At 49.3% G+C, this 239,712-nt stretch overlaps 5 protein-coding genes across 7 annotated transcripts; 3 read left to right on the top strand and 2 right to left on the bottom strand.

Moving 5' to 3' along the window:
* Window positions 1–11,355: 11,355 nt before the first annotated feature.
* CEP76 (centrosomal protein 76) lies at window positions 11,356–33,506 on the bottom strand (the record flags this gene model as incomplete). Of its 3 annotated transcripts, none has more annotated exons than XM_080714833.1 (12): window positions 11,356–11,494; window positions 12,331–12,548; window positions 15,266–15,599; window positions 17,094–17,260; window positions 21,530–21,718; window positions 21,928–22,056; window positions 26,303–26,400; window positions 29,134–29,319; window positions 29,973–30,236; window positions 31,405–31,480; window positions 32,476–32,631; window positions 33,444–33,506. In XM_080714833.1, 12 exons carry the CDS (start codon window positions 33,504–33,506, stop codon window positions 11,356–11,358), a joined length of 2,019 nt encoding a protein of 672 aa, XP_080570959.1. The 3 variants fall into 3 exon arrangements, with proteins under 3 accessions (XP_080570959.1, XP_080570960.1, XP_080570961.1); XM_080714834.1 differs by having other exon boundaries at window positions 29,973–30,197; XM_080714835.1 differs by lacking the exon at window positions 29,973–30,236.
* A 4,217-nt stretch (window positions 33,507–37,723) lies between these two features.
* Window positions 37,724–48,101, top strand: PSMG2 (proteasome assembly chaperone 2; the record flags this gene model as incomplete). Its single annotated transcript, XM_080714813.1, has 6 exons — window positions 37,724–37,854; window positions 40,397–40,455; window positions 42,751–42,869; window positions 44,153–44,326; window positions 46,853–46,973; window positions 48,009–48,101. Exons 1-6 carry the CDS (start codon window positions 37,746–37,748, stop codon window positions 48,099–48,101), a joined length of 675 nt encoding a protein of 224 aa, XP_080570939.1. The 5' UTR covers window positions 37,724–37,745.
* A 3,115-nt stretch (window positions 48,102–51,216) lies between these two features.
* PTPN2 (protein tyrosine phosphatase non-receptor type 2) lies at window positions 51,217–110,310 on the bottom strand (the record flags this gene model as incomplete). The annotated part of the gene is made up of 10 exons (XM_080714585.1): window positions 51,217–51,238; window positions 55,515–55,616; window positions 59,708–59,871; window positions 65,394–65,546; window positions 67,160–67,369; window positions 72,474–72,608; window positions 73,959–74,057; window positions 79,339–79,439; window positions 94,587–94,677; window positions 110,242–110,310. 10 exons carry the CDS (start codon window positions 110,308–110,310, stop codon window positions 51,217–51,219), a joined length of 1,146 nt encoding a protein of 381 aa, XP_080570711.1.
* A 30,513-nt stretch (window positions 110,311–140,823) lies between these two features.
* Window positions 140,824–154,128, top strand: SEH1L (SEH1 like nucleoporin; the record flags this gene model as incomplete). The annotated part of the gene is made up of 8 exons (XM_080714391.1): window positions 140,824–140,934; window positions 143,544–143,594; window positions 144,442–144,588; window positions 147,048–147,259; window positions 147,768–147,866; window positions 149,680–149,820; window positions 151,724–151,881; window positions 153,832–154,128. The coding sequence occupies 8 exons, from the start codon at window positions 140,824–140,826 to the stop codon at window positions 153,981–153,983; spliced, it is 1,071 nt and encodes a 356-aa protein (XP_080570517.1). The 3' UTR covers window positions 153,984–154,128.
* Window positions 154,129–167,952: 13,824 nt separating this feature from the next.
* CEP192 (centrosomal protein 192) lies at window positions 167,953–238,180 on the top strand (the record flags this gene model as incomplete). The annotated part of the gene is made up of 45 exons (XM_080714741.1): window positions 167,953–168,116; window positions 169,594–169,719; window positions 176,485–176,600; window positions 178,397–178,428; window positions 179,865–179,985; window positions 181,875–182,006; window positions 186,103–186,387; window positions 187,003–187,146; window positions 189,771–189,835; window positions 191,775–191,984; window positions 192,479–192,602; window positions 194,430–194,572; window positions 195,358–195,372; window positions 195,465–196,032; window positions 196,120–196,224; window positions 196,300–196,426; window positions 197,542–197,704; window positions 201,426–202,281; window positions 202,777–202,974; window positions 203,380–203,528; window positions 204,607–204,837; window positions 206,312–206,437; window positions 206,604–206,747; window positions 206,875–206,938; window positions 207,294–207,433; window positions 207,526–207,618; window positions 208,164–208,282; window positions 209,221–209,394; window positions 213,822–213,912; window positions 214,164–214,340; window positions 217,431–217,691; window positions 218,590–218,705; window positions 220,659–220,768; window positions 222,362–222,509; window positions 225,400–225,578; window positions 225,993–226,116; window positions 227,586–227,691; window positions 228,531–228,738; window positions 230,510–230,589; window positions 231,214–231,309; window positions 233,958–234,077; window positions 234,606–234,724; window positions 235,446–235,572; window positions 235,874–235,932; window positions 238,042–238,180. 45 exons carry the CDS (start codon window positions 167,953–167,955, stop codon window positions 238,178–238,180), a joined length of 7,194 nt encoding a protein of 2,397 aa, XP_080570867.1.
* Window positions 238,181–239,712: the final 1,532 nt, after the last annotated feature.

The raw sequence follows: 239,712 nt of genomic DNA, 5'->3' as shown, positions 1-239,712 counted from the left end.
TCAGTGAGGACCAGGGTCTTGGGGCTTCCCGATTTCTCCCCAGAGCTGGGCAGGGCCTGGAAGGCCGTCTCTGCACGCCCTCCCCTTGCGCGGTCCTCTCAGAATCAGTGACTTTCTGCAGCCCCTCCTCCAGGTGCAACCCAGTAATGGCCTTCCCGGGCCCAGGCCACCCGTCCGCGCCGAGGAAGCGACTTCTGTGAACTGCTGGGACCTCGCGATCAGCGGGCAGCCCTGGAAAAGCCCGCGGGTGCACGGCTTTAACGGGCAGCATTCCACCCGGAGCCTCGTGTCGAGGAGCGCCGAGCTGAAAAATCCAACCGGGAGACTGATAGTGCCATTATGTGCGGTATAGAAATCACACGCCGGACAGTTACACCTTGCAGTAGAAGCCACAAGAATTTATTGTTAGCGCCTAAAGCCACAGCTTTAGGCGGGTGGGGAGAGAAAAGGTCAGAGGAGTGAGAAGCGGGCGGCTCCCTATCTAGACAGGAAAGCATCCTTTACGGCCAGGTTCGTAATCCCATTTGTGAAAAGCGGAGTATCTGCGTGTGCCAAACCCCTAAGAGACGAAGCGTTTCCTGACTCCTTATGTGTGAGCGTATGATTAAAGGCATGGACAACTATTCCAAAATTTTTCTATTTTAAAAGGTTAACTTCTAAACCGGGCGTGGTGGCGCACGCTTTTAATCCCAGCATTCTGGAGGCTGAGACGCAGTTCAAGGACGGCCTCAGCTATTCAGCGAGGCCCTTCACAGCTCAGTGAGACCCTGTCTCAAAAATAAAAAGACAGCCGGGCGCGGTGGCGATCCCGCACTTGGGAGGCAGAGACAGGAGGATCCCGCAGGTCGGAAGCCAGCCACGCTGGCCTAAGAGACCCTGTTTCCAAATATAAAAAAGTATAAAATTGGTCTGGGAGTGTAGCCTGGAGGTAGAAGGGCTTCCAGGAACCCCAGTACCACCAAAAAAATAAAAATAAAAAGACTAAGCCGGGCGTGGTGGTTAGTCTTTTGGGGAGGCTGAGACAGGAGGATGGTGGTTCGAGGACAGCCTCAGCAACTACTTAATGAGGCCCTTTGCAACTCAGTGAGACCCTGTTTTTAAATAAAAACTAAAATACAGGCCTGTAGGTGTAGCTGGGAGGTAGAATGCCCCTGGGTTCAATCTCCAGAATCACATACACACAAAACAAGGTTAACTTGTGTGTGGATTTTGAAAATATAAAGGGGCTTAAAATAATTCCAACCATGCAAAGTGGAAGGGCATACCTCTGCGGACACCACCACCTCCTGGCTCTACGGGTACTGCTGCCCCTTGCCCTGAGCTAGAGCCAAAGCCTTTTGTTTTTTTTCCCCAATAATAAGTTAACTAATCACCTAAAGAATCATGAGCAACTCACTCGTTACTCCTGGCACAGGTCAGTAAGTTAATATAAAAGCAAAGATAGCAACGCCTTGAGGGAGGAGCAGAAAGAGAGACCCAGACTTCTTCCAGGCCCTGCTCCTACTCCCCCCCGCCCCTCGCTTTAAGTTTTACTTTGAGATAGGGTCTTGCTAAGTTGACCAGGCATCTCCAACTTGCAATCTTCTCGCCAGAGCCTGAAGTCGGAGATTATAGGCATGTGCCATCCTGCTTGGCATTACACGTTGCATTTATTTATTATTTATGTATTATTTGTGTGCTACTGGGGATTGAAGTCAGGGGCATTCTTCCGGGATACACCCTGAGCCCTATTTTGTTTCTTTTTTATTTATATATTTTTTATTTTTGTAGTACTAGGGATGGAACCCAGGGGCATTCTATGTCTGAGCTACACCCCCAGCCCTGTTTTTATGCTTTATTTAGAAGCAAGGTCTCACTGAATTGCAAAGGGCCTAAGTAGTTGAGGCTGTCCTCAAAAGATGATCCTCCTATCTCAGCCTCCCAAATGCTGGGATTACAAGAGTGCACCACCACACCCGGCTCTTATTTTTATTTTAAAACAGAGTTCCACTACTTGCTGAGGCTGTCCTCAAAACTTAAACTTCGATCCTCCTATCTTAGCCTCCCAAGTACTGGGATTGCTAGCATGGCCCACCACACCCAGCTAGACATTACCTTTAAAAGATACTTTTTTTTTCTTTTTTTACAGTATTGGGGCTGGAACCCAGGGGCATTCTACCTACGAGCTGCACCCCCAGCCCTATTTTTTGGTCTTTTTATTTTTGAAATAGGGTCTCACAGAATTGCAAAGGGCCTCGCTAAGTAGCTGAGGCTGTCCATGGACCGAAATGCTCGTCTCCAGCTCCCAAATGCTGGGATTACAAATGTGAACCACCACGCTCGGCCAAGAAAAAATCGTCAAAGATCATATTTTCTTCTACCTCGGTAGACTATTTGGTACTTCCTGTACAAAGACAGTATGATACTTTTATGTGATTTTTAGTACCTTTTGACATTTTTATAAGCCACCTATCACAAGAGTCTTTGAAAGTGATTGCTAACCCCTTATAGGCTACCAGAGGTTGGATATGTTCTCAGTGGAGTCCAAGTAATCCTGTAACCATTGACACCTTCCTGCTTTCTGATTTTTAATTCAATTTCAAAACTTCAAGCCGGGCGTGGTGGCGTACACTTGTCATGCCAGTACTTGGGAGGCTGAGACAAGAGGATCTCGGTTCATGGACAGCCTCAGCTACTTTACTGAGGCCCTTTGCACCTCAGCGAGACCCTGTTTCAAAATGAAAAATAAAAAATAGCCAGGCGTGGTGGCGCACGCTTGTAATCCCAGCAAGCAGGAGGATTAGACAGGAGGGTTGCGGTTCGCGGACAGCCTCAGCTACTTAGTGAGGCCCTCTGCAACTCAGTGAGACCCGGTTTCAAAATAAAGAATAAAAAATAGGGCTGGAGGTAGAGCTTGGAGGTAGAATATACCTGGGTTCAATCCCCAGTACCACACACACACACACAAAAATAAAAAACTCAAATGCCTTTATGTTCAGAATATTTTGTTCTAGTTTCTGCCAGTGATGTGTAAATTTCACTTGCTGCAGTACGAGGACATCGTAGGCACCCAAGCCCTGGTTTTATTTTTACTCTATGACTCCATTTTTAAATGTCTAAACAACTCAAATTAGTATTTAAATGTCTTTTACAGTGAGAGATCTGTGAAAAATACGGTGTTATATTGAATATTTGAGATTTGATTCTGTTGTATTTATTGAAAAATTGAATCCTTGATTATTTTTTCTTACATTTACTTATCATTTTTGCAGAAAAAATGTAATTCATGCTTCACATTCTGGCCGAGCCGTGAGCTGCGAGTCCTCAGGGCGCACAGTCTGCCTGTGTAGCCCAAGCTTATCCCAGACACTCCCAGACAGCCGCTCCTAAGAGGCGCATTCACCTGGAGAAGCGCACCGGAAGGGGGAAGAGAGAGAAAAGCACGTTTTTCAGTGTTTTAGCCTAAGTTTTCACTGTCCACAATTATAATGCCTTATGAATGTCTAGTTTTTTTCATACTTTCAAAGTGCTTTCTTCAGCTCTTCAGCTTGGGGGCAGATGCCACTGTCCCTCTTAGAGAGGAGAAGCCGCAGGCGCGGGACCCCAGGCCCCCGCCCAGGGCCGGGGAGCAGGTGCTTCCGAGCCCGACCTGCCGATAGGGCGCTCACACTTCTGACCTTTGAGAACTCCAGCTGAAGCCCTGCCAGGACGCTAGCCTCCCCAGATGGTTTTGTGAATTCGCTGGCATTAAAGTGTCACCACGGCAGTCACCTTCCTACAGCGATTATCTTCAGAGACCTAGGTGATCTATTCCCATCCTCATCCCATCCAGACCTGTCAATTCTTTGGTACACGCCAAATGTCATTAACAATCCTAATGCAATTTGAAGCAGATCTCTTGTAATTCTGGCAGTCAGATGGATGTGTGTGGGGTACTGTGGATTGAATCCAGGGGCACCTTCCTTCTTTAGGCCTCAGCTCTATTTATTTTATTAAGTAATTAATTGATTTATCCATTTTAAATTTGAGTTGACCAGGCTGGCCTTGAACCTGTGATCCTCCTGACTCAGCCTGTCAAGTACTGGGATTGCAGGCGTGCGCCACTGCTGTGCTCAGACTGGAGACTAGTCAGTAATCGTAAAGAAAACTAGCATGTGACCTATACCCGAAATCTCCAAGTACAGAGACCAGACAAGATCACAGCAAAACTGGCTTCCTCTGCTCTGTAAACTTGTAAAGAATTAGCTTTTTCTTTATTTGTTTGGAAAATATTTGTTAAATATCCATTAATGTCTTTTCACTAAGTTCCATCCTAAACCAATGTTCTCTACAAGTCTTTATAATATCTAACATATTTATAAACTTACCCAGCCTATCTTTTTTTTTTTTTTTTTTTTTATTCTGTTTCTGCAGGTCTGGGGATGGAACCCAGGGGCATTCGACCTCCAAGCTACACTCCCAACCCTATTTTTATTCTTTATTTTGAAATGGGGTCTCACTGAGTTGCGAAGGGCCTCACTAAGTAGCTGAGGCTGTCCCCAAACCGCGATCCTCCCGTCTCAGCCTCCCGAATGCTGGGATGGCAGGTGCGCGCCACCACACCCGGCTCCTACCCTATCTTAATGGAATGGTTAAACACCAATTGATAAAAATTGAGGAGAGTAAAGGAATAAGGCCAAGTCTATAACAATGAGCATGTACTTGATTACTTCTGAGACCTCTGTGGAAAACACTCACCAAACCAGTCATGTCTCAACTCCCTGATGGGATTCTCCCTTGAACCAACTGTTTTGAAGTCAATGTGATATTCTGATACTGAATGTAAGTGGATTTACTAGCCTTAGTTGTTTAAGAAGGTTCCATTTAGTTGGCATGATGGCACATGCTTGTAATCCCAGCATTTGGGAGGCTGAAACAGGAGGATCGTGGTTCCCAGGCAGCCTCAGCACGCCCGACAGGATTTATATATATACATTTTTTTGGTGGTACTGGGAGTGGAACCCAGAGGCTTTCTACCTCCGGGCTATACTCCCAGACCTATTTTTATATTTTTATATTTTATTTAAAAAACAGGGTTTCACTAAGCTGCTGAAAGCCTCACTAAGTAGCTGAGGCTGGCTTCGAACCTGTGCCATCGTCCTGTTTCAGCCTCCCAACCGCGGAGATTACAAGTGTGCGCCACCACGCCTGGCTCCCCAGCCCTATTTTTATTCTTTATTTTGAAACAGGGTCTCACTAAGTTGTAGAGGGCCTCACGAAGTAGCTGAGGCTGGCCCTGAACCACGATCCTCCTGTCTCAGCCTCCCAAGTACTTGCTTGGATTACAGGCATGCCCCACCATGCCCCACTATTTTATCTCTTATTTTGAAACAGTCTCAGTAAGTTGCTGAGTAAGAGGCTACCTGTGAACCTGCAATCTTTCTGTCCCTGCTTCACGGGAACGGGATTACAGATGGGCACAGCCACGCCAAGGTGGAGGTTATATTATGACTTTCAATTTGATAATTCTTTTTTGTGTGTGTGGTGCTGGGGATGGAACCCAGGGCCTTCTACCTCCAAGCTACACCCCCAGCCCTATTTTTTATTCTTTATTTTCTTTGAAACAGGGTCTCACTGAGTTGCAGAGGGCCTCCTAAAGGCTGTCCTCGAACTGTGATCCTCCTGTCTCAGCCTCCCGAATGCTGGGTGTGTGCTACCAAGCCCGCCTAATAATTCTTTTATTGGCTTCATGATAATAGTATACTACTTTTTACTTAAGTAGGTAAATACGGGCATTAGATGATCTATTCTTAACATGAATTTAACCTTTGTACCAATAAAAGTAGCTTTACTTTCCAGCAGTTGGTATTCAAAAAATAATTTGAGATTAACCAAAAGGCTATATAAAATACTGAAATAGCCTAAAATAAAATAGAAGCCATCCTAATTTGAAGCGCTAAAACAAACTTTTAACATAACGCACTTAACGCACAAGTTCACTTATCATAAATATTTATGATATTTAAATATCATAAATATTTAAATACAAGTCTTAAATGTTTAATATTTTCTCTTGAGATTTAGTTGGCATTTTTGTGTGTTTACATTTAAGCTCTTGGTTTTTGGATTAACTAGACACGAGTCGGGATTTTAGTAGAAAGGAGAGTGCGCTAATTGAGGTGGAGTTCATATGTATTTCTATAAAAGAAAAGGTTTCTATCTCTGATTCTACTGAATCTAGATCTGTGCTAATACTCTTAAGACGTGTTTTCTAGTGTTTTTGAAAACAGCTAATTTTTGTTTTGCTTTTAGGAAGTTTCAATTGTTTTGCATTTGACCAAATCAAGAGTTTTAACTTCCTCTCTTTAATTTTCCTCTACCTTAACATGTGGTTCATGGACTTGAATTATGAATTTTGGACCTAAAAGGACTCTTAGGCCTTCCAGACTAAACTTTTAGATAAATGGAGATCCAGAGAGTTCTAGAATTCTCTTCTGACTCCACCTTCGCCTTTGCTGGACCTCCCTGCACACATGGCTGGTTCCGTCTGTGCAGATGGCCGTGGTGACCAGGTCGGCCCACAGCAGCTTAGGAGAGCGTCCACCACGGCACAGCTTCCCCACTCAAAAGGGCTGCTCACCTCCCGCCCTTGTTACCACTTTCTGCTTATCAATTTAGTGTTTCTACCCAAAGGTAGGAATTTGGAAGACATTTGTCTCTTGCGGCACCTCACATAATCTATCAAAATAATAAACTGGACCCGGGCGCGGTGGCGCACACTTGTAATCTCCGCACTGGGGTGGCTGAGACAGGAGGTCCACACAGGTTCGAAGCCAGCCCCAGCTACTGAGTGAGGCTCTCAGCAACTTAGATCGTTTCCAAATACGATAAAAAAAATAGGTCTGGGAGTATAGCCCGGAGGTAGAAAGCTTCTGGGTTCCACCCCTGGTACCACCAAATAATAATAATAATAATAATTATTATTATTATGAACTGGAAGCTGGGTGTGGTGGTGCACGCTTTTAATCCTGGCATTCGGGAGGCTGAAACTGGAGGATCATGTTTCACGGACACCCTTAGCTATTAGTGAGGACCTCCGCAACTTAGCGAGACCCTGTTTCAAAATAAAAAATAAAAACTAGAACAGTTGCAAAGGGCCTCACTAAGTAGCCGAGGCTGTCTGCGAATCGCGATCCTTTGGTCTCAGCCTCCTGAATGCTGGGATTACAAGCGTGCGCCACCACGCCCAGCTTGTAGCTCTTTTTCTACTTAGCAATACATGTAAACATTTCCTACTATAAAACAACCTTTGGGAGACTGAAACTGAAGGATTACATTTGCATTCAGCCTCAGTAACTTAGTGAGGCCCTCTGAAACTTAGTGAAACCTTGTGGTGGCGCACGCTTGTCATCCCCGCGCTTGGGAGGCTGAGACAGGAGGATCACGCAGGTTCGAAGCCAGTCGCGCTGGCTTAAGAGACCCTGTAAAAAAAAAAAAAGACAAAGAAAGAAAAGGGGAGGGGGAGGTCTGGGAGTGTAGCCCGGAGGTAGAAGGGCTTCCAGGAACCCCAGTACCACCAAAAAAAAAAAAAAAAAATAGGGCTGGGGTGTAGCTTGGAGGTAGAACGCCCCGGCGTTCCATCGCCAATCCCACACACACACAAATAGGGGCGGGGGGTGTAGCTCTGAGGTACAGTGCCCCTAGGTTCAATCCTCACCCTCTTCATACACAACTTTGGCTATTTTTTGCTTAAAAGGGCATAAACTCAGAAATATAAATATATTTAGGTTAAAAATTGATGGCTATCGTGATTATCAGACACCCGGTGCAAAGTGTCGGTTATGAGCAAAGGTTCTTCTCTCCTCGTGGCACCGGGACTTGAACCCGGGGCGTCCCACTACTGAGCTGTGTACCTCCAGCCCTATTTGACCTTTTCTTGTGGTGCTGGGGACTAAATTCAGGGACATCCTACCTCTGAGTTACACCTCCAGTCCAATTTCATATTTTGAAAGAGGGTCTCGCTGAGTTGAGGAGGGCCTCACTAAGTAGCTGAGGCTGGCCCGGAACTGCGACCCTCCTGTCTCGGCCTCCCGAGTGCTGGGATTATAAGCGTGCGCCACCACGCCTGACCTCTATTTTTTATTTTGAAAGAGGGTTTTACTAAGTTGCTGAGGGCCTTGCTAAGTTTCTGAAGCTGGTCTCAAACCTGAGATCCTCCAGTCTCAGCCTCCCAAGGACTGGAAAAGCATGTACAACCAAGCCCGGCTGACAGTGTTCTTTGCAAATATAACAAAGCCCATGTTTGGTTTGGCCCGACATTTGTCCTTGTGAAGCCGAAGAAGAATGGGTTTACGATGTAAACTTTCTAGTGCTTCTAGGGATGAAGACCTAAGGAACAGAAAGCCTTGTGAAGACACGTGGAGGGCTCAGTTAGCTGGACGGGATTTAGTTGTATTTTATTCAGAGGGTTCATGCTTAAGTAGCGAAAAATAAAGCCACTGGGTTTCCGATATTTTTCTATTAAATATATACATAAGTAAAAATATCTACTACACAAAAGTATGTCAATATTTATACGTTGTCAATAGTCAAAAAGAACGCATTAGACATTATACAAAACATTTTTACATTTTAATACAAAACTTCATGACCGCTAAATATGCAAAAGTAAGCATAATTCCTAATAAAAAATATTAGTAAGAATAGCAGAATTCCAGCAATAAATGTGCAGATGTAACTGTGAAAAAGACCATCTTTAGAGAAAAATATTAATGCCAGACTCTACTGAAGTGCATAAAAATCAAATTTATTTCAGAATTTATACCAGAAGCACGTTCAAAATACATGTTATTATTGTATAATAAGGCAGGAAGCCTAGCCTTGGTGCTAAGACGGCCTCAATCCTTTATACCTAATAGTTTAAGAGTTAAAAATTACAAGCAGTTTTGTCTGCTGATTGCTGTCTTAATTCTTATTTCAGGAAACATCCAATGACCTTTTCAATAAAAACCGATAGACAAGGGACGGTAGTATTTTCAGACTTTTAAAACAAGTTAAATCATAAATATTCATTATAAAGCCGGGCGTGGTGGGCACGCGTGTAATCCCAGCACTCGGGAGGCTGAGACAGGAGGATCACGGATCATGGACAGCCTCAGCTACTTAGACCCTCTACAACTTAGTGAGACTGTTTCAAAATAAAGAATAAAAAATAGGGCAAGGGGTGTAGCTCAGAGGTTAAATGCCCCTGGGTTCCATCCCCAGAACCTCAAAAGTAAAATTAAAAAAATATATAAAATAAATAAAATTCAATATATATAAAAATAAAACAAAAAGTAAATTCTAAGATACCTTTATATTTTAATTTTTTTTTTTTTTTTTTGGTGGTACTGAGGGTGGAACACAGAGGCCTTCTACCTCTGGGCTATACTCCCAGACCTATTTCATATTTTTATATGGACACTGGGTCTCACTAAGTTGCTGAGCGCCTCCTAAGTAACTGAGGCTGGCTTAGAACCCGTGCGATCCTGTCTCAGCCTCCCAAGTACTGGCATTACAAGCGTGCGCCACCACGCCTGGCTTATATTTTAAATTTTAAAAAATTACTGGCTGACTACGGCAGTGCACACTTGTTATCCAGTACTTGAGACACTGAGACAGGAGGATCGCAGGCTCAGGACAGTGCACGGCAATTCAGCGAGACCCTGTTACAAAATAAAAGTAAAATCGGGCTGGGGGTACAGTTCAGAGAAAAAGAATACAGTCTCCAGTACCACCAAAAATATTAACAATACTAATTTCTTTGCGGTAAGTAAATGATAAAAAGAATAACTGAGATAGCTAACTAGGAGCTGAGCGTGGTGGCGCACACTGTAATTCCAGTACCGGGGAGGCTGAGATGGGAGAATCGCGCAGGTGCGAAGCCTGACTCAGCTACTTAGTGAGAGCCAAATTAAAAAAAAAAAAATAGGTAAAAAGGTATAGTTCAGAGGTAGAAGGCCCCTGAGTTCCATCCTCATACCACAAAAAGTTAAAAATTAAAAGCAAATTAAAAAAAGAGGGCATCTAGACAGCTAACTGGCGTACATTTACTTTTAAGACCAGTGGATGAAGCGAATGAAGTGAAAACTACATCAGCGAGGAATGGCGGCTCCCGCCTGCGATCCCAGCACTTGGGAGGCTGAGACAGGAGGCTCACAGGTTCAAGGCCAGCCTTGGCAATGTGCAAGCCCTTGTTCAAAAGAAAAAAGAAAACGGCCTGGAGAGTCGGCTCAGTGGGGAAGCACTTGCACGGCTTCTGCAGGGCCTGGCTTCAAGCCCAAATCCAAACACTGAGATGCTGCGCGGACAGCGCGCCCGGCATGTGCGCCGCACTCAGTCACGGGAAGAGCGCGGCCACAGAGGGCCCGGACCGGCTGCGCGCAGAGTTTAGGAGCGGCTCCCACGAGCAACCTGGGTCTCGCAGCAACGTGCACCGCAATTTCTTTCCAAAATACTCATTTTTATAACAACAAATATTTATAAATTGCTCATGTATTTTTCTGTGAGCTTTGCTAATATTTATGCTTTTCTGGTATTTGTTCTTTCTACTCTTATTTCAAGATTTCCCACAAATTTCTGGAAAGTATGAAACAAAGTACTCAAGTAACCAAGCACTCAGATAGAACCAAGTACCACGAGTAAGCCATAAAAGGAATCAGTTAGCAAAGTATACTTTATCTATGTAATAAATAAATCTGTCGTGATAAGACTAACTTCTAATTTATGTAAAATAATCTCATTCATTTATGAAAAATAATGATCACTTTTATTTTACTATGGTCCAAACACTTAGACAAATACCTCTCTGATTATTAGTGTAAAGAAAACTGAGTAAATTTTATAGGCATACTTAAACTTCTGAGTAGCTGTCAACTATCATTTACTAAAATAGAATATATATATCTGTAAGCCGGGCCTGGTGGCGCACACCTGTAATCCCAGTACCTGGGAGGCTGAGACAGGAGGGCTGCAGGTTCGAGGACAGCCTCGGCAACTTGGTCAGACTCTCAGCAACCCAGAGACCCTGTTTCAAAATAGAAATAAAACAGGGCTGGGAGTGTAGCTCAGAGGTAGAACGTACCTGGGCTCAAACTACAGCACTATATGAAAAGGGAAAACTAAATATATATTTAATTTATACTGCTTCCAACTAAGATTTATACAAGTTTTTCATACTTAATTTTTAAATAAACATATCATGATTTAAAAAAATATTATCCATCATGTCTGCACAAGACTGAAATACAATATTCAAGCCAGACTGGTATTAAAAGCCTTCAAAGCCACCCCCAAACTGCTAGTAATATACAATGTGTGAAGTTCCAGCAAGCACGGCAGTTCTACGGCGCGCCCGCCCTACAACACTGAGCGGTACTTGCAGGCAAACATGATCCAGACCGCGCACGCCGACTCGGGGTAGGTGAAGACGCGCACGCGGACGGCCAGCCGCACCTGGTCTCCCCGGCAGCAGATGATCTCCTCGCAAAACGGGGACCTGGAGAAGAAAGAAAGCGCTCAGCTGACAAGAGACCACAGGCCTCGCTTCCCACCCAAATCGGTACTTAAACGCTGTCAAGCCAGACGTCGTGGCACACACCCGTAGTCCCAGTACCTGGGAGGCTGAGGCAGGAGGACTGCAGGTTTGAGGACAGCCCCGGGAACAGAGCGAGGCTCTCAGCAACCTAGGGCGACCCCGTTTCCAAAGAGAAACACAATACAGTACTGGCGAGGTAGCTCAGTTAGAATGCTCTTGGGTTCGACCCCAGCAATCCCCCCACAGAGAAGAGGTATTTAATATGTATTTTATTTATATATTTTGGTGCTGGGGGTTGAAGCCAGAGGCATCTATGTCCGAATTATATGCACAGCCCTATTTAATTTTCATTTTGAAACAAGATGTCACACTAAGTTGAAAAAAGGCTCACAAAGTCCCTGAGGCCGGACTTGGAAACCTGAGACCTCATGGTTATAAGTGCGAGCCGCCATGCCCAGTTAATAAGTATTTTAAATGTTGTCTCTGCTACCAAGGGCCTAGAAATTCTGGTTAAGCTGTTCAAACTATAGACTATTCCTTATAAGTCAGTAAATTTAAAGAATTATACTAGACAAGTCTAGAGACATTCAACTGAGATTTACCCAAAATTCCTGAGAAAATTATCCCAGACTATCTAGGGCTACACTTCAGACCCAACAAATCAAAAGCCGAACCAAGGATCCTCAGTGCGGTAAAAGTTCCCCAGCGACTCTGCTGTCACTCGCAGTAACTGCCAGACGCTCTGGTTTCTGATTCCTAAGCTAGACACGTTTATGAGCTCAGAAATGACTCCTCACCGAAGACAAGTGGCGAAGGCGCGCCTGGCATTCCTGTACACGAAGTGGATCGGGAACCCTTTAAAGGTGTGGCCGTCGGGCACGGCCCTCCGAATGGCGTCCTGAAACTCCTCATTGCCTGCAGAGATGCTTGTGGTACGCTCAAATTCATAAGATGCCAGCGCTGGAGATAAGAGGTAAGAAAGCTGGTCTTCCCAAACTGTCGTGAGGCCGAGATCCTACAGCAAGCAAAAAGCCAAAAAGTGATTTACATTCATATTTTTAAAATGAGAGCCGGGCATGGTAGTACACGCCTATAATCCCAGAGATAGAAGGACTTAGGTTCACAGCCAGCCTCTGCAAGTTTGTGAGGTCCTGTTTCAAATTACAAAAGAAGAAGCCGGGTGTGGTGGCGCACGCTTGTTATTCCAGCCTTCGGGAGGCTGAGACCTGAGGATTGCGGTTCGCAGCCAACCTCAGCTACTTAGTGAGGCCCTCTGCAACTCAGTGAGACCCGGTTTCAAAATAAAGAATAAAAAAATAGGGCAGGGGGGTGTAACTTGGAGGTCAAATGCCCCTGGGTTCCATCCCCAGACCTGCAAAAAAATAAATAAATTAAATAAAATAAGGCTGGGGTGTAGCTGAGAGACAGAACGCCCCTGGGTTCCATCCCTAGCACCACAACAAAACAAAAACAAGTAAAAGATGTTGAATATTTCAGTGGATGCCCCAAGAAAATTTTTTAAAGGTGTCATAAGTTTTTAGACTTCATATTAATTATTCTAGGGATACAAAGAAATAAAAAGAAACTATAGGTAATGGAGTTTTATTTCTTAGAAATAGCAAGGCTCAGGCTCTCCACTTTAGAACAGTCTACTGGAAAAGGCCACAGGGAATCATCCTTACGTGGAAGACACAGCGTCAAGAATTTGGGGACAGTATTTTACTTAACTTGAACGAGTACAGTACGACTGAATCTGCTAAGTCCTGCTGCTGCAGGGGAGAAGCAGGAAACCATCGGCATATAGTTCGAGGCAGCATTCGTGAGCATGTACTCTCTGAAAGGCGCCCATTTGACGACTGTAGACCCCCTGCCGCGGGCAGAGGAGGCTTAGCTCCTACAGATGCTAAAGGCGACCGTGGCCCACTTACAACACTGAAGGAGCGGGGTATCTAGACAGATGAACGGAAAGAACTAGACTTCTCAAAAGCTTTCTGCTGTCCTCCTAGCACTGGGAGGCTGTGACCGGAGGATGCAGGCTCGAGGCCAGACTCAGCAACTTAGTGAAACCGTTTCCAAATTAAAAAAAAAAAATAGGGCTTGAGCCGGGCTTGGGGGTGCACGTGTAACCCCAGCATTCGGGAGGCTGAGAACAGAGGAGGATCGCGGTTCGTGGCCAGCCTCAGCTACTTAGTGAGGCCCTCTGCAACTTAGTGAGACCGTTTCAAAATAGAGAATAAAAAATAAAAATTAGGGCAGATGGTGTAGCTCAGAGGGTGAATGCCCCTGGGTTCCATCCCCAGACCCACACACACAAAAAAAGGTTTGGGGTGCAGTCAGGGGTAGAATGCCCCTGGGCTCAATCCCCCGTACAACACACACACAGAGAAAGTTTTCTGAAATTCTGACTTTAGCTTTTTTGTTTTGTTTTGTTTTTGCCTTTAAAGAAAACGAAGGCTGCCATGGAGATGGCCAGGCTCCCTGGAAGGTGTCCTCTGCACTCTGCCCCAAGGCGCCCTTGAGATGGCCTCAATTCTTTCTTTCTTTCTTCCTTCCTTCCTTTCTCTCTCTCTCTCTCTCTCTCTCTCTCTCATTGTACAGATTGAATCCAGGACATTACACCTCTGAGCTACACTCCCATACCTTTTTATTTTTTTTTTTTTTTGGTGGTTCTGGGGTGGAACCCAGAGGCTTTCTACCTCCAGGCTATACTCCCTGACCTATTTTTTATATTTTATTCGGTCTCAAGGTCTCACTAGATTGCTGAGAGCCTCACTCAGTAGCTGAGGCTGGCTTTGAACCTGTGCGATCCTCCTGTCTCAGCCTCCCAAGTGGGGGATTAAAAGCGTGCCCACCACGCCCGGCCTTTGTCTTTTTATTTTTGAAACAGGGTCTCACTGAGTTGCAAAGGGTCTCACTAAGCAGCTGAGGCTGTCCGCGAACCATAATCCTCTGGTTTCAGCCTCCCAAATGCTGGGATTACAAGTGTGTGCCACCAGGCCCAACTTAAATTTAGTATTTTCAATGGAATAATTATATTTGAATAAATCTTTTCAGAAAAGGAGAAATCTATACAGTGTGCTATTTAGCCATCGTCTGACCCTAAGATATGAACAAGTCCATATTCTTTGTTTCTAGGAGAAATAGTTAATTCTACAAGTATTAGGGAATTAGGCTTTTTCCCCCCCTTTGGCAGTACTGGAGATTGAATTTTCCGAGACTTGAGTACTGAGCTGAATCCCCGCCCTTCTTATTTGTTTAATTTTGAGATAAGGCCTCACCAAGTTGCCCAGGCTGGCTTTAAACACAGTCCTCCGAGCAGCTGGGCGATGGCCTGGTGCCACTGCGTCCGGAGAATCTGGCAATGCTGGGGTTGTTTTGTGGTACTGAGGATACAATACAGGAGCATTCCGCCTCTGAGCTCCACCACCAGCCCCTATTCTCTATTTTGAAACAGGATCTCAGTAAGCTGCGGAGGCCTCCCTACGGAGCCGCGGCTGGCCTGAACCGCGATCCTCCGGCGTCAGCCTCCCAAGCGCTGGGATCACAAGCGTGCGCCACCACGCGGAGCTGAGTCTTGAGTTTTCGAACTTAACTCTCATGACAGTCAAAACTAGAAGCACCCGAAATCCAGGGACCCAATTTCCACATTCCCTTTGTTCAGGGGAACCGTGACTGGCCCCTCAGAGCGCCAGACCCCGAGCCCCCAGCCCCAGGCGCAGGTGCGCGTCCCACCTTCCTGTGCTCGGCCACCAGCAGCCGCAGCTGCATCTCGATCTCGTTGCTCGTCGCCGACGCGTCCAGGGTGGACGCGCACAGCGGCGGGAAGGGAGGCAAGGACGCCGTGGCCCCCGGCGCGCACACGGACTTGATGGCTTCCTCGCTCATGGGCTTCCATTTGGACTCGTCGTTCAAATCGAACACGCAGGTGTCCACCGCGTCGGAGGGCTGGCAGTTCCCCAGAAACATCTGGTGGTTGAACACGCAACCCACTGTTCGATACGGGTACAGCGGCCTGGGCTGCTCGGCCAGCGGGGGCTCGTCGGGGTTGGCGGGTTTGTGGAGGTACCTGAAAAATGAAACGGGCAATGAGCATGAGCGGAGGGCGTGCTCCCGGACGCACGGCCCCCAGGCCAGCTTCAGACTACGTCCACACTCCGTGACGCCCTGGTAACCGGGCGGTACATCTTCTGTAGAAACCAGCTTTATTCCTTTAATAAGATGTCCTGTGTGTCTTGTCAAGATCCAAAAAGTTTATCTCGGCCCGGAGGGGTGGCGCACGCTTGGAATGCCCGCATCCAGGAGGCTGAGAAAGGAGGACCGCGGTTCGCGGCCAGCCTCAGCTACTCAGTGAGACCCGTTTCAAAATAAAGAATAAAATATGGAGCTGGTGTAGCTCGGTGCCTCTGGGTTCTATCCCCAGCGCTGCAAAAAAAAAAAAAAAAAAAAAAAGCTTATCTCAGAAAATACAATTAGCCGGGCATGGTGGCACATGCTTGTAATCCCAGTGTTTGGGAGGCTGAGACCGGAGGATCGTGGTTTGTGGACAGCCTCAGCTACTACTTAGTGAGGCTCTTTACAACTCAGTGAGACCCTGTTTCAAAATTAAAAGAATAAAAAATAGGGGCAGGGGGTGTAGCTCGGAGGTCAAATCCCCTGAGTTCCATCTCCAGACCTGCAAAAAATAAAAAAAATAAAAAAAAGAAAGTAAATACAATTAAAGCCAGGCATGGTGGCGCATGCTTATAATCCCAGTACTTGGGAGGCTGAGACAGGAGAATCACAGGTTCAAGGCCAGCCTTGACAACTTAGTAAGGCCCTCTGCAACTTGGACCCTATTTCCAAATAAGAAATAAAATCAGGCTGGGGAATTAGCTTAGAGGTAAAATACCTCTGGGTTCAATCTCAGGTTCCATACACACAAAAATGAAAATACAATTAAAGTAATGTAGCTGTGTGAGTGGGCATGGCTAACCGGAATGCTCATAAACCACAGAGACAGAGGACCGGAACGGGGAGGCGGCCCGCAACCGCGTCTGTGCAAAACTCAGCAAGTGAGGAATTGAAGGGGAACTGAGAACAACCTTCAGAAAGAAGTCCCGAGCCGGGGTGCTGGCGCTCGCACAGAACCCCAGGATGCGGAGGCCGAGACAGGAGGAGCTCGGGGACGTAGCCAGCCTCAGCCACTCAGTGAGGCCCTCTGTAACTTAGCGACACCCTGTTTCAAATCAGAATAAAAACAGGGCCGGGAGCCAGGCGTGGCGGCGTGTGCCTGTAATCCCAGCATTAGGACCGCTGAGACAGGATCACAGTTCATGGACGGCCTCAGCTACTTAGGCCCTTTGCAATTTAGTGAGAGCCTGTTTTAAAGTAAAGAATAAAAAATAGGTCTGGGGGTGAGCGCGGAGGTAGAATGTCCGTCCCTGGGTTCCATCCCCAGTAATGCAAAAAAAAAAAAGAAAGAAAGAAAGAAAGAAAGAAAGAAAGAAAGAAAGAAAGAAAAGTAGAGTTAAATAATAAACATTTACTTCCATTTCAATACCCTAACACCCAGTTGCCTAACCTGTGTCCTGTTAAACTCTCCCAGAAGGTGACGGTCCCGTCGGTGCCGCAGGTCATGACCCAGGCGTGCGGGGCCCCCTTGGCCTTGGTGCCAACGCAGACAAAGGCTTCCAGCCCGTACCCGAGAAGCAGGCTGCAGAGGAGGTTGGCGTGGTCCTCGCAGTCGCCCTGGGGGGAGGCGCTCGTTAGCATCTTCATGGCTCCCGCCGACACTCAGACACTCAGTACAAGATGCGAGTGAGAACATTCATTTGCTTTTGTTTTTAACGGTAACAGGGGTGCAACCCAGGGGATCATACCTCTGAGCTCCACCCCAGCCCCATTTTTCATCTGTCTACCTACCTAGCTAGTTATCTGCAGTACTGGGGATAGAGCCCCAGCCCTACTTTTCACTCACTCACTCAATTTATTTATTTGCAGTACTGGGGATGGAACCCAGGGGGCATTCTGCCTCTGAGCTACACCCCAAGCCGTTTTGCTGGGGGCCTTGCTAAGTAGCTGAGGCTGGCCTTCAACCTGCAACCCTCTGTCTCAGCCTCCCAAGTACTGGGGTTACAGATGTGCACCACCCCACCTGGCTCAGGAAGCTTTTTTATTATTATTATCATTATTATTATTTTATTTTTTTGGTGGTACTGGGGTTCCTAGAAGCCCTTCTACCTCCGGGCTACACTCCCAGACCTATTTTTTTTATACATTTTTTATTTGGAAACAGGGTCTCTTAAGCCAGGGCAGCTGGCTTTGAACCTGTGCGATCCTCCTGTCTCCGCCTCCCAAGCACGGGGATTACAAGCGTGCACCACCACGCCCGGAGTCTTCTCAGGAAGCTTTTATTTTGTATTTTTTTGCAGGTCTGGGATGGAGCCCAGGGAGATTGGACCTCGGAGCTACATGCCCTGTCCTTTTTATCCTTTATTTTGAAATAGGGTCTCACTAAGTTGCAGAGGGCCTCACTAAGTAGCTGAGGCTGGCAGGGAAACACAATCCTCAAGTGTCAGCCTCCCGAATGCTGGGATTACAAACGTGCGCCACCACGCCTGGCTCAGGAAGCTTTTAATAGATGAAGAGTTAAAGGACATGAATAAGCAGGCTGAAAAATCATTGAAGTATTAAAGGAAAAACCAGTCAAATTAGACCAAGTTACTACTTGTAATCCCAGCACTCAGGAGGCTGAGACAGGAGGATAGCGGTTTGCGGACAGCCTCAGCTACTTAGTGAGGCCCTTTGCAACTCAGTGAGACCCTGTTTCAAAATAAAGAATAAAAAATAGGGCTGGGGGTATAGCTCGGTGGTAGAATGCCCCTGGGTTCCATCCCCAGTACTGCAAAAAACTAAACAAACAAAAAAATTAATCCAAGTTATAGCATCTACATATGATAATATCAAGGAAATACGTCCACGGGAAGTGACAGAACACCCTGGCGACACCAGGCTGGGTGAAGGCTGCTCCGCCTCACTTCCCCTCTGCCTTCCAGACTCTCTTTGCCATGGTTTTACTTTTACAATTAAAACTGTGAAGATGCACACAGAAAATATGATCGTACGTCCTGTGCAAAGACACTTTACCATATCAGGCAGCGTGGCTACAGTTACGTAAGGGCATGTGTTTACATACGGGACACTGTGGGCGCAGGCCAAGGGGAGGGCAGACTGCGCTGGGCAGAGACTGAACTGACGGACGCCGCAGCAGCGCCCCCGCGCGTGCGCCCCACGCCACTATACCCCACAGCCCTACACAGCCACACTGCACACCCTCAGCCCTACACAGACACACACTCCACACCCTCAGCCCTACACAGACACACACTCCACACCCTCAGCCCCACACAGACACACACTCCACACCCTCAGCCCTACAGACACACACTCCACACCCTCAGCCCTACACAGACACACACTCCACACCCTCAGCCCCACACAGACACACACTCCACACCCTCAGCCCTACACAGACACACACTCCACACCCTCAGCCCCACACAGACACACACTCCACACCCTCAGCCCCACACAGACACACGCCCGCACGTTTTCCAGCTGCTCAGTGCCAAATCCAGGGCTCCACCCCCTGGGCAAGTGATCTAACGCAGGGCGGCTCCCCAGTCCCACAACGACATTTGTTTTTAACTAACTGTAATAAGACAAAAAACATTTGATAATTACTAGCTTTAAAAATATTATAGACAACCTTTTAGACCTAGTACCTCTAACCTGAAGTTTTTATCACATAAACAAAATTCGTAACAAAAACAGACATTCAAGGCAAAAACTCATTCCTACTAATACATGAAACTGGAAGCACGTATACGCTCGTTAAAAGTTCCTAAGAGAGTAAACAGTCACGTAAACTCTACATACCGACTCAAGAATAATAACCACTAAGAGGTGGAAATCACAAAATGTGCCACCACGTGGAAGTGTCCAGAGCCTGATGTCATATTGTGAAGCCAGTGGGTGCAGTGGGAGGCTGGGGCAGGAGGACGGGGCTCCCAGCCCCCCAGACTTTATAAATGCAAAATAAAAGCCAGGTGTGTGGGCGCACGCTTGGAACCCCACGCTTGGGAGGCTAGGACAAGACGCGGGTTCCTGGTCCTCAGGTCCTCAGTGAGGCCTCTGCAACTCAGCGAGACCGTTTCAAAATAAGAGTAAAATAGGGCTGGGGGTGTAGCTCGGAGGCAGAGTGCCCCTGGGCCCCATCCCCAGCACCACACACACACACACACACACACACACACACACACACACACAAGTGGGCCCGGGGTGTAGCTCAGAGGTAGACTTTCCCCGGGTTCAATACAAAGTAGCCATAACAACAAGATTATCCAGCAAGACACAAAGTTTTCATAACCTACTTATAACTGTAGAAAGATGATCCATGTACTGAAAAAAGAGATGACAAATGGGCAACAGAATTGCGGGCAAAGTTCCCCTTTACTGCTGTAATGCTTCTGTTTGAGTAACAAAACTATTTTATTTTTATTTTTTCTGGGGGGGAGTGTTGGGGATGAAACCCAGGGGCATTTGACCTCTGAGCTACATCCCTGTCCTATTCTTTATTCTTTACTTTTGAAACAAGGTCTCAACTGAGTTGCAGAGGGCCTCACTAAGTAGCTGAGGCTGTCCAGGAACCGTGATCCTCCGGTCTCAGCCTCTCAGATGCTGGGATTACAAGCCTGCCCACCACGCCCAGCTAACAAAACTATTTTAAATAATTTTCAAGCATCTACTTTAGAATACGCTTTCCCTTTAAAACAAGCCAGACATGGCAAGTGCTCCCATAATCCTAGTGCTTCAGAAGCTGAGGGGAGGATCACAGAGTAGAAGCCGGTGGCAACAATTTAGCAGGATCCTGTTTCAAAATAAAAAATAAAAAGGAGGTGGGCGTGGTGGGCTCGCTTGTAATCCCAGTACTTGGGAGGCTAAGACAGGAGGACGGTAAGCCAGCCTCAGCTACTTAGCAAGGCTCTCTGCAACTCAGTGAGACCGTTTCAAAATAAAGGATAAAAAATAGAGCCAGGAATATAGCTCGGAGGTAGAGTGCCCCTGGGTTCCATCCCCAGACCTGCAAATAAATAAATAAATAAATAAAAATTCCTTTACTAAAATTGAACCATTAAAAAAAGCCTAGCAGCCAGCGTGGTGGTGCGCACTCGTGACCCAGCGCTCGGGGGCCGGGGCAGGCTCAGGGCTAGAAGCCAGCCCTGGCAACCAAGCCCAACGCCAGCAACAGACGTTCCCTTCAACTATGCAATTCGAGGCTGTTTTGCCGTCTCCATTCTGTACCGGCGTCTTCTCTTTCTGAGCAAATGTTAAGACGTGAATTGCTCCGTTGAGCTGGCTGCGGTCAAGGCGCTACCTCCAGGCCACGGTCTACCCTGGTTTCTGACAGTGCTTACCGGTCCTCGCCCGGCAGAGACCACAGTTATGTATGGAACAGAAAACGAAGGCGCCATGTTTTCTCCTTTAAGTTTAGAGATCTTGCAAGGTTTATGGAAAAAGGTGAAATCGAGACTTGAGTTCAAGTTGGCAGCATAACGCACTTTTCTTTTTTTGTGGTATTGGAAGTTGAACCCAGGTGAGTCTACGACCCCTAGCCCGACTTTTTTATTTTGAAAGGTCTTGCTAGATTAATGAGAGGCTCACTATTTGCTGAGGATGTCCTCAAACCTGTGATCTTCCTGTCTCAGCCTCCCAACTTCTGGGATTACGAATGTGCACCACCATGCCTGGCTCATTTTTGAAACAGGGTCTCCCTAAATTGCAAAGGGCCTCAGTAAGCTGCTGAGGCTAGCCTCAAACCTGCGATCCTCCTGTCTCACCCTCCAAGTACTAGATTACAAGCGTGAGCCGTGGCGATTTCTGTTAAGCCTTTTACAAGGCTCTGAGAGTTCAGAGCACCTGCCAGCTCGCTCTGCCTCCAGCCGGTGAGTGCGGTACCTTGTTCCGACAGAGAAAGGCCAGCAGGGTGCACCACTGCTCCTGTTTGCCACCGCCTCCGATGACAGGGGCGCGCTCGTACCCCAGGACGTTGACAAATCGTGCGGCTTGCCTCGGTGTATCCAGAAGCCGTCCGGCTCGCAGAGGCTTGACGTAGGAACAGACTGGTCTATTGATCCCGTTCTCATCCTGGAAGAGCATCTGGTTTCAGAATGGAATAGCGCGACACACGGGAAAAGACCGCGCTCTTCCATCCCCGTCAACTGGAGCTCACTACAGATCAGAATTCTACTGCACGAACGGACTTCCACTGGCCAGATACACTTTCCAATCACAAAGTCAACGCAACACGCGGACACCGGCTGTGAGCTCAGGGAGCTCTCCCGGAGCCTACGCACCTGCGCGAAGATCTTGACGAGCCGCGCGCTGTGCGAGGGCCGGATTTGCAGGTACTCCCTCCACCACTGCTTGGCGTACACCAGGAACAAGCGCTCCTTCTCCGCGGTCTTCTGCCGCTCCAGAGCAAGCTTGAAATGCAAGGGGCGCCTTCAGCTTCTCCCGGCCTCTTGCCAGGACGAAGGCACCAGCCGCCTCCGTGCAGGGGCCGTGCGCACTCAGCCGCACTCCACATCCAGGCAGTCAGAGCCATCTTCCCAAGACAGAAATTTTTAAAGAATTTCCTTGTTCAAAACCCTTGCATCAGCCGGGCGTGGTGGCGCACGCTTGTAATCCCCACACTGGGGAGGCTGAGACAGGAGGACCGCACAGGTTCGAAGCCAGCCTCAGCTACTGAGTGAGGCTCTCAGCAACTTAGTGAGACCCTGTTTCCTAATAAAATATAAAATAGGTCTGGGAGTGTAGCCTGGAGGTAGGAAGCCCCTGGGTTCCACCCTCAGTACAACCAAAAAAAAAAAAAAACACCCTCGCATCACTTTGCACGGCTCTGAACTGCCTGCCCGGGCTCATAACCGGCACCTTCCTCGTCCTTCTCTCGCCCCATCCTCACGGGAACTCGGTGGGGTACTTTGTTCTTCTTTTGTGTGTGGTATTGGGAACTGAATCCAGGGGCATTCTACCACTGAGCTACACTCCCAGCCCTATTTATTACGACTGTTCTTATTTTGAAACAGGGTCTCACGAAGTTGCCGAGGCTGGCCTTGAACCTGGGATCCTGCCTCGGCCTCCCGAGGACCGGGCTTACCAGCGTGCATGCCCACGCTGTGTGGGGCCGCGTGGGCACTGGCTCTGCGCTGGCCACGCTCCCAGCGCCCGGGAGGTCCAGGCCGTCCGTCCAGGACCGGCTGCTCGCCTTGCTTGGCAGACCTCCCCAGCCACCTGGCCCAAGCCGCCCCACAGCCCAGGCGCCCAGGCATTCCACATGCAACCCGCTGCTCGCCGGGGTCTCCTGAGCGCGCAGGCTGCAGGCTGCCTTGAGCACCGCCACACCCCAAGGCCCTCGGCGAAGGCTCGTGGCACTTCGGTGAGAGGGCTGCTGGGAACCGAATCCGGGGGCACTCTGCCTCTGAGCTACACCCTCAGCCCTTTGTATTTTGAAACAGGGCCTCACTAGGCTGCCGGGGCCGGCCTCAAACCTCTGATCCTCCTGTCTCAGCCTCCCAAGCTCTTTAAGATTAAGAAACACACACATATTTTGTGTGGTGCTGGGGAATGAACCAGGGGCATTCTCCCAAGCCCTACTTTGATTTTTAGTTTGAAACAGGGTCTACTAAGTTGCTGAGGCTGACACTGAGCCTGCAATTCACCTGTCTTTACTTAGAGTACTAGGATTCTAAGTGTGCACCACACCAGTCTTAATAATTTTTTTTTCTTTTCTTTATGGTACTAGGGAGTGTGCCCGGCGGCATCCTACCTGAGCTATACCCCTCTTTAAATTTTTGAAACAGGATCTCACTAAGTTGTGGAGGGTCAGTTGCAAGTCTGAGACCCTCCTGTCTCAGCCTCCCAAGCGCTGGGAGCAGAGGGATGCACCACTACTTACTTATTATTTATTTATTTATTTTTTCAGTGCCGGAGACAGAACCCAGGGCCCTTCAACCTCCAAGCTACACCCCCAACCCTATTTTTTTTTTTTTTTTTTTTGCAGGTCTGGGGGTAGAACCCAGGGCATACCACCTCCAAGCTCTACCCTCTGCCCTATTTTTATTCTTTATTTTGAAACCAGGTTTTGGGTTTCACTGAGTGGCAGAGGGCCTCACTAAGTAGCTGAGGTTGTCTACGAACCATGATCCTCCAGTCTCAGCCTCCCGTCCAACCCTATTTTTTATTCTTTATTTTGAAACAGAATCTCACTGAGTTGTGGAGGGCCTAAGTAGCTAAGGCTGTCTGCGAACCTCGAATCTCCTGTCTCAGCCTCCCAAATGCTAGTTTTACAAGCGTGTGCCACTATGCCCGGCTCAATAAATATTTATTTTTGTTATTTATTTACTTATTTGCAGAACTGGGCATGGAACCCAGCTACACCCCCAGCCCAATTTTTTATTCTTTATTTTGAAAAAGGGTCTAAGTTGCAAAGTATCTCATTAAGTAGTAGCTGAGGCTGTCCGCGAACCGCGATCCTCCTGTCTCAGCCTCCCGAATGCTGGGATTACAAGCATGCACCACCACGCCCGACACAATACTTTTTTTTTTGCGGTACTGGGGGTGGAACCCAGGGGCTGTTCTACCTCCGGGCTACACTCCCAGACCTATTTTCTTTTTTTCTTTCTTTTTTTTTTTTTTTTTGGCGGTACTGGGGGTGGAACCCAGGGGCTGTCCTACCTCCGGGCTATACCCCCAGACCTATTTTATACTTCATTTGGAAACAGGGTCGCACTAAGTTGCTGAGAGCCTAAGTACTGAAGCTGGCTTAAAATATTTATTGTGCCAGGCATAGTGGCCAGGCGTGGTGGCGCACGCTTATAATCCCAGTACTTGGGAGGCTGGGACAGAAGGACCACACAGGTTTGAAACCAGCCTCAGCTACTTAGTGAGGCTCTCAGCAACATAGTCAGATTCTGTTTCCAAATAAAGTATACAATAGGTCAGGGAGTGTAGCCCAGAGGTAGAGGCCCCTGGGTTCCATCCCCAGCACTCCCCCCAAAAAATTAGTGACTAAAATAAAGACAAAATCTGGGAAATATACCAAAAAAAAGAATGAACTCATGCTTCAGTTTTTTGGTTTTTTTGGTTTTTTTTTTGCAGTGCTACGGGTTGAACCCGGGCATTCTACCCCCAAACTATACCCCCTGCCCCATTTTTTATTTAGAAACAGAGTCTCACTGAGTTGTAGAGGACCTCACTAAATAGATGAGGCTGGCCCTGCGATCCTGTCTCTGCCACCCAAGGGCTGGGATTACAAGTGTGCTGTAACCACGCTTGGCTGCATGTTTCAGTTATTAAAAGTGATAAGTAAGCCGGGCTTGGTGGCACACGTTTGTAATCTCAGCATTCAGGAGGCTGAGACAGGAGGATTACAATTCGATGCCAGCCTCAGCTACTTAGGCCCTTTGCAATTCAGTGCGACTCTGTTTCAAAATAAAGAATAAAAAATAGGACTGGGGCCGGGTGTGGTGGTGCACACTTGTAATCCCTGTATTCAGGAGGCTGAGACTAGAGGATCACGGTGCACAAACAGCCTTATCTACTTAGTGAGGCCCTCTGGAACTTAGTGAGACCCTGTTTCAAAATAAAGAATACAAGCCGGGCGTGGTGGCACACACTTGTAATCCCAGCGCTTGAGAGGCTGAGACAGGAGGATCAATCGCACAGGTTCGAAGCCAGCCTCAGCTACTTAGTGAGGCTCTCATCAACTTAGTGAGACCCTGTTTCCAAATAAAAATATAAAATAGGTCTTGGAGTGAAGCCCGGAGGTATAAAGCCCCTGGGTTCCACCCCTAGTACCACCAAAAAAAAAAAAAAAAAAAAAAAAAAAGAATACAAGCCGGGCATGGGGATGCACACTGTAATCCCAGCATTCGGGAGGCTGAGACAGGAGGATCGCGGTTCCCAGACAGCCTCAGCTGCTTATAGTGAGGCCCTCTGCAACTCAGTGAGACCCTGTTTCAAAATAAAGAATAAAAAATAGGGCTGGGGGTGTCGCTCAGAGGTAGAATGCCCCTGGGCTCCATCCCCAGTACTGCAAAAAAAATAAAAAATAATAAACAAAAAAAGGACTGGGGTGTGTGGCTCAGAGGTAGAATGCCCGAGTCAATCCCAATGCCCCTAAAGGAGGACCCTCGGGCTTGGGGTGCAGCTCCAAGGTATTGCAGCGCAGAGGAGCTGGTGCCCAGGGCAAGTCCTGGCTCAGGAGGGAGAGAGGCGCCTGTAGATTTCTTAGTGTAATGAAAGTAACTACAGAGAACTCAAGTGTTTCCTCATGTACACGCCCTGGGAACTTACAGGTGAGTAGACTGGCACACACAGGTACTCACGCGTACGTACTCATCTGAGCACTCTCGGGCTGGCTCTGAGCTGCGGTTTCAGGTGGTACACTACCCAGTCCTCTCAGACACCAGGGAAAAGGGGAGAGGAGATTGCAGACCAGGAAGGAAGAGGTTGTTTCAGGAAAACACAGTAGGCGTTATTTGCCTGGCAGAGGGGCTCGCTACTTAAAACCAAGAAAGCCCTCGCCCTTTCCGGGCCAGGCCTCCTTCCTCGCCCCCAGCAGCCCGATCTCAAGCAGATGGCCACTCTAAGCAGGGCGCTTCCCGCTGGACAGGCGCCGTGCATTGGAAGCACACTCAGAGGGCGGAGGCTCAAACCATGACCACTCACCTGCATGTTCACCACCTCCTGCGACAGCGTCTGAGCGAGCGGTGGGTACATTTCAAGTTTTATATTTAAAATCCCCACAGACACTTTTGACTCTGTGCCTATAAATATAAATAAAGGTTCAATACTATGTATATTTAATTACTTATTTATTTTTTGCGGTACTGGGGATGGAACCCAAGGGCATTTAACCTCCAAACTACATCCCCTACCCTATTTTTAATTCTTTATTTGAAACAGGGTCACTGAGTTGCAGAGGGCCTAAGTAGCTGAGGCTGGCCGCAAACTGCGATCCTCCTGTCTCAGCCTCCCGAGTGCTGGGCTGACAAGCGCGCCACCGCGCCCGGCCGACAAAAACAACCTAAAGGCCTGGTGCTTTCTACTTAAATGAGGCAGGTAACGCTCAGCTTTACCCTTAATGATATTGGCCACATCGAGCTGGCTTTGTCTCACAAAGGTGTTCACATAACTATAAGACAACTCCTTTGTCTTCTAATTGCACTTTAAGAAACTGTTTTTTGGCACTGGGGATGGAATCCAGGGGCAGTCTACCTCCAAGCCACACCTCCAGCCCTAAAGTTTATTCTTTATTTTGAAACAGGGTCTCACTGAGAAGAAACTTTTCATCGGGTGTGGTGGGCACGCTTGTAATCCCAGCATTCAGGAGGCTGAGACCGGAGGATCGCAGCTCACAGACAGCCTCAGCTATTAGTGAGGCCCTCTGCAACTCAGTGAGACCCTATTTCAAAATAAAGAATAAAAATAGAGCGGGGGGTGTAGCTCGGAGGTCAAATACCCCGGGTTCCATCCCCAGACCTGCAAAAAAAAAAGGAAAAAGAAAGAAACTTTTCTGATCTAATGGAATAGGGATTCTTTAGTTTAACTGTCCTTAAATGGATAATATCTTGCTGGGCGTGGTGGCGCACGCGTGTAATCCCTACGCTTGGGAGGCAGAGACATGCAGCTTCAAAGCCAGTCGTGCTGGTTTGAGAGAACCTTTTTCCAAATAAAAAAAAGTATAAAAATAGAGAGTAGCCTGGAGGTAGAAGGGTTTTCAGGAACCCCAGAACCACTTTAAAAAAAAAAAAGGACACCACCAACCAGCCTTCCATGAGTACAAACCAGAGGGAATGCTGGATGTTGGTGTCTCATTCTGCCTCCAGGAAGGGCAAGGAGGGAAACACCCTACCCTTGGAGCTGCCGCCAGCTTCGCGCCCTCGCGGCGATGCCGACTGCCAGTGCACGCCGGCCCGGAAGAGCTCGGACACAAGTGCCTGGCGCGCCTGACTCGGCCGGCTTGGAGGATTACTGCTTGGGCTTGGGCCTTTCCTTTTGGAGCTGAACCTGGGCATTCTACCTCGGAGCTACCCCAGCCCTGGTGATTTTTTGTTTCGAAACAGGTGTCATTAGGCTGGGGGCCTTGCAGAGTCGCTGCCACCCTCATTTCAGCACCCAGGTACTGGGACTGCACGTGTGCACCGGTTTTAAAGACAAATAAGTAGGAATGTTTCTTGAAAATAAATAGCCTACATAAAACTTTTTTTCTCTACACATATCCGAGTCTGACTTAAAAGCCAAACCCAAGTCACTAAGGCTGCGCCGTCTGCTGGCCGGCCAACTGCACGGACGTCTCAACCTCAAAGGAGTTGCATCAGGTGCCATGCAGAAAGCCAGGAAACTCAGGCTCTGCTCTAGCATTTTATGAACCTATGTATTCCATATGTTCATATGTACACCTGTAACACATTGCATGTGCTACATATGTAACACATATGTATTACGGAGCAGGCAGGTGCAAGAGACCACGGACGCTGACCAGAGGACAGGCACTCAGACACTCAGACAGGCGGCCTGCTTCCCACGAGCCACCCTACGTGCCTCCTCCGAGGGGAGCCCGTGAGGTGAAGGGGCTCTGGACCCCAGGCGCACCAGAGAGGCAAGCACGGTTCAGACACGTATGTGTGCATATCAAAAATCCTCTTTTCATCAGAGCCTTGTAATTTTCAAGTAAATGAAATTAAAAACTTTCACAGCTAAGCTGGGTGGGGTGATGCACGCTTATAATGCCAGCACTTGGGAGCTGAAACGGGAGGATCATGGTTTGCAGAGAGCCTCAGCTACTTAGTGAGACCTTGTTTCAAATAAAAATTAGGACCGGGCGTGGTGGCGCACACTTGTAATCCTCGTGCTTGCGAGGTGGAGACAGGAGGATCACTCGGGTTCGAAGTCAGCTGCGCTGGCTTAAGAGACCCTTTTTCCAAATAAAAATATAAAATAGGTCTGGGAGTGTAGCCTGGAGGTAGAAGGGTTTCCAGGAGCCCCAGCACCACCAAAAAAAAAAAAAAGGACTAAAGGTCTATCTTGGAGGTAGAATGCCCCTTAGTACTGAAAAAAAAAAAAAAAAAAAAGAAAAAGAAAAAAGGCGTTCACAGCTGGACATGGTGGCACATGCCTGTAATCCCATTCCTTGGGAGGCTGAGACAGGAGAATCACAGGTTTGAAGCCAGCCTCAACAACTTAGTGAGACCCTGTTTCAAAATAAAAAATAAAATTGAGCTGGAGGTGTATCTTGAAAGGCAGCCTTTGAGCTCAACCTTCAGTGCCAAAAGCTTTCAGAATTCCTGTTTTCCAGAAAGAAAAGTTTCCTGAGGACAGGCTCGCCTGGTTGTCAAGAACTACTCTGGTGTGATTCTTCAAGATACTCCCAAGGACTATGATTGGAATTCTAACGAAATTCTACTTCCCTCCTGGCTTATAAAACTACTTTGGAGACATACAAATGTATTTAAAAAGTGAGCTTGTGAAATGGTCGACAGCAACACTAATCATCATACCTACACCCATAAGCTCCACAGTCAGACTGGTCGCTCCATTTTCTGAGCCCAAAACAGATCGCCATTCAAGGAAATAGGATGCCACTAAGGTGGTCTCCGCAAATATGTCAGTTTTGATTAGCACCATATGAACTGGGTCACTTATGGAGAGCATTGTTGTTGAGTCCGCCATTCTAGTTCCGTCGCCTGGCAAGATAAACCAAGAAGAAAATGCCACGTTAATATTCAGTTAGTCAGACACAGGACTCTTGCTGAAGAGTGTAATAAATAAAAAGCTCAGTAACTTTGTCTTTCAAGAGTTGACACGAAGCCGGCGTGGTGGCGCGCGTATCCCAGCGTTCGGGAGACGGAGGCAGGAGGATCGTGTTCGCGCACAGCCTCGGCTACTTAGTGAGGCTCTCAGCAACCCAAGTGAGACCCTGTTTCCAAATAAGAAATAAAATTGGGCTGGGGATTAGCGCGGTGGAATGCCTCTGGGTTCCATCCCCAGTGTCGCACGCACGCACACGCGTGTGCACACACAAGAGTTACGACAAGATCGTTTCTCATCCCCTCAGTCTCCAGCACCCGTCAACAGCACTGCATACATGGCAGACACTTTACTATTACCAGTAAGGAGCCAATATTTAACATGATCTAAAAATAATCCTCATGGAAAACTAACTGGAAAACAGGAGAAAGCAAACGAGGAGGAGGGCAGAGTTGTTTAAATCAAGAGCAGCGCTGGAGAGAGAGAACACTGAAGCAAGCCGGCCACTGCCCATCTCTCCCGACAGCAAGCTGCAGTCGGTCACAATAACCTACCAGATTCATTAGTTAAATACTTGACTGCTCCTTACCTAAACTTTCTCTGTGCACTTCAAGCAAAAAGCCATCATGAAAATCCGGTTCACAGGCACAGGGAACAGGCTTAGAGCGAAAACGCTGGTTTCGATAATGTAAACATAACGTGAAAGTTGAACAAACTTGTCCCGGTAAAGGCTCAGGTTCCTGAAGATGTTCCAAGAAAGCTTTTCCACCCAGAACCTGAAGGTAAAGATACCTCCGTGTTGGGTCAATATTAGCTGTAAAGTGCAGCAATATGTGAGGAGATGCCACAAAGCCTGGGACGCGACAGACATCAGGAAAACACTTGACTGAACTAGAACCCGAGACTGGGAGAGCACGCACTGCCGGGCCGGCCGCCGCGGGGCCGGGCAGGGGCCTCTCCTTAAAGCTGCTTATAAGACTCCCTCCCCGCCGCGAACCTCACACAGCTGTCAACTCGGCGAGCCTATGGTCAGATATTTATGCCACTAAAGAAGCAAAGCTGGGCCGCTGTGGCGGCAGACCCCTGGATTCCAACACTGGGAGGCTGGCACACGATGGGGCAGCTCCAAGGACAGCCTCGGGAGGAGACTCTCGGTAACCTAGCGCGTCTGACCCCGGGTCAGAACAAAACAAAACAAAAAGGACCGACGGCACAGCTTGGAGACGGAACGGCCTGCGTGCACCCCCGTGCCACCACGGCCCCAAAGAGCAAATACAGAAACTGTACAGTTTTAGGTAAAACGTAAACACCTAACATGCAACTTAGTGAGGCCCTGTTTCAAAATTTAAAAATAAGCCGAGTGTGGTGGGCACGCTTGCAATCCCAGCACTTGGGAGGCTGAGACAGGAGGATCCAGGTTCGCAGACAGCCTCAGCTCTTAGTGAGACCCTGTTTCAAAATAAAGAATAAAAAATAGGGCTGGGGGTGTTGTTCAGAGATAGAATGTCCTTGGGTTCCATCCCCAGACCCGCAAAAAAAAAAAAAAAAAAAGGAATAAAACAGGGCTAGAGGTATAGCTCAGAGGCATAATGCCCCTGTAAAAAACAAAAAGCAGTAAAAAAAAAAAAATCAATAAATAAAAAGTATTCCTGACTTTACATCCACTGTTCTACATGGGAAATCTTCTGATATATTTCAAGTAAAACAGAACAGAGGTTTTAGGCTAAGTAACCCCAACACTTTTAACTATTTCATTTTGGAAAATAAACATCGAGCTGGATGTAGTGGTGCATGCCTATAATCACAGCAGTTCAGAAGCCTGAGGCAGGAGGATGGGCAATCTGGATAAGACTGACACCCTGCCTTAAATAAGGCTGGGCATGTAGCTCAGCGGTACCGCTCCATGGGCTCAACCCTAAATACTGGGGGAGTCTGAAATGCCCTCTCAAATATCACACGCTAGGGCACACAGACATTCATTGCTAGCCATAACTAAATTAAGTTAAAAACCACATACATACTTTTTTTTAATGTTGATTGTTTATCAAAACCAACAGACTGTCTGGGAGAGGAAGGTATTTCTTGATCAACATTGTCCTAGAAAGGCAGGGAAAAAAATCACAACAAATTACAATTCCCAAGTGACTGTCAGAAAAGTGAACGGCACTCGGCGCCAGGCTCAGGCACTCAGCGGGCAGGCGCCTGGCGGCCCGCTCCGCGGTGGCCGCGAGCTGCGCCCGAGGGTCCCTCCTTCGGGCTCGCCGCCGCGCTCCCGTCACTCTCCTCCTCCATCCTTCCCTCCCCTTCCTTCCTCGTGGCACTGGGCTCTGAGGCCAGGGCACGCTTTTCCTGAGCTGTATCCCCAGCCCTTCCCATTTCTTGTTTTGAGACAGGGTCCGGCTAAATAGCCAAGGCCGGCCTTCGAGTTGAGAGGCTCAGGCCTCAGCCTCCCGGTCACCAGCATCCCAGGTGCACACGACGGCACTTGACACCGGTTAAACTTCCTCTACGCCTTCTCTGACACTGGCCTAAGAGCCCACCGTGAGCTGATTTTAAGGAAGTGACGTCCGCAGGGCGGAGGTGCTTGTTAGGTCAGTTTTTATAACAAACGCGCTCACAAAGCTCAAGGGCCCGGCACGCCGTGCACCTGCCTCCCGCCGCCCAGGACCCAGGTCACAGCCCCCATTGTTCCCTCACTCCAGACGGCCGCCCTGGCTGCTCACCGCCCCGGGAGACCGGCTCCTTCCTTAGAAACGGGTAAGCACGCTCGTTCTAAAATAACCTTACCAACGGGAAGGTAAAGAACATCTTTATCTCTGAAACAGAACCGTGTTCAATGGTGAACTAATCTGTGGGTATTTAAAATGACAGGCCCAGACATGTGTGCCTCCCCCACCTCCTACCCTTCAAGACGTATGGCCACAACGCACCAGTAACAGATTTTAAAACATAAAAATACGTATAGACCGAGGGAAAGCAAGGAAGGCGTGTCTTAACTCGGTGTTGACACAGACCGTCTGCCTTCAAGGCTGCAGTTACCCTGAACCTGAATGGAGCCTCCGGAGGCCCGCGCCCCGCCCAGGGCCACTCACGGTCACCAGGCTGAGCCCCTTCATCACGTCGTCCACGAGCCCCCGCTGCCTGAGCGCCTGGATCAGGTCCTCTGCGGACAAGTGCTGCTGGCCGGGGGCCAGTTCCTCCCGGATGGTCTCGGCGAGGATCTCCCTGATTCTGCCGTGCACGTCCATCTGTGTGGGAAACCCAAACCCGTCACCTCTGGCGCTAACAGAAAATGGAGCGGGCCGCCGCCGTTAGGCAGAGATAGGCGGCTGTCTGGTGTGCACGCCTGAGGACTGTACACCTGCAGGCCTTTTGACTTTTACATCTCCTTGGACATTTATTGTTTTTGTGACCCTGAAGGATGGAATCCCAGGGCCTTTTACCTCTGAGCTATACCCCTATTTATTCTTTATTTTGAAACGGTCGAAGTTGCTGGAGACCTCAATAAATTGCCGAGGATGGCCGCCTCAGACCTGGCTTATACTTTTGTCTTAGAGCACGGTCTTGCTGAGCTGAATGGCGGGGCGGGGTGGTCCTCCCCTGTTCCGGTTACTTGGGAGGCTGAGACAGGAGGATCGCCGTTTCTAGGCCAGTCTCAACCACGCAGGCCGTCTGCGGTTAGGGAGAACCCCAATAACAAGAGTAACAGGGAGCCGGGGGTGCAGGCCCGCCATCCCCGCCGGGCGCTGAGCTCGGGGTCGGGCCGGGCGCAGCCTCCGCAGCTGGCGTGGCAAGCAACCAGGTGAGCAGCTCGGAGGAGGCAGGAGCGTCCCGGGGCCCTGGGCTGCGCCTCCGCCGGCCTCCGCCTCCCCCGGCCTCCAACCCCGGCCTCCGCCTCCCCCGGCCTCCAACCCCGGCCTCCTCCCCGGCCTCCGCCCCGGCCTCCGCCCGCCCGGAACCCGGCCGAGATGGAACCCGGGCAGAGGTTCCAGAAGGCGCCGGCATCCCCGGGGCGCCGGCCGCGCCGCGCGAGCACTGTGCGGGGAGTCTGGCCGCTCACCCTGCCCAGCTGCCGCTGGATGAGCTCCTTCAGCTCCGCCGCCTTCTCGGGCGGCAGCGCCATGCCGCCGGCTCCTCCCGCGGGCGACTGCGCAGGCGCGGGCGGGCGGGCGGGCGGGGGCGACTGCGCAGGCGCGGGCGGGCGGGCGGGCGGGCGGGGGCGACTGCGCAGGCGCGGGCGGGCGGGCGGGCGGGGGCGACTGCGCAGGCGCGGGCGGGCGGGCGGGCGGGGGCGCGCGGGGGCCTCGGGGCGCGCGCGGGGCTGTCCACGGCGCGCCTGACCCGCCGGGCCGGGGGCCTCCGGGCCCCGCCTCCAGGCCTCGGGACCGCCGGCCTCCAGGTCCCCAGCCCCCGGCCTCCAGCCCCCGGCCTCCGGATCCCGGCCTCCAGGTCCCCGCCTCCAGGTCCCCAGCCCCCGGCCTCCAGCCCCCGGCCTCCAGCCCCGCCATGTTCGTGCCCTGCGGGGACGCGGCCCCCGGCCTGGCGGGCTTCACGCTGCTCATGGTGAGTGCTCCCGCCAGGCCCTCCCGGGGGCTGAGGCCGGGGTCGCGGGAGGGCGGCGGCGCAGGGCCCCCACGAGCGGGCGGGCTGTTGCAGACGCGCGGTAGAGACCCTCGGCACGCGCTAGAGGGGAGGCCGGGCGGAGCCTGCGGACTCGGCTGGCGAGTGGCCAGCGGGGCCAGGCCAACGCCAGGCCAGGGGTGGCCAACGTGAGCCGAGCGCAGCTTGCCCGCCACGGCCCTGGGGCGTCCGTGTGTCCCGACGGCCCTGGGGTGTCCGTGTGTCCCGTGATGGCCCTGGGGCGTCCGTGTGTCCCGACGGCCCTGGGGTGTCCGTGTGTCCCGTGATGGCCCTGGGGCGTCCGTGTGTCCCGACGGCCCTGGGGTGTCCGTGTGTCCCGTGATGGCCCTGGGGTGTCCGTGTGTCCCGACGGCCCTGGGGCGTCCGTGTGTCCCGCGACGGCCCTGGGGTGTCCGTGTGTCCCGTGATGGCCCTGGGGTGTCCGTGTGTCCCGACGGCCCTGGGGCGTCCGTGTGTCCCGTGATGGCCCTGGGGTGTCCGTGTGTCCCGCGACGGCCCTGGGGTGTCCGTGTGTCCCGTGATGGCCCTGGGGTGTCCGTGTGTCCCGACGGCCCTGGGGCGTCCGTGTGTCCCGACGGCCCTGGGGCGTCCGTGTGTCCCGTGATGGCCCTGGGGTGTCCGTGTGTCCCGCGACGGCCCTGGGGTGTCCGTGTGTCCCGTGATGGCCCTGGGGTGTCCGTGTGTCCCGCCACGGCCCTGGGGCGTCCGTGTGTCCCGTGATGGCCCTGGGGTGTCCGTGTGTCCCGACGGCCCTGGGGCGTCCGTGTGTCCCGACGGCCCTGGGGCGTCCGTGTGTCCCGTGATGGCCCTGGGGTGTCCGTGTGTCCCGCGACGGCCCTGGGGTGTCCGTGTGTCCCGTGATGGCCCTGGGGTGTCCGTGTGTCCCGCGACGGCCCTGGGGTGTCCGTGTGTCCCATGATGGCCCTGGGGTGTCCGTGTGTCCCGACGGCCCTGAGGTGTCCGTGTGTCCCGACGGCCCTGGGGTGTCCGTGTGTCCCGACGGCCCTGGGGTGTCCGTGTGTCCCGACGGCCCTGGGGTGTCCGTGTGTCCCATGATGGCCCTGGGGTGTCCGTGTGTCCTGACGGCCCTGGGGTGTCCGTGTGTCCCGACGGCCCTGGGGTGTCCGTGTGTCCCGACGGCCCTGGGGTGTCCGCGTGTCCCGACGGCCCTGGGGTGTCCGTGTGTCCTGACGGCCCTGGGGTGTCCGTGTGTCCCGACGGCCCTGGGGTGTCCGTGTGTCCCGACGGCCCTGGGGTGTCCATGTGTCCCAATGGCCCTGGGGTGTCCGCGTGTCCCGACGGCCCTGGGGTGTCCGTGTGTCCCATGATGGCCCTGGGGTGTCCGTGTGTCCCGACGGCCCTGGGGTGTCCGTGTGTCCCAATGGCCCTGGGGTGTCCGTGTGTCCCGACGGCCCTGGGGTGTCCGTGTGTCCCGACGGCCCTGGGGTGTCCGTGTGTCCCGACGGCCCTGGGGTGTCCATGTGTCCCAATGGCCCTGGGGTGTCCGCGTGTCCCGACGGCCCTGGGGTGTCCGTGTGTCCCATGATGGCCCTGGGGTGTCCGTGTGTCCTGACGGCCCTGGGGTGTCCGTGTGTCCCGACGGCCCTGGGGTGTCCGTGTGTCCCAATGGCCCTGGGGTGTCCGTGTGTCCCGTGATGGCCCTGGGGTGTCCATGTGTCCCATGATGGCCCTGGGGTGTCCGTGTGTCCCGACGGCCCTGGGGTGTCCGTGTGTCCCGTGATGGCCCTGGGGTGTCCGTGTGTCCCGTGATGGCCCTGGGGTGTCCGTGTGTCCCGTGATGGCCCTGGGGTGTCCGTGTGTCCCGTGATGGCCCTGGGGTGTCCGTGTGTCCCGACGGCCCTGGGGTGTCCGTGTGTCCCGTGATGGCCCTGGGGTGTCCGTGTGTCCCGTGATGGCCCTGGGGTGTCCGTGTGTCCCGTGATGGCCCTGGGGTGTCCGTGTGTCCCGACGGCCCTGGGGTGTCCGTGTGTCCCTGCGCAGCAGGTGCAGGTGTCCGTGCTGGGGTGTGGGCAGCGATGGAGCGAGGCCCGCGGTGTCTCCGGCCTGCGGGGCTCCCAGGCCCTGTCACTGTCGCCGAAGCCTTTAAGTAGGGCCACCCGGTGAAGTCTTCGAGCCAGGCCTGGGGCCAGTACTGGGGAGGCCGAGACAGGAGGCTGCGAGGTTCGAGGATAGCTCAGCCACCAGGGAGACTGAGCAAACCAGTGACACCCCCTTTTTTTAAAAATTTTCTAATTTTCGGTGGTACTGGGGATGGAACCTTCCACCTGTGGGCTACACTCCCAGACCTATTTTATATTTTTATTTGGAAACAGGGTCTCTTAAGTCAGCGCAGCTGGCTTGAACCTGTGCGACGCTCCTGTCTTCGCCTCCCCGGCTGGTGAGACCATCTTTTTTTTTGGGGGGGGAGGTACTGGGGGTGGAACCCAGAGGCTTTCTACCTCCGGGCTATGCTCCCAGACCTTTTTTATATTTTATTTGGAAACAGGGTCTCACTAAGTTGCTGAGAGCCTCACTAAGTAGCCGAGGCTGGCTTCGAACCTGCGCGATCCTCCTGTCTCAACCCCCAAGCGCTGGGATTACAAGCGTGCCCACCACGCCGGCTGCTATTTTTGTTTTTAAAGATGGTCTCACCAAGCCGGGTGTGGTGGCGCACGCTTGTAATCCCCGCGCTTGGGAGGCAGAGACAGGAGGATCGCGCAGGTTCAAAGCCAGCCTCAGCTACTTAGTGAGGCGCTCAGCAACTTAGTGAGACCCTGTTTCCAAATAAAATATAAAAAAGGTCTGGGAGCATAGCCTGGGGGTAGAAAAGCCCCTGGGTTCCACCCCCAGTACCACACACAAAAAAGCCAGGCATGGTGGCGCATAATTGTAATCCCACCATTAGGGAGGCTGAGACAGGAGGATTGCAGTTCAAGGACAGCCTCAGCTACTTGGGCCCTTTGCAACTCAGTGAGAACTTGTTTCAAAATAAAGAATTAAAAATAGGTCTGAGGGATGTCGCTCAGAGGTAGAATGCTCTTGGGTTCCAAATGGCGGTACCGCAGGTTCGAAGCCAGCCGCGCTGGCTTAGAGAGACCCTGTTTCCAAATAAAAAAGTATAAAAAGTAGGACTGGGAGTGTAGCCCGGAGGTAGAAGGGCTTCCAGGAACCCCAGTACCACCAAAAAATAAATAAAAACAAAAATAGGCCTGGTGTGATGGTGCACACCTGTAACCCCAGTACTTGGAAGGCCAAGACAGGAAGATCACAGGTTCGTGGCCAGCCTCAGCAACTTTGAGGCCCTCTGCAACTTAGCAAGACCCTGTTTCAAAATAAAAAATAACACAATAGGCTTGGGGATGTAGCTCAGAGGCAGAACGCTCCGGGGTTCAACCCTCAGTCTTACCAAACAGAATGAACAGAGGTGTAGCTGAGAGGCACGCAGCCCCCTCGCATGGCTTTCCGAGAGCCCTGCTGCGGTGCGTCTCGCCCCCTTTCTTTGTTACAGGGCGACGGTTCCCAGGCTACAATGGAAGCCCAGGAGGGCAGGGCCTGCGTGTAGCGAGCGCCTGCCCGGAGGCGGTCAGAACCCCGTCTACACTGGCGCGGGTGCTGCCCGTCCCGGGGCTCAGGCGCGTGCGGTCTCTTTCCGTTCCAGCCGGCAGTGTCTGTTGGGAATGTTGGCCAGCTGGCCATAGACCTGATTATTTCTACACTGAACATGTCCAAGATCGGGTACTTCTACACCGACTGCCTGGTGCCCATGGCTGGGAACAACCCGTATGCAACCACCGAAGACAATTCAGGAGAACTTAGCACCAACGCAGAAGGTACGTCTCAAGTGCGCCGTGCGTGCCGCGGGCAGTTCTTTACATCAGGACTAGATGGCACCGGGTGCGCGCATGCGACCCAGCCAGCGAGAGGCTGGCCAGGGAGGGTGCTCGGAGTGTGAGCCTGCCTGGGCAATATGGCAGACCCCGTCGTGGAGGGGAAAGAAGGAGGGGAACGAAAGGTCGTTGCTGGAGTAAAGCACAAGCGAGGAAGCTCTGCGGCTCTGGTCAGCGGTTATGCTTAGCTTGCCATCATGAAATGGGTGTGTGTGTGTGTGTGTGTGTGTGTGTGTGTGTGTGTGTGTGTGTTTGCGGGTCTGGGGATGGAACCCAGGGACATTAGACCTCCAAGCTACACCTGCTGCCCTATTTTTTTCTTTATTCTTTATTTTGAAACTGGGTCTCACTGAGTTGCAGAGGGCCTCACTAAGTAGCTGAGGCTGCCCATGAACCACGATCCTCCGGTCTCAGCCTCCCGAATGCTGGGATTACAAGCGTGCGCCACCACGCCTGGCTAAAATGCATTTTTTTGTATGTGTGTGCGGTACTAGGGGTGGAACCTAGAGGCATTCTACCCCCAAGCTACACCCCCAGCCCTATTTTATTTTTTATTTTGAAACAAGATCACATTAAGTTGTGGAGGATCTCACTAAGGAGCAGAGGCTGGCCTTGAACCTGTGATCCTCCAGCCTCAGCCTCCCAAGTACTGGGATTACAAGTGTGCACTACAATGCCCAGCTTTTTTTTTTTTATGTGGTACTGGGGATTGAACCCAGAGCATTCTACCTCTGAGCTTACACTCCCCAGCCCCAGTTTTTTTTTATTTTGAAACAGGGTCTCGCTAAGTTGCCGAGGCTGGCCGTTAACCTATGATCCTCCTGTCTGGGCTGTAGGCACGCGCCACCACACCTGGCATAACGTATAAAAACCTCCGGTACAAGCTGGCATGGTGGTGCACACCTGTAATCCCAGTACTTGAGGCTGAGACAGGAGGATCAGATTAGAGAGGCCCTCTGCAACTTAGAACCTGTTTCAAAATGAAATAATAACACTAGGCATGGTGGCTCACGCCTGTAATCCTAGTGCTTGAGAGGCTCAGACTGGAGGAGCTCAGGTTTGAGGTCAGCCTCAGCTTGTAGTAAGACTTACCAACTTAAAGAGACCCTTTAAAAATGAAATAGGGCCAGGAGTGGAGCTTAGAAGTAGAATGCCGTGGGCTGTGTCCACACACACGTACACACAGATGATACTGCTTCTGAAGTGTGTCACATCGGTAGAAGGAAGTCCTGGAAACCTGGACACTCACGGGCAGGAGCTGGGGTGTCTGCGCACGGGGCGCGGGCACGTGAGCGGTGGTTGGCTTGCCGCCCGGGAGGGCCCTCCACACCCAGTCTGCTGCGCAGGACGGCACACAGCTGCCGAGGGCCGTGTTTGCCCCTCCTCAACCCCGCAACGTCCGATGGGGCGCACGCCATCCCTGCTGAGTGTGGTCTAACCCCAGGCACACCAGCTCGTGCCAGCCCCAAGATGGCAATCCCAGGAAAGCTAACCCGGGGCGCTCTGAGCCGCCTAAAGGTTTGCCCAAGCTGGAGTCGTTGGTAATTTTTTTTGTATTGGAGATTGAGCCCAGGGTCGTTGTATCTCAGAGCTACACCCCTAGCTCTTGCTAGGAGTGCAAGTGTTCCGCACCTCTGGGCTTATAATCTGCTTCTAGACACCAAAAACGTGCCCCTCCGCACAGTGGCCTGCCCTGTCCCGGGACTCTCTTCTCCCTTGACCCACCAGCTTTCCGTTCCTAGAGGAAGGCGGGCCGGGAGCGTGTCGAGCCGGCGCCCGCGGGATGCAGTGAACCTGTGAATCCCCCGAGTGGATCCGTGACTCAGAAAACTGCGCTGGTTCGCATGTTTCAGAAGCTCCTGAGAAACGAGACCTGCCTGTGGGGTTATCACAGACCGGCGCCCTACCCTGCTGTCTGCCCTACTCCCCGGGCATGGTGCCATTCTTGGCGACAAGAGGGGAGAGCCGCGGGAGATGTAAGACTAGCTTTCTTGAGGACGATTTCGTTTGTTACAACGCGGGAAATTCCCAGGGGAGTGCTTTTTTTGTGCGTGGTAGTGGGGGTGGAACCCAAGGGCTTTCAACCTCTGGGCTACACTCCCACACCTACTTTATATTTTATTTGGAAAAAGTGTCTGAGTTACTGAGAGCCTCACTAAGTAGCTGAGGCTGGCTTCGAACCTGCGCCATCCTCCTGTCTCAGCCTCCCAAACGCGGGGATTACAGGCAAGCGTGCACCACCACACTGGCTCTTCCAGGGGAATATTCTGGTATTATGATTACAGTTAGAAGAAAAAATATATATATATATGTGTGTGTGTGTGTGTATTAAGAGCTATGAGCCAGGCGTGGTGGCGCGCCTGTGGTCCTAGTACTTGGGAGGCTGAGACAGGAGGACTGTAGGTGTGTGCCCAGGCTCTCGTCAGCGCTCGCACGCGCACACCTCCTCCCTCTCACCTGCCGTCCGCTTTGGTTCTTGTCGTAGTGTATTCATTGCCGTCAAAGAAGCTCGTGGCTCTTCAGCTAAGATCCGTTTTCATCAAGGTTAGTATGTTGCGTGTACCGTGTTGAGCTTCTTGAAGGAACGCAAATGGGAAGATGCCCACTCGGTGCCATCAGGACGTGAAGCAGAAGCCGGGTGTGGCGCAGGCTGTAACCCCGGCATGGGGAGACTGAGACGGCAGGGCCAGCCTTGGGCGACTTAGCGAGATCTCGCCGGGCGGCGCCCTGGCTGTGGCGTCAGACTGAGCTGAGAGTCACGGGGAGGAGAGGCGGCCGCGTGGAAGGAGGCCAGGGCACCGCGCCAGGGTGCCAGGCGCCGCCCGGCGGCCCTTGTGGCGGGCCCGGCGGCCACTGCGCGTTCTGTTTCACATTCTTCCTGCTGTGGAAGCAGGTCCTTGTTGTACCAGCCCTTCTCAGCCTTTGCTCTGGGGTGTGCTGCATCTTATCTTCCCAGTTTAAGGCTGTCATGCCTGGTTATTTTGTTTTTAAGAGGTGGAGACTGGGGATTGAGCCCGGGGGAATTCTACATCTAAGCTATGCCCTAGTCCTTTTTTTATTTTTAATTTTTTTTTTAAGCCTAAATTTGGAATTCTTCTGTCTCAGCCTCTCAGATACAAGGATTACCAGCTCCTGCCACCACACCCCACATATTTTTAATGCATATATTGGAGTCACTCCTTTCTTTAGTTAACAATTCCATACACCCAGTTTTACATTGAGAGTTGCTAACATTTTTTTATATTGTGCCCCACAGATTTCCAGTTCTCTACTAATCAGGGTCAGTTTTAAAATTAAGATAGGCAGTTCAGATACATCTATCTACATTACATTTTGGTAGATGGTCCGACGTGGTGGCACACGCCTGTAATCCCGGTACTTGGGAGACAGATGGGAGGATCACAGCTTTGAGGACGGCCTCAGCAACAGCAAAACTCAGAGCAACCTCTCATGTCAGCATCTGGCTGTTACTTTTTTTTTTCCTTTTTGGTACTGGAGATCAAACCCAGCAGCATTCTACTCCTGAGAGCTATACCCACAGCCTTTTTTTATTTTGAAATAGGTCTCCCTGAGTTGTTGAGGCTGGCCTCAAACCTCAGCCTCCCGAGTACTGAGATGACAAGCGTGTGCCGCCACGCCTGGCTATCTGGTACGTTTTTAGTTGGTATCCTCCAGTGGAGAAATGGCTGTCTTCTGTTCTTGTGTGTGTGGTTGTGGGGAGTGAATCCCTCTCTGTGCCCCAGGCCTTTTTAAAGTTCTTTCTTTCTTTCTTTCTTTCTTTCTTTTTTTTTTTTTTTTGGGTGGTACTGGGGGTAGAACCCAGAGGCTTTCTACCTCCGGGCTATACTCCCAGACCTTTTTTATATTTTATTTGGAAACAGGGTCTCACTAAGTTGCTGAGAGCCTCACTAAGTAGCTGGGGCTGGCTTCGAACCCGTGAGATCCTCCTGACTCAGCCTCCCTAACGCAGGGATTACAAGCCTGTGCCACCACACCCGGCAAGTTATTTCTTTTAAAGTGAGGTCTCTAGCCGGGCGTGGTGGTGCATGCTTGTAATCCCCACTCTTGGAAGGCGGAGACAGGAGGATGGCGCTGGTTTAGAGCCAGCCTTGCTGGCTTAAGAGACCCTGTTTCCAAATAAAAAATATAAAGAAAATAGGTCTGGGAGTGTAGCCCGGAAATAGAAGGGCTTCCGGGAACCCTAGTACCAAAAAAAAAAAAAAAAGTGAGGTCTCTAGGTGGCCGGGGCTCTGGCCGCACCCAGGCGGTTCCTCTTTCTGTTCTTCACAGCAGTGACTCCTGGGAGGGTAAAGAGCAGTTCTGCATCTGCAGCTGTGTAACTGCTTCTTCACGATCAGAATCCAGTCATATTTCTGACAAGAACACCTCATAGCTGCCTGTGGGGAGAGTATTAAATACTAGATGAGCTGGGCGTGGTGGCGCACGCTTGTAATCCCAGCATTTGGGAGGCTGAGACAGGAGTTATCCGGGTTTGCAGCCAGCCTCGGCTACTTAGTGAGGCGCTTTGCAACTCATTGAGACCCTGTTTCAAAATAAAGAATAAAAAATAGGGCAAGGGGGTGTGACTCGGAGGTTAAAGGCCCCTGGGTTCCATCCCCAGTCCCAGAAAGGAAGGAAGGAAGGAAGGAAGGGGAAAGGAAGGAAGGAACAAACGAACCGCAGGGCCCTGGGAGCCTCGCTGTTTCCTGCCTGAGGTGTACCTGGTGATTCTCTGCCCTGCCCCTGCCTGCAGTAAGGGAATCTGACCGGCTTGGCTGCCCATCCCCGCCCGAGCTGACAGCCCGCACCCCGCTCACCTCTGCCTCTTTCCTCACCAAGCGCAAGTCCCGGCCCTTCTGCGAGCAGCTGCTGGCCTGGGTGAGGAGCAGCGGCTGCGCCGGCGTCGTGGTCCTGGCGAGCAGCCATTCGCACCAGCGCAGCGACCCGCAGCTCCGCAGGTGCGTCCGGGGTGCCGTCCACTGGCAGGCCCGGGTCCAGGCGGGAGGTGCTGTGGGGCCGTGGGTGCCTGCCGCAGGCACACCAGCAGGACTCGGCCGTGTGTGCCCCGGAGCTGGGCCTGAGCCGGCGCAGGCAGGTGGGAAAGCCTGGGCCTCTGCGCTGCCTGGCCGGCGGAAGGACTCACCTGGTATTCCGTTTATGTCCGCATATGCAACCATAGCTCCTCAGCATAACACGAAGTACCTCAGAAACAAACATCAACTACTTTATCATTACCTCATAAAGTGGATAATGTATTATAATGTATTATATAGAATATTTTATTATATTCTAAGACCTGACTTTTGGTTCGTTTAAATCTTAACTTTTATTATTCGTACACATATAAAATGAGGGCAAAACCATCAGTAAGCTCACAGCTCCCTTTACTTACGTGCTCACTCAGGCACTGGGGATGGAGCGCAGGCGCCCCACCTCCGAGCTATGCCCCATCTCATATCCTTATTCTTTATTTGAAACAGGGCCTCACTGAGTAGCTGAGGTCGTCCTGCCTCAGCCCCCAAGTGCTGGGATTCCAAGCGGCACCAAGCCCGGCTCGCGGTTCCCTTTTTTTTTGTTGGTGGTGGTACTGGGGTTCCTGGAAGCCCTCTACCTCCGGACTACACTCCCAGACCTATTTTTACATTTTTATTGGGAAACAGGGTCTCCTAAGCCAGCGCGCAGCTGGCTTCGAACCTGCGTGATCTCCTGTCTCCGCCTCCCAAGCGCGGGGATGACAAGCGTGCCCACCACGCCCGGCTCACGGTTCCCTTTAAAGTGAGCTAATTTCTTGGTGACTCACAGCAGACATCATGAGCTTACGGCAGAAGGTGACTATAGGAAAGAGACTTCGCCATGGCACTGGCCTAAGTTTTTCTATCCTTTACGCTCACTCTCTCAAGTCCCTCTTCCACGCACGCTTGTCATCCCCGCGCTTGGGAGGCGGAGACAGGGGGATCCCACAGGTTCGAAGCCAGCCATGCTGGCTTAAGAGACCCTGTTTCCAAATTTAAAAAGTATAAGAATAGGTCTGGGAGTGTAGCCTGGAGGTAAAAGGGTTTCCAGGAACCCCAGTACGAAAGAAAGAGAGAGAGAGAGAGAGAGACCCTCTCCCATAGGCCACTGAAACTTTTGCCTTACTCTGCAGGATCTACGGAGCACAAGATACTGTGGGGGGGCTGGTATTTGTCTTGGTATTCCTATTTCTGTGGTCTTAAAAAGATAACTATATTATTCTTTCTAGTACTCCCTTCCGGTACCTACTTACACCTTCTATGCAAAAAAATGTCCAAAATAAAATAAAGAGCCTTAACTGGCAAGAAATGGAGAAAAGTCCATGCATGCCTGAGATGGACGATTCTGGCCTCTGTGTACGTATTCCAGGAGGAGGGATCACAAAAGCACTGTATGACGAAAGGTGAGTTACTGGGCTTGTGTATTTCTTGTCTTGAAGAAGCAGATGACATTGCCAGGTAGGGTGGCTTATGCCTGCAGTTCCCACACTCGGGGGCTGAGAGGAGGATCCTTGAGCCTGGGAGTTTGAGACCAGGCTGGACGACAGAGTGAACCCCCACCTCAAAACCCAAAAACCAGCCTAAACAGAAGAGTGTATTGGCAGCATTGGGGGGCTGAGACCGGAAGATCACAGTTCGTGGACAGCCTCAGCTGCTTAGGGAGGCCTCTGCAACTCAGTGAGACCCGGTTTCTAAGTAAAGAATAAAAAATAGGGCAGGGGGTGTAGCTCGGAGGGCGAATGCCCCTGGGTTCCATCCCCAGACCCTCAAAAAAAAAAGAGAGTGTATTGGGATAGTTATTGAAATTTTGAAAGTATATAGTGCTGTAATAGAATAGCGTAATATGAATGCTATGTTAGAGGTCTTGCATTCAGAGGAAAGATTAGATTTGGTCATTTAAGAATTGGTTTCCAAAAAGCCATATTTAATGTATTATTTGTAATAGGGATCCCGATAATTCTGTGCCTTCTCCCCAAGTAACTTTTTGTGTGTATGTTGTACTGGGAATTGAACCCAGGGCATTCTACCTCTGAGCTATACCCCAGCCTCTTTTATTTATTTTTGTTTTATTTTTAAATAGAGTCTCAATATGTTGCTGAAGCTGGTCATAAACCTGCAACTCTCCTGTCTCCTTGAGCCCCAGACCCAGCTTCCAAGTAACTTTTTAAAAACTAGTAAGAGCCGGGCGTGGCGGTGCCTGTCTGTGATCCTAGTGCTTGGGAGACTGAGACAGGAGGATGGCAGGTTCAAGACCACCCTCAGCAACTTAGTAAAACCTTGTTTCAAAATAAAAAATAAAACTGGGGTTGGTGGCACAGCCTTGTAATCCTAGTGCTTGAGAGGCTGAGGCAACTGGCAGCCAGCCTCAGCTACTTAGTGAGGCTGTCTGCAACTCAATGAGACTTGGCTGGAGGCGTAGCTCAGAGGTACCACAAATAATAATAACAGTATTAATAGTAGCATAAAGGGCTGGGGGTATAGCTCAGAGGTAGAATGGCCAGGACTCAAATCTCCAATACTAAAGGAAAAGAAAGAAAAGAGAGGGAGAGGTGGACGAGAGAACGAAAGAGCCCACCTACGTGTGAGGCCGACTGCCTGTCCTCACAGAGGGAGGACACTGGAGCCTAGTTTAGGAGCTTGTCCCACATTCCCAGTTAGTACAGGCCTCGAGTGGGAATCCTGGCTGGCTGTCCTCGTTCCTGTTATTTCTGAATTGATTCTTTTTTTGTGTGTGGTTCTGGGAATTGAACCCAGGGGCATTCTACCTTCCAGCTAAAACTTCAACCCTATTTTATTTATTTATTCATTGCGGTACTTGGGATGGAATCCAGGGGCATTGTACCTCCAAGCTACACCTCCAGCCCTATTTTTTAGTCTTTTTAGTTTTGATACAGGGTCTCACTGAGTTGCGGAGGGCCTGAGTAGCCGAGGCTGTCTGCGAACTGCGATCCTCCGGTCTCAGCCTCCTGAACGCGGGGATTACAAGCGTGCCTACCACGCCCGGCTCTTATTTTTATTTGAAACAGTCTCACTAAGTCAAGAGCCCCGCTCTGTTACCGAGGCTGGCCTCAGACCCGTGATCCTCCTGTCGTGGCCTCACAAGCACTGGGGTGACAGGCGTGCACCACACTGATTCTTCTGTAAAGTGGAGGTGATTATCGCTTCCTGAACGACTGTTACAGGGACTGAACTGTGCAATTTGCAGACAGTGCTTTGGATCTAGTGATCACTGGTTAGATGGTATCTGGGAGGCGATGTAGTAGTTTTCTTCCCTGTAACCAGCCCACTCTCTTCGTTTTCCTTCGCTCTTTTAAGTTCTGTTAACAAGTCTGTCTTCTCTGTGTCTTCTTTGCTGTGGGCTTCTGGAAGTCCTGTCGTACCGAGTAGGTCAGAACGTGTGTCCCACGGCGCCCTGGGCCAGGGAGGCTGTTTCTTGGTGGGGCTGCGGGGTGGGCGCAGCCTTGCACACTCGCTGGCTGGGTTTCCGTGGCTCCTGGAGGAGAACACATGTGGAGCAGGTGTGGGCGCACACCTGAAATCCTAGTCCTGGGAGGCTGAAGACCAGCCGCAGCCAGCTAGCACCCCTGTTTCAAGCAACGGGGCGGGGTGCAGCCTGGAGGCAGACTGGGTCCAGTCTGGGTCCAACTGAGCACCAGAAAGAAAGGCTGGAGGATGCAAGGTGCCAGGAAGACGGCCAAGCCGCAGACGCCCGCCTGCCACCTGCTCTGTGTCCGTCTTCGCCGTGGTCCTGGAGTTGAGTCCGGGGTACCCTCAGCAGGATTTTGCTTTGCTTCTGAAACAAGGTTTCTCTAAGTTGCAGAGGGGAGCTGCAGGGTCGTGTCTCGCTGCCGGGGACTGGAGTGCGCCACCCGGCCAGCATTCCATCCTGTCAGGGCAAAACAGCTCAGTGCTCTTTCTGTTTCTTGTAGCTGTGCCAAGGAAATCCCAATGGCGGTTCTGCTGAAGTTTGTTTCAGAAGGGGACAATATCCCGGACGCCGTCGGGCTTGTGGAGCATGTCAACGAGTGGCTTGAGATGATCGAGCCCCGCGTGAGTGTCTGGGTGGCCCTTGTATTTGTTAGCTGGCGTCCTGCGGACTGTGCAGGCACACCCTCAAGTGAGTTGACGTCAGCTGCAGACTGTCTTACATAAGGTTTAGTGTAAGCTGAACATTAAAGATGGGAAAAGACAGTTAACCAACTTAGTTGTTCCGCTACAGCTGATTTTTTCGTGTGTTTGCTATACTGGAGATGGTACCCAGGGGCATTCTACCTTTGAGCTACACCCCCCAGCCCTACTTTATTATGAAACAGGGTCTCACTGAGTTGTAAAGGGCGTAAGTAGCCGAGCACTAACCATGATCCTCCTGTCTCAGCCTCCCAAATGCTGGGATTACAAATGTGTACCACTACGCCTGGCTAATTTTTTTTTTAACAGGACCTTATTGAATTGAAGAGGCTGACTTCCATCTTGCAATCCTCCTGTGTCAGCTTCCAGAGTACTGGGATTAAAGACATGCCTAACATGCCCAGACATTACTGTCTTTTTTTTTTTTTTTTTTTTTTTTTTTTTTTTTTTTGCGGGTCTGGGGATGGAAACAAAGGGGCATTCGCCCTTCAAGCTACACCCCCTGCCCTATTTTTTGTTTGTTACTTTGAAACAGGGTCTAAGTTGTGGAGGGCCTCACTAAGTGGCTGAGGCTGGCTGCAAATCACAATCCTTTGGTCTCAGCCTCCCACATGCTGGGATCATAAGAGTGCACCACCACGCCCGGCTCATTACTGTCTTTTCAATTCATGCTTTTGTTGAGGAAAAATTGATGCAAATCACTGTGGTTTTTTTTTTTTTAACTCCTATTCTTTATGAATTTGATTTGACTTAATAGATTCCATCTCTAGCTTCTCTGGAATGTCTTTTATGATTTGGAACTTGAAGAAATTTATCTGTAACTGACCTAAAGGCCCAGGCACATGTTGCTTTATTTTTCCTAACATAAACCCTAGCCGACAGTGTCCGAATTACAGGACCCAGAGGGAGGCTTGGTGGTGACCTGGGAAGACTAAGAGGCCTGTTCTTCGGTTTCAGGGTGCGGACCCCACAGTGCCCACGTCGCCCTGGAGGGTCCCGAGCTCCTGGCGGCTGCTCTTCGGCAGTGGGCTTCCTCCTGCGCTGTTCTGACCTGTCTTCAGTTTCACCTTATTTTCCAACATATTTAGTACCAACACAACTGCTACACACTCTGTAAAAGCCTGGACTTTGCAGGCGCGTGTTAGAAAACAGATGCCTCTCACAAAGCAGAGGATGGCGTCTTTCTGCTGTGCTCTCCACCACGTACGGCGAATGCACACTGTACAATAAAATCTTCCTAAGAAATTCTGCGCAAACATGACCTTTTAATCCAGACTCTGTTTTAGCTTTAGGAAGTTATCTCACACTCAGTGGCATCACAGGACACACGGGGGGAACGGCAGGTGCTCCTGAGGAGGCCCTGGGCCCTCCCGTTTCCAGCCCGCTTGACCTCTCACTTCTAAGGACCTTTGTAACTATGTGGACCCACCCAGTGATCCAGAAGCTTCTGCATCTCAAAGAAACTTTACTGTAAAATATGACGTTTGCATTGCCTACTGTACCAGTCACTGCCTGTGCGGCACAGGCACTGTCTCCGTGCCTTGGCCTTCTCTGAGGCACGCCCTAGTCCACACAGGTGGCAAATGCCCTCTGTTTTCTTCCTGTGGTATGGATTAGACCCAGGGGTGCTCAGCCAGAGATACACCCCAGCCCTCTGTTATTTTGAGACGGTTTCTAGTTGCCTGGGCTGGCCTGGGACTTGCAGTCCAACTACTAGAATCTCGGGCCTGCCACCAGCTGGTACATGTTCCTTTGGTGTGGAAGTCGTCCTGTCGTCTACAGCCTGTTTCTGGTCCCTCTTGGTTAAAATACTGGGTGAGCACTGACATTGGCAGAAAGGCAAAATGGGAAGTCCTGCCCTCAATCCCCGAGATGCCTCTTGATGTACACACCAAAATACCAGAAGCCAGCAAGCCAAGGCCAGCCGCTCTGCAGGTGGTGGGAGTCCCTTCACCCCGCTGGCCTCTGCACTCCAAGACACAGGACAGCCGGCACGGGGAGCCGGCAGGGCGGGTGCAGCTTCTCAGGCTGGCCAAAGGGGTGTCTGTACGTGACGAGTCCCTGATGGGACCTCAGAAGTGGGCTGCCAGGGCCGCTGAGGTGCACAGGGCACACTGGGTCCTCAGGCTGCTGGAGGGAGCCCCCATAAGGAACCAGGCTCACTCAGATGCCTAGAGTTTCAGGACAAGGGCAGCTTGCTGCTGCTGCACCAGTGGGCCTGCAATGCCATAGGCAGGCACCAGAGGGAGCAAGAGACCAAGCCGAGAAGCCCACTCCAATGGGAAATGAGGATGTAGACTGGCACACGCTTGTAATCTTCACACTCAGGAGACAGGAGGACCCCAGGTCTGAGGACAGCCTCGGCAACTGTGAGGCTCTTGCTATCCTAGTGAAGCCCGCTTCCAAATAATAAGTAAAATTGGTCTGGGCTGTGCCTTGGAGGGTCATATGCCTCTGGGCTCAATTCCCCGTGGAGCACACAGGCACAAGCACCCTTAAGTCAGAAAGGTTGAATCCCACAAAAAAGAAAACTGTAAAATTAACCCACAACTCCTAGCCAGACTGGTAGGGAGAGCTCTCAGACAAAGCAGGATGTGAGAATTGAGAGGAGTCTGCCTTACCAAACAAAACTCCAACACAGCCAGGCAAACGAAGGAACACACGTGGCCAAAGGAATAACACCAGCGTCCAACTGCAAAAATGGGCATCTGTGGACGCCTGACCAAGAATTCAAAACAACTGGTGACAGCCAGAGAACACGGGGAAAGCTAAACAACGAGCCCCGCGTGGTGGCACGCGCTCTCATCACAGGAGGGCTGCAGGTTCAAGGCCAGGCTCAGCAACTCAGTGAGACCCTGTTTCAACAGCATGGTGGCACATGCTTGTAACCCCAGCATTTGGAAGGCAGAGACAGGAGGATCGCGGTCACAGACAGCCTCAGCTACTTCGCGAGGCCCTCTGCAACTCAGTGAGACCCTGTTTCAAAATTAAAGAATAAGCTGGGTGTGGTGGCGCACGCTTGCAATCCCCGCGCTTGGAAGGCGGAGACAGGACGCTTGCACAGGTTCGAAGTCAGCCGTGCTGGCTTAAGAGACCCTGTTTCCAAATAAAAAAGTATAAAAATAGGTCTGGGAGTGTAGCCCGGAAGTAGAAGGGTTTCCAGGAACCCCAGTACCACCAAAATTAAAGAATAAAAAACTAGGGCTGGGGATGTCACTCAGAGGTAGAATGTCCCTGGGTTCTATTCTGGTACTGAAAAAATAAAATAAATAAATAAAAAGTAAAAGAATTGGGGTATGGAAGAGAGGCACGACACCACTCCTGGGTTCAATCCCAGTCCACAAGAAGAAAATAATAAATTACATTGGATCACTGCATTATTTGAAATTAATTGCTACCATAAGTCAGTCCTATTATACATGTTAATATTTCCTCAAATAACTCCAGAAATACTGTAATTTTTCTATTGTTGCTTTAAGTAACACTATTGGGAGAGAAGACAGGGTCACTAAAAGAAGATTGAACCTAGAGGTATTCTACCTCTGAGCTACATCCTCAGCACTATTTTTTATTCTTTCTCTTGAAACAGGGAATCACTAAGCAGCCAGGGCTGGCGGCAAACCTGCTCCTGCCTCAGCCTCCCAAGTGCCGGGTTACAAGCGTGTGCCACCACGCCTGGCGAAAGAAATCCTAAGTGACCAGTGTTCTGAACCAACTACAACTGCGATGTCGACTACTAGCTGTAACAATTTAGGGAAAACCCATAAGAAAATATCCACGTTTGAAGCAGAGCAGGGCCGTCCTGAGACACTGCACACGAGGCAACATAGTCTATTTAATAGAAAGATTTAATGCTGCCGAAAAGTATAAAAATACAGTAGGAATGGCAGTACGGTACAAAGCGCCTCGCCCCACTCCTTCCCCTGGCGTCTTTCTGCATCTCACGCACGCAGGAGAAACCGGAGGCGAGGGGCGAGGCTCTGCGAGGCTTCCGCTGGTGGGTGCTCCTCATCCCTGCGTGGGGCGTTTACTTGGTAAACAGATGGCGTGAGGCCGTCTACGGGCTAGCGAGCCTCACACAGTTTCCGGAGTGGGCTTCGGGTCTTGCTTTGCACATCAATGGTTCAAAATTTATAGCTGCAGAATACGCTCAAGTCATGAATACTTAGGTGTCTGTCAATCTTGGCCTAAAACATAAAATAAGAAGTCATCTATTCAATTATCATTTACCAAACACACAGACGTACTCAACTGCACACAAACGCGAAAGGCCCGAGGTGAGCCACGAAGCGCCGGGCCTCCGGGGCGTCGGCGCCGCAGTGCCGAGGCCCGCTGCACGGGAGCACCCTCCAAGAATGCCTCACTCTTTTACTCATCCTGTTTCATTCAAGAAATGACCTCTGTGTAGGATACTGACAGACAAACTCGAGTTTTTATAAAAAGAAATGTACTCACAAAGACTTAGAAAGATGTCACGGTATACTAGAGTTACCAACACTCCAGAATTCAACTCTGAAGTCTAATCCACGTTGATCTACTTAAGAAAACTAAGAGACTTAAGTGTGGCTCTTTTTTACATTTCTTTTCATATTTATTCTTTTAAAAAACCCAGAATAGGTCAAAAGAGCGATTAAAGATGTAGGTGGCAGACACACAAGCCAGAAGGTAGCTAGAAAAGGATACCTTAAGAACATAAGAAACTTCGTCAACTACCTTATTTAAAAAGCTATACCGAACATAAATAGCTTAGTGTGTGTTTTCACTGACCTCTCTCCCTGACCCTCCTATTGAAAACATGGCCTATCTAGTTGGCTTGCCTCGTAAGGCCTCATCTGAAGTCATCTCATGTATACAGACATTCATTATAGCCAACTAGAAGGACCTTCATCCTCATATGGTCTTATCACAGGTCTTGGTGCACCTCATTGTGTGTGAAAGGATTTTACCCTTTGAAAATATTGTGACTTCAGCACAAACCAGTTTTTAAGTCTTTATAATGATCATCCTACTCCCGCCCCTTCCCATGCAGCTTAAGTGTGGCTTTTACCAGGTGAGAGTTGTTGACTCTTACTCCACCACATAAATATTTGCTTTATATATTTCAGACAGCGGTTGGTGGGTGCATGTTGGTGATCTGTTGTTCACACCACACCTTGCCTGCTGATTAACATGTCTTCTGACAGCCTCTTTTTCTGTTCATCCCTTGATAGAAATACTAAAGCATGGCCAGGTGTGGTGACATATACTTGTAATTCCGTACTTGGAAGGCAGAGACAGGAGGATCACAGGCTCACAGCCTCCGCTTAGTGAGGCCCTCTGCAACTTGGTGAGACCCTGTTTCCAAATAAAGAATTAAAATTGAGCTGGGGGTGTAGCACTGAGGTAGGACCCCCTGGGCTCAAACTTGACATGTAAAACCTCTGCTGGGTATCAGCAATGGCCTTTATACTGCTCTGAAGCTTCTGAGAATGCATATTATTTTCATTTTATATATGGGTATTATAGTTTTACATTATACATGTAAAATCATAGCTTAGACATTGGACAGGACATAACCAGCCGCACAGCACAGCCAGCGGCATGCCACTGACCCACAGCTGTGGGAGGAGATGAATTCAATACTTTTCTGAAATAATAAACTTTGTTTTTGGTACTAGGGATTGAACCCAAGGGCATTCTACTTCTGAGCTACATCCCCAGCCCTATTTTATTTTTAGTATTAAACAGGGTCTTACTAAGTTGCCAAGGCTGGCCTTGAACCTGTGGTCCTCTGGTCTCAACCTCCCAAGTACTGGGATTACGGGTGTGCATCCCCATGCCCAGCCATAATTTTCTGAGACGCCAACCCACAAAGGCTTCATCCTCTGGCTGTGTGTATGTTTGCCCTTCTGAAGCACAGCTCAGTTAGTACCGGGCCAGGATGGAGCCCACACACACTGTCCCCATGGGAGCTCAGCGTGCGCTGCAGTCCTGCATCAACGCCGGCATCAAGGACCTCCAAGGAGGAAAGGAGACCTTGAAGACGTCCACCAAGGGCCGCTCTATGGATGGTTTGAAAACCACCGCACCGCCCGGGGAGAGCGAGGTGCGGGGGCAAGGCGTGGCAGCGAGCGAGCACAGCCCCTCGGCCTGCCTTCCTGTGCAAGGCCAGGTTAATGAGGAGGTTCCTGTTCACATACAGAGTGGCAGGATGGATTTTAGCCACAGAGACCAATGCAAATTGGAAGCAAGAGTTTGGACCAGTAAGAACCTACAGCACTGCTATGGGTCTTGATGCCTGCGACAGTTTAATGCAGACAGATGTAAGGAGATGTCCCGCTCACCTCCTCTCCACTTCAGGCTCGAGACCCAGCAGTACTGGTCAGGGCGCAGGCGCACGCTACGTGAGTCATATTTAATATGCAGCATCACCTACATCCTCTGTCCATGCAGCAAAGTTAACACATTCAAGAAGAATGCTCAAGTAAGGTCAAAACACGGAGCACACCGATGGCTTCCAAACTGTTTCTGGATAATTAGCCTCATGCGAAGGCTCACGTGGTACATAAAGAGCAAAAGCAGGAACGCTGTGGCTCACAGGAGGGCCAGCAGCTTGGACTCTTCCTGCCACGTCCTGATGGCACAGAGAAGGAATGCCAACGTGCGGGGACTGTCACGCTTCCTAGGCCGTGCCAACGCCGCCGTTCAGGACGAGGCCAACGCTGGCGGGCGCCGGTTTCTGAACGGGGCGAGCATGCAGTCGGCAACATACTTCATTACCAAATTATGCTTTCAAATGCTCATTAAGACGCTAAAGGAGCAAAGTCCTGGGTGCGGTGGGCACGCTTGCAATCCCCGCGATCGGGAGGCGGAGACAGGACCGCGCTGGCTTAGGAGACCCAGTTTCCAAATAAAATATAAAATAGGTCTGGGAGTGTAGCCCGGAGGTAGAAGGGCTCCATCCCCCAGGAACACACACACACACACACACACTCTAAAGGAACAAGGTAAGGTCTGCACATCATGTACAATTTGCTGAAGTAGAAGGAATATGAAAAAAATTACCTCAAATTTTAGTCTAGTGAACTGAAATCACAGATCATAAAATGCTATTTCTTTTACTCCCTAAATCATAAGTTATCCCAATTATAAATTAGGGTAATTACATTGAAATTTCAATGAAAAATGAACTATATCAGTCATGGGCTTTACAGAAACCAATTTTTTTTGGGGGGTGGGGCGGGTCTAGGGATGGAACCCAGGGGCATTTGACCTCCGAGCCCTATTTTTTTATTCTTTATTTTGAAAAGGTCTCACTAAGTTGCAGAGGGCCTCACTAAGTAGCTGAGGCTGTCCGCAAACTGCAATCCTCTGGTCTCAGCCTCCCGAATGCTGGGATTACAAGCATGAGCCACTATGCACGGCTTCCAGAAACCAATTTCTTTACAATGTTTTTTTCATTTCTTTTTTTGGGGGGTACTGGGGATTAAACCCAGAGGCATTCTACCTTGAAGTACATCTCCAGCCTGATTTTATTTCGAAACGGTCTTGCTAGGTTGATGGGAGTCTCACTATTTGCTGAAGCTGTCCTCAAACCTGTGATGCTCCTGTCTCAGCCTCCCAAGTACTGGGATTACAGGTGTGCACCACCAGGCTGCTCTTTACAAGGTCTTGATCAACTGTTACCCAATTATCCCAGTAAGGAGAATTTCCCTTCAAAACAAATTTTAGGAAAAATTCATTTTTCTTTCTAAAATGGGAAATTATAAAACATGAAGAAATGCAAATATGTAGTAGAATCGCTTATTTGGAATTACAACTGCTCATATCAAACATCTCTTTAGGAAAAGGGAAAATGTATTCAGTACAACTGAGTCAACAACAATTTATTTTGTTTTATGGTAACAGATTTTCAAATTGAACTTTTAAAAAGTACATTTAACTACAAAAGTAAGATTAAATAGGTACTTATAAAATATATTTACCCTGAAGTAGTTAAGAATATAAAGTGTTGATGCCCATGTCAACGGTACATTACACATTACACACATTACTTAAAGGTCATTTTCTTTCCATTAATAACATAGATAAAACCACAATATTTATTGCTTATATCAAGTGCAGGTTAAAATCCAGATAGCCTTCCAAAACAAATCCTGTGATAAGGATCTCAGTGTTGGTGACGCTGGAGACGGTCGCAGCCAGCCGCTTAGTGTGGGTTCAGAGGAACCTGCAGTGGTGGGTCCTGAGACGCTGGCTGTGACTAGTCACCGCTCGGATGGCGCCTACGCCACCGCCCGCCATGAGCTCAGCACCTGCTGCCCCGACACGCCCGGCCACAAGCGCGGCCACGTGGGCGCTGCCGGCAAAGCTGCTCACTTATAGGACACTCTGCTGAAGAGCAGCGCCCAGCCAACCAGGGCGCCAACCAGAACGACCGACACAAACCCCATCCTAGTGAGAACAGGCTGCCAGCATAACCACCTTTTCCTTCTTCGTTCAGTCTCAGCTAGCCTCTGTCGCATCTGCTGCACCTTCTGCGCCGTGCTGGCTTTCCGGTCCTCTCGACTGCGCTTGCGCAGAGCACTGTGGACAGAGGGAAAGGAGGTGTGTGTGATGGCAGGGCTGGAGCCCAGCGCCCCCAGCCTTCCCACTGCTCGAGCTCCGGAGGGAAGGGGCCGGAGGCTGCTCTGCACCTCAGGGTTACGTTCCCAGCGCAGTCCTTTCACTCTGACTCGGGTCTGGGGCTTTTGCTTCTGCTCTGCCAAGGGGGCGCGGGGCGAACTCCGCGCCTGCCTCCCACTCACCCACGCAGAGGGCCTGTCTTGGCAGCCCCCGGCTTCCAGGACGCCGAGTGCGGGCGCTACGAAGCGGAGGCTGCGGGCAGGTGCCCACAGAACCCGAGCCTTCTTTTCCACAGCCTCCGAGTCATGGCGAGAGCCCAGCCAGGGCTCCTGTCTTCCCAGCAATTCCCTGAAGCTTGCCTCTGAGCATGAAGCTTGACTAAGAGTGACCTTCTCTTCAACATCTACATCTCATTGCTGGCCCAATTTAGAGGGACTGACTAAAATACCTCCTTTCTCATTTTCATTACAGTACAGAAGAACATTATAATATGTATCTAGTATTTTACAGGACCATCATTTGCCATATGAACCTAATAATGAGTTCATTAAGTGCTGTATGATTAAATACTATAAAGAATTTTTTTTTTTTTCGGGACTGGGGGTGGAACCCAGGGGCACTTGGCCTCCGAGCTACACTTCCTGCCCTATTTTTTATTCCCACTGAGTTGCAGAGGGCCTCACTAAGTAGCTAAGGCTGTCCGCGAACCGCGATCCTCTGGTCTCAGCCTCCCGAATGCTAGGATTACAAATGTGCGCCACCACGCCCGGCTTAAATACTATATAGAAGCTTAAAAGGGCATTATATTTGTGGAAAGTAGGTCTGGCCCTTAATTGGATTGGGAACATACAATTTTCTAATTTAAAGTAACGGAGCCGGCATACACCTGTAAGCTCGGTCCTAGGGAGCCTGAGACAGAAGCATGCAGGGCTCGAGGCCAGCCTTAGCACCCGAGCAAGAGCCTCACCAATTTAGGGAGGCCTTGTTTCCAAATAAAGAGCACAACAGGGCTGGGGGTGACTCAGAGGTAGAAGGCCCCTGGGTTCCATCCCCAGCACCAAAAAAACAGAATTAGTTAATTTTGTTAAGTGGCTGAACAGCTGGGTGCAGTGGTGCCTGTGATCCCTGAGACTCAGGAGACAGGCAGAAAGACAGCAAACGCAAGGCTGGCCTGGGCTGCTTGGTGTGGTCCTGTCTCAAAAATAAAAAACACAGAGGACTTGGGAACAGTTCAGTTGTATAGACTGCCAGGTTAAGCCCCAGTACCACAAAACAAAATCAAGAAAGGAAGAAGGTTCTTTCCAAAAATGCACCATACAATTCAGGGAACCCGTAGCACGCCGTCACGTGGCTCAAAGCACAATTCTACAGCATGAGAGACTACTCTCAACTCGTGATACGGTAACGTCTTCTGGGCCCGAGAAAACTGTGTCTGTGAACAGTCTGCCAAGTGCGAGCCGGACACTGACCACGAGCGCGGCCTGCTCAGAGGACACCTAGAACCCCACAGCCACACCTGAGGCCGCACCTGCGACACCACGAAAACACACAGGACAGGCTCCCAGCAACGGAGCTTGTCAGTATCTCAATGGCTCACTCTCCGCCAGCAGCCGTTAGGGCTTTATGGGCCAGAGCAGAGTTGAGAATGCTGGTTTTAAATTTAAGACAGGCAATACACAGTAAAAGTACCCCACAACATAGTAACCACACACACATTTACACGTCTACTATCGTGTAGAATCTGTATGTCAACATGTATGTTTATAAAAGTAGTAAAAGAGACTTAGAATACTTGGAAAATGTCTATTTTACTCTATTTTCTTCATTAACAAATTCTTTTTATAGCTGAGTGTGGTGGCATATGCTTATAATAATCCCGGTACTTGGGAGGCTGAGACAGGAGGATCACAGTTTCAAGGCCAGGCTCAGCAATTTAGGCCCTCTACAACTTAGTGAGTTCAGTTTGCAATACAAAAAAATTTAAAAAAAAAGAAAGCTTTTTATAAATTTATAAACTGACGCTGCACGTGGCGGCGCAGAGCATTCAGGAGGCTGAGAAGATCGCGGTTCATGGACAGCCTCAGCTACTTAGTGAGGTCCTCCGCAACTTAGACCGTTTAAAAATAAAGAATAGCCGGGTGTGGTGGCGCACGCTTGTCATCCCCACGCTTGGGAGGGAGATACAGGAGGATCGCGCAGGTTCGAAGCCAGCTGCGAGCGCTGGTTTAGGAGACCCTGTTTCCAAATAAAAATAGGTCTGGGAGTGTAGCCCGGAGGTAGAAGGGCTTCCAGGAACCCCAGTACCACCAAAAAAAAAAAAAAAAAAAAAGGACTGGGGGTATAGCTCAGAGGTAGAATGCCCCAGGGTTCTATCCCCAGTACCACAAAAAATAAAAAATAAAATATTATACTTAGCCAGTGGCACACTGCTTATAACCTCAACACTTGGGAGCTGAGACAGGAAGAGCTCAGGGTGAGTAAAGTCTCCACAGCTTAGAGAGACTCTTGGCAACCTAGCAAAGGGAGACGACCTTGGGATTCAATTCAGTACCAAAAAATAAAGTAAATCAGCCTTAGTATATAATCTCTACATTAGAAGGAAACAAAAGTGAAGCTCTATTTCACTTCTCTTTCATGGAATGCCCCAAGGGACTAATCTAGCAAACAGGAGTATAATGTTAAGTTTCCCGGTCAACTGTTTTTAACAGAAAAAAAAAAGTTCACTGGGCTCATGAGAGAGGAAGAGACAGAGCACCCTGACTCTGCTAAGTGGCTTACACTCTGGGACTCCAGCCTCAGATGTGTGAGATGTCCAGAACCTTGAAAACACGGCTTTCTTTTCTTTTTTCTTTTTGCAGAACTGGGGATGAAGCCCAGCGCAGTTTTCTTAAGTTAAAAATTCTGAATAGTTTATACATTCATGTTTTTTGTTTTTTGGGTTTTTTTTCCAGCACTGGGATAGAAGCCAGGGCATTCTACCTCTGAGCTATACCCCACCTCTATTTTTTTTATTATTCCTTATTTTGAAACAAAGTCTCACTGAGTTGCAAAGAGGCTAAGTAGCTGAGACTATTTGCAAACCATGATCCTCCTGTCTCAGCCTCCCAAATACTGGATTACAAATGTGCGCCACCATGTCCAGCTCTCATATGGATATGTATTTTTTATTTTTATCTTTATTTTCTTTTGTGGTACTGGGGATGGAACCCAGGGACCTTCTACCTCTGGGCTACACTCTCAGACCTATTTTTTATATCTCATTTGGAAACAGGATCTCACTAAGTTGCTGAGAGCCTCACTAAGTAACTGAGAGGCTGGCTTCCAACATGCGCGATCCTCTCGTTTCAACCTCTCAAGTACCAGATTGCAAGCGTGCATCAACCACGCCTGGCTCTCATACGGATTATTTATATACATTTATTTATTTATTTATTTATTTATTTATTTATTTATTTATTTATTTATTTTGGCGGTACTGGGGTTCCTGGAAACCCTTCTACCACTGGGCTACACTCCCAGACCTACTTTTATACTTTTTTATTTGGAAACGGTCTCTTAGCCAGCATGGCTGGCTTTGAACCTGTGAGATTCTCCTGTCTCCACCTCCCAAGCGCGGGGATTATAAGCGTGCGCCACCACACCCGGTTCATATGGATTTTTAAAAAAAACAGAAAGTATAAAAGCATACTTTATACAATTTTTCTTTGGGAGGAAGACTTTTTGTTATTCCTCTAAAGGAAATTATGTTTAAGTATTTTAAAATTTTATTAAAGGCATACTGTCAATTATACCATAGTGCAAATATGCAATAATTGTGCAAATAGCAATAGCAGGTTTTCAGGTCATTTATTTTCTGCACCATAATATTCACTTTAATTATAACTTCTGCTTTCAATTAGTATTATTCCTTCAAATGGCTTCTAAAAACTGGCTTTTTATGAAAGGACTGAAAGCTCTAATTATGCCAGCATCCGACCCTTAGAAGCCCCTGGGCAGTAGTAAGTGGCCATGTGCATCCCAAGCCCGCCGTTGGGGTGCTGCCGGGCGCTCACCTCTCGCTGCCCTCCGGGGCGGCCGGGCTCGCGCAGCGGTCCCCTATGGCTCTCTCTTCCTCTGGACCAATTCTGTTCCCGTTGTACTTCTCAGTCATGATTTTGTTTGGTGAGAGATCAAGAGCAGGAGATAAGTCTTCCTTAGAAAGTTCTTTCCACCGTTTCTAGGCAAAGGAAGAAACAAAAAACAAATGCAAACACTACGGCAGCCCTTTCCAGAAAGAAACAGGGTTCACAAATGGAAAAGAAAAAGGCTTTCTACCAAATAGTCTTTTTTTCTTTTCTTTTCTTTTTTTTGGTACTGGGGATAAAACCCACGGGCATTCTACCTCTAAGCTATGCCCCGAACCCTATTATATTTTTATTTTGAAACGGGTCTTGTTAGGTTAATGAGTCTCGCTACTTGCTGAAGCTGTCTTGAAACCCATGGTCTCCTGTCTCAGACTCCCAAGCACTGGGAATACAGGTGTGCACCACCACACCTGGCTAAACTACAGCTCTTTTAACTATGCTTATTTTAAGTTTGAAATTTAAGCTGGGTGTGGTGGCGCATGCTTCTAATCCCAGCATTTGGGAGGCTGAGATGGGAGGATCCAGGTTCACGGACAGCCTCAGCTACTTAGTGAGGCCCTTTGCAACTCTGTGAGACCTTGTTTCAAAAATATAGAATAAAGAGGGCTGGGATCCGGGCGTGGTGGTGCACGCTTGTAATCCCAGCATTTGGGAGGCTGAGACAGGAGGATCCGGGTTCGCAGATAGTCTCAGCTATTTAGTGAGACCCTGTTTCAAAACAAAGAATAAAAAAATAGGGCTGGGGGTGTAGCTTGGTGGTAGAATGCCCCTAGGTTCAATCCCCAGTAACGCCAAAAAAAAAAAAAAAAAAAAAAAACAACAACAAGGTTGGTGTGGCGGCACACATTTGTAATCCCAGTACTTGGGAAGCAGAGACAGGAAAATCACAGGTTCATGGCCAGTCTCAGCTACTTAGTGAGGCCCTCCTCAACATAGTAAGACCCTGTTTCAAAATAAGGAATAAAAAAATAGAGCCAGGCGTGGTGGTGCACACTTGTAATCCCAGCACTCGGGAAGCTGAGACTGGAGGATCACAGACAGCCTCAGCTACTTCATGAGGCTCTCTGCCATAACTTAGTGAGACCCTGTTCTGGGTTCCACCCCCAGGACCACCAAAAAAAAAAAAAAAAAAAGTGCCAGTCATAGTGGTGCATGCCTGTAATCCCAGTACTTGGTTGGGAGACTGAGACAGGAAGATCAGAGGTTTGCAGCCAGCCTCAACAATTCAGTGAGGCTCTCCACAACCTAGTGAAACCCTGTTTAAATTAAAACATAAGCCAGGCATGGTGGCAATCATTTGTAATCCCAGTGCTAAGGAGGCTGAGGTAAGAGAACTGGAGATTCACAGCCAGCCTCAGCAACTTAGTGAGGCCCTGTTTCAAAATACAAAACAAAATAGGGCTGGTGGTATAGTTCAGAGGTAGAATGTCCCTGGGTTTAATCCCCAATACCACAAAAAGAAAGAAAATAGGGCTGGGTATTCTAAGAATACCCCTGGGTTCCATCCCTAGTACCACAAAAAAAAAAAAAAAAAAAAAAGCATCAAGTACTTATTGATGTCTGAACACAGTACCCTTACTGCCACCCGGCGGGCTCTCCCGAGGGCCTCGCAGGCTGCTGGCTGCCGTGAGATTCAGCCAGAGCGAGGCCCCACCAGGCTCTCGGCGCTCCCCTCCCAGGGACGGCTGGTGTCTGGCCGCGACAGCCTCGAAGCACGCTGGTACCTCTTGCTCCTCGCCACTGCCCAGTGTAACTGGGATCAGGGCTGAGCTCTCTGGCAGGTCCCATGATGCCAAGGACCTGAATCTGGCTCTCCCGACCAGCTGCAACAGCTGGCCCCTGCCTGGACGGAGAGCAACCTGGACTTGAGAGGTACAGCCTAAGGCAGGGTTCAGATTCAGATGAAGAGGACTCAGTCTCCTCCTCCATGAGGACGCCAAGCCGGGGAGCGGGAGCGGCAGTTGCTGAGATGGTGCGTGAGGAGCCAAGCGTCCAGTCCGCCACATGTTAATTTTCCTGGGCCCCTCCTGCCACCACTGCTAGGGACAAGGCTGAAAGAAGTCATGCTGTACGTGGCCCCAGGGAAGAAGGCACAACAGCTGTGTGGGCCACAGAGGGGCAGGCTCAGGACCTCGTTGCTGGGAGCACAGCCACCGCCATCCTTACCCACAGCCAGAGGCAGAAGCCAGAGAGCTGAGGCCACGCCTCTCGCGACCACCGACCCTGATGTGGCCCGCAATGGCTTCCGTGCACGGGTGGCCCCCTCCGAGACCCTTTCATGGAAGCAAGGAGGCTTGGATTTAATTAAAAGGGATACTCTGTCTACTGCCGCACAGCCACAATGATTTTGAACAGACGTAACCTGCAACTTGGACTTCCTTGAACTTATGCACCCTCATTCTCTGGAGTGACGCTGGGGGATTTTAAAGCTTCCTGGAAAACCCATTCACACACACTGGACACGCGAGCTCTGGATGGGTCTCAGTATTAACACACAGCAGAGAGAAGGGGAAGAGCATCTACCACACCCACCTTTCCCAGAAATGGCTCTTTTAGTTGCTTAATGTGTGTCTTTTGTCTTATTATAGCTAATTTATGAAAGACTTGGAAAATGTGACATTTTATAATCTACTGTGTCGGGAAGACACAGAGGAGCACAGCTGGGTACAATCTGGCCAGACAATGGAGGACACGGAGGGAGCCCTAGAGACGAGAGGAGGCAGGGCACGAAGAAGCCTAAGGAGAGGAGCCAGACCTGCCCAGGAAGAACTGCGCCACAGCTGAAGACCACTAAACTGACACCTAAGACTAAGGCCTTTCGGTTTTGACAAACATATCACATGTATTTCTTCCCTTGTTTAAAAGGCTTGCCACTAGCCAGGAGTGGTGGCGCACGCTTGTAATCCCAGTGCTTGGGTGGCTGAGACAGGAGAAGCACACATTTGAAGCCAGCCTCAGCTACTTAACAAGGTCCTCTGCAATTTAGTGAGACCCTGTTTGCAAATAAAATAGGTCTGGAGGTATAGCCCAGAGGTATTAGGCCCCTGGGTTCCATCCCCAGTAGCACACACGCGCGCGCGCTCACACACACACACACACACACACAGATTTTGTCTTAAATCTATAGAACACTCAGTTATATTTAGCCATTATGACTGATGGTCTTGATTTATGAGGACTGTTTAGAATATTTCTGATTGGTTAGTAATCACAGAATTAAAGAGCTAGCAAGTACATTCACAATGAGGAACAGAGCAAGCGCGGTCCGCCTGCTTGCGCGTCCGCTGACTGCGGTAGAGACGACCACCTCTCATCTAGAACGAGTGGGACTGGGCCTCCGCTCTCAGAGTCTTTCCAGTTTGAAGTGTTCACGTAGGTTTTAGTGACTGACCATCACTACTGTGAAAATCTGAAATCTGAAAGGCTCCGAAGCCAAAGTCTTTTAAAGGCCCAAATGCTCGGTGTGTGACTCTGGGGCGCAGCCTGCATCTGTGGTGCCGTGCAGCGCCAGTTAGCAGGTCCGTGGAAGGGGCCCTCGCTGCTTGTTTCTAGTTTACATCTGCCTGAAACCAGTGGCAAAGGTCTCTCACGCTCAATCTTGGAGTAGAAATAAAAACAAAAGTATGTTCATGAGAAGAAAAGCACCAACCAGAGAAGTATAACGTTTACCAATACTTCATTATGTCTGCCTAAGTACTGACACTGTGCACTGTTATGAAGTAAAATATCTAAACTAAATATCCTAAGCTGGGCATGGTGGCACACACCTGTAACCTCAGTATCTGGGAATCTGAGATAGAATCACAACTTCGTGGCTATCCTCAGTAACTTAGCAAAAACTAAAAATAAGAAAATAAATATTCTACATTCCCTTATCAAATTTTTGTTGTGGGGCAGTAAGGACTGGAACTAGGGCATTCTACCTCTGACCTATACCCCAGCCCTTCTTATATTTTCTTCTGAAACAGGGTCGAGCCAGGTTGCTTGGGATCTTCCTGCATTGCTGAAGAAGTCTTCAAACCTGCAATTCTGCTATCTCAGCCCCCAGAACTGGGGTTACAGGCATTCACTACCACACCCGGCTTCCTAGTCGTGTGTGTGTGTGTGTGTGTGTGTGTATGCGCGCGCGCGCGTGTGTGTATTTTCATTGTAGTAGGCACTGAACTCAGGGGTATTCTGCCTCTGAACTATACTCCCAGCCCTACTTTATTTTTTATTTTGAAACAGAAACTCTAAAGTGGTGGAGGGCCTAAGTTGCTAAGGCTAGCTGTGAACCTGAGATCCTCCTGTCTCAGCCTCCCAAGTACTAGGATTATAAGCATGTGCCACCACGCCTGGCTCTCATCATTTGTGTGTGTGTGTCTGTGGTACTGGAGGTGGAACCTAGGAGCATTCTATCTCCGAGCTACACCCCCTGCCCTATTTTTTATTCTTTTTTGGAAACAGGGTCTCACTGAGTTGCAAAGGGCCTCTCTAAGTAGCTGAGGTTGTCCTCAAACCTCGATCCTCCTATCTCAGCCTTGCAAATACTGGGATTACAAATGTGTGCCACTACACCCAACTGCTCGTCAAATTTTTAATGGGACAAAAGTACTTAAGTCTTCTGGTTGATTTCAGTTATTACATGCTTAAATCCAGCCAGGTATAGCGGTGCACACCTGTAAGCCTAGTACTTGGGAAGCCGAGGCAGGATGACTGCAGGTTTGCAGCAGCCTCAGCTACTTAGTGAGGCCCTGACTCACAATAAAAAATAAAATAAGAGCCAGGCATGGTGGCCCATGCTTGCAATCCCAGCATTCGGGAAGCTAAGGCCGGAGGATCACAGTTCGGGGACAGTTTCAGCTACTTAGCAAGGCCCTTTGCAACAGTGAGACCCTGTTTCAAAATTAAAAAGAAAAAAAGCGGGGGGGGGGGAGCTGGGAGTGTAGCTCAAATGTACAATGCCCCTGGGTTTGAACCCCAGTAGCATAAAAATAAATAAATAATAAATAAAATAAGGCTAGGGGTATAGCGCAGAGGTAGAAAGAACACCCTCAGGGTTCAATCCCTATTTCCTCTCCCTAAAATATTTAAATGGCCCATACAAAAAAAATATTTAATTTCTTTTATGAAATCTTATTCCTACTAGAGTGTTTGTGGTGTGTGTGGTGGGAATATTGGGGATGGAACCCAGGGCCTTTGTACCTCCTGGCTACATTCCCAGACCTATTTTTTTATATTTTATTTGTAAACAGGGTCTCATTAAGTTACTGAGAGCCTCCCTAAGCTGTTGAGGCTGGCTTCAAACCTCCGTGATGCTCCTGTCTCAGACTCCCAAGTACTGGATTACAAGCACCCCCCCAAAAAAAAACTAAAAAAAAAAAAAAAACCCACAAAAAACAAGTAAGCGCCATCACACCCGGCTCCTACTAGGGGTTTTAAGAAATACATAGGACTTAACTTGAGGCTCAACATATGTGAGGAAGTAAACTTAAAATTTGTACTTTTAAAGGAGCCGGTTGGCTTTCCCCATGAACTCAAATACGCTTTCTAGAAGGGCAAGGCGAGGGTGGGTGGAAGAGCTATCAGAGCTAGTCGCATCTGAGGAGCGGGTGGCTCTCCCAGCAAAGTTTACCTGTATACTAGCATCTCCCTGCAGACACTTAGCTCCTTCTATCACGGCCATGTAGGAGAATCTGAGCTGGTCCGGCGTCTGAATGAGCCCCATCCGATACTTCCTCATGTTCAGTAACACTTGCTTGATGTTAATATCACCTCCTTTCTCCATCTGCAAGAAAGGTAAAACACGCCAGGCCTTTTATTAAGAGTCCAGGAAGCAGAAGCAACACGCGCGTGTCAGACTCCTGCTCTCAAGGGCACCAGGAGACCATCCCACTCACACCCCAGCGGTCCAAGTGCCAAATGGGCAAACTCACGATTCATTTCAAACCCAGCATAGTAGTCTCCTTCATTTTGGCCAGTAAGCTCTTGCTCCCCCGAGGGCAATCTCACTACTCCTACTGTTTATGGTCTTGGCAAGGGTCACCTTTGTGTCCCCGGCCCTCTGCTCTCTTCGCGTCTTGACTGCAGACGCGATGTCGGGATGCACAGTGGCCATCCCAAAGTGGTGAAACACAGTCAGAGGAAAACCACAGCCTGCGATCAACCCGGGGCTGCAGCTGAGCCTCCGCGCCAGCTCTCAACTATTAATTTGATTTTAGAAACCACTTCCCAAACAGAGAGGGAAGAGAAAGAAGGTGGCAGGGAATAGGCATGACCACGTAATCCAGCTCTAGTAGTCATCATTACCAAAACAGTAACCCGAGAGTTGAGACACGAAGTTCAGCTGGAGCAGTGGTGCGCACCTATCATCTCAGTACCGGGGGCCCGAGGCATGAGCATCAAAGGAAGCAATGGGCTTAGCACAGGCCTCCAACTCATGTTGTGTTAGCATGATGCATACACTCCAAATTCCCTTAAGAAAACTTTCCCTAATTTTTATACCTGATTATCAAAACCCAAACAGGAAACTCATGGTATAAGCAAATAGCTTTGCGCCACCAGCCTCTGCAATTTAATGAAGCCCTGTTTCAAAATAAAAACAGCCGGGTGTGGTGATGCATGCTTGTAATCCCAGCATTTGGGAGGCTGAGACCGGAGGATCACAGTTCACAGACAGCCTCAGCTACTGAGTGAGGCCCTCCGCAACTCAGTGAGACCCTGTTTCAAAATAAAGAATAAAAAATAGGGTAGAGGGTGTAGCTTGGAGGTCGAATGCCCCTGGGTTCCATCCCCAGACCCGCAAAAAACAAAAACAAAATCAAAACAAAAAAACACAGTAGGGCTGGGGATGTAGCTCAAGAGGTGGAATGCCCCTGGGTACATCCCCAGAACCAAAAAAAAAAAAAAAAAAAAAGGAAAGAAAAGAAAAACCCAGCATATGGGGGTCACACTCAGGAACTTGTGGGGCCAGCAGCACCAGCTCACCAACACTGAAGGGCATGAGGAAGGCCTCGCCACATAAAGTCCTGCAGAGACAGGAGGATCACAGGTTTACAGCCTGCCTCAGCAAGGCACACTACGTTACCCCTCGTGACTAAGTAAAGGAAGAGATGGCTTGTGTGAAGAGGGAGGTCGACATTATATAGAATTTAGACTTGGAAGAGGAGGTCTGTTACAAGGGAACCGCATCGCAGGCTCCCTAGAGTCTTCTGGACACACCGCCCACTGTGAACAGGAGCAGCTGGAAGAGCGGAGATGAGAGCTCTGGCTTTTGCCAAAAGCAGCAATTTAACCTGTATGTAAAACCTAGTTCTGGGCATGACACCAAAGTCTACTCCTCCAGGAGAAACAATTTAAAAAGGCAACCCAGCCTGAAAGGAGGTCACCGGAAGCACTCACGAGCACGAGGCAGGTGTCTACCAGGGAGAAGGTGCCCGAGCGGCCGATGCCTGCGCTGCAGTGGACCACCACGGGCCCGTGCTCGGGGCGCAGGGAGCCAGACTCTCTCACTTTGAACAAGAAGTTGAGAAACGAGGCTGGCGATTCCGGGACTCCAAAGTCTGGCCAGGTGGTGTAGTGAAAGTGGGATACCGTTCTGCTCTCCCCGCTCTGCAAGTGAAGTCAAGGGACAAAGTTAGTTCTGCTACCTCTCTCTAAAACACTACTTCAGAAAGATCACGTGTTTGATGGAATGATTTTTCTATGCGCTGTTTGCTTGTACCAGGAATTTTCCGTTGAGTTTTGTTATCCACGTACACAAATCAGGGAACATTTTCTTTAAGGGAATTTGGACTACATTCATCAAGCTAACACAACAAAACTTAGAGGTCTGTTCTAAACCCTCAAACTTAGTCACTAAATTCACACAACAATCCTATTAAATCCATATTCCAGGCCAGAAAATGCTGGCAAAAAGTCATCTGCCCAGCCAGGTGTGGTGGTACACACTATATTCCCACTATGTGGGAGGCTGAGACAGGAGGATCACAGGTTCGAGGACAGCTTCAACAAGTAGCGAGACTCTCATCAACCTAGCAAGACCCTGTTTCAAAACAAAAAATACAACTGGGCGGGTAGTGTAGCTCAGAGAAAGAACGTTCCTAGGTTCTATCCCAGTAGCACAAAAGAGAAAAGGTCACCTGCCAAAGTCACAAAGCTAGTGGCTGCAGACAGACTGTGAGAAGGCGGACAGCCTCAGCTACTGAGTGAGGCCCTCTGCAACTTAGTGAGACCCTGCTTCAAAATAAAAAATAAAAAATAGGGCAGAGGGTGTAGCTCGGAGGTTGAATGCCCGTGGATTCCATCCCCAGACCTACAAACAAACAAACAAAAAAAAACCAAAAAAACGAGGTATTAAAAATAAGGTGACTAAAAGTATGTAGCTAATTTTTTAAAAGTTTCTACACTAGGCAGGTATGGTGGCGTACTCTTGTAATCCCAGTGCTTGGGAGGCTGAGGCAGGAGGATCTCAGGTTTGCAGCCAGCCTTGCCAATGTCGTGAGGCCCTCTGCAACTTAGTGAGACTCTGTTTAAAAAAAAAAAAAAAAAGTAGGGCTGGGGTGCGGCTTGGAGGTAGAATGTCCTGAGTTCAGTTCCTAGTACCTCAAAAAGAGCCTCACTACGTTACCATGTCCTGGCTTAGAACCTGCAATCCCGCTGTCTCGGCCTCCCAAGTAGCCAGGGTGCAGCCAGGAGTCCTGGCTTATCCAGTAGCTGTTGCGGCAGCGAAGTCTGTGCGCTCGTCTGAACTGAAAGGTGGACTTGGTCAGCTAGCGCCGATGCTGGGGTCCGTGTGCTTCCGGGACTCCGTGTGCCGTGGGTTGACTGGATCCAGTCCTGTATCCCCAGCTGTGTCCTGGCTAGCTAGCTGTCTGTTGTTATTCTGCCTATCTACCTATCTTTTACCTATCATTGGTATTAGGGACTGAACCCGGGGACAATCTACCTCTGAGCTACACCCCCAGCCCTTTTTATTTTGAAACAGGTCTTGCTAAGTTGCTTAGGCTGCCCTTGAACCTGTGATTCCTGTCTCAACCTTTCAAGTACTGGGATTCCAGGCGTTCACCACTGCACTAGGCTTATTCTGTTTACAAATGTGGTCAGACATTTGAATGCACTGCCAAAGTACCACAACTATATGCCAAAAAGAGCTAATGCTGTGTGACAGAATAGTGAATATAAAAAGGAAATTCAGCCAGGCGTGGTGGCGCACGCTTGTAATCCCCGCACTTGAGGATCGCGCAGGTTCAAAGACAGCCTCACTGGTTTAAGAGACCCTGTTAAATAGGTCTGGGTGTGTAGTCCGGAGGTAGAAGGGTTCCATCCCCAGTACCACCAAAAAAATAAATAAAAATAAAAAAGAAATTCAAAACATTCTAAGTTAAGAAGGCTAAGCTGCACGTACTTTTACACAGCTGTCAGCAGCCAGTGAACACGTGACGCCCGCACTGGACAGGCCAGGAGGCCGCTCCTTGACTGGCCCAGGGATCCCATTAGCTTAGGCATGTTTTCCCGTAAAGAGGGGAGTGGGCGTTTTAAGCCCGTTCCTCACTGACGTCCTGCTACGGCCATCAGCCTCCCTGCAGGGTAGCCGTGCACAGCAGGGTTGGCCTCGTGCACACAGCCTAAGCCCAGGCCGGCGTGGGGTGCGCAGCTGGCCCCCAGGCTGCACGTAGCCCCAGCTCTGAATGTCTGGGCACCATGATGCTAAGCACCTGCTCACTGTCTGCTGCTTACAGAGCTGGGCTCAAGGCGGGATCGCTTGTCTTTGTTTTGCTTTTCAAATCCAGGTCATGCTGTCTGAGATATGAAGCCAGTTCCCAGAAATGCTCATGACTATTTCCATAATAAGGCTTCCCTGCTGATAGATTTTTGAAAATCAGTGCTTTTCATGCCTTGCAGAATCAGACAGAAGGACTCTCCTGAGGTTAGTTTTGGTTAATTTACCCTCACTAAAACAGGGTTCAAAATGATGTATTTCAGAGTTGCAAGGCCACATGAAGGATAAGACCCATATACTGACGACTGGCGAGAAACGGTCACTTCCAGGACCTTCTCTCTCTCTCTCTCCTGCTGGGGGAACAAGTGAGGGAACAATGACGGCTGCCAAAGAGCAGACAACTAACACTCAATCTAGCCTACACATTCAGTCTTCTCTCTCTTTTCTTTTTTTTTCCAGTACTGGGGGTGGAACCCAGGGGCATTCTACCTCCAAGCTATACCTGCAGCCATATTTTTTATTCTTTACTTTGAAACGGGGTCTCAGCCGGGCGTGGTGGCCCACATTTGTAATCCCAGCATTCAGGAGGCTGAGACCTGGAGGATCGCGGTTCACGGACAGCCTCAGCTACTTAGTGAGGCCCTCTGCAACTCAGTGAGACCCGGTTTCAAAATAAAGAATAAAGAATAGGGCAGGGGGTGTAGCTCGGAGGTCAAATGTCCTTGGGTTCCATCCCCAGACCCGCAAAAAAAAAAAAAAGAAAAGAAACAGGGTCTCACTGAGTTGCAAAGGGCCTCACTAGGTAGCTGAGCCTCCCAAATGCTGGGATTACAAGGGTGCGCCACCATGCCTGGCTTGAAGGAGATTTCTAGATGCAGACTCCGTGCGTATGGGAAGTTTGCGATACCTGGGAGCCGAGAAGCCGAGTGGGTAGGAGGCAACAGGGAGCTAGTGGGCCTACGGTAGTGCAAGTGGCGCCTGCCCAAAGCCACTCATACAACAGTTAGCACTCAGCACAGACACATGCAGTCACGAGCCTCCAGGAGCTAGGGCGACTCTGCACAGCTCTTGGCCCAGTCACCTTCATACTTTCAGTACACCCTGAAGGTGTAAGAGGAGTCTTAGGAGACTGTCGCTAAGCCCTCCTTTCTCTATAAATGGAGTCAGTGCTCTGACACTTCCCGGGCAGCGCTAAAACAAAACGAGGGGACAGTGTCTGGCGCACACGTGCCGGCACCCACTCACACACCGGCTATTTCTTTCTTTTTTTTTTTATTTTGTGGAGTGGGGATAAAACCCAGGGGCATTGTACCTCTGAGCTACACCCCCAGCCCTATTTGTTATTCTTTATTTTGAAACAAGGCTTCACTAAGTAGCTGAGGCTGTCCAGGAACCCAGATCCTCCTGTCTCAGCTTCCCAAATGCTGGGATTACAAGTGTGCTCACACATCTGGCTATTTCTAAAACAATGACGCTCATTAATTGCTATAGTCCCTCAAAAACTCCAATTTCCTACATTTTGGCCACTTCGCTGAATAGTTGTTCTACAAATAAAAGCGCAACAACGCTCACACCCGCCCTACCCAGGAGGCAAAGCTGCACCTCACTGGGCCCTGGGGCCAGCCCCACTGTGTGGGCCCTGGGGCCAGGCCCCCGTGTTCCCGCCAGCATCCTACATCATCAGTGATGACGCTTACCGGCCGTACTTCAGTTTGAAAGATGCCAGAACACAGGTGGGCATGGGCTTGCACTCCAGGCAAGGGGAAAGATAGTGAAGCAGGGAGATGATTTGAGGAACTGTGAGCAGCTCACTGAAACACACTGCTTCTGGGGATAAGGACGGTGTGCGTTACAGTCCAGTGTCAAAGAGTTATCTCGATGCAGTTTTTGATGGTTTAGTTGTATGTAATTGTGACTAAACAAAATAGCTCAAACAAATACAGTAATGACCGTTTATAAGTAAATCAGGCCTTGTAATTCTTGAGCCTTCTGAGGTGATCCAGATCACATCGGCTTATGCATGGATGTCACAAGACGATGGTCCAGGAGAGCCGGCGCCTGGCCTCAGGCACACAGCACTTGCCCAGGCGCCATGCACGCACACGTGTGCACACACACACACACACAATGCTTACCCGGACCTCTTCTGGCAAGGCGTTTAGCTCTTAGTGACCACATGTCAATCACTTAATGATAACTAACTAGCACAGCACTCACTTTGTACACCAGACACAAAGCCGTGTCAGTCAAGTGTGTGCCTATTTTCTAGTTAACTAGTTTCTAACAGCATCAGAATCACCGTCTCTTCACTACTGTCTATCTTATTCTAGTTATTGCAAATGAAGGCAAGGGAGGTACCAGAAAATGCTGCACAGCTCGCAGCCCACTGGGTGTGTCCCAAACAAGCACCAAGGAAGATTCCTATCTTTGGGGGAGAAAACCCAACTAAATACTCTTGAGGTCATGTGTCACATTTATGTCACTGTTTTCCAAGTACAGAAGGACACATTTCTGTGTGGTGAACCCTTCCTAACAGCAGGCCTGTGAGTCACTGGCGCCACTCCCCTCAACGGTAAGATGCAGCAGGAGCTCGGCTTCATCTTCACTGGACCCTCTCAAAGAGTTACAGTGCTTAGGAGCATGATCACACACAATGGCTATGATCAGACACCATTACAGGAATTACTTAAATGTATGCGGTATCTAGCTGGGCGTGGTGGCGCACACTTGTAATCCCCACGCGTGGGAGACAGACAGGAGGATCGCGCAGGTTCGAAGCCACCCTCGCTGGCTTAAGAGACCCTGTTTCCAAATAAAATTATAAAATAGGTCTGGGAGTGTAGCCCAGAGGTAGAGGGTTCCATCCCCAGTACCACCAAAAAAAAAAAAGAAAGAAAAAAAAGTATGTGGTATCTAGAACTCTAAACCTAGTAATAAAGAGCAAGTCTGAAATCATTATAAGAAAGCCCAAACTTCTGAGCAAGCAAGCCTTACGTTGATATTTTCTAACTGGAGCAGATGTACTGTATAGTATGACTTCACATCTTCTGACAAGAGCTTCACACTGAACCCTGTTTCTTTAAACAGCATCTCTCGGTCATCTGTTGGCCAGTACTGTGCACATTTAACCTGAATTAAAAAACATTAGTTTATAGACATTATGAACCATAAAAAGTTGAAAAAAGAAAACCTTACACATACATGTGATATATTTTCAAAAACTGAATCCTACAGTCACTACCACTATATTCAGTATTTAACGTATTTCAGTAAGATGGAAGTCTTACAAAGCAGCTTTAAAACCTGTTCTTATAACTTTAAAAAGGCCATAAGCAGACATCATGTTACATAAAAATGAAATGTCATTTCTAAAGCATGATAATCTAAGTTTTGACATCACACAGCATTCACTTTTTATTTCTAAAATTATCAACCTCCTGCAAAAATCTATTTCTAATCATACTGAGAAGTCTTCACATTTTACGAGTAGTTCACAACTACCTAAGAACTGGCGATGACACGCTAGGTATCTAGAAGTATTGCCTATGTACTCACTAACTTTAATGCCATACGGGTTAAGTATTCATGATGGTAAATGCTGGGATGAGGAGTGTTTCAGCGTGAAGCTCACAGCCAGAATGCAATGCCTTTGGGTTCAATCCCCAGTACCAAAAGAGAGAGAGAGAAAGGGAGAAGAGATTTAAAACGTTAAACTAGGCCACGCATGGTGGTGGATGCCTGTAATCCCAGCTACTTGAGAGGCGGATACAGGAGGATGGCTCGAGTCTGGGCCCGACCTGGGCAACTCGGCAAGATGCCATCTCAAGATAAATAAAAACGGGGAGCGTGTAACTCAGTAGTATAGCGCTTGCAGAGTATGTGGGAGGCCCTTGGTTTAATCCCCATGACTATGGGGGAAAAAGCAGGTAATGATTTTCAACAATTATCTTGGTGGGAAAGCTGGCGTCATTTTGGGGACTATGCTTTTTTTCTTTTTTTTGGTGGTACTAGGGATGGAACCCAGGAGCATTCTACCTGAGCTAATCCCCATCCCTTTTCTTTCTTTCTCCTCCCTCCCTCCCTCCCTCCTTCCTTCCTTCCCTCCCTCCCTCCCTCCCTCCCTCCTTCCTTCCTTCCTTCCTTCCTTCCTTCCTTCCTTCCTTCCTTCCGTGGTACTGGGGTTGAAACACAGTGGCTTTTCTACCTCCGGGCTATACTCCCAGACTTATTTTATTTGGAAACAGGGTCTCACTAAGTTGCTGAGAGCCTCACTCAGTAGCTGAGGGTGGCTTCGAACCCGTGCGATCCTCCTGTCTCAGCCTCCCAATGCAGGGATTACAAGTGTGCGCCACCACGCCCGGCTTGTATTCTTTATTTGGAAACAGGGTCTCACTGAGTTGTGGAGGGCCTCACTAAGTGGCTGAGACTGTTATAAGCTAACGATCAACCGTAGTACACTCAAACACAAAGATTACTCACCGATTCTTTCTCCACAATTCGATTTAGCATGACAACCGCTTTGGACTTTTGCTGCCAAACCATGAGCCAGAAATGACAACACGTATTAGGAAGTGGACCCTGCAAGGAGAGAGACACAGATCAGGAAGAAGGGCTGGGAGAAAGGAAGGCCTGAGGCAAAGCCTCCTCTGGATGCTGCTGGTACGTGAGTTCTGAAGCCAGTGGAGCCGGGCATGGCAGAGCACACCTGTAAGCCCTATACTGGGGAGGCTGAGACAGGTTCCAGGTTCCAGGCCAGCCTCAGCCTTAGCAAGACCTGAGCAATTTAGTGAGACCCCGTTTCAAAATAAAAGAGGTGGAATGCCCGTGCGTTCAATACCCAGTACCAAAAAAATTTCCCTACTAGTTAGGATTTTGGTCATAAATTATCCAAATCTTCTATTTGCTTAAGCAGGAAAGAATTTATTCAGGGTGTTAGGTGGCTTTCAGAGTTGATTGCTAGAGGAGAAGGCTTGGACAGCGAGATTCTGTCCCAAAGAAGCCAGCTGGGGACGCCACTCCTGACGCTCCTGCTGCTTCACCTGCCTCTGCTGGTGCTGCTTGCAGAAGGGGCCACGTGGCGTGTACATGCCCTATAAGTAAACCCGTGTCAAAATCCTACATGGGCCGCGTGTGTTGGCACATGCCTGCAATCCCAGCATTCAGGAGGCTGAGACAAGAGGATCGTGGTTTGTGGCCAGCCTCAGCTACTTAGTGAGGCCCTTCACAACTTAGTGAGACCCTGTTTCAAAATAAAGAATAAAAAACAGGGCTGGGGGTGTGGCTCAGAGGTGGGTTCCATCCCCAGTATCGGGGGGAAAAAAAGTCTCAGTGGAAGCACTGATGGATCAAGCTCTTGCTACAAAGGGTACAGGTAAAGGACAGCTTTGTCCTCTTCAGCCTCTGGAACAGGAAGAGGCCCTGCCTCTCGGGTCACAGAAGGCCCATGGAATGATGTGTGATACTGGCTGGCCAACCGGGCCAAATCAACTAGAAGATGATTTCTAAAAAGATAGAAATCATCAAGTACCTAGACCACTGAAGCTATCACAGGACTGTCAGAAGAGTCCTGGCACAGAGAGGGCCTGTGCACAGTGAAGGAGCACAAGGCCACCGAGGAAAGACCGGCAGGCGCTGGGGGGAGCGCAGGCACAGAAGGGCGGGACAGGAGGAATGCAAGAGCTCTGCAGAAGGCAGGGCGGCAGGTGGGAGAGGGCTCAGGATGACAGCTTCCAGCCAGGGAGCAGGGCGGGGCTTGCTTGGTTAAGCAAATAATTTGAGATCTAGGTAAACAGAACCAGAGCCTTTCCTAGGAACGACAGGAAGAAATTCAGGAAAAAGACAAAGCTAGAGGCCAGCTTCCAAGACCCACACATTGTTTTGGGACAAAAAAAAAGCAGCCCAACATGAAGACGTTTAAATGTTCACTAGGGCGTCACCCAGGCATTTTCTTTGTCATAAAGGACGGCAGGCATTTATGGAAAGTCACTAAAGCCAGTACACTACGGCTGATAAAAGCAACAACAAACCACGTAGCACCATGCCAGTCACTCGAGGAGCTGCTCCGACGCCTCTGCACAGACGACACGCAGACGGAGGAAGGAGGACTAGAGAGCCGGAAGGCTGGAGGAGCCACGTCTCCAGTCCAAAGCCACGCAGCAACCGGAAGGCAGCAGCAGGAGACGGCGCGTGGGGCCGGCTGCTCCCTCCTTGTTGAGTCTGACCACAGCTCAGGTCCCTGGGTCTCTAGATTCCCACCCCGACAGAGCACGGAGGGTGGCACTTCCAGGGTTGTCTCAAGGTTAACTTATACAAAGCATTCAAAACTGGGAAGTGTTACAAAATTATTTCAGGGGTTAGTGATTTGACTTTCCTAGAATCTGAAGTTCACACTGGCAGTTTCTTCTGGAATCTGATTTATTCACACAAAGCCTTGCACGCTGTAAGAGCAATACATCTGCTGGGCGGATGAACAGCCAATGAGGCGCTGGCGCTGGGATCGGAATGGACGCCGTGACAGCAGGGTAACCGCCTCCTTAGGTCACAGAGAAAAGCCCTGGGCCCAAGGACGTGCAGGACAGTTAACTTGGATCTTGAGAAAGACCTGGTCTAAAAGCTAACAAGGGAACGGGTGTGGTGGCACACTCCTGGAATCTGCAAACTTGGGAGGCTGAGACAAGAGGATCACAGGTTCAAGACTAGCATGTGGTAACCCTGTTTCAAAATAAGAAATAAGCAGGGTGTGGAGGCGCACCCCTGCAGCCCCAGTACTTGGGATTGCAGACTCATGGCCAATCTCAGGAACTTAGGCCCTCCACAACTTGGTGAGAACCTGTTTTAAAATAAAGAATAAAAGATAGGACTGAGGTGTAACTCAGAGGTAGAATGCCCTTGAGCTCAGTCCCCAGTAGGAAAAGAAAGGAAGAAAGAAAGGGAGGGAGAAAGGGAGAGAGGGAAGGAGGGAGGGAGGGAAGAGGGAAGAAAGGGGGGGCCTGAGGTGTAGCTCAGAGGTGGAATACCTCTGGCTTCAGTCCCCGGTATTAAAACAAACAGCCGGGCGTGGTGGCACACGCTTATAATCCCTGCGCTTGGGAGGCGGAGACAGGAGGATCGCGCAGGTTCGAAGCCAGCCGCGCTGGCTTAAGAGACCCTGTTTCCAAATAAAAAAGTGTAAAATAGGTCTGGGAGTGTAGCCCGGAGGTAAAAGGGCTTCCAGGAACCCCAGTACCACCAAAAAAAAAAAAAAAAAAAAAAAAAAACAAAACAAAACAAACAAACAAGGGAGCTGGGGTGGTGGCGCACGCTTATAACCCCAGCATTGGGAGGCTGAGACAGGAAGATCATAGTTCGAGGACCCTGTTTCAAAATATAAAATAAAAAATCAGGTCGGGGTGTAAGATCTTAGAGGTAGAATGCCCCTAAGTTCCATCACCAGGACTGAAAAACAACAACAACAAAGGAAAGAAGAACCAATAAACAGAACTTGGAAGAAAAGGCTGTGATATGGATGTCCAGAGTAACTCTTCTATTTTTTCCTGTTAAAGTTATCTCAAGTTATTTTTTTGGCTAAAATACTGGTTTATGTGAAAAGGCCAATGAGCTGGGTGTTTGGGTATGGTGGTGCATGCCTACCATCCCATTATTTGGAAGGCTGTGACAGGAGGATCAAAGACTGGAGGCCAGCCTCAGCAATTTAACAAGACAAATCCTGTTTCAAACTAAAAAACAAAATACGACTGACAGTCTAGCTCAGAGGTAGAATAATCACGAGTACCAATAAATAAGTAAAATGAAAAAAAAAAAAAAAATAAAGTCCATGAGTGCAATACCCCAAAATAACCATCACTAATGGTGGGTGTGTGATTAACTTGTTTAATGCATTTCAGTCATGTGCTATGAAAACAAGACTGCGATAAACATGTACATTATACGCAAACATGCGCCCGCACACAGACGTTTTGGGGAGGCAGTGTTGGGAGTGGGATCCCCATCAAGTCCTCTGACACTGAGTTGCACCCCAGGTCTCCTAAGTGGTCTGGGCTGGCCTTGAACTTGCAATCCTTCTGCCTCAGCCTCCCGAGCAGCTGCTTCCAGGTGTGTGCCACCACGCCTGGCCTTGCACACACACCTGTCTCTGGGTATTCTCAGCCAGGTCATATGATCAGAGTACTACAGGCTTTCAAAATGTCTGCTCTTCTGACAGGTGAAAAGTGGTACTGCACCCAGCCTGGGGGAATACACCTGCAATCTCAGTGTCCGGGAGGCTGAGACAGAGGATCTCAGCAACTTGGCGAGGCCCTCGGCAATACAGTGCAGATCCTGTTGCAAAATAAAAAGTAAAAAGTGCTGGGAGTCGGGTGTATTCATTCAATTCACCCCCTCCATGCCAGTCTGGTATGGAGTTGTATTTCTATTTTCTGTATTTCTATCTTTCTAATAAAGTTCTTTAAATCTTCAAAAAAAAAAAAAAGTGCTGGGAGTCTAACTCAGAGGTAGAATTCCCTTGAGTTCAATCTCTAGTAGCAACAATGAAAAGAAAGTGGCAGTTGACTACTGGTTGAGATTTCCACTCCCCAATCACCTGATAAAATGAAGCATCTTTTTATATTTATACTGCCTACTTTATTTTGTTCTCTGACCTGTGAATTTATGTCATTTGCCAGTTTTTCCCTGCAGCAAATGATATTTCTCTCTCTCTTACACAAATGTTTTAACTGAAGTAAAATAATTAATTTTAGTTTCCTGTGAATTAGAGATTGTGTAGCGGGCATGGTGGTGCACGCCTGTAGTCCCAGTACTTGGGAGGCTGAGACAGGATCCAGGTTTGTAGCTAGCGTCAGCTACTTAGTGAGGAACTTCACAACTTAGTGAGACCCTGTTTCAAAATAAAAAATAGGGCTGGGAGTGGAGCTTGGAGGTAGAATGCTCCTGGGTTCAGTCCTCAGTACCGCAAACAAACAAACAAACAAACAAACAAAACAGAAATGTGTATTAGCTCATAGTTACTTTTATTTATGTATTTATGTATTTATTTATTGGAGGTACTGGGGATTGAACCCAGGGGCATTCTACCTCTGAGCTATACCTCCAGCCCAATTTCATTTCTGATTTTTTTTTTTTTTTGTGGGTGGTACTGGGGTTCCTGGAAACCCTTCTACCTCCGGGATACACTCCCACAACTATTTTATACTTTTTATTTGGAAACAGGGTCTCTTAAGCCAGCGAGGCTGGCTCCGAACCTGCACGATCCTCCTGTCTCCGCCTCCCAAGTGCGGGGATGACAAGCGTGTGCCACCACGCCTGGCATTTTCATTTCTGATTTTGAAACAGGGTCTAAGTTGCTGAGGCTGGCCTCAAACCTGCAACCCTCCTGTCTCAGCCTCCCAAGTACTGGAATTACAGGTGTGCATCACCCAGCTGACGGTGCTCTTAATTAAGTCTCCATTATTTGACGAATTAAAAAGCAGCTAAGATGGATAAACACCCCTCCTATCAAGTCGGAAAGTAAGCAAAGCCACAGATGGGAGCCAAGCAGCATGGGCAGAGCGCCGTGGGTCGGCGGAGAGAGCGGGCGCTGTTCACAGCCAAATTACTGGCTCCGAGGACAGCCAGGAGTCGCCAGAGGCACGGGGCATTCGATGTAAGAGGAGCCCGGAGTGCGCTTGCAGGGACCTCAGCCGCGCAGCAAGGGCTGGGCGTGAGACAGAAAGCAGAGGAGACATCTCTGGCCGCAGAGACGCCGCCACTTCCCAACAACTCCCCGCACAGACCATCAGCTTTACTTGTGCCTTAAGTGTTGAGGCCTGGAAGCCCTAGTGTCTGCACTCGCTTGGTAACCTGAGGGCCCGAGTCCCGGCCTTGCCTGCGTCAGGACGTAGCTCCTTCGTGCCTCCTGGGTCTCCACCAAGCTCGCGTTGATGTAATCATTGTCAGCGTTTTGCAGTTTGACCCGACTGTGGTCATCTGAAAACAGAAAACACAGCTCCTTTCAAACTTGTCGATTTCTTGTCTTGATGTTAATGTTTTAAGCATGGGAGGGTTGAAACAAACCCTAAATTAGTCCCTAGTTTTTAAGAAAACTAGTTTTTTATGAAACCTAACCTGCAGTGTTCTGGGAAGTTATCTGGTCTGTGGTATGTTAACTGTTGTTGCATGAAAACTGAGTGCAACATGGTAACTGAAATAAAGCACCTACTTCCTCAGAGACCCTAGAAGGGCCACACAGACTCTCAGTGCCCAGGCACCCATCAATCCGCCTACAAAAGATGGCCCCAAAGAGATGGAAGCAGATTTCATTTTCTTCTTTTCTTTTGTGTGTGAGTGAATGGGGGGGGTACTAGAGATTGAACCCGGGGGCATTCTACTTCGAGCTACACCCAGCCCTATTTTTTATTCTTTATTTTGAAACAGGTTCTAACTGAGTTGCAGAGGGCCTCACTAAGTAGTTGAGGCTTCTCTGAACCATGACACTCCTGCCTCAGCCTCTAAAATGCCAGGATTTACAAGTGTGCACCACTACACCCAGCTATTTTATTTTTTATTTTGAAACAGGGTCTCAATAGACTGCTGAGAGACTTGTTAAATTGATACGGCCAGCCTCCCCCCATGAAATTTCCTATCTCAGATTCCCAAGTGCTGAGATTACAGCACTACACCTGGATAAACGACATTCTTTAAAAGACCACTGAAATGCTTCCTACTGAAAACTAATGTTAACAGTTTAGGCAGAGTTCTAGTTTTTCAAAGTGAAAAAATCTTGCTGGGCGTGGTGGGCACGCTTGTAATCCTAGCCCTTGGGAAGCTGAGACAGGAGGATCACAGGTTCGTAGTCAGCCTCAGAAACTTGTGAAGCTCTCTGCAATTTAGTGAGACCCTGTTTCAAAATAAAGAGCTAAAAATAAGGATGTGAGTGTAGCTCTCAGAGGTAGAGTGACCCTGGGTTCAATCCCCAGTACCACAAAAGAAAGAGAAGAAAATGTTCACACATGCTTTCTTTGAGATGCTCCTGCTGGACTGAACCCAAGACCTCTGTAAATATTACATGTCACTGCCAACAGGAAAAAACTAGGTCTTGTTATAGTAAATCACATATGCTAGTGTTCTCGGAAAGATGATGTAAGCAAGCACTTTTTTTTATAAGTCTTTTTTTTTTTTTAACAGTTTAATCACCTTTAACTCTTACATTACACAAGATAATAAGTACAGCTACCCAAAGAACTAAATAAAGACCACAGATCTAGATAATATACCAACAGAATCCTTTTTTTTTTTTTTTTTGGTGGTACTGGGGTTCCTGGAAACCCTTCTACCTCCGGGCTACACTCCCAGACACCTATATTTTATATTTTTATTTGGAAATAAGGTCTCTTAAGCCAGCACAGCTGGCTTCGAACCTGTGTGATCCTCCTGTCTCCGCCTCCCAAGTGTGTGCTACCACGCCCAGCTCAAGAATCCATGTTTTTAGAAAGCTACACAATCCCTAAGATTCAAGTTCTACTAAAATGTCACACTAAAGGAGTGTATTTCCTCATGCTGCAGTAACAGAAAGAACGCAAACCCAAAGATCGCTCCTCCCCACTGCCCAGGGGAAAGCAGACTCCAGCCCACTGGCCAGCGGGAAGGCAGCAGCACTGGCCACCTGCGATGCACATGGTTCAACAAGACTGGCCCGAGGACTCTGAATCATAGCTCACTGGCAGTCCTTCAGGCTTGCACACCCACAGCACGTGCTGCCCCAAACATCCTAGGCACCACAATCACGTACAACTGCTAAAAGCAGGCTCCCACTGGGAAGCCAGCGAGGCGAGGACACCCCAAAGCTCCAGAGCCACAAGACCCGGCTTTTTGTTATTCCTGCATGAAGCTCCTCAAGGAGCCAAAGCACAGATCCACTGCGATCTTTCCTAGGGGACTTTTAAAAACTTTTGTTGGCAAATGACAGTAAAAACGGACAGAGTCCATGGGAAAACTACAGCTATTAAGAAATGGCTTCAAATGGAAGTTGAAGTACATTCTCTTATCAAGACTGATTAAGCCAGGCGTGGTGGCACACGCTTGTAATCCCCGCGCTTGGGAGGCAGAGACAGGAGGATCGCGCAGGTTCGAAGCCAGCTGCACGCGCTGGCTTAGGAGACCCTGTTTCCAAATAAAAATGTAAAAATAGGTCTGGGAGTGTAGCCCGGAGGTAGAAGGGCTTCCAGGAACCCCAGCAGTACCACCAAAAAAAAAAAAAAAAGACTGATTAAAAATAAACTCACATATACCTGTATCATTACATATTTAGTGCTTCTATGAAGAAGACTGATAAACATTAAGCCGGGTGTGGTGGCACATGCCTATAATCCTAGTATTTGGAGGCTGAGACAGGAAAATAGCAGGTTCAAGGACAGCCTCAGCAACTTAGCAAGATCCTGTTTCAACTGGTGGTGTAGCTCACTGGTGGTGGTGTGGCCCCTGGATTCCATCCCCAGTGCTGCCAAATAATAATACTTATTATTTAACAATATTATTATTGTTAATAATACTAATATTATTATTCAATAATAATTCATTAATAATAATTACTATTAAAATTAAAAGGGCTGGAAGTGTAGCTCAGAGGCAGAATGCCCCTGGGTTCAATCCCTAGTACAAAGAAAAAAGACTAATAAACATTTGAAATATATACAGCTTTTTTTAGTCAAAAGAGACTCTCTAAAAGAAAAATGTGAGTTAACTGAATTAACTAAAACACATGCCCTGTGGTGGCGCATGCTTGTAATCCCTGTGCTTGGGAGGCGGAGACAGGAGGGGCATGCAGGTTCAGAGCCAGCTTCGCTGGCTTGAGAGACCCTGTTTCCAAATTTTAAAAAGTATAAAATAGGTCTGGGAGTGTAGCCCAGAGGAAGAAGGTCTTCCAGAAACCCCAGTACCACCAAAAACAAACAAACAAAAACCACATGCCCTTAAAACTATCAAAAGAAAATCAGAATATACACACTTTGGGAACTAAAACCGTCAATATCTTTTTATAAGAAACTGCGATTTATACTCCCCATCAAAGACAAGGAGGGCCGCTCCTCCACCCAGAGTCCAAGCGAGCCCCTTGCCTTCACCGGGCAGTCCCAAAGCTGTAAACTGTCCATTCCAAACCAAACTGTCTTCTCAACTAGGTACACAGAAGCAAAACACCCTCACCAACAGAATGTCCTGGGCTTTCTACTCTTCCAGTTTATTCTGCCCAGGAACCTCTGAAATGAGATAACCAAAATAAAAAGAGCCTTTGGCTACACACGCCAAGGCCCTGGGCTCCGTCTTCCTAAGTCTATGGCTTTGTCCCTTTGCCCTGTCTTCTAAAGGATCCAGTAAAGAAGACTGAAGTCTGAAGCAACTATACTGCGCGAACCACCACAAAAGCAACCACGGCACACTCCGCAGGGAATCTCACATCTCTCATTTGGCCACCACCGCAGCAGCAGCACTATCACGAACACAGCCTTTTTTCTATAGGGAATTATCTGCTTTGAGTTCTTCTCAGAGTGAATGAAGAAATTCAATGCCAAATGAGCTATAGCTTATACACTAGAGAGAAATGAAGCCAACTTTTGATGGAGTCCCTTTGCTTCCCCCTCAAACAGTGTGCTTTCTGAGAAATGGTTTCATCTCTCAAGAAATGACTGGCTCTAGCTGTGGCCTGAGCTGACAACACACAACAGCTTCCTCTTTGCACACTGTCATAAGAAGAAACCCCCACAGATTTCACCTAGTTTATCCTGATGGTAAACATATCTCCTTTTGGAAAGTTTTCCAGGTCAAACGGAAAGGAGGACGCACATTCATCGTTGCAAAGCTCAAGAGATCACGAGTAAGGAACTTGGGGGGGCACTGAGGACTGGACCCAGGAGTATTCCACCTCTGAGCTACACCCCTGGCCCTATTTTTTTCATTGTTATTTTGAAATGGAGTCTTGCTAGGTTGCTGAGTCTCCCTACTTGCTAAGGCTGTCCTCAAACCACAGATGGGTTACAGCCCCGCCTCACCATGGCCGACAAGAGTGGTGAGGTTGGAAGTGGATTGAGGAAGAGACCCACCTATTAGTAGGCACCAAGAGTTGATTTCTCCTCTTAGACTTTCCTATTCCCAAACACAATTCAATACTAAGTGTTCAGCTAGGCACTGTGGTGCACGCTTGTAATCTCAGTATTCCGTAGGCTGAGACAGGAAGATCAGGGCTCACGGCCAGCCTCAGCTTCTTAGGGAGGCCCTCTGCGCCTTAATGAGACTGTTTCCAAACAAAGAATCGGAGGTAGAATGCCCCTTGGTTCAACCCCAGCACCACACACGAAAAACTACCAAGTGTTCAAGAGTGATGTCCAACCAGGTGTGGTGGCACATGTTTGTAATCCCAGCATTCAGGAGGCTGAGAACGGATGATGGTTCGTGGACAGCCTCAGCTACTCGGCCAGCGAGGCTGAGAACTAAGACAGGAGAGCGGCCATACGAGAGGTCTGACTAAGAGGGGCTGTGGCTATGTGTCCCAAACAAGGAACGAGCCGGACCCCAAACTTAAAAGATGGCATGGCCAAGCGTGGTAGAACACGCCTTAAATCCAGATACTTAGGAGGCCAACAGGACAGTTCCAGCCTCAGCAACGTAGCAAGACTCAGCAACTCAGAGAGACTGTCTAAAAATAAAAATAAGGTGGGTGTGGTGGTGCACACCTGTAATCCCAGTACTTAGGAGGCTGCAACAGGACAATTTTGAGTTCACAGCTGGCCTCAGCAGTGTATAGCAAGGCCCTCCACAACCTTGTGAGACCCGGGGGAATGGCCCTGGGTTCAATCCCCACACCACAGCCAATCAGTCAATCAATGATAAAAAGGGCTGGGGTGGAGCTTGGAGGTAGAATGCCCCTGGGTTCATCCCCAGTACCATAAACAAACACAAAAGTAGGGTGGATGGTTGATGGATGGACGGACTAGCATGAGCATGTTTGGATTTCAAGACAAGCACACCCAGAGCGTAGAGGATGGGCTGGCAGAGGAAGACAGCTTCAGTAGTGATGCCCGGGGTTCCCTCAAAGGTGATGAGGCTGGACCTGCGGTGGCAGTGGGAATGGAAAGGGCCACTAATCACGGCCTGCTGCACGAGCAGCACGGAGTGCCCACGTTGCCTGGCACCAGCCCCTGAGTCAGCCGAGTCGTCTGTGCCATGACTAATGCACTGCCTTGAGAGGCTCCAGCTGTCTGCGTCCCATCTGTGGAGGGCTGCAGAGGGCTCGAGGGAAGGGGCGCCTGGCGACCATGGCCTCGTGCAGGTGACACCACTGAGACCCTGGCGGGTGTCTCCCTCCTCTCCACGTGGCCCGAGCTGAGGCTAAGTATGGATACTGAGCAAAAGAACCCTCTCGACATTAGCACTAAAAGACTAGGCCCTCTTTTTGGCTTCTGCACAGCCAAATATTTGCAATTATGTCCCATGTTGGGTAGTCTGCTGGGAGACAAACAAAACTGGACATGGAAAAAGAAAGAAGATAGAATGGTTAGACTGGATCTGCTGACTGTTCTCACGGACAGGGCCTCCTTCTTATCTTCCTAAGGGCAACTAGAAAATCCCTTCACAATTCCTATTTTATCTTAATTTTTTTTTTTTTGTGGGTCTGGGGATGGAACCCAGGGGCATTCTACCTCTGAGCTATACCCGCAACCCTATTTTTTATTCTTTATTTTGAAACGGTCTCACTCAGTTGCAGAGGGCCTAAGTAACTGAGGCTGGCCTCAAAGGTCTGATCCTTCCTGTCTTGGCCTCTCAAGTACTGGGATTACAAGCCCACTACCAAACCCAGCTTATCTTAAAATTTAACAGGGATGTCAAACTTCTACTACATCCTGTATCTTTTATTTCTGTGTACTAAGGATGGAACCCAGGGGCATTCTACCTCTGAGCTACACCCACAGCCCTGTTTTTTATTCTTTATTTTGAAACAGGGTCTCAGTTGCAGAGGGCCTCACTAATTTGTTGAGGCTGGTCACGAACCTGTGATCTTCCTGTCTCAGCCTCCCAAACACTGGGATTATAAGCGTGCACCACCATGCCCGGCTGTATTTTTAATACATGCACAACCTTGTCCTCTCTGATTGTGAGCAGACTGACGGTTCAGAAGATGTGCCTCGTCCTCCGGGTGACTCAGAGCTGTCTCCACACACGCCCCGGCCCCCGCCGCACACAGCAGGCCTGAGCTGCAGTTCCGGTAGGGGCCTCAGCCACCATGCCTTTTCAGAGAAGCTCCTGGCAGCCAGGAGCCTCACGCTCACCAGGAGTCCCGCTCCTGGCTGTCGGCTGCCCAGGACCCAGTTCAAGCAGCCCCCCACATCGGAACAGGGAGGGCACCGGAACAAGCCAGCCCTTGCTCCAGGGTCCCCAGCGCCCTACACTCTGGCCACGTGGAGACGCATGTGAACCCCACACAATCGAAAGGAACCCTCCATCACGTGGTCAGTTGCCTCCACACTCAGCTTCACCTGGATTAAGTGAAACAAGCCAGCCATGGGAGGAAGAACTGGGTGATCTCTCGTCCATTCAGCATCCAGGCACTCAAGCTCACAGAAGCAGCAGGTGGGAGCCCGCTGCAATCCCAGGGCTTGGGAGGCTGAGACAGGAGGGGCGAGGAGAGTAGTGAGACTCCCATCAACCTAATGAGACCTCATTTCTAAATAAAAATAAAAATAGGGCTGGAGGTGAAGCTCAGAGGTCAGCCTGGGATGGGGACAGCAGGAGGCCAGGCTCGCCCGGGAGTTCAGAAAGGATGGCCACAAAGGGGAACGGGTTCCAGGTGGCAGGACACGCACTGGCCGGTGACTTGGTGGTCTTTACATTTTCCTCTGTAGAACTAAAGGCATAATGAAGTTCATATGCCAAGGGAGGGGCTGGTCTGAGACGGCTGGCTCAGACAGAGCCAGGAGCGGTCTGGGATTAAAGGGCATGCAGGAGGGGCAGTGCCATGGCTGCTGCCAGCCAAGAGGAAGGGCGGGTGGGCCCACGTTTGGATTTCACGGGTTGGGTGTAATTAGAAAGTGCAAGCGGGGTACTGGGAATTGAACCCAGAAGTGTTTTACAAAACTCTGAGCTATTCCCCCAGTACTAATTTATTTTTATTTATTTGTGTGTGTGTGTGTGTAGTAAAGGGAATGGAACCAGGAGCATTCTACGTCCAAGCTACACACCTAGCCTGATTTTTTATTCTTTATTTTGAAACAAGGTCTAAGTTGCAGAGGGCCTCACCAAATAGCTGAGGCAGTCCGAGAACGATCCTCCTGTCTGAGCCCCCCAAGTACTGGGATTACAAGCGTGCACCACCATGCCCAACTGCAGCCCTATTTTATTTTTATCTTCTTTAATTAATAAAATTTGTGTGTATGTATCACATACATATGCACTGTTTAAATGTATTGTGGTATTTATTCTATCACATACATCATAAAATATACAAAATTATAACTTTTTTTGGTGGTACTGGGGCTGCTGGAAGCCCTTCTACCTCCGGGCTACACTCCCAGACCTATTTTATATTTTTGAAACAGGGTCTCTTACGCCAGCGCGGCTGGCTTCGAACCTGCGCGATCCTCCTGTCTCTGCCTCCCAAGCGCGGGGATTACAAGCGTGCCCACCACGCCCAGCCAAAATTATAACTTTTAAAAGAGTGCAAGCCGAGCCAGGCGTGGTAGCGCACACTTGTAATCCCAGCATTCAGGAGGCTGAGACAGGAGGATCGTGGTTCACAGAAAGCCTCAGCTGCTTAGTGAGGCCCTCTGTGACTCAATGAGAGCCGGTTTCAGAATAATGAATAAAAAATAGGGCTGAGGGTGTACTTTGGAGGTCGAATGCCCCTCGGTTCCATCCCCAAACCTGAAAAAAAAAAAAAAAATAGTGCCACCCAGGTGTGGTGGTGAACGCTTATAATCCCAGAATTTGGGAGGCTGAGACAGAAGGATTGCAGTTCACAGCCTCAGCTACTTAGGCCCTTTGCAACTCTGTGAGACCTTGTTCCAAAACAAAAAATAAAAAATAGGGCTAGGGGTGTAGCTCGGACGTAGAATGCCCTGGGTTCCATCCTCAGTACCACACACACAAAAAAAGGAAGAATTCTGAGATTATGGTACTACATAAACTACATTATTACAGATTCTATTATATATATATTTACATACATATATAAATATATAAGCATATATATTTTGTCCTGGGGATTGAACCCAGGGGCATTCTACCTCTAAGCTACACCCCTTGCCCTATTTTTTTAAATTCTGGAACAGGGTCTCGATAAGTCAGAGTGTCTCACTCAGTTGCTGAGGCTGATCTCGAACCTGAGATCCACCTGTCTCAGCCTCCCAAGTACTGGGATGACAGGTGTGTGCCACCACACCCGCCTTAAAGAGATTCTGTAAAATATAACAGCCAAGCAATTGAAAGCAAGAGGTAGGTTGGGAAAGGAATTAATGAAAACATCAAAGAATGAACAGTCCTCCTGGTGGAGTCAAAGAATAAGAGTGGAAACGCGGAAGCGAATGGAGTGCTCGCACGATGGCTGAGCTTAATAACACCTGCGATCCAGGACTAGGGCGCCTGAGGCCGGAGGGCCACAGGCTCGTGGCCAGCCTCAGCAGCACAGCGAGGTTTTCAGCAACCTCGCAAGACCCTGTTTCCAAATAAAACCCTAAATTAAAAAGGCTGAGGTGGCACACGCTTGTCATCCCAGCATTCAAGGCTGAGACAGGAAGATACCAGTTCGCGGACAGCCTCAGCTACTTAGTGAGGCCTCTGCAACTCAGTGAGACCCTGCTTCAAAATAAAGAATAAAAAATAGGGCAGGGGGTGTAGCTCGGAGATAGAATGCCCCTGGGTTCCATCCCCAGACCCGCATAAAAAATAAATAAGTAAATAAATAAGTAAATAAAGGCAGGCTGAGGCAGAATGCTGCCAGACTCGGTCCCCAGCACTACACAAGGATGAGTGAGGCCGGAGCGCAGTGGAGGGCTCTTCACTAGCAAGTGCACGTGCACGGGCTCGACTCCCACTGTTAAGAGTAAATAAGAATTCAGAGGTGAAGATGACTGAAGGTCAAAGTCACAGGGCTGAAGAGGTCCAGCAACTCTAAGGCTGGTACTCTACAGCGCTTACCCAGAGCTGTGAGGTCACTCGAGATGAAGAGCTACCAGGGAGGAGAGGAAGGTGATGGTGAAGATAATAAAGCTGGGCACAGAGGCGTATGCCTGGAATCCCAGGACTTGGGAGGCTGAGACAGGAGGATCACAGGTTCATGGCCAGCCTCAGCAACTCATAGTAAGGCCCTCTGCAACTTAGCGGGACCCTGTTTCAAAATAAAAATATAAAATAGGGTTAGGGTATAGCTCACTGCCTTTTTAAGCTCACTGTACTGGGTTCAATCCAGTACAAGGGAAAAAAAGAGATAGAGACTATGAAGTCAGGAGAAGTGGAGTGGTCCCCTTAGTAGTACTGGGAGGTATCCAGACAGCATGGGTCTTTAGGGGACCATTTTCTTATGCAAGCTCAAGAGCACTGGCTTGGCTAGGAAATCCTGGGATGACACGGGAAGCAAGACCCAGCTACATCTACCTGAAAGAGATCAAGAGAAGTGCCGGGCATGGCGGCGCACGCCTGTAATCCAGCATTCGGGAGGCGGAGACAGGAGGATCGTGGTTCGCGGACAGCCTCAGCTACCTAGCAAGGCCCTAAGCAAGTCAGTGAGACCCTGTTTCAGAAATAAAAGACTAAAAAATAGGGCTGGGGGTGCAGCTCGGAGGTAGAATGCCTCTGGGTTCCATTCTTGGTGCCGCAAAAAAAAAAAAAAAAGTCTACTCCACGAGCAGCCAGGCTTCACCAGCGCGTGAGGCAGGAGAGCACCCGCTGAGGCCACTCCCAAAAGAAGACAGCGCCAGCACACCGGAGCCCTGGTAGGAGGGGAGCCCAGAGCAGCACTGCTCTGAGCCTACCAGGCTGAGCCTTCACCGAGAGGCACACAGGACTGAGAGCCAGGACCTTAGAGGTGGGCGACAAGCACTGTCCTCCTCCTCTCTCTTTTGCAGTGCTGGGGCTGGAATCCAGGACCTAATGCCTGTGGCCCTGCGGTCCTGCGGTACAAGTGTTTTGCCAAGAGCTCCTCCTCCAGCCCCAACAAGCACCATGCACCATTCTCTGTGTGTGCTGCTAGGGACTGGACCCAAGATTGTTCTACCTGAGATATATACCTCCAGCCCTAAATAATAATAATAATAATAATAATAATAATAATAATAATAATTAATAATAATAATAAGTAGTAGTAGTAGTAGTAGTAGTAGTAGTAGTATACCTCCAGCCCTATATTATTATTGTTGTTGTTTACTTTTTTGAAACAAAAAAACACTTGCTAAATTACTGAGACCGGGCAAGAACCTGTAAGCCTCCTCTCTCAGACTCCCAAGTACTGGGATTATAGGTAGGAGCCACCGTGCCCAGCCCATGAGCACAGTTTAAACAGAACTCTTCTTGTAGCTCTCAATTACTGACTATAGACAGATATATATTTATCTATGAGAGTGACACGCTAACTCACAAGAATAATTACTTGAACACTCAAAGTGGTAAGTTGCAAAACTTGTCTCAATTCTAACTACAAAGGTTTCTCCATTCGTTGTCAGTTTGCTAAACCTACTGAAGGACACAGATATAGCTTGGCACATACAATGACTACAATCAAAGCAAACACATAAACATACTCTGGGGTCAGGAAAGCAGGCAGGAGCAGAGCGCTTGGCTGCAGGAGGGCAACCGCATGATAAAACAGCTCCACTGGTCAGCACTGGCCGACGGCGACCACATCACTTCACACACGAGGGAACCGCACAAGACTGCGGACACCGCAAGGCCTGTCAGGGGCAAGGAGCTCCAACAGGCCGTATCAGTGCCCACTCCCTGTCTGTTATACTGCACCGCAGTCCCGTAAGATGTTACCACTGGGGGGACTGGGTGAGGGATAGACACAATCTCTGTAGTATTTCTTACAATAGCATGCAAATTTACAATTACCAAAATAAAAACGCTCTTTAAAATTAAAGGCAACAAAGCAAGGTGTCCAACTGGAAAGTGACTGCCTTCAAAAGTCATCTCAAGCTTGTTATGATGGTCCATGTCTGTAATCCCGGTACTTGAAAGGCTGAGACACGAGGATTGCAGGTCCGTGGCCAGCCTTAGCTCTCAGCAACCTAGCAAGATCCTGATTTATTTAGTTTTTTAGTGGTACTGGGGATGGAACCTAAGGGATTTCTACCTCTGGGTTACACTCCCAGACCTATTTTCTTTTTTTCTTTCTTTCTTTTTTTTTTTTTTTTTTTTGGAGGTACTGGTATTCCTGGAAGCCCTTCTACCTCCAGCCTACACTCCCAGACCTATTTTATATTTTTTTAATTTAAAACAGGGTCTCCTAAGCCAGCAAGGCTGGCTCCGAACCAGCACAATCCTCCTGTCTCTGCCTCCCAAGTGTGGGGCTTACAAGCGTGCGCCACCACGCCCAGCATCCCAGACCTATTTTCTATTTCATTTGGAAACAGGGTCTCACTAAGCTGCTGAGAGCCTCACTGAATAGCTGAGGCTGGCTTTGAACCTGTGCAATCCTCCTGTGCAATACTCCCAAGTACTGGGATTACAAGCATGCCCACCACGCCTGGCTCAAGATCCTGATTTAAAACAAAAAATAAAGAGAGCTGGGGGTATAGCTCAGAGGTAGAACGACCCTGGGTTCAACTACTAAAAAAGAGTCAGCTCTCTCTTCAAAACTCTACAAAACTGGCCTCTCTAGCTCACTACCTCTCAAGCAGTGATTTCGAGGGGTGGGTGTTAAGAGTTACTGCCCACACCTCCACTCCCCAAACACACACCAGAACTGTTGCCATGTGAGCCATAGATTTCAGAGGAAGTCTGTCATGCCTTCAAGTGTGTCACAACTAGTTAAAATAAAAATATTCTTCTATTTGCTGGTGTGTACGTGGTGCTGGGGATTGGACTCAAGGGGATTCCACCTCTTGGCTATACATCGGGCTCTCCCTATCTATCTATCCATTCATCCATCTATCTATCTCTATCTATCCATCTGTAATGGGGTCTTACAGAAAGCCTCACTAAGTTGCTGAGGCTGATGGCAAACCTGTGATCTTCCGTCTCGGCCTCCCAAGTGTAACAAGAATGTGTGCTACCATGCCCGACTTATAAACACTTCTAACTGGTAAGGGAAAAAGTATCTATGAAAACAGTAATTTATAATAAGCTTAAAACATTTTAAGAGCCTGCTTCTCACAAGATTCAACCAAAATCAGGCAATATACTCTTCATAAAAATTTACTTGGTTCACATAAAGAAAAATAGTCTGTTCGTGTAAGAATGGCCAGGCAGGGTTGGTGCTCACCTGTAATACTAGAGACTCGGGAAGCTGAGGCACACGTGGGCCCTCAAGTTCAAGACCAGCCTGGGAAACCTGGCAAGATCCTGTCTTAAAATAAGAAAGGCTGGGGTATAGCTCAGTGGTAAAGCACAACTGGGTTCAATCCCCAGCACCACAAAGGGGGGAAGGACAGTAAGAACTTTTCTTTCCAGTAACTGATGGGTTTTCAGAGGTATACGCAGAGCCTAAGTATCTGGACCATAATCAAGGAATACAGCGCTTATACAGATATCTAGTCTGTGGCCACCTCAAATGGAGTGACTAAGCCTATACAGGAAAGCTGGGCACACCAAGAGCATGCCCTGGTCAACTAGGGGAGACACACGCAGACAGCAGAACACAATCACGTGGCCAGGGAATGAAAGCCAGGGCGTTCTGCCTTGAGCTACACCCCCAGCTCATTTTATTTCTTATTTTGAAACAGGGTCTCGCTAAGTTGCAGAGTGCCTGGTGTCTGAGGCTGGCCATGAACCTGTGCTCCTTCTATCTCAGCTTTCCAGGACTAGGATTACAAACGTGCACCACCACGGCCAGTTCAATTTTTTATTTTTATTAAGTCTCTACTAGCCAGGCGTGGTGGCACATGCTTGTAATCCCTGTACTTGGGATGCTGAGACAGGAGGATCCGGGTTCATGGCCGGCCTCAGCAACTTGTGAGGCCCTCTGCAACTTAGTGTGAGACCCTGTTTCAAAATAAAGTATAATATAGGGATGGGGGTGTAGCTCAGAGGTAGAATGCCCGTGTTCAATCCCCAGTGCCATACACACACACACACACACACACACACACACACACACACACACACACACGGAAAAAAAATTCACCAGTGTGGATTATCTTATTTCTTAGTTTCTGAACTTTACAAATTTGGTCTGTACTGTTGCATATATTTGAAATTCATACATATTTTAGTACTGTATAAGTATACTATATTTATCCACTCCACTCTATGTGGACATTGGAGTCTCGGATGTCCAGTTACTGAATACTGAGTGATGCTGCTATAAATATTATTGAATGTCTTTTTTTTTTGGTGGTACTAGAGTTCCTGGAAACCCTTCTACCTCCAGGCTACACTCCCAGACCTATTTTATATTTTATTTAGAAACAGGATCTCACTAAGCTGCTGAGAGCCTCACTAAGTAGCTGAGGCTGGCTTCGAACCCGTGCCATCCTCCTGTCTCAGCCTCCCAAGCGCGGGGATTACAAGCGTGCGCCACCACAAGGTTTCACTAAGTTTCAGAGGGCCTCACTAAGTTACTGAGGCTGAATGCAAATGTAATCCTTCAGTTTCAGTCTCCCAAAGGTTGTTTTATAGTAGGAAATGTTTACATGTATTGCTAAATAGAAAAAGAGCTACAAGCTGGGCGTGGTGGCGCACGCTTGTAATCCCAGCATACAGGAGGCTGAGACCAAAGGATCGCGATTCGCAGACAGCCTCAGCTACTTAGTGAGGCCCTTTGCAACTGAGCGAGACCCTGTTTCAAATTAAAGAATACAAAATAGGGCAGGGGGTGTAGCTCGGAGGTAGAATTCCCATGGGTTCCATTCCCAGACCCGAAAAAATAAAAAGAAAAAGAAATAGAGCTACAAATTAGTATGTGTAAGATTCTACTTTTGAATTTAAAAGGATGTATTTATGTATTCATTCAGAAAAATGCCAAAAAACTATAAGCCTAAGAGGTACTTTGTTCTTTCTTTTCCTAACTCACACTTTTCTGTGGTTGATCAATTTTCTGCCATGAATATACACTACTTTTGTAAATTCAGCAGAAGGCAAGCTACACCAACACAATATTCACAAGTCATGAAATAATATGACAAGTATGTATATAAATATATTACATACACATATATAGGACTGTGACTAAATAAAAATATGCATACGAAGAATAAATGGTTGGTAGGAAATACAAAACAGGTCCCACAAAACGGTGTCAGCTCTGGTTGAAGGATGAAATAATTATGAGTAATTGTTTTTCTTTCTATTATACCTTGTCTTCAAATTTTTCTTTTAAGAATTTTTTTTTTTTTTTTTTTTTTTTTTTTTTGGTGGTGCTAGGGTTCCTGGAAATCCTTCTACCTCCGGGCTACACTCCCAGACTTATTTTATATTTTTATTTGGAAACAGGGTCTCTTAAATCAACGAGGCTGGCTTCAAACCTGCGCGATTCTCCTGTCTCCACCTCCCAAGCGTGGGGATAACAAGTGTGCACCACCACGCCCGGCACTAAGAATATAATTTTTTAACTTTAAAAGTTTCCTGAGCTGGGCGTGGTGGCGCACACTTGTAATCCCTGCGCTTGGGAGGCTAAGACAAGAGGATCACATAGGTTCAAAGCCAGCCTCAGCTACTTAGTGAGACCCTGTTTCCAAACAAAGCATAAAATAGGTTTGGGAGAATAGCCCGGAGGTAGAAAAGCCTCTGGGTTCCACCCCCAGTACCAAAAAAAAAAAAAAAAAAAAAAAAACAAGAATGAAGACCTTGCTGGAGGAAAGTCCCTGGGTTCCATCCCCAGTACAGCAAAAACGTTTCCTGCACTTATCAACCCTAACCCAAACCCTGCTGTTCACTGTGTCCTTCCTCTTAAAGCAAACCAAAGCACATACACATGCACACAAACCCACAAGTACTTACATGGGCTTACATCTCTGTATCTGTTTCGATTTCTGTTTTCTGGAAACTTGGCCACTCTATGAGGATAGTCATGGGACTCATTTCGAATTTCCTTAAAATAACAAAAATATACTTTAATACCCCTCTTAAATTTTATATAGAAAGCATATTTTCCCAGCCAATAAAGCATAACATTTGTTAACCCCTTTCCCATATTGTAAAAAAAAAAGTAGAAATTTGCTGCTGTGTTCATTTAATTTTGCATAAATACGCTCTCCAAGGCTGAAGCAAATCTGATTTTTTAATGATCGTAATCACAATTCTAGTGTCCTCATAATAAAACAGAAGCTGAAGCAGGAGCTAGATCACACGGTCCTTTCTCTCATCTTCTCCCAGTTTAGAATGCTTGCACCACTTAGCACACCCTCTTGGACCTGCAGCTGGGCAAAACACAGCTTCGCCTGGTCTGCCCACTGTGCCACTCTGCTTCCTGCCATGAGGCCACATTCCCTGTGCACATGGAGACCTTGGCCTCTCATACTGTGTCTCTCTGTGGGGTTGATGTTTGACACACTTCTCACAGAACGTGCAGCAGGTTTCTGGAACGCTCACCATATTTTCAGCAGCATTATCAGCAAGGAAAAAGCCTGACTTAGGGTGTATTCATTCGAGTCACCCCTCCATGCCAGTCTGGTATGGAGCTGTATTTCTATTTTCTGTATTTCTATCTTTTAATAAACTTCTTTAAATCTTCAAAAAAAAAAAAAAAGCCTGACTTATTCTCAATGCTAAAATAAAATATAAAAACTATTTTTGAAGCCGGGGATGGTAGTGTACACTTGTAATCCCAGTACTAAGGATCACGGATGCACAAACAGCCTCAGCTACTTAGTGAGGCCTTCCGCAACTTAGTGAGAATGTTTCAACAATAATAGAAAAATAGGGCTGGAGTGTAACTCTGAAGTAGAGTGGCCTTGGGTTCAATCTCCAGTACTACCAAAAACAAAAACAAAATCAAAAACAAAAAAAACCCTGTTCTTGAGCCAGATGTGCGGTACACACTTGTTTAAAAAAAAAAAAAAAAGAAACTTTGAAAGCATTTAAAAAAATTATTAGCCAGGCATGGTGGCACAAGCTTGTAATCCCAGCATTTTGGGAGGCTAAGACAGAAAGATCTGGGTTCATGGGCAACCTCAGCTACTTAGTGAGACCCTGTTTCCAAATAAAGAATAAAAAATTGAGCTGGGGCCAGGCAGGAGGTGGAGACCAGAGGATCGGGTTCGAGGACAGCCTCAAGGCCCTTCACAACTCAGTGAGACTGTTTTAAAAATTTTTTTAAAAGAATAAAAAAAATAGAATCAGGGGTGTAGCTCAGAGTTACAATGTCCCCAGGTTCAATCCCTGGCACCACACACACAAAAAAATCTGATGGTTTATGCATTAAATATAAATAAATTCTGAAGCCAGGCACAGTGATATATGCTTATAATTCTCGCGCTTGGGAGGCTGAGACAGGAGGACTGCACAAGTTCAAAGCCAGCCTCAGCTACTTGGTGAGGCTCTCAGCAACTCAGTGAGACCCTGTTTCCAAATAAAATAGAAAATAGGTCTGGGAGTGTAGCCTGGAGGTAGAAAGCCCCTGGGTTCCACCCCTAGCACCACCAAAATATATATATATATATATATATATATATATATATATATATATATATATATATATTCTCTGTACACATTTTGTTAAACCTCTACCTCATTTCAAGGAGCCGTAAACTCAATTATTCGCTACTGGTACTAGAGACGGAAGCCTAGGTAACTCTACAAATGAAGGAGACCCACGCTTTAAAAAGAAAAATATTAGCCAGGCGTGGTGGCGCACACTTGGAATCCCTGTGCTTGAGAGGCAGAGACAGGAGGATCGCGGTTCACGGACAGCCTCAGCTACTTAGTGAGGCCCCTGCAACCCAGTGAGACCCTGTTTCAGAAAAAAATAAAGAAAGAAAGAAGGCTGGGAGTGTAGCTTAGAGGTAGAATGCCCCTAGATCCCACCCCCAGTACTGGAAAAAAAAAAAAGTTGCCCATGCTGGCCTGGGCCTTGTGATCCTCTTGCCCATTACAAGTTCATCCTGTGCCCAGCTGAGAAGAGATAAAATGTGAGACAAAAAATACAAAGTGTTTTAATAATTATGGGTGTAAATAGGATGCCTATAAACTGTAATTATACCATAAAACAAACACACAAAATAAGTAACTCAAACTTTAATTTTAGTTTTTAAAAAATTTCCTTAGTCTTTCCAAAAGACATTGCTGATCCTAGTTGATCGTTAGCCTCTATTTCATTATTTCCATCCCTGTCTGTTACCTGGGTTTGCAAGCGTATAATCTCATTGCTATTATAAACAAGATTTGTTGTTGTTGTACCAGGGATGGAACCCAGGGGCATTCTATCTCCAAGCTACACCTCCAACTCAATTTTTCATTCTTTATTTTGAAACAGGGTCTCACTGAGTTGCAAAGGGTCTCACTAAGTAGCAGCTGAGGCTGTTCGCGAACTGCGATTCTCCTGTCTCAGCCTTCCAAATGCTGGGATTACATGCATGTGCTACCACGCCCAGCTTTAAACAAGACTTTTTTTTTTTTTTGGTGGTAATGGGGTTCCTGGAAGCCCTTCTATCTCCGGGCTACACTCCCAGACACTATATATATATATATATATATATATATATATATATATAATTTTTTTTTTAAACAGGGTCTCTTAAGCCGGTGCTGCTGGCTTTGCTTCTGGCTTCAAACCTGCCTGATCCTTCTGTCTCCACCTCCCAAGCACGGAGATTACAAGCCTGTGCCACCATGCCCAGCTAAACAAGACTTTAAAAAAAAAAAATCCCCGTGCTTGGGAGGCTGAGAAAGGAGGATTGAGGGTTCAAGGCTAGCCTCAGCTACCTTGTGAGGCCCTCCACAACTTAGTGAGATCCTGTTTCAAAATACAGAATAAAAAATAGGGCTGGTGGTGTAGCTCGGAGTTCCTGGGTTCAATCCCCAGTACTGAAAATAAGAATAATAATAAGTAAATAAATAGTAGGGTTGGGGTATAGCTCAGAGGTGGAATACCACTTTGCTCAACCCCCCAACCCCCTCCCAAATACATAATGGGACGGCCAAAGCTCATTCCAAGTCCTTGAAGAAATGTCATAACAAATATACATTTTGTTTTCTCAGCTAAGAATAAAAAGAACTCTTATAGGGAGTCCACTCTCTCAATTCTCAAAAAGAAAAAGGAAGCCCCCTGCACCAATCTCTATTGAGAAACAAAGCCACTCAGTTGTGCTGTAGGAAAAGGTTCACAAAGAGACCACGGCCGGCAGAGCGGCATGTGCGAGGGCCCGCTGCTCGGGAGGCCGAGGTGGGAAAGGCACCTGCGCCCAGCGCTGGAGGCCAGTCTGGGCAATGTATTGAGAGTCAATCTCACAAAACCAAACAACAGAAGACCTGCTCAGCAGACCCCTGGCCCTCTCACTTGGGTCTGCCTGGAATACAAGTTTTGCTGTCAGGGTCGGGGGAGGGTCCTCCTAGGCCCACAGGTAAAAAGCAGGTTCCAAGAAAAGTAGAAATAGAGGGACAGGCCGGGCGTGGTGCCGCACGCTTTTAATCCCCCCCACCCCCACGCTTGGGAGGCGGAGACAGGAGGATCGCAGGGGTTCGATGCATTGAATATAAATAAATTCTGAAGCCAGGCACAGTGATATATGCTTATAATTCTCGCGCTTGGGAGGCTGAGACAGGAGGACTGCACAAGTTCGAAGCCAGCCTCAGCTACTTAGTGAGGCTCTCAGCAACTCAGTGAGACCCTGTTTCCAAATAAAATATAAAAAAGGTCTGGGAGTGTAGTCCGGAGGTAGAAAAGCCTCTGGGTTCCACCCCTAGTACCACAAAAAAAAAAAAAGAAAAGAAAAGAAATAGAGGGGCAGGCTTGGTGACATTACAGAATCAACTAACAGCCCTGAACTCCCATCTCCAAACTTCTCATCCCATGACAAACTTTCTCATGCAACGAAATCACGTCTCTGATACACACAGCATAACCAAATCTCATCAATAACTAGATCTAAGACTCATAGATATTTAGAGCAATTCCCAAAATGCATGTAATTTTATAGGTCTTTGTACATACTATAAACACGGTCCTTCTTAAAAGGGCAAGCCGGGCGTGGTGGCGCACACTTGTCATCCCAGCATTCAGGAGACTGAGACCGGAGGATCGCAGTTTGCGGACAGCCTCAGCTACTTAGTGAGGCCCTTTGCAACTCAGTGAGACCTGGTTTCAAAATAAAGAATAAAAAATAGGGTAGGGGGGTAGCTCGGAGGTGAAATGCCCCTGGGTTCCATCCCCAGACCCGCAAAAAAAAGAAAAAGACTGGGCAGGTAGATACCTGAGCTGCCCACTAGACCATCACACGTGCAAACCCACCTCTACTGATGTTCTGGATCTCAAAACTTCATCTCCAACATCACAGAGAAACCCAACAGTGCTTCAAAATACCTCAAGAACATTTCCCATCAGCAGAGAAGCCCTCGACCCAAGGTGCCTCAGCCTCAGCAGTGCTGAGGCCTGGGCTGCACAATCATTAGGCTGGGGAGCTGTCCTGCGCTCTCCGTGACGTCAGCACCCTGCCCTGCGCTCTCCGTGATGTCAGCACCCCTGTCCTGTGCTCTCCGTGACATCAGCACCCTGCCCTGCGCTCTCCGTGATGTCAGCACCCCTGTCTTGTGCTCTCCGTGACGTCAGCACCCCTGTCCTGCGCTCTCTGTGATGTCAGCATCCCTGACCTCAGCTACTTAGTGAGACCCTGCTTCAAAATAAGAAATAAAATTGAAGCCAGGCATGGTGGCCCACGCTTGTAATCCCCACGCTTGTAAGGCAGAGACAGGAGGATCGCGCAGGTTCGAAGTCAGCCGCTTGCGCTAGCTTAGGAGACCCTGTTTCCAAATGTAAAAATAGGTCTGGGAGTGTAGCCCGGAGGTAGAAGGGCTTCCAGGAACCCCAGTACCACCAAAAAAAAAAAAAAAAAAGAAGAAAGAAAGAAAGAAAGAAAGAAAGAAAGAAAGAAAGAAAGAAAGAAAATTGTCCCAGGGCTGTGGCCAAGAGGCAGAAGGCCTGGGTCAGGGCCTTACTGACCCCAAGGTAGCTCCATCTCACATCCCGCCGCTCTAGCACAGGCCCACCCACATGAGACTGGCCACAAACCTGAGATCCTCCTGTCTCTGCCTCCTAAACGCAGGGATTACCAGCGTGTGCCACTACGCCCAGCTAATCATGGATTTTCAAAGCATGCAATATACTTCGTATTTTGCCAGGTCCTTCCACAGCACCTATACAATACACACACACACACACACAAACATTTGACTAATCATTTCCCATCACATAATTTAGGATTTACTTGTGAGCTCTAAGTATAACAAATAAATGTACATGTTCTCCCATAAATGAAAATTGACTATTAATTTGAGATTATCTTAAAGTCCTGCGTTTTCTTATAAAATCAACAGATCATCCTTTTCTGGCTTTCTAGGTTTTACTTGCAGCTCCTTCATAAGAGCTCACAGGGAAGGAAATAGTCGACCTTGCAAGAATGTCTGTTTTTCTGAATGCTACATATGAAACAAGTCTATGCATGAAATGCTAAGCTATTACTTAATATTATATGATAAAATACTGTAAATATTTCCCCCTGACAATTACAGTAATAGAAATTTTCTTTTTAAAAATTTTTAAATGTTGAGCTAGGCATGGTGGCGCACGCTTGTAATCCCAGCGCTTGGGAAGCTAAGACGGGAGGATCGTACAGGTTTGAAGCCAGCCTCAGCTACTTACTGAGGCTCTCAGCAACTTAGTGAGACCCTGTTTCCAAATAAAGTATAAAATAGGCCTGGGAGGGCCAGTGCCAGGACCAGCGTGGCCGGGATCGGAGCCTGCCAAGGGGTCAGGCCGGTGCCGGGGCCAGCGAGACCGGGATAGGAGCCTGCCGAGGGGTTAGGCCGGTGCCGGGGCCAACGAGGCCAGGATCGGAGCCTGCCATGAGGCAAGGCCGTTATTGAGGCCTCTGAGGTCGGGATCAGAGCCTGCCGAGGGGTTAGGCCGGTGCCGGGGCCAACGAGGCTGGAATCGGAGCCTGCCGTGAGGCAAGGCCGTTATTGAGGCCTCTGAGGTCGGGATCAGAGCCTGCCGAAGGGTTAGGCCGGTGCCGGGGCCAACGAGGCTGGAATCGGAGCCTGCCATGAGGCAAGGCCGGTGCTGGGGCCTCCGAGGCCGGGATCGGAGCCTGCCGAGGGGTCAGGCCGGTGCTGGGGCCAGAGTGGCCGGGATTGGAGCCTGCCATGAGGCAAGGCTGGTGCTGGGGCCTCCGAGGCCGGGATCGGAGCCTGCCGAGGGGTCAGGCCGGTGCCGGGGCCAGCGAGACCGGGATCGGAGCCTGCCAAGGGGTTAGGCCGGTGCTGGGGCCAACGGCCGGCATTGGAGCCTTCTGTGAGGCAAGGCCGTTATTGAGGCCTCTGAGGCCAGGATCGGAGCCTGCTAAGGGGTTAGGCCGGTGCTGGGGCCAGCGAGGCTGGGATCGGAGCCTGCTGCGAGGAAGGCTGATGCTGGAACCTCCGAGGCTGGGATCGGAGCCTGCCGAGGGGTTAGGCCGATGCCGGGGCCATCGGCTAACATCGGAGCCTTCCGTGAGGCAAGGCCGGTGCTGGGGCCTTCAAGGCCGGGATCGGAGCCAGCTGAGGGGTTAGGCCAGTGTCGGGGCCATCGGCTAACATCGGAGCCTTCCGTGAGGCAAGGCCGGTGCTGGGGCCTTCAAGGCCGGGATCGGAGCCTGCCGAGGGGTTAGGCCGATGCCGGGGCCATCGGCTAACATCGGAGCCTTCCGTGAGGCAAGGCCGGTGCTGGGGCCTTCAAGGCCGGGATCGGAGCCTGCCGAGGGGTTAGGCCGATGCCGGGGCCATCGGCTAACATCGGAGCCTTCCGTGAGGCAAGGCCGGTGCTGGGGCCTTCAAGGCCGGGATCGGAGCCAGCTGAGGGGTTAGGCCAGTGTCGGGGCCAGCGAGGCCAGAACCGGAGCCTCCCATGAGGCAAGGCCGCTGCTTGAGCCAGCGAGGTCTGATCAGTCCACCGGGTAGCCAGGCCACAACTGGGGCCATCAAGAGTGGGATCGGTATTTGCAATGCGGCATGCACAGAGAAATATTGCAGAAAATTAAAATCAGATGCTTCCCCTAATCAGCAATAACTAGGAGGAAACGGGCAACAGGAAGTGGTCGAGCTATAGAAAGGGCCCTATAGTGAAGCAATTAAGTGACCAATCAGAGGGTATGGAATAGGGGAGGATGGAGCCTCTTTAAAAAGCAGGAGATACATAAACATATGTATCAAAGTTAATCACCAAACAAGCATGGGATCGAGGGAGGGGGAGGGAATGGGATGGGGGCTGGATGAGGGCTAATTGGATGATGTGTGCTTTTATATCCTCTCAAGTCTTATATTCCAATGTGATGTATGATTACAATGCACCAATAAAAATAAATTTAAAAAAATAGGCCTGGGAGTATAGCCCAGAGATAGAAAAGCCCCCTGGGTTCCACCCCCAGTACCACACACACACACAAAAAAAATTTAAGTCTGAAATATGAGTCTAAATTTTGTAGCTTCACTTGTTAAAATATAAATCAGGCTGGGTGTGGTGGCACATGCTGGTAATCCCAGCATTTGGGAGGCTGAGACCAGAGGATCGCAGTTCGTGGCCAGCCTCAGTTGCTTAGTGAGGCCCTCTGCAACTTAGTGAGACCCTGTTTCAAAATAGAGAGTAAAAACAGGGCAGGGCAGGGGGTATAGCTCAGAGGTAGCATGCCCCTGGGTTCCATCCTCAGACACACAGGAAAAAAAAATTATATATATATATATATATATATATATATATATCAGAACAAAGGTAGGTCCAGTGTTATGCAATTTCCTGAAGCCACTCCAGCGTCCCAGGTCCTTTACTAGACAGAGTGTGGTACGAACTCTAGAGCCATATAATCTTAAGTAAACCTAATGAAAAAATCCCTGTAAAGAAGACTTGATAGCCTTCATGATGAAATGGTTCTAATATATTATGCAGTATGAGATTTTCTTCAAAGGAATGGAAGCTGGCCGGGCGTGGTGGTGCACGTTGCAATCCCAGCATTTGGGCGGCTGAGACGGGTGAGTCCCAGGTTCACGCCAGCCTCAGCTACTGAGGCCTCTGCAACTTAGTGAGACCCTGTTTCAAAATAAAGAGTAAAAATAGGGCAGAGGGTGTAGCTCAGAAGTAGCGTGCCCCTGGGTTCCATCCCCAGACCCGCAAAAAAAGAGAAAAAAAAAGAGAAAAATAAGGAATGGGAGCAATTTGGGCAAAGTTATAAAGGATCAGTAAACGAAATCAAATAAAACTGATGGAGCAAGAATATTAAGTCAGACATACTGGGACTTTAGGGAAAGCAGAAGAGGACACACACACACACACACACACACACACACACACACACGCACACACCCCAATCCACCAGACTGGAAAAGATGCAAAATAATCCATAGACAAAATCCAGAGATTAGAAGCCCTTGGAAAGGCCAGGCGTGGTGGCGCACGTTGTAATCCAGCATTTGGGAGGCTGAGACAGGTGAATCCCAGGTTCACGCCAGCCTCAGCTACTTAGTGAGCTCATCCACAACTTACGGAGACCCTGTTTCAGATAAAATAATAAAAATAGGGCTGGAGGTGTAGCTTAGAGGTAGAATAGGCCCCGGGTTTCATCCCCAGCACGACACACACACACACACACACACACAAGTCGGGAGTGTTGTCGCATGCCTGCAATCCCAGTACTTGGGAGGCTGCGGCAAAAGGATCACAAGTTAAAGGAAAACATCGGAAAGTAGTAAGACTCTCGTTAGCCTAGTAAGACGCTGTTTCAAATTTTAAAAAATCTAATCCTAATTCTTACACATATATATTTTTTTACAGTGCTGGGGATTGAACCCAGGGTCACTGTACTTCAAGCTACACCCCAGCTCTAATTTTTATTCTTTTTATATTTTTGGTACTGGGGGTTAAACTTAGAGGTGTTCTACCTCAGAGCTAGACCCCCCGGCCCTATTTTCCAGGAAATACAACAGGGCTGGGGATATAGCTCAGGGGCGGAACACCCCTGAGTTCCACCCCCAGTAAAACACACACACACAATCAACCATTCTCTGCGAACCATCTCTTACTTGGCACACTCTGACCTGGCTTCACCAACCCCTCCAATCTCGCTCCATTTCTCTTCTCTGCCCAGCCTGGCTCAAAGCATCAGCAGCGATTAAGGAACGGCAACAAGCAACATGAGCAAAGCCCTACAGGCCAGAGCGAACACCACACTACAGCAGTGCCACCGCTGTATCAACCAAACCAAGTGAGACTTTTCCAAACCAAGTGAGACTTTTCCACAAGTTGCCAATTCTAGGACCTGTGTTCTCTTGACCCGTTGCCGCCTGGTTCTGGCTCCAACAATTGTCCCTTCTGTTTCTGCAAACTCCACCTCCCTTAGGCTCATCCCCACAACCACTGAGCATACCAAGCTGCCATTTTCTCAAACAAAGTCGTTTACTTAGCAAATACTAAGCACTGAGTGACAGTCTGTGCAAAGCACCGCACCATGTTTGTGAGGTCTAAGGAGGGAGTTGAAGGTATACTACACTGAGAGCCTGTTCTGCCCCAACTCAATCCATTCCTAACAAGCTGCCTAGCCGGGTGTGGTGGCGCACGCTTGTAATCCCAGCATTCGGGAGGCTGAGACCGGAGGAACGCGGACAGCCTCAGCTACTTAACGGGGCCCTTCGCAACTTAGTGAGACCCTGTTTCAAAACAAAGAATAAAAAATAGGGCAGGGGATGTAGCTTGGAGGTCAAATCAAATGCCCCTGGATTCCATTCCCAGACCAGCAAAAAAAGAAGCTGCCTATTGCTGTATTGCCGACAGGCATGTTCTAAATGCAGTTATTTATATAGAATAAAAAAAAGGCTAGGCTGGGGGCGGGAGGGGAACTTGTGTCTATAGATGTCTATAATCAGAGTAGTTGGAAGGCTGAGACAGGAGGAATGCAGGTTCAAAGGTCAGCATGCAGCAACTAAGCCAGACCCTGTTTCAAAATAAAAAATAAACTAACTGGCCATGGTGGTACACACCTGCAATCCCAGTTCTTGGGAGGCTGAGACAGGAGGCTCACAGGTTCAAGGCCAGCCTCAGCAACTCAGTAAGGCTCTCCACAACTTGGGGAGACCCTGTTTCAAAAATAGAGCTGGGTGTGGTAGCGCACACTTGTAATTCCAGTACTTAGGAGGCTGAGACCGGGAGGATCGTAGGTTCTAAGCCAGCCTCAGCAGCTTAGTGAGGCTCTCAGCAACTTAGTGAGACCCTATTTCCAAATAAAATATAAAATAGGTCTGGGGTTAGGGTAGCTCGGAGGTAGAATGCCACTAGGTTTCATCGCCAGTAGCCCCCCACAAACAAATAAATTAGCAAATAAATAAATGCCATGCATTGTGGCCATACCTGTAATCCCAGTACTTGGGAAGCTGAGACAGGAGTATCTCAGGTTTGTGGCCAGCCTCAACAACTTAGTGAAGGCCTTCTGCGACTTAGTGAGACCCTGTTTTCAAATAAGAAATAAAACAGGGCTGAGAGTATAGTTCAGGGGTAGAATGGCCCTGGGTTCAATTTATCCATTGGAGATAGAATGCCACTGAGTTTCACTTATCCAAAAATAAGTAAAATAGCCAAGCACATACCTATACTCCCAGTACTTGGGAACCCGAGACAAGAGGACAGCATGTTTGAGGACAGTTTCGGCATATAGTAGTGAGGCTCTCATCAACCTAGCAAAACCTTGTTTCCAAATAAAAATAATAGAGTTGGGAGTGTAGCTCAGAGGTAGAATGCCCCTGAGTTCAATCCCCAGTGCCACAAAAAAAATAAATGAATGACTAAAGTAAAATAAAGACAGTAAAAGACCAGAAAGCCCAGGAATCCAAATATTAAATTCATTTTTCCTACTAGAATTTCAATAAGGTTTAAGGTAAAAGCTCTCCTACCACGAGTCTAGTTACATCTAGTGTTTCCTCAAGAGCAAGACTCTTCTTCTAGCCTCATGAGCATCACCAAAAGAGCACCACTCTTACAGACATCACCAGGGCCGGGCGTGGGGCACACGGAAGCCCAGCACTCGGGAGGCTGAGAGTGAAGGATCGCGGTTCGCGGACAGCCTCAGCTATTTAGGGAGGGCCTCCGCAACTCAGTGAGACCCTGACTCAAAATAAAGAATAAAAAATAGAGCAGGGGCTGTAGCTTGGAGGTCAAATGCCCTCCAATGATCAGGAACAGGTCTGTGACCCACTGTATTGATAAACATCAGAACCCACTACCATTTTTTTTTCCTTTTATTTTTGTACTGGGGGTTGGACCCAGGGGTCCTCTGAGCCACACTCCAGCCCCATTTTATTTTCCACTTGCAGACAAGGTCTCCCCAAGTTGCTGAGGCCAGCCGTGAACCTGCCTCCAAGTACTGGAATTTAGGCCCCACCATGCGCAGCTAGAACACTGACTGAGACGCTCTTCTGCTGAAGAAGATTCACTCCCACAGCCACCTGCGCAGCACTAGTCGCCTCCCCAAATAACCCGCCACCGCATTCTGTCCACCTCCCTCTATGCAAGGGAGGCCGGCCAGGCTCAGACCAGCACCATCGGCTCCCCAAAGGAGCCTTCAGGGAGGAGGGGAAGAAGGGGAGCTGTGCAAGGCAAAGCGCCCCACCTTCACAAAGGCCCCCGGGGAGAGGGGCCGCGCATTTCCAGGAACAACAGTGGAAAAGAGGAAGGAAAGCGAGTGGGGACTGAGGTGCTGAGACAGGTCAAGCTGCCTTGTGAGCCGAGGGGCTGCTCTTCATGTGGCGAGCAATCAGGAACTGCTCAGAGCAGTTAACAATCAGGTCTCACCAGGCGCCTCCTGCTCCGCTCCTCTGGAGAAGCGTCCCTTGCTGGTCTGCAGTCCTCCCACCTCTCACCCGGTTCTATCACTCACTGAGAGCACTGTTCACTAAATTATCTGTTAGGTCCCTGGCTCCACAGGTCAAAGGACCCTCTCAGCCTCACCTGAAGCAGGCGGCCCTGGAGGACCAACCTTGTCCACATCTCCCCTGACTCCTTGGCTATTTCTTTCCCATCATTATCGCAAGCATCTCCCTGTCCCTTCCCTACTCTCTCATACTGGGATTGAATCCAGGGGCACTCTGCTATACCCCAGCCCTATTTTATTATTTGGAGACAGAGTTGCAGAGAGCCTAAATTGCTGACACTGGCCTCAAACCTGCACCTCTCTGGTCTCAGCCTCCCAAGTACTGGGATTAAAGGCACATGTTTCCACACCCAGCTTCTCTACTTACTCTCTTAAATGTTGTCTAGCCAGGCGTGGGGGTGCACGCGTGTAACCTCAGCACTTGGGAGGCTGAGACAGGAGGATTGCACAGGTTCGAAGGCAGCCTCAGCTATTTGGTGAGGCTCTCAGTAACTTAGGGAGACCCTGTGTCCAAATAAAGTATAAAATAGGTCTCAGAGTATAGCCCGAAGGTAGAAAAGCCCCTGGGTTCTACGCTCAGGACCACATGTCATCTGTCCTAGGCTTTCAGCAATTCCAAACCCCCTCTATCTTCTTGGCTGACCCTGATATCTAAGATTCCCAAACACCACCCATGTGCTCATGACTTCCAATATTACATGTATCCTTGGACTGTCTTCTAAACTACAAACTATTTCCATCCCAATGGCTCCCAAATACTTCAAACAGAACTGAACAGTTTCAAAACCAAACATAGCCAGGCGTGGTGGCGCACGCTTGTAATCCCCGCGCTTGGAAGGCGGAGACAGGAGGATGGCGCTGGTTCAAAGCCAGCCTCGCTGGCTTAAGAGACCCTGTTTCCAAATAAAAAATTATAAAAATAGGTCTGGGAGTGTAACCCAGAGGTAGAAGGGTTTCCAGGAACCCCAGTACCACCCAAAAACAAAAACAAAAACAAACAAACATAGCCGGGCGTGGTGGTGCACGCTTGTAATCCCAGCATTCGGGAGGCTGAAACAGGAGGATCGCGGTTCGCGGACAGCCTCAGCTACTTAGTGAGGCCCTCTGCAACTCAGTGAGACCTGGTTTCAAAATAAAGAATTAAAAAAAAAAAAAAAAGGGCAGGGGCTGTAGCTCAGAGGTGGAATGCCCCTGGGTTCCATCCCCAGACCCACAATAAACAACACTGCAGACATGTATCTGCCCTCCATCTGCCCACCACAGCCTAGTTCGGGAGCTTGTTGCCCTCAGGTCACCCCTGCTGCTGCTGTCTGTGCCCGGCACCGTCGCCATGCTCCTCAGCGAGTCCCGGGTAACTAGTTCAACATCTGACCTATGAGGGCCGACTGGGTTCCACACCCCAACTTCACCCAGACTCCCCACCAAGCTAGACGGCTGGAGGTCTTGCTGCATTCCACGCCGTGCGGGCACACGCTTCTCCCTTACCAAGGACACCGACTCTCCTCCTCTCCCTCCTCTTCTGCAGGCCAGCTCATCCTTCAAGACTTACCTGAGGCCCTCCCTCCTCCAAAAAGCTTCACCAGGCTGCCCCGGTACCCCGTCTGGCGCTTGCTCCACGGCGCCTGGTGCTAACGGGAGCTTCACACCGACCCCGTTCACGTCTTCACTTGCTCACCCATTTAATGCTGCCCACCAGGCCCCGTCCGTAAGATCAGGAGCTCAGGCAGCGCCTCACACTGGCACAAACCAGATGTATAAGGAGATGCACCGGCCTGCAATAGGTCCTCAGAGAACAAGCCCACAACATGCATGCCAGGAGCAGAAACGAGTGGTGTTCTCTGTGGCATCTCCAAGGCCCAGAGCAAAAGCTGGCGGGCCACTGCACTGGGCACTGTGTGTGGAATGGCTGAATGCATGGCTGTCCTAGAATCACAGGAACACACTTAGTCAAACTTCTCCTGACTTGCTTTCCATTAAATTTTGTGGTTTCTGACCTTTTTCCTTTCCTTTCTTTTCCTTTTATTCTTTATTTTTAAAAAGGGTTTAGGTTGCGGAGGGCCTCACTAAGTAGCCGAGGCTGGCTGCAAACCTGATCCTCCTCGCTCAGCCTCCAAGTACTGAGATTACAAGCACGCGCCACCACGCCCGGCTTGTGGCCTACTTTTATTTTAATACAACGGTACATGGCATACTTTCTACTGACCAAACTAATGTTCTTTCTTGGTCTTCCACTGGGAAAATACCAGCAGCAGCCAAGCAACTAAACTGCAGGATTCCTGAATATTGGTCTATAAAGGGTTTCCTGAACGCCTTGAAAATGATATGATTTTTTTTTTTTTGGTCCTGGGGATTGAACCCAGGGGTACTCTACCTTTGTGCTACACCTCCACCCCCAACCCTATTTTTTATTCTCTATTTTGAAACAGGGTCTCACTAAGTTGCAGAGGGCCTCAGTAAGTTGCTGATGCTAAACCTGCAATCCTCCTGTCTCAGCCTCTCAAGCACTGACTGGGATTACAAGTGTGCATGACATCGCCTGGCTGTGAAATTTTTACTGAATGGATGTATGTGCGTTTCTCTGGCAGTATGGATCACAACATTCATTTAATTCCCAAGAATACTAATTGACCAAACTGCTCTGCCTAAATATGAAGTTGTAGCATTCACCTTTCTCTTCCTAAATCTGTATTTCAATATATCAACGGCACCTTAAGGACAGCAATTTCCACAACTAATATATGTGGAGAATCTGCAGGTGGAAGGCTCACAGAAAAACTGCTACTAGAAATTGCATTTGCAATTTTCTATAACTGGAAGGGTCCTTACCGGCATTTTTTAAACGTTGGTATCCTGTTCTAACATACTCTGTGCCCACGTGGACTAGAGAAGTTAATACCCTGCCAGCTAATGTGATCCAGAAGAAATGTTATAGTCCACACATCGCAACAAAATAAACGTTGTGTCATCTAATTAGGCGGAATGGGGGAAGCCCGGGCGCCCCCAGATGTACAGGAAAGCTCCTTCCCCCGCTGCACGGCGAGCCAGCCTCAGCGCAGGCCCCACGCACCGACCACTGAATGCCATCCAGGGAGTAATTCCATGCTAATGGCAAACCAGGCACTTGCCACACACGCCTCGGTTCCAGCCAGGCCCGCGCCCCACCCGCGGCGGCCTCCCGGGCAGGGGCGCGGCGCCGGCCACGTCACCGCCGCGTGCGCTGGCTCAGGCGTGCACACACCTGCTCGCCCGCCCGCGGAGGTCCGGGCCACGGGACGCGGGAGAGGACGCCGCTCGCCGCCCCGCCACACGCCGCAGCCTCCGTTCGGGGCGCGCACGCGCACTGGGCGGCCGCGGCAGCCCTCCCTCCCGAGCGCCGGCGCGGGCAGGCTCGGCGGCCCCGCCCGCGCCCCCCGCCCGAGGGCCGAGGCGTCGCGCAGGCGCAGGCGCAGGCGCAGTCGCGCCCCTGACGCGGCCCGCGCGCCGCACTTCCGCCCCGAGCGCGAGCCCGGTCCTCGAGGACGCCGGCCGCCGCCGCCGCCGCGCGGACCGCCACTCACCAGGTAGAGCGGCTGCCAGCGACACTGAGCATCCAGCTCCTCGAACTCTCGCTCGATGGCGGCGGACATGGCGGTGGGAGGCAGCGGGCGCGCGCAGAGCCTCCGCCGGCAGAGAGGCTCCGGCCCCGCAGGATCCGGGGAGAGCCCTGGCGCCGCGGCGCATGCGCGCTCTGCGCCCTGCCCCGCCCCCGCGCGCGCACGCGGGCCTGGGGAAAGTACCTGGAGCGTCGGACGTCAGCGCGCACGCCCGGCCCGACGTCGGGGGCGGGGCGGGGCGCTCGGGGGCGGGGCCGCGGGCGCCCAGGTGGGAGGGGCGGGGCCGGGGCGGGGCGGGGCGCGGGAGCCGGGCTTCTGAGCCGGCCCGGCGGGGAGGTAGGATGTGCGGGCTCCGGGGGCCGGCTGCCGCGAGTCTGGGGGAGCACAGCCATAGGTCGGTGGTTGCCGCGCCCACCGCCTACTTCTGCGTTCTCAGAGCCTAAGTAATCTAAAATGTTGGACTTTAAAAACCAACGTGGCGCCAGATGTGGTGGCGCACGTTTGTAATCCCAGCATCCGGGAGGCTGAGACAGGAGGATCGCAGTTCGAGACCAGCCTCAGCAATTTAGTGAGTCCTTGTTTAAAAATAAGGCCGGGCGTGGTGATGCACGCTTGTCATCCCCGCGCTTGGGAGGCCGAGACAGGAGGATCGCACAGGTTCAAAGCCAGCCTCAGCTACTTAGTGAGGCTCTCAGCAACTTAGTGAGACCCTGTTTTCCCGGAGGTAGAAAGGCCCCTGGGTTCCACCACCAGTATCGCAAAATATGTGAATAAAGAATAAAAAATGGAAGCCGGGCGTGGTGGTGCACGCTTGCAATCCCAGCATTCGGGAAGCTGAGACCAGAGGATAGCGGTTGGGGGACAGCCTCAGCTACTGAATGAGGCCCCCTGCAGTGAGACCCGGTGGAATGCCCCTGGGTTCCATCCCCAGACGCCGCCTCCCCCCCCAAAAAAAAAAAAAAAAAACAGATGTGGTGGCCCACACCTGTAATCCCAGGATTTGGGAGACTGAGACAGGATTGCAGGCTCCAGGACAGCTTCAGCAAGTAGTGAGGCCCTCTACAACTTAGAATTTGTTTCAAACTAAAGAATAAAATAGGGCTGGGGGTGTAGTTCAGTGGTAGAATGCCTCTGGGTTTAATCCCCAGGCCACAAAAATAAATAAAATAAAATGCTGTGTTTTGGCCGGGCGTGGTGGCACACACTTGCAATTCCAGCATTTGGGAGGCTGAGACAGGAGGATCGCGGTTCGCGACAGCCTCAGCTAGTGAGGCCCTTTGCAACTCAGTGAGACCCTGTTAAGAAATAAAAAGAATAAAAAATAGGGATGGGAATGTAACTCAGAGGTAGAATTCCCCTGGGTTTCATACCCAGTACCATAAAGAAAAGAAAGAAAGAAAGAAAAGAAAAAGAAAGAAAAAGCTGTGTGATTTTCTTTTTCTCTTTTCTTTCTTTTTTCTTTTTTTTTTTTTTTTTTTGCGGGTCTGGGGATGGAACCCAGGGGCATTTGACCTCCGAGCTACACCCCCTGCCCAATTTTTTATTCTTTATTTTGAAACAAGGTCTCACTGAGTTGCTGAGGCTGTAAGCGAACTGGGATCCTCCGGTCTCAGCCTCCCGAGTGCTGGGAGTACAAGGGTGCGCCACCACGCCCGGCAAAAGCTGTGTTTGGAGCTGGGTGCAGAGGCGCACACATGTAATCCCATACTTGGGAGGCTGAAACAAGAGTATTGCAGGTTAGAGGACAGCCTCAGCAGGTAGGGAGACTCCCGGCAACCCAGCGAGACACTTTCAAAATAAAAGGTCTCCCAGGCACAGTCCAGAGGTAGAATGTCCCTGGGTTCAATTCCCGGTACCACATAAAATAAATAAAATGCGGTATTTGAATTATTTTTCAAACATCAGTTAGTGGCCTGCATCCAGCTCTGGAACAGAAGCAGCCTCTGCAGAGCGCCCTTGCACACTGGCAGGTTTCATTGTCCCAAACAACCACCATAGCAAAAGGGAAGGCTGGTCCAAGCGGGACGTGCGCGTGAGAAACACGATCCTCCGTTACTAATAAATGAACATGCTAATCATGGAAACCATCTTGCTTCAGATTTCAGATTGAAATTTGTTCATTCTGACTGAATTTGTGTGCATATATTTACTGTGTGATTGTGTGTGGGGTGGGTGTGCTTCTGGGGTTGGAACCTAGAGGCACTCTCCCTGTGAGCTCCACCCCAGCCCTCGTCTATCCTTTTACTTTGAGACAGGCTCTCACTAAGTTGCAGAAGGCCTCAGTAGTTCCTAAAGGTGGTCTTCAACCTGAGACCTTTCTCTCAGCCTCACAACCGCTGAGATTACAGGCATGGGGGACCGTGCCTGGCTCTTCTACAACCCTCATAAAAACACAAAAGGTTAGGAACATGTTAGCTGTGCCGACCAGTGTTGACATTTAAATTTTTTTTTTTTTTTTTTTTTGGTGGTACTGGGGATGGAACCCAGAGCATTCTACCTCCGAGCTCCACCCCCCAGCCCTATTTTTTATTCTGTATTTGGAAACAGGGTCTCACTGAGTGGCTGAGAGCCGCAGTAAGTAGCCAAGGCTGGCTTTGCACCTGTATAATCCACACCCAGCTCTAATTTTTTTGTTTTAACCACACTTAAATCAACAATTCAATTCTTAGGACTAGGGGTAGAGCTCAATGGCAGAGCACTTGACTAGGATTCCAGAGGCACAAAAAAAGAATTCAGTTCCTCAATTGACGAGGTTAAGTAACCGCTAGGTTGCTGAGAGCCTTGACCGCTGCTTGCCGAGGCTGTCCTTGAACCTGAGATCCTCCTGTCTCAGCCTCCCAAGTACTAGGATTACAAGCCTGCGCCACCACGCCCGGATTATTCTTTATTTTGAAGCAGGGCCTCACTAAGTACCTGAGGCTGGCCATGAAACTGTGATCCTCCTGTCTCAGCCTCCCAAGTACTGGGATTACAAGTGTGGGTCTGGGGATGGAACCCAGGGGCATTCAACCTCCGAGCTACACCCCCTACCCTATTTTTTTTATTCTTTATTATAAAGAATTTATTTTATTTATTTATTTTATTTATTTTTTATTTTTATTTATTTTTTTTGTTGGTGGTACTGGGGATGGAACCCAGGGGCCTTCTACCTCCGGGCTACACTCCCAGACCTATTTTATATTTTATTTGGAAACAGGGTCTCTTAAGCCAGCTGAGGCTGGCTTCGAACCTGTGCGGTCCTCCTATCTCAGCCTCCCAAGCCCGGGGATTACTAGCGTGGGCCACCACGCCCAACTCCCCCTTTTAATTTTGAAACGTGTTTCTCAGTACCTGGGAGCCTGAGAAAGGAAGATCATAGGTTTGAGGCCAGTCTCAGCAACTAGCAAGGTGTAGTTCAGAGGTAAAAAGCCCCTGGTTCAATTCCCAGTACCACGATTTAAAAAATTCTAGGCTGAAAAATGACGGCTTAGAAAAACTATAGAACTAAACAAATGGAAGGATATATGATGTTAATTGTCCAAAAATGTACACCTGTATGTGCTACCACACCCGACTCTAAGGCTGCCAGTAATTGTCACGGTGTCTACGGATTCAGTGCCATTTCTACCAAAGCACCACCAGATACAGGTGTGTGTGTGTGTGTGTGTGGGTGTGGGTGTGTGTGTGTGTGTGTGTGTGTGTGTGTGTGTGTAAGTCAGTAAGCTGAGTTAACATATAAAAAGCAAGGGACCAGGCGGGTGTGGTGGCACACCCTTGTATCCCAGTACTTGGGAGGCTGAGACAGGAGGATCGCAGGTTCAAGACCAGCCCCAGCAAGTAGTGAGACTCATCAACCTAGCAAGACCCTGTTTCCTAATAAGAATGAAGTAGGGCAGAGGGTCCAGCTCGGAGGTAGAATGCCCCTGGGTTCCATCCCTTTGAGACACACACACAATACAAGAGAAGCTAGAGGTTTAGCCAGATTTTAGGATTTCTTTCAAAGCTCCATTAATTAAGAGAGTGCATTATGCCAAGCACGGTGGCGCAGGCTGTCATCCCAGCACTCAGGAGGCTGAGACTGGAGGATCGCAGTTCACGGCCAGCTTCAGCTACTTAGTGAGGCCCTCTGCAACTTAGTGAGACCCCGTTTCAAAATAAAGAATAAAAAAAAAATAGGGAGTACTGTAGCTCAGCGGTTGGATGCCCCTGGGTTCCATCCTCAGACCCACAAAAAAAAAGAAAAAAATATTTTTTTAATTTTGTATTTATTTTGCAGAACTGGGGATTGAACCCAGGGGCAATCTACCTCTAAGCTCTACCCCCAGCCCTATTTTTTTTGTGTGTTTGATACTGGGTATCAAACACAGGAGCATTCTACTTCCAAGCTACTCCCCATCTCTAATTTTATTCTTTATTAAAATGGTCTCATTGCTGGGCGTGGTGGCGCACGCTTGTAATCCCCACACTTGGGAGGCAGAGACAGGAGGATCGTGCAGGTTTGAAGCCAGCCGCACTGGTTTAAGAGACCCTGTTTCCAAATAAGAATATTTTTAAAAAGGTCTAGGAGTGTAGCCCAGAAGTAGAAGGGCTTCCAGGAACCCCAGTACCACCAAAAAAAAAAAAGAAGAAGAAGAATAAAAAAATAATTTGGGAGACTGAGACAGGAGAATGTGGTTCATGGCCAGCCTCAGCTATTATTTAGTGAGGCCCTTTGCAACTCAGTGAAACCCTGTTTCAAAATAAAGAATAAAAGCCGGGCGTGGTGGCGCAAGTTTATAATCCCCCCTCTTGGGAGGCTGAGACAGGAGGATCGCGCAGTTTCGAAGCCAGCCTCAGCTACTAGTGAGGCTCTCAGCAACTCAGTGAGACCCTGTTTCCAAATAAAGTATAAAATGGGTCTGGGGGTATAGCCCGGAGGTAGAAAGCCTCTGGGTTCCACCCCCAGTATCACCAAAAAAATAAAAAGAAAAAAATAAAGAATAAAAAAATTGGGCTGGGGGTATAGCTCAGAGGTAGAATGCCCTTAGGTTTCATCCCAGCACTGCAAAAAATAAATAAGTAAATAAATAATAAAAATTAGAGTTGGGGTTGTAGCTTAGAGGCAGAATGTCTCTGGGTTCCATCCTCAGTACAGCAAAAAAAAAAAACTGTCTTAATTGTGTGTGTGTGTGTGTGTGTGTGTGTGTGTGTGTGTGTGTATGGTACTCGGGATGGAACCCAATGGCATTCTACCTCCAAACTATACCCCCAGCCCTATTTTTTATTCATTATTTGGAAACAGTCTCACTGAGTTGCAAAGGGCCTCACTGAGTAGCTGAGGCTGGCCTCAAAACACAATCCTCCCATTTCAGCCTCCCAAATACTGGGATTACAAGTGAACACCACTACGCCCGGCTGAGATTTTAATTTTAATTTCTTTTTATTTTTTCAATACTGGAAATTGAACCCAGGAGCAGTCTACCTCTGAGCTATACCTTCAGCCCTATTTTTTTATTCTTTATTTTGAAACAAGGTCTTACTAATTTGCGGAGGGCCACATTAAGTATCTGAGGCTGGCTGAGAACTGCGATCCTTCTGTCTCAGCCTCCCAAGTACTGGGATTACAGGTGTGTGCCACCATACCCAGCTTCATTATGTTAACTTTTTTTTTTTTTTTTTTTTTTAGTACTGGGGATAGAACCCAGGGGTATTCTACCTCCGAGCTACACTCCTAGCCTTATTTTTTACTCTTTATTTTGAAACTGGGCCTCACTAAGTAGCGGAGGGCCTCACTAAGTAGCCAGGCATGCTTGTAATCTCAGTAGTTGGGAGGTAAGACAGGAGGATCACAGCTACTTAGTGAGGCCTCTACAACTTAGTGAGACCTGTTTCAAAATTAAGAATAAAAAATATAGATGAGGGCTAAGCTTGGAGATAGAATGCACCTGGGCCCTGGGTTCAACCCCTAGTTCTGCAAAAAAAAAAAAAAAAAATAGGGCTGGGGTGTAGCTCAGAGGTAGCTACCCCTGGGTTCAATCTCCAGTGCCATACAGACAAAAAAATCCCACAACAACCAAGCTCTAGGAAGCTGCAGTCCTGATGGAGAATCCCAACCTGCGTTCAGCTTCCAGAACTCAGTCAGCGCAGAGACCTAAGGCGCACTGTTACGGGAAGCCGCCAGTCCCGGGATGCAGGACTCGACAACACACTGCAGCACAGTGACCACTGTGGCCGGCATGGGGGCACGCTTGGGATCCAGGGGTGCGCGCACTCAAAATCCCATGGCTCAAGGCTGAGACAGGAGGTCCACAGGTTCACAACCGGCCTCAACTGGTTAGCGAGGCCTCTGCAACTTAGCGAGACCCTGTATCCAAATGCAAGAGTGAAATCGGCCGAGGGTGTAGCTCAGAGGTGGGAGCCCTCGTCCGTGATCTATGCCGCCTCACCTCCCTCAGCGCAAGGTAGGGCCCATTAGGAGCCAGGGCGCCTAAGGACCAGGTAGAGATCAAGCCAACACAGACACCCCAGGACCTTGTTTCCCCAGGTAGAGTCAGGCTGAGGAAGGGCAGGGAGAAACAGAGTTCTGAGCTGAGCACGTCGAGCACATCTTGCGACCCAGCCACTGGGTCCAAGGACCTGGCCTGAGGTAGTTCTCTGCTCCCGCGTGGTGGGTAGAAGAGATGTATTCAGAGTGGGCAGAACACTCACCGAGATCCCTGACATGAAGAACAGGAGACATCAGGGTGGACTCTTTGAAGCTGCTCCCAAGCCAGCCAAGATGGACATCAGAAGCGGACAGGCATGGTGGCACAGCCCGGAATCCCAGGCCACGGAGCGAGACCGGAGGACCCGAGATTCCAAGCCGCCAGCAACCTAGCAAGACCCTGTTTCAAAACAAAAGAATAAAAGAGGGCTGGGGGTGTAGCTCAAAGGTAGAATTTCCCTGGGCTCACTCTCCAGTACGAAGGAGAAAGAAGACTGGAGACAGAAGGTGGGGAGGGACATGCGAATGGACCCTGGAGAAGGCCAGGGCCTGCAGACAGCAGCAGTGCCAGTTAATGCCAGCGAGGGCAAAGTGCTCAGCATGGGCGGGGCTGGAACCCAGGCTGCTCTACCTCTGAGCCACACCCCGGCCCATTTTTCTTTTATTTGGAAACAGGGTTTTGCTAAATTGCTGGGAGCCTCTATAAATTGCCGAGGCTGACTTTGAATCTGCAATCCTCTTGTCTCAGCTGCCCAGGTTTCCTAACCTAGTTAGTTAGTTAGTTAGTTATTGGGGGGCCCTGGGGATTGAGCCCAGGGGCATTCTACCTCCAAGCACCACTCTAGCTTTTTTTTTTTTTTTTTGAAACAGTGTCTCTCCGAGTGTGGTGGCACATGCTTGTAATCCCACTACTTAGGAGGCTGAGACAGGAGTATGTAGAGGTTTGAGGCCAGCCTCAGCTACTTAATGAGACTCTTCAGCAACTTAGTGAGACCTTGTTTCCAAATAAAGTATAAAATAGGTCTGAGAGTATAGCCCGGAGGTAGAACAGCCCCTGGGTTCCACCTCCAGTACCACACAAAAAATAATAAGTAAATAAAATAGAAATCCAGGCGTGGTGGCGCACACTTGTAATCTCAGCATTTGGGAGGCTGAAACAGGAGGAGTGCGGTTCAAGGACAGCCTCAGCTACTTAGTGAGGCCCTCTGCAACTCAGTGAGACCCTGTTTCCAAATAAAGAATAAAAACTAGGGCTGGGGGTGGAGCTCAGAGGTAGAGTGCCCCTGGGTTCCATCCCCAGTACCACACACACACACAAAAAAAATTAAGAGATAAATAAAATAGATCTGCACTGGGTGTGGTGGCGTGCTCTTGTAATCCCAGTATTTAGGAGGCTGAGACAGGAGGACTGCCAGTTCCAAGCCACCCTCAGCAACTCAGCACTCCAAGTCCCTTATTGGGATGGAGCTAGGTGGGCACCTAGGCTCAGACCAGACCCCCGGGGTCTCAGTACCTCGGCTGTCCCTGCTTCCCACCCAAGTGCAGCTCCCCGTCCCCGGCCAGGGGGGGAGGGGAGGGGGAGGGGGATTCTGTGCTGGCAAGGGTTTGCAGCCTGCTCCTTGCCCTGCGGAAAGGCAGGGCCACGAGACCCCGGACTAGTCCCTAGACGAGCCCGGCAGTCTGCACCAGGGCAGGGGCCTCCTGTCTACCTTCAGCACCGAGGCTGTCTAATACCAGTGGAGAGCAGATGTGGAGTCTCGTGCCTTCCACAGGGGCGTCTCGGCCCTCGCCGGCCAGTCCTCAGCAAAGGCACAGTCAGGGATCACGGAATAAAGGAGGGGAGCAGGGAGCGCTCGTCCTCGGGCTTGTTCTTCAGTGTTACTCCCTCAGCTGTGAGGTGCTGCAGAGGCAACGGAATCCTTTTCTCTCCTTAGCTCAGCTGAGACTAACTTTTTAAAACTGCTGTAGCAAGAAAGGCTAATGTTGGAGTAGAAGGGTTCCATCCCCAGTACCACCAAAAAGAAAGAAAGAAAGAAAGAGAAAGGCTAATGTCGGAGTAGAAGGGTTCCATCCCCAGTACCACCAAAAAAAAAAGAAAGGCTAATGTTTTCATAAGGCTTGCCAAAACAGATAGGGCTGAGTTCTTTTTTATAACAGTTCCAGGAAATAGGCCATGATTTTTTTAAACAAAGAATTCAGAATGTGGATTTGTGGAAAATGCTGTACTGCTACTAACTATACCATTTCAGGGAGCCTTTTAAAGCTAAACAAATGGTTTAATTAACCAGATGTGGTTCAATTTGTGGGTTGTTGGAATTCATGCGGTGAGGGCGCTGGGGATTGAACCCAGGGCGTTTCACCTCCCACTTACACCCTCAGCCCTATTGTGTGTTATTTTGAAACAGGGTCTTGCTAAGTTGCTGAGGCTAGCCTTTACCCTGTGATCCCCTTTGTCCCAGCCACCCAAGTACTATGAATACAAGCCTGGGCCACCATGTCCAGCTTGTTGGAAATTTTTTTCTTCATTACTGGGGATGGGAGCCAGGGCCATTCTACCTCCGAGCTACACCCCAGCCCTGTTTTTTATTCTTATTTTGAAACGGTCTCAGTGAGTTGCAGAGGGCCTCACTAAGTAGCTGAGGCTGTCTGCTAACCTCAGTCCTCCAGTATCAGCCTCCCAAATGCTGGGATTACAAGCATGCGCCACCATGCCCAGCTTCCTGTGAAAACTTGATATAAGCAAATTTTAATTTGAAAGAGAAAGGATAGAAAAAAGAAGATAGAAGGAAGAAGAAAAACAGGAAAAGAGGAAGATAGCAGGACTGAATTCATAGGTTGTTGTTTGTTTGTTTGTTTTGATACTAGGAATTAAACCCAGGGGTGTTCTACTTCCAAGCTACACCCCCAGTGCTTTTTTTGTGTGTGGTACTGGGGTTCCTGGAAGCCCTTCTACCTTTGGGCTACACTCCCAGACCGATTTTTTATATTTTTGTTTTGAAATAGGGTCTCTTAAACCAGCGTGGCTGGCTTCAAACCTGCACCATCCTCCTGTCTCCGCCTCCCAAGTGCAGGGATTACAAGTGTGCGCCACCACGCCCGGCCCAGTGCTTTTTTTTTAAGCAGGGTATCACTAAGTTGTGGAAAGTCTAAGTTGTTGAGACTGGCCTCAAACATACAAACCACCAATTCAGCTACACAAGTTTTTTTTTTTTTTTTTTTTTTTTTTTTTTTTTTTTTGGTGGTACTGGGGATGGAACCAGGAGCATTCTACCTCCAAGCCATACCCAAGCCCCATTTTGAAACAGGGTCTCACTGAGTTAACTAAGTAGCTGAGGCTGTCCGCAACCCTCCATCCTCCAGTCTCAGCCTCCCAAATGCTGGGATCACAAGCATGTGCCACCACACCCAGCATTACACAGGTTGGTTGGTTGGTTGGTTGGTGGTACTGGAGATGGAACCCAGGGGCCTTCTACCTCCGGGCTATACTCCCAGACCTATTTTATATTTTATTTGGAAACAGGGTCTCTTAAACCAGCCGAGGCTTCAAACCTGCGTGATCCTCCTGTCTCAGCCTCCCAAGGGCGGGGATTACAAGCGTGCGCCACCACACCCGGCTTATTACACAGGTTTTTGGGTTTTTTTTTTTGTTATTGTTGTTGTTGTTTTTTTGCGGGTCTGGGGATGGAACCCAGGGGCATACTACATCTGAGCTACACCCCTGCCCTAATTTTTATTCTTTATTTTGAAACAGGGTCTCACTAAGTTGCAGAGGGCCTCACTAAGTAGCTGAGGCTGTCCGCGAACTGTGATCCTCCTGTCTCAGCTTCCCGAGTGCTGGGATTACAAGCGTGCGCCACCACGCCCGGCTTACACAGGTTTTTAACTTGGTAAAATTTTAAGTCATTAACCATCCTAGGTTTTTAGGTTTTAGTATCAAATTTCAAGTTAAAAAAATGTTATAGAAGCAGGTCTACTCTCCTGATTTTTTTTGTTTCTTGGTACTGGGGATTGATTCTACCTTCAGGGTACACTTCCAGCCCTCTTTATTTTTTGTTAAAACAAGGTCTTACTAAATTGCCGAGGCTGCTTTCAAACTTGCTATCCTCCTGTCTTAGCCTCCCAAGTACTGCAGTTACAGGCGTGTCTCTCTACTTGACTCTAATTTTCTTTTGAGGAAGAAAAATAGAAGAAAGGAAGATGTGAGACAGGGAGGGAAGAGGAAGGGGAGAGGGGGAGAGAGAGAGGGAGAGAGAGGGAGAGAGAAGGGAGATGAGAGAAAAGGAGAGAAAGGAAATAAAGTCTCTGGCTCCTGGTTCTGAGGCATCTAACTGCCGTGGTTTCCGTCTTGAATGCCCCAGAGGCCCACGTGCTGTCCCCCTGCTCCCCACCTGAGGCGCGTGGGGAGGTGGTAGGACTGGGCAGGTGAGCCTGGTGGGTGGGCCTTGAGCCATTGAGCTGTGGCCACTCCACTGCTTCCTCCAGGCCGCAGGCTCCAGCACCCCACAAGAGGCTCGAGCAGAGCACGATCATCTCAACCACTCCCTCTCACTCTGGCCTGAACCTGCAGCCTCCTGTCTAAGCTTCTTAAGTACTGGAATTACAGGTGTGCGCCACCACGCCCGGCTAACCTTCCCTCTTAGAAGTTAATTATCAAGGCGGGCATGCTGGGCAGGCTAGTAATCCCTGCGCTTGGGAGGCTGAGACAGGAGGATCACACAGGTTCGAAGCCAGCCTCAGCTACTTAGTGAGGCTCTCAGCAACTTAGTGAGACCCTGTTTCCAAATAAAATATAAAATTGGTCAAGGGCGTAGCCTGGAGGTAGAGGCCCCTGGGTTCCATCTCCAGTTACACACACACACACAAGAAGTTAATTGTCTCGGGCATTTCATTGTGATGGAAAGCTAACTAGCGTTCAGTCCATTCCAAGTGTGTTTAGAGGGTATCACAAGCAGTCGTGCTTTCCACCCGATTCTCGGCGATGCCCCTCACAGCGCACAGCTCTCTGGCTCCCGTGGCCGGGGCCCTTGGGGGCAGGAGTTGGTGAGAGTTATTTTGGAACTGACTTTGCTCACTGAGACATAGCTCTTCCAGAGCAAAGTATTTTCAGAACATTTACTGGCAGCTGAGCGCAGATGATATCACAGAAGTAATTCCCGTACTGCTGAGCTGCTGAATTCTCCTGTGTCAACAGCCCCACACCCAGGAGGACCGAGAGACCGGGCCACCCAGGAATGCCCTCCCCCAAGACATTTCAAATCAGCTACTCTTTTGCTAGCTGAGTTTTGACCTGTGATTTGAACTTTTAACTACAGCTAAAAACTTTGCCGACATTGCAAATGACTGCGTCTGATTCTCTCACTGCAGCAGCCTTGTGCAGAGGGACGTGAAGGGCGTGGGCTTTTGCTTTTCTGCTACCCTTCTGTCTCAGGAATACCGAAGGAATATGGAGAGGTCCACCAGGCACGGAGCCCTGCACTTGTGATCCCAGTGCTTGCGAAGCCGAGACAGGAGGATCGCAGCTGCACAGCCAGCCCCAGCAACTTAGAACACCCATTTCAAAATAAAAAAGAATTTCTATTTATGCCGGGCGTGTGGCCACGCTGTCATCCCAGCATTTGGGAGGCTGAGACCGGAGGATCGAGGTTCACAGACAGCCTCAGCTACTTACTGAGGCACGCTGCAACTTAGTGAGACCCTATTTCAAAATAAAGAATAAAAAACAGGGCAGAAGGTGTAGCTCAGGGGTTGAATGCCCTGGGTTCCATCCCCAGACCCGCAAAATAAATAAATAAATAAATATAAAATAAAAATAAAAAGGTCTGTGGGTGAAGCTCAGAGATAGAATGTCCCTGGGAAGTTCAATCCCCAGTACAAATAAACAAACAAAACCTGAAGCCAGCCATGGTGGCACGCTTGTAATCCCACCATTTGGGAGGCTGAGACACGAGGATCACGGTTCACGAACAGCCTCAGCTTCTTAGTGAGGCCGTCTGCAACTCAGTGAGACCCTGTTTCAAAATAAAGAATGAAAAACAGGGCTGGGGGTGTAGCTCAGAAGTAGAATGCCCCTGGGTCCCATCCCCAGTATCTCACACACACGCACACACACGCACACACACACACACACACAACTTGAAAGTGGAAAGATTTAGCTCATTTTAGAGTGTCAGTCGTCTGTGGTTAGATGGCTCCCGGGGCAAGGTAGAACATCATGGCTGAGGGTGTAGCAGAAGAAAGCTATTCTCCTCCTGGCACCAGGAGAGAGAGAGGGGGGCACGCTAAGAGGAGGAGGGAAGGGAAGGAGAAGTGTCCTTCCAAGACATCCGCTTCTTCTCCAGCCAAGCGCACCTTCTCCACCTTCCTCCTCCCAGGAAGCAGTCCGTCCATTCAGCTATCCCTGGATTAGTGTGCCGCGGGGCTGGGGTCCAGTCAGGTCCCCACGGCCCCTCTGCACACTGCTGCGCTGGGCACCTTAAGACAGGAAAGGGTCTTTCCTGTGGAGATCACATAGAGACTGGCGGACTCCCATTTTGTAACTAGCTTAGGCGTCCAGTTTGTAACTTCTGTACAAGCTCTATATGTTTCACCCCCTCAAGTACTGGTTTCTTGTTTCTTCCTTTTGAAAAAGCTGCCCAGTAGAAAGTAGCCACAGAGCCAGGGCTTGTCACCCTAGCATTTGGGAGGCTGAAACGAGGATCACAGTTCATGGCCAGCCTCAGCTACTCAGTGAAACCCTGTTTCAAAATAAAGAATAAAAAATAGAGTTGGGGTGTAGCTCAGAGGTAAAATACCTAGGTTTTCATCCCCAGTACCGCCAAAAAAAAAAAAAAAGAAAAGAAAGTAGCTCTGGGATAGATTGTGCAGCCACATGCCCGCCGACAAGGCAGTGCCGTGGGCTGGGTGCACTGCTGCGCAGTGTGCTGGTTGTGTGGTTTATGGCGGCGCACACCCTTCTGATGGCCTTTTGATTTCATGGATTTTTATTTGTGGCTCCTCTACAATCTGTTTATAACAGGGACCAAGCCTTTAACACACGAACCCTTGAGGATGTGCAGGTCTAAACCTCGACGATGTTGTCTAAATTCCACTTGGAACTCCAGTGACATGCGGCGTACACACAGGGAGAAGGCCTGAGCTCGCGGGGTCGGCGGCAGGCCAACCGCTCGCCGGCTGGTTCCGTACGAACGCCCAGCTGCCAGCCCATGCGCACCAGGGCCACGGGGGGCACAGTGATTTGGGTGAGCCATTCTTTCCTTCCTTCCTTCCTTCCTCCTTCCTCCTTTCCTTTTTTTTTTTTTCCCTTGTTTCCAAGATAACTTCTCACCTAGACCATTCCAGAACCCTTCTGGCCAACGGGATGCTCTACACTGATGGGCTTGGCCAGAGTTTCTGAATTATTCAGTGAAAACAAGCGATCCAGTCCCACAGGCCCATTCGACCGACAAGAGGGGTCAGCGTTTCCCGACTCAGGTGGGATGAGAACCTGGTGAGCTCAGGAAAGAACCTGCGGGCCATCAGGCCGGCCGGGAGCTGGTGCCGCAGGCGCCAGCGGCCAGCTGCAGCCAGGAGGGTGTTGGGCTGCCCTCCTCCCGGTGGACGGCTTTGCTCTGCAGTCTCAGCAGTGGTACTGCCCTCAACACCGCTGCCAGGACAGTCCCTGGGCCTGCGCGACGCCCTGCCCTCTTGCCCTCAGTGTTATTGTGCGCAGACATTTTATTTCTGTATGTCTTCTAATACCATGATAGACTGTTACCATCTTTGCCTTACATACTACATTAAAGAAAGTAATAAAAGAAAAAAAAAATACTTGTAATCCCAATACTTGGGAGGCTGAGACAGGAGGATTTCAGGTTAAAGGCTAGCTTCAGCAATTTAGCAAGACCCTGTTTCAAAATATAAAATAAAAAAGACTGGCATGTAGTTCAAAGGTAGTATGCCCCTGGGTTCAATCCCCAAGACCAAAGATAAAACATCCCTGAGACCTCATGCATTAGACAGGGCATCTGTGTCCAGGTGGGACCTGTGGCTGGGAAGGGTCCCTGGGGGCAGAGCTGGGATCGGTGTTTGCCCAGGTTCGCGGGCACATCGCTTGCCTCCTTCCCCAGCCGCACAAGCCGACACAGCTCTCACCGTCTGCTCCCCACTGTGATTCCCGGAGGACCTGCTGCGTGGGAGCCGGCCTAACATGGACTGAGATCTCCAGGACTGTGAGCAACCCACTTCTTCCTCCACGTTCTGGTGTTAGGAAGGCTCGGCCAGCTCCCTCTGTGGCCGGCCTGTGCCTCCCACACCACGCCAGTGGAGCTCGGGCCACCCAGGAAGGCCAGCCAACTCTAGTCATCTGAGGATCTAACTGCCATGGGTTGAGGCTTACGTCCCCGGGTGCACCAGCCCCGGAACAGGTGTTTTTTTTTCCTCTTGTTACTACCAAAAAGAAGGATTTTCATGTCTATGTACATCCTGGTGGAATGAGACTTTATAATATCTTCGACATTGTCTTCCTCCACCCTTCACATCCTATTTCTCTGCAAATTCTGGCGGTGACACCTGCAGTGTAAATCCTGCCTGCTCCCCCCAGTGCACGCCCCCCCCCCCAGTGATCCCACTTGCACCAGCAGCACCACTTGCCGGGTCACTGCGTGTGTGTGCGTGTTAGGCAGCAGCCCAAAATGAGCAGACAGAGAAGGGGGGCAGGGAGGCGCCTTCCAGAGAAGAGGCTTCCGGAAGCCAGAGGCTTCCAGCCTGTCGCCTCGCAGCTTTAGGTCGGTGCAGAACGCGGCCGTGCACAGTCGTGCTAAGCCGTGGTACCCAACCCCAAAGCAACCATCCCAAATCACCGTTCGTGAGGAGGGATGGGGTTTCCAGACAATATCAGACTCACCACGCGGCAGTATCTCCCTTTCTTCTTGCTCTGGGACTAGCCAGTGCTCTGACCCTCCTGTTAAACTCACCCAGTAAAGCCCTTTTTTTTTGGGGGGGTGGCAGGTCTGGGGATGGAACCCAGTGACCTCCGAGCTACACCCCCTGCCCTATTTTTTATTCTTTATTTTGAAACCGGGTCTTGCTGAGTTGCAGAGGGCCTCACTAAGTAGCGTGCGCACCGCGCCCGGCTCAGTAAAGCCCTTTCTGCTCACCCCGTCTGCTCCCCCAGATGCAATCTTTCTTTTGGGAAGTAAGACCTGAGTGAGCTCACAGCCCTCTAACATGCTGACCCATTGCCCTGCTCTGGTTCTCGACCTGTCCACTCTCCATGGAGAAGCCGGGATGGTAACTCAGACCTGGTGCTGTGGCACACACCTGTGATTTCAGTCCTTGGGAGGATCGCAGGACCAAGGCCAGCCTTGGTAACTTAGCCAGATCCTCACCAGCTAAGTAGAATGTGTTACAGAATAATAACTAAAAGGTCTGATGATATATCTCAGAAGTAAAATGCCTCTGGGTTTAATCCCCGGTACCCCCAAAAAAAAAAAAAAAAAAAAAAAGGCAGGAGGAGTGACGTCATGGAATTCCCCTGGGCTCGGTTTCCAGAAGTGTCTTCCAGAAGAAGTCAGTGACGGCTCTTCTCTGTAGTTTCCCTGCACCGGGCCCTGCCTTGGGCTCTAGTAATAATGCCTCCTTTGTCTCTTTTGTGGTTAGAAGAGATTTCCTTCCTGCTCAACCCTGGGATGGTGGACCACACCCTGTTTGACTTTTGGGCTCTTCAAACAACCCTATCATATCGTCTATATTTACTTACCTGGCATGAGTGAGGTTTTTTTCTGACAGATTTGGCTGGGGCATCTGGCAACAAGTTAGCACTCAGCTCAAAGCTCAGTTAATATCTCTCCAGAACATTCCTTGATTGTGTTAGTCAGCTTTCTGTTGCTATAACAAATACCCAAGATAATCAACTTATAAAGAAAAAAGCAAAAAGCTCTCCCTTCCCTGGGCCTGTCGTACCACCCTGGGACTGAACCCATGGATCTTCTACCTCTGAGCTGCACCCCCAGCCTTAGTTCTTTTTCTTTTTCTTTTTTTTTTTTTTTTTTTTTTGCAGGTCTGGGGATGGAACCCAGGGGCATTTGACCTCCGAGCTACACCCCCTGCCCTACTTTTTATTCTTTATTTTGAAACCAGGTCTCACTGAGTCACAGAGGGCCTCACTAAGCAGCTGAGGCTGTCTGTGAACCGCGATCCTCCAGGTCTCAGCCTCCCGAATGCTGGGATTCCAAGTGTGCGCCACCACGGCCAGGCTCTTATTTCATTTTTTCTTTTGAAACAGTATCTCTGAATTAGCTGTGCCTGCCCTCAGCCTCCTGTTCACCTGGGATCACAGAAGTGCGCCACTGCATGGCCGAGGAGAAGCTTCATTTGCCTCAGTTTTGAAGATTTTGGTCCACGATCAGTTAGCCCCGTTGCTCTAGGCTTGAGGTGAGGCAGCAGGTCATGGCAGACACGCGTGCAGATTGCAGCCTCTCTGTGATGAGGAAGACGCCAGGTCCCACAGTTCCCGCTGAGGGTGAAGGCTCCCCCCAGTGACCCCAAGAATCCCCGCTAGGCCCCACCCTTAAAGGTCCCACCACGTGGCCTGGCATGTGGCGCACACCTGTGACCAAAGTGCTTGGGAGGCCGAGACAGAATGGCAGGTTTGAAGCTCTCAGCCCTTTAGTCTGGAAGCAAAGCCAGGCATGGTGGTTCATGCTTGTAATCCCAGTATTTAGGTGGCTGAGACAGGAGGACCACAGGTGTAAAAAGAAAAGCAGTCTTTCCTTCCTTCCTTCCTTCCTTCCTTTTTCTTTACTGGGGATGGAACCCAGGGGCATTTGACCTCTGAGCTACACCCCCAGCCCTATTTTTTATTCATTATTTTGAAACAGGGTCTCACTGAATTGCGGAGAACCTCCTTAAATAGCTGAGGCTGTCCGCGAGCTGCGATCCTCCTGTCTCAGCCTCCCGAATGCTGGGATTACTAGCCCAGCTCAAAAGCAACCTTGTCTGTCAAACTTATGATCACATAGGATCAGGCAGGCTTTGGTTTCGCAGCTGTCCCTTCGGCTTCCGTTGTGTAACTTGCATACGTGTGCCTGTTCCACACCAGCTTGTTTAGTGTTTCCTCTTTTATAAAAGCTGTCCAGTGAAAGCTAGCCAACCAGAGCACACTGTAAAGCCACAGTCCAGGCCCTGGAGCGGCGCAGTGGCCTTCGCCTTAGGGAGTCGCGCTGCGTGGCCGGCGGCCCAGGCGTCGGCTGCGCCTTCTGCTCAGACTTCATGAGTGCTTCTTTTCTTTGAGCTCCCCTAAGTTCCACTTCTGACAACAGGGACGCGAGTCTGGGGGCCTGCATTCGGGCGAGTGCCATGGGCTCCCACCCAGGGATGACACATCTGGATGCTTCTTGCGGTGACCCCTCGTTGGGAGGTCCCAACTGGCCCAGGGTAGAAGTCTCTGGCAACGCAGGGAAACGCCTGAGCAGACACCACGGACATCATTCATGAACCAAGGTAAGAGATGCCGCTCCGGCAGGCCAAGTGCTGCCTGGGGTCGGGTCGTCCGGCTGTGCGCGTGAGGAGCCGCGGCTGAGACGCCAGCGGTCGTGGCGTTCGGCGGTGCCACTGGCGGCGTACCAAGGCTTTCTGCCAGCAGCCCTCACCTGCCTTACCAGGGACTCCCAAGAAGCACTGAGAACTCCTGGGGGGACGGCCAGTGCTGGACACAGTGCAGAGCCAGGTGTCCAGGACGGGGACTAGCAAACCAGGGAAAGTTCTGTTCAGAAAAGAAAACAAAAATCCGGGTGTTGTGGCGCAGGCTTGTAATCCCCACGCTTGGGAGGCTGAGACAGGAGGATCACACAGGTTCAAAGCCAGCCTCAGCTACTTAGTGAGGCTCTCAGTAACTTAGTGAGACCCTGTTTCCAAATAAAATATAAAATAGGTCTGGAGGTAGAAGGCCCCTGGGTTCCATCCCCTGTACCACAAAAAAAAAAGAAAAAAAAAGAAAAAAATGAGGGTAAGAGTCCCTCAGACAGTCCCCTGGGTTGTGTGTTTAAATACTGGAGAGAGCTGCCGGGCGTGGTGGCGCACCCTCGTAATCCCAGTACTTGAGAGGCTGAGACAGGAGGATCACTGGTTTGCACCAGCCTCAGCTACTTAGTGAGGCCCTCTGCAATTTAGTGAGACCCTGTTTCAAAATAAAAAATAAAAATAGATCTGGAGGTATAGCTCGGAGGTTGAATGTCCCTGGATTCAATTCCCAGTATCACATACACAAAATTTTTTTAGTATACTGGGGAGATAATCTGTGGATTTAGTACCAAAAAAAGAATAAATAAATACTTCTTCATCTGAATCCAAGAGCCCATATTATGACTGGCTGTCTTGTGGCAGAATTTCAGGCCAGATGAGGATTGACTATGTCAATTACAGATAAATGAGTCTCATTTAAAAAAATGGATACAAATACCTTTTAGTTCACATGACAAAAATCTTTAACAGATAAGCTTATCTAAGTTTGGTACTGTAACAGATGTTATTAAAAATTACCCCCAGTACCACACACACACGCAAATAAATAAAAATTATTTTTCCCAGGCTAGCCAATTAAGATTGTATTGGTTTATAAAGATGGTCTTGTTACAGTTTGGGATGATATGGTTTGGGGGAAACTGTCCCCGAGGACCCCTGTTAGTGTTCTGGACACAATTTCCCTCAAAACACAAAAAAAACCCCACAAACAGGAAAACCACGGGTTCTTGTCCTGACCTTAAGGGCAAACACACATTAGCCCGGACTTTTGCTAAAGATTTAAAGAAGTTTATTAAAAGGATAGAAATACAGAAGAGTTAAAGCCCCATGCCATTCAGAAATGGCACCGGGGTGGGGGTGCGGTTCGAGCGAGTTCACTCAAGATACAACGTGTGGCGCTTTCCTACAGGCCACGGGGCCAGGTCTGGGCGGGTCCTTTGACATGTAGATGTGCTGCCCGTCTCTAGCCAGGTCCGCCCCTCTGAGGGGGCACAGACCCCACACCTTGTGTTACACTCCCAAGATGTGTAAGTTGCTTATCCAGGATCTGGGATTTCCTTACCTCCTTGAAGAACCTGGCCTCTCTTTAGAAATGTAAAAAGGCCCTTTTCCCTGACACTCCTGGCTTTCTTTACTTCCAAAGATGTATTTTTAAAATTGGAAATCTTTCCCACAACTGGTACATTAATACATTTTGAAACCTCTTCCCAGTACTGGTAGTCTGATTAAATGGGCAAAAAGAGAAGGAATCTCAAAACAGCAAAGTATTCAAACTACTATATGGATCTTGATGTCAGCCTTCAGCAAATTGTTCACTCAATTTCAGGAAGAAAAAGTAAGGCAGAGAGACTTTATAAATTTGAGTTGGGCCAGAAGGGTACATGTAAAGCCAGGCCCAGAGGGGACAGTGCAATGCCTCAGGGGACCAGGGTGCCCGCAGCGCTTCCTGCTGTGGACGCAGCACCCTGAGCTCCTCCGCGGTGGGCAGCTCATCCACAAAGTGGCCGAGGTCACCTGGAGTGAGGCCAGGTCCGCTCCGGGCTCAGTGCAGGCCCCAGGCTGTGGAGACCCCCTGGACCACACCCTCCCGCCAGGAGGTCCCGGGGTCCAGGCGCAGCAAGGGAGGCCCGATCAGGCCTGCTGCGCATCCAGCCCAGCCGGGAGCCCCAGGGACTATGGTCTTCATAGGTTAGGACAGTGTGGAGGACGAAGAGGAGACCAGGGAGGGGCTGGGGCTCCAAGTCATCATAAGCAGGCCCAGCGGCAATGCCTGCTGGTCGGGGCAGCCTTGTGACTGTGCTAAGTCGGCCATGTCTCACGGGGTCAGCCAGAGTCAAGATGGAAGCCTAAGAACAGCAAAAAAATAAAAGTGTGTGATTACCTTTCCTAGGTTTGTAATCTGTGTTCTGATAAAACAAAGAACATGAAGTAGCCGGGTGTGGTGGGCACGCTTGTAATCCCAACATTTGGGAGGCTGAGACTGGAGGATGGCGGTTCAAAGACAGTCTCAGCTACTTAATGAGATCCTGTTTCCAAATAAAATATATCTGTCTGGGAGTATAGCCCAGAGGTAGAAAGTCTGGGAGTATAGCCCAGAGGTAGAAAGTTCCTGGGTTCTACCCCCAGTATCACACACACACACACACAAAGAATTTAAGAAATAGGGCAGGGGTTATAGCTTAGAGATAAATGCCCCCTGGTTCCATCTCAGTACTGCAAAAACAACCAACCAAACAAAAACCATAAAGCTTTTTATCTTACTGAAAATGAGTATTTTGTCTAAATTAAAAAGATTTCTAAGCCATGCATGGTGGCACACATGCTTGTAATCCCAGGATTATTTTACTTGTAATTTAGTTTAATGTGTGTGTGTGTGTGTGTGTGTGTGTGTGTGTGTGTGTGTGTGTGTCCCTGGGGATAGAACCCAGGGGCATTATATCTCTGAGCTACACCACCCCGGTCCTATTTTTTTTTTAGTTATTTAGTTTATTTATTTATTTATTTATTTGCAGGTCTGGGGATGGAACCCAGGGGCATTCGACCTCCGAGCTACACCCCCTGACCAATTTTTTATTCTATATTTTGAAACAGGGTCTCACTGAGTTGCAGAGGGCCTCACTAAGTAGCTGAGGCTGTCCACGAACTCCGATCCTCCGGTCTCAGCCTCCCAAATGCTGGGATTACAATTGTGCGCCACCACGCCCGGCTGTCTTTTTATTTTTTTAAATAGAGTCTCACTGAGTTGCAAAGGGCCTTGCTAAGTAGCTGAGGCTGTCATTCCTCTCTGGTCTCTACCTCCCGAATGCTGGGATTACAAGTGTGCGCCACCATGCCCGGCCTTATTCTTTATTTGAAACAGGGTCTCACTGAGTTGCAGAGGACATTACTAAGTATCTGAGGCTGGCCGTGAACCTGCGATCCTCCTGTCTCACCTCCCAAGTACTGGGATTACAAGCGTCTACCACTGCCCCTGGCTCTGTATTTTTTTTTTTTTTTTTTTTTGGTGGTACTGGGGTTCCTGGAAGCCCTTCTACCTCTGGGCTACACTCCCAGACCTATTTTTTTTATACTTTTTATTTGGAAACAGAATATCCTAAACCAGCGCGGCTGGCTTCGAACTTGCGTGATCCTCCTGTCTCCACGGATTACAAGCATGCGCCACCAAGCCTGGATTTTTTTTCTTTCGGAATAGAACCCAGGGGCATTGTACCTCTGAGCTACACCTCTATCCCTATTTTTTAGTTTTTTAAATTAAAAATAAAAAACAGTGTCTCACTGAGTTGTGAAGGGTCTCGCTAAGTAGCTAAGGCTGTCCGTGAACTGTGATCCTCCTGTCTCAGCCTCCTGAATGCTACAATTTACAGGGTGGTCTGGCTTGGCTCTAATTTTTTTAAATCTTAAAAGAAAACATTATGGTTGTAACAGCATTGAGGGCTCTTTTCCTTGATTCAAATAGAGATTTTTGTTTTGTTTTTTCGTGGAACTGAGGTGGAAACCAGGGGCTTTTCTACCTCCGGGCTATACTCCCAGACCTATTTTATACTTTATTTGGAAACAGGGTCTCACTAAGTAGCTGAGGCTGGCTTTGAACCTGCACGGTCCTCCTGTCTCAGCCTCCTACGCGCTGGGATTACAAGCGTGCACCTCCATGGCTGGCTCCTCAAATAGAGATTTTGAATTGGGAAATTAAAACAGACAGCTCGGTTGCAGCTTCAACAGATCTTTATTACAAAGTTAGTAAGAAATAGAAAGGGAAGAGAAGAAAAGCAGGGTGCCTGGCAGACACTGGAGATCTTGAAAGTGGAGCCCTCCCTGCATCTCAGACCCCAGCTCTTACGCAGTTTCCTTATTGGCATGTCCTTATCAGCGTTGCCAAGACAACAGGCGAGTATCTTCTCTTTTAGGCAGGACCTCCCCAGTGAGCCAGGCTCCTCTTCTCCCTCCCATCTCTGGCCCCCTACCTCCATCACATCTGTGTTGGCCTTTCACATGGACGGCAGCCTGTCCCGGGCCCTGGGAGTGTTTCAGGGACCACTGACCCGCCACACTGCACTGTTGCAAATGGCAAATGCACTTCAGAAGTCAGAGAAAGGAGAACCTTAACCAGAATTTTAGAACCCAAAGGCCTTACAGAATTTCCTTTTTCATCTCAAATGTGTGTGTGTGTGTGTGTGTGTGTGTGTGTGTGTGTGTTATTGGGAATTGACCCCAGGGGCATTCGACCTCTGACTTATACCACCAGCCTTATTTACTTATTGAGGTGCTGGGGATTGAACCCAGAGTGATTCTACCCCTGAGCTACACCCCCAGCCTGATTTTATGTTGAAACAGGGTCTCGCTGGGTTGATGAGCGTCTCGTCTCACTCCTTGCGAATTGTTCCCAAACCTGCGGTCCTCCTGTCTCAGCCTCCCAAGTACTGGGATTACAAGTGTGTACCACCACGCCTGACTCTTTGTTGTTTAATTTGTGACAGTCTCTCTAAGTTACCCCTTGCTGGGCTTGAACCTATGATCTTTTTGCCTCAGCCTCCCAAGTACTGGAATTACAGGTGTGCACCACTGCAACTGGCTCAAACTCCCCTCCTCCCTCCCTCCCCCCTCCCTCCCCTCCTCCCTCCCTCCCTCCCTTCCTTCTTTTTATTTACAGTACTGGGGATGGAACCCAGTGGCATTCTACCTCAAAGCTACACCCTTAGCCCTATTTTTTAGTCTTTTTATTTTTTGAAACAGGGTCTCTCTGAGTTGCGAAGGGCTTTGCTACTTATAACTGAGGCTGTCAGCAAACCACAATCCTCTGGTCTCAGCCTCCCAAATGCTGGGGTTACCAGAGTGCACCACCACGCCCGGCCTCAAACTATTTTTTGAATGTAACCTACAAAAAATTTTCCATGTCCCTCTAGACTGTAGCATTACGCATCCTCTGTCCCACATAACCAGGCCCTGGGGTACTGTCACATTGAGAACATAACCAGGCCCTGGGGTGCTGTCACACTGAGAACACAGTCTCCTTCCTCAGGTCCCAGGGCAGCGAGCCCCATTACAGCACAAGGACTTGAGAACAAGCCGGGCGTGGAGGTGCACACTGCAATCCCAGTACTTGGGAGGCTGAGACAGGAGGATCGCGGTTCGCGGACAGCCTCAGCTACTTAGTGAGGTCTCCCACAATTGAGTGAGACCCTGTTTCAAAAATAAAGAATATGCTGGGTGTGGTGGTGCATGCTTGTAATCCCCGCGCTTGGGAGGCGGAGACAGGAGGATCGCGCAGGTTCGAAGCCAGCTGTGCTGGCTTAAGAGACCCTGTCTCCAAATAAAAAAGTATAAAAATGGGTCTGGGAGAGTAGCCCGGAGGTGTGTGTGTGTGTTTATATATATATATATATATATATATATATATATATATATATATATATATAATTTATTTATTTATTTGGAAACAGGGTCTCACTAAGTTGCTGAGAGCCTCACTAAGTAGCTGAGGCTGGCTTCGAACCTGTGCGATCCTCCTGTCTCCGCCTCCCAAGCGCTGGGATTACAAGCGTGCGCCACCACGCCCAGCTCCAAGTACTGGGTTTAGAAATGTATGCCACCATGCCCCGCTACCTCCAAATACTGTTGAGAGCTTATTGTGTGAGTCTTGGAAAGAACCTTCTTCCAATTTCCTGCAAACATTCCTTTGTTTGGTCCCAGCTGTCGGCGGCTTCCCGGGAAGGATGTGGGGTTCTGTCTGGTCTCTGGCGCTCTGTGGAATCTGTGGCATGATCTGCTCTTCCAGTCAGCAGCCTCAACTGAACTCAGCAGCGTCCACTGTCACCGCGCTTGAGAGCTAAACCATCCTCTCCTGCTCCTCCTCTGCCTCCTCCTCCTCTTCTTTCTTTCTTTCTTTCTTTCTTTCTTTCTTTCTCTTTTTTTTGTGGATCTGGGTTTGGAACTCAGGGGCATTCAACCTCCGAGCTACACCCCTGCCCTATTTTTTATTTTTTATTTTGAAACAGGGTCTCACTGAGTTGCAGAGGGCCTCACTAAGTAGCTGAGGCTGTCTGCGAACCGCGATCTTCCTGTCTCAGCCTCCCGAGTGCTGGATGACAAGCGTGCGCTGCCCGGCCCGCCGCCTCCTCCTCCTCCTGCACGTTCTCCTTCTTTTGGGGTAATAGGGTTTGAGCCTGGGCTGTTTCCCGCGGCACTCCACCCCTGCTTTTGTCCTGGGGACGGAGGTCTAGCAATTCTAGCTGTGAGTTACACCCCAGCCCTTTTATTATCATCATTATTATGACCTCGTGGTACTGGGGAGTAAACCCAGGGGCTTTCTACCTCCAAGCTATAATCTTAGTGCTTTTTATTTTTTATTTTAACACGGTCTTGTTAGGTTGCTGAGAGTCGAGCTAAATTGCTAGTCCCAAGCCTGTGATTCTCTTGTCTCAGCCTCCCAGGCACTGGGTTTAGAGGTGTGCTCCACTATGTCCAGCTTATTTTTTATTTTGAAACAGGGTCCCTGATAAGTTGCTGAGGCTGGTCTCACACCTGCGATCCTCCTGCCTTAGCCTCCCAAGTACTGGGATTACAGGCATGTGCCACAATGCCTGGCTTCTAGCCCTTTAAAAAAATACTTTGGCTGGGCCTGGTGATCCCAGCACTTGGGAGCTGAGACAGGAGGATCACAGGTTCAAAGCCAGCCTCAGCTACGTAGTGAGGCTCTCAGCAACTCAGTGAGACCCTGTTTCCAGATAAAATATAAAAAAAAAAATAGGTCTGGGAGTGTAGCCCACAGGTAGAAAGCCCCTAGGTTCCACCCCCAGTATCACAAAAAAAAATTTAGAGACGGAATCTTGCTAAGTTGCCCAGGCTGGCCTCCAATTTGCCATCCTCCTGCCTCAGCCTCCCGAGTTACTGGGTTTAAAGGTTTGTGCCACTGAGCTGAGCTTAAGTACTAAATTCTTGAAATAAAACATCCCTAATGCCGGCCTTCCTGCAGGCTGTTGTCAGGAGGCCGAGTTGGCTGTCTGGCCTCACCAGGCCACGCAGAAGCTCCAGGGCCCCTCACACACCTGTCTCACGCCCCGGTTCAGGGAGGGCGGTGTCTCCTCTCAGCCCAACACGCCCACTGCCCTGTTCTGTTGAGTTTTCTGGGAATGGTTTGCTACCCCGGGAAACCACAGGCTGCGGGAAGGTCAAATGTGCTGTGTGCTAGAAGACGGCCCTGAAAACCACGCAGGGGAGCTGGGGCGGCCCCAGGACCTCACTCAAATTGTTGGAGCCGGGCGTGGTGATGCATGCTTCTCATCCTAGCACTTAGTGAGCTCTCCACAAGTGAGACTCTGCTTCAAAATTAAAATAGGGCTAGGGGTGTAACTTGGAGGTAGAATGCCCCTGGATTTAATCCTCAGTACTAAAAAAAAAAAAAGAAAAGAAAAAAAAATCAATTGTTGGGACTAGGTGCCTGTCATCCAGTACTCGGGAGGCTGAGATAGGAAGAGCACAGGTTTGAGGCCAGCCTCGGCAAAGTAGGGAACAGACTCAGCAACCGGACAAAGCTTGTTTCAAAATAAAAATAATAAAACAGGACTGGGGGTGTAGTTTGGAGGTAGAATGTCCCTGGGTTCCATCCCCAGTCCCCACCACGCGCAAAAAGGAAAGAAAGAAAGAAAGAAAGAAAGAAAGGAGAGAGAGAGAGAGAGGGTGTCCTCGGGGAGCACTCCGAGTCCGCTGGGTCAACTAGTGGCACCTAGTGGGTCAACTAGTGGGTCAATTAGTGACCGCTGGGTCAACTAGTGGCTTCGCCTCCAGTTTGACACCCGCGCGGTGCAGGGCGCAAAGGCTGCGGCGGTGCTTGGCTTGTGCTCGGCAGGCGCCGCGCGCCCCCTGCTGGCCGCCAGGACGAGGCGCTCCGGGGCGCGCACCTGCCCCGGGGCCTGGGCTCCAGGCGGCCTCAGCCACTCAGGGAGACCCTGCGAGATAAAACAGAGAGCGGCGTGGTGGCCGCTTCCAACCCAGGACTTGGGAGGCTGAGGCAGGAGGATCGCTGGTTTAAGGCCTGCCTCAGCTACTTGGTGAGGCTCTCAGCAACTTAGTGAGACCCTGTTTCCAAATAAAATATAAAACAGGTCTGGGAGTATGGCCCGGAGGTAGAGGCCCCTGGGTTCTATCCCCAGTACCAAAATGAAAATGAAAATAAAAATAAAATAAAGAAATAATAAATAAATAAATAAATAAATAAATAAATAAAATTAAAATAGGGCTGGGGGGTGTAGCTCGGAGGTTGAATATCCTGGGTTATATCCCCAATACCTCAAAAAAATAAAAATAAAATAAAAATAGCCAAGAAGAGCTGGGTATGGTGGTACATGCTTGTAATCCCAGTACTTGGGAGCCTGAGACAGGAGGATCGTAGGTTTGAGGTCAGCCTCAACTACTTACTGAGGCCCTCCACAACTTAGTGAGACTCAGTTTCAAAATGAATAAAAAAAAAAATAGGCTGCAGAATGCTTATTCTACCTCTGAGCTACTCCCTGGCCCTATTTTTTATTTATTTTGAACTAAATTGTGGAGGCCTCACTAAATAGCCGAGGCTGTCCGGGAACTGTGATCGTCCTGTCTCAGCCTCCCAAGTGCTGGGATTCTGAGCTGCCCACCACGCCCTATCCTTTATGACATCCTGAAGGTGGGAGCAGGGAGCGTGGCAGGGGCTGGGCGCTGAGGTGGAGGGCGAGGTCTCAGTGCAGGGAGTTATTCTGGGAGACACGCGTGGCGACGTGCCACTCTGCACGGTCCAGAGGCCACAGAACGGCCATCGAGAGGGAGCCGCGAAGCCGGCTTCAGGACTGAAGTCGATCTGCTCACGCTGCGGCTGTTCCAAAGGCCGCCCTGCACGGTGCGAGCGGGAGCCGCGTGGAGGAGGCTCTGCGTGTGTGCACGCGCGCGTTTGTGGGCAGTGTGTATACGGAACTCTATCTTCTGCTCAACCTTGCTGTGAACACAGTGCTCTAAAATCTAAGATCTATTCAAATTAACCCGGCTTCACCTACTTACCGTCTCCGCTGTCTCCAATAATCTGTGGCATCCACTGATCTGTTTATTTTTTGTTTTATATTTTTTCAGTACTGGGGATGGGACCAAGGGGCATTCTATTTCTGAGCTACACCTTCAGCTCTATTTTTCATTCTTTGTTTTGAAACAGGGTCTCACTGAGTTGTAGTGGGCCTCGCTAAGTAGCTGAGCCTGTCCGCGAATTGCGATCCTCCGGTCTCAGCCTCCCACGTGGGATTACAAGCGTGCCACCACTCCCAGCTCCACCGATCTGTCTATTAAAACTTAACTTTAGCCGGGCGTGGTGGCGCAGGTTTGTAATCCCTGCGCTTGGGAGGCGGAGACAGGAGGATCGCGCAGGTTCGAAGCCAGCCGTGCTGGCGTAAGAGACCCTGTTTCAAAATATAAAATAGGTCTGGGAGTGTAGCCCGGAGGTAAAGGGCTTCCAGGAACCCCAGTACCACCAAAAACAAAAAACAAAAAACAAAAAAATATAAACACACACACACAAAACTTAACTTTAGCCGGGCGTGGTGGACGCTCACAATCCCAGCACTTGGGAGACTGAGATAGGAGGATCGCAGTTCGCAGACAGCCTCAGCTACTTAGCTAAGGCCCTCTGCTCAGTGAGACCCAGTTTCAAAATAAAGAATAATGCTCCTGGGTTCCATTCCCAGCACCACAAACAACAGTAACAACAAAAACTTACCTTTAAGCGGGGCGGGGTGGTGCACGCTTGTAGTCCACGTGGGAGGGCGAGAGGGGAGGATCGCGGTCCGCTGGCCGGGGAAGGCGAGGGAGATGCAGCTGTGAGTCTGCTAACTGCCCCGTGGCTCGCCCCTGAAGGCCTGCTTCCTTCCAGGCCCGAGTCTGGAAAAGGCCCAGTAAGCGCTAGAGCAACGCTTGTCCGCCTAATTGGGGCACACCCTTTGTTAACCTAGAGAATGTACTTTTATTGTTTTTTTTTTTTTTGGTGGTACTGGGGTTGGAACCCAGAGGCTTTCTACCTCCAGGCTATACTCCCAGACCTACTTTCTATTTTATTTGGAAACAGGGTCTCACTAAGTTGCTGAGAGCCTCCCTAAGTAGCTGAGGCTGGCTTCGAACCTGTGTGATCTTCCTGTCTCAGCCTCCCAAGCGCTGGGATTACAAGCGTGTGCCGCCATCCCCAGCGAGAATGTACTTTTAGACTCACCTAAAGAGGTCTAGAGGAAGGGTATTGTGGTGCACGCCTGTACTTGGGAGGCTGAGACAAAGATTTCAAGTTCAGATTTCGAGGTGAGACCCTGTTTAAAAATCAGAAATAAAATAGGACTGGAGTGCGGCTCAGGGGTAGAAGGCCCCTGGGCTTATCTCCAGTACCCCTCAAAGCTCAGTGATGTGCGCAGTCCATCTGCCGGGAGTCACCCTGCAGGTTCCTGAAGACCCCGGCCAGGCAGAGGCTCTGTGCTCTCCAGCTGGCCGGCTGAGCTGTTGGGATGACCACACCCGGCCTCTGGCTCCCAAAGCCGCCTTGCTCTCCGCTCACTGAGCCTGCACTTTCCTAAGCAGCCTGTCTATGTCTCTGACTGGCTTATGCCGAGATTCTTTCCCATCACCGCAGACCCTGCGGGGAGGCACTGACTCTCCTCCTGTGGCGGTCTGAGGACTGCAGAGGGTATATTTCATTTTCATTTTTCTTTTTTTTTGTGATACTGAGCTGGAACCCAGAATCCTTCTACCTCCAAGCTACATCCCCAGCCCTAGATTTTATTCTTTATTTTGAAATGGTCTCACTGAGTTACAGAGGGCCTCACAAAGTCGCTGAGGCTGTGCGCGAACCGTTATCCTCTTCTTTAATACTTTTTTTTGACATTAGAGGTTGAACACAGAGGTATAATATATCTAAGCTACACCTCTGGTCCTATTTATTTATGTATTTATTTATTTGCAGTACTGGGGATGGAACCCAGGTGCATTCTACCTCTGTCTGAGCTACACCCCCAGCCCCCAGCCCTATTTCCTATTTTTATTCTTTATTTTGAAACGGCCTCACAGAGTTGCAAAGGGCCTCATCACTAAGTAGCTGACGCTACTGCTATCCTCCTGTTTCAGCGTCCCGAATGCCTTATTTTATTTTGAAACAGGGTTTAGCTAAGTTGCTGCGGCTGGCTTCGAACCGGAATCCTCCTATGTGAGCCTCCCAAGTACTGGAATGCCAGGCCTGCGCCACCATGCTTTGCTTTACTACTTTCGTAACGCCCTTTTTTTTTTCTTTTTACGGTACTGGGGATGGAATCCAGGGGCCTTCTACCTCAGCCCTATTTTTTTTTTTTTATTCTTTATTTTGAAACAGGGGCTCACTGAGTAGCTGAGGCTGTCCGTGAACTGCCATGACCGCGATCCTCAGGTCGCTGCCTCCCGAGTGCTGGGATTACGAGTGTGCGCCGCCACGCCGGGTTTACCCTCGTCTTAGGACGGAGGCCTTGCCAGTCCCAAGCTCTTCAGCGAGTCTCCCGCAGCCTCTGAGGCCAGAGGGTGGGCGGGGCGAGCCGAGGGCAGGGCCAATGAGAGGTGGGCGAGCCGAGGGCAGGGCCAATGAGAGGTGGGCCGATCCGAGGGCGGGGCCAATGAGAGGTGGGCGAGCCGAGGGCGGGGCCAATGAGAGGTGGGCGAGCCAAAGGCGGGGCCAATGAGAGGTGGGCCGATCCGAGGGCGGGGCCAATGAGAGGTGGGCGAGCCGAGGGCGGGGGCAACGGGAGGTGGGCGAGCCGGGGGCGGGGCCAATGAGAGGTGGGCCGCGCCGAGGGCGGGGTCAATGAGAGGTGGGCCGATCCGAGGGCGGGGCCAATGAGAGGTGGGCCGCGCCGAGGGCGGGGCCAATGAGAGGTGGGCGAGCCGAGGGCGTGGCTCGGCCGTCGGGGGCGTGGCTCTGCCAGTGGCGGGCGCGGCTCCGCAGCGAAGGGGCGGGGCGGGGCGAGGCGGGCTGCTCGCGCCGAGCGCGCCGGCGGCGGGACCCGGGGCTGCGGCCGCGCGCCCCACCTCCGCCCTCTTCGGAGGCGGGCGAGGCGGGAGGGGCGTTTGGGCCACGCGCGCCGGCCGGAGCCATGTTTGTAGCGCGCAGCATCGCGGCGGACCACAAGGATCTCATCCATGATGTCTCTTTCGATTTCCACGGGCGGCGGATGGCCACCTGCTCCAGCGACCAGAGCGTCAAGGTGCGCGGGGCCGAGCCTGGAGGGTAGGCCGGCGTGGACAAAGGGCTCTCCCGGACTCCGGGCGCGCTGCGGGCAGAAGCCCGGCACCCCGCGGCCGGGCGCGGCGGAGGCCCTCCCTGCTCGGGCCGTGGGGCGCGGCGGTCCGGCAGGGCCGCGCTTCAGCGCGCGGCCGCAGTGCGCCTGCGCGGGCCGGCTCCTGGCCCCTGCGCGCTCCCGCTGCGGGCTTGGCCGCGCGCTTGCGAGCCGCGCTTCCGGCGTCGGGCGGCGGTGGGCGGAGCCTGGGGCGGCGTGGGGGCGTGGCCTAGGCGGCCGGCCTCCAGCCCCGCAGTCCTGGGCTCTTAGGTGCGTTGTGTTCCCCTTGGGTTGGGGTCTGAAGCTCACTTTGTTTCACCAGCCCCGATTTTTATTCTTTATTTTGAAACAGGGCCTCACTGAGTTGCAAAGGGCTTAATTTAGTAGCTGAGGCTGGCCTCGAACAGCGACCCTCCCATCTCACCTTCCCAAACGCTGGGATTACAAGCGTGCGCCACCACGCCGGGCTCCCCAGCCTTAATTCTATTTTGAAACAAGGTCTTGCTAGTTTGACGAGAGTCTCACTAGTTCTGAGGCTGTCCTTGAACCTGCAATCCTCCTGTCTTAGCCTCCCAAGTACTGGGGTTACAAGTGTGTGCCACCACGTCCAGCTGCATTTGAAGTAAGGTACTTATGGAACATGGCCTTCTCTATTTTTGCGGTGGCGGAGATGGAACCCAGAGGCCCTCTATCACTAAGCTGCACCTCCAGCTCTTTTTATTTCGAAAGTGTTTTGCTGAGTTGCAGAGGCTGGCCTCGAATTTAAGAGGTGCTACCATGTCCAACTCATTGCTACATTTTCTTTTTAATTTTTTCTCTCTCATTGCTATCTTAATACTCTGTGTGTGTCAAGGAGGGGGGATACTGGAGATTGAACCCAGGGACATTGAGCTACACCTCCAGTCCATTTTATTTTTTATTTTGAACTTGGCATCTTCCCAGCTCAAAAGTCCCAAGTACTGGGGTTATAGGTGTGTGTACCACCATGCTTGACATGTTAGTATTTATTGATATTCTCTCTCCTTTTTTTTCTAGTGTTTCAATTATTATGGTAGCATGTGTGTATGTACATATTTGTATGAATGCGCATATATATACACGTACATGTATAATAAGTGTATAATTAAAAGTGTATGGCTTGGAGCCAGGCGTGGTGGCGCACGCTTGTAATCCCAGCATTCGGGAGGCTGAGACCAGAGGATCGTGGTTCGCGGACAGCCTCAGCTACTTAGTGAGGCCCTCCGCAATTCAGTGAGACCCGGTTTCAAAATAAAGAATTAAAAAAAAAAATAGGGCAGGGGGTGTAGCTCGGAGGTCAAATGTACCTGGGTTCCATTCCCAGACCGCAAAAAAAAAAATAATAATAATAAATAAAAAATAAAAATGTATGACTTGTTTAGTTAACATTCATAAGAAAATGTAATAGTGTGAGAAAATTTTCATGCAAATCTTATGAAAGTATATGTATGCATGTATATATGGGTATGCATGTAGGTACATATGTGTGGGTATGCATGTAGGTACATATGTGTATATCTACATACACATGTGTATGTACATATATACCTCATTGGCATGTATATGTAGATATATGTATATATACTTCATTATCATTCCTTAATTAATGCCTGTTAACTGAATGAGTCGTGCTTTTTTTTTGTGGTACTAGGGATTGAACCCAGGGGGCAGTCTACCTCCAAACAACACCTCCAGCCCTATTCCCTATTTTTTATTCTTTAGTTTGAAACAGGGTCTCAATAGGATGTTGAGAGGTCGCTGAGTGGCTGAGGCTGGCGTGTGTGTGTGTGTGTGTGTGTGTGTGTGATACTGGGCGTGGAACCCAGGGGCTTTTCTACCTCTGGGCTATACTCCCAGACCTAATACACACACACACACACACACACACACACACACACACACACACACACACACACACACACTGTGTGTTGCTGAGAGCTTCACGAAGCAGCTGAGGATGGCTTGGAACCTGTGGGATCCTCCTGTCTCAGCCTCCCAAGCGCGGGGATTACAAGTGTGCGCCACCACGCCTGGCTCAGAGGCTGGCTTTGAAACTGCAATTCTGCTGTCTTCGTCTCCCAAATACTGGGATTATAAGTGTGTGCCACCACGCTTGGCTTTATTATCTCCTTATTACCGGGTCCTTTAGTTGATTCTTCAGTTTGTAGGTTGTCAGAAGTAGCTTTAGCAGAGAAAAGCTTTATTTATTTAGTATTTTATACATTTTGAATGATGTCTAAAATTTTAATACCAGAAGAGAAGTGCGTATTTTTAAACTTTGAAAAGAACTGGCAAGTTGCCTTTTCTTGGTGCAGCTTCTTTTTGCAGTTCTGGGCTGGAGCCCAGGGCCTCCCACAAGTTAGGTGAGTGCTCCGACGGGATGCCGCTGAGCCCAGTCTCGCCGCCCGCGCTGCTGGTGGGTGTAGATTGGGCAGCATCACTGGCCGCACTGGGCACCACCATTTTCAACAGGTTTTATTAGTACCTTGCTTTTGTAATCTGTACTTTGGCTTTTGCAGGTTTGGGATAAAAGTGAAAGTGGAGATTGGCATTGTACTGCTAGCTGGAAGGTTAGTATTTATTTTTACAGTGAATTAAAAATTGAAATATTTCTTGCTTATTTAGTAGTATCAATGACTTTCTGTTCAGCTTGGAGAACATTACATACTATATATGTAGTTCTTTTCCTGGAAAAATATTTTACATTTTTTCAGTATTGGAAGTAATAGAGCCGGGCGTGGTGGTGCTTAGTACTTGGGAGGCTAAGACATGAGGATCGCAGGTTTGCATCTAGCCTCAGCTACTTAGTGAGGCCCTATTTCAAAATAAAGAATGAATAATAGGGTTGGTGGTGGAGCTTGGAGGTAGAATGCCCTTGGGTTCAATCCCCAGTACCACCAAAATAAGTTCAGAGGTAGAATGTCCTGGCCTCATTCTCTGGTGTCTCTCTCACACACACACACAATCAGGGCTTTTTATTTTTTGGCGGTCCTGGGAATGGAGCCCAGGGACATTCAACCTCTAGGCTATACCCCAAGCCCCCCTTTTTAATTTTTAAATTTTTATTATTATTTTTAAAATTTTTAAATTTATTATTTTTTTTTTGTGGTCTGGGGATGGAACCCAGGGGCATTCGATCTCCAAGTTACACTCCCTGTCCTATTTTTTATTCTTTATTTTGAAACCGGGTCTCACTGAGTTGCAGAGGACAGCTGAGGCTGTCCGTGAACCGCGATCCTCCGGTCTCAGCCTCCCAAATGCTGGGATTCCAAGTGTGCGCCACCACGCCAGACTAGAACTTTTCATTAAAATATTAATAGATCGCCTTTCTCCTTTGCTGAGTAAAATGATGATTTGTCTGTTGCCTCGTGTGACACACGGTAACTCAGACTTGTCTTTGTTTCCTCATGGGCCCAGACGCACAGTGGATCCGTTTGGCGGGTGACATGGGCCCATCCAGAATTCGGACAGGTGTTGGCTTCCTGCTCCTTCGACCGGACGGCTGCCGTATGGGAAGAAATAGTAGGAGAGTCCAACGATAAGCTGCGAGGACAGAGCCACTGGGTGAGGCCTCTGCTGGCTGCGGGCCACCTGCCCTCTGCCCTTAGCTCGCTGCTTTTCCCTCCTCGTTACTTGGCTTGGCTTGGGCCCGGGTGGTGTTCAGGAAGCTCCTGATGCTGTTTAATTATACCTCTGCTGACAAATCTGGAGTGTTTGCTTGTATCTGGATTTGTATTTTAGTATATTTTATAGGGTATAATTGGTGTATAACTTTGTTTATTTATTATTTATTTTGGTGGTACTGGGGGTGGAACCCAGGGGCTTTCTACCTCCGGGCTACACTCCCAGACCTGTTTTATGCTTTATTTGGAAACAGGGTCGCACTAAGTTGCTGAGAGCTTCACTAAGTAGCTGAGGCTGGCTTTGAAACTTGTGTGATCCTCCTGTCTCAGCCTCCCAAGTGCAGGGATTACAAGCGTGCGCTACCACGCCCGGCTTTTATTCTTTATTTTAAAACAGAGTTTTACTAAGTTGTGGAGGCCTCACCAAGTAACTGAGGCTGGTCTCCAGCCAGTGTTCCCTGTCTCAGCCTCCCACGAACTAGGATTTTGAGTGTGCGCCACCATGCCTGGCTATATTTTTATTTTGAAACAGCGTCTCATTAAGTTGTTTGGGGCTCCTGAGTTGCTGAGGTTGTCTTTGAACCTGTGATCCTCCTGTCTCCGCTTTCCAAGTACTGTTACTACAAATGTGTGCCATTGAACCTGGCTTTTATAGCTGGGCGTAGTGGCATATACTTGTCATCCCAGCATATGGGAGGCTGAGACAGGAGGATCGCGTTTGCGGCCAGCCTCAGTTACTACTTACTGAGGCCCTTTGAAACTCAGTGAGACCCTGTTTCAAAATAAAGAATAAAAAATAGGGCTGGGGGTGTAGCTCGAAGGTTGAATGCCCCTGGGTTCCATCCCCAGTACCACAAAACATCAACAACAAAACAAAACTTAGCCAGGCGTGGTGGCGCACGCCTATAATCCTAGCACTTAGGAGGCTGAGACAGGAGGATCGCAGAGGTTTGAAGCCAGCCTCCTTAGTGAGGCTCTCAGCAACTTAGTGAGACCCTGTTTCCAAATAAAGTATAAAATAGATCTGGAGGTATAGCCTGGAGGTAGGAAGCCCCTGGGTTCCACCTCTAGTACCACAAAAAAACCCAAAACAAAAACCTGGCTTTCTATTTACTATTGACGCATCTTAATTCACTAATTGCTGCCTGCAGCATGCTTACGTGACAAAGCTGCCTGCATGAAAATTGTAACATTTTCTGGCTTTGTGACCACTTGGTTAAGAGAGATTACAAATTAGGTTTATTTTATACTTTTGGGTGGTAGTGAGGATGGGAGCCAGAGCTGGCTGCATGTAGGTAAGGGATCTACTGTTGAACTACGCCAGACTGTTGTGTTGCTTCTTTCTGTGTTTCTAGGGATTGAGCCCAGAGGCATTCTATGTCTGAGCTGTGTTTATCTTTTTTTTTTTTTTTTTTTGGTGGTACTGGGGGTGGAACCCAGAGGCTTTCTACCTCCGGGCTATACTCCCAGACCTTTTTTATATTTTATTTGGAAACAGGGTCTCACTAAGTTGCTGAGAGCCTCACTAAGTAGCTGAGGCTGGCTTTGAACTCCTGCGATCCTCCTGTCTCTGCCTCCCCAGCGCGGGGATTACAAGCCTGTGCCACCATGCCCGGCTTGTGTTTATCTTTTTATCTTTGTTTTGAAACAGTCACACTTGGTTGGTGAGAGTTTGGTATTCTGTTGAGGCTGTCCTTGAACCTGTCTCTGCCTCCCAAGTATTGGGATTACAGGTGTGTGCCCCCATGTCCAGTCTTATTTTTTTAAACTTTAAGACGGGATCTTGCTAATTTACCCAGGCTATCCTCGAGCTTGGGTCTTGTTGTTTCAGTGCCCCATGTAGCTGGGTTTATAGCCATGAGCCTCTAGACCTGGCTGAAGTTAGGTCTGAGGGAGATTTTTTTCTGCCTTAAAGGCAATAATAATTACAGATTACCGATTTGTTAGTGATTGTTATGTATGTGATACTTTGCAAAGTGTTTTGTAGGAAATTGAGGCCTGTTAGGTTTTATTTATTTATTTATTTATATTTTTTGCGGGTCTGGGGATGGAACTCAGGAATATTTGACCTCCAAGCTACACCCCCTGCCCAATTTTTTTTTTTTTTTTTATTCTTTGTTTTGAAACCGGGTCTCACTGAGTTGCAGAGGGCCTCTCTAAATAGCTGAGGCTGGCTGTGAACCGCGATCCTTCGGTCTCAGCCTCCTGAATGCTGGGATTACAAGTGTGCGCCACCATGCCCGGTGTTAGGCCCGTTAGGTTTTAAAATAGCTTACTTAAGCTTATGTACACACCATATATGGCAAAGAACTTTTTGTAGGATTCTGGAGTCTGTGTTCTTTCCACTGTACCATGGTTTCTTTCTGTGCATAATTTTAATTGGTGACTGTTGTTTTGTAGGTGAAGAGGACAACTCTGGTGGATAGCAGAACATCTGTCACTGATGTGAAGTTTGCTCCCAAGCACATGGGTCTCATGTTAGCTACCTGTTCGGCAGATGGTGTCGTAAGAATCTATGAGGCGCCGGATGTCATGAACCTCAGCCAGTGGTCTCTGCAGCATGAGATCTCGTGCAAGCTGAGCTGTAGCTGTATTTCCTGGAACCCTTCAAGGTAAGTGTATACACCAAGCTTCTGAAAACACAGTAGTGGTAAAACAGGCTAGTAATTTTTTTTTTCCGCTACTGTGAATGGAACCCAGGGCCACTCTACCTCCGACCTACACCCCCTGCCCTAATTTTTATTCTTTATTTTGAAACAGGGTCTCACTGATTTGCGGAGGGCCTCACTAAGTAGCTGAGGCTGTCTGTGAACCGCGATCCTCCAGTGTCAGCCTCCCAAATGCTGGGATTACAAGTGTGCACCACCACGCCAAGTTCGGCTCTCTTTTTTAACCTATTTAATTTCAGAAGTTTTCTCTTTTGGGAACAGAGTTCCTTTCTGTCCAGGCCATAGAAAAGGGTCAGAAGAATCGAGGATGGTCCGGTGTTGTGGTTCTGTGTGTGACCTCGAGTGTGCCCGCTGGCAGGTGTGGCCGCCCAGTGCATGGGCTGGCTGGCGCTGCTGCGGGTCCCGGTCGTGGCCCTCTCGCCGTGTGACGCTCATCTGCTCTCCCCTGCAGCTCCCGCGCTCACGCTCCCATGATCGCCGTGGGAAGCGACGACAGTGGTCCCAGCGCGACGGCCAAGGTGCAGGTTTTCGAGTACAGTGAGAACACCAGGTTGGTCCTGCTGAGTATTAATTATTGTTCAAAGTCGTACTGGATTTCTTTCTTTTTTTGTGGTACTGGGGGTGGAACCCATGGGCTTTTCTACCTCTGGGCTATACTCCCAGACCTGTTTTGTACTTTATTTGGAAACAGGGTCTCAGTAGCTGAGGCTGGCCACGAGCCTGTGCGATCCTCCTGCCCAGCCTCCCGAGCACTGGATTCCGAGCGTGCCCGCCACGCCCGGCCGCTCTAGATTCTTGGAGTATTCCTTTATTCAAAGCTGAGCTGGGCCTCATCCATTCTTGGTTTCCTTGGTCGGCCATGCTCTGTTTAGACTGATAGTCTGAGGTAAGATGAGAAGGTAACTTTCTCCCCGTATGTGCCATTCTGAAGGGAAAACAACAGCAAAAGTCTTACTAACAGGCAGGGAGATTTGGGACGTAATGTCAGCGTTTTAGGGTGTTGATGTTGGTGTTTGTCTGGAAGGAATTCTGAGGCCTTGATTTACATCTTTGATTATATTGTGATTTCCTTTTAGGAATATTATGGTAAGTTAAACTTATCAAATCTTCCTTTTAAAAATTGAGAAAAATAAGAGGGTTAGATTTTATGACCTGAGCGAATCGGGGTGTGGAACAGTTTATACCCGGGGAAACCTCATCCAGGATGGGGTTCAGGAAGGGCCTCGAGGAATCCCGCAGGACAAGCAGAAGCCACCAGAGCACGCTGCAGTGCAGGCGAGCGCGGCAGGCTCTGGAAGAGGAGCATTCGACCTCTGAGCTACACGCCCTGCCCAATTTTTTATTCTTTATTTTGAAAGAGGGTCTCACTGAATCGCGGAGACCCTCACTAAGTAGCTGAGGCTGTCCCCGAACCGCCATCCTCCAGTCTCATCCTCTGTAATGCTGGGATTACAAGCATGTACCACCACGCCTGGCTCTTTTCTTTATTTTTGAAACAGGGTCTCACTGAGTTCAGAGGGCCTCAGTAGTAGCTGAGGCTGTCTGCGAACTGCAGTCCTCCTGTCTCAGCCTCTCTGGGATTTCAAGCATGGGCCACCACGCCTGGCTAAGACTTAATTTTAGATAGGGTTTTATTAAACTTTTAAGGTAGCCGGGTGTGGTGGCGCAGGCTTATAATCCCAGCATTTGGGAGGCTGAGACCAGAGGATTGCGGTTCGCGGACAGCCTCAGCTACTTAGTGAGGCCCTCTGCAACTCAGTGAGACCCTGTTTCAAAATAAAGGATAAAAAATTGGGCAGGGGTTGTAGCTCGGAGGTCAAATGCCTCTGGGTTCCATCCCCAGACCCGCAAAAAAACCCAAAAAACTTTTAAGGTAAAGCTAAATTTTCAAAGGAGGGTTCCTGGAGGTTCTGCAGATCCCAGGTGGCTTAGCCCTGCAGCTTTACCCGCGGGAGTCCCTGAGGCCAGGAGTCCTCGAGGAGCTGGTGGGCTGTGCACCTCCCAGACCCTTCCCTCCTCGGGCTTCCTGCCAGTCCAGGAGTCCTCGGCCGCTGTTCACAGGTGCCTTCTCCGATCTCTGTGTCTCTCCTGGCCTGCCTTTTCTAAGGGCAGGGGCCATTGCATTCAGGGTCCAGCCTAATCCAGGATGAATTCATTCCAGGGTCTTTAACTGTACCCGCAAAGATTCTTTTTCTCAATAACGTCACATTTACAATTAAGATGACCACTATTCAGCCCACTGCAGAGGTAAATGTGACTTGCTTGTAAGCAGAATTTAAAGAAAATTGAGGCACATTTATATGGTTTGGCAGATTTTATTTGTGATATTTTTAATGTAAGTTCTTGTTTTTTTTTTCCATTAGGAAATATGCAAAAGCCGAGACGCTTATGACAGTCACCGATCCTGTGCATGACATCGCGTTTGCTCCAAACTTGGGAAGGTCCTTCCACATACTAGCCATAGCGACCAAGGATGTGAGGATTTTTACCTTAAAGCCAGTGAGGTGAGTTTACACAGTGACAGATTTGGAGTCTCTAGGCTGCTTGTAGCTTTACTTGTGGAGGAGAGAAGCGGTGCTATGATTTAAAGAATAGGATCTTTTCTTTTTGCGAGTCTGGGGATGAACCCAGGGGAATTTGACCTCCAAACTACACCCCTGCCCTATTTTTTATTCTTTATTTTGAAACTGGGTCTCTCTAAGTTGCAGAGTCTCACTAAGTAGCTGAGGCTGTCTGCAAACCCTGATCCTCCGGTCTCAGCCTCCCGAATGCTGGGATCACAAGCGTGCGCCACCACGCCCGGTTCCCCTGCCCACTTTTTTATTCTTTATTTTGAAGTAGGGTCTCACTGAGTTGCAGAGGGCCTCGCTAAGTAGCTGAGGCTGTCTGCGAACCACCATCCTCCGGTCTCAGCCTCCCAAATTCTGGGATTACAAGCGTGTGTGCCACCACGCCCAGCTGAAGAATAGGTTCTTTAATGGATATTTTGTGTGTAACAATGTGACTTTTTGGGATGGGGAATTGAATAAAGAGATGAGATTTATATGCTCTTAATTGTCTTACTTAGGCTAATAACTAACACTGAATTGCTCCCCTGAATAAATTGGTACCTTATACGATGTTTGAATAAGACATTCTTGTGAATGATATATTACTTTTGATTTTAATTAGGAGTTTCATTTCTTCCCCTTTTTCTGCCTTTACAGTATTCCCTTTCAAAATAATTATTCAGTTTTTGACTCGTCAGCCTTGTTTGGGGATGACGTCTTTCCTTTTTCTTCCTTCCATGAGAGGATGTGATTCATGGGCTGGGTCACTTCAGGTCCTGGGGGGGGGGGGCATCCCGTGAAAATGACACTGGCCCAGCCCGAGATGGAGCGTGAAGGAATCCCCCTGGGCACACTATTGTAAAGTAACACGGATAGCTGGGCGTGGTGGCATGAGCCTCTAATCCAGCACTTGGGAAGCTGAGAAGGAGGGTCACAGGTTTGAAGCCAGCCTCAGGAGTTTAGTGAGGCCCTCAGCAACTTAGGAAGACCCTTATTCCAAATAAAAAATAAAATGGGGCTGGGGATGTATCTCAGAGGTAGAATGCCCCTGGGTTGAATCTCCAGTATCATATACACACAAAGAATAAATAAAATATCATGTTAACTACATGAGACTTTTTTATTTAGAACTGCATATATTCTTATTTTACTTAATTTTTTTGGTGGTACTGGGGATAGAACCCTTCTACCTCTGGGCTATACTCCCATACCTATTATTATTATTATTATTATTTGTATTTTATTTGGAAACAGGGTCTCTGAAGCCAGCGAGCTGGCTTCGAACTTGTGCGATCCTCCTGTCTCTATCTCACAAGCGTGGGGATTACAAGTGTGCGCCACCACACCTGGCCATATTCTAATTTATTTATTTGTTTTATTTATTTATTTTGGCAGAACTGGGGATGGAACCCAGGGGCATTCTACCTCTGAGCTATACCCTAACCCTATTTTATTTTTATTTTTTTGCGGGTCTGGGGATGGTACCCAGGGGCATTCAGCCTCTGAGCTACAATCCCTGCCCAATTTTTTATCCTTTATTTTGAAACATTGTCACTGAGTTGCAAAGGGCCTCACTAACTAGCTGAGACTGTCAGCAAACCGGGATCCTCCAGTCTCAGCCTCCCAGATGCTGGGGTGCGCCACCACACCTGGCTGCCCAGCCCTATTTTTTATTCTTTACTTTGAAACAAGCTCTCATTGAGTTGCAGAGGGCCTCACTAGTTAGCTGAGGCTGTCTGTGAACCATGATCCTCCTGTCTCAGCCTCCCAAGTACTGGGATTACAAGCATGTTCCACTATGTCTGGCTTCTTTTATTTTTAAAAACTCCTGTCAGACTTCTTTTTTTTTAATTAACAGGAAAGAACTTACTTCCTCTGGTGGGCCAACAAAGTTTGAAATCCATATCGTGGCCCAGTTTGACAGTCATAATTCTCAGGTCTGGCGTGTGAGTTGGAACATAACAGGGACAGTGCTGGCGTCTTCCGGAGACGATGGCTGTGTGAGGCTGTGGAAAGGTAAGGCAGTGGGCCGCAGCCCCGCCGCACGCCGCACGTGTCTGCTTTAGGCTTTTCCCCTGGAACTGGGTGTGGAGGTGCATGCCTGGATCCAAGAGGATTGCAGGTGTGAGGCCAGCCTCAGCAACGTCACGAGGCCTCTGCAACTGAGCGGGAGCCTGCTTTCAAGATAAAAAGCAAGCGCGCAGGGCGTGGCGGCGCAGACCGAGGACCGCGCTTGCGGCAGCCTCGGCTACTCAGGGAGACCCTGCTTCAAAAATGAAAAGACTAAGAAATCGGGCTGGGGGCATAGCTCGGAGGCTGAATGCCCGAGTTCCATCCCCAGTACTGTAAAACAACAACAAGAAGAACAAAAATAGGGCTAGGGATATTATCCAAAGTACACACTCTGGATAGGACCGCGGTCACCTTTCATTATGTAATGGAGACAGCCAGTCCTTACATCCAGTGCCTTCCCTTCCCTTCCTTTAACTCTCTAGTGTTCAAGAACCTTGAGGCTAAGCTGTGTGTGGCGGCGCACGCTTGCAATCCCAGCTTTCAGGAGGCTGAGACAGGAGGATCCAAGTTCACTCACAGCCTCGGCTACTCAGTGAGGCCCTCTGCAACTCAGTGAGGCCCTGTTTCAGAATAAGAAGAAAAAGTCGGGCTTGGGGTGTAGCCTGGAGGTAGAGTGCCCCTGGGTTCATCCCCAGTACCGCAAACAAAACAAAACAAAACCTTGGAATTGTAAGGTTTTTACAAGGCTGTGCTGAGAAAAAACTCATCTGGTTAATAGACACAGACTTTGGTTTCTCTTACTTGGTTCTGTGCTTTTCCAAGAATGTCTGTCTGTTGATCAGGTGGTCTGTGGTCTGTGCGCCACCGTAATGGGTGGCGTCTCATGCTTAGCATCCAAATTACCTCTGTCCTGGGACACTGACCCTGAGCAATTCGTTTCCCACAGTGCAGCTTGGTTAGACGCCTCCTGTGATCAGGTTCCGCGTGGCAGAACCAGCCAGACTTTCCTCAGTGGCTTTTGTTTTAAAGGGCCTGCTGTTCTCGTCAGGCCTGGGCCTTAGTGGACCACACAGCCGCACGCTTGGCTCCTTGACCGCTTTGCCGTCACAGAGTTGGCCGCGTGAGATAAGCCACTCACGTGCCTTCCTCACCTCCTCAGAGTTGGTCTCTGTCCACCCTGCAGACAGGAGGTGCCCGCGCGGGGGACTCACTGCCTTTCGCGAGTTACGATGGAAAGACACAGGCTTTTTTTTTTTTATGGTACTGGGGGAGGGAACCCAGGGCCTTCTACCTCTGGCTCCACTCCCAGACCTTTTTTATATTTTTTATTTGGAAACAGGGTCTCTTAACCCAGCTGAGGCTGGCTTCGAACCTACGTGATCCTCCTGTCCCAGCCTCCCAAGCGTGTCGCCACCACGCCCGGCGACACGGCTCATTTTGATATTAACTTAATGTGGTAGGCTAAGAGAATTGTCTCTGTTAATAGTCAACCAGAAAGTAAACGGGTGGCTAATGGTTTTCTGAGGTATGTATTTCATTAAAAGTTGTCCTTGGCTGAGTGTCCTGGCGCATGTGTGTAATCCCAGCTACTCAGGAGGCTGAGGCAGGAGGATTGCAGGTTTGAGGTCAGCCTCGGTAATTTAGCAACGCCCTGTCCCAAAACTGAAAAGGAGCTGGTGATGGGGCTCAGTGGTGCAGCACTTAACTATCATGCGTGAGCCTCTGGGTTCTGTCTTCAGTTCTCTCTCTCACACCACACACATGTGCACACATACACACACGCACAGACACATACACACACACACACACAAAATTGGTGTTAATGCTTACTTGGAAAGAAATCTAGCCCATAGATTCTCTCTGTTTCTCTCATTGTTTTAGGACACGGATACAGATTTGTGCTACTGTGCGTAGGTGTTAATCATGTTGCTGTATTTGAATATCTTCTTTCAGCTAACTACATGGACAACTGGAAGTGTACTGGTATTTTGAAAGGTAACGGAAGCCCAGTGAGTGGGAGTTCTCAGGGAAATTCAAATCCTGCCCTAGGTTCGAATACTCCAAGTCTTCAAAACTCATTCAGTGGATCTTCTGCTGGCAGGTAGGCTGTTTGTGGGAAAATTAGAAATTACCTTCTTTTTATTTATTTTATTTTATTTTTGGTGGTACTGGGGTTCCTGGAAGCCCTTCTACCTCCGGGCTACACTCCCAGACCTATTTTTACATTTTAATTTGGAAACAGGGTCTCCTAAGCAGCGCGCGCGGCTGGCTTCGAACCCGCGCGATCCTCCTGTCTCCGCCTCCCGAGCGCGGGGATGACAAGCGTGCGCCACCACGCCCGGCTCTATTCTTTATTTTGAAACGGGGTCTCACTGAGATGCAGAGGGCCTCACTAAGTGTCTGAGGCTGGCCGCGAACCGCAGCCTTCAGGTCTCAGCCTCCCGAATGCTGGGATAACAAGCGTGCCCACCACGCCCGGCCATTCCCTTCTTTTTAAACCATCTGGTGGCCATGCTAGAGGCATGCTAGTTTTTGAATTTTAAGATAAACGAAGAAAGTCACACATAATTATGACACTAGAATCTAAACATTCACTTTCTTCTGTTTTTGGCTTACTTGGTGATAACATTGACAAGTGGGTTGTGAGGCCACTAGACTGAGTCATGTTCTGAAACTTCGGCATCGCCGGCAGAGTGCTGAGGCCGTGTGAGGGTCGGCTTCCGCGGCCGGAGCCGGAGCGAGGCGCCTTCACGCGAGGCGCAGTCCTGCCAGCGGCTTCACGCTCTCGCCTGTAGCTTCTGTAAATAAAGTATGTTCAGGTTTTAGAGAAGACAGTGTTAACTGATGTGGCTTTTGTGTTTCAAACTTCAATGGGTATTATAAAAGGATAAAGTCTGAGATGTTGAGTTTTAGAAATTTCAGTAGCATTTGTTAGATTTTTGCGTATTATAATAAAGAATGCTTAAGCTTGGTGTGGCAGCACGTGCTTATTATCCTAGTGCTTGGGAGGCTGATACCGGAGGATCTGGGTTCGCAGCCAGCCTCAGCTACTTAGGCCCTCCGCAACTCAGTGAGACTCTGTTTCAAAATAAAGAATAAAAAATAGGGCCTGGGGTGTAGCTCGGAGGTAGAGTGCCCCTGGGTTCCATCCCCAATACTGGAAAAAAAAGTTTCAGAAAAATTGAGGTGATTCTAAGCAGTCCCCTTTGTTTTTGTATTCAAATTTCCAATATGTGAATCTGATTGATAATTAAGACATCTTTGTGAATAGTGTAGTTCACGAAACTTCCAAACTCAGCCATTACAAGACTGTCCTGTTTATCCTATCGCCATCCTAAACCAAAGAAGGAAATTGTGTTTAAGTGTGTCCATGTAATTTTATATCATTGTATTTTTACAAAAAATGTCCCGTGTGCAAGGCCCCGAGCTTGAACACCATCAGACACACACACACCAAGCCTGCTGTTTGATTTTGGAGTTGTTAAGTGTTTGTTAAAAGTCTCCGATTCATCCCCGTTGAGGATAGCAGAGGACAGAGGCAGTTTCCTGAAGCGGAGACGCCGGGCTTTGGAACCCGGCGTTGGCGCACGTTCTCTCTGGCCAGCGGCGCATGCTTTGATCTGTGTTCTTATGCGCGATGCCGTCGTTGTTGATCTGTGATGCATTTCCCCTTCTCCATTTGTATTATGTCCTCTAACAGAAAGCACAGCTGAACACAGCTCCCTGGAGTAACTTTGCTGTTTGCTGCTTGTTGCATGCACACGAGAGTGGAGAGCGAGCTCCTTTCCCCTTCCCCAGCGCCGTTTGACCTCTCCAAGACACCAGCAGCCGCTTCCTACCAAACAAAAGACCCTTAAAAAGACAGTGTAGATCATGTTTTTGTACTAGTCAGTGTATTGCCACTCTTTGAAACTCTTGGAATATAAAAGGAGAGGCTTCTTGTTGCGACATTGTCACCAAAACAACTTTTTGAAATGTTCCTAAAACTAACTGGGATTTAAACTTAAAGGATTGTTACCAGCCTTATCAGTGGTCGGGAGGAGGAAAGCGCGTGTCATTCCATTTGGACGACATAGGCATACTTCTTTTGTTTTCTAAATAAGCTAAAGTGATGGGTTTTTATAGTTTTAATTTGAAGAGTGAATAAATATTTTTCATAAAGATTGTTTTGAGTGCACATTTGTTTACCTTTTGTAGAATTGCTTTATATATTCCATACAACTCTTGTCATTTCACTGTAATATTTTAAAAAATCAGTAAAAGAAGAAATTAGTCAAGTAGTCCTAGTAAGACAGAGGTAAAATTGGACTGTAAAGTTCGTAGCCAAGTGGAACATTTGATATTTCTCTCATTTATAGTTTGTTAGGAAAATGGAAACACCTTGATAAGTTTTCAATTCATATTCACTAGAGATAAATGTTTCTAATATGTGCATGTGTATTTTTATGGTGTGATTCCATGACAACATACTCTGGAAATAGAAGAGAAGCAGTTAAAATTTTGCTAGGAGTGCATGCAAATCAACATTCCATGTCTCAGGATCTTGTTCAGCCTGCCGTTTCAGTGAGTTCATACCCTCTAAGGCTGTGATCTTGCTGACAAAGCTCTACATCTCTACCTTTGCTAAAATGCACACATATTACGGGTAAGTTACAAACTGGCGCAAGAATAACACTAGGGTATGATCATTCTTTGAGCCCTTTTACTACCAAAATTCTGTAGTTATTTTAAGGATTTTGCAGAAAAATGCATATGTTTAATGATTGTATTTCTTCAAAGTATGTTGCGGTAGCTAGCCATACGGTGTGAAAGTATTTGAACTGCTTCTCAGTATCATGTGTGCCTGCTGCTGCGGTGGGCAGCCTCAGGGAGCGCGGAGATCGTAAACCTAGAGAGCGGCACCACACGTCCCGAGCGGCTCGGAACGTTCTCATCCTGTGAGACCAAGTCTTTCTTTGTAACGTTCATGCTGACAGGTTTTTGATATTTTAAGTTTAACAGATTGCATTTCTTTCTTTGAAGTTTTTATACTTGCTTACGCAATCTTGGTTTGAGTAAGGGTCTTGATCTGTGCTATTGTTCTGTTTTGGCATGGGTATACTAAAGCTTATTTCCAGCATGTGTTTTCTCCTCCTTGGTTCTCTCTGTATTTACTACTTTTCTCTTTCTCTTGTGTTTTTTCTTTTTCCCCGTTGTTTTCGTTTGTTTTGGTGTTTTGTTCCTGTCTCCATTGTTTCAGGTATTTCTTTCCCCCTCTGGATTCCCCACGGGCTGGATCGAGATGGTCCAGTTGTGCCCAGCTCCCTCCTCCTCCTCCTCCTCCTCTGGCAGAGCCCTCTTGCGATGCTGACACTGCCAGCCTCCAGTATCCTCACCCTCGCAGACGATATCTCTCTCAGCCTCTTAACCCCTTGCCTGAGAACGAAGGCCTTTAGACACTGGCGCTCCTAACTGCTTCTGCTCCTGGCTGCTCTCTGTTTTTCTCCATTTTCTTTCAGAAGAGCTTTCTGGGTAGGGTCTGTCCTGCACGCACTGCCACCAGGACAGTGTTTGGACCCTCGGGCCGTTTGTGAGCCTGCATCAAAGGAGCGCGGGCTTCACTGCCGACCTTTGATGCTGTGTGGCCGGGCAGGGGGCGTGGCGCGGCCCCAGGGCTGGCTGCACAGTGCCCGTTCTGTGGATTTTATCCTGAACTGTTACTGTAGTCTTCAGTTTCCTCTGCTTTGTCATACTGGTTGATGTGAAAACATATCATTATGGGTTCATTCTGCCTCTGAGTCATATTGAGACATGTTTTTAATTTTTCAGGCTATGTTGCGAGTAACTAGTATGTAAAAGAAATCATTCCTCTGTATGAAGCAGCAAAACATAATACGGATTTTTTTAAAAGAAAATTGTCATTCACTACTTAGAATTATTATTTAAGGCTTTTGTAATTATTATCCAATTAGTTATTTAATAAATCTATTTAAAAAAATATGAATCGCTTGCTTGTAAAAACAGAATATTTTATTTAAAATAGTTGGTAGCGCCTCCTCTCGTCCTTTTGCCATGTCAGAACACAAAGCCAAACAAATGAGAAGGAGGGGACTAGAGAGCCGGTGTGGAAAGAAACATTTAGAACTGTAGATGTTGGCTTTAATCCCATTGGCTCAGCCGGGCGCGGTGGGCATGCTGGTCACCCCGGCACTCGGGAGGCTGAGACCTGAGGGTCGCGGTTCGCGGACAGCCTCAGCTACTTAGTGAGGCCCTCTGCAACTCAGTGAGACCCGGTTTCAAAATAAAAGAATAAAAAATAGGGAAGGGGGTGTAGCTCGGAGGTCAAATACCCTTGGCTTCCACCCCCAGACCTGCAAAAAAAAAAAAAAAAAAAAATCTCATTGGTTGTCATTAGAATTTTTTTTGTGTGTGTGTGTGGTGGTACTGGGGTTCCTGGAAGCCCTTCCACCTCTGGGCTACACTCCCAGACCTATTTTATACCTTTTTATTTGGAAACAGGGTCTCTTAAGTCAGCGCGGCTGGCTTCGAACCTGCACGATCCTCCTGTCTCCACCTCCCAAGCACAGGGATTACAAGCGTGCACCACCACGCCCAGCTATATTTTTTATTTTGAAACACAGTCTCTTGAAGTTGTGGAGGGCCTCACTAAGTAGCTGAGACTGTCTGGGAACAAATGCTGGGATCACAAGTGTGCGCCATCATGCCTGGCTAGAATTCATTGCTTTCTAAACAATCTTTTTGGGTGTGGTACTGGAGATTTTATTTATTTATTTAATTATTTATTTATTTGTGGTACTGGGGGTGGAACCCAGAGGGTTTCTACTTCCGGGCTATATTCCCAGCCCTGTTTTGTATTTTATTTAGAAACAGGGTCTTACTAAGTTGCTGAGAGCCTAAGTAGCTGAGGCTGGCTTCGAACCTGTGCAGTCCTCCTGTCTCAGCCTCCCAAGCGTGGGGATGACAAGCATGTGCCACCATGCCCAGCTGGTCCTGGAGATTAAACCCAAGGGTATTCTGCTTCCAAGCTATACTCCAGCCCTATTTTTTTTTTTTTTTTTTTTTTGTGTGTGTGTGTGGTATTGGGGTGGAACCCAGGGGCTTTCTACTCCAGGCTATACTCCCAGACCTCTTTTATACTTTATTTGGAAACAAGGTCTAAGTTGCTGAGAGCCTCACTCTGGCTGGGCTGGCTTCAAAACTGCGTAGTCCTCCTGTCTCAGCCTCCCAAGCGCTAGGATTACAAGCGTGAGCCACCATGCCCGGCTCCTCTCCAGCCCTATTTTTAAATTTTTTTTTTTTTTTTTTGCTGGTCTGGGGATAGAACCCAGGGGCATTCGACCACTGAGCTACACCTCCTGCCCTATTTTTTATTCTTTATTTTGAAACTGTGCGGGTCTCACTGAGTTGCAAAGGGCCTCACTAAGTAGCAGAGGCTGTCTGCAAACCGCTATCCTCTGGTCTCAGCCTCCCAAATGCTGTAATTACAAGCGTGTGCCACCGCGCCGGGCTTTAAGTTTTTATTTTGAAATGACCTTACTACTTGCTGAGGCTGTCCTTGAACCTGTGATCCACCTGTTTCAGCCTCCCAAATTACTGTGATTACAGGCATGTGCCACCACACCTGGCTTAAAAAGTTTTAAAGTTAGAAATAAAATACATTTGAAAGCCAGGCAAGGTGGCTGTAATTATGCCACCAGGATTATGCTTTTAATCCCAGTACTTGGGAAGTTCAGACAGGAGGATTGCAGGTTTGCGACCAGTCTCAAGTACTTAGTGAGGTCCTCTGCAACTTAGTGAGACCCTGTTTCAAAATAAAGAATAAAAAATGGGGCTGGGGATGTAGCTAAATGGTAGAATGTCTTAGGGTTTAATCCCCAGCACCCAAAATAAATAAATAAATAAATTGGTCTGGGGTGTAGCTTGGAGGTAGAATCCTCTTAGGTTCAATCCTCAGTACAACAAATATATACATTATAATATACTGGTTCAAGGCAATGATTAATGATTAAAGCTATGGGGCTAAAGCCAGGTCTGATCTTGTTTGCAGACAGCCTCAGCTACTTAGGCCCTTTACAACTCAGTGAGACCTGATTCAAAATAAAGAATAAAAAGTAGGGCTGGGGGTGTAGTTCGGAGGTAGAATGCCCCTGGGTTACACACACACACACACACACACACACACACACACACACGCACGCACGTAAAATAGAGTGGGGATGTAGTACGCCCCAGGGGTCAATCCCCAGTATCACAAAAAGACAAAACACTAAAAACACTATGGGGCTAGTAATACCTGTGTTGGTTCCGTTTTCTTAGGAAACGTGTAGCCTTCTCGCTCTCAGATGTGTGTGAACAGCATCTCATGTTAGTTGCATGGGTGAAATAATTGTTACAACCATATGGATTGTGTGTGTGTGGTTCTGGGGATTGAACCCAGATGCCTTCTACCTCCAAGCTATACCTTCAGCCCAATTTTAATTTAATTTTATCTTGAAACACTCTGGGTTGCTGAAAGTCTTGCTAAATTGCTGAGGCTGGCTTTGAACCTGGGATCCTCCTGTCTCTGCCTTCCAAGTTCTGGGATTACAGGCGTTTGCCACCAAGCCTCTTAAGCCCCCTCCCCCTAGTGCCAGAGATTGAACCTAGGGCCTCTTGAATGCTAGGCAAGCACTCACACTCGCCAGAGTTAACAGTCGGTAGGGGCTCCTGTGATCCCAGTGTGGGAGGCTGAGAAGAAGGATTCGGGTTAGGAAGGAAGGAAGAAGGTAGAAACTGCAGTAGGCATGAAAGCCTTTGCCGTCCTAGAGCCGTGAGATCTGGCAGGCATGCGGGACTCCAGGCAGAGGGGTTGAGGTAAGACAGGCTAGGGTTGTATTCAGGGAACAGAATGGCAAGTTTGATGAGAGCGGAGTACATTTAGGCGGCCAGTAGGAGGTGGATCTAGAGCAGGTTGTGGTCCATGAAAGGCTCTGTTGGGCTGGGGCACGCCACTGGCATAGGGAATTTGGGAGATGCCTGGTGTTTTCATTAGGTAGGCATCACTTCTGGTTCCCTGGGAGGCACCCTGGCTTTGAGACCTCTGCTGGTGCTGTGTGTGTGTGTGTGTGTGTGCGCGCGGGTCTGGGGATGGAACCCAAGGGCATTCGACCCCCGAGCTATACCCCCTTACCCTATTTTGTATTCTTTATTTTGAAACAGGGTCTCACTAAGTTGCAGAGAGCCCCGATCCTCTGGTCTCAGCCTCCCGAATGCTGGAATGATAAGCATGTACCCGGGTCTGGCTCTTTTTTGTGTGTGTGTGGTACTGGGGATGGATCCCAGGGGCATTCTAAATCTGAGCCACATCCTCAGCCCTGTTTTTTATTTTTTATTTTGAAACGGGGTCTCACTGAATTGCAGAGGGCCTAAGTGGCTGAGATTGTTTGCCAACTGCAGTCCTGTGGTCTCCGCCTGTCAGCCTCTGGAATGCTGGGATGACAGGCCTGGTGGCTGCTCTACTAAAGGAGGAGGTGTGCGTATCACAGGGGGAGTTGTGGCTTCCTTTGCAGTTGACCAGGGTAGACGCTGAGGTGTTGGGGCATTGCTGCTCTTTGCTGGGTACCTTCCTGTGGCAGTTACATGGTTACCTGCCGGAGTCCTCACAGCCAGCCTCTGAGGCAAGTGCTCTAATTGGCCTCATTTCATAGGTTAATGATACTTTCCCCAGGTACTGCATGGCTTCCATCCAGAAGGAGGGGGTGCCAGGATCCACGCTAGCCAGCCCTGCGTGCAATCCACGCTCTCCTGCTGCCTGCACGTACCTTGGCACTGGGGATTGAACCCAGGGACATTCTACTACCAAGCTTCTACCACCGTTCTACCCAAGCCTTTTTTTTTGGGGGGGGGTCTGGGATGGAACCCAGGGGCATTCGACCTCTGAGCTACACCCCCTGCCCTATTTTTTATTCTTTACTTTGAAACAGGGTCTCACTGAGTTATGGAGTACCTAAGTAGCTGAGGCTCTGGTCTCAGCCTCTCAATGCTGGGATTACAAGCATGTGCCACCCCAGCCCTTTTAATTTTGAAATAATCTCTGAATTGCTGTGAGTCCCGCCAAATTGCTGAGGCTGGTCTTGAACTTGCCATCATCCTGTCTGTCTCCCAAGTACTGGGATTACAGGCGTGCACCACCATGCCTTGCTGAAATACTTTGGCTTGCAGTTCTCTCATTAGAGATCCAGATTGATGAGTGTGGGGAGAGCTCTGGTGACCCGAGACTTATGGGGGTGATTAATGAGGTCAGTGGGGTTCTTGGTGAAGGACAGTCTGGAACGTTTCAGGAGTTCAGCTTCCAGTGTATAGCCAGTTGGGTTAAGAGTTGATAAAGGGTGGCTTATATCACTCAGAAAGATCCTTTGAACTTTACAAGTGTATTCACTTTATGGAAGACTCAGAAGCTTAAGATTTTTCTTCATTTTATCTTTCCTTATTGAATGTGCACTAGGGAGAAGTGAGCACTAAGTCTGAAGTGTAGTAAGAGAGGCCAAGAGAACTGCAGAGAGATTGGTTTGGACAACTAGGAGACCGTTCCTGATAAAATATGTGAAAGTGGTGCTCAGAACCAAGCTAGATAACACGGAGTGAGGAAAGGTAAGGTCTAGAAGAGGCCCTTGGAGGGAAGGAGACAGGTGATACGGTCAGGTAATGGGAGGTGTGTGCATGCGGCTGCGGGGGAGCAGTGGTTTTTTTTTGTTTGTTTGTTTGTTTTTTCTTTGCAGGTCTGGGGATGGAACCCAGGGGCATTCGACCTCCGAGCTACACACCCTGCCCTATTTTTTTTTTTTATTATTTATTTTGAAATCGGGTCTCACTGACTAGCAGAGGGCCTCACTAAGTAGCTGAGGGTGCTCGCAAACCGCGATCCTGTCTCACTCAGCCTCCCGAATGCTGGGATTACAAGCGTGCGCCACCATGCCCGGCAGGAGCAGTGTTTTTAATAGAAAACAACCAGTGGAGGGTAAGTCAGGAATGCTAGCTGCGCAGTTTTGGAGGAGCCAGAACATGAGCAAATAGATGACTTCCCCCACCAGGCCAAATTCAGTAGTAAGGATTGTAAGGCTCAATTGTGCGTTTTTTCTTTTCTCTCCTACCAGTGCAAAAGGCATCTCTTAGAATATTCGGTAACTGTTGAATGAAGTTAAGGCATTGACTTTGGAAAATAGCAGCTCGCTTCCTTTTGAGACTCGTGGGGAAGAGTTTGAGATCCTTTTAAATGAGGTGTTGAAAGCGAGTTGCCGTTCTGGTTTCAGTAAAGCGGCTAGGGCGTGCGCTGAGCAGGCGGTGGCGCGATCTGTGGGCAGGGATGGGGAAAAGGCGCAGTCTGGGGGAGAATTCCGTCTCCTTTCAGTTTTCCAGCCGGGACCGACCTTATCCAGCTCCGAGGCGAGCGGGTTAAGGCGCTGCCGCGAAGGCACGATTTAGTGGCGTCGGGCAGACCGTGACACCCACGGCGTCGGGAGGGTCCGCGTCTACTGTCGTGGGGACAAGTACGGAGCGGCCATTTGTCCGTACTCCCGCCCGCCATACTGCCGGTGTGCTGGGCGGATGGCGCGGTCTCGGGGTCCAAACCGAACCGGGTGAGCGCCGCGGCCGCGTTCTCTGCTCCGCTGCCGGAACCTCGGGCGCAGTCCCCCGCTTCAAATCCTGGGCGCGCGGCCTTGGCCAATCAGCGGGCCCGGGCGGTGCCGCCCTCCGCGCCGGCCAATGGGAGGCCGGCCCCGCGGGCCCGCCACGCCCCCCGGCCGCGAACCGCCGTGAAGCCGGCGCGCGGGACGGCCGGCTCGCGCATGCGCGGCGGGCGGTTTCCTGCGCTCGGCCGGCGGCCCCGCAGGAGCGGCGCGCGTGTGCGGCGCGGAGGCCGGCTGCGGGCGTCCTCGCTCGCGGCCGCAGCGCGCTGTTGGGGTCGGGCCCCGCGGCCGAGGCCTCGCCGCCCGGGCGCGGGTGTGCGCACGGGGCGCGGCCGAGGAGGTAGGACGGGCCGCCGCGGCTCCAGCGCCGCCCGCGCCGCCTGGCGTGTGCGTTTTTCGGGTTTGCGGAATGTGCAGCGAGTTAACATCACTCTTGCTCTGCTCTGCTCTGCGTTTCAGGCTTTACCTAGTAAAGCACGCGGTCCCTTTCTACACCATCGTTTGGAGGGCAGCTGCGTGTGTAACACTGTTGACGTTTGTGGTTACCATCTTGCGGTCACTCCACTGGCGTTTTATCTGTTCCAAAATCAACGTTTTCTCCGAATTCCAGTTTTGTGGGAAAAGTTTACGGTAAGCTTTGAAAACCAGTTTAGCAGGATACCAAACACCCGCGTAATTTCGAAGTATAGCCTTAAAGTGTCAAGAGTAAGAGAGCTTTGGGAAGTTTGGCGAGGCTGTGATTCCACAGCCTGTACTTTTCAGTGTGCCTAATTGCACACGTAGACCTGCAGCTAATGATTACATAATAAATAAATGATTGCAAATAGTTTTTGTACACAAATGTTATTAAAACAAACTGCTAAAACTGTATGTGAAATTTGATGTCACTTAAGAGAATAGTAAGAGAAATAGCAAAAATGGCTACTTTATTCAAGTACAGCAGCAGAAGAGAGATAAGATTGAATTATCTCCACTTTAGTGGTGCAGGAAGGGTGAGTAATGTAACACTGAGGGAAGTCAGGGAAAGTGTAGCTTTTCTAGAACAGTGTTATCTTTTTTTGAACCAAGAAATGAGATACTAGATTACATCTTGAGGAAGTGTGTGTGTGTGTGTGTGTGTGTGCGCGCGCTCACGCTTTACTGGGACTTGAATCCAGAGGCATTCTACTTCCAAGTTACATCCCCAGCCTGATTTTTTTAAGATAATATTTGGAAATAGGGTCTTGCTAGGTTGCCGGGACTGGCTTTGAACCTGTGATCCTTCTTGCCCCAGCCTCCCACGTACTGACTGGGATTCTAGGTGTGTACCACCACACCTCGCTTGAGGAGTCTTCTAATGAGTGTGTTACTGTCAGTGAAGCACTCAACTCTGTATTCTGTGATAAGAATCACCAGCTCCTAAGTGGGCTACCATATTTATCTTTATATTCCTGGTGCCAGGTAGGTTACCTTTCATGGTTGTGCTTGATAATGGTTATGGCTTGAATGATATTTGAATAATGTTTAAATTTTCTTTGGATTTGACCCTGGGGATAACTATTGAGTTCAGTGCATATTTTAATGCAACTTAAGTGTCTATAAATAAATGAATTACAAATTTGCAAGGATAGCCTGGGGCAGGCTAGTTGGGTGACTTGTGTAGGAGTTTGGATTCTGAAGCGATGGACGCACGCTTGTCATCCCAGCATCGGGAGGCTGAGGATCCAGATTCGCAGCCAGCCTCAGCTACTTAGTGAGCCCTCTGCAACTTAGAGACCCTGTTTCAAATAGAGACTCAAAAGTAGGGCTGGAGGTGTAGCTCGGAGGTAGCATGCCCCAGTTTCACCCCCAGTTCCATCCCCAGTACCACAAAAAACAAAACCAAAACAACAAGAGTGATGGGCAGCAGGAATGGGGCTGTAGCGATGGGTCTACAGGAGCTCCTTTTACCTGTGGTTTGAAGTGTTAGAACTTGCTCGGTAATTGAGAGCAGGAGAGATCAGGATGGTCCTCAGTGTCCAGGTTAGAGAGCCAGAGTCAGCCCGGATCAAGACTGAAGAGAAGGGAGGGGGAGGGGAAAATTGGTTTTCTATTGGCTGACTTGCTCGCCCCGGGAGACGGGGGGTAAGGTTTGGAAATCTAGGTCAGGGGTCTGGTGGAGGTGGCTGGGAGCCGAGGAGGTGGCACCGTGTGGAGAGAACTAGGGCTGGGCGGTCTGCTGGGTGGCCCTGCTCGCGGTTCTTAATCCCTCTCGGCCTTGGTCGCCTCAGTTGTAGGGATGACAATTACAAATTGGATGCAAGAGAGCTGGGGACGGTGGCGCACGCTCGTAATCCCAGTATTTGAGAGGCTGAGACAGGAGGATTGCAGTTCATAGCCAGCCTCAGCTACTTAGTGAGGCCCTGTTTCAAAATAAAGAATAAAAAATGGGGGGGGGTAGCTCCGAAGTCGAATGCCCCTGAGTTCCATCCCCAGACCTCCACAAAAACAAAACAAAAAGAAATTGGATGCAAGAATTATAGTCAAGTACAGCACTTGGCGAGATCAGTGAGGGCTCACGGATGGTCTCTTCCAGCTCACATGATTCCGACTCGTACACCTGGTTTGATATCAGGTACTGAAGTATACCAGCCAAGACGTTCCCTAAGGAACGGCCTTCTGTGTACAGGGGCCAAGTTGAGTTCACTGCCGAGAACTTCTTTTTTTTCATTTCACAAATATTTATTGAGTACCTGTTCCGTGCTAGGTCTAGGGATTGTCAAATAGTGAAGAACAGGTAGCCAGGACCCTGCTCTTAGTGGGCAGTGGTCTGGTGAGACAGACATCAAATGCCAGGTGAACAGAGGAGCGGGGCGCAGTGGCACACACCTGTAATCCCAGTGCGTGGGGAGCTGGGACCGGAGGATCGAAGGTTCCAGGGCAGCCTTGGCAATTTAGTAAGCCCTCTGCATCCTAGCGAGACCCTGTTTGAAAACAGAGAAGGGCTGGGGATGAAGCTCGAGGTAGAATGCCCCTGGGTTTAATCCCCAGTACTACCATCAAAAAAAAAAAAGAATGGATGTAATAGACTGTAGGGTTATATTGGTTGAATGATAAAGGGTAACCGCTCTTACAAGGCGACGTTCAAGTTGAGGTTCGGGCTGTGAAGAAGCTAGTTATGCAAAATCTCGGGAGAAAAATATTTTGGACCCCGAGGTAGAACAAAACATCCAAGAGGTTGGGGTGTGGCTCAGTGGTAGAGAACGTGGCTAGCAAGGCCCTGGATCCAGTCTCTGGTACTGCTGGGCGGGGGACAACAGGAAGTCCAGTATGTGGTGAGTGAGCCTTGAGGGGCCGAAGCTGAGGTGGTGCGGGCGTGCTGGTGCAGCCTGTGATCCCAGTGCTTGGGAGGCTGAGACCAGAGGATCACAGGTTCACACCTAGCTGCAGCTACCTAGTGAGGCCGTGTTTCAAAAGAAAAAGAATAAAAAATAGGGCTGGGGATATGGCTCAGAGTAGAAGGGCCCTGGGTTTCAGTCCTCGGTACTGCCAAAAAACCAAAAACCCGAGGTGGGGACTTGGCACCTTTGACTGCTGTGGAGGAGCGGCTGCAGAGGCAGAACGGGCAGCGTGGGGCCTGGTCAGAGGCGCTCGGGCACAGGCTGGGGCACTGGGTGGTTCAGAGTAGGTTTTCTTTTGGTTCTAGCAACTGAACCCAGAGCTTTTCTATCTCTAAGGTAGACCCCTAGCCCTATTTGTGTGTGTGTGTGTGTGGGGGGGGTACTGGGAATGGAACCCAGGGGCATTCTAGCTAACCCGATTTTTTATTCTTTATTTTGAAACAAGGTCTCGCTAAGTTGTGGTGGGCCTCACTAAATAACTGAGGCTGGTTTTGTACCTGCACGATCCTCCTATCTCAGCCTTCCAAGTACTGAGATTATAAGCATGAGCCACCATGCCCAGCTCCCAGCCCTATTTTTGATTCTTTATTATGAAACAGGATCTTACTAAATTGCTGAGGGCCTCTAAGTAGCTGTGACTGGCTTTGAACCTGCGTTCCTCCTATCTCAGCCTCCCGAATGCTGGGATGACAAGTGTGGACCACCACACTCGGTTTGAAACAGTCTCCCTGAGTTACTGGGGGCCTTGCTCAGTTGCCAAGGCTGACCTTGAAGCTGCAGTCCTCTTGTCTCAGCCCAAGTACTGGAACTTCAGGCCTGGGCCACCAGGCCAAGCAAAGAAGGTAAGTTGAATGCTTGGTGTTTATATTCTTATCCATAAAGTAGCAAAGTAGTCTGAGATTTACTTTACCTCAGAACATCTCATTGATGTAAAAAATCATTGTTTCCTAAGATTGGTTTTCTAAGATTTCTGAGACTTGTATTTTTATTATTTGAAAAAGTTTCTAGCGATACTTGCTTTGTAAAAATACCTCTGTTGTTGCAGTGAGATGGAAGAACTTCGCGGCATCGCAGAAGAGTCATTTCCAAGCTTCTTAGCCGATTCGTTGCTTGGCAATAGTGGGACTTTGGAAAATGTTACTCTTTCTTCAAATCTCGGCTTGCCCGTTGCAGTTTCCACACTTGCTCGGAATAGACCCAGCACGGATAACAGGTATGGTTTATTTGAACAGATACTTTGTTGGGTCTGAAACCTGTAGCACGCTGATGCGGAGCTGATGCGGAGCCCTGTTGCCTCCTGGCACAGAGAGGCCGTCCTGGGCGGCGGGCCTGGCTCTGCCTCCATCCCCTGTGTGTCGGCCTGTGTCTCTCACCTCGCTGGCTCTGCCTGCTTTTCTGTTGCACATTGAGAGTATCGCCCCACAAGACATCACGAATTACGTGTGTGTGGAGAGAGTGCCGGGCACTGAACCCAGGCCTTCTACCTCCGCGTTTCACCCAGCCCTGTTGTGTTTTACTTTGAAATAGGGTCTAAGTTGCCGAGGCTGGCCTTGGATCTGCAGTCCTTCTGTCTCAGCCGCCCAGGTAGTGGGATTATTGCTGTGTGCTACCATGCCCGATTTAGGATTATATCTCTAGCTACACAAGGAGACTTAACAAACTCTCAAAGTCTCGGGCGTTGCCGGCCTGGCGTGGCTCGCATGTCCATCCCGAAGCTGGCTGCGCCCGGCTGCGGCTCGGGTGGCTGGGCGTGTTTAGCTGTGGCGGGGCCTCCCCTCCCTCATCTCAGCCAGTGTGAGCAGCCTCCTTCCCCTCCAGTGTGCTCTGTGCTTCCGAGGCAACTTAGATCGGAGTTTCCACTGCCCCGGTCAAAACCAGCTTCCTTAGGAGCCAAACCAGCTTGACTTTTCTTATTCCAGTCTTATAACCAGCTAAATGTTTGGTTAAGTATTGCTTATTTCTGTCCCTCCAAATATGATGTGCTGGGTACATGCATGTAGGGTCTTGTACAATGCGTCAAGTTTGCCCACGTTTAGATACCTGACCACTCGTCCATTTCTCAGCCTTGTCATTTGGTGAAAAGCATCTCATTATCTTTGAGACAAAGGGCTTGGATTGAGTCTCCGTAATCTCCTAGCTTTAAAATTTCTGCGACTGAAGCTGGGCGTGGTGGCGCACGCTTGTAATCCCAGCATGTGGGAGGCTGAGACTGGAGGATGGCGGTTTGCGGACAGCCTCAGCTACTTAGTGAGGCCCTCCGCAACTTAGTGAGACCCTGTTTCAAAAAAATAAAGAATAAAAAATTGGGCGGGGGGTGTAGCTCGGAGGTCAAATGCCTCTGGGTTCCATCCCTAGACCCACACACACAAAAAAAATTTCTGTGACTATTTTTTTGTTATTCTGTTTTGTTTTTAATCAAGGCACCGATTTATTTAGGAAAGCAAGCATTTCACACTTGAGGGGAAAGATAACGCAGGCTCCTTCCTGAGCCGGGATCCCCTACTGTCGATGCAGATGGGCGATGCCCCGTGGTCAGCGCGGGTGTCCAGTGCTCTGTGCAGAGCTAATAGTTTCGAGCACTGAGGGTCCTATCAATTTTTAACTCTCTGATGGCTGGCTTTACTGTCATCTAGCTCCATGCCATGGTGAATTTTAAATGTATCTAACCCAACCCCTTACCATCTGTCCAGGTGTCCCGATGCCCAGGCATCTTACTTAGTCGATGGGAGGTTTTCGGTCCCATCGGAGTCATCTCGCAGCTGCCAGAGTGACGGTGAGCCGAGAGAGCAGCTGCAGCTCAGCTTTCAGGATGACGAGTGAGTCCATCCCCTCATTTGCTTGCTCTGTGCTCAGTGGTAGCCCTGGTCTTACGGAAAACGTAACTAAATCTGATTACTTCTGAGTATCTTTAAGAGTTTTCTTCATACGTTGTAATTAAATCTTTAGCCTTTGAAAACTTTTCCTGGCTCTAAAACTTAAGGTGGTCATTGAAAAAAATAGAAAACAGCTGTGTGTGGTGGCACACACTTGTAATCCCACTGCTTGGGAGCCGGAGACAGGAGGATCACAGGTTTGCAGCCAAGCTTAGCAACATAGGATCTCTGCAACTTAGTGAGACCCTGTTTGTTCCAAATAAAAAATAAAATAGGGCTGGGTGTGTAGCTCAAGAGGTAGAATGCCCCTGGGTTCCATTCCAGTAAACGCGCGCGCGCGCGCGCGCGCGCGCACACACACACACACACACACACACACACAGTAGAAAACAGAACTGTTATGAAGACATTAAAGGCCTATGAGCCTGTTAACTGGAGAATGGCCATTGATTACATTTTTCATTTGCAGTCTTACTATTTTCTCTGCACATATATGATTTAATTTTTACAGACTAAGATTTAGCTGTGTACTGTTTATAACTTTAAAAATAGTACATTGGTCATGCGTGGTGGCTTGTAATCCCAGAATTCTGGAGGCAGAGACAGGAGGATCGTGGTTTGCAGACAGCCTCAGCTACTTAGTGAGGCTCTCGGTAACTTAGTGAGACCCCTGTTTCCAAATAAAATATAAAAATAGGTCTGGGGGTATAGCCCAGAGGTAGAAAGTCCCTGCATTCCACGCCCATTACCACCTAAATAAATAAATAAGTAAATAGACTAAAAAATAGGGGTGAAGGTGTAGCTCAGAGGTAGAGTGTGCCTGGGCTCCATCCCCAGTACTGTAAAAAGCCCATCGTGTTCATCTTCTAGGCACAGCTGGTATGTGTCTTTTATGTTGTTGACAACTGTACTCGAGTCTCTTGAGCATGTAGATTCTAGCAGCTTTGCTGCTAACGACGTAATGAACTTCTTTATTCATATATGTCATATACATACTTGGCATACCCAGATTATTTTAGTAAGATGAATTCCTGCTGGGTGTATGGCACATTCCTGTACTCTCAGTACCTGAGAAGCTAAGGCAGGAGAATCAGGCCAGTCTCACAAACTTAGTGAAATCCCAGCAACTTTTACCCAGTTTCAAAATAAAAAAAATCAGGCTGGCTGTATCTCAGAGGTAGAATGCTCCTAGGTTCCATCCCCAGTAACACATACAGAGAAAAAAAGATGAATTCCTAGAATATAAATGGCTGAGCTAAAAGGATTTCTGTGTGTGTGTGTGTGTGTGTGTGTGTGTGTGTGTGTGTGTGTGTGTATGTGTGTGTGTTGGGGATCAGGGACAGTTTTATCTCTTAGCTACACCCACAATCTTATTTATTTATTTATTTATTTATTTATTTATTTATTTATTTATTTTGGTGGTACTGGAGGTGGAACCCAGAGGCTTTCTACCTCCGGGCTATACTCCAATACCTACTTTTTATATTTTTATTTGGAAACAGGGTCTCACTAAGTTGCTGAGAGCCTCACTAAGTAAGTTGAGGCTGGCTTCGAACCTGTGCGATCCTCCTGTCTCAGCCTCCCAAGCGTGGGGATTACAAGCGTGCGCCACCACGGCCCGCTTGCTTGCTTGCTTGCTTGCTTGCTTGCTTGCGTATGTATGTATGTATGTATGTATGTATGTATGTATGTATTGATTTATTTTGTGGTACTGGGGATGGAACCCAGGGGCATTCTACCTCTGAGTGATACCTCAGCCCTATTTTTAATTCTTTATTTTGCAACAGGTCTCACTGAATTGCAAAGGGCCTCACTGAGTTGCTGAGGCTGTCCGCGAACCATTATCCTCCTGGCTCAGCCTCCCAAATGCTGGGATTACAAGGGTGTGCCACCACGCCCAACTTCAGTTTTTGTTTTGAAACAGGGTCTTATTCCTGGAGTCTTGCTAATTTTCTGAGGCTGAAATCCTCAGCAAATCTCAAACCTGAAATCCTCCTGTCTCAGCCTCCCAAGTACTGGGATTCCAGGTCTGCACCACCACGCCTGGCTAATAGTATTTCTTTTTCTTTTCTTTTCTTTTTTTTTGGCGGGTCTGGGGATGGAACCCAGAGGTATTCGACCTCTGAGCTACATACACCTCCTGCCCAATTTTTTTATTCTTTATTTTGAAAGAGTCTCACTGAGTTGCGGAGGCTCTCACTTAGTAGCTAAGGCTGTCTGCGAACCGTGATCCTCCGGTCTCAGTCTCCCAAATGCTGGGATTACAAGCATGCGCCACCACGCCCAGCTCAATATTTCATTAAAAAAAATTTTTTTTTTTTGTGGTACTGGGGGTGGGACCCAGGGGTTTTTCTACCTCCAGGCTATACTCCCAGACCTCTTTTATACTTTATTTCTAAACGGGGGTGTCTCAGTAAGTTGTTGAGAACCTCACTCAGTAGCTGAGGCTGGCTTTGAACCTGTGCAATCCTCCTGTCTCAGCCTCCCAAGCTCTGGGATTACAAGAGTGTGCCACCATGCCCGGCTCATTTTATTAATTAAAAAATATATATTTTTTGTGGTACTGGGAGTGGAACCCAGGGGCTTTTCTACCTCCGGGCTATACTCCCAGACCTATATTTTATACTTTATTTGGAAACAGGGTCTCACTAATTTGCTGAGAGCCTTACTAAGTAGTTAAGACTGGCTTCGATCCTGTGCGACCCTCCTGTCTCAGCTTCTCAAGTGCTAGGATTACAAGCGTGCGCTACCACGCCTAGCAGTATTTCATTTTTTAAAGCCAAACCAGCACATAGCTCCTTAGAAACTGGCACCAGATCATAGGCTTGATAGATGTACATGATGCTATTTAATATTTGCTGGTATTAATATTATTATTTTCTGTGTGTGGTAAAGGGGATTCTACCCTGGGCATTGTACCTCTGAGCTACATCCCCAGCGCTGTTTTTTGTAGGTCTTGCTCGGTTGCTGGTGATCGTGAAGTCACTGAGGCTGACTTCACACCTGCAGTCCTCCTGTCTCAGCCTCCCAGATGCTGGGATTCCAGGCGTGTGCCACCACCCGGCTAGTGGTATTATTTTTGATCTTTGATATTAGAGATAAAATAACTTATGCATATGTATGAAAGGAAGTTTGGACATTTATAAAACCCAAATGTAAAGGAGTAGTTTCTTCTTGGTGGTACAGTCTTAAGGTTTTCTATATTCAAATTCCTATTTGGGCACTTGCGGGGTTGAACATGCTTCAGTCTGACTCATCTCCGGTACGTCGCTGTGGCTGGCCTCTTGAGGGCTTTTCTGTGTGGGCGCCTGTGTATACTGAAGGCTGGCCACTGTCCACCTGCTCTCAGTACGCACTGACTCCGTGTCTCTGTTGTGCAGCAGACAGGTCCATGAGCTTGGGAGATAGCAGGAAGGAAGCAGATGATACAGCCATCACAGCCTGTCAGAGCAGGCCGGAGGGAAGAGTGTGGGAGAAGAGGTGGCCATGGGAATGGTTGTGGGAGGGCTGCAGGCAGGGGTCAGGAGGAGGACGTGAGCCAAGGCAGCCACACGAAGCTGGGGTGCCCCGTGTGTGCAGTGCAGTGGGATGAGCTGGGCCCTCGCCAGCTACAGAGCAGGAGGCCATCGGAGTGCCCGTTGCCTCCTTGCGAGCAGGTTCTCTGGCTGCTATGGGGAGTCCGTGGGGGTGAGCATGGGCAGGAGACCACCAGGGAGGCGGGGCTGTTAAGGCAAGAGAGAAGAGGAAAGAGCAGCCGGTGTGGTCCTCACGGCTCCAGCACGGAGTGGCGGGCAGGAGGCAGACAGACAAAGACCTGGCGTGGAGGTGGGAGGTGGGAGAGCAGCCTCGGCCAGCTGCGGGCTGGGGGCTGGGCTGCACGCCTGCAGTCCCAGCGACTCAGCCTCGGAGTCTAGACTAGCCAGGGCTACAGAGCGAAACCCTGCCCAGCCCCTGCCCCAGCAACCCCGTGAAAGCCCAGCAGAAGCAACACAGAAAATGTGTGAAGGAAGATCGACCATCCAGCTGTGTCAGATAAGGTGAGGTTCAGCTGGGTGCGGTGGTGCGCCTCTGTAATCCCAGTACTCGGGAAGTTGAGAACGATCACAGGTTCCAGGTCAGCCCCAGCGATTTAATGAGATCCTCCGCAACTTAGTGAGACCTTATTCCCAAATAAGTAAAAGGGGCTGGAGGTGAAGATGTAGAATTTCCGTGGGTTCAACTTCAGGTCAAAAAAGGAAAAGGAAAAATAAGGGTCAAGAGTTAGCTTTGGCCGGGCGTGGTGGCTCACGCTTGTCATCCCAGCATTCGGGAGGCTGAGACTGGAGGATTGCAGTTTGTGGACAGCCTCAGCTACTTAGGCCCTCTACAACTCAGTGAGACCTGGTTTCAAAATAAAGAATAAAAAATTGGGCAGGGGTGTAGCTCGGAGGTCGAATGCCCCTGGGTTCCATCCCCAAACCTGCAAAAAAAAAAAAAAAAAAAAGAATTGAGCTTTGGAGTTTGTAATCCCAGCATTTGGGAGGCTGAGACAGGAGGATTGCAGTTCACGGACAGCCTCAGCTACTAAGTGAGGCCCTCTGCAACTCAGTGAGACCCTATTTCAAAATAAAGAATAAAAAATTGGGCAGGGGTGTAGCTCGGAGGTCGAATGCCCCTGGGTTCCATCATCAGACCTGAAAAAAAAAAAAAAAGATGCGCTTTGTGTTATTAAAGTGGGCTGGGTCATTGGTGGCCACCCCAGAGCTCTGGCGGGGGTGGCGAGAGGCCCCGTCGCCTACCGAGCAAGCCTAAGAGCGGGAGGTTGACAGCAGGCGTGGGCAGCATGCCAGACGAGGCTGCAGGGGAGTGCAGAAATGGGGTTGTGGCAGCTGGTACATGAAGTGAGTCGGACGGTTTACTCTTATGTGGCAGGCAAAGTTTCTGCATGTTTACATGGTAACATCAAAGATTTCCTGGAAAAGCCCAGGTCCAAATCGCGTGGCAAGAGGAGAGCTGCTGGAGTTGTCCGGTAGGGAAGAGAGGCCAGGCTCTGGAGCGCCTCATTCAGGAGGACCACAGACAGCGCCTGGCCGCTCCACAGGAGGGACCAGTGCGCCTAGTGGTGAGGGTCTGGAGGTTGCCTCTTCGCCGCTACCAGTAGGCTTGGCCAGGTGGGAAGTGTGGTCTTCAAGTCAGAGTGAGGCGGAGGTCGAGGAGCTGGCAGAGCGAGAGAGAAGGCCATCTCCCTCGGCGGAGAGGAAGTGGCCGGCTTGCCCGGCACCATCGCAGGCCCAGCGAGGGCCATCGACTGGGGAGACTCTATGATTGTGACGTTTTCTCCGGGCACATTCATCGATAGAGGTGTGAGTAAGGAGTAGGGGAAGAGTTGGGTTAAACTGAGACTCTAGTTTTATTTTTAATTTTTGTTGTATTAGAGATTGAACCCAGAGGCATTTTACCTCCAAGCAATACCCCAGGCCTTTTCATTTTAGTTTAGTTTTGAAACATGGTCTCACTAGGTTGCTGAGGGTCTCAACCTTGTGCCCCTCCCATCTCAGCCTTCCAAGTACTGGGATTACAGATGTGCACACCACAGCCAGCTGGGAACTTATATTTTTGACACTTTGTGTGTGTGTGGTTTTGGGGATGGAACCCAGGGGCATTCTACCTCCGAGTGACACCCCAGCCCTATTTTTTATTCTTTATTTTGAAATAGGGTCTTGCAGTGGCGGAGGGCCTCGCTAAGTAACTGAGGCTGTTCATCAACTGCGATCCTCTTGTCTCAGCCTCCCAAATGCTGGGATTACAATTGTGCACCATCACACCCAGCTTGGAAAAGAATTTTGGATTTTCAGGGCTGATGTATTTCCACTGTTTTTTTTCCTTTTTTTGTTTTAGTGTAAAAAGACTGTTCAGCCTGTTGTGGTTGTGCACGCCTGTAATCCTAATACTTGGGAGACTAAGACGGGGATTGCAGGTTTATGGCCAGCCTCGGCTACTTAGTGAGGTCCCCTGAAATTTAGTGAGGCCTTGTTTCTAAATGAAAGAATAAAGTCAGGCTGGCAGTATAGCGCAGAGGTAGAGTCCTGCTGTCTTTCATCCCCAGTATCGCATCGTGGTGCTGCGCTCTGGCTGGGTGGGTGGCAGTCAGGGGACCCGGCATGGTGCTGTGCTCTGGCATGGTGGGTGGGTGGTAGTCAGGGGACCCGGCATGGTGATGCGCTCTGGCTGGGTGGGTGGTAGTCAGGGGACCCGGCATGGTGCTGTGCTCTGGCATGGTGGGTGGGTGGTAGTCAGGGGACCCGGCATGGTGATGCGCTCTGGCTGGCTGGGTGGGTGGCAGTCAGGGGACCCGGCATGGTGATGTGCTCTGGCTGGGTGGGTGGCAGTCAGGGGACCCGGCATGGTGATGTGCTCTGGCATGGTGGGTGGGTGGTAGTCAGGGGACCCGGCATGGTGATGCGCTCTGGCTGGCTGGGTGGGTGGCAGTCAGGGGACCCGGCATGGTGTTTCAGGGTCACCAGTTCGATCTAGCTGAACCGAGAAATCCTTCATTGAAGGATCTGTCTTTTTCTTTTTGAGAGATGAAGTACAGAGCTGACCAGTCGGCATTTTATAGGTCTTTCCAAGGTAACTAACATTTTGCAATTATTCTGTTCTCTAATAAACAAGTTCTTTCTCTAGGAAAAAGCCCTGTGTGGACAGCCCACCTTTGCTGGATGCTCTCAGGAAACAGCTGGCCTTTCGAAGCAGCGCTGCCGATGCAGGAGCCACGCCGGAGGGCGTTCCAGCACCCCTTCAGGACCAGGATCCTGTGGACAGCGCTTCACCACAGCTGGTGCAAGGTGCTGAACTGTCGGAAATTAATTCCTATTGTCTGTAGTTGAATTCTTTCTTCATTTCCCCATTTTAGGACCGGTATTTATCTTATGCTATCATATGATAAACTGAAAATGTTATGGTTTGGTATGTGCTTGATAATATTGTATTTATAATACTTTTCTCAGGGGAATAGGTTGGATCCAGAGATATTGTACCTCTTTTATTTTTATTTTATTTATTTATTTATTTATTTATTTTTGTGGTACTGGGGGTGGAACCCAGAAACATCCTACCTCTAAGTGATGACACCCCCCAGTCCTATATTTTATTCTTTGTTTTGAAACAGGGTCTCACTGAGTTGCACAGGGCCTCACCAAGTAGCTGAGGCTGTCTGTGAACCGTGATCCGCCTGTCTCAGCCTCCCGAGTGCTGAGATTATAAGTGTGTGCTACCACACCCGACTAGATTTTTTAAAAATTTGCAACAGATTTTCAATAAGTTGCTTAGGGTCTTAGTAAGTTGCTGAGGCTGGCCTCAAATTTGTAATCCCCCTGTCTCAGCCTTCCAAGTACTAGAATTACAGTTCTGCAACACCACACCTGGGTTTTACTGTACCTTTATGGGAAAGGTCTCCACTGCTCTCTTAACTATTTTTTACTGAGTTAGGGTGAAATTGCCTTCCCTTTGGAAGCCCTGTCGCCAAGTGGCCACAAGTGCCTTTTGTAACTACACAAATACACAGAGTATATTGCTTAATTATATACTATCTTTTACCTTAAAGACTTTAAGAGACATTTATAATTTCTTAATGAAAAATGTGCAGAAGTAGAATAGAATTAACTCTGCACTTTCAAGCAATAAAAGAAAAACATAAGCAGATGTGGTGGTGCATGCCTGTAATCCCAGTACTTGCGAGGCCGAGACAAGAGGATTGGAGGTTTGAGGACAACTTCAGCAAGTAGTGAGACGCTCATCAACCTAACGAGACCTTGTTTCAAACCAATCAATCAATAAATAAACAAGTAAAATAGAGCTGGGGGATTGAATGCCCCTGGGTTTAATCCCCAGTACCACAACAGAAAAAGAAAAACATAACTAGACTCTTTCAAAACTTAAAACACTATCAACAAAATGAAAAAAACAAAAATAATGGGAGAAAGTATTTGCAAATCATATATGTGGGAAGGAACTAGTATTCAGAATATAGAAGAACTCTTGCAATTCAACTTTAAAAATACATGGGCAGCTGGGTGTGGTGGTGCATGCCTGTAGTCCCAGGACGGGAGGATCCAGGTTCACGGCCAGCGCAGCTGCTTGGGGAGGCCGTCACGTCCACCAGTGTTCACAGCAGTGTTACTCACAGTAGCCTGAAAGTGCAGACACCGGTTGGGTGTAGTGGTGCACACCTGTAGTCCAGCTACTCCAGAGGCTGAGATAGGGGATCACGATTTTCAGGGCAGCCTGGCAACTTAATGAGACCTTGTCTCCAAATAGAAAATAAAAAGGGATGAGGATTTAGTTCAGTGGTAGAGCACTGCTTGCTTCAGTTTCAAGTACTGCAGAGCAAAATGGGACGCCTGTGTGCCCACGCAGGTCCAAGTGGGTTGCGATGCCCGTGTGCCCACGCAGGTCCAGGTGGGATGTGATGCCTGTGTGCCCACGCAGGTCCATGTAGGATGCGACGCCCGTGTGCTCACTCGGGTCCAGGTGGGATGCGACACCTGTGTGCCAACTCGGGGCCAGGTGGGATGCGACGCACATGTGCCCACTCAAGTCCAGGTGGGATGCGATGCCCGTGTGCCCACTCGGGTCCATGTAGGATGCGATGCCCGTGTGCCCACGCAGGTCCAGGTGGGATGCGACTTTGTTGCACTTGCTTTATCTCTCTGTTTCTGCGGGGCTGGGATGCCCAGCGCAGCCTGCTGAGGAAGCCCTCCACTGCTGAAATGCATGCTCACTTCCCTCCTTCCTTCTGGTATTTTAAAGTTCCAGGTATTACATTATTCCTACACAATTTAGTATGCATCTCTACAAATGCGGACATTTTCTTTTTTTTTTTTGGTACTGGGGATGTATCCCTTGGGCATTCTGCCTCTAACTACCCCTTGGACCTGTTGTATTCTTTATTTTGAAACAGGGTCCCACTAAAGTGCAGAGGGCCTCACCAAGTCACCGAGGCTGGCAGCAAGATCTCCTGTCTCAGCCTCCCAAGTACTGGCATTATGGGCACATATCACCACGCCTGGCTTATCCTAATATTTTAGAAAACTTAGCTGACCAATGATGGATTCTTATACCATCATTTGAAAGTGTTTCTTTACTATTTCAAGGTAAAAATCTTAGGTTCATTAGTTTTCTGTGTTTAGGTATTATTGGGTATTTGGTAGATAAAATAATCTTTTTTCTTTAGCTTTTGTTTTCCTTTTCTTAAACAGACGCTGTTGATTTTCGTTTACAATCATGGCTGAATAATCCGGAGCACAAGGTAGAGTTTTAAGTATTTGTTGTTGACTTCTGGAGTGATAGGGGAGCGAAGGTGTATCTCGCTTACCTGTGTTGTTAATACTAGAAGGCTTCTGCTCACACACAGCAGGAGTGCCGTTGACTCAGCAGAGTGAGAGCGTCTCAGGTGACAGGAAGCCGTGGGTAGCGCTGGCGCCACCAGGGCCTTGGGTACTGACGCGCCAGCTCAGCACCGTCCTCTCGAGTCTAAGAGGGCGCGCGCACCCGTGGTTTGTACGTTGTGATTTAACTTTGGGGCTGGTTTCTGTTGTTTCAGTACATATTCACTCATGTGAAATAAAATCGAGACTTAGAGAAAAGTGTTCTGCTTTCGTTCTGGGCCCTGAGGACCCTTAATAAACTGCTGTTGCCCGCGCGGCCTCCGTGGGCCCTGGGTGTCGATTGCCGGGGCAGTGATTACTGACTGCAGCTTCCTCGTTTTCACCTCCTCTAGTGAGCCTTGTTTTGCTCAGGTTCGGGTGTGCGTCAGGACTAATTGTATTAGCCGGTTCTCCACGCAGGTGTAGTTTGATGTCTTGCTGAGTGGGTCAGGGGAGGGAGGTGTCATAGGCCGGAAAGGAACGTACTGACACACGTGTGATGGCTTGCTCCTCATGGGGTGAGCTTTGGTTTTGAGCACGGTGGAGACGAAGAAACGGATGCTCTTCCTGTAGTCTTGGGTTGTGCTCCTCAGGGCGGGGGTCAGGGTGAGGACGCGCGGGTGCTCCTCAGGGCGGGGGTCCTCAGGGCAGGGACGCACTGCTCTACTGTTTCGTTTCCTTTAGGCTTTTGCTCCTGATGCTGGAAAACCTTTTGAAGATCAGACCCCAGACGGCGCCTTCAGCCACGCTAGCTTGTTAGAGAACGAGAGACTGGCATCACCGCCAAGCCTGGAAGACTCATCCGGTACAGCCGCGACGCGTGCTTCCTGGGCCCTCTTTGCCTGTCTGCACCCCGCGGCAGCCTTGCTCAGCCCCGCAGCAGTGGACGTCCTGCCAGCTCTTGGGGCTTGCCCTCCCCTGTCCTGCCTACTGGCACTCAGATACTCACTTCTTTTGAGTGTTAGGATGGTTTTGTGTGTGGTGTGTTTTATTGCAAAATGAGTTTTCATACTTTTTTTGAATGTGGACTTGTGGGTAAGAATTATTGGCGAGAATTTATGAGATTTTTGGTTGGGTTAGTAGGCTGGATTCTTAGAGGGAAAATTTCTTTCTGTTTTTTTTTTTTTTTTTTTTTTTTGTGGTACTGGGGTTCCTGGAAGCCCTTCTACCTCCGGGCTACACTCCCAGACCTATTTTATACTTTTTTATTTGGAAACAGGGTCTCCTAAGCCAGCGCGGCTGGCTTCTAACCTGCGCGATCCTCCTGTCTCTGCTTCCTAAGTGCGGAGATTACAAGCGTGCGTCACCACGCCCGGCTTTAGAGGGGCGATTTCCAAGTCAGTGGTTATGAACATTCAGGCTCCTCATGTTAATCGCAAAAGTAACTTGTTGCTGGGCGCAGGGTACAGGTCTATAATCCAAGGTACTGGGCACTCACTCAGAGCTAGTCTGGACAACTTAGTGAGACCTTGGCTCTAAATTAAATAAAAAGGGTCGGGGATATAGCTCAGTAGTCACGGGCCTCAGGGTTCAGTCCCCAGTGCTGCAAAACAGTCTCTAGAGATCAGCGCTACCTCACAGCACTGTTAGCTATGACTGAGCCGCCAGTCCTTGACAGGCTGGCGTGCAGTTGTTAGGGCTGAGCCGGGCGCGGTGGGCACGCTTGGAATCCCTGCGCTTGGGAGGCTGAGACAGGAGGATCGCACGGGTTCAAAGCCAGCCTCTGCTACTTAGTGAGACCCTGTTTCCAAATAAAATATAAAATAGGTCTGGGAGTATATCTTGCCACCACAGTACCACCAAAAAACAAAAAACAAACAAAAAAAACAGATATTAGGGCGCTGCGCACTGTACTCTGCTGACGGCCTGGCTGTCTGTCCTTTTTGGGAGCCGTCCACTGCACTGTTTCCTGAGTATTCTGTTCTTTCCTTATTGATTCTTCTTCCTCCTCCTCCTCCTCCTCCTCCTCCTCCTCCTCCTCCTCCTCCTCCTCCTCCTCCTCCTCCTCTTCTTCTTCTTCTTCTTCTTCTTCTTCTTCTTCTTCTTTTTGCAGTACTGGGAACAGAATTCAGGGGCACTCTACCTCTGAGCCACACCCCCTGGCCTATTTTTAATTCTTTGTTTTGAAACCGGGTCTCACTGAAATGCAAAGGGCCTCACTAAGTAGCTGAGGCTGTCCGCGAACCATGATCTTCTGTCTCAGCCTCCCGAGTGCTGGGATTACTAGCGTGTACCACCACGCCAGCTCATTGTGAACATTTTTTTTTAAAATAATATTTAACCTTTTTGAGAGGACAGAACAGAAACGATCTGGCATCTTGCAGAAACTTGCCACCAACTTGGGAGGATGAGACAGGGGGATTGTAGTTTTGAGGCCAGCCTCAGCTCCTTTGGCGTAAGGCCCTCTGCAACTTAGTGAGCCCCATTGCAACATAAAGAATGAAAACTAGGGCTGGTGGAGTAGCGCGGACGAAGAGTGCCTCTGGTTCAGTCCCCAGTACCACAAAAAAAGAAAGAAATAAAAATGTCCATGGTGACTTATAACTGACTACTATTATGAGTATTTTCATGTCAAATGTAAAAACAATTTTATTGTCTATGGACAGATTGTTTTATTAGCATCTTTTATTAAAATTATAAAGAAGTCAGCTCTTCATTAAAGCCTGTCTTGCTTTTTCCTTATTTTGTCTCTAGATGATGATATCAATGATGAAGAGTTTTACGATGATCATCTGGAGGCTTATTTTGAACAACTGGCAATTCCAGGAATGATCTATGAAGACCTAGGCCGGGAGTCTCCGGACACAGATTTTACGTCGCTTAGAGGTGACCCTAGTCAGGTGTGCTCCAGTCTTCATGGCTTCTCAGAAATTGGACGTTAGATCATCCCCCCTCACTAAATGTTAGCGTTGATTCTCTTTTTAAGTTTTTGTGTTGGTGCGTTGTAGTCATACCTCCCAATGGGGCACAGGATGGTGGAGGCACACATGCACACATCACTCACTTAGCCCTTCCCCAGCTCCCGCCCCATTCCCTCCCCCTCCTTCCTGCTCATGCTTGGCTTAGTGGTCAACTTTGATATCTTTGTTAATGTACATCATGTGTATTAGAGGATTTCCCTCTTTTCCCTTCCCATCCCCTCTGTTAGTCGCCTTATTTGCTCACCTACGGTTTCTCCATCTAGAGCTCCTCCTATGACCCATTTTCTTCCTAGCTTTTGCATAGAGCATACAATTTCTTATTTTTTTGTGACTGACTAATCTCACATAGCATAATGTCCTCCAGTTCCATCCATTTCCCTGTAAGTGATGTGTGTTTTTCTTTATGGCGGAGTAAAATTCCATTGTGCACATACCCCATAGTTTTGTAATCCATTCATCTGTTGATGGACATCTTGGCTGGCTCCATAGTCTGGCTATGGTGAATTGTGCAGCTATGAACATAGATACACATGCATTAGTCTGGTAGTTTGGCTTCCTTTCTTTTGGATAGATACCCAGAAGTGGTATTGCTGAATCGAATCGTAAGTTTGTTTCCATTCTTCTGAGGATCCTCCATATGGTTTTCCAAAGTGGTTGCACTAATTTGCAATCCCACCAACAATGTTTTAGAGTTCCCACTTCTCCGCATCCTCGCCAGCATTTGTTGTTTGTGGTTTTGTGTGTGTGTGTGTGTGTGTGTGTGTGTGTGTGTGTGTGTGTGTGTGTTACTAGGGATGAAACCAAGGGCTATACTACCCCTGGGCTATACTCCCAGACCTATTTTATATTTTATTTGGAAACAAGGCCTCACTAAGTAGCTGCGGCTGGCTTTGAACCTGTGCAATCCCCTGTCTCAGCCTCCCAAGTACTGGGATTACAAGTGTGTGCCACCACACCTGGATTTGTGTTTTAATGATCGCTGTTAGCGTTAAACTTAATTCTTTACTACTTTGGAGTATATTTTCCTAGATTTGAATTTCCTCCCTACTTCCTCCCTCTTTTTTCCTCTTTATTTCCCCTCACCTACAGAAAATAAAAATAATAAAAAAGGATAGAAAAGTGGACATCTCTGTTTCCTCCATCTACAGTAACCAGCTGTTAACATCTTGACACCTCTGCATTCCTCTCTCCCTCCATAAGTACTTTTGTCCTTGAAACGTTTGAAAGAAAGTTACATTTTATGACATTTTACTCAGGTACTTCAGCTTTTATCTCCTGTAAATACGCACATTTTTCCTATGTAATCACAACTCTATTTTGGTATAGAAATCTAAATTAGAACTGGGCGTGGTGGGCTCGCTTGTAATCCTAGCATTTGGGAGGCTGAGACAGGACGACCGCGCAGGTTCGAAGCCAGCCTTGGCCACTTAGTGAGGCCCTCACCAACTCAGTGAGACTCTTTCAAAATAAAGAATATGCTGGGCATGGTGTCGCTGCCTGTAATCCCTGCGCTTGGGAAGCTGAGACAGGAGGACCACACAGGTTCGAAGCCAGCCTCAGCTACTTAGGGTCTCAGCAACTTAGTGAGACCCTGTTTCTAAATAAAATATAAAATAGGGCTGGGAGTATAGCCCGGAGGTAGAAAGCCTCTGGGTTCCACCCCCAGAAACACACACACACACACACAGGGCTGGGGGTGTAGCTCGTAGGTAGAATGCCCCGGGTTCCATCCCCAGTACTACAAAAACAAAACAACAACAGACAAACAAATCTGAACTAATATGTTGTCCCTATTTGAATTGCCCAGTTGTCCTCCCAGCAGCAGTCTTTTGGTTGTTTCAGATTAGGATTTAGTCAGTTTATACTTGCCCGTGGTTGTTGTATATCTTTGTTCTATTTTAATTTGGAATCTTTGATGAGGTTAAACATTTTATAAACCTAGGGTAACCCACCATCTAGATCTGTCTGATTGCCCCCCGCGGGTGAGATCCATCATTTGGCACGCACTCCAGTGAAAGGTCTGTTTCTCAGATGGATATAGGTCAAGCCCAGACTTTGTGTGCCTGTCTCTTTGCCTCCCATCAGGACAGCGGAGTCGGTCTGTGCTTGGTCACTTGGGCTCAGGTGCTAGTGGCTGGGGTCTCAGGGCGAGGCCCTTTTCCCCTGTGCCATTTAGCCATCAGTGCCGCCACAGCAAGGTCTTGTGAGCATCCTTCCCAATAGCCCTTCATGATTGGTTTCTTGGAGACAAGTGTTGCTCTGGTGGAGATTGTTCTGATTCCTTCCATGTTTGTTACCTGACATCCTTCTGTGAAGCAGACCTCTGTTTTCTCCACGTTTTTTCAAAGTGTTTAATTCTAATTTAGAAAATTGACTTAGTCAGGATATCCTTTCAACAGGCAAATGAAAGCAGTAGCTTAAAGTGTAAGTTTCAGTCAGAAATCTGAAAATCACAGCTCTCTGATTTCCCAGGGCTCACAATCTTCTGGAAGTTCTGAAGTGACTCCCAGAGCATCTGTGGAAGGCCATGTGTTCTGTTTGCCTGGGACCAGTAAGTATCTAACTGATTCCCTCCTTCTTAAATTCTATGCTTGGCTGTTTTTAAAAAGAATTGATTTCCTTATTGTGATCTGTCACACACCAACTCTCTATTTCCTCAACTCTTTAGTCTGTGTAAAACATTTCAGAAGAACTTTCAGTAATACTGCAGGCTTGGCATGGGGGCACATACCTGTAATCCCTGTACTAGGGAGGCTGAGACAGGAGGATCACAGGTTCATAGGTTCAAAGCCAGCCTCAGCAACTTAGCAAGGCTCTGGGATTTAAAAATAAAATAGGGCTGGGGATGAGGCTCAGAAATAGAATGCACTGTATTCATTTCCTAACACCCCCCCCAACACACACACACACACACACACACACACACACACACACACAGAAAAACAACCCTAAGTAGATTATAGACCTTCTTGATTAAATTTTCCTGAGTGGTTTTATGTTGCTGCTATGAATGCTATTGCTTTATTTTTAATAGGTCCTGGAGGCAGTGGAAGGCTTGTCGCTGGCACGTTACCGCTTCCCTCTCCTGCCTGGAGGACGGAGAAGACAAGGGCACACAGCTGGAAGGGTGTCGTCCCAGCGGGCAGCGGAGTAAGCTTCTATGTCTCTTTACATCTATGAAGAAAGTATGGAGTCTCTTGTATTTGTGAGACCAGTTTTTTCAAACAATATTAATGGCTTTTGAAAAATAGAGAAAAGCATAAAAATCATTCCTGATGACGCTTGTGTTTGTTTGTATTTGACTATCTTTACCACTAAGATTTTTCTTACTTTTAGACATGTTAATGTTAAATGTTAATGCATTTGGATTCTTCACTGTAAAGCTCTTTGGTCCAACGTGCAGTCATTAAATCCAGAAGCAAATTGCTCGTCTTCTAACTTACTCGAGCAGGCTTGCTTTCCATTGTTTTAGCTTTTTTCTGTATCGGCACCACTCTTTTTTTTTTTTTTTTTTTTTAGTTCTAGCTAGCAATTAAACCCAGGGGCATTCTACCTCCGAGCAACATTCCCAGCCTATTTTTATTCTAAACAAGACCTCTTTAGAGAGTCTCACTACCTGCTGAGGCTGTCCTTGAACCTGTGATCCTCCTGTCTCAGCATCCTGAGTACTGGGATTGCAGGTGTGCACCACCACGCCCGGCTCTTACTTCTTATTCTTTGGATGTGTTGTGTTTTTGCCATGGCTACATTTTTGAGGTTAGGTTTTGTTTGGTGTATAGCTGGACATCGATTGGTTCTTATACAGCCTGGATTATAGTGAATACTATGTGGTCCGTTCCCTCATGTGATAAAACTATATTAAGTATCGAATTTTTCTCATAACATCTTTAAATGGTTTTGGAGAAACGTGCTCTGCGAATGTTTTTTAAAGGACAGTTTGGGAGCAGTTCTGGAGGAGCCGTTCAGAGCGTCTGGTGAGAAGCGTCCTCCTCAGGACACAGGTGCCCATGAGGGTGAAGGCGGCGTGGACGTGCCTGATGGCCTGGGTCCGAGGGCAGGGGCCCCACGCTGGCACCAGCGCTTGGCCTCAGATGCGGAAGTCACCTTGCATGCCGCCGGAGGCTCTGGCACCGAGCCGTGTGCAGGCTGTGCGGAGAGGAGCGCGGGCAGAGCCGCTCTGAAGCCGGCTAATGGCCACAGGGTGGACTCCCCCGGCGCGCTCTGCTCACCCACCAGCGCGAGGAGGACGTGCGGCCATTGCGACTCCATGACGGAGTGTCAGGAGCGTAAGTGGATGGTGCTTACATGTTTGAGCGGCAGGTTATACTTGCCCGTGAGACTTGCCAGCCGTTCACATCCAAATGCCTAGAAGTTGATGTATCTTAGAAATTTGTAAAACGTACTAGTATTCGGGGATTGGTAGTCAGAAATAGTGTTTTTGTTTTGTGTGTGACACTGGAGATTGACCCCAAGGGGGTTCTACCTCTGAGCTACACCCCGAGCCCCAGTATAATTTTGAAACAGGGTCTCACTAAGCTGCTGTGGCTGGCTTTGAAGTGGCGATCCTCCTGTCTCAGCCTCCCAGGTATTGAGATTACAGGCATGCCCCACCACGCCTGGCTAGAAATAATTATCTTTAAGCAGAGTTCTAGCACAGGTCTACTTTTATAAGCCTTCCTCTTCTTTTCCTTTATCCTTCATTGCCCATCACAGACTAGTGAGCAAGGCTGCTGGCTCCACGGAAGAGATGCTTTCTTTTGAGGAGATGGTTTCCCTTTTCCAGTTAGGTTTGGGCAGACTTCTGCACTCTTGATAACTATGTAGTCAACTGAGTAAGATTATTTGAGAATATTACAGTTGTTATGTGTGTCATTGCATATTTTTGGAATTGTATTTTTCAGAGATGGATCTCCCACAGAACGTGATCTATCAAAACGAAGAGGGCAGCTGGGTCACTGACCTCGCCTATTACACGTCTTTTCATAATGAGCAAGTGCTAAGTGTGTTTCCACAGAGCGAGGCAGAGGAGGACTTCAGATCTGGTGGTGAGCGTCACGGCCTGTGACAGTGCTCTCTGTCCTGGTGAACACATCACGTCAGACCCCTGGGCATGTCCTTCTGGTTTCCATGGGAACAAGGCTTGACTCAGCTGCACTCTCATTCCTTAAGCAAGGGCGCTGGTCAGACCAGCACTCCTCTGTGGGGACCCGTGGTTTCACAGGGCTGGGAGGGACTTTAGGTTTACTTGGTCGCTTTTAAAATTCTGTCCCGAGCAGAAGAGTTACCAGAGCCATCTGTTTTGGAGTAAAAATTAAATACAGGAATGATGGAAGGAAAGTGACAGAGAAGGCACAGTCTCAAGGGATGGCACATTGATGACTCTGGGTGCTGACCAGGCTCTTCTGACGTGGTGACAGAGGCTGAGGGTGCTGACCAGGCTCCTGGCGGTGGCTTTGGCCTGCAGATGCACGTTGAACTTCAGCCTGGGAAGGCTTTACTGTGCTGTGAGCTCCGGTGCCGTGTGCGGCCCGGCTGTCCTCAGGCAGCTCAGAGGTGCGGGGGATGGTACTCGTACTCCCTCCTGGGCTGAGCTTCCCCAGACATCTAGTGATATGAGGCAGAAGAGGGCACCCTTCCATTCCTTGAGAAACTCCTCCATGAGGACAGAGAGGGAGAGAAGAACATAGCTCGGTCAGGGCACGAGGTACCCAGCGCCTTGCGGTTTCTTACAGGAGAAGGAACGTGCTTGTGGGCAGCAGAAGGTTCCACAGAGTCGCTTGTTTTATTTTTGTTTTTGTGGTGCTGTGAGTTGAACCCCGGGGTATCATAGAGATATAAGTGAGGAGTCCCTTAAGTTCAGAGAAGAGGTATTTAGAAATATATAAATAGTATTTTGGACTATCTACCCAATGATGTAAAAACACGTGGTATTTAGCTCATTGAGTAAAAACATTTTGAACCCAGGGGCACTCTACCTCTGAGCTACCCCTCCAGCCCTATTTTAGTCTGTTTCTTCTTGAAACAGGGTGTCGCTAGGTTGCTGAGGCGGTCCTTGAACCTGTGACCCTCCTTTGCAGCCTCCCAAGTACTGGCCCTCAGCACCACTGCCCGGCCTGGGCCACCTGCACTCTCGGCTGTCAGGTTTGGTGGGTGGGTACATTCACATTTTTGGCACTGGCCTTTGCTTTGGGCCGCAGAACCACAGGGGCCATCCTAGGAGCGCGTTTATGCACGGTGTGCTGTCTGCATGTGATGTCCTCCTGCGCTCGGCCTTAGGCTCTGCACCCGAGGAGGCGCGTGCGCGGAAGAAGCGTGGCTGTTCCTCAGCTGCCCGGCTTGTCCTCGGTGCTCTGCTCTCCTGACTGAAAGCGTCGCCCTACGTCTGCCCAGGATTTGCCCCCGGCTGCCCATGTGGGGCTGTCCAGGTTTCCAAGGGGCAGTTGGATCTAGTTCGTTTCCGATGCGTGCATTCCTCCTGGAGGGCCACGAGGGCGCTGTCCCTCGGCCGTGCTCGTCCCTCTCCGCTACCCACAAGCGATGGGGTGGGCGGGCTGGACCCTGGCCCTCCTTGATCACCCCCCCTCAGCCTCAGGCATTCGGAGTGTGGTCTGCTGGCACACGGTCCTCGAGCTGTGGCCGTCAGCAGGAACTCTGAAAACAGATGTTAGGGGACCTCCTGTCCCAAGGCTTCCTGAGATGCAGAGCTGTGCAAAGCTGGTGTGTTCTTGGGCACCAGCAGAGAGCTTTGTGACTAGTTTGCAGAGGCTGGCAGCCTCATAGTACCAGGGAAATGGCCCGTGGATTCATGGACAAGTACCTAGATTTAGGTGTGCCAGACCCTTCAAAGCTACCATGAATTGGCAGGGTTGGCGAGGGAGGGGCCTCTCGCTAGGTAGTCATCATGGCTGGCCTTGAATCCTGGCTTCCAAGTTACCCTCCTGCCTCAGTCTCCAAGTAGGTGGGGCTGCAGGCGTGCAGCCTTGTGCTTAGCCTAGTGGTCATAAAAATAAGCTTTTTTAGCCAGGGGTGGTGGGCACACTTGTCATCCCAGCATTCGGGAGGCTGAGACCAGAGGATCGTGTTTCGCAAACAGCCTCAGCCACTTAGTGAGGCCCTTTGCAACTCAGTGAGACCCGGTTTCAAAATAAAGAATACAAAATAGGGCAGGGGGTGTAGCTCGGAGGTCGAATGCCCCTGGGTTCCATCCCCAGACCTGCACAAACACACACAGCTTGTTTAGTAACACTATTCAGCAAATTACTGAGCGGTGACATCAGTCAATCAGTCATAGCAGAGAGTTCATTAGCACAAGTTTGGCCCTCAGCTGACGGCCTCACCACGCATGAGCAGGGAGTGGAGGCCTTCACACACTCCGCGCCTTCGTGGAGTGTCACTGTCCTCACGAGGGCATCCTGTGTAATCTAATTATAAAATTTGTTCTTTTTATGCCGGGTGTGGTGGCGCACGCTTGTAATCCCCGCGCTTGGGAGGCGGAGACAGGAGGATCGCACAGGTTCGAAGCCAGCCGCGCTGGCGTAAGAGACCCTATTTCCAAATAAAATAGAAAACAGGTCTGTGAGCGAAGCCCGGAGGTAGAAGGGCTTCATGCCCAGTACCACCAAAAGTAAATGAGTGAATAAATGAGTGAGCACGGTTTGTTCTTTTTAAGCTGAAGCATTGGATCTGATTGCACACGATGAGGAAGAATTCAATCGGGAGCATCAGTTTATACAGGTTCGTAATTACTTGCTTTGGGCAAAGCTTAAAGTTTTCTGTATGAAATTAAATATAGGCAAGATGTGCATTTTTTTCTGTAGTTAATATAAAGTTGTTTCTTATTTTTCTCCTGGTACCACAACTTCTGCTTTTTCCTTCTGAATTACCAGTTGGAGAACCTGAAACCTCAGCTGTGCCTTCGAGCTCAGAGTGTAGCTTACTGGTAGAGCACTTGTCCAGTGTGCATGAGGCCCTGAGTACCAAGTACTTCTGAATAAATTAAGAAACCTTCAAATTCACTTAAGTTGCTTAAGAAACCTTCTTAGCTGTTTCCCTAGTTTTAGAATGAGGTAATCTTATTTTAGTGACATAGTTTCCTTTTTTTTCTTTTTTCTTTGTTTGCAGGTCTGGGGATGGAACCCAGGCGCATTCAACCTTCTAGCTATACCCCCTGCCCTATTTTTATTCTTTATTTTTTGGGGGGGTGGTGCTGGGGGTGGAACCCAGAGGCTTTCTACCTCTGGGCTATACTCCCAGACCTTTTTTTAAAATATTTTATTTGGAAACAGGGTCTCACTAAGTTGCTACAAGCCTCACTAAGTAGCTGAGGCTGGCTTTGAACCCGTGCAATCCTCCTGTCTCAGCCTCCCAAGCACGGGGATTACAAGCGTGCGCCACCACGCCCGGCTTTTTATTCTTTATTTTGAGGCAAGGTCTCACTGAGTTGCGGAAGTCTCTAGCTGAGTCTGTCTGCAAACCGCGATCCTCCAGTCTTGGCCTCCGGAATGCTGGGATTCCAAGCGTGCCCACCACGCCCGGCCATAGTTTCCTTTCTGAAGATTCTTATTGGTGACAGTCAGTGTTTGGCTGAGCAGTATATTAAGCCACTGTGTACTGCAATTGAAGGATTCTAAAATGAGTTGCCCTGTCTGGACTTTATTAGCAGAAGTTTGACACTGTATTGACATGCTTAGTACAGGTGCATGAGCACGTGAGTGGAGGCTTTCGCATACGTGTGCTAAATTTGTTTCTTTAGAATTTAACTTTCCTAAGTAAAGTGGTTGCTTATACTTGAATTTGTCCAAATGTTTTATTTTGTGTGGCCCTGGGGATGGACCCCAGGGGCATCCTACCCCTGAGCTGCATTCCAGTTCTCTTTTATTCCTTATTTTAAAATAGGGTCTCACTAAACTGTGGAAGGCCTCACTGGGTTACTGAGGCTGGCCACAAGCCTGTAATCCTCCTGTCTTAGCCTCTCAAGTGTGAGAGCCACCATGCCCAGCTTTGCTCAATTAAACAAAAAAAAATCACTTAGGTTTTCTAGTTAACTTATTATTATTTTTTTGGTGGTACTGGGGTTCCTGGAAGCCCTTCTACCTCGGGGCTACACTCCCAGACCTATTTTTACATTTTCATTTTGGAAACAGGGTCTCCTAAGCCAGCGCGCGGCTGGCTTCGAACCTGCGCGATCCTCCTGTCTCTGCCTCCCAAGCGCGGGGATTACAAGCGTGCGCCACCACGCCTGGCTAGTTAACTTATTTTTTATTTATTTATTTTTTTGTGGTCCTGCGGGGGGAACACAGACTTCCTACCTCCGGGCTACACTCCCAATAGCTGAGGATGGCTTCGAACCTGCGCGATCCTCCTGTCTCAGCCTCCCAAGTGTGGGGATTATAAGCGTGTGCCACCACGCTCGGCTTATTTTAAAATTTTCACATACTAGGCTGGGTGTGGTGGCACACGCTTGTAATCCCTGCACTTGGGAGGCAGAGACAGGAGGATCACGCAGGTTCGAAGCCAGCCTCAGCTACTGGGAGTGCAGCCCGGAGGCAGAAGGGTTTCCAGGAACCCCAGTACCACCAAAAAATAAAACTAAAAATATTCACATACTAGAAGAACAGAAAGAAGTCTTTGTGTGTGAGGGGAGGAAAGATGAGATTGACTTTCTTTTTCCTAGGAAGAAAACATAGATGCTCACAACACTTCGGCTGCACTATGGGACACGTCCTGGGTCTCTACAATTAATTATAATCTGTTGAGGAAGCCACTTAGCACAGTGGATTTGAACAGAGATGATGCCAGTTACTCACGCCTGTCGCTAGGAGAATTTTTTGCTCAGAGGTCTGAAGCTCTCGGCTGCCTCGGTGGTGAAAATGGTGTGAAACGAGTAAGTATGAGCCTCGCTGCAGTCCAGAGGCACCGGCGTTGCAGTCCGCTTTGCGTTGTTGTGACAGCACATGCCTGAGCACATAAGCTGTAACGAAAAGGAGCTTGTCTTGACTTACAGTGCTGGGGGCTCTTGCTGGTAGGTACCTGAGGAGGTTAGAACAGTGCCTGGCACAGAGTGGGTGCTGAATTTTAGTTGTTGAAGAAATTCAGTCATTTCTTTTGTTGCTGTGGTTTGGATTTCTTAGTAAGGCTAACGTATTTGATAGGTTTTTTTTTTTTTAAACTCTGATAGTTAAAGAGAAAGTGAGCATTAAGGGAATAAAAGGCTTATCTGGCCTTTAACGTTCCTCTCTGGTCATGTTAAGTTAGAGTTAAGTGGGGGCGGTTTTGTTGGTTCCTCAGCTGTGTGACCAATATTAGACCAAACACTGTACAATTTCTCAGAGCATTTGAAAATTAAGGAACATGAATCCGCATTCAATTGTTTTGTAGCCATCATTTGGCTATTTCATCAGATCACCAGAGAAGAGAGAACCTGTTGCTTTGATAGACTCTGAACTGTCAGAAAGTAATTTGGAGAGAGAAACAACTCATCTTGGCCATGCTCCGGTGTCAGGTAACGGATTAGATGGAAACCTCTTCAGGGACCCTTCATTCTAAACCTGTCACTTACTGCCTGTGTGACCATGTCCTTCTGGAGTGAGAATGTGCAAACTGCTTCTCAATTGTTCAGTGTTGGTTATAAATTTGATTTATGTGTATCCCCATAATTTCTTCAGTCTAATGTAGAATCAGGTCAGCCCAAATCCACCGGAATCCTTTTTTCAAAAAAGCAGTGAGTTTGGTGTGGTGGCATGTGGAGGCCGAAGCAAAGCTTACGAGTTGGAGGCCAGCCAGCGCAGCTCTCAGAGTAAAACGTAGAAAGGGCTGAGGGCGTCGTTCACTGGAGAAGCACTGGGGGCGATGCCCAGTGGTGTAAAAAGAAAACAGTGGGGTTTGCACCCAGGGGCACCACACCTGGAGCTACATCCCCAGACGTTTTCTCTTTTCTTCCTTTTGTTTCATTTAAAAAAAATTATTTAATTTATTTTATTTTATTTTACTTGCTGAAATAGGGGTTGAACCCAGGGGCATTCTGCTTCTAAGCTACACCCGGAGCCCTGTTTTTTATTCTTTTTTTTTTTATGGTACTGGGGATGAAACCCAGGGGCACTCTACCTCTGAGTGACACCCTCCGCCCTAGTTTTATTCTTTATTTTGAAACAGGGTCTCACTCAGCTGCAAAAGGCCTTGGTAAGTAGCTGAGGCTGGCTTCGAATCTGCGCGATCCTCAGCCCCAAATGCTGGGATTGCAGTGTGCGCTACCACACTCGACTTTTATTCTCAATTCGAAACAGGGTCTCACTAAGTTGTAGAGGGCCTCACTAAGTAGCTGTGGAACTTAGGCCAGGAACCTGTGATCCTCCTGTCTTAGCCTCTCAAGTACTGGAATTACAAGCGTGTGTCCCATGCCAGGCTTTTTTTTTTCTTTCTGTACTGGGGATGAAACCCAGGGGCATTCTAACTCCCCGGTCCAGTTATAGTTCTTTATTTTGAAACAGGATCTCACTGAGTTGCAAAGGGCCTCATTGAGTAGCTGAAGCTGTCCTCAAACTGGGATTCTCTTGTCTCAGCCTCAAAATGCTGGGATTACAAGCATGTGCCACCATGCCTGGCTCATCTTTTTTATTATAAGACAAGACATCACTAAGTTGCCCAGGCTAGCCTGGAACATGAAACCCTCCTCCCTCAGCCTCCCGAGTAGCTGGGATGATTTTGAAGGGGCTATTTAATTTTGGCTTATGGGCAGGGGTTGTAGCTCGGAGGTCAAATGCCTCTGGGTTCCATCCTCAGACAAAGAAAGAAAGAAAGAAAGGAAGAAAGGAAGGAAGGAAGAGGGAAAGAAAGAAAGGAGAAAGAGAAGGAAGGAAGGAAGGAAACTTAGACTGTGGTAGTCTGAATGTGACACATCTCATGAGTATCTCTGGTGAGCACTTGCAGTCACACCTAGAGTTACAGAGCCACCTTCTGCAGCCGCGTGGCTAGGCCACGCCCATGCCCATTCCTTACACAGGCCATTCTAGCAAAGGCAGGCCCGAGGGCCTTGTCTGTGCGGTTAGTGCATTTTCTAGCACTCTGGAAAGTATGTACTTCTGAATCAATGTGGAATATTTAAAGCTGAGATAAGTAAATGAACTTATATGACCATTTGCAGGGAAGAGATTAAATTCACAGTATCCCTTCAAAGTTTGTCTTGTGTCCAGAATATACATTTAAGCCATCTCAGTGAGGACAGCCTACCTCTGGGGTGCAGGGACTCTTCCATGGCGTCAGCTGCACTAGTCCTGCTCCGCGGCCTGCCTGTGGGCGGGGCATGCAGTAAGTGGGTGTCGCCTTTCTGCAGGAGGCTTGAAGGAACCTTCCTGGGCACCACCAAGTGAAGGCTCGACCACCCTGCAGGGAGAGGCGCCGGAGAGCCCTTCAGCAGACGAGAGTGACGTGACGCTGACCACCGCGACGCTGCCCACCAGCACCAGCAGAACAGAGGTGCTCAGCCTAGATGCTGGGGACAAAACCCGGGCATCTACCTGAGCTAATCCCCAGCCTGATTTTATTTCTTATTTGGAAACAGGCTCCCTAAGTTGCAGAGGGCCTTGCTAAGTTGTTGAAGCTGGCTTCAAACCTATAATCCTCCTGTCTCGGCTTCCTGCGTACTGGGATGACGAGATGTTTTTAATTTTGAAACAGGGTCTCCTAAGTCGCTGCGGGTCTCCCTGCAATTCTGAGGCTGTCCTCGGCCCTGGATTACAGGGTCACAGCTGTGCACCACCCCGGCTTGTACTACTTTTTAACTCTTCCTAAAGCCTTTTCTTTGGTGGTCCTGGGGTTCCTGGAACCCTTCTACCTCTGGGCTACACTCCTAGATACTAGATACTTATTTTTTATATTTTTATTTGGAAATGGGGTCTCTTAAGCCAGCGCGGCTGGCTTCGAACCTGCGCGATCCTCCTGTCTCCGCCTCCCAAGCGCGGGGATGACGAGCGCGCCCACCGCGCCGGCTCTTAAGTTGTTTTTCATCGTTCTTTCAGTTTTAGCATCTCCTTCATTCTTGAATATTTAAAAAAGTCAGAGGCAGACTTGGTTAATGCCTGCTTCTGTAATCAAGCAGCTCGCCTCCCGTGTCTGGCCGAGGCTAGGGTGGCGTCTCCTGCGTCCGCTCTGCTCCCGTTATGTGGCCTCGTGGCGGCAGGCCCGGTGTCATGGAAGCAGACGTGCACACCCGTTACCGTGTGCTGCTGTGTTCCCTTTTACCATTGTCTCTGGCCTCCTAGTTGGGCTGTGTCACGGTGTGTGTGGCCCACGCCTGGGTGAAGATGGAACCAGTGTGTACACGTGCGTGGAAGCTTGCTCACTTTACCTGTGTCTTGCTCGTTTCTAGGGCACTTTCAGGAATAGCACACCGATTCAGCCCTCAGGCCAACCGTCCCCCAGGGAGGACTCTGTGCTCACGATAAGCACCATCGCTGCAGCCATCGCCGACGCGTCGGTCAGTGCCGACCCGCCCCAGCTTGCCGCCATGCTGAAGGCACTGGCAGGGAAGGCCAGGGGCAGGCCTGTTCAGGAGGAGGGTGAGCGGAAGGACCGCCCCGCTGTGTTTCACCTCTTCCCAAGTGAGCTGGAGAAAAGCCATGGGTCTACTGTGTTTGATATGGAGAAATATCTTACCAAAACAGACACTAGTAGATATGAAGCTGGGTCTGTAAACTTTTCAAGAGCAGGCATCTCTGATGTTTGGGACTTTTCTTTGCCAAGAGAACAGACCCCTCGAGACCTGCCTGTGATTGGCTCCTGCACCACCGAGATGAGTGCCAGGGAACCGAGAGAAAGTGGCGCAGCCGCAGGGGATGTCGAAAGTACAGGAAGTGAGGATCTGGAGTCGTGCGGGAAGACAGACTCTGCCATTCGCACAAGGAGCAGTGAGCACGAGACTGCTGTGGCCACCGGCAGTGAGAGGGCTGCCTCGGTCCCCGCTGCGGCACCTCCTGGGAACCCACCGGGAGGGGACCCCAGAAAGACATCTCTCTGCCTCCCAGGAGAGCGTGAGGAGGGACAGGCCAAGAAAGAAGCCGAGAGGACGCCGGGCGGCCACAGGCGCGTCACTTTTGGGAAGCTCTGCCACACCTTGCCCAGCGATGTCGGTAAGCTTGAGTGACCGGTCACTTTTGCAGACAGATTTTTTTCTGTTCTCATTGGAAAATGCCCCTCTCTGGTAGATACGGAAGCCACCTCTCCTGCGCGTGGGGAGCCTGGTTCGGAGGACGACCAGGACAGCTTCAGACCCTCTTCCTCGCCCCTCAGCCACTCCTCTCCTAGTGAGCTTTCCGGAACGAGCGCGTCAGGGTAGGTGCTGACTTCCCTTCCTTGTCAGATGATGTGCTCTGTGTTGGGAAGCCTTTCTGTGATGTGAACTCCGTGCGCACGTGTGCGGCACGGGCGATCGAGCTCGGTGGCTTTCTATCGAGACACCCCCAGCCCGCATTTCATCTTTTAATTTGAAACAGGGCTCACTAAGCTGTGTAGGCGGACCTTGATCCTGCTGGCCTTCCGTCCGTAGGCCTGTGCTACCTGAATTTTTGTGTGTGTGGATTTATAAGAGATCTTTCATATATTATTTTTTGGTAAAAGGACATTTCTTTGCTCTTCACATAATTCTTTTTTGGCGGAGGTACTGGGGATTGAACCCAAGTGCATTCTATTTCTGAGTTGCACCCCCAGCCATATTTTACTTTATTTTATTTTTTAATTTTTTATTGGTACTGGGGGTGGAACCCAGAGGTTTTCTACCTCTGGGCTATACTCCCAGACCTATTTTATATTTTATTTGGAAACAGGGTCTCACTAAGTTGCTGAGAGCCTCACTCAGTAGCTGAGGCTGGCTTCAAACCTGTGCGATCCTCCTGTCTCAGCCTCCCAAGCGCAGGGATTACAAGTGTGGGCCACCACGCCCAGCTGCAGTCTTGTGAATATACTAAAATCCACTGATGTTAAATGTTTTTTTAAATTGCTCCATATCAGGTACTCAATTTATTTTTATTTTCTAAGTAACTAATATTGTTAAGTGTTTTTTATTTATCAATGAAAATGTCACATTTTATTTTACAGAAGCTTACTGTATAGGTCATTTGATAGTAATATAAGTTGTGATTTTAGATCATTAAATGTAAACAATGAGCTTGTGTTGAATCTTCTAAGCTGACAGGCAGAGCTGGGCATGGTGGCACACGCCAGTAATCCCAGTACTTGGGAGGCTGAGACAGGAGGATCACAGATTAGAGGATGGCTTCAGCAAGTGATGCTCAACCTAGGGAGACCCTGATTAAAAATAGAGCTGGGGGTGTAGCTCAGAAGGTAGCATGCCCTGAGTTCAATCCCCAGTACAGAAAGCAAAGCCGCAGGTGCGGCAGCGGCTGGTGCGGAGCGGTGGACTCTAGCACGTGCTCTCCTTTCTCTTCCAGGTGTGCCTTGGAGTCTACCGATGCCCCAGCAGGGCACCGTTCAGAGAGCGAGCTGTCTCGGTCGGCTTGCTCCCGCGCTGATCTGAGCAGGCTGACCTATGTGTCTGAGCAGGAGAGTGCCTGTCCCGGGACAGCTGCTGACAGCCGCGCGGAGAGCTGCAAGGTGGGCTGTGCCTGGCTGGGGCTGCAGAGGCTGGCCCCAGGTGCTCGGTGCTTGGCTCAGCCTGAAGCTGAGGCCTGCCTGACTCCTGCGGTGCGGATGCACCTTTAAAACGAACTGGCGTGTGTCTGCTCACAGGCACAGGTGTTAAACAGCTGCTTGTGCTGGTAGGCACGAGGTGCAAGCGTTATGGCAGCTTCCCCCACACCGTCTGCTGGAAGATCACCGCAGCCCGGTGCACCACGTGCGTGCTCTGGGGATTCAGGAGGCAGACAGGATCTGCTTCAGGTGCGGGCCTGCTTCAGCAGCCCTGAGAGGGCTGGTGTGTTGAGCCCCAGTGCAGGAGGGGTGGGCCTGTGCCTGCCCTGCATTTTATACGTGTTCATTAGAAAAGGGGCGGACGGGAAGGCGGGCCCAACGCTCTGAGCCCTGGCGCAGAACAGAGATTCGAAGGCCCTGGAGCTGGTGTTGGTGTCCTGCAGCAGTGGGTGGGTGGACAGGGTGATAACCAGGTGGTGGACGTGGTGGCACAGGCTGGCGTCCTGCAGCAGTGGGGTGGGTGGACAGGGTGATAACCAGGTGGTGGACGTGATGGCACAGGCTGGCGTCCTGCAGCAGTGGGGTGGGTGGACAGGGTGATAACCAGGTGGTGGACGTGGTGGCACAGGCTGGCGTCCTGCAGCAGTGGGGTGGGTGGACAGGGTGATAACCAGGTGGTGGACGTGGTGGCACAGGCTGGCGTCCTGCAGCAGTGGGGTGGGTGGACAGGGTGATAACCAGGTGGTGGATGTGGTGGCACAGGCTGGCGTCCTGCAGCAGTGGGTGGGTGGACAGGGTGATAACCAGGTGGTGGACGTGGTGGCACAGGCTGTAATCCTAGTACTTGGGGGCTGAGGCAGGCAGGTTGCAGGTTGGAGGACAGCCTCAGCAACTTAGCAAGATCTATTTCAAAATGAAATAGAAGGGCTGGGGATGCAGTTCAGAGGTAGATCACCCTTGGGTATAGCCCCCGTGTGCCTGACCTCTGGTAGCAGCTACGAGATGAGAGGAGAGCCGGGAGACTGAGCCAGGAGAGGCCGGCGTGTGCGTGTGTGTGTGTGTGTGTGTGTGTGTGTGTGTGTGGCATTGTTCAGCCTCTTTATTTTTTTTGGTATTGGGAATGGAGCCCAGGGGCATTCTACCTCTGAGTTACACCCCAGCCCTATTTTTTAGCCCTATTTTTTAAACTGGTCTCAGTGAGTTGCGAAGGGCCTCGGTAAGTAGCTGAGGCTGTCCTGGAACTGTGATCCTCCAGCTTCAGCCCCACTGTCATTCAGCATCTTAAGCAGTGAGTCAGGCGGGGGTGTGTGTGCTGTGTGGGCCTCCGTAGTCTAAGTATATGCTGTGGAGTTACGAAGCATATGATGCAGTGCTGGGTGTGGGGTTTGGTCCATCTCGTTGACTGCCATCTTTTTATATGGATTCTTAGTCTGTATTTTCTTTTCTTTTTCTCTTTTTTTTGGTACTGAGAATTGAACCCAGGGTCACTCTACCTCTGAGTTACACCCCCAGCCGAGTTTTATTGTTTTGTTTTGAAACATGTTCCTGCTAAGTTGCTAAGCAGCTCACTCAGTCGCTGAGGCTAGCCTTGAACCTGTGATCCTCCTGTCTCAAACTCCTCAGTATTGGTATTCCATGCCTGTGTGCCACACACCCAGCTGAGTCTGTATAGCGCACAGTCTTAGGAGCTGAGTGGAGTGAGACAGCCTCCTCTGCTACTTGTGCAGATTGCTAAGCCTTGCCAAGCCTGGCCTCCCTGGGAAGGAGGAGTGCTTGGCGCATACTAGCTCACCCTTAATATATATTGTGTGGTTTTTTAGTTACGGAGAGCCTCAGTAAGTAGCTGAGGCTGTCTGCGAACCGTGATCCTTCTGTCTCAAGCCTCTCAAATGCTAGGATTACAAGCATGTGCCACTATACCTCGCTAATACGTATTATTTTTTTGTTATTAACACCCAACAAATAATCTGGTCCTTGTGTATCGATATTATTGTTTCTAAAACTTTGGTCCAGGAGAAATTCCCCAACCAGGTACCAGAAATGATCAGCAGGTTAAGTATGCTCTGTGTCGATCCCAGCTGGCCCCTGCCCACCTATTCTAAAGAAACGCGTATGAGAGCATTCATGGGGCTGGACCACACACCCACGTCTAGACGCGGCACGAGGTTGAGCTCCGGCATCCCGTGCACGCATCTTCAGCCCTTCCAGCACTGCCAGACACTGTGGGCACGCCGTGGACAGACGGGGACCCAGGAGCAGGCTCTGTAGGCCCTGCCTCCCTTCACAGCTCGCCACCCCCCACCCCGTGCCCCCTATTCCTTCCCTACTCATTTGTTTAGGTTTTGATTATAAACCTTACAGAAGCAAGCCCTGAATTTGCAAAAAGTTCCTGAATTTGCTGGGCACACACCAACACTCGCAGCCACTCAGGAGGCTGAAGCAGGCAGACCCTCAGCTGCAGCCAGCATGTAGAGAATTTAGTGAGATTCTGTCTCAAGATAAAAACAAAAGGGCTGAGGAGTCGGCATGGTGCCTGGTGACTCGGCCTGCATCCCAGCACTTGGTTCGAGAAAGGAGTATGGGGCTTCCAGAGTTCAACTTGAGCCACCTGCTGAGGTCGTTTCAAAACTTCAGAAGGGCTGGGGTGTAGCTTGAAGCTAGAACACCCCTGGCTTCAATGCCCAGTACATACATACGTGTACACACACACACACACACACTCTCTCTCTCTCTCACTCTCTCTGCAGCTGGGCATATAGTTTAACCCCCGAGTACCACAACAAACAAAACCCTTGCACTCTGGTCTTTTATCTATGTAAGTTTTTCAGGTATAATTGATGTATGTTGCCTGTTTATTTTTCTCATATTACACTTTTATAATGCAAGGATGCATTTTCTTATGCAAGCCTGCATTTCACAGCTGGCAATGGCTTATCTTTGTGTAAACCCATCCTTTTCTTTTGGCCGTACTAGAGATGGAACCCAGGGGTATTCTACCTCCTAGCTACACTCCAAGCCCTATTTTTTTAATTCTTTATTTTGAGACAGGATCTGAGTTGCGGAGGGCTTCACTAAGTAGCTGAGACTATGTGATCTGCCATCCTTCTATCTCAGCCTCCCAAATGCTGGGATTACAAGCGTGTGCCACCACACCTGGCTAAACCCATTCTTTTCAGAGGGACAATGTATTATGGATTCCTCTATTATACTACTTGAGATTATGACTGCATAGTTTGAATTTGTTAAATTCAGTTCATCAGGTTGGGTACGGTGGGTGGTACACACTGTAATCCCAGTGTCCAGCCTCAGAAACTTACGCCTTCTGCAGCTTAGGAAGGCCCTGTTTCTTTTTTTCTTTTTCTTTTTTTTGGTGGTACTGGGGTTCCTGGAAGCCCTTCTACCTCCGGGCTACACTCCCAGACCTATTTTATATTTTTTTATTTGGAAACAGGGTCTCTTAAGCCAGCGAGGCTGGCTCCGAACCAGCACGATCCTCCTGTTTCCGCCTCCCAAGCGCAGGGATTACAAGCGTGTGCCACCACGCCTGGCAGGAAGGCCCTGTTTCAAATCAAATCAAATAGGGCTGGGAGTATAGCTTGGAAGTGAAATGCCCCTGGGGTCAATCCCCAGTATGAAAATTGAGTTTACCTGTGGATTCTTCTAAGAATTATTTTGTCACCCACAGAGTGACGTCACCAGCGAGCTGAGCACCACAATTATCCGAGCCAGTCCGACTCCTTCAGAGGACCCGGGTGCAGAGAAGCTGAGAGACGCCATTCCACTTCCGAGCAGAGGGAAAGGAGCGCTGCCACCTACCTTGACCCACACGTGTGCCAGGAGGAGCGTGTCTGGAACTACTTCTGTGAGCAGCAGACCTGAGGGCGCAGCTGACTTTGCAAGTCGAGACCCTTCCTTGCAGAGTGGAGCAACGCTGGGAACCCAGGATGGAGACTGGACGTCAGGCCCCAGCGAGCTGGACCTGCTCAGTCGGCGCCTCCTGAGCCAGGCAGGGCCGAGCCCTCCGTTGGGCTTGCCTGCACCACACCCCCCAGAATCGGGCCAGACGTCTTCAGATGAAGGTCAGAGGAGAGCTTTGAAAGAGACTTCAGCTGTGGGCAGCAGCGAGTGTGGTGACCAGATTCCTAATCGTGGCGCCACCAGGAGCCAGCATGGCCCTGCCGCCCGGGTCCCTGCTGGGGGCTTTGCTGCCCCCGTGCACCCCGCGCTCTGGCACGGACCTCCTCTTGGCACAGCTCCCTTGGGCCCACAGTTTGTGGGCGCACTCCCTGCCTTGACACAGCTCCATGCCGGAAGCGCCTTGGCCTGTGGCTTCTCCAGCTGCTGCGCCTACCCTGGCGTGGTGAGAGAGCATGCTCAGAACGCCGTGGCCGCGGGCGTGAGCCGGCTGCTGGCGCCCTCCTCCCTCTGCGACCAGTGTCCCACCGCCTTGCACCACACCCTGCTCAGCGCCGCCCGGCCCCCTCCTGTGCCGCCGCTGGATGCGGGCTGCAGCGCTGAGCCCTGGGACTCAGAGATGGCAGGTCTGGTTGAGATGCTTTTTCTTCCCGTTTCCTCTGTTGGAGCTTGCTGTTCAGCGGGTGGGCTTTCTGCAGTGGGATCCTAAAGCTAGTCCATTTAAAACAAAGTAGTTGGCCTTAGTTTTCTTTCTTTTTTTTTTTTGCGGGTGTGGGGATGGAACCCAGGGGCATTTGACCTCTGAGCTACACCCCCTGCCTTATTTATTTTTTATATTTTATTTTTTGGGACTGGGGGTGGAACCCAGAGGATTTCTACCTCCGGGCTATACTCCCAGACCTATTTTATATTTTATTTGGAAACAGGGTCTCACTAAGTTGCTGAGAGCCTCACTCAGTAGCTGAGGCTGGCTTTGAACCTGTGCGATCCTCCTGTCTCAGCCTCCCAAGCTCTGGGATTACAAGCGTGCGCCACCACACCCGGCTTTGGCCTTAGTTTTCTACAGGTCCTTTCTTTGTCCTGTCTGAGCGCTCCAGAGTGGCTGTCTGGGGTCCCTGCAGCTGCCTGGGCCCGCGCTGAGCCCTGCCAGGGCACGCCCAAGTCGTCGTCTGCCACCCATTCCTCGGCCCTGCATTTGGCGTTTGCTCTTTCGCTGGGCAGTCCCAGCAAGCATGGTGTCCCTCCCTCACCCGGGAGCTGGCCACTCCTCGTTGACAGTCGCCTGCCGCAGAGCTGGGCGCTGCACCCTGTGACACAGTGTGCGCCCCTGGAGTGACTCTTCATCTGCCTGCAGGCTGTCTGCACGGGGTTGAGGGAGAGCGGGGACGGCCCCCCAGCCCAAACAGGCTGCAGCCGCGACACTGCAGCTTCTGCGCTTTCGTAGCTTAGCAGCTTGTGATCTGAGAAGCTGATGGATGGCCAGCTGGGAATAGCACCAGGGAGTTGCTTGGTGGTGTGTTGTGAGCTGGCTCAGTTCAGAATCCTCCTCTAGGCTGGGTAGAGCAGGGAGAAGTGGTTAGCCGGCCGGCACTGAGGCCTGCGCCATGTCTAGGGTTGTGCATTTGGCCCACCTGCTACACCCAGGTAAGCCTTGCTGATAACTTCCATTATCCCTGTTACTCTGGTGTCTGATGTCGTTTGCACTTTGACTTACTCTCCTGCAGGGGGCGCCCGAGTGCCCGAGGAGCTGAAGTTCCCTCACGCCTGCTGCGTGGGCATCGCCTCCCAGACCCACCTCAGCGTCCTCAACCCCACTGGCCGCTGGCTGCAGGTCAGCGTTGGGCTTGTCAGCGTCAGCATCAATGGCGAGAAGGTGAGCTCCTGCGAGGCTGCTTCCCACGCCAGGGGCAGTGGGATGGAGTGCCCGGACCCGTGCCTGTCCCAGGCCTGCCACACTCGCTTTCTATAGTGTCCACCCCTGACCCCTCACACTCATTGGAGAGTGCTGTGTTTCAGCCTTCCTTTTTAGTACTCACAGCCTGAGAAGGGAGATCTGAAGATGACTTTTTCACCATGGTCCATCAGTTACTAATCTTTTTTAATATGCTTTATCACTTATTTATAAAAGTGACAATTTCCCATAGCACTTTTATTTTAATCACTAGATATTTTGAGTTTCTGTTGGTTTTGCTAAAGGTGATTGAATATAAGTTACTACCTATCAAAACAAAAACAAAAAACCAAGTTACTCTTGGGGTCTGTGCCCTCATTTAGTAAGGGGAGTATTTTTGACGAATCTGCTCTTTTGTTTAAGTCATTTTTGAGGTACCTGGAAATAGTTTTGTCGCAAGCTCTGTGGCCAGGTCTCATAGTCAGGTGCAGCTCTTTTTGTGAGACTGTCCATCTCTTCACCAGGTGCCCTTCTGATGCGGGGAGGGAAGTGGCGGGAAGTGGCGCCGGAGCTGGCTCCACCTCCCTCCTCCTTTCACGTGCCTCTGTCCTGTTTTGTCTCTGCTTTCAGATCTGTGGGTAGGGAAAGGCGGGTGTGACTGTAGGTGTGAAATTTGGATTTGATGTGGCGAAGGGGAAGGTCGTCCCCCCTCCAGGGGACCCCAGTCACAGCATGGGGATTGACGAGAGGCAGAAGCAGCCCAGGGAGGGTCAGGGCTGGGAAGTGCTGCCGGGAAGTGCTGCCTTCTTAGCACCCTTCAATGAAGGGAGGGTCTAGGTGGCTGCCTGCTGGGACCCGGTCCTCCTGCAGGGAGAGCAGTGCAGTGCAGGAAGCGGGCTGACTAGTGTTTGCAGGTGAAGGGTTGCAAGGTGTGTTTCTGAAGAGGTCATCATCTACACTGGGTGTTTTGAGTAACTCGGGACTGGGCTCCTAAACTAGATGAGTCGGCTTGGTTTCGTGCAAAGCCAGTTCTGAGTAACCGTGTGGCTTTTTCTTGAAGGTGGACCTTTCAACATATCCTTGTCTAGTTTTCAAAAATAAAGTCATTGTGAGACCTCATGCCTCAGAAGAGATAAAGGTGCTCTTCATACCATCCGATCCCGGGGTCTTCCGATGTACACTCCGTGTGGCTTCCTGGCCGTTCTCTGCAGCCGCCGAGACCGTCATGCAGGCAGAAGCCCTGGCGAGCAGAGTCGCCCTCACAGCCGTGGCTGAGACCCCCGTCATAGAGGTGACTGGCCGTCAGTGTGTCCGCCGTTCCCGGAGTCTGAGTGAAGGTCTTTAGCCTCGGAAGTAATGTTAGGAAACGACTTTGGGCAAATACACCACATAGTTTGTTTTGAGCTAAATGTTAGTTCCTACTAGCTTCCTATTCATAAATTGATAAAGCAGAGGGTAACATTAAACCATATTTTCCCATTGATTTCTATTATATAACTAGACATACACTTAAGAAAGTATGACTGGTTCATATTCTTCCTCTCCCTCCCTTCCACACTAGAGGTGAATTCAGAGCCTTTCTACCTCCAGGGTATACACCAGCCCTATTCCTTTTTTTCCTGGTTCTAGGAATTGAACCCAGGGGTATTCTGCTTCTGAGCTACATTCCCCCAGCCCTATTTTATTTTTTAGTTTGAAACAGAGTCTCACTGGGTTACTGAGAGTCTCGCTAAGTTGTTGAGGCTGGCTTTGAACCTGTGGTCCTCCTAAGTACTGGGATTACAGGTATGCACCACCATGCTTGGCTCCCCCAGCCCTATCTTTTTTATTTTATTTTATTTTATTTTATTTGCGGTACTGGGGATGGAACCTAGGAGCATTTTACCTCTAAGCTACACCCCAGCCCAATTTTTTATTTTGAAACAGGGTCTCACTGAGTTGCAGACCTTGAATAGCTGAGGCTGTCCGTGAACTGCGATCCTCCTGTGTCAGCCTCCCAAGTACTAGGATTACAGGAGTGCACCGCCATACCCAGCTCTTCCCTTGCTTTTCTGTGCCTGAAGATTCCTTGCTGGCTAGAAACAGTTCCACTATCACCTATTTTCTGGTAGCAGAACAAATTCAGTTTAGCCAGACTGGAATGAAGAGCCCTCATTGGAGTATGTGCGCTGGCTGCATGCTGGCTCAACATCGTGGTTTTGAAGTACTCTCCAGGGCTGAGTCCCGCCCAGAGCACTACATGGGGGTGGCGGCAATGGTGGCGGTTCAGCTCGGCATCAGTCGTTTAGAAATCTTAGCTGGGCGTGGTGGCACACGCTTGTCATCCCAGTGCTTGGGGGGCTGAGACAGGAGGATTGCAGGTTCGTGGCCAGCCTCAGCAGCTTGTGAGACTCTCCAAAACTTAGTGAGACTTGTTTCCAAATAAAAAATATAGTAGGGTTGGGGTTGTAGCCAGGAGGTAGAAGGCCCCTGGGTTCTATCCCCAGTACTACACACACACAAAAAAACCCTTTAGAGCTAATAGTCTTTTCAGAATAGCAGCAGCTAAAATACAGCTTTATTCTGTGGTCTGTTTGGGTATAGGCTACCTCAAAAGAAGAATTTAATATTTGGTTTTGTAGAAAATAAGCAATTATGAAATAGCCTGGGGAAAACTTAAGTCTACATGTACCTTTAATGCTGACTCTTAATTTGTGGCCAGAAGAGATCTGTGATTTTTATTAACATGTTGCTTTTCAGTAGATGAGTCCTTTTTTCATCCTTAGGTACAAACAGAAAAGAAAGGCGTTCTTGATTTCGGCGACTTGACTTACGGAGGCTGGAAGGCTCTCCCGCTAAAACTGATCAACCGAACGCGTGCCGCTGTGCCAGTCAGACTGGTCATCAATGCTGTAAGTGCTGACGTGGAGAAAGGTCGGCTACGGAGGGCTGTGGTCTGGTTGGGATTGTGGACATGGCTAGTATTCTTGGTTCATTTTCCTTGGGAGAGTGAATTATGTCATTAAGGGTTTTGCGTAAAGCCTGGGCGTTCCTGAAGCTGACTGTGTATTTGAACAGAGCGCCTCTGCCTGGCGGTGCTTCGCGCTTTCCAAGGAGCCCGTGGGTGTCTCTCTGGAAGCTGCTCCCTACGCGGATGTGATTACGCCGGTGTCAGCCCCGTCCGTGGTCAGCCACGTGATGCCTGCCAGTCTCGATGGGCAGGTAGGCTGGGTGGGCTGGAGACCTGGCTTGGAATTAAAGAGGAAGTTACGCTTCCCAGTGGCTTTTCTTGCAGTAAGATTTCAATTATAAGACCAGTATATATTAAATATTTTTTTCAATTTTGTAGGATCCAGAATTTCTGATAATTTGGGTTCTTTTCCACAGTCCCAAGAAACTAATTGCTTCTTCAGGTATTGTGTTTACATTTTATAGGAGTCACTTTACTCCATAGCTAAATAAACTAAATTTAAAGCTCATTTCCTCTTTCACTAAAAGTGCCAGGTGGAGCAATTTGCTCAGCGCCTCCCATTATAGAAGAGGGCAGAGGCGCGGCCCCTTGGGTGGGCGTGCGGGCGCGGAGGCCAGGCCGTGCCGGCCTGCCGGGGCGCTCTCTGCTCTCGGCCTCCACGCCACACGTGTCCACTCCTTTAGAACTCCCCTTGCCTAGATTGTCCTGTGGCCCTCAGGACATGACGTTGGATGTAGTGATGACACTTAAGACTGAAAGCTCTGTGGGCTCTGAACTAACACAATGAACTTCCGTAGCAGACCTAGACTTGGCAGAAGAGTTCTTGGCACGAGTGGACGTCGAAGTGGACAGCCCTAACCCCACGCCCGTTCTTGGAAGCGTGGGTCTCCGCGCTCGTGCGGGGATAGCTCGGATCCACGCGCCCAGGCACTTGCAGGTACTGTGGCTCTTGCCCTGTGCTCTGGTCGCGCTGGTCTCACTTGATTCGTGTCCGAGTTCTTAGTGTGTGTGTTTGGCCCAATCCTCCAGACCGTGCACTTGTCGGCCAGTGTGAATTCCTCAGCGAAGCAGCACTTGCCTTTGAAAAATGCTGGGAATATCGACGTTTACTTGGACATCCAGGTAAACGCGTCTCCCCGTCTCCTGAAGACTGCTGCGCTGCGCCACGTGAGTGCGCTGAGCGCCAGGCTAGGGAGACCGCAGTGTCGTGAGGCCTGGGGGTTATTGTGGTGCTGGGGGTGGAGCCCAGAGCCCTTCTACCTCCGAGCTATACCCCTGCCCTATGTTTTATTCTTTATTTTGAAATGGTCTCACTGAGTTGCAAAGGGCCTCACTAAATAGCTGAGGCTGTCTTTGAACCGCGATCCTCCTGTCTCAGCCTCCCAAATGCTGGGATTACAGGTATGCACTACCATGCCCAGCTGTATGTAATATATCTGAGACTCATGAGTGCGTGAGTGCTGGTGACTGGGAGTAGGAGATGGAGAGGAGCTTGGTGTGCTTTGGAGGGAGGAGGAGGAAGACATCCTTTCCAAGAGCGTGTGTGACGAGTGAGTCGGCGGCAGCCAAGGCAGCAGGAAGACAGTAGCCCGATGGTGCGGACAGGCGCTCTAGGGAGAGCCGCGTTCCGGAGGGGGGCGGCGTAGAGTGACTGTGACATTGTTTAGGTCCCAGAACAAGGAAGTCACTTTTCAGTGGATCCAGAGACTCTGTTCCTTAGGCCTGGAGAAGAGCAAGAAGTTGTCGTTTCATTTACGCCCAAGGACCGCGGCGCCTGTGAGGAAAGGTAACGTGGCGTGTCGCACGCACCCTTACTCAGATTGCTGCTCGCACGCCGCTGCGTGGCACAGTCACTCTCATTGTACATCCCCGGTGCGGGCAGGGTTCGGCGTAACCTCTTCATTTGGCCTGAGATGTTCTTTTTTATTACTAAAAATCTCCTTGTAAACCAGCTGAATAGAAATGAAGAAATCGCTATTCTCAAGTATATTATGTCAAAAGTAATAAAACATCGATTTTGATGTTTCTCACTTTTTTTCTTTCTCCCAGGAAACCTTTAGTTGACCCTGTCATTTGTTAGTTTAAGACTCTTAAACAGGCCTGGTGGCGCATGCCTATAATCCCAGGACTTGGGAGCCTGAGACAGGAGAATCTCGAGTTCAAAGCCAGCCCCAGCAATTTAGCGAGACTCATGAATCTAGTGCGACCTCGTTTCAAAACAAAATCCAAAAAAGGGCTGGGCAGCGGTTGGGACGTGGAGCGCCCCGAGTCCCGCACCAATGCACACCTGTTCTCTCATCCCGCTCCCTCCCTCCCTCCCGCTCGCATCCCACTTCTAGGCCCGTCACCTTTTGGTACCTGAATCTTAAGTGCAAATCAACATACAGTCCCACACCCTTGTCATTCAAACGTGGACTTGGTGTGGAAGCCTCGCTTAGAGGCTCACCTTGGGGAGGAACTTGGCCCTGATGCCTCCAGACCTGAGCCGGGGGCGCCCGTGGGAGAGGACGTCTGGCGGTGCTCACCCACGTGCACGCTTGTGCCTGTGCTCTTGCCCTCAGCCCTGGCCACTCCCTGTCGGGCAGCCGCCCACTCTGTCCCGTGACCTCATTGTCTCCCTGGGCAGGTGCTTCATGACTAGCTCAGTCTGTTGGACAAAGGACGCACGTAGGAGTAGTTCCAGAATTCAGTGCAGAACGCTTGACTTAGGTTTCTCTTTGTTAGGATCTTGAGAATATTTGTGCAGCCGCTCGGACCTCAGTATGAAGTAGTGTTGAAGGGTGAGGTTTCCTCAGGAAGGGCGCCTCTGCCACCCGGACCCTGCCGCCCAGACGTTCCGTTGATCTTGTCCAACAAGCAGTTTCTGACCTGGGGCGGTGTCCCTCTCGGCAGAACACAGTGAGTGCTCCGTGGCCTGGCTGGGGTCCTGTCTGCCTGCCTGCACTAAGTTTCTCTGGGGTTAATCATGACCATGTTATATTTTTTAGAGTTGAGATAAAGCCATCTTATGTTCACGTAATCTTCTAGGGGTGTGTTTGTGTGTGTGTGTGTGTGTGTGTGTGTGTGTGTGTGTGTGTGTGTGTGTGTGGTGGGAAGCATTCTACCTCTGAGCCACACTCCCAGCCCTTATTTAGAGACTGGGTCAGCAGGGCGTGGTGGCGCACGCTTGTCATCCCAGCATTTGGGAGGCTGAGACTGGAGGATCACTGTTCGCTGCAAGCCTCAGCTACTTAGTGAGGCCCTTCGCAACCCAGTGAGACCCTGTTTCAGAAAAAAGAATAAAAATAGGGTCGGGGATGTAGCTCGGAGGTAAAATGCCCCTGGGCTCCATTCCCAATACTGCAAAAAAAAAAAAAAAAAAAATTAGAAACTGGGTCTCGCTGAGTTGCTGAGGCTAACCTCCTACCTGAGATCCTCCTGCCTGAGCTTCCCAAGGACTCTGAATACTGGGGTTACAGGTGTGCACCTCCATACCTGGATGTGAATTTTAATCTGTTCTTTAACTTTTTTGTAGTACTAGGGATTGAACCTGGGGAAGTTCTCTCTCCAAGTTACGTTAGCGCTTTTTATTTTTTGGTTTAGAAAAGGGTCTTGCCAGGTCACTCAGAGTCTTCTAAGTTGCTGAAGCTGTCCTTAAACCTGGGATTCTCCTGCCTGTCTCCCAAGTACTGGGCTTACAGGTGTGTGCCACTACACCTGGCTGTGAATTTTAATTCATTTTTTTTAACGGTACTGGTGATGGAACCCAGGGCCATTCCACCTCCAAGCTACACCCCCAGCCCTATTTTTTATTATTTATTTTGAAATGGTCTCATTGAGTTGCAAAGGACCTCACAAAGTAGTGAGGCTGACCACAAACCACAGTCCTCCTATTTCAGACTTACAAATGCTGGGATTACAAGTGTGCGTCACCACGCCCGGCGCGTTTTATTTATTTATTTAATTAATTAATTATTATTATTATTTTTTGGTGGTGGTACTGGGGTTCCTGGAAGCCCTTCTACCTCTGGGCTACACTCCCAGACCTACTTTATACTTTTTTATTTTTGGAAACAGGGTCACCTAAGCCAGCACAGCTGGCTTTGAACCTGCACAATCCTCCTGTCTCTGCCTCCCAAGCACGGGGATTACAAGTGTGCACCACTGCGCCTGGCCGCATTTTAATTATTTATTTATTTATTTATTTATTTATTATTTTTGCGGGTCTGGGGATGGAACTTAGGAGCATTTGACCTCCGAGCTACACCCCCTGCCCTGTTTTTTATTCTTTATTTTGAAACCGGGTCTCACTGAGTTGCAGAGGGCCTCACTAAGTAGCTGAGGCTGTCCTCTAACCGCGACCCCCCAGGTCTCAGCCTCCTGAATGCTGGGATTACAAGAGTGCGCCACCACGCCCGGCTGCATTTTAATCTTTTAATTAAAATTTTTTTCACTTAAATTTTTTTTTTTCGGGTCTGGGGATGGAACCCAGGGGCATTCAACCTCTGAGCTACACCCCCTGCCTGTTTTTTTTTTTTTTTTTTTATTCTTTCTTTCTTTATTTTTTTTTGGTGGTACTGGGGGTGGAACCCAGAGGCTTTCTACCTCCAGGCTATACTCCCAGACCTTTTTTTAAAAATATATTTTATTTGGAAACAGGGTCTCACTTAAGTTGCTGAGAGCCTCACTAAGTAGCTGAGGCTGGCTTCGAACCCATGTGATCCTCCTGTCTCAGCCTCTCAAGCGCGGGGATTACAAGCATGTGCCACCACGCCTGGCTATTTTATTCTTTATTTTGAAACTGGGTCTCACTGAGTTGCAGAGGGCCTCGGTAAGTAGGTGAGGCTGTCTGCAAACCGCGATCCTCCTGTCTCAGCTACCCAAATTGCTGGGATTACAAGCGTGCACCACCACGCCCAGCTAAAATTTTTTTCACTTTTGCCAGACCCTGTGGCATGTGCCTGTTATTTTAGTTCCTTGGGAGACTGAGGTAGCAGAATTCCAAGTTTAAGGCCAGCCTGGGGCAACTTAGGAAGACCTTGTCTCAAAACAAAAAAATAACAGCTGGGGATATACTTCAGTGGTAGAACACCCCTGGGTTCAATCCCCAGTATTAAAAAAATTTTTCCTTTTATTAAAATGTACCTCAAATAAATAAATTTCAGTCTTAGGCTTTTTAGTGAGTTCTTTGCAGACTGTTATAATAAGGTTAATTTTTTTAGCTACTGGGGATGGAACCCAGGGGCATTGTACTTCTGAGCTATACCCCCAGCCCTATTTTTTATTCTTTATATTCTTTTTTGAAACAGGTCTCACGGAGTTGCAAAGGTCCTCACTAAGTAGCTGAGGCTGTTTGCAAACTCGGATCCTCGTCTCAGCCTCCCAAATGCTGGGATTACAAGTGTGCACCGCAACGCCCGGCAATAAGATTAATTTATATATAACATATAGTCCTTTAATTTATTGTATATTAATATTTTTTTGCTTTAGAAGCTTAGCAATATAGTCCTCAAATCAGTACATAAATGCTTCTGATTACCAACCTGGGTGAATAGGAATGTTTATTATTTCATATTTTTTACTTTTGTTCTTTTCCTAAACGTTTTTCCCATATTTCTGTGGTACCTGAGAGAGAAGTAGCACCTGGGCTGAATCTATACTACAGGTGTGAAGAAATTACTTCTTAAAAACCACACTTTTGAGCCGGGCGTGGTTGTGCACACTTGTAATCCCAGCATTCGGGAGGCTGAGACAAGAGGATCGCAGTTCTTGGCCTCACTACCTAGTGAGGCCCTCTGCAACTCAGTGAGACTTTGTTTCCAAATAAAGAATACAAAAAGAGGTCGAATGCCCCTGGGCTCCATTAAAAGTATTGAATGGAGCCTCTGTACTTAGAGAATTCAGCCACCTGCTTGAAGGTTCCTGCGGTTGTCAGGGCCTTGTCTTGTCCCAGTAGCAGTTTAGGAAAAGAGGGAAATGAGTCACTTGAGAAATGACTTCTGTTGGGGAAGCGAGAGGCAGCAGCCCCTGAAGGCGTGCTTATATATTGTCGGTTTTGAAAGAATAGGGATGTTAATCCTTTTTGTTTGTGTAGAATCTTTTTAAACTAGAAACCAGTTCTCTTTCCCTCAGCTCATAACTATTGGGGATTGAACCCAGGGCTCTTTTACCTCTCAGCCCTTTTAAATATATTTTTATTTTGAAGCACGGATCTCAAAGGGTCTTAAGGGTTTCTTACGTTGCTGAGGGTCTTGTAGGTTGCTGAGGCTGGCCTTGAATTTGTGATCATCCTGTCTCAACCTCCCAAGTACTGGGATTACTGATGACTCTTCTTAAAAGAAAAAACACGTTTCTTTAAAATATAAAAATTAGCCGAATGTGGTGGTGCACGCTTGTAATCCCAGCATTCGGGAGGCTGAGACTGGAGGATCTCTACTTAGGCCCTCTGCAACTCAGTGAGACACTTTTTCAAAATAAAGAATAAAAAATAGGGCAGGGGGTGTAGCTCAAAGGTCAAATGCCCCTGGGTTCCATCCCCAAACCCGCAAAAAAAAAAGAAAAAATAATAAAACTTAAAGTTTTCCTTAATGCCATATTTTTCCAGCCAGTGTGGCTGTGATGGTCATAGCCAGAGCCTCGGCACTCCCTCTGACACCAGCAGATGAGGCATAGGCTACAGCTCACATGACCGATGGCTGTCTTCACTTTTGGAGTTGAGGAGGGTTTTGCCCCACGCATTCCTGTTCTCCAGCGAAGAGGGCGCTCACATAGTTCTAAAGATGAAAGTTTCTCTACCACCAGCGGCCACTGTTCCTGTATCCTTGTATTATGACTATTCAGGAGTAGGGTTAATGCATTACTTCTTTTTTTTAGGGGGTTTCTGGGGATGGAACCCAGAGACATTTGACCTCCAAGCTACACCCCCTGCCCCATGTTTTATTCTTTATTTTGAAACAGGGTCTCGCTGAGCTGCGGAGGGCCTTACTAAGTAGCTGAGGCTGTCTGTGAACCGCGATCCTCGGGTCTCAGCCTCCCGAGTGGTGGGACTGTGCATTGAATCTCTTTAAGTAGTTTCACTGAGTGATGCTTTCTATGATAAAGACTAAGCCCGCTGAGGTTCTGCAGTTGGAGAGCGAGTAAGCCAAAGAGGTTTTCTTTGATAAGGAGGGTCTTGGGCCTTCACATTATCAGAAAGTAGAGTTCCAGGACTATGAGCAGTGATTCTGGCCTGCGAAGATGTCATGTCACTCCATCTCTAGACAGTGTGATTGGTTTAATTGGCTTTATTTAGGTAATTGAGGCAGTATCCACGGAAGAAGGCAATTAAAATGTGTAATTATTTCTAGGCTTCAGAAACTCGCTTTAAGAAGTAATTCCACGTCTGCAACCCAGCACCTGCGACTGCTTATTAAAGGGCAGGATCAGGACTGCTTTCAGGTTTGTGGGGTGCGCGGTCTTGGGCTCCATCTAGTGTTTTATCTGGGTCCAGAACACTCACATATGTAGGCCAACGCAGTGTGTGTGTGAGCTGCTGCGTTTGAACCCAGAGGCATTCTTCCTCAGGTTGTGGGATTGAAGTGTGCCTTACCATGCCTGGCTCCCAGATGGATTGTTTTGTCAAGAGTTCATGTTAGTAGTTGATTTATTTGCACTGTTTTGTTTTATGCAGTGATTATTTTAAATTACAGCTTCAGAATACTTTTGGCTCCGAAGAACGATTGACCAGTAACTGTGAGATAAGAATTAATCCCAGAGAAGACATTGTAATTTCTGTATTATTTGCACCTACTCGATTATCTTGTATGTTGGCTAAACTAGAAATCAAACAACTTGGAAATCGATCGCAACCTGGCATTAAATTCATGGTAAGATAATTAATTTCATTGCTGTTTTCCTTTTGTGGAGTTTATGAGAATATACAACTAGTGGCTTAACGTTGGAAAATTACATACTGTACTTTCTATAAGTGTCTAGATTTATAAGCAAATTAAATAGTAATTGTCAAGGTATAAAAGCAGCCATTGATTTGGATGTGATGGCACGTTGTAATTCTAGTACTTGGAGGCTGAAACGGGAGGATTTCAGGTTGGGGACAGCCTTGGCAAGGTATCCAGGCTCTCAGCAACCTAGGGAGACCCCGTTTCAAAAGTGAAAATAATAAGTAGGGCTGGGGACACAGCCTGGAGGTAGGATGCCCTGTTCAATCCCCAGTCACTCGCGTGCACACGGCCATTGTAATATCCTACATTCTCTACCAGTGTTTTTAAGTTTCATTATAGTTTGAGAAATTTGAAATGTACCCCACTTTTCAGTCTATACCTTTGGGTATACCCAGATAGAGTTGTTTAAGATACTGATATTCTAAGTAAATTTTATTTTTTCAACTCAGCAAAAAATGCTGGTTTTGTCTCTTTGGTCTCCTGTGAGCAAATAGCACAGACTAGATGAGTTGTAAGGAAGAGAGATTATTGCTTCTGTTTGGAGGTGGAAGTCCAAGGTCGAGGGCCGGCTGGGCTGCAGGATGACCCCTCCCGCTGCCCTCATGGAGGGAGGGTGGCCCTCTGCATCCTCTGCTATTTTTGCTTTCTGAGGTGCTGGGGTTGAACTCGCCCTCAGGCCTCACACATGCCAGCGAGTGCTCTCCCGAGCTACGAGCGGCCCTGCATCATCCTCCTGCCGGTCACAAGGGTGGGCTGCCTAATTACTTCCAGCGGGGTGTGGTGTGCCCCCAGATCCCAGCACTTGGGAGGCTGGGACAGGAGGATGGCAGATTGAAGGGCAGTGCACAGTAACTTAGCAAGACCCTGCTTCAAAATAAAATATAAAAGGGCTGGGGGTATAGCTAAGCTGTAAAATCCCACTGGGTTCAAACCCCAGTACTACCAGAAAAAAATCACCTCTTAATATTGTCATACTGAGTTAAGTTTCAACATATGAATTTGGGGTGCACATTCAGACCATAGCAAATATCTGTTCATAGGAATTGCTAGACTCTCTTATGTTATAGATACTAGGGATACCAAGATAAGAGATAAAAAAGTTACATTTTATTCCCAACATAATTTTTTTTTAGGTTTTTTTTTTTTTTTTTTGCGGGTCTGGGGATGGAACCCAGGGACATTATACCTCAGAGCTACACCCCAGCCCGATTTTTCATTCTTTATTTTGGAACAAGGTCTCACTAAGTTGCAGAGGGCCTCACTAAGTAGCTGAGGCTGGCCGTGAACCTGTGATCCTCCTGTTTCAGCCTCCCAAGTACTGGGATTACAAGGGTGCGCCACCACGCTTGGCTTTTCTTAGTTTTTGGTATGGTGATTGCACCCAGGTAACACTCTACTACTGAGCTATGCCTTCCTTTGCCACTGAGCTACGCCTTTCTCTACCCTTTCTTAGAAATTTGAATCCAGGGCTCATTAAGTTATGCATGCTGGCCTCCAGCCTGCCATCCTCCTGTCTCAGTTTCCCCAGGTACTGAGATTACAGGTGTGCACCACCAAGCCCAGGCCCAGCATCATTTTTAAAAAGGATTTGAAGCCACTGTAGAAGTACATTCGGGGCAGTTAGAGGTAAAAGGGATAAATTAGTGAGGAAAGAAAATCAGAGCAGGAGAGTTAAGTGAAACTTGAGCTGCTAACAGCACGGACCTTCACTGCACGGCTGCCCGTGGTGGGGCGTCACTGAAATGCTGGTGCTGTTTTCTGGCACCAGAGGAGGGCTGCGGTGAAGCATGGGTGGCCAGTGTATCTGGCCGCGTGTTGGCCCCGAATGGGCAGGCTTGCTTGAAGACGCAGGAGGCCATCTTAAAGCCAGTCTTGTTCAGGGTGAGCCCTGCCTGTCGACCGTGCTCTGAGGCACCAGCTGCACAGCTCTCTGACGAGCTCATTTAGTGTCAAGGTCAGCTGAGTTTGTCAGAGGACAATGGGCCGTGACCGTCACCCGTCCTGAGTACATCTCCATGCTTGCTGGCCAGCAGCTGAGTCACTGACGAGGAAGACTCTTGAGGGCATGATGACTGCGGCCTCAGCCTAGGTCGGCCCGACTTCCCAGGTGGGCTTGGTGCCCTCGTAAGTGCACCAGGGTCCTAGTGGGAGTCCTGAGCAGGTGGCTGCTGTTTTCTCACAGAATGCTAAGACGATTGTATGATAATCGACTCCCCAACTCTGACTCCATAGTTTACCACCGTCGGCTCAACGTTAGTTAAAATATTGTGTTTCACCTTAAGACCTTTGCAGTACTGTGGATGGAACCGAGGGGCATTCTACCTCCAAGCTATACCACTGCCCTATTTTTTATTCTTTATTTGGAAACAGGGTCTCACTGAGTTGCAGAGGGCCTCACTAAGTGGCTGAGGCTGGCCGCGAACCTCCTGTCTCAGCCTCAAATGCTGGGATCACAAGTAAACGCCACCATGCCTGGTGCTGTAATAATTTTTTAATTGTCCTCTATCATCTAAGCTTGACTTGTGTAATAGTGAAATTTGGAAGGTATGTAAGACTCTGTTTCAAGATAAAAGTAAATATGGACAGGGGGGTGTAGTTTGGAGGTAGAATGCCTCAACCCCCAGAACCAAAAAAAAACTAATTAATTAAAAAAAGTCTTCAGTGGGGCGTGGTGGCGCACGCTTGTCATCCCTGCACTTGGGAGGCGGAGACAGGAGGCTCACGCAGGTTCGAAGCCAGCCGCGCTGGCGTAAGAGACCCTGTTTCCAAAAAAATATATAAAATGGGTCTGGGAGCGTAGCCCGGAGGTAGAAGGCTTCCAGGAGCCCAGCACCACCAAAAACAAAAAAACAAAGTCTTCAGGAAATGCTCCACTAAAAGTGAAGTAACTATTAGCCCAAGTATACAAATATTAAAAATTGGAATTGTATTAAACTATTCTATATTTTCTTCTAACTGTAATTAAATCTTCTGCTCTCTTACACGAAATAATTTTGGTTGTGTATATTCTTTTAGATACCTTTGTCTGGATATGGAGGAACGAGTAACCTTATTTTGGAAGGTGTGAAGAAATTATCTGATAGTTACATGGTAACAGTGAATGGCTTAGTACCTGGCAAAGAAAGCAAAATTGTATTTTCTGTCCGAAACACTGGCTCCCGAGCGGCTTTTGTTAAAGCAGTAGGATTTAAGGATTCTCAGAAAAAAGTTTTGCTGGATCCTAAAGTGTTAAGGATCTTTCCAGATAAATTTGTGCTCAAAGAAAGAACACAAGAAGTAAGTATAAAAATTTCTGCCATAGGGCCATGGGGTGGCACATGCTTATAATCCCAGTACTTGGGAGGCTGAGAAAAAAGGATTACAAGCCGGGCGTGCTGGTGCACGCTTGTAATCCCCGCGCTTGTGAGGCTGAGACAGGAGGATCGTACAGGTTCAAAGCCAGCCTCAGCTACTTAGTGAGGCTGTCAGCAACTTAGTGAGACCCTGTTTCCAAATAAAATACAGAGTAGGTCTGGGAGTATAGCCCAGAGGTAAAGAGCCCCTGGGTTCCACCCCCAGTACCACCAAAAAAAAAAAAAAAAAAAAAAAAGAATTTCAGGTTCAAGGCCAGCCTCAGCTACTTGGTGAGAACCCCCGCAACTCCTGTTTCAAAATAAAGAATTAAAATAGGGCTGGGATGTAGCTTGGAGGTAGAATGTTCCTAGATTCAATCCTCAGTACCACACAAAAAAATCTCTGATGGAGAAAAGTGATGTGCTGCACGCCTGCAATCCCAGTACTTTGGAGGCTCAGACAGGAGGATCACAGGTTCCAGGCCAGCCTCAGCTACTTAGCCATCTGCAACTTACTGACTTGAGATCCTGTTTCAAAATAGAAAGTAAAATAGGGCTGGGCATAGCTCACAGGTAAACTTCCTCAGAGCTCAACCTACAATACTAAAAGAAAGAAAAGAAAGAAAAAAGAAGCATGAGTTTGTTTTTAGCCCACTACTAAGATATCTTGTGCCCAGAAGTGACCCCTTATTTGTTAGGGATGTAGAGTGCTTGCCCAGTCTCTGTGGAAATCCCCCCACGCGCTTGCTCCGTGTTGAATGTTGGGGCTGACAGGACTGTTCATTCAGAGCGGAATCACTCAAGAAAAATACTCACTGCTTCTGGTTTTTTCCTGGCATTAGGATGTTACTTTAATATATAATCCATCAGACAGAAAGAAGGATTATAAAACTGCGACAGAACTCTCGACTATCTACTTCTTTGGTGGAGATGAAATTTCCAGACAGCAGTATCGAAGGTAGGCGACTTCTCAGACAGTCTTGGGATTTACTCAGAATAATGAAGGCTTAAGTGCAGTGGGATTTGGAGCTTCTGGAATGCCCTTCAGTGTCTAATGAGCTGCTGGGAGGCGGGCCTGCGGTGCGCTGCCTGCTCGCCGTGCGCCTTCCTCCACGGGCACGTGTCCCACTGCTCCTTCATACAGTCGGAGCGTCCCGTGTCAGTGCCACCACGTACCCAGGGTCTCAATCGTGCACCTGCTTCCTAAGACTTTAGCAACTATTGAAAGTAGTTTGGAGTCAGCCTGGAAGGCTGTGAACTGCTTGAAGGGGTGCCAGTTGGCGACGTGGGCTGATTCACTTCTCTACTTGAAGCACGTGCTTCTGTAGAATTTGATTCATCTAACATGCTGATCTGTGGCCATTAGGCTGTTACCAAGATGTGACTTAAGCCTGTGCTACGATCCGTGTTTTAAACTCTGGAGTCTTCATAATGAAGTCCAGTTTCCTGGACTAGACCGACCAATGCTGGCTGGGTGGCGCTCGGGGCATCTCCTGTGCGGTGGGGAGCCATCAGCGCCAGTGCAGGTGGAGGGCGCAGTCTCCTTTCTGTCCCTGACATCTGGCGGGCTTATTGAGGTGTAGATTTGGGAAGTTGTTTTTACTTTGTTAAGGCCTATAGGAATGTTTCAAAAGAGGAAATTAATGATGACTTGATAATCTGGTGTTAGAACTCACATTTGAAAATGGCTTTGTTCCTTGTAAACTTTTTTTTTTTAATTTTTTTTTTTTTAACAGGGGATTGAATGCAGGGACATTCTATCTCCAAGCTACAACCTTATCCCAATTTTATTATTTTTATTTTGGAACAGGGTCTTGCTAAATTGCTGAGAGTTTCTTTAAATTGCTGAGACTGACCTCCAACCTGTGATCATCCTGTCTCAGCCTCCTGAGCACTGGGATTGCAGGCGTGTGTGCCCGTGCCTAAATACATCTTTTTGTTCTTGTTCTTTTTTCCTTTCCAGTGTTGGGGACTGAAGCCAGGGCCTCAGATGCCGGGTTTGCGAGGCAGTCTTTCTATCACTAAGCTGCGTCCCCAGCCCTGGCTTTGTTTCTTGAGCAGCTTATAGATAGACTAACGTTCGGAGGAATCATTTGATAGGTTTTGGGTTTCTTTTTCTCTCTCGTGGTAGATAGAGATTGGTGTATTGTTTCAGAACTCTACTTTGCCAAAAACATACAGCGATGAGATTTTCCTTGTTTTTGGAACATCTGAGTCAGAGGGAAATTTACATTTTAGTTTTCACCTCAGAGATTGTCTGAAGAGGCCAGATACAGATAGTTGCGTAATAATTTAAATATTTTTCTCTGATATATCATCATTTTTTACCATGTTTTTTGAGACAAATTTCCAACTATGATCAAATTATCACAAATAATGAAAATATCAAGACCTGAAAAGTACCCAATTTTACTTTTCTTTTCTACTATAGTAGAGACTTTTGTTTTGATGTTACTATTTAACCAAAGCCGATGTTTTTACTACAGTGTATAACTTTTTTTCCTTTCTTTTTCTTTTTTTTTTTCTTCAGTACTGTGGTTGGAACCCATGGACATTCTACCTCTGAGTTACACCCCTAGTCCTATTTTTTATTTATTTTGAAACAGGGTCTCACTAAGTTGGAGAGGGCCTCACTAAGTAGCTGAGGCTGGCTGTGAACTCGTGATCTTCCTGTCTCAGCCTCCCAAGCACTGGGATTACAAGCGTGCCCACCACGCCCGGTCCATGTGTAACTTTTAAGGGAACTTCCCAGACGGGCTTTTCCTTCAACAGTACTTTTATTAGACTTGAGAGACAAGATCTATATGCTAATGCACTGTGTAGTTAGTGGGGTTCGCCAGATGTGTTAATGAAAAGCAAGTTAAGGTCCTTTTATACATAAAGTCACTTGAATGAAAAATCTCGCCTTCAGAGCGCTCTCCCATACCCCAGGGATCATAAGACAGATCCTTCCAGAGCACAGCGTGCTGCAGACTGTGAATTTTGATGAAGCCTTTCAAGACGAGCTCCTAGTGGATGAAGGTGAGATTCCCGCAGTCTCCAGTCTTTGGGTGTTTGCCGTGCTGTCTGCATCACATTTGGTGGGAGTCCCTCGGATGTGGTGCTGGGCTAGCTTCGAGCCGCAGCTCCGCTGTGCGACTTGGATAGATCACATCATGCCATCCTGCTGCCGAGTCTGTACAGTGGTGGCCCCTCGCTTCTCCTCTCTGCAGGGCAGTCACGGGGTCGGCTTCAGAGCTCGGCGTTTGTGTGGGGGGGCTGGGAGCTGAACACTGTACCTTTGAAATACCCTCCCTCGGCCCTATTTTATTTATTTATTTATTTATTTATTTATTTATTTATTTATTTATTTATTCATTTATTTATGGTGGTACTGGGGTTCCTGGAAACCCTTCTGCCTCCGGGCTACACTCCCAGACACCTATTTTTTATATTTTTATTTGGAAACAGGGTCTCTTAAGCCAGCTGAGGCTGGCTTCGAATCTGCATGATCCTCCTGTCTCTGCTGCCAAGCGTGGGAATTACAAGTGTGAGCCACCATGCCCGGCAGCCCTATTTTATTTTAATTAATTAATTAATTTTGTGTGTGTGTGTGTGTGTGTGTGTGTGTGTGTGTGTGTGTGTGTGGTACCGGGGATGGAACCCAGGTATCTTCTACCTCCAGGTGTTTTATTTGGAAACAGGGTCTAAGTTGCTGAGAGCCTCACTAAGTAGCTGAGGCTGGCTTCAAACCTGTGCGATCTTCCTGTCTCAGCCTCCCAAGTCCTGGGATTACAAGTGTGTGCCACTATACCTGGCCCCCAGCCCTATTTTATCTAGTTTTGAAACAAGGTCTCACTAAGTTGCAAAGGGCATTCTTAAATTGCTGAGGGTGGCCAGGAACTTGTCATCCTCCTGTCTCAGCCTCCCACATACTAGGATTGCAGCTGTGTGCCACCATGCCTGGCTAAGAACTTTGCCCTACAGATGTGCATGTATGTATTATATGTATATATTTATTTACTTTGTGATATTGGGGATTGCACACACAGTGTTTCTGGATTTGCCTAAATTTAATGTCTGCGACATTTTCATATAGGTATTATGCATCCTGAACCTGTTGGAGCTTCAGGTTCCTCACCTTGGAGGAAATTAACCCTCCCTCAAAGAGTTGTTCTGAAATTGTTGATGCACAGGGGCTGGAAAAATGCCTGGCTGTGATGCTGTTATAAAAACGCTTGTTGGGTCATATCTTCCAAACATTGTTATATCAAGACTCACAGCGCCCTGGGATAGCTTGTTGCTCCAGATGATAACCAAGAGTGGCTAAGGACCTTGCCAGAGGTCGCAGAGCTCAAGTGTGGCAAGGATGGTTTAGATTGGGCGGGCATCCTAGCTGGTGCCATGACTTGGAGCTGCCTCCAGCTCACGCCAGCCAGCAGTGTCTCGCCCACCCCAGCCCGAGAAACAGTGTTCTGTGTCTGTCAGCGTGTCTGTCAGCGTGTCAGCGTGTCAGTCAGTGTGTCAGCGTGTCTGTCAGCATGTCAGTGTGTCTGTCAGCGTGTCTGTTCATGTGTCAGTGTGTCTGCTGCTCTGCGTTGTGCTGATGAGAAGATTTGTGTGTTCTTCTTTCAGTGTACGACCTTCCCCAGCGGCCTACTGATGTCCAGCTCTTTTATGGAAGCATGCGTAGAATTGTCCTTTCAGTAATTGGAGACTTCAGAGACCCCGTTTCTACTAGTGAATTTCTTCAGTCTTCCAGCGCTAGCTTGGAACTTAAAAGGTAAAAAACAAATCCACAAGCAAAAGTCTTTCATCAGATTTCAGGGTTATTCACGGTAGAATTAATGTTTCTCCCCTATATTTTATTATTATCTTCTGAAATATTTTTATTTTACCTTTTGTGTGTGTGTGTGTGTGTGTGTGGTCCTGGAGATAGAACCCAGGGGCATTCTACCCCTGAGCTACACCCCCAGCCTGATTTTTTTGTCCTTTATTTTGAAACAGGGTCTCACTAAGTTGTGGAGGGCCTCACTAAGTAGCTGAGGCTGGCTGCGAACCTGTGATCCTTCTGTCTCATCCTCCCAGGTACTGGTGTTACAGGTGTCCACCACCCGGTTGGCTTTTTACCTATATTTTTAGTTAAAATCATTTCAAGCTTTCAGAAAAAGCTTAAATATAGTGCAGATAACGCCTATAAATCTTATATTCAGATCGCCTTATTATCATTCTTGATTTATATAGACTTTTTTTTTTTTTTTGGTAGTGCTGAGGATTGAACCCAGGGCCCCACGAATGCTAGGAAACACTACCACTGAGCTACATCCTTAGCCCTGCTTAGATCTTTTACCTAAACCAACTAGGAGTAAATTGCAAGCCGGGTGTGATGGTGCACATCTGTAATCCCAGTACTTGGGAGGCTGAGACAGGAGGATAGCAGGCTCCGAGCCAACTTCAGCAATTTAGCGACGTCCCCCAGCAACATAGCGAGAACTTGTTTAAAGATAAAAAATAAAATAGGGCTCTGGATGCAGCACAGAGGTAGAGTGCCCCTGGGTTCAGCCTCCACTAGCAAAAACAAACAAAAAGGAGTACATTGTGGGCATGATGACCAGGATGCCCTAAGTCTTTCAAAACCCTTCTGTAACCTGTGGAAAGCCAACAGACTTAAACTGTTAACGTTTTCCTTTCTTCTCTGGAGGCCACACCCAGGGGCATCCTACTCAGTGCTCTACTCCAGCACTCTGTATGTTTGTTTTGAAGCAGGATCTTGAAAGGTCGCTGAGCCCCTACCATGATGTCACGGCTGGCTGCAGACCTGTGGTCCTCCTGTCTCAGCCTCCCAAGTGCACAGCGATACAGTAACACTGCTTAGCCCACAGTTCCCATTTATATTTCACCAGTTGTTATAAGAAGGTCCTCTGCATTTAAACTCGAGTCACAAAATAAAAACGATCTCTTTCTTTTTCTCTAGTCCCAAATCTAGTCTAAGATTACCTTTACAGAGCCGTCTCTACTCTTTCAGTATTGAACAGTACTCTCTCCTTTGCCTTTTATAAGAGATAGCACAGAGGTCGGGTTAGCAGATCTGACCACAGAATGAAAGACATTGTCTGCAATTCAGCTTTACTGACAGTGTTGGTGCAGCCTGCAGAAGGGTGGGTGGGCTGCCTGCGGTGCCCCTCCTTCACAGTGCCCATTGAATCCCCGTGCTCGGCTTCCAGCTTAACACAAGCTTGCGTGGTGGTGCACACCTTTATTCCCCTGCTTGGGAGGGAGCCAGGAGGACCACAGGCTCCCGGCCAGCCTCAGCAACTTAGGGAGGCCCTGTTTCAAAAGAAAGACTAAAATAGGGCTGGGAGTGTCGCTCAGAGGTAGAACGCCCCTGGGTTCAATCCCTAGCACCACACGTACAAAAACATTTAACACAGGTTGTACCGTGTGGCTTACACAAAAGGGGGATTATTTTCAGCCTGGAACTTGTGTTTTCTACTTCGGTAATTATGTGACTTACGTGATAATTCTTCAAAGAACTTAGTCCATAAACTCACAGGTCCCAGCTCTCTTCATCACAGACATTCTAGACCAGTCAGACACCTGCCGTGACACGCATCCACGGTAAGGACGCGAGTGTCCGCCAGCGCTAGCCGCCGCCTCGTTTCTCCACTCATCTTTCACTTTCTCCGCGCTCTGGCTGCAGCGCCCTCCTGCCGTGACTGCCGCCTGCAGGCTCAGGCCGGTTTGAGGACTGCCTCCAGTCCAGTGTGCAGCCATGTTTCTGCTCTGACAGCACAAAGAACGGTGCTGTCAGTTCTCCGCTGGCGCACAATAGTGACTCGTCCTGTTACTGGTAATACTTTTGTCTAATTAAAAATGGTGTCTGCCACCATCCGTCATGGCATTCACCTGTAATCCCAGGACTCGGAGGCTAGGACGAGAGGATCACAGGTTCATGGCCAGCCTTAGCAACGTAGTGAGGCTCTCTTCTCAATTTAGTGAGACCCTGGCTTACTCTTTTTTGTTTGTTTGTTTGTTAAATGTAAAACCCAGGGCTTCATGTGTGCTAGACAAGCCCTCTACCTCAGCCTTAGAAACTACTTTTAATTGTATAAAATATGGGGGATTTTTATTCACTAAAAAGTACCTGGCAAGCTGGGTGTGGTGGTACACACTTGTAATTCTGGAACTTGGGAGGCTGAGATAGGATTGCAGGGTTAAAGCCAGTCTCAGCAACTTCGGATCTCAGCAACTTAGTGAGACCCTTTTTCCAAATAAAAAAAGTAGGTTTGCTGTAGCCCAGAGGTAGAAGGCTAGGGTTCCATCCCTAGTACCAGGTACATGAATACGTGGTACTTTTTTTTTTTTTGGTGGTACTGGGGTTCCTGAAAACCCTTCTACCTCCAGGCTGCACTCGTAGACACCTATTTTTATTTGGAAACAGGGTCTCTTAAGCCAGCGTGGCTGGCTTTGAACCTGTGCGGTCCTCCTGTCTCTGCCTCCCAAGTGCGGGGATTACAAGTGTGCGCCACCACGCCCGGCCAAATACATGGTACTTAATCCCCTTTCAGTTTTATGAAGAATTAGTATAGAAATGTGGGGAACAATCTATCTTTTCCTTGTTTTGAACCTCTCTCTTTGTCTCTCTCTGCCTTTTTAATTTTAATAACTTGCAGTGAGTCGAGAGCTTCCGGAAAACACAGTGGCAACGTCTCCTTGGATGTTCTGCCGGTTAGAGGCCCTCAGGGGAAGCCGTTTCCCTCACAGACTGCCTGCCCACCTCCAGATAACTCGGCCTCTGAGGAGATGTGGACTGTCCGACCCGAGCACTTGATCCTGCTGGCCCCTTCTTCCTGTGAGTTGTTGCTTCCCGAGGGTGCGGAGTGGCCATCTTGCACTCTGGACTGGGGGGACCTCACCCTGGCGCGGAGGAGCCCCGTCCCCCGGTCCTGCGCTGAGCCCCAGCCAAGCTCCGCAGCCTGCCACAGAGCTGCACATGCCCCCAGTGCCCGCCCTGGCACAGTCGGCCGAGAGGGGCGCGCAGCACCGCGCACGCACTGGGCAAACACAGGCAGTAACGGTTTTCAGACTTCTGTTTTTCTCATTCAATATCACAGTGTCTAGTTTCTAGATGTTATCAAGTAGAACTGTTTTCACGAGGATTTGAGATTGCTGTAATTGAGCAGTATTTACTTAGGATTCTTTCTCTTGTTAACATTTGCCTTTTTCACTAGTGCGAAATGTAAGGGACATTTATCTCTTCCAATAGGTGATTTGGCAAAAACTCAGTGCTTCCTGATCGTAAATAATTCTGTGAGATTACTGAAATTTGAGCTGTATTGGCCCGCACATTGCCTGACAGTCACGCCACAGCACGGCTTTATTGAGCCGGAGTAAGTATGCCTGCCGTGTTCTCTGGTGTGATTCAGTGCTCTTGTGGTGACTGTGTCTGTTCAGGGCCGCAGATCTGTGGCCAAGTGCCTGCCCTCTATGTATGAGGCCCGAGGTTCCATCCACAGCACTGCAAAAAATAAGCTCGTTGGGTGAGAGCTTGCACTTTGCTAACTGGGCAGAGCAGGCCCTGGCTTTGTGGGGATGGGCCCAAGACTCATGCCCACTAGCGGAGTGGCGATCGCGTGCGCGCTGGGCAGGCTGTGCCTGCCACGGTACAGGGCGGGCTGGAGGTGAGGCAGGCAAGCCCTCTGCACACAGAGCCCAAGCCCGGCAGCAGAAGCCGGGGTGTGTGTGGCTCCCCTGATGCCCTGCTGCTCTCCGGCTTCTGACAGGCACTTCTCAGCCAGGACGTCCTGGCTTGTACCATGTCTGAGCTCTAGCAGAGGCTACTTTTTACGTGGAGTGTTGTAAGATGTCTCGGGGGCTACAGAAGCTCGGCTGCCCCGTACACAGCCTTGTTGTACGGCCGGCCTGGCCGTGGCTCTGTGGCTTCTGGGGCTGCGCTGGGTGGGCGCAGAGCTCTGCCATCTGGAGCCGCCGTGCGTTTGGGATCAGCAGCTTTGCAGGACAGCAGTTTCTTTACTTTTGCCAGACAGTGAGTGCACATTGCAGGCGCATTTACCGGAGGAGACCGAGGGAAGTGCGGATACAGACACCCACAGAAACAGGGCAGTGGAGGCAGCGGCACAGGTGCTTCCCGCGGCGCCAGCCGAGAGTGCGGCCCGCCTCCATGACTGTGGCTGGTGGAGTCTCCCCGTCACAGCCTGGTCACAGCATTCGCCGACATTAGACCCTCCCTGGCGCTCGGTGAGCTGGAGGCCACCCTGAGCCCAGAAGGATGAGCGGCAGCCAGAAGAAACTGTCTCTTCATCTCCCGCCTACCGTTTCTTCCGCTTTCCTTCCCCGCCGTTAAGTCTCTGGGATCCTGACAGCAGCATTCCTTTCTGTTAGGAGGGTTAGAGCTTTTGTAATGTGGAGCCTTTTCCCCAGACATCTTTAAATTACTTTTGAAATGTATTTCTAGCTGGGCGTGGTAGCACACACTTGTAATCCTGGAGGTGAGGCAGGCAAGCTCTTTGCACACAGAGGAGGCTGAGACAGGAGGATCACAGGTTGGAGGCAAGCCTCAGCAACTTAGCAGAAGTTTATTTTTCAAAATGAAAAAACAGGGCTGGGGGTGTGGGTTGGAGGTAGAACGACCTTGGCTTCGTTCCCCAGCACCACCAAGAGAAGGTGTTCCCCCAGCATGGGGTGTCTTCACGGGCTTTGCCTTTGGCGGGCGGCCTCCCTCGTGCCTTCTCAGCCAGAGGCAGCTGCCGGGTGGCAGCAGGATGTGTACGTGTCGGCATTACCGCTGTAGACGTGCAGGATGCTCACGGCTTTTTATTACGCAATTCTTCTTTTAAAGGAGTAAAGTGCAGATTCTTGTGAGTCCTAATTCTTCCTTATCCACGAAGCCGTCAGCGTTCCCGTGGAGCGGCCTGATCTATGTGCACTGCGACGGCGGACAGAAGGTACTCGTGAGGTGCCCTCTGCCAGCAGCGCCCCCTGTGGCTCTTGTTTATCATTCGAGTCAACCCTCGGGTCTAGAATGCAGGAGAGGTGCTGGCCGACCAGCCCAGCGAGGTGCTCTTCATGCCATTAGAGCTTTTAGGCTAGTGTCTCACTCTTAGTGACCCGAGCGGTTCGCTGGGGGACTAGAAGCCACTGCCGATTTGTAAAATGTGTTTATAAATGGCTTGGTGCAGTGGTGTGCGCCTATATTCCCAATACCTGGGAGGCTGAGACAGGAGGATCGCATTTGAGGCCAGCCTCACTTCACGAGGCCCTCAGCTTAGTGAGAGACTGTCTCAAAAGTGGAAAGGGCTGGACTGCAGCTGGGAGGCAGCTGTTCCCTGGCCTCAGTCTCCAGTGCAGATAAAAGGTAGCAGGGTAGCGGGGATGGGTAGGGGGTCAGAGTCAAAGAATTACTTTGAGATCTGAATAAACTTTAATTTCAGAGTGTTTTATTTACTTAACGTTATTCTCTACCATAATTTGAAAGTCAAGAGGCTGAAGCAGGGGGACAGTCGCCAAGTTCAAGGCCAGCCAGGGCAACTTCGTGAGACTCTTTCTCAAAGTAAAAAAGGCCCAGCCAGGCCCAGCGCCTGCCTGCAATACTAGTGCCCGAGGCTGAGGGGAGGCCCTAGGTCCAAGGCCAGTGTGTGGTAACTCAGTGAGACCCCACTGCACGATAAGAAGATGAAGAGAGTGCCGCTGGCTCCATCCAGCACCCCACCCACAGAAAATCGGAATTGTTTCTTTTGAAATGATGGTTACTTTTTTGTCTTATCCCTTTATTTGGTCATTTTAGAAAATTGTGAAAGTTCAAATTCGAGAAGATTTGGCGCAGGAAGAACTTTTGCCTGGTGTGATCTCTGATCCGTTTGGGGTTCTCATCCCAGCAACTGAGCCTTCCTTGAGTCATTTGGTAAAGCCAGTGCCCAAAGCCCCTTCCACCAAGGTTGAAGTCAGAAGCAAGACTGTTACTTTCCCCCCCACGGAGCCCGGCGGGACTTCAGGTACCACGTCGCGGGGTGGGGCGCTGGCGCCGCTTACTGAGTCTCCTGCTCTGCTCTGCATTTTGTTTCTTTCTTTTACTGGAAATGGAACCCCAGGACATTCTACCTCCGAGCTCCACACTCAGCCTTAGTTTTATTCTTTATTTTGAAACAGGGTCTCACTGAGTTGCAAAGGGCCTCACTAAGTAGCTGAGGTTGGCCTCAAACTGCGATCTTCCTGTCTCAGCCTCCCGAATGCTGGGATTACAAGGGTGTGCCACCACGCCTGGCTTCTCTGTTATTTTTAATTAGTTAGTTTACTTTTGCAGGGCCACACCACAGACGAATGCTCTGTTCTTAACTTAGTAATGAGTGTAAGTTTGCCCCTACTTCAGGTGAAAATCAAGTAGTCACTGGCAATCCTACCAGGATTTAGGAGAGTGAATTTAAAATGTGAATCCTGGGCACCAGGTGGCTCCATGTGTCCAGGGACGTGGATTTCAGCTGATGGCCAGAACTAGCCCTGCCCAGGTCTTTCACCAGATTGATAAGGTGATAGGTTAGGAGATGGACCCAGGAGTGGTGACACACTCCTGTGATCTCAGTACTCGGGAGGCCAGGCCTGGAGGACCACAGGCCCAAGGCCGGTCTCAGCAGCATAGCAAGACTCAGCAGCTTGGGGAGACCCTGTTTCAGAAACGTAAGGTAAAAAGAGCAGTGGGTGTAGCTCAGAGGTAGGACGTTCTGGGTTCGATCCCCAGTACCGCAGAAATAGATGAGTTAGACGAAGGAAGGGAGATGGTGGAGCCGGGCTCAGCGCCGGGTGCCTGAGGTGCCAGAGAGGCTGAGCGGACAGCCCACTCCCACAGGGAAGACGGCCCCTGCCCCTGCTGCCCCTGCTGCCACCTCGCGAGGTGGCGCCTGCGGGTGCAACAGGGCGCCCCAACCCCGCTGTCGGTCGGTCAGTCCTTCCCTCCCTCGGTACTGGGGTGGAGCCAGGGCCACCGCACCGCAGCCCTGTTTTCGGCTTGGTTTTGAAGCCAGCCTTGCTCAGCTGCTGAGGCTCAGGAGTCCTGGGGCTGGCCTCAGACCTTGCTGTCCTGCCTCTGCCTCTGCCCTCTGCTGGTCGCGCAGAGCAGCGGCCATGCCCCGGCCAGTCAGGAAGCCGGCTCTAGCTCCCCGTGGGCTGCCTCCTGCCCTGCCCTCCCCTCCTGCTGGTGCTCTGTCCAGGCCTGCAGCCTCCTCTGACCTGGCTGCAGCCTGTGGCCTGTCCTTAGGAAGGCTGGCTCTGCCCCATGAGCTGCCCTGACCCCGTGCTCCACATCCCGACCCAGGCTTCTCCCCGGCGCCAGCTGCACCATGCCCCTGCTGCCCTGGCTTCGGGGTCAGATCTCGAGCCGGAGCACTGTTGCGCAGTCTGGGTGCCCCTCCCACCCTCTCCAGGGTTCTCTGCTCTCCTTTCTCTTTCTGGGCCTCAGCTCCTCACTTCCACCAGCCTGTGGCTCCGCTCTCCCTCCCTCAGGCTGCTTGTTCTGAGTTCTGTTGCCCCCCCCCCCATTCCCGGCCCCTCCTGAGACGCCTTTGTCATCTGGACCCCCCTCCTGAGGGCTGCTGCTCTGGCTCTGCACAGCAGCTGTTCACGGCTCAGGTGTCGCCCCCGTGTCGATAGCTCCAGCTCCTCCACATTGTCTTATTCTTAGGGTAAAATCCAAGCTAGGGGTCCCGCTTCTCAAGTGTTTAGGAAATTGCCACTCCTGTTGGGCGGCTCCTAAGCTGTGCTGTGTCCTCCTAGAGAGCTGCCTGGAGCTGGAGAACCACGGCCCCGCGGGCGTCACGTGGCACCTGTCGTCCTTTGCTCCCCCCTATGTCAAGGTCAGTCGTGCCCCAGGCCCTCGGAGCCTGGGCGCCACGTGGCTGTCGGACGGGCTTGCATGGCGGCTGTGGGATTCACCTCGCCAGTGCCTCTGCTCCGTGTCCCTGTGGGCGGGGTGTACGTGCCAGGTCTCTCACTAGGTGATTCTGAAAAGTTACATTGAGTTTGCGTCAAAATCCGCACGGCTCCCCTCGTGTCTCTCAGTCCTCATTTCCCTGTGGGCTAAACTCACGGCCTCCTACAGAGGATTGTGTGCACACAGGGTTTCCTCTCCCTGCTCCGTGCGGTGCTCCCTCCCCTGGAGCTGCAGAACTAGGCAGAGCGCCCTCCGCCAGCGCATCGGCCGCGTGTGGGCCAGACGCCGTGGCCCTCCGCCTTAGGTTTTATGTGACAGCATTTTTGAGCCACAGTGCCAATAAAATGTGTGTGAAAGGCAGTCACCGGATCTGCTGAAGGTGAAAGGCGCTGCGTAGGGTGTTAAGGGGGTGGGTCCCAGGGCACTTGGGCAAGAGGCAGCCGCCTTGTGAGCAGTACTGTGCAGGCCATCGTGCCGGGGCGCCCCGAGGGGTGGTGTCGAGGTGACCCTCTGACCGTGGTTTCTGACTTCTGATGCTTGCTGGCAGGGGGTTGATGAGAGCGGAGATGTCTTCAGAGCTACCTACGCGGCCTTCAGGTGTTCTCCTCTTTCAGGAACACTGGAAAGCCATGACACCCAGAAGGTGAGTTTCCACCATTTCTTCTCATCCCCTGGTGCTGTTCGGTGCAGTCCTGTCCGCCTTCCCTCGGCTGCAGGCCTCAGCGCCAGGCTGCCTGTGGGAGGCGGCCTTGTTCCCGGAGACCCGACCCGGGTCCTCAGGTGGCCCAGGAAGACCCCTTCGTTCTCGTGCTGAGGTGCACCTGCTGCCACACTTGGTGTGGCACAGGCCGGTGTGTCAGACTTTCACACTGGTACGAGCTGCAGGGCATAGCTGCACGCTCTCTCCTCTCCTGCTCTCACTCTTGAAGGACATACTCAAGCGCCATCTGTTCCCCTTGTCCAGTCACTGCAGACGCAGAGCAGAATGGAGAACAGACACCGTGCCGAGCTGTGTTCAGCCTCTGGAGGGGCTGCAGAGCGCAGACCGCCGGAGACCCCCTTGCATCCTGGGCGCAGCATCGTGGGGCAGTGCCCAGGCTGATCTAAGGTTCAGACAGCACCAGGCAGAACCCTAGCTGGCTTTTAAAATATCTTGTTTTCATGGTGGCACATGCTTATAATCCCAGCACTTGGGAGGCTGAGATAGGAGAATCGTAGGTTGGCAGTCAGCTTTAGCTACTTAGTGAGGCCCTCTGCAACTTAGAGACCCTGTTTCAAAATGGAGAATAAGCCGGGCGTGGTGGCACACACTTGTCATCCCAGCACTTGGGAGGTTGAGACAGGAGGATTGCTCGGGTTCGAAGCCAGCCTCAGCTACTTAGTGAGGCTTTCAGCAACTTAGTGGGACCCTGTTTCCAAATAAAATATAAAATAGGTTTGAGAGTATAGCCGGGAGGTAGAAAAGCCCCTGAGTTACACGCCCAGTACCAAAAATAAAAAAAAAATCAATCTGGAGGTGTAGCTCGAAGTTAGAATGCCTCTGGGTTCCATCCCCAGTACAGTGAAAAATAAAAAGTAGGCAAATATCTTGTTTGTTTTGAAGTTGGCAGGTGATCTAATGGTTGGTATGGCATACAAGGGACCCAAAATAAAAATAACAAAATTGAAGAACTCATACTTGTCACTTTACAAAGTAGAAAGCCGCGTACTTCTAGAACAGAAATGTGCCACGTCCAGGGAAACGCAGTCCCACAGACCGCAGGGTGGAGTTGGGCTCCTGGGCCCTCGTATTTGTCAATGCTCTTGATGGGACCAAGACAACCCACGGAGGAAGATGCGGTTCAGCAAATGGTGCTGAGACAACTGGACACGCACAGGTCAACGTGTTAGATAGGATCCTGACTCAGCAAAATATAGAAAAGTTAAAACGGATCCTCAGTGTCAGATAGGAATAAGTCATCACCTGGGCTATGCGTTTGTTTCATAAGCGCGTCACCAATAAAGCACAAGCTACAGAAAAGAAAATAAGTGAGTTACCAGAGCTAAAAGTTATCAGGAATAAAAATATCCACATGAGCCGGGCGTGGTGGCGCACGCTTGTCATCCCCGCACTTGGGAGGCAGAGACAGGAGGATCGTGCAGGTTCGAAGCTAGCCCCGCACGCTGGCTTAGGAGACCCTGTTTCCAAATAAAAATGCAAAAATAGGTCTGGGAGTGTAGCCCGGAGGTAGAAGGGCTTCCAGAAACCCCAGTACCACCAAAAAAAAAAAAAAAAAAAAAAAAATCCACATGACGCAGTGGAAGTCTTTGCAGGTCACTGACAAAGGACTCACATCCAGAACCTGGAGAAAACGTTGACAGCTGAAAGACAGACTACCGGGTTTCTCTTTCTCCGCTTCCATGTGGGTCAATGTTAGGTCACAGGGGTTTGTTTTCGTGTTAAGTCCAGACTCGATTCTGACTAGTTGCTGACCTCACTGAACTTTCTGATAATGCGAAGCTCTTCTCACATGCGCTGGGCATAGTCTCCGTGGTCTCTGGGCAAAAACATGACGCAGACCTACCAGACAGCCAGAAGACAGTCGAATGGACCTGCCCACCGCCCCAAGGGCCGCACATGGTTTTAAGCCTTAGGCCTCCCTCGGAGCCTTCCCCTGCTGTGCAGCTCTGGCTGGCGTGCTGAAGCTCACCCAGGGCGCGGGAGCACTCGCCCTGCGGTGCCAGCCCTCCCCGGCCGCCCCTGCAACCTGTCCTTGTGTGGCACAGAGGGGGCTGCGCAGGCAGCGTCCTGGGGACTGCCCTCCCGGAGGGTGCGCCACAGCGCTGGCACTCTGAAAACTTCCCTCCAGAAGAGCATTTGCTGTACACTTTCAGGAACATGTCGTAGAAAGCCTTTGAAAAAGTATAGTCTGGCGCTGGGCGTGGTGGCACACACTTGTAATCCCCGCACTTGGGAGGCGGAGACAGGAGGATCGCACGGGTTTGAAGCCAGCTGTGCTGGCTTAACAGACCCTGTTTCCACATAAAAAAGTATAAAATAGGTCTGGGAATGTAGCCCGGAGTCAGAGGGCTTCCAGGAACCCCAGTACCACACACACACAAAAAAAGTATAGTCTGGATCTTAAGTGGTTACCAACCCTGTTAGAAATTGCATTGGTGGACGTTCCTCTGTAACGAGTGGCTTTTTTGTTCCGCGCTCTCACACCAGCGCCTGTGGGGGTGGTCTGCACATAGGTGCGGCCCTTGGGGCGGTGGGCAGGTCCATTCGAATGCCTTCTGGCTGTTTGGTAGGTCTGCGTGACGTTTTTGCCCAGAGATCACGGGGACTATGCCCAGTTCTGGGACATCGAGTGCCACCCTGTTCAGGAGCCTCATAGGACGCACACGTTGAGGGTCCAGCTCTCTGGACAGGTGAGTGACACCGGCTCTGAGCGGCTCGTCTTGTGTCTGGAGCACACTGGAGGTGCAGGCTCTCCTGGTGCCGCTGCGCCCGCCTGTCTCCGCGCTGCCTGAAATCAATGTCTGCTTAATTATAGAAGTACTGCGGTGAGGCCAGACCGTACAGCACAGTGTGCAATTCGGGGACGTGAGGATCAGAACTCTCCCTTTAAAAAATGTTAAAGGAACCGGGCATGGTGGGCACGCTTGTCATCCCAGCATTTGGGAGGCTGAGATGGGAGGATCACGGTTCGTGGGCAACCTCAGCTACTTAGGCCCTTTGCAACTCAGTGAGACCCTGTTTCAAAATAAAGAATAAAAAATAGGGCTGGGGGTGTAGCTCGAGGTAGAATGGCCCTGAGTTTCATCCCCAGTACAGCAAAAAAAAAAAAAAAAAAAGTTATAGGAAACAGTAGAATCCCAGTAGGAATCCGCAAACACTAGTCTGCGTGTTTTCTAGGGTGTTAACTTCTCCCTGTCCCCCATGATTCTTCTATCCAGAGCATTGGAGCTGGGAGCGAGGCTGAGAGCTCATGCCCTTCCACAGACGCCCTCGTCAAACTGGACACCGTGGCTGAGTCCCGGAGGCGCACCCCACCGGCCTCCTCCATGCTCCCCAGGTGTGTCCTGTGGGCCCGGCCGCAGGGCAGGGCAGCGCAGTCTTTCCCGAGCGGTCAGTGGCCCGTATGTCCCACTCCCCGTGCCCTGGTTTCTGGGGCCCAAGGCTGGTCTTGCTCCAGCGCCACTGTGCATGTGCACACGGTCACACTGTCCATCCGGCTGCACGTCTTTTTGGCCGCGCTGTGTGCCGTTACTCAGACAATCTGTTCATTTCCTTACCAAGATCCACGCGTCACAATTTGGGTATTATAAGCTAAGGTGCTATGAACGTTGCACGTGCATTTTTTGGGTATGTTTTTATTTGTGGGGCTAAAAATACATGCTTTGCCTAGAATTGCTGGGTTACACATAATGTATTTGACTTTTTTAGGTACTGGGCATTGAACCTGGGATGTTTGGCCCAGTCGTAATTTTAAAGATTTTTCTTTTTGGTACTGGAGGTTGAGCCCAGAGGTGTTGTACCTCCAAGCTGCACCCACCCCTGCACCTGGCGGGTGGCTCTCGGAGTGGCCTATGGACGGTGTGAGTGGCCAGGAGTGGAGGGACGAGGGCCAGGCTAGCCTGGAGGCCTGAGGAGGCCCTGCCGCTCCAGGCTCTCCTGCCCCTGCGCCATCTGCAGGGGCCTCTGCTGGCGGCAGACATGTGCAGTTCTTACAAGCCCTGGGAGAGAGGAACGGTGCTGCTGTAGATCTTAACAACCGCCTTCCCCTCCCAAAGCAGGCAGCTGGACATGAGCCGGCGCGGGGTGCACGCCCCAGAGGATGTGTACATGTTCCTGCCCACCAGAGCTGGGGAAGCACGGATGCTCAAAGTCAGTCTGCGAAATAATTCTTTTATTACACACTCCGTAAGTTGGGAATATTACTGTGGGTTTGGGGAACATAAAGGCATTCAAAAATTTGATGAAAATTTTCCTGATGATTTGAACTGTAATGAGTTAATTTCAGTTAATTTTTAAAAAATGGCTTATTACAGCATTTGAAAAGAAATTCACGAGAAGTTCATGATTCTCTCTTTGGAAGTCAAGGACTTTGCTTTAACTTTGTTTTTACTCTATGTGTGTCTTGAATCAAAGCCACACGGGATGTTTTACGCGTGCTAAACTGTGATTTGCGTAACTTCCTAAAGTGTCTCCTGTTGCGTTCCAGCTGAAGTTCTTGAGCCCCAGAGAGCCTTTCTACATCAAGCATTCCAAGTACTCCCTGAGGTGAGTGGCTTGCAGCCGCAGCTCCCTGCAGCCCAACATTGCCAGCAGCAAGGACCCGGGGTCAGGCGTCCCGCGCCGCGGCCCTGCAGCCGAGCTTCTCAGCTGTGGCTCGCTTCTGCCATGGCTCCTGCTCATGGGTCGCTCTCAGGGACAGAACGCTGGCGACTGGGGCCCTGGAGAACTGCTTTCCTGAGCCTCGTCCGGGTGCCGCAGCCTCCTTGAGTTGGGCCTCACTTCTTGTCTTTTTTTTTTGTACTGGGGATTGAACCAAGGGGCATTCTGCCTCTAAGCAATACCTCCAGCCCTTTTTACTTTTTAATTTCGAAAGTGGGTCTCACAAAGTTACTGAGGCTGGCCTTGAACCTGTGATCCTGCTGTCTCTGCCTCCTAAGTACTGGTGTTATATGTATGCCCCACTATGCCCTGCCCAAACAAGGTAAGATTGTGTTTTAGTTAAAATTTGTAAGCCAAATCAACTTCTTCCTTCATCCTTCCCAGAAAAAGAACCAAACTTTGTCCATTCACAGACGTGCTGTGAGGGTGGGGCCTGTTTCCATAGGAGAGCAGGCTGGACCTCCGAGGCAGGAGAGAGAAGGGGGATTTTGAGTGGAATTTGGGCCCTTCGGTGGCATCCTAATTCCCTCACTCTGCTGCAGCAGAATACTGGAGATGCTTAACAGCAGAGTTTTCCTCCCGGCTCCAGAGCCCAGGAAGGCCAGGTCAGGGCACCAGCAGAAGGCCCTTTGTGCTCACAGGTGACCATCTCCCCTGGCCCTCTGGTGGCAGAGGCCACTCGCCACCACTGAGGACTTCCACAGAAAGATTTGAGTGAGGGCTGCAGACAGTCATGGTAAGGCACAGTGAGGTGGTCCTTACGACATCGACACCGTCTAAGTTAAAATACCGCCCTGACAGTCAGATGTCAAATTATTTTCATCGTCTACATAACCAAAGCTCATCTCCTTGCAGTCACCTGGTCGTACAGGTGTTTTGCCACTTCTCGTGTGGGCTCTGAAGACATCAGCAAAGACGACAGGAGCCGTGAGGGCCGCACGTCGTAAATGAGGTGGTGTTTCGTTGGTTCTGTCCACAGAAAGTGTGTGTGTTGCTGGCCTTTTCACAGTAGACGTTTCTGCTGAAGTCTCTGCCACTGCGGTGCTGGGAGCTCCTGCGCTGTCTTGGTGAACACCTTGCATTAGCAGGCCTTGGGGCGTTATCTAGAGTGTCTGAAGGAACTTGAGAACAGGAGGAGACATTTTTAAATTGAGCACAGTGTGGAAGTTTAGGGAAACTAGCATTGAAATAGTTTCACAAGATACATTTGCTTATATTCTTTGGAGTTACTGTGTCGTTTTTAAACTCTTACACTCTGAAGGCCAGGTGTAGGCACAGACCTGTAATCCCAGGACTTGGAAGCTGAGACAGTAGGATTGCAGGTTCAGAGCCAGCCTGAGAAACGGTGAGACCCTACTTAAGAACAAAGAGTGGGCGTGGCTGGAGGCAGAACCCTCTGGGTTAAGTCTTGTTGTCACCAAACCCCTGCGTGCGGCTCCAGCTCCGCACTGCGTGGCCAGCTGAGGACTCGCGCTCGGGGTGCGTCCCTGGAGGGGCCGAGCGGTGCAGCGGACAGGGCCCGCCCAGCCCGAGTGCCTGATACCACCTAGGCAGCAGTGTGTGGGTATGTACACGCAATCACCCTGTGTCCACAGGCCCGTGTGGATGTGTACACACACGCACAGTCGCCCTGTGTCCACAGGCCCGTGTGGATGTGTACACACACGCACAGTCGCCGTGTCCACAGGCCCGTGTGGATGTGTATACACACGCACAGTCGCCGTGTCCATAGGCCCGTGTGGATGTGTACACACACGCACAGTCGCCCTGTGTCCACAGGCCCGTGTGGATGTGTACACACACGCACAGTCGCCGTGTTCACAGGCCCGTGTGGATGTGTACACACACAGTCACCTGCCCTCCGTGTCCATGGGTTTCCCCCTTTGCGTCATTCCTAATTAAGCACTGCCGTCTCAGACGCTGGAGATTGGCCTGTCGCGTGCTCGCGGCCTCCGAGCTGCTGGGTCACGTGCTGCCCTGCCCCCCTTTCTGCAGAGCCCGGCACTACATTCACGTGCCCGTGTACTTCAGACCAAAGGCGGCAGGCAGATTCGAGGCTCTGCTGGTCGTTCAGACAGATGAAGGCAGGAGCGTCGCTGTTCGATTAATCGGCGAGGCCCTTGAGAAGAGCTGATGGAATACATTTTGTGTACATTACTAAGTTATATTTGGGCAACTTCTTTTCCTTCACTACAGTTATGCTGTTGTATATATTTTGTATGATAACTGGTTGTGTATAACTATAGATTTTTTTGTTTTGAGAAGTTAATCTTGAAGACCTAACTAAAATATCATGTATCTGGCCACAGCATTGTATTAACTTTTATGGAGAAGAGCTATATTTTTGCACTGATTATGATATCCTGAGTAAATATGGCATATATTTTAATGTGGTATATCCAGAAATAAACTTAATTTCCACTAACTTGTCTTTTATGTGAGGTTGATCCTGTTATGGACACCGGGGCTTACAGGGGAAAACACCACGTATCTGTCCACTGTCCTGGCCGCGGGTGGTCAGGACTCGGGAAGAGACCCCGTGACCGTGCAGGCTCATGGAACCTGACCAGAGGCCCGCCCTCACTTCCCCCGGGGCAGCTCATCTACCCCTCCCGCAAGATACAGGTGGGCCTGGGAGGGCGTGTCCGAGTGCGCACTCTGTCTCAGCGCTTGCCCGCTACACTAACAGTCCTACCTTGGCTTCACAGCTGAGCTTTCTAGTTCCTTATTTATTCTACCTCGGGCTAAGAAAAAGGACCCATGGTATAACAACAGCACAAAAGCCATAGCAATGTCATATAGAAATTAGAATATTGCTTTATTTTGCTAATTATTTCCAAGTTTCTAACCTGTGATTTTTCTTTCTCATTACAGTATTTTTGTGTGTGTGTGTGTGGGGGGGACTGGTGATTGAACCCACCAGAGATGTTCGACTTAAAGCCCCTCCCTCCCCTACTTTTTTAGGAAACAGGATCTAAGTTGCTGAGACTTGTCTCAGATCTGCAATCCTTGTCTCAGCCTCCCAGCTACTGGGTTTATAGGTGTATGTCTCCATGCCTGGCCCAACCCTATTTTTTTTTTTTTTTTTTGGTGGTACTGGGGTTCCTGGAAGCCCTTCTACCTCCGGGCTACACTCCCAGACCTATTTTTTATATGTTTTTATTTGGAAACAGGGTCTCCTAAGCCAGCGCGCGTGGCTGGCTTCGAACCTGCGCGATCCTCCTGTCTCTGCCTCCCAAGCGCGGGGATTACAAGCGTGCGCCACCACGCCCGGCCTCCAACCCTATTTTTTAAATTTTTATTTTGAGCCAGGCATGGTAGCGCACACTTGTAATCCCAGCATTTGGGAGGCTGAGGATCACGGTTTGAGGACAGCCTCAGCTACTTAGTGAGGCCCTCTGCAACTCAGTGAGACCTGGTTTCAAATTAAATAATAAAAATAGGGCAGGGGGTGTAGCTCGGAGGTCAAATACCCCTGGGTTCCAGCCCCAGACCCTCAAAAAGAATTTTTTTTAAAGAAGCATCATCACTAGGTTGATGAGGGTCTCACTACCTGCTGAGGACACTTTTAGAAGTCTGCTTCTCGTGGCTGTAAAGCGGCTGCAGGCATGGTCTTGCCCGTTTCCCTCACTGGAGTCATAGAAGTGCGGCTGCCTCTTAACCAGG

The sequence above is a fragment of the Muscardinus avellanarius genome (genome assembly GCF_963383645.1).
Source record: "Muscardinus avellanarius genome assembly, chromosome: 17".
NCBI classification, from domain to species: Eukaryota; Metazoa; Chordata; class Mammalia; order Rodentia; family Gliridae; genus Muscardinus; species Muscardinus avellanarius.
This window is presented reverse-complemented; position numbering and strand designations above follow the sequence as displayed.